The sequence below is a fragment of the Enhydra lutris genome, unplaced genomic scaffold, assembly GCF_002288905.1.
Source record: "Enhydra lutris kenyoni isolate GAN:26980312 unplaced genomic scaffold, ASM228890v2 scaffoldscaffold21, whole genome shotgun sequence".
NCBI lineage: Eukaryota > Metazoa > Chordata > Mammalia > Carnivora > Mustelidae > Enhydra > Enhydra lutris.
In genome coordinates, this window is record NW_019154105.1 from 24,751,828 (window position 1) to 25,014,411 (window position 262,584).

The window sequence follows — 262,584 nt, forward strand, 5'->3', positions numbered from 1 at the left end:
TCGTGCTCTTCCCAGTTGGGCTAAATGAGAGCTCCTTGAGCTGTTTCCGACTCCTGATGAGAGTTCCTTCCGGACTCTTATGTGTCTCTTGGCCAAGCCCCAGGAAGGAAATGATGCAGCTCTGGCTCCTTGTCTCCCAGGCCGATCCTTTATTCAGAACACCATAAAGAATGGACATTCAGACAGAGACTCCCTGTTGTGTTGAAGAGTTCTGACTGTATAAACCAGCTTCTGGTTTCTTCTGGATGAATACCCACATATCTGTCCCGATGTGATATATGTCTGAGCCTGAATACAGTAGGTTCCGTATCAAGCTGTGGTGTCAAAGTTTCAGGAAGGATTTTACTCTTTTGTTCCTTCTCCCCTCCCTGAACTCGGCCCCTTTCACCCCAATCAGTCAGTATTTTAGCAATTTGGCCTCTGCACTCTAGTAAGAACTGATTTGGTTTGTTCACTCTCTGAATGACTGACTATTAGCCAGATTTCAAAATTATTTTATAGCCAAAGTTTTAACAACATCTATTGTATTATTTAGAATTTTAACATGTCAAGCTATTTCTACTGGTTTCTGCCCTTGTATTTTTCATTTGGTACCATAGTGTGAGATGCTGGGAACCATGACTGTAAAACATGCTATGGCACATATATTTATAGTCTGTTTATGTAGAAACAAATGTAATATATTAAAACCTTATATTATATATGATGAACTTTGTACTATTCACATTTTATACCAGTATTATGTAGCATAACAAAGGCCATAATGCTTTCAGCAATTGATGCCATTTTATTAAAAAAAAATTGAAAAAACTTAAATGAGTCCCTTTGCAAGTTTGCATTTCTGTTCTTATCATTTCTCTCACTCCTAAAGTGGAGGAGGGGGAATCAGACAAATTGCCATGTGGTTTTTCATTCTTAATTGTTTCCTTCTTCTTATAAAGGATATTTTTATAAGGTAGTTTATACTTTTTAAACCAGTACATGTATGTTTAGTTAAAAAAAAAATACAACGCTATAATATTGCATGACTATTTTGAGGCAAAGTACTTCTGGGTTGAGGTGTAGTTGCTTCTCCCCTTCTTTTTTGTTACACAAATAATTCATGCATGTGTGAACTCTCATTATATTCTGAGCACTTTTGAGATTCCTAAAACGTGGACTGAGAGATAAAAGTACTCTAACAGTATTTGTGCCTGTTACTATTGCCAACCATAAAATCAGAGGGTGAGAGATCCCCAGACAGGGGGCCAGACCCAGGCACCCCAGGGAAGTGTGAAGCGTACTTGTAGTTCTCAATGATGACTCTATACTTACAGCGTCAGAGGTCAGACCCAACATTGCCATTTTGAGTAATTACTTTTACCTGAATTCAGTGATTACTAAAAATCATTGGCACCCATGAGTGGCCCTAATCTTTGTGGTATTTTTTTACACAAGTGTTGCAATATTTATACAGTCAAATATACATTTTTTAAAAAAGTTTTTATTTACTTATTTATTTTAGAGCTTGTGAGTGGGGGAGAGGAAGGGAGGGAGAGAGAGAATCTCCATGCTGAGTGCGGAGTCCAAAATGGGCTCTGATCCCATGATCCCAAGATCATGACCTGAGCCAAAATCAAGAGTCAGATGCTCAACTAACTAAGCCACCCCAGTACCCTTCAAATGTACCTATCATTTTTGATGGCTTCTGGGTTTTTCAATCTTGGTGCAGAAGGTTGTCTCAGTTCTAAAATAAGTTCTAAATGTTCTTCTTCTACTACAATGAAATCTATATGGAGTGAGGTAGGAATCTGGCTTCGTTTTCTTCAACCAGTTGTCGATCACAGCAGTACTCTTGATTAAATATACCTCTTTGCCTCCATGGCTGGGGAAATGCGCATTGCACTATTTTTAAGCCCTATCATCTCATTGAGCCATTCTGTACAATTTTATGGTGGAGAGGAGGGTCGCCATGGGTGTGTGTGATTCCTGGGACAGTGATTACAGATGTGGGCTATTGGCCAGGATTAGTGGGTTAGGGTCTCTGACAGACATTGTTACACTATCTGTCAGGCCTGAACTTGTCTTTTCCTGTTATGATGATGGCATCCAGTAAATGAATGGAAGAAGAGACCAGGACACCCTCATAGAAAAACAGAATTTTCTTCAGTTTAGGAAAAAGAGATTTTGTTTCTCATAAGCACCCCTTGGCGCTGTCTCCGATGCTGAGAATTTGGATTCAGCTGAAACTTCACATTTTATAAAGAAATGCTTTCAGCACCTCAGGCAGAATGATTAGGAGGTGAGGTTTGGCTCTCTCCTTCCTCTCTCTTCTGTCCTCCATGCTCCTTGTTCTTAGCTCCTTTTCTCTCTTCATTTGCCCTTGAATTGAAGAGAACTTTGTGGCTTTTGAAAGCGCTTCCTGCATGCTCTTATTTTCAGAGCCTTAACTGGAGACATTTGGTTTGTTTTAGGTGTGGCCACCTCGTCCCCTTGGCTCCTGGCCTCCCTCCTTCTCTCCCTTTACTTGCTTTGTTCTTCTGCCTCCTTTCAAACTGCTCTGGCCCTTCACCTTCCATTACTCTATTTCCACTAACCTTCCTCTGTCCCGCACCCTCTGACCCTGCCCACTGCAGCCTTCCTCCTCCATCATCACAGGACAGAGAGAGCTGTGGGGGGATTTAAGCTTATTACCCCACTAAGTTTTCTTAACAAGGCACATTCCTTTGTCCTTTTCAATGAAAGAAAAGTAGAAAAGTGAAAATCTCAAACCCACAACTTTGTAGTTAACCCTATTTTCCAATGTCCCCCCTAGCATGTTTTTCTACCTCTCACTCACACATTAACCTCCAAGATGATAAAATGTAGGCAAACAGGAGGCTAAAGCTTTTGAGACACTGGTTTCCATATACACCTTTGCACACTTGCATGTTCTTTCCCTGTAGGAGCAGTAGGCATAACATGGCTACTTTACATGACAGGCTTTCTCAGGTCTGTAGTGGCTTATAAAGCAAGATGAGGTTCTGATAGTGCTCCAGAATTCTAAGTTGGCAGGTATAGTATGGCAACACAGAAGGAACCTTTGGTTTTATTGTAAATAACATTGTGTTGTCCTTTGTACTACTGATCTACATCATAAACTTTTCCAGAGGATGAAAATCTGAAGTGCAGAAAGAATAAATTCCATCATTGTTACTAGTTTTACTAGGAATTCTTCAGTAGGGAATATTTTATATGATGACTTCTTGGGTATTTCAGAATATTATCAGGTACCATGCAACATTTCATAAGTACATCTGTTTCACAGATCAAAGTGTACTCCTGTATAAACTACCCTGAGCACCTTTTAAGTAGCCTGTGCTTGAAGTTGGTCAAAGGGAACTTTCTTTATTCAATCATTGTGAATAGATCATGGTATATTGCTGTGCCTTTTCCCCCTCTCTCCTATGTAGTGTGGTTGGCAAATTGCTCTGAGGATCTGTCATGAAGAGAGGAAAAAAGATCCCCATTCTTCTCTTATCATCTTTATTCATCAGTGAATTTCAGTGTTCTGCCCAGCTTTCATTCTTGAAGTCATTTGTACCTGAGGATGTCATGCCAGAAAACATTCCTGAGTCCGATCTTACAGAATTAGTTAGTAATGGAAACTTTAAGTGCCAGTGAGTATTAATTTTGGATGACATGTATCTGAGAGCAAGCTTAATCGTAACAGAATAGAATTTTTGGATAAATATATATTATGGATTTAGCTTTCACCTTGTTTCTGTATTTCATGGTGATACTTGTTTCAAGTAGCTCTGTGGTCCCTCACACCTGGGTAGCTAGAAGAGCAGAGAACTAACCTTGATCATCTACTCTGTGCCAGGCATTGAGCTATGCACTCCTCGGATACTGTATCACCGAATCCTTGCCATGGACCCTTGTATTAGGTGCTGTTATCACCATGTCACAGTTGAAGATCAGCAGTTAAGATTTGAAGCCCAGCAGGTAAGGTCATGCCAGGATTAAATCCAGTCTACTTTCACCTTGGGGACACGTTCATAATTGAGATAGCAACCAGGATGGAATCTTCTGCCTTGATGGAAGACAGTGACCTGACTCATCCTCTGATAAATCAACTAACCAAATGAGAGGTACATATTAGGGTGGCCCAGTACCTTTATGTGTCTTAGTTAATATGTGTTGGCTCCAGTATTCTCATCTTTCAGGCAGCTTTATCTATAAGATAAATCCACTGGACAATGGCTAAACATAAAACTTAATGTTGTAATAAACATCTAACTGCCAGCAGAAAGACTGTGTGTTATTTACTAGCTATATGGTCTTGGGTGAGTTACTTAACCTCTTTACTCTTGCTTTTCTCATCTGGATGAGAATTAAAAGAGATGTGTGAAAAGTACCTGCTCTACTACCAGATAGGCAGAAAGCCTTCAATAAAGGTTAGTCATTATTATATTCTTCTTTTTTTTTTTTTAAAGATTTTATTTATTTGACAGAGAGATCACAAGTAGGCAGAGGCAAGCAGAGAGAGAGAGAGAGAGAGAGAGAGAGAGGAGGAAACAGGCTCCCTGCCTAGGAGAGAGCCTGATGCGGGACTCGATCCCAGGACCCTGAGATCATGACCTGAGCTGAAGGCAGAGGCTTAATCCACTGAGCCACCCAGGCAGCCCCAGTCATTATTATATTCTTATGATGATGTTGGTGTTAGGTAAGTTAGACAGATTTACAACTTGTTGAATGACATTTCTCAAAGATTTTAAATTTACTATTGACAAACTGGATGCAGGTCCAATGGAACTTACTGATCATCCTGGTGCTTTAGATTTTAAAACTCGCATAAAGACACTCATAGCATGAGGAACAAATTGCTAGTTGCCATGTACCTCGGGAGACCCTTATGTGCTAAGAGTCAGGATTTAGGAAAGACCTCACTGGTTAGAATTCAAAGGCTGAGTTGAATAAATCAACTTGATTTTTCTGCACAATTTTGGGATGAGGCATTGTGGCTGAGCAATAGCTTTAAATTGGTTAATAAGTATCATTTTGCCAAAATCAGTTAGACAATGACTGATTTGCTAAAAATCAGTTTTCCCAATGATTAACTCACCAAGTGAAATGTACCAATAAATACAAATCTTTAAGTATTATTTATAAAGTTTAGAACAATTTGTATTGAAGATTTGTATAGATGATTTCTTTGAAGTTGTAACAGACTGGTTTTTTTACTCTGTCTTCGTAACTGAATTTTATAGAATGCTCAATTTTTCAAAAGTTAATGGACAGAGGCTTAAATTTTCCATGAATATTTTTATTGTTTTCAAGGATTCATCCATATTTATCAATTACAGCAAAGGTTATATTATATATTGCCATTAATTTGAAAATTCTGTGAAGGGATCTGAGCTAATCACATCAACATGAAATGATGAACTTTTCTTACCAATTGCTAGAAATGCCAGATTTAGGCTTATATGCCAGTTGAGGCATTGTTGAAATGACATTCAAAAGGAGCCAGAAGAATTCAAAAGTGGCTGGCACAGTTCCATTATATTAAGAATGTGAGCTCCATCAAGGCAGACATTTTTGTCTCTTTGGTTCACTGCTTTATCTCTAGCACCTACAACAGTGCCTGACAATAGTAGGTTCACTATTTGGAATGCAACAATAAAATCAGTCATTTGGTAAATAGAATTTCAGTCAATTGGCTCTTAACGAATTGAGTTTTGGGCTTTTGGCTGCTCTGCTAGGCACCAGCAGGGGCCAAAAAATGTAGGGTTTTTTGTTGACTGTGTTTTCAGCATATGTTGGGGTTTCCAAAGAGGTGAGGAAAATTTTAAGCTGCGAAACCAAGTAAACATGTAGATTACAAAGGGTGCTCTCTCCAAGCTGGTCAGACTCACTTGGATTCTGACGTTCCATTCTAATAACCACAGTTAAGAGGTTACTTGACAGGTAGTAGCATGCCCAGAAGAAGGTTACCAGGATAATCTTACATAAAGAATGGTTGGGAAACTGAAAATAGTTAGACTGGAGAAGATTTAAGGAATATGCAAGGGTTCCCTTTTAATATATGAAGGGGCTTCCGTGGAAAGTACTCTGACTTTCTTTTGTCTTCCCAAAGAGCAAATTCAGTCACTGGACAGAAACCATGAGAGTGTCCGACTCTGTGTTATCTGACTCCCAATCACATGCCCTTTTCTTTGTGCCTCATGGATTCTCCCTTCCCTGGAGTCAGTAGAGAGTGTTCAGTGCTATAGGTTGTTGGAGAGGAGTTGTAAGGAGTTAAGGAATCAGAGCACCAGTTGAACAGGGTCCTTTTCAGCCCAGCACATAGAGACCAAGAGGCTGTGCTTTGGAGTAAAACAGTCTTAGTTCTTCATTCATAAAACAGAGATAATGACACTGCGTATCTCGTAAGGTTACTGTAAGGACTGAATAAAGTAATGAATGTAAAACACTTAGTTCAGTGTCTGGCACACAATAAACACTAGACCAATGCCTCCCCTATTATTCTGAGTCAATGAAAAGGAATGTACTGTATCTACCTTTCTTTTTTCAAGGGGTGATCATCAAGGTTTCAGTCTCAAATGGTTAAGGTAGACACTTCTAAGAGCTCACTAAGTTTTTCTGATTGCAGGGAAGTTATTTTTTGTTTTCAAAATAGCTGCTTCCACAGATGACGCCCACATATATATACAACACTTTAGTCTTTGCCGTGGATCCAGACTTCTGCTTTGTTCGGTGGTCTGGGCGGGATGGAGACAGGAAGGGGCACTGAGACACAGTGGCCGAGGAGCTGCAGTCCAGGCTGGGAGAAGCAGGGAAGTGGCCCCCATGAGTCACAGGCTGGAAAGCTCCTGCAGGGCCCCTCCGGCTCCTGGGCTCCTCACACTGGGAGACATTTCCTGCTCTTTGCACTCCCCGCACCCCCTCCCCCAAGAGTTCCTTAAAACAAGGTTATATGCCAAGGGAAGGAGCGTTTTTTAGTGTCTGCCAAGGCTGGGAATCTCCCAAGCCTTGAGAAAATAGTGTGTGAGGCCAGCTGGTTCTCTTGCTGGGGCTTACCTTGCCATCTTGGCCAAAGAAAGACAGTAGTATCCTTTCCTTGGGGGTTGGAGGGGCTTAGCTCCCTTGTGAGTTCAAAAGCCAAGTGTTACTACCAAAATGGTCCTTGCACAGCACCCCTGGAAAGGGCAAAGACTTCACTTTGGCTTTGGGTTAGGCAGCCCATAATCCCCTGGGATTTGCACACTCAAGCTCCACATTGCATGAAGATCATCATAGGAAGCCCATGTCACTTGGGGAGAGGAGCTCATGTGGGTCAACTCGGTCCAGACTCAGCCTTTGACAGGTTTATGGATGATGGAAGGCTTTGGCCTTCCAGCTGGCTCAGGTTGAGACTCTGTTCAGTCCCCACTTTGGGCCTGCAGATGGATTAGGCCCCAGACTTTCCTGGGGTCATTTGGAAACTGCACAGGACCTCTAACATATGGCCCTGATAAGAATCTCTCTCTCAGAGATAAGGAGCTGTTTAAGGGAATCTGAGGAAGCCTGGGGGTTTGTTTCCATAGAGCTGGACAATGTAAAGTATAATCCCTACACAGATGTAATTAGCTGTTAAGCATAGTAAGTAGCAAGGAAGGGGGGCTTTTCTGGTTCACAAATGCTTGTGAGACCACACTAGGGGAACTGAGAGGGGGTACCTTTTCCTGCCAGATCATTAGAATCACAACTTGCTGACGGAACAAGAGGCTGAGCTTATGGTGGCTGCCGCAACGAGGAGACTCCGCAGGACCTGGGGGAGCGGCGGCCACGAACAACCCAAGGCCCACGGGCCTCTTGTTTCTCCAATATTGGGAGGGTCAGAGAGTTATCTTTGAGGAAGGCTTTGAATAAATCACATCAAGTCTCGCTGTGGAGCCGGCTCACTTAGTGCTTTCTGCTAAGGTAGGGTTTGCCCCTGTGGTTAGCTTGCCGGGCGGTCTCGGCGAAGGCTGAGAGCCAGGACGGCCAGCTGGTTTGAAGCTGCAGTCTGTCAGACAGAAGCCTCGCTTGTGGCCAAGTAGCTACTACATGGCCCTCACTGAGGGTACCAATGGCACCTCCACGGCACTTCCATTGACTCAATATACTAATAATGGCAAATTATTAAGCGCTTACTCTGTGCTGGGCAGAGTACTAAGCAGCTATAGAACTATCATCTGACGTATTTCCTGTAATAACCCTATGAGTTAGGTAGTAATATCATCACCAGTTTACAGATGAGAAAACTGAGGTTTAGGCAGGTTAAATTTTGTACAAAGTTACACAGTTAGCAGGTAGTGGATACAGGTTTTAATCCCAGAAGCGGATTTAGAGCTAAAATTGATAACAAATACTTTAAGGCTCATTAGAAATCTCTCTCCAGGGATGCCTGGGTGGCTCAGTGGGTTAAAGCCTCTGCCTTTGGCTCTAGTCCCGATCCCAGAATCCTGGGATCGAGTCCCTCTCTCTGCTCGGCAGGGAGCCTGCTTCCCCCTCTCTTTCTGCCTGCCTCTCTGGCTACTTGTGATCTCTGTCTGTCAAATAAATAAATAAGATCTTAAAAAAAAAAAAAAGAAATCTCTCTCCACAAGCCTTGTGGAGAAATCTACCATTTCTCAGGCTCCAGTTGGTATCAAGATCATATAAAATAAAATGTATTTCAAAAATATGTCCGTAGAGTCTATAACAATACACTCTTCTATATCTCCTCTTCGTCTGCCTGATCTAGCCTGATCTTTGGAAAGTCATTTGGGGCTTTTTGTTTTTGTTTTTGTCTGTCGTAGTTGACTTTATGTTGTTTGGGAACTTTTCCAGATGATGAAAGAACAAAGTGATCTGTGAAAAGCAATTGTAATCATGGCTTTTGAGTGTCTTCAGATTTTATAGATACCAGGTTTTCTAGGCAAATAACCAAGAGTCAGGGGAGGATGTTGGGGAGATCACTGCAAGTTAAAATTTGGGATTAATAAGCAAAATCTAGAGACAGTGTCTTTCCTTTGACATGGCCAGCTATCACTCCAGTAGTCAGGCTGTCGGGAGCTGGTATGCCTAAAGAGGGTAAGATGCTCAAGGGTGATGATTGGCATGCTACCTTTTTTGGGGTGATGTTCTCTTTCTCTTTCAGCCTCCTTTACGCATCCTCCAACCAGAAACCGTTGAACACTAAAAATGTGTGATCTGAGAATCCAGTTTGCACTCACTGCAGGGGCAGATTGTGATGTGCTGCTTCGGGACACAAGGGCTCTCTTCCTGATGCTGGCTGGATCTTTGATCCACTGACCTGTGATGGGAATTCCCTAGGGACCGAATCACTCTAAGAGGAAGCTTTAATGATCTCTCTGAACGGACAGAAGATTTTCCCACCAGGCACTTAATTAAATGTCAGTCTCAGGCTACTACTGACCTCCACCACAAGCGGCTGGGGTTCCTAGTCCATGGTCCTGCTCGGGGCCCCGCTCTGTAAAGCACTGATCCACACAAGGGGACGGGGTGACGGTCTGAGAGTTTGGCGCACCAGATAACAGAGTATGTCCACTAGGCTTAGGATGGCAAGGAAGTAAGTGGCTTTGTGGACAGCAAGAACCAGGTGGGCCTGGAGTAGAGGTGATCGAGTCCGCCAGGCTATGCTGAGACGAAAACACAGCTGACTCCATATCTTATCCATTGCCGTTTTGCGTGATTTAAGACAGCCCAGTATTAAGTGGAAAAAGTGTGTGTGTTGGTGCGGGGAGTGGGGCAGGCATGGAGGGAAAACAAAATGCCGAGGTACTCGCTTCCAGAGCCTTCAGGAGATAACGTCCCACCAGGCGCTGTGTGGGGGCATTGAGGGGCAGCCTTGCCCTAAGGTGAACTAAGAATCTCAAAGCGATCTTTACATTTTCTGACAAAGCTCTCCCTCAGGCCTACTGGCAGCAGCTGATGAACACTACATTTGAATTAAGCGTTTAGAGCAGCAGGGAGCGTTGAGATAAACCTCCGCAATTATGAACCCCCTCGCAGTTTAACGGCACGAAAACCATCAGTAGTGTGGTAGGCCTGAGCGGATTCCCACAGTGATCCCGCCGTCTTGTGGGCCTGGCTTATTATGTTTTATTGGCAACCCACAGCTGTGTTAATTGTGTGGCTATCCCCACGAGCAGCTGGTCCCTGAGAGGTGCAGTGTTGTCTCTCCTTAGACCAGCTCGGTTCCTGGTTAGAGAGGGCTGTGGGTCAGTTTGAAAGGGGCCATTCTTACTTGTGGCTCTCTGATTTTTTTCCCCCGTTTACCTCAAAAGATACCTAAGTCACCACCCCCTGTCCCCCACTGTACCCACCAACTGTCCAGACACACACACAGTGCTTTTGATAATCTGTGGTGAGATTGGTTGCTGTGCCAGATTTTCTTTCTGAGAGTTTGTGGAACTCCTCTTTTAAGCAGGTACCTTTATAATAGCCTCCTCGCTAAGAGTGATTTGCATGAAAAAAGCTTTCTGAAGCTTGTTGGGAATTTATAAAAACGGAGTGTGTGAAGATTCCAGAACCCTGACCTTCCACAACACACCAACCAAACACATACAATTGTTAAATACTGTATTCACTTGGTAGTTAAAACTAAACTTGGTAATTACTGAAGTACAGTGAAACCGTTGTGTTAAAGGTAATGCTTGACAAAGTGTTTTTTTGAAAACAAAAAATAAATACTTTCATAGAATGATTAAACAGATTATCCACATCCTTGACCCTCAAGGTGTTACAATTACACAGTCACATGAAACAGGCTTGGGGTGGGTTCTATTAGGCTCCCAAGAACTAGACATCAGTCATAATGTATTTTAGAAGCAAAGACCTCAGTCCCAGGAGAAACCTATATAGCAAACCCCAAAGCAAATCCCCATTTTGAAGGTTTAAGGAAAATAAGGATAGAGATGTTCTCGAAGGTGTCTTTTTTTTTTTTTTAAGATTTTATTTGTTTATTTGACAGACAGAGATCACAAGTAGGCAGAGAGGCAGGCAGAGAGAGAGAGGGAAGCAAGCTCCCTGCTGAGCAGAGAGCCTGATGCGGGACTCGATCCCAGGACCCTGAGATCATGACCTGAGCCGAAGGCAGCGGCTTAACCCACTGAGCCACCCAGGCGCCCCCTCGAAGGTGTCTTTATCAGTGAAAATGCATTCAGGTGAAACCAACAGGAAACCCTGACTTGTGGGTTTATCCCTGAAGACCCTGACTTTACCTTAGAATAATCTTGTAGCTTTCTAATAATTAGTAGCTTTTAAAATCTCCCTGGAGATTCTGACACAGAGTGAAAGTTAAGAACCACTGGTTTAAGCAATAAGAAATGTATTACCTCACATGACAGTAAGTCTAGAGAAAGGGGAGCTTCAGCAACACTACAATGCCCCCGAAAGACCCAGGTTATTTCCATTTCTATGTCTCCCCATTTTCAGTGGCAATTTGAGTGTTTCACAGGAAGCAAGATGGCTGCCGTTGGCCCAGACTAGGAGAAACCATCTCATCCTGGGCTCTTTCTCAGCAGCAAGCCAAGGGTCCCCAGCAGTTCATCATCTCCAATGAAACATCACCTGACAGCTCAGTGGCCAGAGCTGGCCCATTTCTGAATCAATCACTGGGAAGGACCAGTCAGGTACCCCCTTGGAACTGGAGGTGGGACTGTGAAGCCCGGAGCTTTGTTGGGAAGCCTTGTGTACCTGTAGACCCCGGTCTGTTACCAAAGGAAAATGAAGTGTGAATGAGGTAGGCAATTCAAACATCGCTGGAGTATAGTTCTCTACGAGTGATGATGTGAACTGGAGTGACGTTTGGCTTTATTTTTCTTTGACTTTTACTACTTTGTTTTCAGGTCACAAAAGTGATATATGTTCTTAGCGAAAATGTTTGAAATTCAGGAAATTAAAACCATATTTCTTTTTACCTGATAACATTATTAAATTTTGGTTTCTACCCACATATATATTCTACATATAGATTTATATGTATATATTCATATAAATATGTATACTTAGAATATATCCATATAGCATTGTATATATAGTATATTGATATGTATATGGAATACATAAACAGAAAACATGATTAGAAGCCAAATATATATATAGTTACAAGTCAAATATTAATATTAAAAACACACATGTGTATATTTTGTGTATACATGTATATAAGTGTATTCCGTATGTATACATACAAATGCATGCATATATGGGGATATGATGGAATTATAATAAACACGGTGTTTTGTACATCTGCTTTTTCACTAAAATTATCCTGTGAACATTTCCTCATTTTATCAAATACTTTTCTAAATTCTAATTTTTGATGGTCACAGTATTCCATTGTTAATAGCCTGTTATGATAGTTGTTATTGGACATTTGCTTCCTTTCCACATTTTCTATATTATAAATAGTAATTTGTTAAACATGGTCATGTTGCTCTTTCTTTTGGGGATCTATTCCTAGAGGCAGAGTGGCAGACTTAAGAACAAGAACATTGTTTAAAGCCTTTAATAACTATTGCCGATTTATCAACTGACATGATTGGTACGATCAAGGAAAGCAATTTAGGGAATGTATTTGGTCAATTGTATCAAAAGCCTTTAATATGTGTGTATCTATTAAACCTGTTCCTCGGAATTTATGCTGAAGAATTAATCTGAATTAAACAAAAGTAGGAGAGGGCTATCTGTACAAAGGTGTTACTGGCAGCATCTTTATAACATTAAACTCTTGGAAACAATCCAAGTGCATTAGAAACACATTACTTGAGGATTCTTGGAAATCCTGTAACTCTTATTTTTTAGATGTGGAAAAGTAACGTTCAGCGAGTTAAAGTAGTTTCCTAGCATCACACAGAAAGTTGAGTTGCTCTGACTCCCATTGTGGATTGTAGAAGTTGACTTCTAAAACGTATAGCTTTCAAATTGTTAACAATCTTTTTCATAATGAATACTCAGCTTTACCAAAATTTGCCAATTTCTTTTTCACCATTACTTTATACATTCATTTCTGATTTCTGGTTTCAGTTTCTTTTTGCATCCATTATTTTCTGTGAGGATTTATGCATTAAAAGTTTCCTTGGGGTGCCTGGATGGTGCAGTGGGTTAAGCACTTGACTCTTGATCTCAGCTCAGATCATTTTCTCAAGGTTGTGAGACTGAGCCTGGTGCTGGGTGTGGAGCCGCCTTAAGATTCTCTCTCTCCCGCTCCCTCATCTGCTTTCTCTCTCTCTTTGCCTCTCTCTCAGAAAAAAACTTCCTCAATCTTTGTTAATCTGATATCTATCTCATCTTCAGTCTTGAATGATAATTTAACCAGTTATAAAATTCTTTCTTAACAGTTTTTCAGAACTATGAATATATTATTCCATTTTCTTCTTCTTTTTTTTTTTTTTTTTTAGATTTTACTTATTTATTTAACAGTGAGAGAAGGAACACAAGTGGGAGTCAGAGAGGGAGAAGCAGGCTTCCCACTGAGCAGGGAGCGCGACACTGGGCTCGATCCCAGGATCCCAGGATCATGACCGGAGCCCAAGGCAGACGCCTAACGGCTGAGCCACCCAGGCACCCCTATTCCATTATCTTCTGGTAATTATTACTGCTGATGAGGATTTACTGTCTAATAGCCATTTCTTTGGAGATAATTGTTTTTTCTCCCTTCCAGCTTTAACACTTTTGTTTTTGAATTTAGTATTTGCAGTTCTACTATAATGAGTCTAGCTATAGATTTATTTTTATCTATACTGCTCGGGATGTAGAGTCCCCCTTCAATCTGAAGTCTCATTTATTTCCTCATTTCCAGAAAATTCTCAGCTATAGTCTCTTTGAATATTTCCTCTTTTCCACTCTTTCTGTTCTTTCTGGGATTTCTAGAGGTGCATTGGAGATTGGAGATTTTCATTCTGTCATCCAGATTTCCTTGATTTTTGCTTCACATCTCTCATTTCTTGGCTCCTTACTGCATTTAGGTAATTAACATTTCTGTGCTTTAGTTTCTTTGTCTGTGACTTGTGGATCAAACAGTTCTCACATATGATGTGTTTGTGGGAAGGTAAGTGAATTGCAGTAGGCAGCCTGGAAAACGGTCTCCAGTGATATTTAAGGAGGAAAGGAAGGAGAAGGAGATGAAGGAGAAAAAGGAGAAGAGAGAGAATGAAGTTATTATCCCCAACATTTTCTTTTTCAAGACATCGCTGCAAGCCAAAAATACAACAAAACTGCTCAAGGCAGTGTGTAGCAAGAAAGAATACCCATGCTTACTTACTATTTGGAGTTTTACCCAGATGAGGTCTTCAGTCCACCTAGGCCAATATAGGAAGAAAAATTTATGAAGGTGAACATTTACAAAATAGCTTAGCATTAGCATTTTAAAACATTATTTGAGCAACAACAAGGATGAATCCCATTCGTAGATGTAATGAGAGGCAGGTGCAAGTGACAAAAAGATACCTAGGGTTAGAATTCTTTTGGTTGAAATCCATTTGTATGGAGTTCAAAATTAGGCAAACCCAAATTACATTGTTTTGGGACACATACATACTAAAACTGTGAACAACCAGGAATTTTTATCACTAAAGATTACATAGTGATTATCTCTGATGAGGAAACAGGAGAATGTAACTGGGGAGAACCATGACATGGGGCTTCAGGGGCACTGGTTATAGTCAGTTTCTTAAATTAGGTAATTGTCCTCCGGGGTGGATCTCTTGGGATTTTGGTCTTAAGATGGGCATTCACTTTATAATTATTTTAATTACATCTAAGTCTTATGCAATATTCTGGACTATGATAGATCTCATATTAAGAAGAAAATATATAGGGATATTATTTTATTTTTTGATCAATTTTTATATCTAGTGATATGATGTATGTTTTCAGAAGTAGAACCATGATTTATAATATGAAATCTGTACTTGTAACAGCTTGACAGCATTTTCACTGTGGCCTAGAAATCGCTTGCTCTAACTCAGATCCATGTAGGTATTAATTTCTAAATAAGGTCCACTCCGATAGGAAGGTTTTTCAACAGTGACTGTGATAGGGAGTGGAGGATTGCACTAACGACCTATTTTAGCTACTTCCTGATTCTCTGCAGAATGAGCTTCTTCATCTGATCTGTGGTTCTCATGTCCCCATGGGGTGCTATTCTTATGCTATTGTTCAGGGGTGCATATGAGCAGAGCAGGAACATTTATACACATCTAGTGTTCAAAGTGACCTTCAGTGGGGAGAGGAACAGGGCTCTGGAGTGTTCCTCAAGGGCATGGAGAAACAGCAAACCCCAGGAGCAGTCCTCTCATGGGGACAGATATCCAAAACAAAACAACAAAAACAAAAAACATTAAACTGTGCTGTGTGGGGAATAATAATGCTGGGGCAACTATTTCTATGAGAGGTAGGAAGAGCTTTCTGGTTTGGACAGGCTTGTATTTACTAGAGGGTGAGGAAGGGAGAGGCCAAAGGCCAGGGAGGATGTGCTTCCTTCCTCCTTTTAATTGTTCAAGCAGTTACTAACACACACACACACACACACACACACACACACACACACACAGTGGTCTACAGTATGTGCTTGCCAAGAGTAGATTCTCCATATATGCACATGTAGAAAAGCAAGCTGACTAGATGCTAGCCTTCCTACCTTTATTTATGTGTTACATTGTAGAGAACACATTTACCTCATACTGTGCTAGGTGTTGCGGCTGATAAGCTTTGATGTTAGGCAGCTTATATTTGAATGCTTTGGGTCTTACTAGCAGTATATCATTTAGTAAATTATTTATCCTGGCTAGGCACTGGTTTTCTTATCTCATTCTTACCTTTCAGGATTATTGCAAAGATGGGCAATAAGGTAAGGTGCTTAACATAGTCCCTAGCTTTATAGTACTTGCTCAATGAATGGTAGTAGCCGTAGTAATTATTTTGGTTGTTCTCTTATTGGGAGAACATACTAGACATTTAGACAAAGACATAAAGTTTTGTATTTAATCAAGATCTTGCTGGGAAGTTTTTTTCTGCTAGAGCTGAGTAGAGAAGGTTGTTGAAATGTGTGGACCATTTATTTTGAAAGTTACTCCAAGATTTCCAACAGGAGGGATCACGAGTCACTCATTTGTTCAACAAATATTCAACAGGGCTTGAAGACATTGTGCTAGACAGTATACTTAACTGCTAAAAATAAAATGGTGGGCAAGACAGATGCATTTCTGCCTTTGTGGGGCTTACAGTGTAGGTGAATTTTTTTTTCTTCTTGTTTCCTTTTTAGGGCTCTATAAGAAATGTTCTATGGCTTATAATAGAATAACAAGATCTTTTGAGATGCCCATTTATAGACCTCATCCTCTCAATAGATCTTAGTCTGAGTGTTTTGGGAAGCAACTGCTTACTACATTTGGGGATTCCTAGCTCAATCCCAAACAGGACACCAGCCATGAACTGGCCATGGCAAATTCAGGCAAGGAAATCTACAACTTCAGGAACCTGAACATTTCCGACCTATTCTGGAAGGATTTGAAAACCACTTAATATAGATATCCTGTAAAATTCTGTTCTCCTGGGATCCTTAGTTAGTTTTTATAGAAGTATTTTCTTCTATCTGTAAAGTAAGAATCACAGCAAAGAAGGAGCAACTCACCAACTACTCTCTCCTGGCCTGCCTACCCCTTTCCCCTTTCCTAAAGAATTTGTGGGCTATTTTTCTTTTTTAAATTTCCAGGATTTGAACTATGAATACTTCAGGCTACAGCATAGTTGAGGGAATTTTACAGCATATACCTGAACATTGTCTACCTACAGTCTGCCATTGACATTTAACTATATTTGCTTTATGTGTATCTGTCCATCTATTTATTTCCTTCTCTAACCATTGACCCATTTTCTTCCTTATTGTAAAGTAAATTACAGCATCATTATGCTTCCCTATAAATATTTCAGTTGCATCACATTAAGTAGATTCAGTATTCATAGTTTTTCCTTTGATGTAAAATATACAAATGAATAAATCTTCATAAATATTAAGTATATATTTGCTGCTTTTGACAATTCATGAAACTGTATATAACCCAAACCTCTTTCAGGAAAAAAGGCAGTAGCATTAGACCCAGGAAAATTTTTTATGCCCTTTCCTTCTCAATTTCTGCCAACTCCTGTCCCCACCAACGTCAACCACAGTTCTGATTTTTTCTGCCAGAGAATACTTTTTTCCTTGTTCTAGAATTTTGGATAAGTGGATTTTCACAGAATATGCTCTTTGTGTAAGGCTTTTTCCACTCAACATAAAATTTGTAAGATTATTCACATTGTGTGTATCAGTAGTTCACTCCTTTGTATTACTGAGTAGTATTCATTTTATGAATATGCCAGAGTCTATCTATTTTCCTATTGATGACACCTGGACTGTTTCCAGTTTGGGGCTATTTTAAATAAAGCCACTGTGAACATTTTTTTTAAAAGATTTTATTTATCTTAGATAAGATAGAGGATGTGCACAAGCAGGGGGAGTGGGAGAAAGAAGTAGGCTCCCCATTGAGCAGGGAGCCCAATGTGGGGCTTGATCCCAGGATGCTGGGATCATGACCTGAGCCAAAGACAGATGCTTAACCCACTGAGCCACTCAGGCACCCCTACTATGAACATTCTTATGCAAGTACTTTGTGAATATATGTTTTTATTTCTTTTGGGTAAATACCTAGAAGTAGAATTGCTGCATCAAAGACAAATACAGGGTGCCTGGGTGGCTCAGTGGGTTAAGCCTCTGCCTTTGGCTCAGGTCATGATCTCAGGGTCCTGGGATCAAGCCCCAAATCGGGCTCTCTGATCAGCAGGGATCCTGCTTCCCCGCACCCCCCTGCCTACTTGTGATCTTTCTCTGTCAAATAAATACATAAAATCTTAAAAAAAAAAAAAGACAAGTACATGTTTAACTTAATTAGATATTGCCAAACTGTTTTCCAAAGTGGATGTACCATGTTATAGTCTATCAATAAATGCATAAGCATTGTAGCTGATTTACATTGGGGATCGGTATATTTTTTCTGTTAAAGGTCAGAGAGAAAATATTTTAGGCTTTGTGAGCTATATGGACCCTTGCAACTAAACAATTCTGTTATTCACATCTTATAAACATATGAACTTGGTTGTGTTCCAGTAAAAGTTTATTTATGAAAAAAAATGTTTATTTACAAAACCAGGGTGAACTGGCTTTGGCCTGCTGGCAGGAGTTCACCACTCTACCTCTATTCTTCACTAGCATTTGTGTCATTCGTTTTAATTTTAGCCATTCTGGGGCACCTGGGGAGCTCAGTTGGTTAAGCGGCTGCCTTGGGCTCAAGTCATGATTCCAGGGTCCTGTGATCAAGCCTGGCATCAGGCTCCCTGCTTAGCAGAGAGCCTGCTTCTCTCTCTCCCTCTGCCTGTTGCTCTGCTTACTTGTGCTCTCTGTCAAATAAATAAATAAAATCTTTAAAAAAATTTTTTATCCATTCTAATGGGTGTGAAATGGCATCTCAGTGTGGCTTTAATTTGCATTTTCCTGATGACTAATGATATATTTTATGAAGTGTCTATTTCAGCTCTCTGCTCATTTTTTAGCCATACTATCTTATTGAGTCCTGTGACTTCTTTTCGTTCTAGATACAGTCCTTTCTTGGATTAATGAATTGCAAATATTTTCCAAAAGTCTGAGAATTGCCTGTTTATTGCTTGGTCATTCTACTTGGCATGTGGTGGCCTCTTATTGATGTTTTAATTTGTATTTCTTTGATGAAAGTTGATGTGGGACAGCTTTTCATATGCTTATTTGCCATCTGTTTATCTTCATTGGAGAGGTGTCTGTTAAGACCTTTGGTCCATTTTTAATCACATTTTCCCCCTTATTGTTGAATGTAAGAGTTCTTGTATATTTTGGGTAACAATCCTTTATCTTTTTGAGGTATTCTTTTGCAAATATCAATCTGTGGACTGTCTTCTCATTCTTTTAACATTGTTTTTTACAGAGCAGAAGTTCTTTTATTGGAGTTCAGCTTCTCGATTTTTCTTTCATGGATCATGCCTTTGGTGTTGTATCTAAAAAGTCACTGTCCTCCCCAAGGCCATCAAGGTTTTTTCCTATGTTCTCTTCAAGAAGATTTCTAGTTTTGCATTTTTACATTTAAGCCTGTGATCAATCATTTAGAGTCAATTTTTGTGGAGGGTTTAAGATCTGTGTCTAAGGCTTCTTTTCTCTTTTCTGCATGTGGGTATTCAGTTGTTCCCACACCAGTTTTTGTTTTTGTTTGTTTGTTTTTTTCCCTGAGAGAGCACACAGGCATGCAGGCATTGTGTGTGGGGTGAGGGGACTGTCAGCAGAGGGAGAGGGAGACAGGGAATCCCAAACAGGCTCCATGCCCAGTGTGGAGCTAACACAAGGGCTCAATCTCATGATTCCAAGTTCATTACCTGAGTGGATATCAAGATTCTAATTTCATTACTCTGACTGAGCCCAGACGTTCCACCACACCAATTATTGCGAAGACTGTCTTTGCTCCACTGGGTTGTGTCAAAGATCAGTTACTTTATTTGGGACTCAATCTGGGCTCTCCGTTCTGTCCCATTGATCTATTGTCTTCTTTTGCTTGTACCACACTGTCATGATTATTGTTGCTTTATAGTAAGTGTTGAAGTTGGGAAGTTTTGGTCCTCCAACTTTTTTCTCCTTTAATATTGTGTTGACTATTCTGTTTCTTCAGACTCTCCATGTAAACTTTAGATTAAGTTTGTTGATATTTATAAAATAACTTGCTGAGATTTTAATTGATATTGCATCAGATCTGTAATCAAGTTGGGAATAACTAACATCTTGACAACATTGAGTATTCCTGTCCATGAACATGGAATATCTCCCCATTTGTTTAGTTCTTTGACTTTGTTCATTTGTTTTATAGTTTTCCTCAATATAGATCTTATACATGTTTTGTTACATTTATAAGTATTTCATGTTTGAAGGTGGTAATGTAAATAATATATTTTAAGGAAGTGTGCACAACTTTGAGAAGAAACTTCTGACATGTTCTTGGTCCTCTTAAGGAAGCAAGAGAGCAGTTGGCTTAGCTGACGGGTTGGGGTATGTGTGGGATACCACAAGCAGGAGGATTTTGTATAAGTTGCCTGATCACACTTGCTGCATCAATGAAGTGGTTTCCCCCCCCCCCCACCATCCCCTGCTAAGCCCATCACTCTTTCTGCTTCCAGTGACAAGAAACCACATATGGGAGAGAGTGAAGATATGAAATGGAAGACTCTAAACCTGCCTGACTTTGAGACCTCAGATCGCCACTTATGCATAAGAGGCATCAAATGGTCCCCAGGCCAGCACCTTCCCTTTGGATGAAGAGCATTATGAGCAAGAAACAAGGAGGTGGTCATATTCCAATGGCCACATGTATTCCATTTCATCAAGTTGGTTAAGACAAGCTTCCAGTGGCCAAGCTCCTGCCATATTTCACAGAGTGTTTTTCTTCCTTTTTTTTTTTTTTTTTAAATAAGATTTTTTTCAAGGGGACAGACATTGGTTAGCTTATAGTTTCCTCTTTTCTTTTCTTTTCTTTTTTTTTTTAAAGATTTTATTTATTTGACAGAGACAGACACAGCAAGAGAGAGAATACAAGCAGGGGGAGTGGGAGAGGGAGAAGCAGGCTTCCCGCCAAGTGAGCAGAGAGCCTGATTTGGGGCTCAATCCCAGGACACTGGGATCATGACCTGAGCCGAAGGCAGAGACTTAACCCACTGAGCCACCCAGGTGCCCCAGTTCCCTAGGCTGAAGAGAAGGAGTGTGACTGAAATTCATTTGTTGGGGAATTTTTCAATAACTGTCTTGTATGATATTTTCTTTCTATGCTTCTCTGACTTGTTTTGTATTAAAAGGCAAAAATGAATGCCTTTTTACAAAGCAAAAAAAAAATGTGTTTTCAATTTCAAATTTCACTTATTCATTGTTGGTTTATAGGAAAACAATTGACTTTTGTATTTAATCTTATATCCTGCAAACGTGTAATGATTGCTTATTAGTTCCAGGAGAGTTTTTGCTAATTCTTTTGGATTTTCTACATAAAAAACCATGTCATCTGAGAACAAAGACAGTTTTATGTCTTTCTTGTCAATCTCTATGCCCTTTATTTCTTTTTTTGCCCATTAGTAGGACTTCCAGTATGATTTTGAAAGGGGGTAGTGAGAGAGAACATCCTTGCCTTCTCCCTGATCTTAATGGGAAAGCTTTGAGTTTCTCACCATTAAGTATGATGTTAGCTATAGGGTTTTTGAAGATAGTTTTTCTCAAGTTGAGGAAGTTTTCCGTTATTCCTATTTTTTTTTGTTTTCTTTTTAAAAAATTTTTATTTTTTAATTTCTTTTCAGTGTTCCAGAATTCATTGTTTATGCACCACACCCAGTGCTCCATGCAATATGTGCCCTCCATAATACCCACCACCAGGCTCACCCAACCTCCCACCTCTCTCCCCTCAAAAACCCTCCGATTGTTTTTCAGAGTCCACAGTCTCTCATTATTCCTATTTTATCAATCACTTAAAGCATTCCTTTATCATGAGTAAGTGTTAGATTTGTCAAATCTTTTTCTGCATCCATTGATATGATCATGCAGTTTTTCTTTTTTGGTGTTGAATTACATTAATTGATTTTTGAATGTTGATCTAGCCTTGAATACCTGGAACCCCTTCAGTTTTTAACTTTCAGAGTTGTCCACACTCAGCCTCCAACAATTCACCAGTTACAGTTCAAGTTTTTCTGTCTTGGCACTGGGTCCCAAGGTGGCTTCTGCTTGTGAATTTCTGCTCCAATAAGTTATGGTTCTCTGTATTCATCTGTCTGTTTCTCCAGTATGAGGGGGCAGTGGTTTGCCTGTGACCTCACTTCTCTGACAGATCTGAAAAGAGTTGCTAATTTTTCAGTTTGTTAAGTTTTTAACTTATTAGGATAGACTGACAACTTCTAAACTCCCTGATGGGCTAGAAACTGGAAATATGTTACATATTTTCTTCATTTTTTTCTTCCTTCCTGTATATTCAAATTTCCATCTATTATCTTTAGTCTGAAAAAAATTTTTTTTTTTTTTTTTTTAAAGATTTTATTTACTTATTTGACAGAGAGAGATCACAAGTAGGCAGAGAGGCAGGCAGAGAGAGAGGAAGGGAAGCAGGCTTCCTGCCGAGCAGAGAGCCTGATGCGGGGCTCGATCCCAGGACCCTGAGATCATGACCCAAGCCGAAGGCAGCGGCTTAACCCACTGAGCCACCCAGGCGCCCCTGAAAAAAAATTTTTTAACATTTACTTTAGTATAGGTGTGTTTGCTGCAAATTCTCTCAGCCCCCTTTCATCTGAAAATGTCTCTTTATTACCTTCATTTTTGAAGAAGTATTTTAGTTGAGTATAGAATTCTATGGGGACAGTTCTATTCCCTTTAAAGATGTTATTCCATTATCTTCTGACACATTTTCTGTCTTGCATAGTTTCTAAAGAAAAATCAGCTACCATTCATATCACTGTTCCTGGTAGTATGTCTTTAATTCTCTGGTTACTTTTTTTTTTTTAAAGAGTTTATTTATTTATTTGAGAAAGAGACAATGAGAGAGAGCAGGAGCAAGGAGAAGGTCAGAGGGAGAAGCAGACTCCCCATGGAGCTGGGAGCCCGATGCGGGACTCCATCCGGGAACTCCGGGATCATAATCTGAGCCAAAGGCAGTCATCCAACCAACTGAGCCACCCAGGCGTCCCTCTCTGGTTACTTTTAAGATGCGCTTTTTCTCTTTATTTCATCAATTTGATTATCATGTGTTTAGGAGTGGTTTTCTCTGTTTCATCTTGCATGGGACTTGTTGAACTTCACAGATCCATGGTTTGATGTTTTCATCAAATTTGGAAAGTTTCAGCTATTATTTCTTTGAGTATTTTTCTGCCTGGTTCTCTTTCTCTTTAAGGGACCTCTTTCACCTTAAGGGACTGCAATTACATGTATGTTAGACACTTGATATTATTCTGTGCTTATCAATAATCTACTTTCCTAATTTTTTTCTTCTCTTTCCTCTTGTTTGAATAATTTCTATTGATTTTGCTTCCCATTCATTAATCTTTTCTGCAACGTCCACTTGTTACTTGTAGGCCTTCCAATTTCTTAGATTTATTTTTCAGTTCTGTATTTTTAATTTTTTAGTGTTTGAATTGTTCTGAAATACTCCATTTCTTTATGAATTGTATCCATATTTTCCTATAAGTTATTTAACATATTTATAATATGTTTTAAAGTCTTGGTCTGATAATTCTCATAATTGGGCCATCTTTGGATCTGCTTCTATTGACTGGTTCTACATCCTAAGTGGAAATAAGCTCTATCATGCTATTTTAAAAAATGCCAATCCTCCTAAAAGCTTTTTAGTTGGTGTAGGGAGGACTCCAACATGATCTATGTCAGTGAAGCCTCTTTTCTGGCCCAGAACTTACCTAGAAAATGGAAGACAGAATGGATCCAGAGATGGTGGAGATATCTGAGTGACTCTAGACAACCGAAAAGTCCTGGCTTTTAGATGTGGGAGATTTTTTGGATTCAGTTCTAGACCCCACCCTTTTCTTACACTCTATCTACTTTTACTGGTTGATATGTTCCATTCTTATGACTCAAATTACCATCTATATGCTATTGAATTCCAAATCTGTTCCTGTAGTCTGAACCTCTCTCCTGAGTTCCAAACCCATATATCTGGCCATGTACATTTCCACTAAGAGGTTATAAAGGCACTTCTAACTGAGAAGGGTTGAACACTTAACTCACCTACATGTTCTCTCTCTATTTCTCTTTTTCTCTCCTGCTAGACTTTAGGCTTTCACAGTAGAAAATTTATAAAATATTTTATAAAAATTTATAAGAGATTTTTATGTTTACTAAAAATATTTGGGTACCAATACTAGATTCCAAAAGTATGCACTTTAAAAATTAGAGTAACAATCTAGGGGTACCTGGGTGGCTCAGTTGGTTAAATGTCCAATTTCTTGATTTTGGCTTGGGTCATGATCTCAGGGTTGTGAGAGAGCTTAAGATCCCCTCTCTCCATCTTCCTCTGCCCCTACCCCCTCTAAAATTAATACAGTAAAAATTTGAGTAACATCCCATATTTACATCATTTTACATTAGATTTTTTCATTATTTAACCTTTGAATATCTATCACTTATATAATCACAAATTTTAAAAGCCTATTAAACGAAGTTATTGCCCAGGAGAAAAAATGATTTGGAAGGAACATAAGGGACTGTTTTTGAATGTGTAAAGGGATCATGTGCAGAAATGCAATGTCTCTCTGCCACTTCATCCAAAAAACCAAATAAACAGTTCTGCTAACCTTTCTGAGTTGGTGTGAGTTGGTGAACTCTATGAAAGTAAAGTATGAGTATCAGTAATATATTTATCACTGAAACTTGAAAGAATAAGATTTTGTTAGGTTTATCCTCGGGAGCCAAAGGGCATATGTCACATTCCTTAGCCTGAGATATGGCATAGTCCCCCCAAATGTGACTGCTAATGTGCAATTTACAGCTGAAACCATTATGTATTTCTCCCAGTATGAGATTATTAGAAAAGATAACCTTCCTTTCTTTCTTTAAACCACACAGGTAGCAATTTGAGGCTCTGTTAGTAGCAGTTGGATTAGGCCATTAAAACAAGGGTACTTAAAAAAATCTTTAAAAATCTTGTCTAAGATCCACTTCTGATTTCCATGTTCTCCTGTTTTACATCTTTAATGGACATGACAACAGAGACTTAGTGTTTGTCTCAAAACTGCCCCTGGGAAATTGCAAGTTCTGTATCCAGGAAGACTCTGGGCTTTCTCTAGAAAAATTCAATGTGTATCTTTACACATTCCAATCCAATTAGACAATGAGACAATCCAATGTGTTTCTTTGTGGAAGGCCAACCCCAAGGGACCAGACTCAGCCTGCACCCATGTGTCCAGAACTGGGTCCACAGTTGGATTTTTTTTTCATAAGTCAATAAATAGAAAAGACACAAAATCAGAAGATTTTTGAGCACAAAACATCTGGTCAGAGACTTGTATTCAAATTCCAGTTCCAAAAACCCCATTAGTTGGCTAACCTTAGGCAATGCTTGCCTTTTCTTCTCTGAAAAAATAGAAATACCAGTACCTTTTTTGCATGGTTGCTATGGTAATTAAATAAGACAATCTAGTACCTCATACCAAGACGGTGTTCTATAAATGCCAATTTTCTTCCCCATCATTTTTCCTTCTAGCCTCTAGGTAAGTTATGGGAAACAGTGGTGAAAATCATTAGCTACAGCCACAAAGACATCAGTGAAAGTTCTGTGGAGGTGAATATTGTATATGTTTGTATTTTTTATTTACTTATTTTTATTATGTTATGTTAGTCACCATACAGTACATTATTAGTCTTTGATGTAGTGTTCCATGATTCATTGTTTGCATATAACCCTCAGTGCTCCATGTAATATGTATCCTCCTTATTACCCATGTCCTTTGTTCTTTGTTAATCCTACAGTTCAGTATGAAAAGAAAGAAGAGAATTATGTTCTACTAAAGTTGTCTGCTTTCAGCTATTTGCAATCTGGCAAAATTCCCCCAAGCAGAGAGCAGTATCTTGCTGCTACTTTTCTATAGATACCTCAAGCTCTAGAGGTATACCCCGTGCAGAAAAATTGCTTTCCATAGGCATCCTTTGTCCCAGCAGAGGGTAGAGCTTGGAAAACACTCATGAGAAAACCAATCCTGTTGACAATGCCAAGGATATAACACTGACTCAGGTTTTTCTCAGTTCAGTAGTAGCAGCTCTCCACATTCAGCCTCAAAGGAAAAAGAGGCTATATGAGGAAGGTGAATTTGGTATATAAAAGCAGAGGATTTCTGATATTTATATACACATAAACTATTTTTTTTTTCTGGTGGTTCACATGGAAATTCAAGAACAACACTGCTCTTCGGAAAGCTATTTCAGGGTTCCACACATCTTGTTGTGCTTAAGCAGTGGTGTGCTGGTGAGCTGGCTCTCTGAAAGGAAAAAAAAAAAACCCTGTTTGTGGCACCTGCTGATCTCCATGGTAAATACTGACACCATGGCTGATTGCAGGCTACCAACATGACATTACTGAGCATGGAGTTGGGAAGGGCCATGAGTAATTGGCTCTCTTGAGTTGGTGCAAGCTGGCTCTGGCACACCACTGTGTGAGCTTGAGGCGCAATAAAGGGATAATAGCTATTGGCAATCTCAACAGTTGTTGAAAATAGATGTCATCAAGTTCTAGAATTCACTGCCTCTCCCTCTATGGCCTGCATTTTGGTCATTGTTTCTCCCACTTTTGGAGGCAGCTCAGTAAATCTCACTGCTGTGGACCCCAGACTCTTTGACTTAATGAAGATTGATGTCTTCATTAGATTTTAAAAAGGAATGCTCAAACATTTTATTACCTGGTTGCTGGTGCCTAGTACTCTCTGTTCCATGGCCCATCTCCCCCACCTCCTGTGACACATTCCTGAAAAGGCTCCAGGAAAAAAAATGTTACGGCCTTGGCAGATCAGCGATTTCTGATTGTGCAATGTCCTTCCTGAGAAACCCCATTCTCCAAAGACGGTCATTCTGAAATAGGAACAAGAAATAGGGGTACAGGTTGGCTACTGAGAGGGCAGTAGAGGAGGCCAGATGGCAGTGAATGGGGTCAGCATAAATCTGGGAAATGGCATCCTTGTCTATCTCACCAGTTTTAGAGGTTTAGAAAAACTAACAAAGGGTTCATTGGAAAAAATAAAGGGATGAAATATTTGTTACTTTCCCAAATATTCTACTTCCATTTTAATTATTATTTGCCCTTTACAAAGCAACTACACAAGCATTATCTCATTTGTTCCTTACAGCAGGCTGATGAGACATAACAATATTGTTAATATAATAATATGTTACATGTAATAGAGTGTGTAATATAATAGAATAAATATTAATAATGATATGATAATTTTTCCCTTACAGATGAAGACACTGAGACTCAGAGAAGATAAATAACTTGCATAGGGTCACACAGATGTTAATGACAGTGGAGGAATTTGAACTCCAGATGCCAGGCTAGAGGTCTCTCCATCAGACTATGTATATATATGTGGTGATTGGAACTTTCTGTCAGCTCTGATTATTTCATCACTTGCTCTAGGTAGAATCAGAATGGTCAGAACATTAAGAAATCACTAAAGTTATGCTACTGTCTGAGAAGTTTCAACATGCTCCTGGGGGTCAGATGATCTCCAAGGTGTAATTCAGTGACACCTCCCTTATCTAGGGCTGACAGGAAAGGAGAGATTCTGCAAAAGTAAAGTGTGTAATTGTTCATATACCTAAAGCTTCCACATTTCAAATGAAGTCTAAAATTATGTTGCATATCACCCTGCATTCTTAAAGGTAGAATGCCAAGCATAGCTTATTTTCTTGTCAAATTTGGGCATCATTGTAAATCTCAATGTTTTTAGACTTTAATTTATAATCCTCTAGGGTTTTACACTCCAAGGTTCCAGACTCCCATGCTTTTTGGAGTTCCTGCTTTTTGTTTTTTTTTTTTTACTCCTCAATTGCTGTATTTACCTTTAAGAGTTTCTGCACTCTCTTCTCTCTTGCTATTTCCAATCTGTTAAGGAATGAGGCTCTAGTCCAGAGAGACTTGATCTAGTAGGAGTAGATAGGTTTTAAATAAAGTCACGGGTAATCCTTCTAGGAGTAAACACTTTCTACTGTCTTTATTTTTAGGGGTGTGGTAAGGGCTTTTGCTGTGCTGCTCGGATTCTTTCACCAGACCAGTTCTTTTGTCACTCAGCTGCTGTGAGTGTTGGTGACCAATGGCTTACAGCCACACCCGTCACTGAAGACTTGCTCTTGGCCCTCTGGAGCTGATCCACCCAGAACTCCCTGAAAGGTTATCCCCTGACTTCTGGGTGTGACTTGGTGACAACTACTGATGAAGTAGTATAAAAGCCCAACCCATTTGCCTCTAGGTGAGACAATTCTGTGAGGCCACCCCTGTCCCAGAACTTCCCATAGGATTGATCTGAGGCTGGACCACAGCTGAACCCATGTCCTCACTTTGCTTCTCTGCCCTGTCTTGCTTCCCTCACTTCCTTACAAATCCTTCTGGTGAGCATTTGCCTAAGTCCCCTGACTCAGCCTCTGATTCCAAGGACTCTAACCTATAACAGGCTTCCCCTGCTCCTGCTTTTCATTTTTTCGGCTATATGCTGGAGAGGTAAGGTAATAAAAGACTTCTGTACTCTTTCCTGTCCTTTCTCTCAACCCAACACTGAGAGGACAGCCTAAACATGAAATAAAGACTGCATAATGAGAAAAAAACAACTTTCACAGAAAGATATATTAGAAATGCCTTCAGTTTTCACTCTTGAAAGTTTTATCTGTAAAGGAACTTGAAATTGTCCTGCTGAGGGCTCCTTATGTTAGAGGAGTCTGGCTATCTACATATAGAATCTATCTATATATAAGAATTGATAGGATCAAGAAACATCCGAGAGTATCTCTATCCTCAGACCCCTTATTCTATCCTTGCAGTCTGAAAGGCCACAATTGCAGAGGCTTTCCTTATAATTCACCAGGCTCTCATCCAGCCCTGGGTGAAGGGAAGTGGGGGAATCAGTGGGGATGGAGGACAAAGAAGAAGGATTGTGAGCTCATTTTGACAAGGTGGGGATATGGAGGTAGTGGGGAGGGTGCTAAAAGAAGGAAAAAGCAAGAAATCGGAGCTTGAGGAGGTAATATGCTTTCTTTTCTTCACAGTGCTGATGGGGGCAGGTTCTGTCTGCTTAAATTCACACGAATCACACGTAATCCAAATATTTTGATTATTTTATTACAGACTAAGTAATTCCTGCCTTTGTCCACATTTTCCCTAATAGTAACAATAGCAACAACAAATATTGTTTGAACAGTTACTATATGCCTGATATTGTGGTAAGAGTTGGCCTATATTAGCTCATTCAGTTCTCCCCAAAATCTATGCTGGAGGTGTTGTTAGTACTCACTTATCATGGAAGAGGAGATTAGAGTTTAGGGATGTTAACTTGCTCAGAAACACAGATGGTACGTGCCATACCTAGGTTAATCCACCTCCCTCCACAGTCAATACTTAAACCACTGTGCTGTAGGACTTTTCCAACCATGGCTATTTGCTCCTTCCTCTGCCGTTTTTTATGCTTTTTGTCCTTTGAGGCCCATTTCAAGTTTCCTTCATACTAAATACTATTATTGAGCACCTTCTCTCTGTATTGTGTCTTCGTCCTCCATAGAACTTGCCCACACTGTTTTCTACCTTCTTTAAACACCGTTGAGACTTTAAGGTAGAAAGTGAATCTTACTATGAATAGATTTGTATTGTTTGCTAAGTGTTTTCAGTGGGTTTATTTTGTTTTCTTTCCCCAAAGATTTTAAACAATCACTGGGTCAGGATCAAGTTTTTCAGGTCCCCCTTTTTCTCAGCAACACCCAACACAGTGCTGGGAAGATGTGGTAGGAAGCCCCTGACTCTTAACCCATCCAGTGGCTGCATTTTAAGGAAAAAGAAAGGCACATGTGTGGATCTGATAAGTTCCAAGTGCTATCTGGAGAAGATGCCCCATTAAGTGACGATCAGCTATGTTTACCATTGAAGTCCATAGCAGCAAGCCAAGAAAACTGTCGCAGAGTCTGGGGACAGAAGTTCATGAAGATCACTGCTTGACAGGTCAGGGTAAAGGTCCCTTTCTTTCAAAATATGTGAAGGGGCAGGAAACGTGTGCACCAGGTGTTTTGTGTTCATGGCTGCCTGGGAAAGATAATTCTGTCTGTTCGATAAGAACATTGTGCTCTACACAGCAGGTTGTTTTTCCAGCAGCTATTTTCTGCCTATAAAAAAGAGCATCGCTGGCTCTCAACTTCTTTCCGCAAATCCCTTGGGCTATAAACAATAACAAAAGGTATCTTATATTTATACAAAGCTGTCCTTAGAAAAGCTCAAAGACCCAAACGAAGCTTGTTTTCATATATGAGGTCTTATATAATACAATCCCCAAGGGAAAGAAGCAGAGGGTGACAATTTAGTTAGGAATGCTGTCATTCTCAGCTAACAAATACCAAAAAGTGAGCTCTACCGCGCAACGCGCAGACGGTCGTGACCCGGACAGGAAGTCCGTCTTCCCCACTTCCTGTCCCGGGTTCTGCACGCTGGGCCACGCTGCCTTGTCAGAAATCTGAAAGGAGGAGACACTGGAGGAGAAAGATTGTTGAGAGAAAGCCCAGGCACACGAGAAGAGATGCTGCAGTCTCACTGTCTTCGAGGACTGCTGTCTTCCCTGGTCAGGATTCTCCAGCTCCTACAGAGAGCGTCCTTCTTGTCCTTAGTAGAACAGATGCTGGGGAGAATTTCCATCACCCTCATTAGGAGTTATAGCTGAATCACAGCACATTTTGGAGGTCTGGGTGGTTAGGGGGAGAAGAACTATCCAAGCAAAGGGCATCCTGTAAATATTTATTGCACGCTTGGATACAAAGATGAGTAAGGCATAAGCTCCACATTCAGTAAGCGCATCATCTAGCAGGGGAGATAAACACAGGATGAAAGGCGCTAGGAGTGCTGGCTGAATACAATAATGGAAAGGCTGTTACTTTTGATTGTAAATTTCAGTCAGGATGCTATCAGGCTGGGAAAGAGGCATTTTGGCTGGAGTTTGAAGGATAAGCAGGAATAGTTTTCTTTTTTTTTAAAAGATTTTATTTATTTACCTGAGAGAGAGAGAGAAAGAGAAAGAGAGACAGAGTGGAGTGCATGAGAGGGGAGGTCAGAGGAAGAAGCAGATTCCCCATGCGGCTGGAAGCCCAAAGTTGTACTTGATCCCAGGATTCCGGGATCATCACCTGAGCGGACGGCAGTCACTTAACCAACTAAGCCACCCAGGCACCCTAAGCAGGAATAGTTTTAAAGGATATCTTCTTACTGAGATGGTCACTGTATTAAAATCACCTGAGGAGCTTTTAGAACATACCCCATCCTTAACTAATCAGATGAAATTCATCCGAATGTAGCCTGGACGTTAGTATTGTTAAAGAGCCCCCAGGTGATTTCACTGAGCAGTCAATACAGACAACCAGAGAAAAAGTATCAGCTTCAGAATTAACTCGTTCTAGCACCCAGTGACCTTGGGCAAGGTCCACTGGGGGGTGCCGCAGTGTGAGTCTTCCACAACTTCACTGTTTGTTTCCTCCTACTTCTACCCACACCTGTGAGGAAACTCTGCCATGGGAGAGTCCCTCTCTGACAAACTTTCTTTGAGAGAAAAACTGTGGATTGGGAGTCAGGAAATCTGCATTCCATCCCAGCTCTGCCACTGAGGTGCTGCGTGGGTGTGCTGAGTCACATAAGGAAAGAAAACAAAAACACTTAGAATTACTATTGGCAAGATATTGCTCTAGGTACCCAAGGCATTTCTAGATCTCAATTACCCCATCTGTTGAGGTTTCTAGACCAGTATTTCTAGGTCATAAAGTCTATTTAATAGACTATAACCAGAATTATTTTTTTTAAGATTTTATTTATTTATTTGACAGATAGAGATCACAAGTAGGCAGAGAGGCAGGCAGAGAGAGAGGGGGAAGCAGACTCTGCACTGAGCAGAGAGCCCGATGTGGGGCTCGATCCCAGGACCCTGGGATCATGACCCGAGCTGAAGGCAGAAGCTTCTAACCCACTGAGCCACCCAGGCGCCCCTAACCAGAATTATTTTAAAAGAAAGATATAAAACATAGTAGAAATGAAGTGCACCGCATGGAGTAGGAAAAATATTGCGTAGTAAAATTTCATTTCAGTTATTTGTGCATGTGTTTACTGGGTCATGATATAAAATATATTTCAAGTTGTAGGTTGGAAGTTTAAAAGTTTGAGAATGCTCTCTTTAGCAGCACATATGCTAAAGCTGAAATGACACTGAGAAGATTATTGTGGCCCCTTTGCAAGGATGCCATGCAACTTCGTGAAGCAGTCCATATTTTTTTACGTTATATGATTTTAATCACATGTTTTCTTAAAAAGTTTGAGAAACGTGGGATTAGGTGTGCCTTGTGGACCCCTCCCTTCTAACCTATAGCACAGGACTACTCTAACCTGCTGAGAACTCTCCTTTCTGTGACCTTCTTTTACTTAGTATCATGTAATTCTGGCTTATCATTTATTCCTTTTAAGGGGGAGCCAGTATGTTGTAGTGGTTAAAAGCACTCTCTTGAGTTAGCTAACTGCATGTTTGAATTTTTCTTCACTTGTTAGTTGATTGATCTAGAAAACGTATCCAACTTTTCTCCACCTTGTTTTTCATATAGGTGGTAACACCCAGGACAAATATGGTTATACAATTAAATAGGAGGGTGTAGGTAAAACTCTTAACACAAATCACCTTGTTCACAGAAGGTACCCAGTGATGATCTGACTTCTTGTTCCACTCAGACTTTTTTTTTTTAAGATTTTATTTATTTGAAAGAGAGAGTGAGGGAAGGAGAGAGCACACATAGAGAGGGGCGAGCAAAGGGAGAGGAGAATCAGATTCTCTGCTGAGTAGGGAGCTCAATGTGGGACTCAATCCCAGGACCCTGAGATCATGACCTGAGCTGAAACCAAGAGTCAGATGTTTAACCGACCAAGCCACCCAGGTGCCCCCCACCCAACCCCACACTCAGGTTTCAAGGTACAGTCTATAATTTAGTGCCTGGCTTATACAAAATCATAAATACCTTCTGCTTATCTGATTGGAAAAACAAGGATTTCCACTTCAAGCAAACCTAATGCTGGAGAGCAGTTGTTCTCTGTTGGCATGCCACATTACCATACAGGTCTTGGGATGAGAAGCTGGGCATTCTTTGTGTCCTCTGCCTATACATTACTTCATACTTTCCCTCTCATATAGTCAGCTGGACCTGGGAAGGTAAAGCAGGAGGAGGCAGATCCTGGCTATGAATTGCTTCAAGGATCAAAACAACCATGACATTTCAGTGCCAACAAAATCAACAGATAGATAGAAACTCAGAATTTACTCTATCACAGACTGGGCATCTATCTGAGAAGGTTTTAGAAAGAAGCCTAGGACAAAGAAATGAGAAAGAGCTGGTGGCCCAAACACTGAGAAACTAGGGATAAGATTCAGGTATTATACCAGAATAAATGGCCATTATCAAGAAGTCAACAAATAAGCAACTCATAGGTCCTAATGGCCTCAGAAATAGGCTGGGGACCAAGACATTGTCTTGTATGATTCATTTCAGAAAATGCCTACTAATCAATTACCAGGATTTCTGTAAAGTAGTTTCTCCAGATTTATAGGTGGTGATCATGGGAATTGGATCATTGATTCTAGAATGAGAGAAGCATTGATACTGGTAACCTAATCTACTTACTCCGAGTAGCTACAGAGAAATTAGCTGCTGTTAGTGGAAGCCAGCTCATTACCAAAGAGTGAAAAGAAACCCATTCATCATGGCAGAACCTCACACCAACCCAGTCTCCCTTGAGCATTCAGCTATGCTGAGAATATGTAGATGGAGAAGGGGATAATGACCCATAAACAGATGAAAAAAGGAGTAGGGGGTGATGAGAAGGATTGAGGGAAGCCTCATGAGCTTGCACATGGAAAAAATGGGGCTTAAAATCATAAGTGTGTTAAAGTACAGTATTACAAGGACTATATAAATAGTATTACAAAGAAGAGAATTGTTGAAAGTAGCCCTCATTGCTAGTATGTTTTTTTTTCTGGAAGAAAACTTGGTTTGAAATTGGTGAAAAGAAAAAAAAATGTATGTGAATAACATACCCCACCTAAAAATATGTTGCTAACACAATGGTTTTTCAGGAAAGAAAAGGCAAGGATGCCTAGAAATAGCTGCGTCTAATCAGCCCCCATCCCAAGCAATCAAATGAAGTCCAGGAAATTCCATATGTAACCAGAAGAATAGACATCCTGGAGCATTTTGCCACAGTTAAGATTAGCGGAAACAGACCCCCATCAGCACTAGGAACAAAAAAGAACTAAAGGTGAAGAAACCACTGCAGGTCCCTGTGCCTCCCTTCTGGGAAGGTGGTGGCCTCGAGGTGAGAGGGATGGGACTGGGGGCTGTTACTGGGGCCACACCAACAGCCCTTTGCTCTGAGACTGCCCCTTCAAGAGCAACACAGAGTGCTCTGTTTCTCCTGGGAAAATAATAAAAACAACAGTGGGTAGGGCTCAGCTTATCCTCCTGATTTATTCTAACCATCTTTTAAAAATGTTTGTTAACACAGCCATGGTTTATGATCAACACTTTCTGGGTCTTGTTTAAGAAATCCTTCTCTACCTAAAGGCTGTAAGGGTCACTCTGCTGTAGTTTTTTTCTAAAAGATCCCAAATTTTCCCTTTCACAATGAATTCCTCTTCTCTATGGAAATGAAAGTCACAAATTTCACTTTATTGAAATTAATAACTTCTGCTTACTGAGAATATCATGAAGAGAATAAAAGATCAGCCATGAACTCTGAGAAAATCTTGATACTACATCTGACAAAGCAATAGGATCCAGAACATATAAAGGATGTCTGCAACTTGTCAAAAAAATGTCCAGAAAACATGTTGTAATTCACAAAAATAAACATGATATAATTCAGAAAAATAAATAAAGATACTAAAAGATTCTCAACTTTGAGTCACCTGGGTGGCATCCAACTCTTGGTTTCGGCTCAGGTCATGATCTTAGGGTCCTGGGATTGAACTCCACATTGGGCTATGTGCTCAACACAGAGTCTGCTTGAGATTTTCTCTCTCCCTCTGCCCCTCCTGTTCTCATGCTGTCTTTCTCTTTCCCACTCACTAAATAAATAAATAATCTTTAAAAAAATTAAAAAATTCTCAGGGTGCCTGGGTGGTTCAGTCAGTTAAGTGTCAGCCTTTGGTTCAGGTCATGATCCCAAGATTCTGGGATCAAGCGCCATGTCAGGCTTCCTGCTCAGTGGGGAGCCTGCTTCTCCCTCTCTTTCTGCTGCTCCCCCTGCTTGTGCTCTCTCACTCTCTCTGCCAAATAAATACATAAAATCTTTTTAAAAATACATAAAAATAAAGGATTCTCAACTTTGTTAGTAATCAGGGAAATGCAAATTAAAATCATAGTGAGATATCATTTTATAACCACTAGATGGACAAAAAATTGGGAAGTCTGATAATACTAAATATTGGTGAGGATGTGGAAAAACAGAATCTTATATACTACAGTTGGGACTATAAAAGAGCACAAGTTCTTTGGAAAATAACTTGGCATATCTAGCACAGGTAGAGGTTATATTTCTGTGGTCCAGCAATTTTATTCTTGGGTACATACCCTAGAGAAACCCTTGCACGTGTGCATTAGGAGACATGTATAAGGCCATCAGTGAAAGCACTATCCATACTTTCTCAGAGCTGAGCAAATATTGTTTGGGGAGAAATACATTATGGTCAATTATTTTTAAAAAGCAAGGATGTGATAAACACAAAAACCAGGAAAGTGGTTGAATGTTTGAGGAGAAGGCAGGAGGATGGAAATGGGAGAGGAAGACATGGCTAATTTCAATTATATTTTTAATGTTGGGATCTTCTGTTGGCCAAATGGGCTTACATGTTTTTCACATATTCCACTGTAGGCACAGAATATTATATAATAAATTACTTTTAATTTGTTTAAAAAAGGAGGTGGGGGAGAGAGAGAGAACAAAGAACAAAAATTTCTAATGGCTCAATGTCAAGAAAAGTGAGATCTTGGTAAAAGCAGTCTCACTAAAATATGGGGGTATGAGAGGGAAGGGTCATATTAGAAGTGATGGATTGCTCTCTGTGGAGGGTATGCATAATATGTGTACCCCTGGAGGCCCTCCCAGAACATGGGCAGCTGTCCTTGTGAATAGGGCCTGTGCCCAGGCTCACATCCTATTACTCAGGTTGGCAAGTGTGCTGAGTGAGCAAGTGGTGATCAGTATGGGAAAGACATGCCACTCAGCACATGAATGTTGTATGTGGTAGATTTATTTTAGATAAGTTTATATGCAGAAAACTGAGGGCTGTTCTGGGGTAAGGCCTTTGATCCACTTTTGGGGATACTCTACTTTTTACCCTGATTGCATAAATTTGACACTGAATTACCTATTTTTTTTCAATAGTTAGCATTTTGAATGTTATTCTAAAGACTCAATACTTGGGTCTTGGTGTTGTTGGACTTTGTAACCCCAAAACTACTCATAGCTACAACCCTCTTTCTGTTGCTATTTGTATTTTTAATATATTTGGGTTTTACCCACTTTCTTAAAAGGATTATAGTCAACCAGATGACAGGATTTTCTAAAGCCCTGTTTTTGGGGCGCCTGGGTGGCTCAGTGGGTTAAGCCTCTGCCTTCAGCTCAGGTCATGATCCCAGGGTCCTGGGATCGAGCCCCGCATCGGGCTCTCTGCTCCGCAGGGAGCCTGCCTCCACCTCTCTCTCTGCCTGCCTCTCTGCCTATTTGTGATCTCTGTCTGTCAAATAAATAAATAAAATCTTTAAAAAAAAAATAAAGCCCTGTTTTGTTCATCCTTAATGTCAGGACTTGGCAAAATAAGTACTTGATAGGTTTTTTACTTTGAAAAAATTATAAATTCAAAGGAAATTGAAAAAGTAGTACAGAGAAGTCCTGTGTATTTTTCACTCAGTTTCCCCCAATGATGATACCTTACATAACTATGGAATAATGTCAAAAGAGGAAACTGACATTGCTGCAATGTGTGTGTGTTGTTCTATGCCATTTTACCACATATGTAGATTCATGTAACCACCAACCAAAGTTGAGATGCAGAACTGTTCCATTATCAAAAAGATCTCCTTTTATAGTCATACCCAGCCCTTTCCACTCCATTCCTAACCCCTGGAAGTGGCTAATCTGCTTTTTATTTTTATAATTTTTTCATTTTTTTTAGAATGTTATATAAATGGAATCATTTGGAATATGATCTTTTTAAAAAATATTTTATTTATTTATTATATATATATATATATATATATATATATATATATATATATACAGCGAGAGAGGGAACACAAGCAGGGGGAGTGGAAGAAGGAGAAGCAGTCTTCCCGCTGAGCAGGGAACCCTATGCGGGGCTTGATCTCAGGACCCTGGGATCATGACCTAAGCTAAGGCAGATGCTTAACCATCTGAACCACCCAGGCACCCCAGTATATGACCTTTTGATACTGACTTTTTTCACTCAGCCAAGTGCCACTTTCCCACACTGATCACTTAGCCAAGTGCCCTTGAGTTAGGTTATGTTTTTAAATCTACTTTGCCAGCCTCTGTCTTTTAATTGGTATATTCAAACCACTTACATTTAATGTAATAATTGATATGTGAAGGTTTAAATAGGTTTTTAATTTATTTTTTGTTTTTATTTTATTTTGTTTTTATTTTCTTTTCTTTCTGCTGTTCAGATTGTAATTGTTCTATCTCTAAGCACTAATTCTTTCCTCTGTCCTCTCTAGTCTGTCATTGAGCCCATTCAGTGAGTTTTAAAATTTGGATTATTTTTCCAGTTCTTAAATTCCTATTTGATTTTTCTTTATATATTTTTTATTTTTTTACTGAGTTTTTTTTTCTATTTTCCATTTGTTTCAAGTATGTTTGTACTTGTTTGTTGAAACATTTTTGTGATAGCTGCTTTAAAATCTTTGTCAGGGGGTATCTGGGTGGCTCAGTCCTTAAGTGTCTGCCTTTGGCTCAGGTCATGATCCCAGGGTCCTGGAATTGAGCCCTGCACCAAGCTTCCTGCTCAAGGAGAAGCCTGCTTCTCCCTCTCCCACTTGCCTTCTGTTTCCTCTCTCATTGTGTCTCTCTCTGTCAAACAAATAAATAAAATATTTAAAAATAAATAAATAAATAAATAAATTCTTTGTCAGATAATGTCAACATTTATGTCATTTCTGTGTTGGCATCTACTGATTGTATTTTCTCATTCAAGTTGAGATTTTCCTAGATTTTTCCTCCCCTGGTTTTTAGCATACTAAGTAGTTTTTTTTTATTGTATCTTGGATATTTTGAATATTATATTATTGGAGTCAACCTTATTTGACTCTTCTGTTTTAATAGACTCTCTTTGATACAGTGCTGATAGAGGAAAGTGGGCACTGTCTTACTGCTAGCTGATGGAGAGAAGATGAGGTTTTCCTCTTGGCCTCTGTGGACACTGAGAGACATGGTATCTCATTATGGCTGGGTGGGGATAGGAGATCAGACTCCTTACCAAGCCTCCACTGGTATAAGTTGGCTGGGAGGGGAAGGAGCACTTGATACTGCTCCCATTTGGCCTTTGATAATGGTGGTGGGGCCACATTTTTTTCCAAGGTGTTTCCCTAGAGTATAGTAGTTACTGTCTTGCTAGGTTGTTCCTTTCCTGGTGCTTTGTAGAGAGAATAGACTTTGAGAGGACATTCTTTGTCTCTGTCCAGTGGCACTTCCTGATTGTCAGCTTCTCTAGCATCTAGTCTGAGATAAAGAGGAAAAATAAAACCCAGGGCATTTACCACTGTGCCATTCTTTGGGTCATGAGGTCATTAAACAGTCTGCCTTCTCTCTGAAGCTCAAGTCTTCTTATATTCCTTTTATATATAATGTGGTTTCAACTCTGTTTAGTGGGAGTAATGGGGGAACTGTGTCTATTCCATTTTGTCCTGGAACCAGAAACAGTGCATAGGTTTTAATTGAATGGATTGGTGAATCTCTACCCTTCTTCTCTATTTCCCAATGTTCACAGAGTGGAAACAGAGCATACAGTACATTCTAGAATACATACTACCTTGGAAGAAACAGAGGGTCATCTTTATAGACATGGTAAAGAAATTGATAGAACATATCTTTTTCTATCCAGAGTTAAAAGAGCCACATCTTATTTTTCATTTCTTTGAACTATCCCACTACAAAAAAAAAAAAAAAAAAGTATCACAGAAGTTGGATCTATGTTAAGAAGTCCTATCTCATTATAATTCCTGATGCCCTGTATGTAGTTGACATACTACACAAAAAGCACAGATACTTGTTCTAGTCTCTGGGTATACAGCAGTAAGCATAATTTAGTGTTTTAGTATTTGGCAATAATGTGATGTGGCCTGATCTTCTTTTAACATAATGGATACTCAGTGGGTTTTTTCAATCCAGAAACTTCTTTTTTTAGTACTAAGAGACTTTCTTGTTTTATATATTTCATAATTTCTTTCCTTCTATTTTCTCTGTTTGCCCTTTTGGAACTTCTATTTGTAGGATATTAGACCTATGCTTTTGATTCTCTAATATTTCTTAGCCTTTTGATTCTCTTTGGTTTTCTAATCTTTTCTTATCTTCTCTTTCATATTTTACACCTGGATGTCTTTTGAAAATTTTTCTCAATTTTATTTTCAGATGTTTTATTAATTTTTATTTCTGCTATCTTACTTTCAATTTCCAAGGTCTATTTCCTATCTTATACTATCTTTTTCTAGTCCTGGTATCAAGTTATAATAGTCTTATAAACTTTGGGAGGACATTCTTTGTCTGTGTCCCATGAAACTTCCTGGTTGTCAGCTTCTCCAGCATCCAGTCTAAGATAAAGAGGAAAAATAAAACCCGGGGCATTCACCACTGTGCCATTCTTTGGGTCATGAGGTCATTAGACCTTCTCGAAAGTCCAAGTCTTCTTATATTTCTTTTATGTATAATGTTAGTGGTTTTAACTCTATTTAGTGGTAGTAATAGGGGGAAGTGTGTCTACTGCATATAGACACTCCATGTGGGTAGTATTTCTTTCCTTCCTTTCCCCCTTCCTTTTTGCTCTCTGAGTTTGTGCAAGATGGACATTATCTGTTCTTTGAATGTTTGTTGAATGCTCAACTAAAATGTTAGGACTGATTTTGACTTTGTGGAGAGATTTAAAATTATTTATTTTATTTCTTTAATAAATCTAGGATTAGTTAGGTTATCTATATCTTCTAGAGTTGCTTTTGTTTTTGTGTTTTTCCTTTAAATTTGTTCATGTTATCTATGTTTTCAAATTTAGTTATTATTAATACTCACTGTTATCCCATCAATCTATTCTGCAACAGTAATGATGTTCACTTAATTATTTCAAAAATTGCTAATTCGTTCCTTCTCTTTTTTTTCTCTTTTCAATTTAGTCAGAATTTTGTTGATTTATTACTGTTTAGAAGGAGACAAATTTTACTTTGATAATATTCTGGTTTTTAAAATTTCACTAACTTAAGCTTGTATATTTACTACTGCTTTCTACTTTACATATTTTCTGTTTTTCTTCATTCCTAGGTTACATACTTAGCTTGCTAACATTTCAGACTTTTTTTTTTTTTTTTTTGAGCAAAACATTTAAGTTTCCAAATTTCCCTCTGAGTATTGCTGTGGCTACATCACACATGTTTTACTATCTTTCCATTTTAGGTATTTAAAATTTTTCCTTTTAATTTCTTCTTTGATTAAAGTTATTTAGAAGTATGTTTTTAAAATTTCAAAACAAAAAAGATTTGATTATATTTTTGTTATTAGTTTCTGACATAATTATATACTAGTCAGATAACTTGTTTTGTATAAATTCTGATTTTTTGAAATTTGTTGAGACTTATTTTATGGTCTTACACATAGCTAATTTTCACATGTATTCTATGTATGTTTGAAAATAATGTCAATTACCAAAATTTAGATATATTGTTCTATATATGTCCATTAGATCAAGCCTGTCAGTTATATTGCTCAAGTTCATATTTTTACTTGTTCTTTTGTCTCTTTGGTCTCCCATTTACTAAGAAAGATATATTAAATTTTCTAAAGATATTTTAAAATTTCTCACTATGGTGTTAAGTGTGTTAATTTTATTTCTATACCTTGTTAAGTGTGTTAATTTTATTTCTATACCTTGTTAATAAGATTAATTTAAAAAAATTATGTAGTAACTCTGTGTCTTTAATAATGTTTTGTGCCTTAAAGTTTATTTTATCTAATGTCAACTTAACTTTTATTTAGTATTTGCACGATAATATCTTTTCATCCTTTTGCTCTGAACATTTTTTGTGTCCTTTTAATTGGGTCTCTTGTAAATAACATATAGGTGGATTTGTTACTTTATCAGTCTGATGGTCTTTGACTTTTAACTAAAGAGTTTATGTGTTTACTGGTGTATTTGAATTTATTTTGCCATTTATGTTGTGTTTTCTTTTTATCTTTTTACATGCCTTTTTCTCTTTTTTTATTACTTTATTTTGGATTAAGTTTGGTTTTCCCTCATTTAATTTTCCCCTCAACTAATTGGAAATTATATCTCCATTTTATTTTTAAATGATTCCCTATAAATTATAGAATGCATTTTAATTTAGCAAGTCTAAATTTAATTCATTCATTTATTCTTTTTTCAAGTGATATAAACAACTTAAAATGCTTGAATTTTGATTGTCCCTTCCCCACTTATGAGTATTTGCTGTAATTATCCAATACTTTAGTTCTTCTAGTCATTAACCTCTCAAATTGCAATGTTGTTTTAGATTCACCCACTGATTTAACATTTTCTCTGCTCATGATATCTTCCTGCATCTCAGAATTCCCTGGGGCTCATTCATCTTTCTTGATTACATCTTCTAGAAATTCTTTTTGAGAGGGTCTGAATAGATGGCGGAGGAGTAACAGACTGAGATGACATTGGGTCACAGGAGTTCAGCTAGATAGTTATCAAACCATTCCAAACACCTACAAACTCAACAGGAGGTCAAAGAGAAGAAGAGCAGCAATTCTAGAAACAGAAAATTGACCACTTTCTGAAAGGTAGGATGTGTGGAGAAGTGAATCCAAAGCAACCAGGAAGATAGACTGTGAGGGGAGGGGCTAGCTCCCAGCAAATGGTGGAGCAATGGAGCACAACATCTGAACTTTTAAAAGTCTGCTCTACTAAGGACATTGCTCCAGAGGCTAAGTGGGGGTGGAGCCCTCACGGGGACAGTGTGGTCTCAGGTCCCATGGGGTCACAGAAGATCAGGGGTGTCTGAGTGTCACAGAGCTTGCAGGTATTAGAGCAGGGAAGCCGGCTACAGAGATGGAGTCAAGGAGTGAGCTCTCAGCTCAGAGTTACCTTAAACTGTGATCCATGGCACAGTCACGCCACTGCTCTTTGAGCAGGGACCCCATAAGTGGCAGATCCAGGGAGACCCACTTTCATCTGCTGGAAGAGCCGAGCAGCAGGAACCTGCTGGGTTTGGAGACTCCAAACAAGGTTGTGAGCCAGAGATAGAAATGCTTGATCACAGGCTGGGTGAGCTAGGAGCGTAGCCAGAGACCAGGGGTACAGGAGTGATTGACTGCTTTTCTGCGAGGGCTCACTGAGGAGTGGGGTCCTGAGCTCTTGGCTCCTCTGGGCTGGAGATTGGGAGGCTGCCATTTTCGTTCCCGTCCTCCAGAGCTCCATAGAAAGCATTCAGGGAACAAAAGGTCCCAAGGGGGAACCCTAGCAGATTACTTAGCCTGGCCCCTGGCAAGGGCGGTGCAATTCTGCCTCAGGCAAAGACATTTGAGAATCATTATAACAGACCCCTCCCCCAGAAGATCAGCAAGAATATCCAGCCAAGACCAAGCTCACTGATCAAGGAAGAACAGCAGAATTCCATAGGAGGGAAAGCAAAACATGGAATTCATGGCTTTCTACCCATGAATCTTCAGTCTTGCAAAGTTAATTAAAATTTTTTAATTTTATTTTTTTTCTTATTCTAATTTTTTAACTTTTCCTCTTTCCTCTTTTAATGTTTTTTAACTAGTTTATCTTAACAATACCTTTCTTTAAAAAAATCATTTTAAACCTTCATTATTATAATCATATTTTATCCTTCATTGTATCTGACTTTATTTTTTGTATACATATAGGGTTGTTTCTTTTAAAAAATTTTGGGATACAATTTCTTCTAATAGATCAAAATATACCCTAAATCTAGCACAGGGGTTTGTTTAGTCTCCAGCTTGAGCAAATTCTCTCTACTTCCTTCTTCTTTCTTTTTCCAACCAATTTATCTTATCAATTCTCTTTTATAGAAATTTCTTCTTAAATTTTCATCTTTACAGTCATATTCCATCCTTTCATCATGTTTACCCTTATTTTTGTGTGTATATATAAATTTTTCTTTCTTTAAAATTTTGGGAGGAGTTTCTTCTAAAAGACTAAAATACCCCCAAAATCAAGTGGGTGGCTCTGTTCTGTTCACCAGTCTACTATATATAAATATATAAAATATATATAATATATTATATTAAAATATATATTTAAAATACTATTAAAATATATATTTATATATTATTTAATAAATATATTTAATATATTAAAACATACATATTTTAATATATATTAAAATCTAAAAATTAAAAATATATATATATTTTTAAATTTAAACTTATTTTTACCCTCTTTCTTCTCCCCCTGATTTGGAGTCTCTTCTGATTTGGTTAGCATACCTTTTTCTGGGGTCTTTGTCCCCGTTTAGCATTTTATTCTCTTGTTCATATATTCTTATCTGGATAAAATGACAAGGCAGAAAAACTCACCAAAAACAAAACAAAACAAAAACAAACAAACAAACAAACAAACAAGAGGCAGTACCAAAGGCTAGGGACCTAATCAATATGGACATTGGTAATATGTCTGATCTAGAGTTCAGAATCATGATTCTTAAGGTGCCAGCTAGGCTCGAAAAAGGCATGGAAGATATTAGAGAAACCCAATTTGAAGGAAAAAAAAGCCCTTTCTGGAGAAATAAGAGAAATAAAATCCAATCAAGCTGAAATCAAAAAAGCCATTAATGAGGTGCAATAAAAAATGGAGACTTGGGGCACCTGGGTGGCTCAGTGGGTGAAGTCTCTGCCTTTGGCTCAGGTCATGATCCCAGGGTCCTGGTATTGAGCCCTGTATCAGGCTCTCTGCTCAGCAGAGAGCCTGCTTCCTCCTCTCTCTCTGCCTGCCTCTCTGCCTAGTTGTGATCTCTGTCTGTCAAATAAATAAAATCTTTTTAAAAAATGGAGGCTCTTACTGCTAGGATAAATGAAGCAGAGAGAGAATTAGTGATATAGAAGACCAAATGATGGAGAATAAATAAGCTGAGCAAAAGAGAGACAAACAACTACTGGACCACAAGGGAAAAATTTGAGAGATAAGTGATACCATAAGATGAAACAATATTAGAATAATTGGGATTCCAGAAGAAGAAGAAAGAGAGAGGACAGAAGGTATATTGGAGAGAATTATTGTAGAGAATTTCCCTAATATGGCAAAGGGAACAAGCATCAAAATCCAGAAAGCACAGAGAACTCCCCTCAAAATCAATAAAAATAGGTCCACACCCCGTCATCTAATAGTAAAACTTATAAGTCTTAGCGACAAAGAGAAAATCCTGAAAGAAGCCCAGGACAAGAAGTCTGTAACATACAATGGTAAAAATATTAGATTGGCAGCAGACTTATCCACAGAGACCTGGCAGGCCAGAAAGAACTGGCATGAATTATTCAGAGCACTAAATGAGAAAAACATGCAGCCAAGAATACTATATCCAGCTAGGCTGTCATTGAAAATAGAAGGAGAGATAAAAAGCTTCCAGGACAAACAAAAACTAAAAGTTTGTAAACACCAAACCAGCCCTACAGGAAATATTGAAAGTGGGCCTCTAAGCAAAGAGAGAACCTAAAAGTAGTAGATAAGAAAGGAACAGAGACAATATAGAGTAACAGTCACCTTATAGGCAATACGATGGCATGAAATTCATATATTTCGATAGTTACCCTGAATGTAAATGGGCTATATGCCCCAATCAAAAGACACAGGGTATCAGAATAGATTAAAAAAAAAAAAAAAAACAAAACCCATCAATATGCTGTTTAGAAGAAACTCATTTTAGACCCAAAGACACCTCCAGATTTAAAGTGAGGGGATGGAAAACAATTTACCCATGCTAATAGATATCAAAAGAAAGCTGGGGTGGCAATCCTTATATCAGATAAATTAGATTTTAAGCCAAAGACTATAATAAGAGATGAGGAAGGACACTATATCCTACTCAAAGGGTCTATCCAACAAGAAGATCTAACAATTTTAAATATCTATGCCTCTAATATGGGAGCAGCCAACTATATAAACCAATTAACAACAAAATCAAAGAAACACATCAACAACAATACAATAATAGTAGGGGACTTTAACACCCCCCTCACTGAAATGGACAGATCATCCAAGCAAAAGATCAACAAGGAAATAAAGGCCTTAAATGACACACTGGACCAGATGGACATCACAGATATATTCAGAAAATTCCATCCCACAACAACAGAATACACATTCTTCTCTAGTGCACATGGAACATTCTCCAGAATAGATTACATCCTGGGTCACAAATCAGGTCTCAACTGATACCAAAAGATTGGGATCCTTCCCTGCATATTTTCAGACCACAATGCTCTGAAGCTAGAACTCAATGACAAGAGGAAAGTTGGAAAGAACCCAAATGCATGTAGGCTAAAGAGCATCCTACTAAAGAATAAATGGGTCAACCAGGAAATTAAAAAAGAATTGAAAAAATTCATGGAAACAAATGATAATGAAAACACAACGGTTCAAAATCTGTGAGATGTAGCAAAGGCAGTCCTAAGAGGAAAACATATAGCGATACAAGCCTTTCTCACGAAACAAAAAAGGTCTCAAGTACACAACCTAACCCCATACCTAAAGGAGCTGGAGAAAGAATAGCAAAGAAAGCCTAAACCCAGCAGGAGAAGAGAAATAATAAAGATCAGAGCAGAAATCAATGAAATAGAAACCAAAAGAACAGTAGAACAAATCAATGAAACTAGTAGCTTGTTCTTTGAAAGAATTAATAAGATTGATAAACTCCTGGCCAGACTTATCAAAAAGAAAAGAGAAAGGACCCAAATTAATGAAATCATGAATGAAAGAGGAGAGATCACAACCAACACCAAAGAAATACAAACAATTATAAGAACATATTATGAGCAACTATACAACAGCAAATTTGACAATCTGGAAGAAATGGATGCATTCCTAGAGACATATAAACTACCAAAACTGAACCAGGAAGAAATAGAAAACCTGAACAGACCCATAACTACTCAGAAGATGGAAGCAGTCATCAGAAATCTTGCAACAAACAAGAGCCCAGGGCCAGATGGCTTCCCAGGGAAATTCTACCAAACATTTAAAGAAGAATTAATATTCATTCTCCTGAATCTGTTCCAAAAAATAGAAATGGAAGGAAAACTTCCAAACTCATTTTATGAGGTCAAATTACCTTGATCCCAAAACCAGACAAAGACCCCTTCAAAAAAGAGAATTACAGACCAATATCCTTGATGAATATAGATGCGAAAATTCTCACCAAAATACTAGCCAATAGGATCCAACAGTACATTAAAAGTATTATTCACCATGACCAAGTGGGATTTATTCCTGGGCCACAAGGTTGGTTCAACATGTGCAAATCAATCAATATGATTAAGAAAAGAAAGAACAAGAACTATATGATACTCTCAATAGATGCTGGAAAAACACTTGACAAAGTACAGCATCCTTTCTTGATCAAAACTCTTCAAAGTGTAGGGATAAAGGGTACATATCTCAATATCATCAAAGCCATCTATGAAAAACCCACAGCGAATATCATTCTCAATGGGGAAAAACTGAGAGCTTTTCCACTAGGGTCAGGAACATGGCAGGGATGTCTATTATCACCCTGCTATGCCTTATAGTACTAGAAGTCCTAGCCTCAGCAATCAGACAACAAAGAACAATAAAAGGCATCCAAATCAGCAAAGAAGTCAAACTCTCACTCTTTGCAGATAGAATACTTTATGTGGAAAACCCAAAAGACTCCACTCCAAAACTGCTAGAACTCATACAGGAATTCAGTGAAGTGTCAGGATATAAAATCAATGCACAGAAATCAGTTGCATTTCTCTACACCAACAACAAGACAGAAGAAAGAGAAATTAAGGAGTCAATCCCATTTACAATTGCACCCAAAACCATAAGATACCTAGGAATAAACCTAACCAAAAGGCAAAGAATCTGTACTCAGAAAACTATAAAGTACTCATGAAAGAAATTGAGGAAGACACAAAGAAATAGAAAAATGGTCCATGCTCCTGGATTGGAAGAACAAATATTGTGAAAATGTCTATGCTACCTAAAGCAATCTACACGTTTAATGCAATCCCTATCAAAATACCATCCATTTTTTTCAAAGAAATGGAACAAATAATCCTGAAATTTATATGGAACCAGAAAAGACCTCAAATAGCCAGAGGAATGTTGAAAAAGAAAGCCAAAATTGATGGCATCACAATTCCAGACTTCAAGTTCTATTACAAAATTGTCATCATCAAGACAGTATGGTACTGACACAAAACAGACACATAGATCAATGGGACAGAATAGAGAGCCCAGAAACAGACACTCAACTCTATGGTCAACTAATCTTTGACAAAGCAGGAAAGAATGTCCAGTGGAAAAAAGACAGTCTCTTCAACAAATGGTGTTGGGAAAATTGGACAGCCACATGCAGAAGAATGAAACTGGACCATTTCCTTACACCACACACAAAAATAGACTCAAAATGGATGAAAGACCTCAATGTGAGAAAGGAATCCTTCAAAATCCTTGAGGAGAACACAGGCAGCAACCTCTTTGACCTCAGCTATAGCACTTCTTCCTAGAAACACCACCAAAGGCCAGGGAAGCAAGAGCAAAAATGAATTATTGGGACTTTATCAAGATCAGAAGCTTTTGCACAGCAAAGGAAACAATCAACAAAACCAAAAGACAACTGACAGAAGGGGAGAAGATATTTGCAAACAACATATCAGATAAACGGCTAGTATCCAAAATCTATAAAGAACTTATCAAAGTCAACACCCAAATAACAAATAATCCAATCAAGAAATGGGCAGAGGACACAAAGAGACATATCTGCAAAGAAGACATCCAGATGACCAACAGACACATGAAAAAGTGCTCCACATCACTTGGCATCAGGGAAATACAAATCAAAACCACGATGAGAACCATCTCACACCAGTCAAAATAGCTAAAATTAACAAGTTAGGAAATGACAGATGCTGGCGAGGATGTGGCGAAAGGGGAACCCTCCTACACTATTGGTAGGAATGTAAGCTGGTGCAGCCACTCTGGAAAACAACATGGAGATTCCTCAAAGGGTTGAAAATAGAGCTACCCTATGACCCAGCAATTGCACTACTGGGTATTTACCTCAAAGATAAAAATGTAGTGATCCAAAGGGGTATGTGCACCCGAATGTTTACAGCAGCAATGTCCACAATAGCCTAGAATCTAGAAAGAACCTAGATTTCCACCAACAGATGGATGATATCTGTTAATGAATGGATAAAGAAGATGTGGCATATATGTACAATGGAATACTATGCAACCATCAAAAGAAATGAAATCTTGCCATTTGCAATGATGTGGATGGAACTAGAAGATATTATGCTGAGCAAAATAAGTCAATCAGAGAAAGACAATTATCATATGATCTCCCTGATATGAGGAATTTGAGAGGCAAACTGGGGGGTGTGGGGGGTAGGGAAGGAAAAAATGAAACAAGATGGGATTGGGAGGGAGACAAACCATAAGAGACTCTTAATCCCACAAAACAAACTGAGGGTTGCCAGGGGGAGGGGGGTAGGGATAGGGTGGTTGGGTTATGGACGTTGGGGAGGGTATGTGTTATAGTGAGTTCTGTAAAGTGTATAAGCCTGACGATTCAAAGACCTGTTCCCCTGGGTCTAATAATACATTATATGTTAATAAAAAAAAGTTATTTATTTTTATGAAAAATGGAGAAAGAAATTAGAGCTAAAGAAGAAAGGTTTAATTTTGTTTAAGATGTAAAAACAAGCAAGTCATTGTTTTAGCTTGAGTGTGAAATGAGAAATGGAAAACGTTTTATTAAATAATTATTTTAATAATCATTATATTTCTTTAAGAAGATAGTTGAGTAGGATATCTAATTACTGGGCTATATGTCCACTCGAGGTAAAAGGGTTCTCACTTTGAGATGAACAAATGAAGATACAGGGAAAGCAAGAGAGAGACTGGAAGTTGACTAATTGGTTAATTGAGGATAGGGGGTGAGAAGGAGGGAAGGAGGGAGAGGGAGAGTGTGCAAGTGAGAGTTGCTGTCCTGAAAGCAGCAATATGTGAAATGATGTCTATAAAAGAACTTACAAAGCAGCCACTGCACATTAAATAAATGATGTTTAGTTATATAAAAAAAAGAAAGTCTGAATATTTTGTATTTTTTTAGTTTCTGAATATTGCCTTAAGTTTATTTTTGTTCTTGATAGACAATTTCTATGGTCATAGCATACTTTTTTAAAAAGATTGGTTGATTGATTGATTGATTGATTTCACAGAGAGAGACACAGCGAGAGAGGGAACACAAGCAGGGGAAGTGGGAGAGGGAGAGGCAGGCTTCCCTTGAGCCCCAGTGCAGGGCTTCATCCCAGGACCCTGGGATCATGACCTGAGTTGAAGGCAGACACTTAACGATTGAGCACCTAGGTGCCCCTAAGGTCATATCATTCTTGATGATTATTTCCTTTCTGCTTAAGAAAATTCCATTATATTCAGATTTTTCATTGCGGCTATTTGGAAATCAGATGTCAATCTAACTTGCTTCTTTGCCTTCGCCAGTAATCTTTTTTTCCTAGCTGCTTTTAAGGTTCTCTTTCTTTTTCCTCCCTCCTTCCCCTCTCCTCCCCTCCCCTCCCCTCCCCTTCCCTTCTCTTCTCTTCTCACTTCTCTTCTCCTCTCCTCTCCTCTCCTCTCCTCTCCTCTCCTTTCCTCTCCTCTCTTCCCTTCCCTTCCCTTCCCTTCCCTTCCCTTTTCTCTCCTCCCTCCCTACTTTCCTCCCTCCCTTTCTTCCTTCCCCTCCTTTCTTTTTCCTTCCTTCCTTCCCCTCCTCTCCTTTTCCTTCCTTCCTTCCTTCTTTCCTTCCTTCCTTCCCTCTTTTCATGTTCTGCAGTCTCATTACAAATTATCTATCTGCATTGTATTTCTTTTTATTTATTCTGCTGGAGATTCATTGGGTTTCTTAAATCTGAGGATTTCTGTCTTTTGTAAATTCATAATAATTCTTTGTCAACATCTCTTTGAATATTGCTTCTACATTTTCTCTATTACTTCTTTCTTGTATTCTAATTTAATATAAGTTAGATATCTTAATTATAGTCTCCATGTCTTCTTTCTCAAATACATATGTTCATTTTTTATTTTTTTCCTTTAAAGTTTAATAGCTTAAAACATGCAGATCTCTGGTAGTTTTATAACTACCAGTATATTCAAAATATTTTTATTAAGAGCATTTAAATCACAAAACCAGCATAGGTTACTGCAAATCCAGTTAAAATCTTGCTCAATGAAACTAACAACAGCAATAGCTCTGATCCTAAATACATTCAGTGCACACATCTTGAGCTGTCTTAGCATCTGCAGTGTTAAGTTCAGATTTTCTTCTTTTGCTTTACCCTTGCACTGCAGTCAGCTTCAAGCTCAGGGGATGAGAATTCTTCTATTATAACATTAACCTCTCAATATCATTATAATTTGAACTTGAACCATAGAGTTGCAACAACATGTTTGTTTTTAGAGGAATTTTGGCTTGTGCAACTTTATTTTCAGTGATATGAATCCATAAGCACATATTATTTTTAGGAATAATATGTAACATGTCTGCAATTATGGCTGATTCATAACTCATATAGCTTCCCCACAATTCTCTATCTGTGTAGGAAATATGGAAAGACTGGAAGCTAGGACAGAGGTTGCCATGACAAATGAGCTTAGTTGTTTTGCTAGATAAATTTATTCCTACTCTGGAATGGCAATTCTAGTTATCAATCAGTGTGTTTACACCCCTGAAAGAGATTGCATATGGATGTGCCTAACCAACAGTTTCAACAGCTCTTGCGAGGTGTGCTGAAGCCACCTTGTCATTCTTCATTCAGTTCTTATTTCCTGTGAATTTTCATGGAGGCAGAGTTGGTATTTCTTCTTTGTGTGTGGACAAAAGTCACAAAAATGAAACCTTGCTAACTCAAGTTATTCATCATAGGAAACTCTTCCAGATACAGTAGGGACTCTTCTTGGCACCTTATGTGATTACATAGTTCACTAAGTCCTTATGATTTTTAGGGTTGATGTTTTCCATTGGTCCCCAAACCACCCATCGAAGTGCAGTATTTTGATAAGTTGTGACATGTAGATAATAAAAAACAACTTCTTGGCTTTGACTCTGTTTCTCCCAATGTACTGTTTTTCATTATATCATCAAGAATTTCTAAAGCTGTTGGCAAATCTTTAAAGAGTTCTTTGGCAAATATATGGTCTACTTTCTGGAGGTATAGGCATTGAAATGAGCGCCTATGCTTTCATTTTTAAGTTCCAGATCTAATTTGGGTCTCTTCTTGATGCCCTTGAAATCCATATGTTCCAGAGAATAAAATGTTCCATTATTTTTCTTTCTTTTTTAAAAAAGATTTTTATTTATTTATTTGACAGATGGAGATCACAAGTAGGCAGAGAGGCAGGCAGAGAGAGAGAAGGAAGAAGGATCCCTGCTGAGCAGAGAGCCCAGTGTGGGGCTTGATCCAAGGAACCTGGGATCATGACCCAAGCCGAAGGCAGAGGCTTTAACCCACTGAGCCGCCCAGGTGCCTGTCCATTATTTTTCTTATTTTCACTTTAAGCTTCTAAGATTAATCAATCAAAGCTCTACTATGTAATTTGAGAAACCAGAGTCTTCAGACGCCCAAGTCCATTTTCAAACATGTTATTCAATCCATTGGGAATATCCAGAACAACTTGTGTAATGGCTTATATATTTCATTGACACCTCTAATCAGGAGCCTCTCAGAGAAACCCCAGAGTATCCGTAACAGCATGACTACAATGTCTACTGCTATCATCTCCTTCCCATGTCTTAACTTTCATTTAATTTTTTTTCAATTTCTTTTCCCCTCTTCTTCACATTGAATAACTCTTCAGTTCTTCCTTCCAGTTCATTAATTCTCTCTTTCATTGTATCTAATGCTATATCCATCTACTGTGTTTTTAGTTCATTTATTATGCGTTTTTTTTTTCACCTAGAAGTTCTATTTGGTTCTTTCTTCAAATCTACCTGATCACATTTCATAGTTCCTACACCTTATTATACCTCAAATATTCTTTTTGTAAAAATAATTATATCAAACCTAACCACTTTATATTTCCTAATTGGTAATTCCAATATCAGCCATTTTTGTAACTATAATCCTATTGTTATTTCTACTTATTCTCATTCAAATGTCTTATTTCCTCTTGTGCTTTGTATTTTTATATTTTAGTGAGTTTATAATTACCTGAGGAGATACTTGAGGCCTTTGCTTAAGGTATGTATATTTACCTAGGAAGGCATTAGTAATCTTGAGTCACTTTAAATTAAATTCTAAGGGGGCATGTGGGTGGCTCAGTCCTTAAGCAACTGCCTTTGGCTCAGGTCATGATCCTGGAGTTCTGGAATTGAGCCCTGCATCAGGCTCTGTGCTCACTGAGAAGCCTGCTTCTCTCTCTCCCACTCCCCCTGCTTGTGTTCCCTCTCTTGCTGTGTCTCTGTCAAATAAATAAATAAGATCTTTAAAAAAAATTAAATTCTAAGGTTAGGTATTTGGGGATCACATATGGAGTGTAAATTCCAGATTCTGGCTCTAAAACCTTATGAGAACTACTTGTGAATAGGAATTTTAGTCTCTACTCAGAGTCAAGATTGAGATAAAATATTTCTTTACTATGTTCTTTTGTGGGCTAGATTTTCTTCTTTTGGTTTACCCTTGCATTAAAGGTGTCAATTTCTGGGTCCTGGCCTATTTAAGGAATTGTGTGTGTGTTCATCCTGTTCAGGTCCTAGGCATTGTATCTTTATCCCTCCTTGATTTCCTCTAGGCCACCAGGAATAAGCAAATGTTTTCAGGGTCTGATTACTTTAGGGTGGTTACCTCTGAAAATTTGTATTTTCTTATATTTTTAGACTCTAATGATTTCCATTTTTTTCCTGACAACTCATTTAAGCATTTTAACATCTTTTATCCAGCATTTTTAGGTGTCATAAGCCAGGAAGTTCTTCATAATATTTATTCTTTAATTTGTGGGAAGTGGAAGTTTGGGAGTATTCTTACATACTCTAATTTACAAAGTTTCTATTGTAAAGTAAGCTGAATTGAGGAATTGACATAGTTCTTTTCCTGCCCCAGTAAAAAAAAAAAAAAAAGTCCTCTGAACACTCAAATTCCTGAGCTTTTGGAGCCACATTATAATTTTGCCTCATTATAGCATGGTTGCTACTGTCCTAGTGTAACCCTGGGCAACTTATGCCAGTAGAAGATAGACTAAATATAGGGAGAGTGATGAGGAACAATGTCTGGTTCATGGATCAGCACTCACCCTGAGTTACCTACTCTGAGATTCACAACAACCTAATGAAATGGGTAGCATTGCTTTCATTTTATAAATAAGAAATATAAACCTCAGTGATGTTAAGTAACTCATCAGAAGAAGACAGGAGGAGCTGGAATGTTCTGCAAGATCATCCAGGCATGTCTTCCTAGAACAAGCCTTCAGAGGATCCTGTAGGTCAGTCATTTATCCATCCATCCATCCATCCATCCATCTGTGAATTCATTCAATAAACCTTTCTTGAGAACTTGCCATGTGTGTCACACTGTGCTAGATACTGACAAGAAAAATGGATAAGATAAAGAGCTTACATTCTTATGTGGGAGATGTATAAACAATTTTAATATATTATAATTTTAATATATTTAATAAATTGTATATTTAATAATATAATATAAATGATTTAATATAAATTTAATATATTTAATTAAAAAAATAACAATTTAAATTAAATGATAGGGATTTTGAGAACATTGGGAAGGGCATTACCACTGACACCAACTCATGTATAGTTGGAGTGGGAAAAGGGAAGTTGGTTGCTGACTGAAATGGGTGGTGAGATAGAGGATAGAGGTAGGAACATCAGTAACAAGTAAAGATGGAGCATTCTTTTAGGAGATGGCTGCTCCTTTTTCTCTAAAAGAAGTGGAAATAATAAGAGCTTAAAACTATTGTCTTTAAAAAGGATTTATTCCTTACAGTTACCAGCACAAAAGCTTTTCAGATTCTGCCACTTGCTGGATGGAACAGATCAGCGATGGTTTGGTTATCCAGCTTGTGATCTTTTCTGGAATTGAAACATCACACAGAGGAAAGACTTGTCTGGTACAACTGCTTTTAACTGCGTTTTCTTCTTGATTGTTCAAGCCCTTATATCAGAAACTCTAATCCAATTTTCTCATACCCCATCTCCCTACTGGTCAACAAAGTTTCCATGCTGGGTCTTGCAAAATTAAGCTGTAAGCTTTTCTTCTACCAAAGGTTCAAATCTGAGCACAGATGTCAGAGTTAATCCAGTTACCCTGGCACTCTTAAACCCCTAGAAAAGTAGATTTGTCTTGATGCCTTTTTAATGGTACAGAATTTTCCTCCACACAGCAACTTTCTTCACTTTCTTGGTTATACCTAATTGGGTTTATCTTTGTCTGAACCAACATGATGGACAGACCTCTTGGCAAGCGGACTGTGTTTACTTCTAGGGCTTAAAATGTGGGTCATAGACACTGCTAGCGACTAAATATCCACTGGGAATCCTTATCCCCCTCTAGCTGTTTGTTCTGAAAACAAAACTGTCATCAATGATCCTGGAAAACAGAACCTGGAGCTTTAAGGATGTGTAGAAGTTACATGATATTACAGCTAAACTGAGTATGCCCAGTGGTGTTAATTGGGGTCAACTTCCAACATGCTTTTGAGGTCTGTGATTGCTATCATTACAGCTGAAGTCTCAAAGGCTGCCCATTTATCACTAGTCTAACCCAATCCCTGGTCTTCTAGATAAGTCATTTGCCATCATAGTTGAACATAGAATTTGAGATTGGGGTCTTAACTCAATTTCTGCTAAATGATCTCTACTCAGTCCTTTATATCTGAAATTCTTGGCAGTACAGTTTGGACAGGACAAAAAGACTTGTATCAAATTCTGACTATAAATGCTTTTTAAATATATTACCTTGGGCAAATGACTCACCTTTCATCAGCTTCTTCATGTGCAAAATTGGACAATAATGTTCATTTCAAAGGTTTCTTTGAGGACTAATTGAAATGTATGTAAAGCACCTAGCATAGGACATGGGCTTAGAATGAGTGCTCAGTAAATAAAGTAAGTAGTGTCATTCTGATTTCCTTATTAACAAAGGAATCATGTCTTCAGTTCTACCAAGAATGGGTTTCTGACTGATTGCCAAGAAAAGAGGGACTACAGATTTAGGTTTAAGATTGTATGGAGAACAATAATGAAAAGTCAAATGGAGACTGGTAGACTGAGTTCCTACACTCACCTCTGTCCTGTCTTTGGCAAATACTTTACAATATTGCAAGAAATACTAAACAAAATGGAAAGATGTTCAGAAGGTGAGTAAGGTTGAAATTATGCCATTTTTTGCAGTCCTGATCCTGTCTGTTGCCACAGCCCGAGTCCATCATCCCCATTGTGTACAGGTCTCTGTTGGCTGCTCTTTGCTTCTCATTCCAGGATTCTTGAGATCACTTTGTCTTGTGTGCCAGGAGTTGGCTCTTAAACTAAAGGAGCTCTGTTGGGTGTGGTGATGAAGGAGGCATGCTGACAAGTGACTGTAAGAAAAGCCCAGCCACAGTTGTATACTGGATACTGTGATAGGAATGTGGGAAAAATGGCCATGAGACAGCATCTCTGTCCTTAAACTGCTCACCACAGTTCAGTGCATGAGACTGACCAGCACACAGACAATGCCATTGCAGAGCAGTGAGTGTCACACAGGCTTCAACAGAGAGTTCTAGGAGTCACAGCCCAGATATAGGGACATTAATGCTCAAAGGTAAAGATGTAAATAAGGAGTCAGCCAGAAGAGCTGACATGTGTGCACATGTTTAGTGGGGTATAAGGTGGGAGTAGGAATGTGAGGAAGAGACAGACAAGGAGCATTTGGAAAATGCTTCTGGTGTGAAGATACACTTTTGCGGTGCTTGGAGGTGAGAAGAGCAAGGGATACTTGAGGAACTGTTTGCTAAACTGCTACTGATGCCCCCCCTTGCCTCTCTGGTGTCTGGTGAATGGGCTCTTTTGTCTATGAAAGATTCCCCGGTGACCTGCCCAGCAGCAAGGTAGAGTATTCCTCTGCTCTGAAGACCCACTGTGAGAGCCTAGTCCTTTTCTCATTTCATCTCTTAGGTATTTATTTCTTTTTTTCTCTTTTCCTCCTCCTTTACTTCCCTAAATGTTTCTACTGCGACTCTGTGCTATGTTGAAGGAGCTTTGCTGCAATGTGGAACTCTCAGGGAACAAACCCACAGGGGTAGGATCTGGGGTGCAGTCGGTGGCGACCTTCCTCCCTAGGCATTCCCTGTTCATCAGGCGTTGACACTCACAACCTGAGCTTCCTGCTGTGTTGAGCCCCCACTTTGGCCCTGGTGCCTAATCCCCAGGGCCTATTTGCCAGCTTTCTTCTAAAAGTGGGCTTTTCTTTCAGCTCCTGGGTTCAGAAAAGAAACCATAGTGTTTCTTCCTGCATCCCGTTCTGTCTCTCAACTCCTAAGTGAAAGTGTTTTACAGTCATCAGAATCCTGACCAGGAAAATCATCCATAATCCACCATTCACAGAAATATCGCTGCAACAATTTCAGTCTTCCTCCTTCTCCCTCTCTCTCTGTCCCTTTTTCTCCCCAACCCCTCTCCCTTATGTCTCCTCTCTCACTCTCCATTTCTCTCCCCTTCTCTTTCCCCTCCCACCATGTACAAAAAATCTCTTAGCTGTCTCTCCTCAACTTTCAAAGCTTTTACAATGATCATTTCCCAGTTTCCCAGTCTCTCAGCCCTTTCCACGCAATCCAAAATTTATGTCTTTCTAAAAGTCTAACTAATATTTATTGAGACTCTAATATATGCTACCTCACACACACACACACACACACACACACACACACACACACACACAGTGATTATATCTACTCTTTTAGGTGAAAAAATTAAAGGTCAGAGATATAAAGTAATTTGACTAAGATCAGCTAGTTTATAGCTGAAAATTCAGTTCAAGTCTGACTTAAAAGGAATACAAAATTCCTTTTATATTTTATAATTTTTTTCTGATTGTGAAACATTTATGTAGAAAAATTCATAGATGTACCTTCATCTTAATTTTATTTTATTAAAAGAAAACAAATTAAGAATATATAGACTAAAAAGTAGGGGCGCCTGGGTGGCTCAGTGGGTTAAAGCCTCTGCCTTCGGCTCAGGTCATGATCCCAGGGTCCTGGGATTGAGCCCCGCATCGGGCTCTCTGCTTGGCAGGGAGCCTGCTTCCTCCTCTCTCTCTCTCTGCCTGCCTCTCTGCTTACTTGTAATCTCTGTCTGTCAAATAAATAAATAAAATCTTAAAAAAAAATATAGACTAAAAAGTAAAAAAATAAATAAATAAGTAAAGATGTATCTTCCCATATGCTGCATCCTAACTCACCATTAACATTTTATGGCTTATGTTCTGTCTTTATCTTATACAGTCTTAAATAAATACTTATAAAATTGGCACATACAAATGCATGTATATATTTTTCCAGCTTAATTGAGATATATAATAATATGCACACATATAACCTTGTGTAAGTTTAAGGTATACAATGTGATAATTTGATACACATATATTACAAAATGATAGCCAAAATAAGATAACATATCGATTACCTCATGTAATTATCTCTTTTATACAAAAGACTTGGTGAAAATATTTAAGTTCTACTTTCTTATTAACTGTTAAGTACACAAAATGGTATTATTAAAATACTAGTCACCACGCTGTGCGTTAGACCCCCAGAACTCATTCATCTTATAACTGGAAATTTGTATGCTGTGACCAACATCTTCCCCTTACCCCAATCTCCAGCTCCCAGCCACCACCATTCTACTTTCTATTTTTGAGTTTGGTTTTTTAATTCCATGTATAAGTGATATCATACAATATTTGTCTTTCTCTGATTTATTTCATTTAACATGATATGTATGTATACATTATATATATATGTGTACATATATATATATATAATTTTCTACAACTGATTAATTTCAGGCTGAATTTCACCTATTCACACCCTTTTCAGAAGTATATAAAATCATTCCACTGAACATCTTCTAACAATAACTTCTTAAAAAATATTTGTCAGTTGTTTGTTGATAAACAATTACATCATTGTTTAGATTCATAATTCTTGGATTCCTACTACATTGAATATTTTTCAAATGTTTATTGATTGTTAATATTTCTTAATTTCATTTTCTTTAGAGCAAGGTTTGGCAAACTAAGTCCATGGGCCAAATCTAGTTCTCTGTCTGTTTCTGAAAGCAGAACTATATTGAGATATAGCCACACCTCTTTCATTTATGTATTTTCTATGACTGCTTTTGTGCCTTTTTGCAGAGTTGTGTAATTGTGACAGAAACAGTATGGTCTGCAAAGCTTAAAATATGGACCTTTACAATCTGGACCTTTACATAAAGTTTGCTCACCCCTGCTCTTGAGAATAAACTCCTATATTGTCAATCTCCTATTTCCTTTATCTTGTATTTTCAGTACTTTTCTCGTATGTCTTGAGTTGATTTTCTTCATGCTACTCCTCCTCAGTAAGAGAGATATCTCTATGTGTTTTCCAATAAGCAAGATGCAGGAATTTCCCTTGATTGTCCTTGCTGAATCCCAGCCTTCTGGCTGAGCCCTTTCTCAGATCTATGGAAAGATGATTGTACATTTCACGCCTAATTCCCAGTGTCCAGCTGGTGCTCATGTGACCTGGCTCTGAGATTTTAAGAGAAGGTTTTCTATCACCATTCACTGTTTGTTTCACTGATGTAAACCATTAATGAAATCACTGGTATTTCTATTATTTTTGAGAGGCATTATGATATAATTTTTAGAAGCATGGATCCTGGAATCAGATTGTCTGGTTCAAGTATTAGGTCTACCACTTATTTTTTTTTAATTTTTTATTTCTTTTCAGCGTAACAGTATTCATTGTTTTTGCACCACACCCAGTGCTCCATGCAATCCATGCCCTCTCTAATACCCACCACCTGGTTCCCCCAACCTCCCACCCCCAACCCCTTCAAAACCCTCAGATTGTTTTTCAGAGTCCATAGTCTCTCATGGTTCACCTCCCCTTCCAATTTCCCTCAATTCCCTTCTCCTCTCCATCTCCCCTTGTCCTCCATGATATTTGTTATGCTCCACAAATAAGTGAAACCATGTGATACTTGACTCTCTCTGCTTGACTTATTTCACTCAGAATAATCTCTTCCAGTCCCATCCCTGTTGCTACAAAAGTTGGGTATTCATCCTTTCTGATGGAGGCATAATACTTCATAGTGTATATGGACCACATCTTCCTTATCCATTCGTCCGTTGAAGGGCATCTTGGTTCTTTCCACGGCTTGGCGACCATGGCCATTGCTGCTATAAACATTGGGATACAGATGGCCCTTCTTTTCACTACATCTGTATCTTTGGGGTAAATACCCAGTAGTGCAATGGCAGGGTCATAGGGAAGCTCTATTTTTAATTTCTTGAGGAATCTCCACACTGTTCTCCAAAGAGGCTGCACCAACTTGCATTCCCACCAACAGTGTAAGAGGGTTCCCTTTCTCCACATCCTCTCCAACACATGTTGTTTCCTGTCTTGCTAATTTTGGCCATTCAAACTGGTGTAAGGTGGTATCGCAATGTGGTTTAAATTTGAATCTCCCTGATGGCTAGTGATGATGAACACTTTTTCATGTGTCTGATAGCCATTTGTATGTCTTCATTGGAGAAGTGTCTGTTCCTATCTTCTGCCCATTTTTTTTTATATGATTGTCTGTTTTGTGTGTGTTGAGTTTGAGGAGTTCTTTATAGATCCTGGATATCAACCTTTTGTCTGTACTGTCATTTGCAAATATCTTCTCCCATTCCGTGGGTTGTCTCTTTGTTTTGTTGACTGTTTCCTTTGCTGTGCAGAAGCTTTTGATCTTGATGAAGTCCCAAAAATTCATTTTTGCTTTTGTTTCCTTTGCCTTTGGAGACGTATCTTGAAAGAAGTTGCTGTGGCTGATATCGAAGAGGTTACTGCCTATGTTCTCCTCTAGGATTCTGATGGATTCCTGTCTCACGTTGAGGTCTTTTATCCATTTTGAGTTTATCTTTGTGTACGGTGTAAGAGAATGGTTGAGTTCCATTCTTCTACATATAGCTGTCCAGTTTTCCCAGCACCATTTATTGAAGAGACTGTCTTTTTTCCACTGTATATTTTTTCCTGTTTTGTCGAAGATTATTTGACCGTAGAGTTGAGGGTCCATATCTGGGCTCTCTACTCTGTTCCACTGGTCTATGTGTCTGTTTTTAGGCCAGCTTGTCTCCAGGTCTATCACTTATTAACTGTGAATTTGGGCAAATTACTTTTACTTGTTTGCCAGTTTCCCATCATCCATAAAAGTCATGGGGATTATGCTATTATCTTTCTCATATGGTTGTAAATGAGACTGTGCTCCCTCGGATATCCATGGGCTCTTCAACATTTCCCAGCCTCCCTTGCTGTGATTTGGGCCATGTGACTACTTCTGGCCCATGGCCTGGGAGTGGAAAAGTCATATGTTATTTCAAGACTGGGGCAGGTAAGAGCCAGTTTGCCCTTTGCATCCCTCTCTTTCAATACAACAGTGTCCTTGGGTGGTATCTCAAGGTGGAGGGTCCCTGAATCCTTGAGTTACGAGGTGCAGGAGAGTCACAGCTTACCCAAATCAAACCTTGAATGAATGAGAAATAAACTTGTGCCAAAGATGAAGATTTTGGAGTTACTTTATTTTCCCCATGACATAGCTTATGCTAGTATTCTGACTAATACAGGGTTGTTCTAAACACTAACTAATATATAAAAAGCACTTGGATGAATGCCTAGCACATTAGGTGCTATAAGAATGTTTTCCTTCTTATCCCTCTTCTTATTATTAAAAAGATGATAATTCTTAGCATTAACTCTTTTGCTTTCTACTCATACCTTTATCTCTCTACTTACTCTATTTATAAAGAAACACCCGCATAAGGATGGATATACACACACACACACACACACACACACACACACACACAATGTTGTCTTAGAGAAGTTAGTGGTCTATAAGTGGGTCTAGAATATGACTTAAAGTAAGTCTTAAGTAAATCTTAAATATGACTCTGTGTCCCTGAGCAAGAGAAAGGAATATGTGTGTCTTGTTACCTTCTCTCAGGTTGCTAATAGTTTTGTTTCATGTGGGAACGCACAGACACTCATTTTGTTTTCCCAGTACACTTCAGTTTGCCTTAAGGTTAGTAGAAATTTCTCCCAGATTCTGCAGAAGGCTGCTTTATCTCTCAGTGTTAATCATTTTCATCTTTTTCTGAGTCTCCATTGATTCTTTATCAAACCATCAGTCTTGTTTCTGATCTCCACTGGTATTCACTCACTCACGCTTCTTACACAGATTACAGTCAGTCCATACATTCTTCATAAAGTTATTTTCATTCCAAAGCTGTTTGCTTTGATTACTCTTTCATTAGTTGGAACATGGAACACAGGAAAACAGATGTGATTAAGAGAGTTGCTGAAGTTCAGTATTTTCAATCCCCTATATTGTTGCTCATTTCGAATACCAAGCCATCCTTTGTTTCTTCTTTGACATATCAGTTCTGCATAATCTAACTTACTTGTTCTTGGAAAATGTAACCCTATTATTCACTGTCTACATCTGAGCTCCAGTGTATATCATCTCTCCATGCTCTTTTGGAGTCAATAGATTTAAGAAAGTGTAAATGGGCCAATGATTTAATGTGGAGTGGAAAAATGAGTAGAGTGCAAATCATGAGGGGATTTAAATTTGAAACTTAAGACTTTGCATTGTATGGAATGTGGTAACTCCATACAATATGCATTTTGGAATGATGATCCTGGTAAGAAACACAGAAGACAGTGAAGAGGAGGAAGATAAGGAGGCCCGGAACAAGGTGAATAAGAATGTGTGTGTGGCCCAAAAGCATTTGGTTTACCAACTCACCCTTCGGGGTATAGGGAGGAATGATAAAACAGTTGTGAGAAAGGTAGAACTGATAGGACTTGATGTCTGGTTAAAGAGGCCATAGGGTGATTCTAGGTTTTTTATTCGAGTCACTGTGAGTGTTGGTGTCATTTATTCATCAAAGTTCATCCCACAAGAGGCAAAGAAGATTTTTGGAGAAGGTAATTTCTTTTTTGTGTGTGTTCTGTTTGAGATGTCTTCAGGATATCCCATTAGGATGTCTGAAAGGCATTTGAATGTATAAGTGCAAGCACAGAGAAGGTAGGCAGAGTAGGAAAGAGTAAAGAAGTAGCTCAGTAATTGTCAGCGTAGCAGAGACAGCTGAGAGGTGGCAGTACCACTGGTGGAGCCCTGAGGTGTGCAAATAGGCAGCTGGGACCTGAGGAACAGCAGCAGTGTTACTAAAGGATAGCATTAGTCGGCTGTGCCCATGACACCCAGGGGGTTCCTGGGGATTCTAAAGGCGAGAGAATCCTAATGGAAAAGAAATAGGTGTTCAGCTGATGTTGATGTCCCGATGTTCAGCTGATGGGGCTCTGGAGCCAGCAAAAGCTGACATATTAAAGTGATCTCATCAGCACGTACATGCAGAATGGCTTATCCATTTGTACTCCAAGGATTATCTTACTATTCAGTAATGGAAATACTTCATGTTTTTCTCTTCAAAATACTATCTTGGTCTTTTTCCTCTCTCATCCACACAGAGATTATTGCCCCATATGGAGGCAGCATATTGTGAAAATAGCAGGGACTTCAGAAACTTTTATTTTAGATCTACATTCTGGGTAGAAACTTATTAACTAGGTAAAATTGGTAAAAACTGCTTTGCTTCCCTGAGCCTCAGTTTCCTTGGGAATCTCACATTTGTTGAGAAGTTTAAACAAGGTAATACAAAAACATTTGAAACAGTTTTCTTTATTTTAAATGATTGGTACTTATTTAAATGATTGGTACTTTCATGTCAGGTTGTCTTCCAGAGACCTTTTTCTTCTCCACAAAAGAACGTCAGTGTACCACTTTCTGGCAAATGTTTCAGTGCTCTTCACTGAGGCCCAAGAACCCCACCCTCATTTTAATGACTGTTAGCTTTATCTTCCTTTCAGGTGTGCATCTGATAGACTCTGACTAATTAAGTAGGGTTCTTTTTCACTTTGATGAAGTTCCAGAAAACCATTCAACAAAACAGATGGGTTCCCTAACCCTTTTATGTGGGCCTTGGAAATTGCAGTCAAATCCTCTGGTAGTACAGCCTTGTGTAAAGCAACTTCATTTTTCTGAGCACTGTGGACAGAGATCTCTGCTGCCTCTGTTTCTCTTTCTGCCCATGAAGGTCTCATCTGCCTCACTGATCTCTTTGAGATTTGTGATCTTGAATTCCTCTTTTATTTATCCTTGTGGTCATTGATTGAACTTCACATCCTCTCAGTAGTTTTTGGCCTGGGGAATTATGTAGATTCCTCTAATCTTCTGTAAATGATATAGCCATTTTACTGGGATGTTCAAGTACTTGATAAAAGATAGGGCTCTGTCCACCAAAACACTGTGGTCATAGTTTGGTTATGGCCTCACTGAGAAAACACATAGAGATGAATTTTAATGGTTCTTGTATTTTCTTTTCATCTACTTCAAGATAGATTCTTTGTGTGGCTCCTTCCCTTTGTCATTATTAGCCTGGGTCCAAGGGCACTGAGTACAGTTGGGAAGCCTGACTCACAATCCCTAATCTTGGACCTCAGAGATATCTTAAAGGTGAAGCTTATGTACTGGAGGATTTCCAAAGCAATATGGAAGGACCATTCTCCTTTTCTTGGCCAGTCTTATTGATTTTTAGGAAAAGGAGCCATTACCACAACCTCTTTAATCCATGTCATTGTTTGAATATCTCTTTGTCCCTTTCAACAGTTAAATACTTAGTGTTTTATATCCTAAAGTGACCTGCATCAGACTATAGAGCACTTTTTTTAATCTTAACTACCTTCAGAAAAATGATTGAAGCTACTATCCTCATAGGCACCTTATAAGTCTTATTGCTCTAAACTATTTTAAAATTAGTAACTGGTGGAAAATTATTTTATAACATTTGTGAACAGCATCATAGCCTACTGAAGAGCTTTTTAACATAATAATGACCTCTTTTTTTTTTTTTTTTTTTTAATCTCTGGAGTTGCCCTTCTGTTTTCTGAAGTTACTTTAAGGATCATCTTTCAGAAGGAAAACAACCTGGCATATAAACCACTTCTGAGCCTGTTTATCCAGAGTGCAGAGTGAAGATACTATTAGGTGTGAAAAAACAATTAATTTCATGGGTATTAAGCAGTAGTTTCAAGATTCATCTTCAGGGGTCAAGTGTCTCAGGCCGCTGTTGAACAAGAGGATGTTGATGCAATGCCCCTGAGGAAGACAAGAAGTTAGATTGAATATTGTTGAATATGTTTTTTGAATAAATATTTAGAAAGATGCACCCTTTACTTTTCATCTTTTCACCTGCATAACCAATTAAACATCTATAAAAATAAAAAATCCACAACGAGGACCAGATGCATTGTACCTCCTGGGAAAGTGAAGAGGGGTGGGAGAAAAGGAGTGGGGGCATGACCAGGAAAGGGAAGACAAATGAAGCAGCCAAAGATGTGTCTCAAGAAGAGCCTGGGGAGATGATTCTGGAACCTCCTTGGTCTCTGAACTAGACTGGAAAGTTTCAGGCTAAGCTAAGAACTCATAAATACCACTGGTAAGTGAGTTAACCATTTATTTGAATATGGAAACTATGCACAGGACTCAGGGTTAAAGGTTAACAGGCAGGGTTTCAAAAACAATTTCTCTAAGTAGGCAGTAATAGACTACAACTAGTGTCTTCTGTCCCCACATTAAAACAAGAAACTGATTCAAATGAACTAATGCATCCTGGATTCAAAATTATAAAAAAGCTATGATTAAGAAATTAAGGAAAGCTGAAATCTTAAAATAGAAATAAAAGAACTATATATTATATAGCATATAACAGATATTGGGAAGTTATTTGTGCATATGTTGATCTTTCTGAATAGATAGTAGTTCAAGGGAGGACTTTGTCTTCATGTTTCTGTTCCTCACAGTGGGTTAACTCAATAAACAGGAGTTGAAGTCAATTCAAGTCAACTTCACACTTGCATTGTGGTTGTATATTGTGTATGCAGAAGGAAAAAAATCAATGAAATTGTTTATAGTACCAAGAATCCCCTAAACTGGATTTAATTGACCTGTACCTTCAAACTGGGAAAAACAGAAAAAAAATGATATACTTACTACTTAGTAAAATTAAGGTATATGTTTTAAGCAACTAGAAATAAATCCAGCTGTTATGTTTCACACACCCCAAAATCAAGTGGACTGAAAATAGATTACTAACCAGCACAAACATCACAATTATAGCAAACATTCAGAGTAGAGACACTATTCCAGGTATTTTACATATTAGTGCATTTAATTCTCATAAAACCCTTTAAGATAGCCAAGTATTGTCCTCATTTTACAAAGAAATAAACTGAGGCACAGAGAGGTTATACTACTTGCCCAAGGTCATACAACCAGTTAGTGTCAGGACCTGGATTTGAATCAATGAAGTTATGTTCTAGACTGGGGTGGACCCTTACTTTACTACTTCACTATGGTACTGTGAAAAAAGCTGGAGTAAGCATAGAAAAAAAAATACTGTAAAATTACTAGATAAAGAGCATTTCATTTCATGTGGGGTATTCAAGGAAGACTTTATAAAGGAGGCACAATGTGAGTTAAATAAATGAGTTGGATGTCAGCAGGTGGAGAAGGAAATAGATCATGGAAGAATGGGGTGGGTTTACAATGATGGATGGAGGAGATGAAGGAAGGTGTTTCAGATGAGAAAAAAAGGAGAAGAAGTAGTATGGAGTAAGATAATTTGGGGAAATAGTAGATAGACCAATTTAGTTAGAGAAGACAAATGTAGTGCTGACCCAGGAGATAACCTTGGAAAAGCACAGATGATGGAGGGGTGAATTTGATCCTAAGGCAATAGGGAAGCTATTGAAAACTTTTAAGCTAGTAAATGACATGAATAGAAAACAGTCCTGGCTTTCTCTAGACCAAGAATGGGCCTAGAGCCTCGGAAACCAATCCTGCTCCATGACTGAATTTAATTAAAAGTCAAGCCCAAATAGAGAGCATGGGTTTCAAGGGTCTCAAATCTTAGTTGTACAATTATGTTATTTTGTTTACTTTCCTTTCCACATTAAAGGACTATTGTACATCCTAAGAAGATATTAATGGTAAGAACAAACAAAACTAGCTCTGTCCTCAGAAAGCTAATGATCTAGTGGGAGAAGACATAATGTACAAGATAAAATAAGTAAAAATAATATATGAATGTTACTGATAAAAGAAAAGAGAAAAAAAACAAGAAGGGAATAGAACAAGAATAGTGAGGGTGTTGAATTTTGGACAGACTTTACTTTTGAGTAAAGACTTAAAGAAGTTAAGGAGTAAGCCTTGTGGAAGAAGAGCTTTCCAGGAAGAAGGAAGAGCAAGGGCAAAGGCCCTGGGGTGGAAGCATGCTTGGAATATCTGAAGAAGAAGGTGGAGTGGATAGTGTAGAGAATAAGGGTGAGATTAACAGCAGATAGTGAGCAAGATAAGTTAGAGACAGATTAACATAGGTCCTCCTGCAGGTAGTGAGAACTTAACCTTTACTCTGAGGACTCTGGTTTTTAAGCAGAGGACTGACATGATCTGACTAATATTTTAATGGAATCAGTGTGGCTAGCATGTTGAGATTGGGCCATGAGGATAAATATGAGGTAGGAGACAAAAGCAAAAGCAGGGAGACCTGTTAGGAGTAGGGTGGTCGCAGTAGAGAGTGTATTCAATCTTGAATATATTTTTAAGATATAGAATATTCTGATGGACAAGATGGGGAATATAAGGTGTGGAGAGGAAGTAGTCAAGGACAGCATGATGGATTTTTGCCTGAATTACTGGATTATTGGAGGAATTGTTTCTTTTGATAGTAGTGGAAAGAGAGCTGTTATGGCCTCAATTTAACATGGAACAGTTTGGGAAATGTCTACTAGACATTCAAGTAGAAATATCAAGCAGGAATATAGATATAAGATATGGGGTTCATATTGGGGTTGTAGCGCATGGATGGTAGTAAAGACATAAACTGGCTGAGGTCACCTAAAGAGTGAGCATAAATAGAAAAGTAGAGGTCCAGTTACTGATCCCTGGACACTGAACATCCAGAGACTGGAGGAAGGAGGAGAATCAGCAAAAGAATCCAAGAACAAATGGCCAGTGAGGTAGGAAGAAAACAAAGTCAGTGTGATGTCCTAAAAGCCAGGGGAAGACAAATTTTCAAGAAGAAAGTTATCAATGCTGCTGATGGGGCAAATAAGATGAGGCCTGAAAAATAAGCCCTGGACGTAGCAACATAGAGGCCATTGTGACCTTGAAGAGCAGAAGGAGAGAGTGTGGGTAAGTGGGTTTGAGAAACTGGACCAGTCTACTTAATTTTAGTAACGCCATTCTCTTGGCTTGACATCTACTGGGTAACAGTGGAGAAAAGGTTTTGTTTTATTTTGTTTTTGAAGTGTTTTCATGGAGCTCTGCCTGTGCATGGCTTTTATCATGTGTTAATTTGTGATTCAAGGGTTTTCTTGCCATTAAACCCATATATTTTTTTTAAAATTATTTATTTATTTGACAGAGGGAGAGAGATCACAAGTAGGCAGAGCAGCAGGCAGAGAAGAGGACGCAGCCTCCCTGCAGAGCAGAGAGCTGGATGTGGGGCTCGATCCCAGGACCTTGAGATCACCACCTGAGCCAAAGGCAGAGGCTTAACACACTGAGCCCCCCAGGTGCCCCCAATAAACCCATATTGATGGAATCTTTCTCTGGGCAAAAGCATGGGAATGCAGAGAAATGGGAGACATAATTCTAGTGGTTGCTATTATGCCCATCACACTTCCTCTTCCTTCACTCTGGATTCATGCTTCACTGTGGCAAACATATGGCTTAGGTTGCCTCCCTTCCAACCAATAGCAGGCAGCTGACCTAGGCTTGGTCAACCAGAATGCCACATTTCCTTTGTCACAGTGACTGGTTCAAGGGCCAACACCAGCCATCATGCCAAAAGCTCCACCCTCTAGCACCTGCATCCAATAGTGTGCCTGGCTTGGGGAGTATGGGTACCAGTGCCTGGAAGGAGAGAAGTCTTCAGCTCCCCCTAGAGGCCACAAACTGTTAATATGCATAAGGTAGGAGGCTGTGTGCCTTCCCAGGGCGAATGTCAGACCCCATTAGCAAGTGGGCAATTGTCACTGCAGGGAGATCCCTGGCAGAAGGGCAAGTCACACAGGGACCCTCCCTTTCCGACTTGGCCCCCAACAGCTGACTCAGTACTTCATTGGAGCGACAAGAGCTGCCTGGCTGTTTTGCATTATCAGCATCCATTACAAAGCCACATGATAAATGATGGCCTGTTTCCTCACTTCTGTTTTTGAGGGCACCACAAAAGGACATCACACTCAACAGTCATGCTGGCCCAGAACTCCCCCTGCCCCCACCCGCCCATCCCCACCAGGAGTAAGATTCTCTCCAGTGCCTGACTGATCACAGGAATGGCAGGACTCCAGCTGAAGCTGGAGAGAGAGGAAGGATGGGCAGTGGGATTAAAGTGAATGGAAAAGTTAAAAGAGTGAAAATTTTTATTTTTGCAATGTGCCCCTCTGCTAACCATTATTTCAAAGCTTCCTGAATGGAAACAAATCAGGAAACAGCAGTGGGACTAATAAAACCTTACAGAGAACAGCTGGGGATAGCATTGGTGATCATTAATAATACCACTATTGTGTGGGACCTTTGGTCATACATAAGCTTGTCTAATATCCCTTTTCCCCAAATATCCCCAAGTTTGTTTTTTAGACAATAAAAGTGTGATTCAGAAAGTTAAGTGACTTGCCCAAGATCACCACCACAGTGGATCAAGACAGAACAAAAAGTTATGTTCTTGAATTTGTTTCTTTACCCCTCCAAGTTGGATGTGTTTAACTTTCCTGGTTGTGCTCTTGTGTTACCCCTTCAACCCTGGTGGGGGATCCAACTCATTTTCAGTGTCTGCTAACATGGCTAACAATGTTACCTTCAACAGAAAGCCAGAAAATGAGTGTCCTAGAACAAATCCCTGTCGCTTTCTCTGGTAATTGACCTGGTTGAACTGGTCTGAATATCGCCTTATGTGAAAGCAGTTCAGACCTTAAAAAATTTATTTTCTTTGATTCTCTGTTCCTTTTCTTTTTCCTCCTGGTCCTCAATTTAAAAAATTCACACTGATCTTAGCTTCTCTTTCTGTTCATTTGCTCTTTCATTCATCCATCAAATGAGTTCATAAAGCAGCAATCTTTATTGAGCACTTACTATGGGCCAGGTGTCATGCTAAGTTCTGGAAGGACAAGGGCCCATTCTAATTTAGGGGCTAGGAAATCTTTCCCCAAGGCAGGACTGACTAAGCTGCCTGACTGACTAAGCTGGGACTTGAGGGATGAGAAGGCTTTAGCCAGGTGAGGAAGGGGCTCAAAGAGGATAGGAAGTACATGTACTTGGAGGCAGTAAAAAGCAGAGCCCCTAAGGCAAGTGCCAATGTGTTCAATCAGTGAGGAGGGGACTTAGAAAGGTAGACCAGAATCATGAAGACATTTAAGGAGTGTTGACTTTCTTACAAGAAAGATGGGTAGCTGGGAGGATTTTAAATACACATACTTCTAGTTCCATCCCTCCCTCTCATCATTAAACCATAATGGTTATGGGAGAAAATCAAACACTTTTTGATAAATACCTGAGTTCTCAGGCTCTGGCCACTCCCATACCTCTAACCATGGGTATGAATTCCCCCCAGGACCTCAGATTACAGTAAATTAATCTGCCTTGGTGAAGAGAGGAGGGAGCAGCGCCAAGAACTACTGATCATCCCATGGCCAGATCTAGTTTCAAGAGTGGCCCTGAAAAGAAAATAGTTAAGAGAACTCCAGGGACCAAGGCAATTGAGAGAAGGGGATTAGGGAATAAGCACAGCTAGGAAGAAACAATTCAGTCCTATAATTCTGTGATCCAAGGCCAAATTCCATGAGTGCTTCACAAGACACCAAGCAGCACTCGTAACTGCATGAGGAATCAAAACCCTAGGCTCCTTGTTTCCTGTTGATTTGTTTTGAGTGTGCCCTTTAGATTCCAGTTCTTAGTCTCCTCTTAGGGAATGGAATCTTGGAATGTATCCCCCCCACCCGCTTTTTTTTTTTTTTAACTTTTTTACCCCTCCTTTTCACCCAGACACAGCCCTGTTCCAAAGAGCTGTCCCTGTTGAAATCATCTTCTTGTTGTTCCTGCTGCTTCAAAGTCATCCCCTCTGCTGCCCATGGAGAATAACTATCTTGTCTGAAGCCTCCCTGATAGAGGAAGAGAGGGAATGCAAGTCTCAGGGTAACCAATCATTGGTTCTGCCTCAGGACCTTTGCTTGGGCTGCTGTGTCAGCCCAGACACCTTCTTGAGAAATCTGCCTAGCTATTTGCCTTTGTTTATAAATTATCTTCTTCCCAAGGCCCACCTGACCTTATTTAATACCACCCACCTGCCCAATCCTCCTTACCCTACTTTTCTTGTCTTTTTTTGTTATTGTTGTTATACATCTGTCTTAAAATATATTATGTGATTTACTGATTTACTATGCTTATTTTTTTTATTGTTGTTTTCTCTAACTACAATATAAGCTCACTGAGGGCATAGGTATGTCCCAAATGTGTAAGAGCAGTATGTGCTCATCAAATATTCAGAGTGGAGGAATGCTCTTTCAGCAGAATGATACACAATTTTCTCCATTGCTACTTTCAAACCATGTGGGCAATAGATGCAGTTATCAAGGTGCATGGTGTCATGCACTGATAACTATCTCTGCTCTCCTCTGAGTTATTCTCAACATTCAGTCAATTCTCCTTAGATGTATCAATGAAACAAAGGATAAGGAATTGATCTCTGATAGGCATTGAGGACCAAAGAGAAAAGGTTTGATACCTATAGGCAAACTTATAAGCAAATGCTTTTAAAATGGGGGACAGAGGGATTTCTGAATCCTGGAGAACTGTCCCACCATATCGACCCTCGTGAAATCAGGAGGTGTCAGGCCGGCAAACATTGACCACACTTTAATCAACAAGGTCCGTGAAGAATTTACATACAGGAAGTCATCCATTTTTAATATTGCAATTGCTTTCCTGTTTTCCTTTATTTGGTATGTTACCACAGGATCCCAGTTCCAACAGTTTTGTTTGAATGCTTTCCTCCCCTATTTTTCTTTTTTAAATTTGGATGCAGGCTGATATTTCCAGACAGCAAATGTTCTCTCATTATTTAAAGAAAATGCGGAGGCTGGGTCTGTTAGGCTGAACAAAGCCGGATTGATGTAAAGGGTGAGGGTCACAAAAGTAGTGTGGTTTTAAGTGGTAAGGCTGAAAGTGAGCTCTTCTGGGGAACAGTGTGAAAGGTTGTACAACAAGCAGAGAAGGTTGGGATGTGGGCTGGGTAAGCCAGCCCAGAGAAGCAGGAGACTCTTTGCCGAGCTGGCAGGACTTGAAGTTAAGTCCCTAGTTGTCCAGCTCCCACCCCAGTTCTACCTCACCACACCCTCGTGGTGCTGAAGGGAGGCACTCCTTACACACCCAAAGCAGTCCAAGCCTCTCGTGGATGTTTTTCTGGCCAATTATCTGTTATCCAGCTGACATTTTGTAGACTTTTTTTATTTTTCAAGCATCAAAATTGTAATGTTTCACAACCGTTTGATTATAATTCATCAATTGACCTTTGCTTGTTTTATCCTTTGGTTCGCTCTTTGCAGAGGTTGATTGGCAAAGCCTGGGTGGGAACAGAAGCAAAGGCACTCGAGAGCTTTCCTGAACACAGATTCTTCATTGTAATGAAATTAATGGTGAGCTATGTCTTGGCCCGGCTAACGCAATTCACTGGGTCCCAAGTCATAAGCCTAGTCCTCCCCTCTGTGTGGATGAAGGACTTGGAGTTGGATTAATGGACTGTTGGTCCTTCCTAGTGTCTACTCCCTGGTCTTCAGTGGGCCTCTGGGGTCCTGGGTTATGCAGCATTTCAGCACTGCCGCAGTGGTCCCAAGAAAAGCCCTTTCTTCTCTGAGAAGCAGCCCCGGACTTCCTGCCCTGACTTTGCTCATGTTTCCATAATTTCTCCTAGAAATCTTGATGGTTCTGTGTCCCTGCAAGTCCTAAATTATTGATCCCAACCTCCTTTTATGTCTCTTGTTTGGTGTCTCTAAGTCACATTCAGATGTCCAGATTGGGTTCCTTTTTGCTGTAGCAGGCTCTACCTGTTTTTCTGGTGACCTCAGCAGACTTTTAAAGGAAATGGTTTCATAGAACAGAAAGACTTTAAGCACACTCATCTGTCACAAAGACAAGGATTAACACTGCAACTAAGATAGGAACGACCCAGAATTTTCCACATTCAAAATTATTTCAAACATTAACCCGTTGATCCAAATGGAGTTGAGCAGTGAGCAATGCCAACCCCATATTAGAAAATTGAACTTGTCAAGGTTGAATCATTCATTGCTAGTCAAGGCAGAAGCCCAGCAGAGAACTCTCACCACTTCTACCACCTCCAGAACAGGAGTTACGTTTTAGGAAAACAAAACTTTCCACCTAATAAGAGTCAAGCAAAGAGCTCTTGTTCTAGACACTCAGCACCATTATCTCAAGCATCCATACACTGAAAAAAATTACATTTTTGAGCAAGAATTAGCTGATTAATATCCCATACCTTGTCCAACAAACAATATAGGAAATACATACATATAATAAAATATGTTTAAAATTGAATAACAGGGCCAGAGAAGTATAAATTAGAACAAATACAAAATAAAGATGAAGGAACTAAAAACATCTTACACAGTTACAATAATTGAGCAGTAAATTAACCTCAAAGTTTTCTGATAGCCAAAGCAAAGAAAGAAGTAGGGTCATTTACAAAAATATTATTATTCACTAGGGAAAAAATACTCTTTCCTCAGGAAGCAAAGCAGTTTGGTTTTGGTTCTGAAGATGTCTCATGGAAGACTTCAGCAAACGAAGGAATGTTTTCATGAAATGTTTTAAGATATATCCTTGAAATTAAACCTTGGGTAGGCTGTGGAATCTCTCTGAATAGCAGTTTACCGCGATGTCAATCCATTTTAGAGGACCCATCACCCATGCTTGGGCAAAGCTGAAGCTGACACATTTTTATTAAATGTATCTAAAAATTTCATGTGATAAATCTTAAAACATAAGATTTCATGTGATAAATCTTAAACATAAGATTTAAAAAAGAGAGAGATGTGGTCTTTGTCCCCTGCATCCATAGCCCAGTGAAGGGGAACACATAAAAACACAATTAATTCTCATACAGAGTAGCTTGTTGTCTTAGTTGGTTTGGGTTGCTAAGACAGAACACCATAGGCTGGGTGGCTTACACAACAGACATTTATTTCTCACTGTTCTTCAAGTTGGTAAATCCATGATCAAGACACTGACAGAAACAGTGTCTGGTGAGGACCTTCTTTCTGGTTTGCAGAGGGCTGTCTCCTCGATGTATCTTTACATGGCAGAGAGCTGAGAGAGGGCACAAACTCTCCTGTCTCTTCTTACAGGGGCACTAATCTCATTCATGAGGATCCCAACCTCAGATCTCAGACTAGATCACTTCCCAAAGACTAACGGTCCCCAATACCATCACATCGGGGTTAGGATTTCGACATCTGAATCCTGGGGGACACAAACATTCAGTCCATAACACTTGTGTTAGTGTTGTTTTAAAGTGTAAAAAACAGCTTTGGGACAAATTCATTTTCAAAAGAAATTTTTCCTACCCTTCTGATATAATTATGTTATGAGGCTGGACTCAGACAGTTCTGAAACTACTTCAGCATAAGAGTAGCTACAGACTCCAGGGTTTTCTCTGACTTGGTGAGAAATGTGCCAATCCCTAAACCAACCTCACCAGCCAGGGTGCAGTGCTCTTGGATCTCTAGAAGCAGCTTGGGCCACATGCCCATCCTGGTAGCTGGGACTGAGACCAGGGAGGTGCGATTGTCCAAGGGAAGGTGTACATTCTGTTGCCAAAATAAAGGCTGCTGGGAAGCTCAAAGTCCTCAAATATCCACCCCCTGGTTTTCCCTTCTTCAAATATGTCCCCTCTTTACTAGGTAGGATAATTGGTTTCTTCTGAGATCCCCATGACTCAGATACAGTGGTTTATATATACCTGAATTTGGGGGAGACACAGTGAACATATATCATTTATTTTTCTTATTATTGGGAGAGAAATAGTTAACTGTAAGGAAGCAAAAGTTCTGCCTCCTTTTCTGGTTAAAGCAGATTAATTTATAAAATGTTCCCTATCACCTCATTGTGTTACCAGGGAAGCTTGGTGGAAACCCTCCAGCTCTTGTGCTATTCCTTAAGTCCTGTGCCCCTATTAGCCACCAAATCCTGCTTGGGTCACTTGACTCCAGAATAGCGAGACTGAAAAACAAACACACACACTAAGAGCCTCACCATGAAGAATTAATCAGCTCTTAATGTGAATTATGGCATAAGACCAAGGAACACACTTACATATACCATGGTAGGAGGGGCCCTCTTTAGACTGCATCATGGGGATTTGGGGGCTGCATCTTTGACATCCAGGCAGTTGAACGAAGTTTGTCCAAAGAGATATAGCTCTCCACTCAGATCACACAGTACTGTTAGAATATTTGTACCTGTCAGGGGAATGTATGAACAGGGGCATGGGTAATGCAAAATAAAAGATAATATCAAACATCATTTTATTCCCAAGCCAATTTTTTATACTGTATATGCAATATGTCATCATGGCAATGCACACTTGAGATATGTTAGCCATTTCACAATTATATAGAACAGACTTACCTGTCTAATTCTGTTGAGCTAGAAATCATTTTTCCATCATCTCCAAAATCTCAATGGAAAATTTCCCCTGGGATGTCCCTTTTGAACCTCAAATTCAGTATGTCAGTAAGACTTCTGTATGACCCAAACCTCAGAATTATGATATTTTCATCTCCTTTTCTCTACAAATTATTTATCAGTCTTCTTGTTAATCAACCTGTCTTCCCCCTCAGTAAATACCTACTAAACTTCTATTCCACTGGCACTGTGCAAGGCTCTGGATGTATGAGGAGGGGGAATAGCAGACATGGTGCCTGCCTCCTGGTGGCTGCTGTCTGACAGAGGAGACAGATGTTACTTAAGTCATCATAGACAACAAGTAAGGAGTCCCAACCAGGACAGGTGCTGAAAGTAGAAATGAGCTCAGTTGTAGCCTCTTCATGATTACTCCTGAGTCTACCTATTCCTTATTTCCCTTTCCCATAGCCACATTTATCCCCTCAGAGAAAGATCTCTGCATTAGACCCTCCCTTCTCTTCCTTTCAGCACAACCTGAGGACTCATCCTTGCCAACACCTATAGGGCCTTTTTGCCTGGCTGCCTCATTCTTTGATTTGCCTTTCTTATTTGACCTACTCCCAATTGTTATCTATCCCACTTCCACCACTCTTTAAGACCCAACAGCAGTGCAACCTATTCTTTGAGTCTGTCCTGCTATCTCCCGCCAGAGCTGATCTCTTCTCTCCACAAGTGACACTCTTTGTCCACATCACTTTAGTGGACTATCTTACATGCTATGGTCATTTGTGTGCCTCTTTTCTCCTGTCAGTTCTGTAAGTGCCTGGAGGTCAAGAACTCAATGTAGTGGTCACATGTTATTGTTTTGGATGTACCAGCATCTGAAGTCCCTTTCTCATCTGAGTCCTTGTTGAAGACCCATCCCACCTTCTACTATAGAAGTTCCCAGACGCTCCTGTTCCCAGCTTTATTTATAGTTAAGATGTGTACACGTGACTTATATTCTCCCAAACAAATGCCTCAAATGGGGCTGTGAAGGGAAAGCTAGGCAAGGCAGCAAGAACAGCAAAGATGCTCTTTGCTGGAGGTGGCAGTGCAGCAGGACAAAGCTCCCAGGGCAGCAGTGGTCATGCTGTTGATGGAATCTTGCAGTGTCCATGAGAGTGAAGTCAATGTGACAGTTTCCTCACCAGATTGGGTCTGTGATGTGACTTTAGGCTTTGTCCCTGTTGGCATAGCCACATCTCCCTAGGATTCTGTGAGCGATTCAACATCTTTAATGAATCCCTTTCTGTTTAGCACAGTCAGAGTCTGTTTCAGCCTCCAAAGATACTAACACAGAGCCTCAATCACTGCAGAAAATGTGTAAATATTTGTTACATGGGTAAATGAATAAATCTGTTATTGCTATCTGTAATAGCCTAAGATTATATTTCTTCATACATAAACAGGCTAATAATTCCTATTCCAAATGGAGGTTGTAAGAATTGAATAGGATAATGTATGCAGACAACTGGTACTTAGTAGGTAAGCAGTAAAAAGTAGTTATTATTGATAGAGATATGAATCTCATGATGGTGATAACAATAAATCAGCGAATAACCTGTTTCTTGCATAGGAGGAGAGAGTTTGAGTAGGTGGGATATGTATCTTAGACTTACTTTTTTTTTTAAGATTTATTTATTTTAGAAAGAGAGAGAGAGAGAGAAAGAGAGAAAGAGCAAGCACAAGTGGGAGGGGCAGAGAGAGAGGGAGAGAAAAATTTCCAGCAGACTCCGAGCTGAGTGGGGAGCCCAATACAGGACTCAATCTCATGACCCTGACATCATGGGTCAGAGCTGAAACCAAGAGTCAGACGTTTAACTGAGTGCCACTTAGACACCCCACACATCCTAGACTTCTAAACTTGCTTCTTTTATTCCATATCTAAATACTGGTTGCCCATCTGTTCCATGAAATGTGCAAGTTGTTGGCATGGACTTGTCACCTGGCTGGATTGGTGAATGCAGTTCTATGTGCACAATGCACCTGAGAGTGAGTCTACATTAAAACAGGTGATTCTTTTTTTTTTTTTTAGCATTTTTAAAATTTTATTTAAAATTAATTAATTAACATATAGTATGTTATTAGTTTCAGGGGTAGAGTTTAGTGATTCACCAATTGCATATAACATCCAGTTCTCATTATATGAAGTGTTCTCCTTAACACCTATCACCCAATTCCCCATCCCCCACCCACCTCCCCTCCAGCAACCCTCATTTTGTTCCCTACAGTTAAGTTTCTTATGGTTTGTCTCTCTCTCTGGTTTCATCTTATTTGTTTTCTTTCTTTTTTTTTTAAAGATTTTATTTATTTATTTGACAGATCACAAGGCAGAGAGAGAGGAGGAAGCAGGCCCCCCACCCAGCAGAGAGCCCAATGCAGGGCTCGATCCCAGGACCCTGGGATCACGACCTGAGCCGAAGGCAGAGGCTTTAACCCACTGAGCCATCCAGGTGCCCCATCATCTTATTTGTTTTCCCCCCATTCTCCTATGTTCATCTATTTTGTTTCTTAAATTCCACCTATGAATGAAATCACATGATAATTGTCTTTCTCCGATTGACTTATTTCACTTAGACTAATACTCTCCAGTTCCATCCATGTGGTTGCAAATGGTAAGATTTCATTTTTTGATGGCTGGATAATATTCCACTGTATATATATATACCACCTCTTCTTTATCCATTCACTTGTCAGTGGACATCTTGGCTCTTTCCATGGTTTGGCTATTATGGACAATGCTGCTATAAACATTGGGGTACATGTGCCCTTCGAATCATTATGTTTGAATCCTTTAGATAAATACCTGGTAGTGCAATTGCTGAGTCATAGAGTAGCCCTATTTTTAGCTTTTTGAGGAAACTCCATACTGTTTTCCAGAGTGGCTGCACCAGTTTTCATTCCCACCAATGGCATAAGAGTGTTCCCATATCTCCACATCCTCACCTACATCTGTTGCTTCCCGACTTGTTAATTTTAGTCATTCTGACTGGTGTAAAGTAGTATCTCATTGTGGTTTTGATTTGTATTTCCCTGAAGCTGAGGGTTGTTGAGCCTTTTTTTCATGTGTCTGTTGGCCATTTGTATATCTTCTTTGTATGTCTTCTGCCCATTTTTTGACTGGATTATTTGTTTTTGGGTGTTGAGTTTGATAAGTCCTTTATATATTTTGGGTACTAGCCCTTTACCTGATAAGACATTTACAAATATCTTCTCCTCTGTAGGCTGTCTTTTAGTTTTTTTGACTGTTTCCTTTGCTGTGCAAAAGATTGGTTATGGACGTTGGGGAGGGTATGTGCTATGGTGAGTGCTATGAATTGTGTAAGATTGATGGTTCACAGACTTGTACCCCTGAAACAAATAATATATTATATGTTAATTAAAAAAAAGATTTTTATCTTGATGAAGTCCTAATAGTTCATTTTTGCTTTTGTTTCCCTTGCCTTTGAAGATGTGTCTAGTAAGAAGTTGCTGTGGCTGAGATCAACAAGGTTGCTGCCTGTGTTCTCCTCTAGGATTTTGATGGATTCCTGTCTCAAATTTAGGTCTTTCATCCATTTTGAGTCTATTTATGGTGTAAGAAAATGGTCCAGTCTCATTCTTCTGCATGTGGTTGTCCAATTTTCCCATTGAAGAGACTGTCTTTTTTTTCCCATCGGATAGTCTTTCCTGCTTTGTCAAAGATTAGTTGACCATAGAGTTGAGGGTCCATTTCTGGGTTATCAATTATGTTCCATTGATCTATGGGCCTGTTCTGGTACCAGTACCATATCGTCTTGATGATTACAGCTTTGTGATACAGCTTAAAGTCTGGAATTGTGATGCATCCCAAAGCAGGTGATTCTTTTGACATTTTACCACCTAGAGAGCCTCAGAAAAAGCCTCAGGAGTCCATGTCAGGAAAACCAAGGTTAAGAAACAAACTGTTGGCACCAAATCGTTAGCTAATACAAAAGGTTTTTCAAAGAACCAGAGTGCCCCTTGCAGGACAATGGAGGAACTTGAAGGATGAGAGAATGATCAGAAAGGTGACCATGTAACTGCAAGGGAGAGAGAGCCAGGTCAAGCAAAGAGCAAGTTAAGAACAGCTTCCAGCTGACGGGACAGTGAGGAAGCAGAAGCAGATGGCAGCCTGGCTCTGAAACCAGTTGCTGAAAACGCAAAATAGTCTTAAAACTGTGTGACAATGTTAACACTATTGATCAAAGTTCCTTTATAGCGCTACCAAACAGATGATTATAATACATTCTCATACCTAGGGCGAACATTTTTGATATTTTGTTCACACAGTTGTTTTCTGTTTTTTGTTTTTTTTTTACATTAAGTTTGGCTTTTAAAAAATATTGCATTAAAGAATTATTTATCTTGATTGTTGACTTGCAGGGGGGAAGGGACTTAAATTTTGCTCCTCACTTCCCTCACCTTGGTCCCAGCCTTGCTCATACCAAACTGAAGGGAAACACACTCACACATAGGACCCCATTCACTTCTCATAGTAGCCCGAGACACAGGGGTCACTAGCTTCATCTTCCAGTGGAACAGACTGAGCCACAGGAAGATTAAGTGTCTTGCCAAACTTTTAAACTGAAAACTTGAACCTGTTCAAGTTGAATTTGAACACAAGCTGCATTCTTAACACCAAAACACAACAGCAGTGCAGAACAATAATACAAAAGACAGCGTAAGGAATCCAGTAATAATGGATTGAAATATATGAATAAAATTCATTATAAGAACTATTCTAATTGAAATTGACATTGCAGGATGCTCAAGGCACTTGTTTTCTAAGTCCAAGCAATTGTTTTCCAAGAAGTACTTGACATACACCTCTCAAAAATTATGCTGAATCACACGCTTTCATGATATTTTCTGCTCTAAACAATCATCTTTCTTCACACATTCTTTAAGCCATCAGCTGGATTTGGCATACAAGCCAGTTCAGTGTCTTAAAACCCTGCTTGTGCTCCCCTAGTCCATCATAGCAACCTGCTTTAAGTATTCATTTCTTCCTTAGTTAAAACCAGGAATTGGTTTCCCTTGGATACACACCACCAAAGCCATTTTTAATTAAATTTCTGAGAAACTTGGCAGAAGGAAGGAGAAAACATTTGACTAGGCAGGCAGGCTTCATGAGAATGATATCCATAAGTTCTGCAGAAAAATTATTTTCATTATTTTATAATTACAGTTGACCCTCGAACAACATGGATTTTAATTGCACAGGTCCACTTCTCTGCAGATTCTTTTCAATAAATACAGTATAGTACTGGAAACATATTTTCCCTTCCTTATTGTTTTTTTAATAACATTTTCTTTTCTCTAGCTTACTTTACTGTGAAAATACAGGATATAACACATATAACAAACTAAATACATTAATTGACTGTTATCAGTAAGGCTTCCAGTCAACAGTAGGTTATTAGTTAAGTTTTGGGGGAGTCCAAAGTTATATGTGGATTTTTGACTGCATGGGGGAGTCAGTTCCCCAAACCTTTGCATCATTCGAGTGTCAAGTGTATAATTTATTCTTGTTCACATATTTACCTACAGAGAGCTCTCTGGAGCATATAGGTAGTAAACTGCAAAAACTCCAGCCAGACTCTGGACTTAGGCCAAAGGTGGAAACCTCTAGGGAGCCCATGCATCTCAGACTTCAGCACTAAGGGTATTCAAGAAAATCAAAGCTTTCTTCTCAGGGCTTTCTTTGCAGTTTGAAAGTTTCAGCACTTTATAGGGAGAACAGTGGATAAATATGCTATGAAAGACACCAGAAAAAGGACTTATCAGCTCTTTCATGCATGTGCTTTCAGTCTAGATTTTAGTGATGCTAAGAGAATTCAGAATTATATGTGAATTCTACTGTGTACCCCAGTTTGTCTGCAGAGAGAACAGCCATTTAAATTAAGTGAATGAGTAAGAAAAAATTTTTTTTCAAGAGAAATGGTTGTGAGCTACTTCTTTAGATAGCTCTGGGAAATTCACTATTATTAAATGCACTTTAATGACATAGTTAAATGTTCCCAAAGGAAAGGTTTGTATATACTAAATGTCCCCGATGAACTGTTCATTATTTATTTGTGAGACAAATACCGATGTTTCAAACAGTGTTCCTGGGGTTGGGGATATAGCAGTGATGAAAGTAGGCAAAATCCTTGCCTTCTGGAAGCTTACATTCCTAGGGTGAAATGGACTATAAAAAGACAGACAAATACTGATACAATTTCAAGTACTAATAAAAAACAGTAAATCAGAGTCAGGGAAGAGAGATTGATGATATGGTGGGGGCTGGTCATTGTAGATGGGATATTCCGGCAAGACCTTTCCAGGAAGGTGACATTTGAATAAATGCCTTAATGATGTGAATGAGTGAGCCATATGGGAATCTTCAGGAAAAGCCTTCTAGACAGAAGGACCATCTAGAATGTGAACTCCATAAAAGTAGAAACTTTGTTTTGCTCACTATGTCCCCAGATACAGGGCATGATACATATCAGACATTTCATACATTCCTGCTGAACTTTTGCTAGTGCAAAAGCCTCAATGTGTGAACCATTAAAAAAGAGCAACCCCGTGAGTGTGGCTGGAGCTGAGGGAACATGGAAGGCTTAAGTGGTTATGTCATCTTTCCTGACATTATTTGCAAAGCCTCCTTTTAGTCTCAAAAGTGCCTGGCTTGGATACATAAGTTATATGGTCAAGTTCCTAACAGACTATGTTAAGGAGTTTGGACATAATTGTGATGGGAAGGCAGTAGAAGAATTTGAGTAGGAGAGCAGTGTTATTTCCTTTGTTAATAAAGGTATTTTCATTACACACCTATTTGAATGGCTGAAATCTAGAACACTGATATCATCAAATGCTGGTGAGGATGCAGAGCAACAGGAACTCTCATTCATTGCTGGTGGAATGCAAAATGGTACAGGCACTTTGAAAGACAGTTTGGCAGCTTCTTACAAACTAAATGTACCTTTACCATACCATTCAGCAATTGCACTTTTTTGGTATTTCCCTAAAGTAGTTGAAATGTTATATCCACACAAATGTTTACAGCAACTTTATTCATAATGGCCAAAACTTGGAAGCAGCCAAAATGTCCAATAGGTGAATGGATAAATAAACTGTGATATGTCCAAACAATGGAATAGCATTTAACAATAAAAAGAAATGCACTTTCAAGCCATGAAAAGACATGGAAAAGACTTAAATGCATATTTAAGTGTAAGTGTAAGAAGCCAATCTGAGAATTCTACATATTGTATTATTCTAACTCTATGACATTCTGGAAAAGGCAAAACTACAGAGACAGTAAAAGGATCAGTGGTTTTCAGAGGTTGTTGTGGGGTGGGGGTGGTAAATAGGTGGACCACAGAGGATTTTTAGGTCAGTGGAAATATCCTGTGTGATACTATAGTGATGGAGATGTGTCATTTTACATTTATTCAAACGCATAGAATGTACAATGCCAGGAGTGAATCATAAGCTATGGACTTTGGGTAATTATAATTTGTCTGTGTAGGTTCATCAGTTGCAACAAATGTATTATTTTGGTGGGGAAGACTGATAATGGGGGAGGCTTTGCATATGTAGAGACAGGAGATATATGGGAATTCTGCATTTTCTGCTTAGTTTCCCTGTGAACTTAAAGCTGCTCCAAAAAGAAATGTTTAAAAAACTATCAGTGAGGCCAATCTATATTATTAACAATCATAGTAGCAATAATCATAGTAATTCACATTTTGACAATGATAATACACCATTAAGAAAGTTTTACCTGCAAAAAAGCAAGAGTGATTCAATATCAAAAAATCAATTAGTGCAACTCACCACAGGAATAGACCAGGAAGAGCATGGATAAAATTCAGTAACTATGATAAAAAAGAAAAACTCTTAGAAAACCAGATGTGGAAGGAAGCATCTGTATTTTATAAAGTTCATATAACAAATACCTATAGCAAGCATTATGTTTGCTGGAGAAATTCTAGAATTCTATCTAAGACTGGGAACAAGAAAGAATGCTCATCATCACTGCCACTATTTAGCTTAATATTGGATGTCCTGGGCAAGTGCACTGTAAGAAAATAAATGAAATAAGGGGCAAAGGATTTGAAGGGAAAAGAAATAATAGTTATTTGCTATGGACAAGATGATCTATTTAGTAAAGCAAAATAATTATCAACCAACTATTAGAACAAGTAAGTTCAGCAAGGTTGCAGATACCACTTAAAAAATCAGTAGCATTTCTCTATACCAGTAACAACCATTTACCATATTTATTTAAAAACTAATTACTAAAAATTATTAAAATAGGTTACTCTTTACAATAAAAACAAAAGTTATAAAGTTCCTAGGACTAATTAATCAAAGAACATTTAGTGATCTCTCTGGTATACTCGGATGTAATGTTCATTTTATGAATATTCACCAAGCTGTAAAAATAAAGTTTAGTGCACTTTTCTGCATGCAGGTCATATATAAATAAATAAGTTTTTTTTTTAAACTTTTAATTTAATTTTAAAGATTTTATTTATTTCCAGAGAGAGAGTGAGAGAGAGCACAAGCAGGGGGAGCATGAGGCAGAGGAAGAAGCAGGCTCTCCACTGAGCAAGAAGTCTGATATGGGGCTCGATCCCAGGAACCTGAGATCATGATCTGAGCTAAAGGCAGATGCTTAACCAATGAGCCATCCAGGCACCCCAATAAGTTTTTTTTTTTTTTTTTTAAGGAATAGCTGGGAACATTTTGAAGAGAAAAAATAAGAGAACAAGCGAGAACTAGACTTAGCAGAAAAGTTAGAAGTATTATAAAACAACAGTTACTGAAACTATTTGATTAAGAAATGACTACTTAGTATCTCCGTGAAGAAAATACACAACTCTATTAAGAGTTATAAATAAGGGGCACCTGGATGGCCCAGTTGGTTAAGGTACTGCTTTCAGCTCAAGTCATGACCCCCCTGTCTTGGGAGCCTGCAAGGAGCCTGCTTCTCCCTCTCCCTCTGCAGCGCCCCCTGCTGTGCTCTTTCTCCACCAAATAAACAAATAAAATCTTTGAAAAGAGAGCTGTAAATAAGATGTGAATAAATGAAGAACCATTCCATGCTCTTGGATGGGATGACTTAATATATTTAATACATAAAGATGTCAGTTCTTTGCAAAGGAATCTATACTATAACTTCAGTGAGATCCCATTTGAAATGCCAGCTAGATTTTCTTTTTAGAAACTCAACAGTTACATGTAAGATGGATAAGGGAGTTTAATGCTCCTTGAGGAACCAAATCAACATTGAAAAAGTAGACCAAAGGGGGGTAGAATAGGGACTTGCTCTATCACAGAGGAAAGTAATAAAAATAGTAGAGTTCTGATAAAAGAAAAATAGTTCAATGAAACACACTTGGGGGCCTAGAGAGAAAACTATTCCTGTGTACCACCACATACATAGTTGGTCTCTAGCTAGATTAAGACCTAAATCTATGAATGGTAAAGACATAAAGTTGATAGAAGATAGGATGGAGAATATTTTTGTGACTCAGGAATGAGGATGAACTTCTTTTTTTTTTTTTAAAGATTTTATTTATTTATTTGACAGAGAGAGAGATCACAAGTAGACGGAGAGGCAGGCAGAGAGAGAGAGAGAGAGAGAGGGAAGCAGGCTCGCTGCTGAGCAGAGAGCCCGATGCGGGACTCGATCCCAGGACCCTGAGATCATGACCTGAGCCGAAGGCAGCGGCTTAACCCACTGAGCCACCCAGGCGCCCGAGGATGAACTTCTTAAACAAGATTCTCAAAGGACCAATCATGACTTTAAAATAGATTTGATTACATCATAAATAAGCTGCATTCAATGAAAATAATCATGAGTAAAGGTGGCAAAGAACAGACGGGGAATTCGGGAATTCCAGTAAAAATATAGTCAAAGAAAAAAAACCCACTTGATTCACAAAAAGAGAAAACTTAAAGTGATATCAAGCCTCTGGTGAGATGCTCAGACTCACTGAGGTTTATAAGAAATGCAAAGTAAAACAAAAATTATCATTTCATATACATAAGATTAGCCCAAATTACAAAGCTGGAGCTCATGCCAAGTTCCGTGGAGAGCTGGGGGTATAGAGATCCTCATACCCTACATACGGGCATGTGGACTGTGGGAATGTGGTGCCCCATGCTGGAAAGCCCATGTCCTATTTCGTTCAATTAAGACTACACACATCTTATGACTCAGCCGTCCTGCTGGGGAATCCAGGGGTTTGCTGTGCGGAGGAGATCTGGGTGCCTGTCCCAGGGAGAGGCTGATCTAGGTCTCTACGGGGATGTACGTGAAGATATTCACTGTTTTTCAGGGAGGTGGAGGCAATATGGGGTCCCTCACTGAGAGAATGGAGAGGTACTTGCAGTACCAGGGAATTTTATAAAGCAGTTCAACAAGACCTGATACGTGTTTCGCAACATCAAGAGAACTCGCACCACAATGCTGAGTGAAATAGTGAGAAAGGGAATGAGGTGTATGGTACAATACAATTTGTGTACTTGGAAACATCTGTATATAAGACAATAATTGTCTTACAAAAAATAAATAGATATGTCCATGCATACCAGATAAGAGCTTCGCATGGATCCATGGTTCATCATGACCTGAGGATTCTGATTCGAGACCTAACATTGAATTTACAAAAGAAGTCAGGGAAGGAGGAAGGCAGGAAGGAATCAAAGTGGAGAGTGACTCTGACCCAGGCCCTTCTGCTGGACCAGTTGTTGTGTGCGGAGGCTGGAAGGATGGTCCTCAAAGAGGGTGGTCCAAGGCCTTAATCTAGGAGGCTGGCCTCTAGGAAGTTCTTTGCTGAAGAAATGATTGAAAGGGGGCATCCAGGGCAGATCTAGCCATAGAAGGTTCCAGCCAGAAGGAGAGAGAGGAGAGGTACTGGAACAAAGTTTGGAAATCCTACTTAACTAGTTAAGGGCCAGAAGTAGAGTGGCTCCTGCATGGTTTGGGGTAAAGATATGTGCAAAGTTTTTCCATGAGCTCTGGCAAAGGTGTCGAGAAACCCAGGAAAGACACCTCTGGGCCAACTCCATGGATGCTGGGCAGTGTGGAAGGTACTCCTTGCTCACCGCTGGTTCAAAGGGGCTCACACTGGCCAGATACACTGAGGCTGAAAGGTATGTGGTAGAAACAATAAGTCAAAGTGAATTTAAAATATAAAGTGAGGTGCATAGGGGCATAGTTAAGAGAACTAATTTGCTGTAAAAAGAATTAATAATGTTGTATACATACTGAAACACTTCCCTACAGGAACTGAAAATCTTGTAAAGTAAGTCTACAGGTAATGCATCAAGACAATTCTCTGATATATAAACACTTAGAGTCAATCTCTGTATGTTTTGATTTTGCTACAAACAAAACCCTACTTGGATATTACTTTCAAGCCTCCCTTTAGGTATGTGTATCTAACACATTTGTTCTAGAAGCAGAGGCTTAAAATGTTTTCTTAACTCAGATCCCTTTATCTAGGCCAGGCAGCCCTGAAATAATTTATTTTAATTATTCATGTTGTTGGTCTTAAGGGCCAGTAAGTACTCAGCATGTCACCATGGAAACCAGCGCAAGCGCTGTCAGGTTTTATCAATCTTTCCCATCTAAAATCCTCCTGCTGACTTGACTGCTAAAGACTAGAGACTCATGCAGTTGCTGGAAGGAGCTCCAGATATAACCCAATGATCCTGAGAGTCTCAAAATGTCACACTGGGAAGCAAGGCGACCAAGGTGAACTGTCTATTATTCAGGGATGCCTGGACACATCGGAAACGGAAGTAACCATGGATCCCATAAATAGACTTTTCCTCTCTCCATGGCAGGATGAAGATTTCTGGTTCACACCTAAATCTTCCTGGACTATCTTACCAGGATTAATACGGATATTCATTATGTGAACCTCAGGAGCTCTGTCTTCGGACTCCTTTTACTGCACGTTGCACATAGAGAGTGGGCCAGTGCCTTGGCTGGCCGGAGAGCCTGGCAATGCTCAGGGTGGGGGCAGATACGTGTTTTTTTAAGTAACTCAGTAGTAATACACATCCACTTACTCAACTTTGAGTAGAGAGAAACACCATTCATCCCAAGCTGGTTTTTAAAAAATAAAGTGCTAAATTTTACAGATGATGTCAAAAATTAACCCATGTGCAACCACAAGACTAATATGTCAGCCATCTTCCTTAGTACGAGCCTGTCCTTTGGCAGTGGACCTCCGGCCTCCTCCCTGCCTCATCCATTTTGGTGAATAACACCTGCCCACAGGACAGACTGAACAAGTATTTGTTGTATAAATGAATGAATAACACCTGGCTAACTATTTCTCCCTTAAACAGGTTGCTGATGCAACCTAGATTTCTCAGACCAGTAACATTTCCAAAAATATGTTTCAGGGCCCACATGGTCCCAACTTAGAGTTAGGATTAACTACAAAACAACACAATAACACATAAACAGCTCTATGATGACCGTATCATAGGAGGAATGTTTTTCTTTTTCTTTTTCTTTTTAATTTTAGAAAGATAGGAAAGTTCTAATCTAAGAATAAAAGTAAATTATTTAAATTCAATGTATTTAGCCTCTTAAAAAACTTTCTACAATGTCCTTCTTGCCTCCTTTTCATCATAGACCAGTGAAAATCTTGTCATGGACCCGGACTGGTTCTTATATTAGTGTTTGGAAACCAGATAATATCGACCTGCTTGCCTAAAATATTATTGGAAGCAAATCATTTTCTCTTTTTTTATTCTCTGCCTTGTGTCTTGTATCAGTTGATTTCTTGTTTGCAGCATTAAAAAAAAAAAATTCCCATTTCCTTTACATACAATGAATGAGATCTATAATACTCCCCCCTGTAATTTACCTGTTTGCCTAAAATACTTTCTGTTGTAATTATTTCCTTATTTTTTCTTCTTTTCCTTGTGCTATCAGATTCTTGCAACTTTATGAGAATGGCTTTAAGAGGTTAGGTCTATCCTTATCTTTGTCATCTTTGAGACTTATTGCTAACATCTGGTGTTCTCATAATTCATTTAATTCAAGGAGCTTAACGTGCTTTGCATAGTACCCCCTAATCCCTTAATATAGCATTTTTCTACTTAGCAGAACGGGAGGCAGACATTCTCTATCACCCGGTCTTGGTGATTTGGGCGTTTAAGTTTTTCCTAACAACCTCTCCCAAGCTACAAGCTTCTCCTCAGAGACTATGAAGTTGAGGGATGGGTCAAAGTTGCCTGAGGGACTCTTGAATATGAACTCTTGGCTTTATTACCCAGAAGCATTGCTACCTTTACAAAACAGCGTGGCTGAAAGGGCCTGGAACAATCTGCCCCTCTAGGGGTCCACCTCATTTTTACAAGGAAAACGTGACTACAGGAAAACATTTACCGTTAGTAATAAGAACCATTTATTGTTCATTGTAGAGAAAGGATACCAAAAAGGTATTATTTCTTCCTATAAAGTCAGTTTCATGATAGCTGTACTCACTTGGTTTTGTTTTTCCTGGAAAGAGTGAGCCTCCCCATGCCCCGGGCTGGCTCTAGTCAGGAGATGGGACAGCAAACTATGCTAAGAGCGCCACCTAGTGTTTAACTTTGAAGATACCGCTATGCCAGAAGAGCTCACTAAATTTTTAAAAAAATTTTATTATTAACATACAATGTATTATTTGTTTCAGGGACACAGGTCTGTGATTCATAAGTCTTACACAATACTCAGCGCTCACCACAACACATACCCTCCCCAGTGTCCATAACCCAACCGCCACATCTTTCCCACCCTCCTTCTCTCAAGCAACTCTCAGTTTGTTTCCTGAGATTAAGAATCTCTTATGATTTGTCTTCCTCTCTGGTTTTGTCTTGCTTCATTTTTCCCAGAAGAGATCACTAATTTTAGGTTTTGCTCATCTGCTAACATCGGAGTGTTTTGTGTGTTCTGTTGTGTTGGTTGTTCCTTTTGCTCTTTGCCTTGAAATTGAATTTGCTCATGACCTGGGATTTTAGTTACCCATATTGTGTATGCTTTTATTGTCCAGGTAGGTACACTAGCATATGATTTGCTTCTATTGAGTTCAATTGAGGATTGATGTTAAAGGGTGGGTAAAACTCTCCTGACGGCTGATCCCTCAGGACTCGACTATTTTACCACTTCCAAGAAGGTTTCCATGATCTTTCCTCCAATTCTATTCTCTGCTGGGTGGTTGCAACATCTTTGCCTCTTTAAGACTATGCATACATATCACAGCTCTTGTCACTCCGATTTATAATGGGCTACTTGTTTCTCACCCAGTGGAGTGCAAGTTTCTCTAGGACAAGCATTGGGTCTCATAGTCTGTAGTATACCCTGATCCCAGCACATGGGGTGCTCGATCAATATTTGTCAGATTAAATGAATGAATGAATGAATTGAAAAGGTTTTCTAAATAAAATGAAAGGGTGAGTCTAATCTTTTCCCTTGAAACTTTCAGTGTCTTCTGTGCTTAATAAAATATTCTGTCTTGAAATGGCTGAATTTAACAAAACTAACAACCCTCTATAGGATCTGCTAGGATAATAAAAATCCTGATTTGAGGGCAAAACCTTGAATTCAAAGGTGAATGGGGTTCTGATGACAGCATACATCTGCCTTTCAAAATCAGCCTCCTTGCTTGGTCTTAATGTTACAAGGTGGAACACAACTTTCCCTCTTACACCAAGATCCTAATCAGCCCTGACTTGTTTAAAAATGTACATTTGTGGGGCACCTGAGTGGCTCAGTGGTTGTTAAGCCTCTGCCTTCAGCTCCAGTCAGGATCTCAGGGTCTTGGGATCGAACCCCGCATCGGCCTCTCTACTCAGCAGGGAGTCTGCTTCCCCCTCTCTCTGCCTGCCTCTCTGCCTACTTGTGATCTCTGTCAAATAAATAAATAAATAAATAAATAAATAAAATCTTTTTAAAAAATGTGCATTTGTTTGTTTGAGCAGGGGCCAGATCCTGGAATGAGAAAAGGGTAGAGATGGGGACGCTGGCACAGGGAGATCTGTAAGGAATGCCTAGGTTTCCTTCCTTCCAGGAGATGTACTGCTGATTTGGGATGAATTCCTAAATTATTCTCCCAATTTAAAAAATTTAATCCTCTTGCTTCTTAAGAGAGATGCTCCTGAGCTAAATTAAGTTAATTAATCTCATGTGTGGTATTTGGTTAAGTTATCTGATCCTGATAAGCAAGAGTCCTAGGGTCTCCCGTAGGTGATTTGTGCCATGGAACTGAGTAAAACCACACACTTGGATTTATCAATTGAAGGCTGTGTCTCACAACTCCTTTTGCAGGGGAGAAGTAGTTAGGAATATGAGATTTGGAGTCATATTCACCCGAGCTCAAAACCTGGATCTGTTCTTTATTTGATAAATTATTTAAATTGCAAAGCCTGATCTTTCATCTGTCAGATGAGGTGTATACACACAGTCCTGACTCGCAGGGTAGCTGTAAGGATTAAGTGAGGTGCACTGTGTATAACAGGCTTAGCAGGCTGTCTGCCATATGAGTAAGTGCTTGATATAAATGTGAAGACCAGTAAAGACCTTCATGGGCAGCTCTGTACCCAAAACTTCCAGTGTGTAGCCAGCCCTCCTCTGGCCTGGACATGAGATGGTCAGTTTATCCCTCAGGATCTGTTAACACATGGCTAGTGGAGAAATGGCTTCCAAAGGCCTACACTCCTGGCTCTTGCTCTGCAAGATAGCACCATGGCTACCAATGCCACCAGATCTTACCTCCCCCCACCTCTGTCTAGCTGGTCTGTTTGCCTCAAGCAAAGCCTCTCTCCATCTCCACCCTTGGTTTCTTATTCTTCAAGACTCCAAGTCACATGTTACTTCCTTTCTGGAGCCTTCTGTTGACACCCAAGAATGACAGGTGAGTCCCTTCCAGGGGACACCAGGCATTCACTGTTGTCTGTCTCCCCTGTGAGCCTGCAAGGCAGGGACTGTGCCTATTTTTTATCTCTCAGCTCTTATTTTATGCTTGGCATTTAGTAGACCATCAGCAAATGTTTAGAAGAACATGTTCAGTATTGTGAACATGCATTACACTGAGATGGAATTCAAGAGAATCTCTCTACCTCTCAGCCTCCATTTTAGTTAAATCTCTAAAAAGAGCAACGTAAAGGGAATGAAGTACAGGGAGTAATGACCTTTCAACATAGTCTAAGAACATAAGTGAGAGGCAGAGAGCTGTTAACTGTTAAGTCATCAATACAAGTGGCCCTTGAATAGAGAGACATAAGGGAAGTTCTCCGGGGACACTCCAGACAGCCAATGCAAAGCTGTGGTTGGAATGAGTTTAGCCAAGTACTTTGTCCTTTGACACGGACAGCTCTCCCTCAAAGAGTGGTCCACAGGGAGGCAACCTCCCCCATCCTCTGGATTTTAGATGCTGGGAGCTTTGAAACCACTGGTAATTTTTACCTTTCAAGTCCCCTGCCACTATTGTGTTAAAAGAGTAAAAAAAGAATATGTGGAGTTCAAAGGAATGTCAAGATGGGACAGATCTATAGCATCCACATTACATCTCAAAGAGTATACCCTTGGAGCTATAGGGGTCACTCTTATGGAGGGGTCAGCTGTTTCATTTAAGAATATAATTACCCATGTGTGTCTAGGAGTCTGGAGGGAGGTCCTAATTGAGATCTTCTCCAGCTCTGTAGGTTATGCACAGTGGAGATGGTTTTCTGGTGGGAGAAGACTCTGTATTTTCTGCCAAGTTTAAATAAGAGATAATTTTTGTTGTAAGACTCTCCAGTTCCAGGGGTAATCGATGCTGAGCAGAGTCAGGTCCTATTCTATCAAGCCATATAAGGTAGAGGTCAAGGCCACACTTTCTTTAAGGAGTACAATAAAGAGTGTCCATTTCCTCACCTCTGTCTCCTTCTGGGGCATAAGAGGGTGAGTATGAATGATTCCCACCCCCTAAAGACCAGAGAAGGCAACCCACCAAATTCCTTATAGCACTGTGGGTTCTGTAAGGATGGGTGACATTCCTTGCCCTGGTTAGCAGCCATCAAGACTCTTGACGTACCTCAATTGACCTGAGCAGGGCACACCCAGATGGAGAAGAAGGGTCAAAGACCACCCTCTTGGATGCTGCTTTCTGAGATTCCCAGAATACATACTGAGTTTGTGCCCTAGACTAGGGCTGCAGATAGTATGTGAGGTTGGGGACAGGCTGGCCAGGAACTGCCTGCCAGGCAACTACCAGAGGCTAGTCCTCTCAAAGGAATGCAGATAGGGCCAGCATTTGTACATCAGAAGTCAATGGAGGGAGACCTGGGTGGCTCAAGGGGTTAAGCCTCTGCCTTTGGCTCAGGTCATGGTCTCAGGGTCCTGGGATCGAGACCCGCATCAGGCTCTCTGCTCAGTGGGGAGCCTACTTTCCTTCTCTCTCTGCCCGCTGCTCTGTCTACTTGTGATCTCTCTCTCTCTCTCTCTCTCAAATAAATAAATAAATAAAATCTTTAAAAAATAAAAGTAGTCAATGGAGTTAAATGTCTCTGTATTAGGGACAATTGCAGTCTCCATCTGTAACCACAGGGCAATCCAAAGCTTAGAAGCTCAGATAGTGGCCCATAAGTTTACAGAAAGGGACAAATATACTTTATCACAACCAGTCCCAAAGGGAGACTCCTCCCACTTCTCTCCACCTCCCCCCCACACAGCCTCCCAGCCTGAGCATGAGAGGAGCAACCCCGAGGAAGAGAGCAGTGGGAGGAGGCCCCCAAGAAATTAGCCTCACCAGCTATGTGGGGGGCTGGGGCACATGTCCACGTAATACAATATTGCAAATTTAAAATGCATGGGATTAAATCTTGGTAGCCAGAATGACACTGTTTTACTTGCTATAAATAAATAAAAAGTTTATAGAATTGGACTGGGATCCTTAAAGGAAACCATCACCCAGTGGGGAGTGTGACCTTGACAGAGGACAATGAGAGCGGTTAAGTGGGAGAACTTCTCAGTTAGTGCTCATGCCTTAGCCTCCTCCCTCAACTGGTCATATGTGTATCTATGTATGCACATATACATATATGTAAGTAGTTAGACTCTGTTTTTTCTAAAAATTATTTAACGCAAGTTTAAAAGATGCGTGTGTACTAACTCTGAGTATCTGTGACCAGTACCCTGGCTGGTCTCCAGTTAAGGACTTCCTTAGAGCATGAACTCTGTCCATTAAATTTGAACATCAGACAGCTCATTGCTTTAGTCAAAGGGGCATAACAAAAATCCCACTGATGAAAGTAACGGCATGGCTGTGCTAACAACAGAAGTGTTAATCATTTTCTCTGGAAGTAGACTACTGTTAATGAATTCATATTTTGAACAAGTAATGAAATGTCCACAGAAATGTTTCCTAAAAGTGGCCTTTCTGACATTCTCCTAGATATGATCACTGCCGTTTTGGGGGTTTGGGGAGGTGTCTGGCTTCCCCTTGGTGATGCCTCACTGAGCTGGAAGTAGCCTGTCAACTCTGCTGGAGCTGCCTGCCAAGCTAATGGGAGGAACCATTCTAGAGGAGGCAACTTAAAACAATTTTCTTGAAATAAATTTAAATGTATAGAAGAGAAAATAATACAGAGTGATCCCATATACCCTCAGCCAGCTTCCTGTAAAGTACATTGAACATCCCTAGTGCATGTGTCAAAATCAAGAAATTAACACTGGTACAATCCTATTGACTAAATTAGGACTTTACCCAGTTTCTCCAGGAATGCCCCTTTCTACTCCAGGATTCCATCCAGGCTCCCAAACAAAATTGTTGCCTATTTCCCATACTCTTGCGGGAGATAACTTCCAATATGAGGAGGGCTTTTCCGAAGTCCGGCTTCCTGGCTGCCGGGCTTGGCGCCAAAACTAAGGGCTGAGGCCAAGAATGTGCAGCGCAGGCCCCTTCCCCCGGAAGATGGTCAATCCGCTGGGGGTTCCCACAACCACGCGCCTGATTGGAGTCGCCTGCGCGCCTCTCCGTGTTATGATGTCACCAGAGTCAGAGTAGTGTGGCTCCCATGGCTTTATTTGGAATGACCCAACTGGGGCAGCGGAGTCCAGGGATCCACCTCCATTAGGTACGGAGGCTCTGGGGCGCCCAAGGGGAAATATGGCAGCCACAGGGTTTCACGTCCCATGCTGCCAACTCCCATTCTTTCCCCGTCCTTGCCCTCCCAGCTCTTGCTTCTCTACGCAGGTGTTTGCCTCTCAACTTTCAAATCTATTTCTCTTTTTTCCTGTCTGTTCTGTATTCAAGGGGCTAGTCCCTGGGAACCACATGCCCTAGACTCCTCCGCCAACTGGAATGCGGTTAGGTTCAGCCGAAGGGAGGCACTGCCACGTTGCGGAGCAGAGGGAAGAGAGATTTCCCCTCCTCCCTCTCTGCTTTGGGTGGTGCGGGTCTGGGAGGTGCCAGTCAGCCCCACATGGTTCCTTCTCCTGCTGGGGGCCCTGGCACTGATTCTGGCAGTGCTCCCTCTGCCTTTTATCCCTCCAAGGGTGTAGATACTCTTTGCTATTGCTAATCTCTGGGTTGCTTCAGTGCTCCCATTTGGCTTTTTAACTTTTCCAGTGCCTTTGTAATAACGAGTTCTTGATACTAAATTCCCTCTATGGAACTACCTGGAATGGGTACTATTTTCCTGACTAGGCTCTAATTGGTACCTATACCTTTATTGCTTCCCCATCCCTCCCAGGGGCTAAAAGGGGAACTCAGGGGTCTCCCAGGGGATGAAGTCTCACTTAAACTATTCAAGGTATTTGTCATCGCAGGGGGCAGGGGGGATCTGGGCTCCATGACATAAATGTGGACAGAAAGTTCTATTTTATTCCTCGACCTTAGGCTCTTGCCCAAAAACCTGCATATGATGTGGAAACAAACATTGGTCTGTATTAGATTAAACCAAGAAATTACCGCATTCGAGAATTTTTGCCCTACACAAATGGCAATTTCACATGACTCTGCTTAATAGAAAAAGAAGCAGATAAGAAAGACAAGTAAACTGTCCCTTATGATTTACAGCCAATAATAAAGCTAATATTTACTGTGTGTTTACCATGTGCAAGAACTCATCCATGACTCCTAAGTGTTTTGTGTATATTGAATCATTTAATCTTCAAAACAACCAAGCAAGATCAATATATTTCCCCCCATTTTATGGATTAAGCATGGCAAGGTTAAGTAACTTGCCCAAGGTCACATAGTGAGTGGCAGGGTTAGGACTTGAAGCCTCAACCATTACACTATACATTGTCTTGAAGTAGATGTTTTTAAATTCATTTTACAGAGAAGGAAGCTGAGAAATAGATTAGTTGGATAACTTGGTCTAAGACACACAGCTGGGAATGTGCTAAGGTGGCATTTGAACCCAGTGCCATCCTTAAATGCTTCCTCCCCTCCATAGCCAGCTTCTCCAGGTTGTCCTGTGAGGTCTCTAACACTCCACCTCACTGGGTTATCTTGTCTTTGCTTACAAAAAATAGTAAAGTGCATGTTTCAACATATTCTACCCTCACATCAGTCTTACTGCATTCATTGAGATTCCCTCATTGTGATGCCTGGGGACCTTATGTGTGTGTGTGTGTGTGTGCATGTGTGTACGCGCGCGTGTGTAGCCAATTCAGGAAGAAATGACCATGGTTTGTGTTAAGACCCCTGACATAAGGGATCTCAGTGTCTCTTTCGACTGATAATGCTACACAGGCTCACTTCTATTTTCACTTCCTCTACATACTCCTTAAAAAATTGGGTATTTAATAATGACCTTGTTCATGTGGTTTATGAGCATGTTTATGTTATACAAGCATACTTTGGAGATATTGTAGGTTTGGTTCCAGACCACCACAATAAAGTGAGTATCCCGATAAAGCGAGTCAAATGAGTTTTTTGGTTTCCCAGTGGATATGAAAGTTATATTTACACTATTCTGCACTCTAGTAAGTGTGCAGTAGCATTATGTCTAAAAAAAAAGTACATTGTTAAAAGTTACCTTATTAAAAATTTAAAAAATACTTTACTGCTAAAAAGTGCTAATCATCATCTGGGCTTTCAACGAGCTGTAATCATGGACCACAGATCACCGTAACAAATATAATAATGAGAAAGTTTGAGGTATTGTGAGAATGACTGAAATGTGATACAGGGACATGAAGTGAGCAACTGCTGTTGGAAAAAAGGTGCCAATAGACTTGCTCGGTGCAGGGTTGCCACAAACCTTCAATTTGTAAAAAGCACATTTTCTGTTAAGCACAATAAAGGAAAACACAATAAAATGAGAAATGACTGTATTCGCATAGTGCCAAGAAACACAGCCATTATTTATCTGAACAGTATACTTCTTGTCTGTTTTGTGGCAATGCCAAGCAGAGTCTCTAGGGTATCTCTGTCCCAAGGTCCTGCAACCCAGGTAGGAGGTTAATACCATTTACGTTAACAGCGAGGGGTTGTAGTATTTAAATTAGCCACAAGAGGGCTCTATTTCTTTATCCCACAGATACACTGCACTAACAGCTTTTGGGGCCACAGATGTGAAATGCTATTCTGGACACAGTAATTAAACCACATTTAGTGCAATTTACCAAAAATAAGCAAAGGTTTGTTTGGTGGAATAAAAAATTCTGTCATTTCTTTAACCTCCAAATACAAAGAGGGAAACCTTTTAATAAAACGAATTTGTTTTCGGCATGCATTCACAGGAATTTCTCTCGTTCCTATTTGGATGGTGGCATTTGAAAAGCAGTAATTTCATATTAAATTCTCTTAAAAATATCTCCCTCCTTTTAAAAATTTTTTTAAACTAAGGGTCCTAATAAATTTTTCTGAAGATTTGATAGTAAATGAAACATCAAATAATCTTCCTTCTAATGCTGGGTATCATTCAGGCTCTAGTCAGGAAAACTAAAACCACAGTTGAGACAAATGGTAGCTACACTTGTGATGAGCAGAACATAATGCACAGAATAGTGAATCACTATATTGTACACCTGAAATGAATGTAACATTGTGTGTCAATTCTACTTCAGTAAGAAAATTTCTTTAAACCCACATTTGATATTTCAGCAGAGGGAGTTTAATATGGAGAACTGACTGCACAGGTGTGAGAGGACTGAAGGAACAAAAAGTGACCATCGACGTCATCAATGTTATTACCGCTGGAAGTAGCAACTGTTCATAGGGATGAGGAAGCTAAGGGAAGCAGGTGGTCTTATTAAATCTTGACACTTGGGGGAAGGGATTTTGTGCTGATCCCTCTGAGAGGTGCAAAGAGTCTGCTCTTGGCAAAGCTGAAAGTCAATGCCAGGGCAAAGGGTCCTAATGAGGCAAAGAGAGGTAAGTCTCCACTCTGTGGAGGCTATGGCCTTTTTTTTTTTTTCCTCCCTTTCCCAATTGATTTTTTTTTAATTTCTTTTCAGCGTAACAGTATTCATTGTTTTTGCACCACACCCAGTACTCCATGCAATATGTGCCCTCCTTAATACCCACCACCTGGCTCCCCCAACCTCCCACCCCCTGCCCCTTCAAGACCCTCAGATTGTTTTTCAGAGTCCATAGTCTCTCATGGTTGACATTCCTCTAGTGGCCCCTATTGGCAGGACATAACCAGAAGCCAACAATCAAAAAGGCTGTGGACCCCACAACCACTGTGCAGAATGCAGAAAGGTAGCTTCTGAGCACAGTTCACTCTCTTGGCGACTGAGCTACTAAATATACTATCTCAGTGTATTTTGAAATTCTATATAAAATCATAACTTTTTGCCTTGGCTATAGATGTTACCAATTTCCATTACCTTTTACTACTGGGCACAGAGGTTCTAGGAAATTGCGTAGAGAATCCCTTGGATTTCAAAAAGACTTCCTGTGTAATAGAAATCCGACATCCCTCAGTAATGGCGATCCACCAGTACAGTAACCGCCGCCCTCCACCAGCAAGGCTAGGAGCCCCACCAGACAGACCAGCAGTCTCAACACTCAAACCGGTGGAACAGTGTTTGGAAGCATTTCTCCATTAAGAAATCAGACCTCAGAACCAGAAGAACCTCAGGTTACAGGGCCAGAGAGCAAACGTTTTGTGGGCGGATATTAGGTATCATAGTGAGAGAAGCCACTCCCACCTCCACCTTTGATTCTTGGACTCATGTCCCAATTTTTTTCCCTCTGCAAATTGAGTTCCTTGGTCAGAAGCAATGCTATGTGGAATTCTATGCATGTGAATAAGGCATTATGCAAATTTGATGGTGGGAAGCTTTTTTTTTTTTTTTTTAAAGATTTTATTTATTTATTTGACAGAGAGAGATCACAAGTAGAGAGGCAGGCAGAGAGAGAGAGAGAGAGAGGGAAGCAGGCTCCCCGCTGAGCAGAGAGCCCGATGCGGGACTCGATCCCAGGACCCTGAGATCATGACCTGAGCCGAAGGCAGCGGCTTAACCCACTGAGCCACCCAGGCGCCCTGATGGTGGGAAGCTTTGTTAAGCAGGGGTTTTATAATAGCCAATACTCATCTTGGCAGAGAAAAACCCATTGGTCGGCCATGTCCTAAAAATCTAGATCTCTCTCTATCCTGCCCTTTCCCCCTTCCAGATTTTCTTCTTTGCTTCAAGGTGAGGTTTTCTGTTTATTTGAGGACAAATACTGTACGGGCCAGGATTCTGACAGTGAGTTAGGTTTTCACTATGCCTACATTTTAACTTGTGTCTCTGTCTGGAGGAAAATGACAAAGGACAGTGGGGTGGAGGTAAAACACGCATTTGGAGGCAAATGTTCCCCCTGAAAACAGCTTGACCTCAATCTCAGTATTTATGCTCCTAAGCAGAATGATTTCATGAAGAATGGTTATTCTACACTTATACACATTCAATTATGATTTACATTTATGTTTACTCTGAGGAGGAAGTATGCAGTGTAAATACATTGTTTTAACTCAAAAGGGCTGAGAACATAAGCAATTTTCTCTCTATATGTTTAACATTGTCACGGCAGCATTGTTTCTATTTAATGTTAGTTTTCAAGCTGGTGATACCTTCTGATATTGGTGATACCAATATAAGATCCAGTAGTAACCCTGACTTGTATTTTTATAAGCATTTAAAGAGCCGAAAGCTCACTCCACCACTGAACATTTTCGAGCTGTAATGACAAGGACTAATTCCCAAGGGAAGATAGATTTAAGAAGACACAGTCCCTAAGCACCAATCTAATTCCAGATGGTCACTTGGTTTCCTGCAGAACAAATACTCATCTCCTCTCCCTCAGCTTTGGTTGATTTGACTTTTTCCCCTTTCAATAGCTTGTTTTGTGGTCAAATTCTCATCACCCTTCTCGACTATGGAAAGAAGAAAGTTGAACTATTTTTTTTTAAAGGTTTTATTTATTTATTTGACAGAGAGATCTTAAGTAGGCAGAGAGGCGGGGGGGGGGGGGAAGCAGACCCCCTGCTGAGCAGAGAGCCTGATGTAGGGCTCAATCCCAGGACCCTGGGATCATGACCTGAGTCAAAGGCAGAGGCTTAATGCACTGAGCCATCCAGGCACCCTGAACTATTTTTTAAATACATGTAATCATGAATTTTTTTTTTCAACAAAAATGCAGTGAGGACCCACTTTACATCAAGAATTGAGGTTAGGTAATGAGTGTACTGCTGTTATAAGTGTTCTTACAGGTCAGACCAGTTTTAGTGGCCCAATAGGATAGGATCACAGTAACTGGGACAGAAGGACAATTCCCTGGTTCCTCTGCTCATGGGAATCCCAGTCTCATCCTAATCCCTCTTTCTGGTCTGGAGTCTTTTGTGGGGTGTGTAGTCTTCCTCTCCCTGTCCTCTCTAGGGTTTTGTATCTTGCATGGCTGAGAATTCACCCTTTGCGACCTCACTCCTGGGGACTATGTAAGCTATACACTGGTAAGCACCAAATGTTGAAACCAGAAAACCTGGATCTGTTGTCAGATTCAAAGGGTAAAGGCCATGCCAGAAATAGGAAACCACGCTAATGAGGTCAGGAGCCTGGTGAAATGAAGAGCAAAAGTCAGAGATCGTACATTGCACAGGGCCTGGAGACAGGGCTACCACCCAGAATTCTTCAAGTTGTGCACGGCCAGCTCCTACATGCTCCCTTCACATAAATCACTGCATGATGGACACTCCCTCCAACTGCATACTGCCCAGCCTGCACAGTTGTACGAACTATGCTCTGAGGCTTGTTTCTGTTTGCTTGGTTTGTTTTTGTCTTGTGCACTGGTGCACCATGGGACGTGGAGGACATTACTTCCAGGCCAAGATGGAACAGACACACCAACTTCTTCCTCATCTCTCCATGGTCTGCCTCATGAGGGTACCACACACCTTCCCATGTCAATGGTCTTATCCCCTCTTAGAAGCACCGCTGTGCTTAACCCTTGATTTTATATAGAATCCAGTGATAACTACACTGTATTTTTTTTTAAAGATTTTATTTATTTATTTGACAGAGATCACAAGTAGACAGAGAGGCAGGCAAAGAGAGAGAGAGAGGGAAGCAGCCTCCCTGCTGAGCAGAGAGCCCGATGCGGGACTCGATCCCAGGACCCTGAGATCATGACCTGAGCCGAAGGCAGCGGCTTAACCCACTGAGCCACCCAGGCGCCCCAACTACACTGTATTTATCTCAGACTTATTAAAACGGTGTATCTTTCTGGAAGAAGGCAGTCTGACCATTTCTCCCATTGTGGAGCACTCAGTGGTCCCCCACACCTGTTCCAGCTCAGAGCCCCCTTCACCCTGACCCTCAACAATTACCTTTCCCTGGTGAGTGCCGTTCTCATCTGCTACACATCTAAAATACCAGACTAACATCAGCTCCCCAGGCCTTCAGAATTTCCCCCTCTGTGTCAGCACTCAGCTTCTGGTTGTGTGTACTTCCCATGGGGATATTTGACTCCTCATGGAGCAGATTCCTCTAACCCTTTATTTAGGTCCTAGAATAGTTGTTAGGCCTGCTCACAATTATGTCATCCTTTCAGGCGCATGGTAGGATTCCACTTACCCACTCTCTTTGAAGTTCCATGTGGCATAGGACTGGTTTGGTCAATGAAATGGGTGCAGATATGAGATTTCCAGGCAGAGAGTTTAGGAGCCAGGGCGTGATGCACTGTGACCCTTTCACCTGATGAGATGACCAAGAAAGCACATGTCATGGTAAAGCCAGCCTTATCTGCATCCCTGAATGACTATAATGCATACAGCCTGCCTGAAACCCTTGCTGGAAATGTAACATCAGCAAGAAATAAATGTGGGTTGTGATAAGAAACTGAAATGTTGAGGTTGTTTGTTGTTGCAGCTGATGCAAGGTCTTCAAATATCTGGAGTTGCAATGAATACACACACTCTAGGCCTTCATGCTCTACCCTCTGCTAAACCAAGATGCTAATCCAGAAAAGAGCTGGGGTGAAGGCTACAGTAATTATCATTTCCTAAAATCAATGTTGAGATTCACCATTATGACTTCCACCATCTTGAAAGAGATCAACGGGCATGTCTTGGATTCCATGATTTGCCACAGTGATGTGACTGCAGTGAGGGAGAAAAGAAAGTAAGTGGCACACTGGATTGCAGAGCTGGCTGTTTCTAGAACACCTAATCCCTTACCAAAGGGCTTTAGTGGTTTATCTGAGCCAGAACAGTAGGAATCTGGCTCACTCTCTGGAATCACAAGAGCAAACATCATTCCTGAGTGCAGACTCATTTCAACAGAGCCAAAGCTGGAGAGCATAACTGTGCTCAGGGACCCTTGTTTGTCCCTGGTTCCCACTGCTCCCAGCCTTCACTTTCTCTTGGTCCCTGGATGGAGCATATGACAAACTCAGCCCAGTTGTGGGATTTTTGAGATGTATGACTAATGGCATGTGTTTGGTTAAAATTGTTAAGTTGGCAAATTTGATTCCCATCCTTAGCCTCTGAACATAACCCTCCCTCCCCCATACTGAGACTCCTTCTGGCAAAGTTGGCTATCAAACAGCTTCTCTTGAATTGTTGTCAGCAGATAAGTACTTCAACAAACAGCATTTTGAATCTCTTCACTGTGTGCCTCATGTGAGAGGCACTGGGGACAGAGAGAGGGTAAGGAAATGTCAGTGACTTATGGCCTCATGCTGGGTTGGCGAATTACAGCCCATGGGCCAAATCCAGCCTGTGGCAGGTTTTGTAAATAAAGTTTCCTGGGATGCAGCCATGCCCATTTGCTAACACACTGTTTGGGGCTGCTTTGGGGCTGTATCTGCAGAGGTAAATAGTTGCAACAGAAACTGCATAGTCCACATGGTCTCAAGTATGTACTATCTGTCCCATGCCAGAAAATTTGGCAACCCCTGTCTAGCAGATTATTAGCTGTTCTAGGGGAGTTAGCTTTTTTTTTTTTTTTTTTTTTGGCAACTCTGAGACTCAAGGGAATGATGCCAATAGTGGAGGTTCAGGCAAATAAGAAGCTATTTTGAAGGAGGAATTCACTTCTAGTTGCAGTCAAAGCATACCCCATAGATGGCTGTCTTCTCTGTCAATCCAGGATTTTTGCTTTTTCCAAATCCCTGCACAGAACTGCAAGCACCAGGAAGAAGAGATAGTTCTTTCGGCTGGGTCTGGCCCCCATGGAGGAGATCTAGAGCATAACTTCCCTGTGGTTCCAGGAGCGCCCAGTCCAACTCTGTGCACAGACACAAGCTAACTTTGACTTCTTTACTCCTCTGGGTTTTCTGATGACAAGAGAGTGAATTTTTTGCAAGCCCCAGAAAAGATCTTCAATACTCCCTTTCTCTCCAGAGGCACCAATAAAGGGGTTTCAATGGAGAACTTCGAGAGAGCCCATCAATTTCTAAGCTAAGGGAAAATGGGGAAAGCTGAGTCGGCCTCAGGTCAGGAAGCCTCTTTGCCAGACTATATCCATTCCCTATGTGAAAGGATGGTTGCCCACTGAAATGCCCAGCTCTCTCAATGGTGGAGGAGAATCCTGGCCATGGTTCCAGGGCCCAAGCAAGTTTCTCTGTGAGCAGGACCAGAGTCTTCTAAGAAACTTGGGGACTTGCTCATACTCTGATTATGGAGCCTAGACTGAAACCTCTGCCCATGAATGTGGGTCACGCAGCTGAAAGCTATACCTCATGGGGAGCCAGCCAGCTGGGCCCTGGGACATGCCTCCTCCCAAGGCTGCAAATGACACATTGGGCTGGAGTCAGGCTGAGGAGGAAATTTCTCAGTCTGTGATGGCAACCTTAATGGAGAGGAAAGAAAATCTTGTGGGGCTTCAGAACCTTTCTTCCTCCTCTGGCGTTGTCGTGGAAACTCCGTCATCTCAGCAAACACGGGCAGAGTGTCTGGGGAGCAAGGCAGTGTCCCAGTAGAAAGCTACCAGAGATGCAAAGTTGTCTAGGATGTGGCCGCATTGCCTTCAGAACCATGAAGCAGAGAGAGCAGAATCTATAAAAGGAATTCAATCCTGGAGTTTGGAGAAAGACGTATCTAGGTTTAAATCTCAACTCCACCACTTACTAGCTATATGAGTTTGGTTATATTCATTCATTCATCCAGGAAACATTAATTGGAGGCTGACTATAAACCAAGTGTCCTGCTAAATGCCAAGGACACAGAGTGGACCAACATAGAGGAGATGATTTTTCTTGCTTTCATAGAATTTACATATTCTAATGGAGGAAAACAAACAATAAGCATGTATACATATAAATAAAAAAATACTACTAGAGATTGGTAGAGGCTATGAAAAACATAGAGTAATGCGTAAGAGTGACTTAGAGCAGTAGCTCTTTAAGAACAAGTAGTTAGGGAGCCTTCTTGGAGAAGGTAGGTTTTGAATGGAGACCTAGGGAAGGAGGCGGTCAGGTGACCATTTGGAGGAAGAGGATTCTAGGAAAAGAGAACTATTGGTGCAAAGGTCTGCTCACATGAGTCTCTGAGTTTCAATTTCTTTGTCTGTAAATGGGAAATAATTTGCTTAATGGGATTGCTGTAAAGGTTCAGTGATATACACTGCATCTAAAGTACTTAACTCAAAGCATAGTACTAGGGTTAAATGCTCTTTAACATTACTAAATACATAAAATCACAAGGTGCAGTTAATTCTGAGAGCGTGGGGTGAGTGCCGAGTCATGAAGGACTAACATTTGCCTCTTACCTTGCAGAATGGAAAAGGCTTTGGTAAATAGGTCAGATCTTTCAGCTGGTAACTTCTATCTTCCCAGGAGCTTCCCTTTCAGATGCTGACCACACTTCATCATAATAACATGAATATGTTTCTTTACTCCAATCTGTAAATTACACAGAAGTAGGGATTTCTTGTTTTATTTCCCCCACCATTCTACTTCAGTGCTTAAATGAGATAATGCATGCCAAACATGTAGCATAGTCTTTCTTCCGTACGTGAGTGAATAAATGAATGAGTCAATGAATGAATAGTGGGAAGGACATTAAGGTAGTAAGTACAGCACGAAGTAGAGTCTGTTTGGGAACTGGTAATGGACCAGCAAAGAATGAATGTGGAATCCAGAGAGAGTGACCCTCTTAGTCAGAGAGAACTCTTCCTGCCTGACTACCTTTGAACTAGGATATCGGATTTTTTCTTGCCTTCAGACTCCAACCCAAACATCAGCTCTTCCTAAGCCTCAAGCCCACTACCCCCCAACTGGAAACACACCTTTCACCTTTCTTGGGGCTCAGGCATTCAGATCAAACTGTGATGACACCATCAGCTGTCCTGGGGCTCCACCTTGCTGACTCACTTTGCAGATCTTGGGACTGGCCAGCCTGCATAATCATGGGAGCCGATTCCTTATAAAAATATCTATCCATATATCCTTTTGGTTCTGTTTCCCTGGAAAACCCTGGCTAACACAAAAGCCCATCCTAAGGGATCTACTTTAATTTAATCATCCCTTTAAAGACCCTATCTTCAAATACAGCCACATCCTGAGGTATTAGGGATTAGGGCATCAACATCTTATGCGGGAGGAGGGACACAGTTCCACCAGTAACAGTGAGCAAATAATCCATTCTTTGTTCAAGCCATTGTTAACTGCAACTGAGAATGTATTAACTGCTCACACCAGGTGTGGATTCCACATACCAAATTTGATGATCCATGAGGTGTCTTGCTATATTTCCATGGTAGCATATTAAAATGTCTCCCGTCTTTGATGAGTTATTTAATAGTTAACATGTGGGCTTGGGAGAAAGGAAGTCTCAAAAGGGTGTCAGTTTGGCGACTGACTTTTGGGGCAATTGCCAACCATGCTTCAATTTGTCCATTGCCAGCTAACCCTAAAATAACACCATGCACCCCTGACGTGAAAAGTCATCCCAAATCTGGAGTCATCATCTGAGCTTTGGGGTGACGGAGGGGAGGTTCAGCAGCCATGGAGAGGTAGGTCTCTTAGCCAGACTTATTGACATATCCCTATGCATGCCTTCCAGCCAATGTCAGCTGCTAATCTGTATGAATTAATGCAGTAATAATTGGGCCGTATTCAGCAAGCACTAATTTCTTTCACTACATCAAATCAAGCCTCACGATTGTTTCGAAATAAACACGCCATCCCTAGAATGCTGAATCCCTGCACCGGCAGCTGGGTTCTGAATGGGTCTGGAAAGGTCCAGGGAGGAGGCTGGGTTGCCAAATGGTAGGACTCAGATTCCTGAGCGCGTGAGACCTGATTGAGCCCAACCACATTTTATTTATTTATTTTGTAAAGATTTTATTTATGTGACAGACAGAGATCACAAGTAGGCAGAGAGGCAGGCAGAGAGAGAGGAGGAAGCAGGCTCCCTGTTGAGCAGAGAGCCTGATGCGGGGCTCGATTCCAGGACCCTGGGATTATGACCTGAGCCGAAGGCAGAGGCTTTAACCCACTGAGCCACCCAGGCGCCCCCCCAACCACATTTTAAAGGATGAGAGGAAGTCAAGCTTTGATTCTGGCCAGTATCCAAGGAGCTCTCACCCAGGAGCAATCTTCGGGGTTTCTACTTTCTTTAGAAGCCTCCAGCTCAACAGAATGCAGTCTGCCAGGCTGCTGCTCCACGTGCCTTGGTAAGGGGGCCCTTGCGGTGTCACTGCAGTGAAAGACCCCGAGAGAGACTCTTTCAAAGACTCTCGGGTCCGGACTGCAGGTAAACCTTAGAGGAAGTGTCTAACAGACTCTTACAAGCGAGAAAACAGGAAAACCGAAGAGAGAGAGAGAGACTTGGGGTCAGTGAGCAGGAGATGCTTTTCTTTGCTCTGCCTGCAGGAGGGGAAGAAGGAAAAAGAAGAACAAGGTCTAGAAAGATGATAAGGAAGCAGGGCAAGGACTGGTGAGTTATGCTGGCCAGAAGATGCGCTGCTTCTCCACAAGATATTTAGCGATCGATTGGTGGGAACTTCAGATGTCTGCTCCATCACTGGGCAGGGCGTTAAGTAAAATCATGAAGGTCAACATTGCAGGCTCTCTTCTCTTCTCTCTCTCCCACACACTCTCATATTAATGAGCACCTCCTCTGTGCCAGGCCCTGTGCTGGGCCCTGGGGACAAAGCAGACAGAGCTCCTCTCTTCCCTCCCTCTGTTCCTATCCCTTCTCCCCTCACTCTCCCTCTCTTCATCTTTCTCCCACCATCCCTTTCCTCCTCCCTCCTCCCTGACACCCTGCTTCCTCCCTCTTTCTCCCCCACTCCCCACTCCTCTTCTCCCCGCTTCCATGTTTGCTGCCTGGCACCCCCACTCTTGATGAGCTGCTTATCTATCCACAAGCTTAGAATGTCAGAGCCTAGAAAGCTTCTTTAGATTTCTCTTCTCTTCCCTTCTGTCCTTATCCTGTCAGTCAGGATGAAAGAAATTATGTTGTGTAAGTCTGTACATTTCTCTGTGATCCAGCTTCCAGGCCTTAGAGCTGCCTGCGAGCTGCCACATCACCTGGGTCTGGATTCAGAAACAAGCTGTAGGGGTTCTGGGAAATAGGTGCCATTGTGCCCCCAAAGCTCCAAACTTCTAGGTCATGACTGAAAAGCAGAAAGGAAGCTGTAAATCAAAGCTCCAAGGACATCGCTTATGGCAATGGTGGTAATGAACCAGAACCCAAAACATGATGAGACTCTGCAGTCATCTTCCAGTTTCTGGAGCAACACTGCTGCCTATGGTGTGCAGGTCACACACTGTACAATGTGCCTGGCTGAGAGGGCAGCTTACCAAGGGGCCAAGCTGTATGCTTTTGTACAGAGCTGTGTCTGTCCCATCCAAAGGGGTCCCCTGTTATGTACTTGGCTGTTGGCTGTTGGGGCCACTCTTGCTTCCAGGGCCTATCTCTTTGAAATCCTCACAGGGACACAGGTGTATGCCAGTGCTGGTCAGGCGTATAGATGATGAGGTAACAAATAGACTAACTTTTTAAAGTAGGTATTTTTTTTTTAATATTGTTCTTTGAAGTGTGTTTTAGAATTATTGTAAATGTAATGCCATCTCTTATGCCTTTTGCATGTGAAAAGTATATAATAATAACTATATATATTATGTAACATGAATAATTAAAAGTATAGTAAATCCCATTTATGTGAACTTTCTCGGTTCCTGGTACTATACAGGGTGCCTATATATTTTGTTCCACAATTCTTCCTTCCCTGCCTGCCTCTACTATAGTTCATCGTGGGTGGAATATTCTTCCTGCTCCACTCACTTTGGCCTTAGCCATAACATATTTGGGCAACAGAAGTGGGCAGAAATAACACTGTGCCAGTTACTTATAGCTGAAGATATATGACACATGGTGAGGTTTTGCCAGCCCTCTTGAGGTTCCATCCTCCACCACAAGAGGAACATGCCCCCAGGTAATTTTTGTTCTTTGACCTGAAACCATGACATGTGGAGCACACCTGAACCTGACCCAGAGCTCAGAGTCTAGCCAAGTTCAAACACAGCTGAGTACGGCCAAAGCACAGTGAACAGACCCATGAACATGAAGTAGATGTACGTTGTTTCAAGTCATGAAGAATTGGGGGTTGTTTGTTACGTGGCATTATCAATGACAGGAACACTTACAGTGCCTGATGTTTTTCTTTTTTCTTTCCCTTTTTTTAAATTCTTGTGATCATTCTTTAAAGTGTGTGTTCCTATTTTATGTAAAAGAAAACCAAGGCTCTTAGAGGTTGAATAACTTATTTAAGTTAATAACAATTATTAACATATTAGCCAGTACTAATATCCAGCTCCATTTGATTCCAAGTTCCTCATACTGTGTCCAGAATATTAATGCTGTGTTCCCTCTAGAGATCCTTAACCAGCAAAAATGACATAATTACAGTCAATAAGTTTGTGTTCTATTTAGGCACTAGGACCAATGGATTTAATTTTGCAAGATTGCATTCAAACTGTCTCTCTGCTCAACTGTCAATTCCACACAACATTATTTTAAGCAGAATTCATCCTTCCTTTCCCCTCTACCCACCCCAAACTTCCTGTTTTTTAAATCTTCAATAGTTTTAAGCGTCCTAAATGTGATTCCTATTTCTCGAGGCTGAGATGACCAGAGGCTGAGGTAGAGTTTAACTTGGCATCTTGTTTGTTGTCAGTATGATAAGCCAGAACCAGATGCAGATCACTGAACTGAAGGATGACTTCTGTCTCCTGATAGCAATTTAGGCAGAAAAAAACAAAAAACAAAGCCCTTTGATGTATTGTTCAGTGAAAAAAGCAAGGTGTAGAACAATGTGTATTATACATTATTATTTGTGTGTTTGAGAAGCATGTGCATGTATGAATGTTTATAGTCTCCACAGGATTTCTTCAGAAGAATACCCTAGAAGCTGGCAATGGTTCTACCTCTGATAAGGGAACTTAGTGGTTGGTGTGGGGCAGGGATGCAAAGAGAATTATTTTTCCCTGGGTATTCCTTTAAAGCTTTCTAAATCAGTGTGCATGTTTATATCACTACTCAAAATAATGGAAAGATTTTTTTAAAGAAGAAAGCATATCTTCTTCATTCTACCCCCATTTTTCACAACGGTCAGGCTATATCTCCTAGGTTTCAGATCCCATGACTTATTATTATTATTATTATTATTTAAAGATTTTATTTATTTATTTGACAGAGAGAAATCACAAGTAGGCAGAGAGGCAGGCAGAGAGAGGAGGAAGCAGGCTTCCTGCTGAGCAGAGAGCCCCATGCGGGGCTCGATCCCAGGACCCTGAGATCACGACCTGAGCCGAAGGCAGAGGCTTTAACCCACTGAGCCACCCAGGCGCCCCAGATCCCATGACTTTTTAAAAAGACTTGGAAGGAGGAGCTGGCCCAAGAGGAGGAGGCACTTTCTGCCATGTTCTCTTCCCTGTATAGTTGAGGTGGTGCCAGATAAACATCTTCAAAGTCTCTAGAGACAGCAGAGGCAAACGAAGGAGCATAAGCGGGAGCCCATTGGCTTCCACAAGTGAAAGTGATCAGCTGTTTTCTTAAAAACAAGACATCCCCCCAAAATGTCCTCTGATCTTGCTCTGAGTTACACTATGAACGTGCCAAAAGTCAAAGTCCTTAGATTTCCACCTGAAAGACAAGGATGTTTTTCCATTAAATTCTAATCATATCGCTAGAGTTTATCAATTGTTTCAATAAACAGACATCTATGTCCATTCATTATAAAAAAAAAAAACAAGGTAAATAAATCAACTTTCAAATCATGTCCTTCTGCAAACACCAGCTGCACCGGAAAAGGAAGGCAGCCTGCTAGCAGGCTCTCAGTGCAGGGCTGGGCTGGGGCTGTCCACATGCATATCCAGAGCCTGTTAATGTGTCCTACAGCCCACAGGAAAGAACCTCAGCGGAAAACAAGAAGGCAGAACAATTGTGTGAACTTACCTCCCCTTCTTACCCTCTAAACATCTGGCTCCTGCATGTGTCAGCTCTTTGATTTGAGCATGCTCTGGGGTTATTGATACGGAAAATCTCCACCTGGGTGAGGAGCGGGATGTGGACTGACTACCTCTTCATTAAAGAATGATTAGCACAGACTCAGTTTTTGTCACAAAATAGTGGAGCAGGTTGGTTATAAGCCATGTTTCTGAAATGGCCTAGCTCTGTCTCTGCCAACTCTTTATGGAGTGAATACAACAAAAGCTGGAAGCCAAGAGACAGTAAGGAGAGCCCTTATGATTAGGGCTATAGAAAAAAACAAAACACACAAGACGCCATCTTGGTATTGGCTAGCCATGGGGAAAATCTCTGCTGTTTAACATAATGCATTTATAAACACAGATGTCAGGGATGAAACAAGTTTATTTTTATAGTTCCGCATCTTACATTTCCCCAGTTGATTCCTTTTCTTATCTACTTCTACGTCAGAACGGGCAAACAGGATTCAAGTGATGCATTTGGATGGCTTGCTTCCCAGAATTGTGTCTCTAGTCATCAATGGGACACTTCATTCCACCTGTGGACAAGGCAGTTTTGTGATCATCACAACCGTCCCCACTGTCGTGCTCCTTGTCTGATTTCACTGGGATACTTTGAATACCAACCTCCCGAGCTTACTTTGATGGCAGCTAAAAATCAGTTTGGTTGTGGTATTGCCTGGAGATCGATCAGCTATTAGATTTCTGTGTCTGTGAAATTTTAACTATCCGCCCAATTTTTAAGTACTTAGAGCCACTTAAATTTGGTTAGGCTGCAAACTTAATTTGCAAGCAGAGCATGATGACTGCAGACTGCATGCAAAGCTTGCAGGGCACTTCTTCCCCTTCTCTTTTGCACCTCTCTCATTAGCACCTGCTCCCTTGGCTGGGTGGGTGAGCCTATGAAATAAGGGGCAATGACAGTGCCACTGAGCCAGTGCCACCAAAAGGAAATCCAGCAAGGCTCAGGGTAAAGCCCTGTGTTCAGGCTATAAAAAAGAAATCAGTCACACAATTTTAGATTGGGAGAGACTGAGTCAGCAGCCACATACATGAAAGAGATTTGAGAGTTTAGTTAACTGCAAGCTAATTTTTGAAAAAGTTAAACATCGTACACTTCCAGTGTATCAACAAGCACTACTCTAAATATTTTACAAATGTTAACTCTTTCCATTATCACAGCAACTTAATAAGGTAAGTATGATCATTAGACCCAATTATCAAATGGAGAACTGAGGCATGAAGAAAACACATAAATTGTGTCTAGTAACATAGCTAGAAAGGGTCAGAACCATAATTCAGATTCATGCAGTCTGGGTCCAGACTCTATGCTCTTAATGCTGAACCTTGGTGTAAGGCAGTAGTGGGTGTAACTGGTAGAAAATAAATTTGGAGTAGGTTTTGTTTAATGTTGTTACTAATTGAAGCTCATTAAAAGAAAATTGTGAAGATCAAAGCTTCTCTTAAAAGAAAACTAGATGTCCAAAAATTTCAAATGTTTCAAATAACAGCAAACAAAGTGAAATTCTAGAACCTTAAAAACCATTAATATTATCTTTATAAAGTTGATATAATGATGTTATACCCATAATTTTGTGATCATTTTGGTGGAAACTATCAACTATTTGGTAGAAATATCAGGGTAATGTTCCAAGTCAAATTAACCTTCTGCGTCTTCAGTCTCATTTGTCCAATGTGTGCAATGAGCTCAATAATTTCCTAATCTTTTCACATTTTAAAAATTCTAATGTTCTCCCAAATGATCTTTCAGGCCAATCATGAATTTATTTATTCAGTCATGGAAATGGCATTTTTCTAAGCATTTACTTCTTTTACAAGGCATCCTGCTGGCATCATGGAGAATGGTGAGATGAGAAGGTAAGCCTTGCGCTATAATGCAAACCCATCAAAGTTCTTCGACAAAGTATTGGTTTGTGTTCTTAGCTGCAGACAACATTATCACTCTACCTGCTTTGTATAAGGAAGGATTTGGTAGGGGGATTTTAAATATTCACAGAATCTTTGGAAAAGCTAGAGGGATAATTTCTGGACTGAAGCTCTTAGAACCCTAAAGCCACCCTCGAGAACTGGCCTGACACAGATGCCTTGCACTGATTCTAGAACCAGCTGGATGTCTTCCTCTGTCTACAACAGCAAAATGGGTGTCCCATGCTCCTCTTGTTTCCATAACTCACTTCCAAGTCAAATCCTGTCATAGGTAGTTAGGATTGGAAGAAACTGAATAATGGTGGTGCTTTGCAGGGGGACGGGTTACATGGGAAAAATCAACTTTGGGAGGATTCTATTTGAGATAGGCAGAATCCATAGTTTTGGGAACTATCAAAATGTAGAAAGGGTGTTTAAGAGGTTTTTGGCAGCCATGAATAACAAATGTCTGCTACAGGTATTTCTCTCAGTTCAGCAATGGGAAGGCTGTTATTTAAGAATAATGTTGAGTTATGTTTGTTTGAGATATTTACAACTGAAAATTAATCCCTATGATGATGGTAGTGGTGGTGATGATGATGGTGGTGGTGATTATTCGTTGAGGATTTTTCAATATTTTAGCCACTGTTTTCCATATTATAATGGAAATATTTTATGTTTCGGTGGAGTAGACCCCTCTTTAGCTGTCAAGGAAACCTATGCACCAAGGCTTAAGTCATTCAGCATATTCCATTCCCTGGCCATCCCTGGATGAGCATTTGAAGGTCTTCAGATCAATGAGTGTCAGGCTTAGGATTTTTATTTGGTTGTTGGACTGGAACATAGGAAAATGGGGTCTATGTTTCTTGACTGCCATCTTGCCACCATGTGGATCCTTGAACAAAGCCAAAAAAAGGAGAGTAGAGCTAGAATTGGAGAAAGATCAAGTTTTGGTCACAGCATTTGAGCCCCTGCTCAAATTAAGCTACTGCTATAATTGGCATACCTCCCAAATTTACATTTAAGTCAACGAATTCCCCCACTTCTCTTTAAACCACACTAAGTCATGTTTTCTGTGATTTCTTTCCAAAGTTGTCTTAATTTCTTCATATACATTAATCCTTTAATTCTCAAAAAATACCCTATCACATTTCATAGATGAGGACCCAAAGGATCAAAAAGATTAGTACCTTCCCCAAAGTAACAAAACTTGTCCACATGACTTCAAAGCACAGGTCCTTAACCTCTTGTGTTATGGGAGGGTATTAGAGAGTACTGGGTGGGTGGTAGAACTGTGATTTAAAGTTTGAAAAGCATACCTTAGGGACTGATAGTAAGCCACTCTGGATGTCAGGGAAACACCTTACATTTCCTTTATATGCCCTGCAATGACTAGATGTACATTCTGTGCAGACTGGCTCTCAGAATGCACTGCTTGCTTACTGAGTGAACTGGCAGAGAAGGGAATGGAATGCTTCCAGTCTGGGGGGATAAGAGAGATTAGCAATCTCCACCTGATGAAGGGACATTATATAAATGACAAGGACAGCAAGCCTATATAACCCTGGCTAGAGAACAAGGGTACGTGTGCGGGTGTCTGTGTTGCAGGAAGATGAACAAAGTTTTAACATCAAACAGGACCTTCTACTCTCAATGCTATGCAAGACTACAGACTCATTTTCTGGAAATATTAAAGAAAGAACAATATAATGATCTTCCTAGCCTACTGATATTTCCCTAACCGCAAATGCTCTTTCATGTTTTCACTGCATGTGCCAGTCCCTCTGCTAGGAAAGTACTTCCCACCCCTTGTTTGTCTAGCAAACTCTTACTCATCCTTTAGCTTTAGCTCAGGTGCCTCCTCCTCAGGGAAGCCCTCACGGAACTATTACCTTTGGCTCAATTCCTCCTTCTTCCACCTCCCCACAGCATCTTATGTGTACCTACATTAGACCTTAACACACTTTATTTCAACAATTTGTCCTAATTTTCTGAATATAAATCAAGGGGCACATTATTTCTCCTGGTATTCCTTGCTCCTTACATAATGCCTGCAACTCTAGGTGATCTTGCAAATCCTGCTAAGAAAGCCCTTCCTCCGTATCTTTCTCTCAAACTCTCTTCCTGTTTGTTTTTCAGAATGCTGCATAGAAATCACCTCCTTGGGAAGCCTTCCTTGACCTCCAAAGCTGGGTTACAATGTTTTCCCTGTGTAGTCCCCAAAGCAACCAACACATATGTAATGATTAAGAGAGCAGGTGTCAGTGTCTGATTGCCTGAACTTGAATCCCAGGTCTGCCATTTCATAGCAGGTTCCTAACCCTGCTGTGCTTTGGTTTACACATCTATAAAACAGGAATAATAATAAAACATAATATACCTCATAGACATTGTGAGAGAGAGGGTGAAATCTGAGAGGAAACAAGCTGCAGTAGAATCACAAATATTAACTGAGGATTGACCATGTGGAAGACACTGTTCTGGGCACATCAGCAGGGAATGAAACAAAGATTCCTGTATCGTGACATCATTTACATGACACCTAACAGTGGTGTAAGAGAGTAACCAGCATAGAGATGGCATGACATACAATAACTAATCTAAATTAGTAAATCACATGGTATATTAGACAGTGATAACTACTATGGATGAAAAATAAAGTGAAAAGGTGAAGGCACTGGAGAGGGCATGTGTGCTTTGCCAGTTTGGGAAGGAAGGTCTTCCTGAAAAGATAACAAGCGGTTAAAGACTTGAAGGAAATGGGTGAGAGAGCCATATATGCATATGGGAACACAGAAGGGAATAGCAAATGCAAGGACCCTGAGACAAGAGCATTTTGGGTATTAAGGGAACAGTAAAGAGGACAGAGTGGCAAACATGGAGTGAGTGAGAGTGCTGCAATGGGAGAGTTCTCTATGGTTGTAAATAAACCATTGTGAAACTTAATGACTTAATAATCATATTTTGTTTATGTAGCTTCAATTTGAGCAGGGCATGGTGGGGATGATTTATTGTTGTTCCACGTGGCATCAGCTGGGGAGAGTCAATGAGGGGCTGGGGCACCACTTTCAAAATGGCTCTCTCACATGGCTGGCAAGTAGATGCTGGTCGTCAGCTGAGAGCTCCATAGGGACTGTTGGTCAGGGGCTAGGTTCTTCTCCATGTGGGATGTTCTACAAGCTGCTGGATCCCTGTAGGCATGGTGGCTAGGTTCAAAGAACAAATGTTCCAATAGGCACAAAATGGAAGCTGCTGTAATCTATTGGTCCAACAGTCATAGAGGCCAGATTCAATGGCAAGAAAGAGAAGACCCTTGGCTTCTCTACCAGAGGGATGTCAAAGACTTTGAGAGCCATGTTTTAAAACCGCCACAGAAGAAGAGAAAATGATGTCAGAGAGGGCAGCTTGATCATCCAGGGCTTTATAGGCCGTTGTTATGGATTTGACTAACTCTCCCAAAGGATGAGGAGCCATTGGAGAATTTTGATAAAGGTATGACCTAATTTGACTAGTGCTTGGCAAGGCCACCTGTTAAGGTAGATTAAGAATAGACTGAAGGAAAAAAAAAAAGAATAGATGGAAGGTAGACAAGGTAAACCAATTAAGAATTTGCAAGTAACCAGGCAAGAGATAATGGTGGCTTGTACCAGAGTAATAACAAAACAGAAGATAAGAAGTGGTCAGATCCCAAATATATTTTGAAAGAAGAACCAACAGGATTTCTTAATGGATTGGATACACAATATGAGCGAAGGTGAGGGATTGAGGGTGACACACAGGTTTTTGTCCTCAGTAATTGGAAGAATAGGGTTGACATTATTTGATGTGAAGGCTGAGGAGAAACAGATTAAGCAGCTGGGAACAAAAGCTTACTTATTGATATGTTAAGTTAGACATCCCAGTAAAGACATTGAGTAGGTAGACAGATCAATGAGTCTGGAGTTTAGGGGAGAAGGCAAGGATGGAGATACAGATTTGGGAGATATCAAGCATAGAGATGGTAATAAAACTATGGGATTGAATAAGACCACCAAGAAAGTGAGTGTGGATGGAAAAGGAGAAAAAGTCCACCATTATGAGGCCTTGGCTAGGAGATGAGAAGGAACCAGCAAAGGACACTGAGAAAGAACAATAAATAAGTAGAATAAAAACCAGGAGAATGTGTTGTATTGGAAGGCACATAAAGGGAGTGTTTCAGAAACTGAGAAGCTAAGATGGAGGAAGGTCCATCTCCCTGAATGTTGAACCCATAAATTATTATGCCCAGAATAGTGCTGGAAAAACTGACTGTGAACCAGGCTCCAAAGTCTTCAGGGAATGAAGGGTGTGACCTGGGGTTTGTTCATGGACATGACAAGGAGGGATAGTGAAGGATGTGATCTAATGACATAAGATATAAAGCCAACTGAGCGTGTGAGTTTTTGATCAGGAAAAGAGATGGAAAATTGTCTAGAAGCAGCAGCAAGAGGGAAAAAGGACACTGTAGAAAGACCAAGATCACTAACCCATTTCCTCCCATCTTATGTGCAATATGCAGAAGATCCAGGTATAGCTTTAAGCCCATTAAGGAGAGAGAGGTGTGGGTCAGTGTGAAGAGCCTACAGAATGTAGAGATTTCTTTACTGGGGTCCATGTCAAGGCATGGACCTGGGGGTTACCTGTGCCTGATATCCAGTGACAGGCCGGGACCAAGGTCACCTCCATAGAGGCCAGTAAGTATAGAGACAACAGTCTGTGAACCAGAGGATCCTCCATAAAGATATGAAGCTACACTTGTATGTCATCTTGTACAAGGGGGTGTTAGACAGAGAGAACATCCATAAAAGATCTTGGAGAAATTCCTGGAGGTGTAGAACTGCTCAGAGCAGTACTAGTTCTGTATCTTCCAAGCTCAGATCATGAGCTTTGTTTCCTAGCTTCATCTCTTGGTAAAATGGTACCAATAATAATTTTGAAAGGGGACTTTAATCTCTGCTTATTCTCTTCCTCCCAAAACCCATACCCACCCCAAAGAACTGGGCAGTTGCTTACAATTTTTCAGGAACAGATAACTTAAAAAATATTCACTTTAAACATAATTAAAACCATACATGTTTATTGTAGAAAACTTAGAAATTAAAGGTAGATTATCTGACCACTTCTTATCCTCTGTGTTGTTATTACCCTGGTACAAGTATAATATTATCTCTTGCCTGGATGCTTGCAAATTCTTAACTGGTTTACCCTGGTATTAGTCGTGATCTTTCCTCTTTCATCCTCCTCTCAGCAGGATATAATAATACCTGTTTTCTGACAACATTTCTCTTACTGCTATCATTGAAAAGTCTTTGCCTTGACTTCTTGAGTTGACTTCTTGAGATTTTTTTGTCTGATCCTTGATTTGTGTTTCCATGGTAAGAATGAGACTGCTTCCATTTTGCTTTTTTTCTTACGTAACTGGACTGACTAATCTCTGGCAAGAAGTTTTGGGCCACCATTTTTAAGCTACAGGAGGGTCTGGACCCCTAACAACATGTGGAGGCCAAAATGGTTTCAAGTCAGAAAATCCTAGCCTGAGGGCCATTTGTCTTGTCCTTGGAAGTTACTCCTATCCCTCATCTCAAGACACCTCATCTGTCTTCCTTCCAGCTCTTAGCTTCTACAATCCTTTGTCTTCCTGTTTCAGGGAACGTTCTTACTAGCTCATCCTCAATATCTGTGGACAGGAAGGTCGATCCAAAGTCAAGTGTATTTGGACAAAATTCTGACTTCTTATCCTTTCCTTGCAAACATACACCCTTAATAGAAATCTGAGTTCTATCTTTGCCTTTGTTCAGGCTGATAAAGATCTTTCAATTCAACTTGGATAATATTAATTGAACAGCTGCATGGTTTTTGGTGAAATAATGGATATGATAGAAATCCAAAACCACTCTTCTTTCCTGGTAGTAACTTTTTCTTTTCTTTCTCTGTAGTAAAATCTCATTCATCCACTAATGTTTCCTCTCCAGTCTCCTCTCTAGAGGATTCAAAAATGTCATGGCTGTCGTCATCTTCCTGCAACAGTGATTCACTGGCTGGTTCTAAGGCCCATTCTTGACTGTGAGATCACCGTAAACAAGAGCTCCTGATAACACGGGTGACAGGTTCCTTCTCTGACAGTCCCAGTTATGTAAAATGTATTGTTCTGGCTATGAGCTCACCTTTAAAACAATGGCTTGTGGTTAAAATAATAATAATAATAAAAGAATAAAAAAGAGACTAAGAAGAATGGGTAACACCTGAATAAATGAGGCGATTTGGGGGGACTTTCTGGTTGACATAGCATTTTCATGGGGCTCCAAAAGGGGAGTCATGGTTTCTCTGTGCTTAGAGCTTGTTTGAGAATCTTTTTAATGGGACTACAATGACTTAAAGAGAGGGACAAAAGTGTTTTGGCTTTCAAGCAGATTTTTAGCTCTTCATTGGGATTGGGGAACAAAAGTGTGAGTCCTAATAATGAAAAACTGAACCTGTTGCTTAATGCAGCATTAGGACACAGTTTGTGGGAAAATAACCTGTATTTTTATATGCTGTTTATTCACACAGACACGCGTATGCGAATATGCTGACACATGCAGAGATATATGCTCAAATAATGCCATAGTATTTTTTATAGAAACATATGGAGATATATATATATGCACACACACACACATTATATGAACACACACATTATATATATATATGTATATATATATATATATATATACATATATATACACACACACACATATATATATGTTTGTGGGTTTTTTTGAAATGTGAATTGCATCTGCAAAAGTTGCGTAATCTTGTCCTAGAGAGAGAAGCCTGTGTGGAGCATGGAGATTTTGGAAGCGCTTTCTTCTCTCCTTATTTGAAGCACAAGCCAGTGATTGTCATTCACACTGAGCAGAGGTGTCTGTGCCAAAGGGTGACAGAATAGATAAGTAATCCCCAATGTCAGCTGTTGGGTGTGATACCACAGAGATGTACGCCCTCTGTGCCTGCCAGGACCGTCTCTCTCTGTTCTGGAAAGTGGAATCCGATGATAAATGTCAATACACTTACGTTGCCACATGGAAGTGAGCTGTAGCTGTCTGGATCACAAACAGAAGCGGCAAGTCGCAAGATGGGGGTGCCAGATGGCACTTAGGAGTTGGGCACGTGGGATGGCTACTGAGGGAGGTTTTATTAGCTGAGATGAGTGGCCTGGCACTGCTGAGTGCCACCTTGCCCCCTCTGGGGGTTCCCTCCAGAGAACATTATCCAGTTTGCTTTTAGATACCCATTAAATGCATATACCACTCTCCTGCTCCCGCCTTTTAATGGACTCATTGGGATGTGCTTGGAGGTGCTTTGGCTGAGGGGTGTCACCAAAATCCATAAAAGGAAAGAGAGTAGTGTAGGAATGAAGCCTTGTCATAGAGGAACTGTCCCATTAATAAGGCAAAAGGGACTTTTGTAATGAGTGGTGACATTTCTTTCACGGTGTGATCAGGCTTGAGGGGCAAGTGAGCTGTTACCTGTGTCAATTTTCCACTTTCTTGAAGGAGGTCTTTGAGAAAGTGTTTGGTGTCCCACAGCCAAAGGGTCTCATTTTCCTTTTGCTGTGGGGGTTGGGGAGGGATCCCTTCACAATATGAAAAACTTACGTTTGTATTTTTGAGCTTTCCAGTTTACAAAGCATGTTCACATGTGCTAATTTCTCCTCCCAACCTCACAGCTGTCATCCTCATGTTATGGATGCAGAAATGGGGACTCAGAGAGGTAGCAACCTGTTACTAGTCACACAGCTAGTGAGGCCCCTACTCCTGCAGTCAAGACTGGACTTGACCCTTCAGCAGCACCTACCACTCATTGGTGCCTACTGTCTTAGTCTGCTAAGGCCACAGACTGGGGGCTTGTAAACAGAAATTTGTTTCTCACAGTTCTGGAGGTTGGAAGTCTGGGATCAGGGTCAAGTGAGGGCTGTCTTTGGGTTCGCATACCAATTGTTGTGTCCTCACATGGTGGAAGAGGCCAGGGAATTCAGTTGGGTCTCTTTTATAAAGCCACTACTCCCACCCATATTGGCTCCACTCTCATGACTTAATCACCTGCCAGTACCATAACATTGGGGATTAGAATTTCAACATATAAATTTTGGACTGACATAAACATTGAGATCATAGCACCTGCTATGCGCCATGTGCTTTACGCATATTATCTGGACCCTTTCAACAAGCCTGTAGAGAAGGCATCATTGTTGTGATACACAGATGACAAAGTCAAGGCAAAGAGGGACTAAATGCTTTGGTTGGTGTCACATAGTCATTACGTTGCTAAGCGAGGCTTTGAAACCATGACTGTCTTGACTCAAAGCCCTACATCTTTCCATTCTAATAATTATAATAGCTAATGATTAATGAGAACTTACTATTTTCCAGCCACTGTTGTAAAGGTTTTATTGATATTAACTCATTGAATATTTATAACAAGACTATGAGGTAGGTATTGCTAACATCCCCATTTTACAGATGGAGAAACCAAGGCATAAAAAGGATCAAGGGACTTACTAAAGGCCACACAGCTGGAGAGGGGTAGAACCAGGGTCTGAATTCAAGCAATTTAACTCTGGGAGTCACATTCTTGGAATACCACTATGTCCACAGAAGCACTATGCTAGCTTGCCTACTGCAGGCTTAAGGGGATGATTTAAAAAGGCTTTTGGAAAAACCCATTTCTTTATGATTTTGGTGCTGTTCCACACTCTCTATAGAGTCAATACCAACTTCTATGTGAGTTTCAGAACCACCCCAACCCTCCAGGGTCTATTTTGGATCAGAAACGACTAGGCTCTTGCTCTTGAAAATGCCATTGCTGACTAGCAGTTTCTGCACCTACTTGGGAGCTTCTTAGAAATACAGAATCTCAGCACCAGCGCTACTGAGCCAGAGTGTGCAGCATTAGCAAGATCCCTAGGTGATGCGGGCACGTTAAAGTTGCAGAAGCACTGTTCTAAGCAGGAACTAAAGCCTTTAAGGGCATCATTCTGAATCTCAACCACATTTTGGAATCCCTGGGAAGCTTTAAAAAGTACTGATGACTGGATCCCAATCTCCAGAGAATCTGACTTATTTGCAGCCTGAACACTAGGAATTTTCAAAGCTCTCCAGTTGATTCCTAAGTGCAGCCAATGTTGAGCCACCACTGCTCTGGAATGCCTTGTTCTCAGCAATTCCCCAGGGTTCACCCACATCCCCACACCCAGACACCTGAATCTGCCTCTAGGTTTGGAGGATCAGAGAAGTCATCACAGGGCGGTTTGACCATACCTTGTGATCACTATTATCTTCAGTAGAGCAGTAATTACCACAGAACTAGCACCATTCAGACTCAACTGGCATGGAAAGCTTTCCCTGTTCCCTCCTCAATGATTTTTCCTCCTTTTTTTTCCACTTACACATGAAATAACTTATCCTGAATGAAGAAGAGAAGGCTTCAGATGTGATGCTAATTACCCTGACCCTTCATGTTGGCAAGATTTGCCATCCAATCACAAGGTCCAAGGGTTTTTCCTACTGCCCACATGCAAGGCCTATGTGGCAAAGGATTTGATGGTAGAAGAAGAGCTGAGGTTTGAAGTAGACACCCACCATGTCCTTGAGGCGATTATGTCCAAACCTCTGTGCAAGAACCCAGATTGACGCTGACTTGTAGTAGAGCCGTGAGTTGTAATAAAAATGTAGAAATTTCCTCTCTAAGACAGGGAATATCTTTACGGTCGTATTTTCACACTCGACAGTAAGTTCCAAGAGGGCAGGGACTTTGTTATACTCTGTGGTATCCTTGGTGTTGAGTACCCCACATATGGTAGGTACTTCGTAAGCATTTATTGAATGAACCACTGAGGAGATGACAATCATCAACACGATTTACTAACACTTTATAAACATTATCTTGCTTCATCCTATGACAGTCTTAAAAGAAATTTGTTTATTTGCTTTTATTTCTTTTTCTTGTGATGAAATTTTTTTTCATATTGTGATATGCTAGTCACCATGCAATACATCATTAGTTTTTGATGTAGGGTTCCAAGATTCATTGTTTACGTATAACACACAGTGATCCACGCAATATGTGCCCTCCTTAATACCCACCACCAGGCTCACCCATCCCCCCACTCCCCCCCCCCTTCTAAAATCCTCAGTTTGTTTCTCGGAGTCCACAGTCTCTCATTGTTTGTCTCCCCCTTTGATTTCCCCCTCTTCATTGTTCATTTTCTTTTAATCAGTAACTGAAGTTAAATAATTTATCAATTGGTTGTTACTTTCTAGTGAGTGTCAAATTCTGGATTAATTCATTCAATATTTATTTATTGAGTGCCAGACACTGTTCTAGGTATTTGGACTGTATTAGTGAACAAAACAGAAAAGATTCCTTTCTCTTTGTAAATTCAAGGGAGAGAAGCATACAATCAATAACCCAATAAATAAGTAAATTATATAAAATGTTAGAAGGTGTTAAGAGCTATGGCAAAAAATCAAAGAAATAAAGAAGATCAGGGTAAGCAATTAGGAGTATCAGAAAGGTTAAGATAGTGGCAGTGGGCAGTCTCAATGGTTAGTTTTATATGTCACCTTGGCTAGGTTATTGTACTCAGTTATGTAATCAAACACAAATCTAGGTATGAAGTTATTTTGTAGGTGTGGTTAACATATGCAATCAATTGACTTTAAGTAAAGGTGATCGTAATTGATAACATGGGTGGGTCTCACCCAACGAGTTGAAGACCTTAAAACAGAATGAGGTTTCCAGAGAAGAAATTCTGCTCAAGACTGCAGCCCTAACTCTTGCCTGCATTCCTGGCCTGCTCATCTGTACTGCACATTTTGGACTCCAGACAAGAAAGCAACACCAACTCCTGCTTGGGCTTCTAGCTTGCTGGCAAGACCTATGGGTTTTGGATGTGCCAGCCCCCCGATTCCTTAAAATAAATCCCTGGAGAACCCTGACTGATAGAGATAGTGAAAGCGGGGTGGTGCCGTAATAAATGCCTAAAAATGTAAATGTGGCTTTGGAATTGGGTTATGGCAGAGGCTAGAAGAATTTTAAGATATGTGATAGAAAAAGCCTAGATTGTCTTGATAAGATGATTGGTAGAAATACAGACATTAAAGACAATTTTGGTGAAGACTCAGACAAGAAGTGGGGAGACTGCAGGGAAAGCTTTTATCATCTTAAAGACTGCATATGCTGTCATACAGAATGCCGCTGCAGATGTCAATGTTAAAGGTACTTCTGGTGAGGTCTCAGCTGGAAATGATGAACATGTTATTGAATGTTGGAGGAAAAGTGTTTCTTGTTATAAAGTGGCAGGATACTTGCCTCAATTCCAGAGGCCCCAAAAACTTTGGGCTAGCATATTACTTTAAGGTAAATAAGATGGTGTGCAAGCCTGGGCCAGTGAATTCTGTATAACTGACACGTTTGTCCCTGCAATTAATAATTCATGAAAAAAGTAGAGAAGGGAGGTAGGATGGGATGGTGGTTAAACATTGTAATGGTTAACTTTGTGTCAACTTGACTGAGCCACGAGGTGAGGAAATATTTGGTCAAACATCATTCTAGGTGTGTCTGTGAGGGTGTTTGGGGATGAGATTAACATTTAAATCAGTAGACTGGATAAAGCAGATTGCTTTCCTTAATGTGGTGGGCTTTATTCAATCAGTTGAGGGGATGAATTGACCAAAAAAGCTGACCCTCCCTTAGGTCAGAGAGAATTCTTTCTGCCTGACTGCGTTTGACCTGGACATTTGGATTCTTTTTCCTGCTTTGGACTTGGACTGAAACATTGGATCTCAAGCCTGTCAGCCTTTAGATGATAACTACACTAATAGATGTCCTGTTTCTCAGACCCTCAAACTTGGACTGGGACTCAACCATGGGCTCCTGGGCTGGAACTAAACCATGGGTTTTTGCTTATTAACTCACCCTGTAAAGCTTGGGGCTTGCCTGCCTCCATAATTGTGTGAGCTGGGATTCCCTATAATAAATCTCTTTACAAGCACACACACACATACACACATCGATGCACATGTAGGCAGGCACACACACACACACACACAAACACACTCTATTGGTCCTGTTTCTCTAAAGAGACTGAGTAAAGACAACTACTGGCCCTTCAGCACAGATAGTTTGTGGATTCTTTTAGTGCTTCTCCAATTTCAATGTGCAGAGGAACCTCCGTTAAATATGGACCTCTGTTAAATAAAATAAATAAATAATAATAATAAATAAAAAATAATAAATTTTAAAAATAAATAAATAAATAATAAATTTAAAAAATTAAAAAAAAACAGGAACCTCTGTTAAATATGCAGATTCTGACCCAGGAGGTCTGGGGTGGGGGTGGAGATTCTGCATTTCTTTTTTTTTTTTTTCCTTTTATTTTTTCAGTGTTCCAAGATTCATTGTTTATGCACCACACCCAGTTGTCCATGCAATACGTGCCCTCCTTAATACCCACCACCATGCTCACCTAACCCCCCACCTCCCTCCCCTCCAAAACCCTCAGTTTGTTTGACATGCTCCTGGGTGATGTTGATGTTGCTTGTCCTTAGGTTGCTCTGAGTGGCAAGGCCCCAGGTAACTTCTATTACCACAGACTGATTAACTAATGTCCTACCTTTTCACAGAATGGAATTTGGGAGCATGAGAAAATTAAGGTGACCTCTGAGGTCTTCTAAACCTGTCATTTCTGTGGGACTTTTACATATTTGTTCATTTTTTTTAAAGAACTTTAATATGGTAATTCAGGCATGGTCACCATGCACATTATTTTCCATTTTTATATGGAAACTTTGAGGCTAGATAACTCTACTTGAATCACTAAGTATTCTACATTGGGATTATTGGAACGTATTTTTATATAGTTTGATTCAGACCAATGATTTTTTAGGGAGACAAATTATTCAGACCTGTTAAGCTATCACTCTAGTCAAGGCATCTGTCCTTTCAAAGTCAGGGGTTTCATTTAGCCATTGAAATGGCCACATGCTAGACTCCTGAACAGCTAGCAGTCTTGATCTTACTTAAAGCAGAGAATATAAAGACCCAGAAGGAAGTGTAGACAAAAGATGACCAATAAAATACTTTAAAATATATGTGTATGTATAGGAGTGGAGGGGGTTGTCACTCTTGCTGTAGGTTCTAATTATGGAATTTGCAATTAAAAAGACCAGAACCTGGCCTTCATAATATAAAGGGGCAGGAAGCAGGAATGGTGCTGTTGGAGCTTATGCTTCAGAGAAGAGAAGTGCTTGACAGCAGCTGTAGCCACCAGACCTGGCCACTGTAAGGATCAGAGCAGGCCAGGGGAGGAGGCAGAGAAAATAAACACCCTACCTCTCTTCTAGCTTCCAGTCTCCATACTGGTGCCTCCTACTGGCCAAGCCAACCAGCAGCCGGATGGCAAGTGACCCTGAGTTTTGTCCTCTGTGGACAGCAATCTCCTGGGGCACAGAACCAGGCAGGGAATGGGTGGAGAAGGGGTTCAGAGAGGCACATGGAGAATAACCAGCACAGAACCCACATTCTATAAACTGACCCCCTCATTCTTGGGCTTCTCATAAACTTCATACACACATACACACCTGAAACTCCTGCCAGGCACTTACACATCCCATTGTTTGGGGATCAAAGGACATACTGTGGAGGAGTTGTTACATTTGAGTTGGTTCAATCCAAGATAACTTTGTGGAGGCAGTGGCTTTGAGGTGAGCTCATATAGACCTGAGAGATATGAGTTGGGGGAAAAGACATTCAAGACAGAGAAAGAATGTGGAGAGGGCTGCTAAGAAATGAGTGCCGAACAAGCCTGTTGGAAGGCGACTACAGGTCCTGATTTGAATGTTATGGAGGGAGCAATGGCTCTTGAATATAGGAGTGACACATGGAGAGAAGATTAATCATCATCATCATCATCATCATAATACCTGTGCACTGGGTAAATTAGAGATAAAGTCATCTTTGATAGTGATTTTTCACATACATCATGTCATTTATGCCTCACAACACTGATGGGGATGGTAACATCATCATCTTCATCACTGTATAGAAGGAAAAAATGAAGGTTGGGGGAAATGGCTTTGTCAAGTGTGGTAGACTATGTTATTGTTCAAAATTATATTTTGTCTTTCCCCATGGAGTTTCTCTTTATTGGGTCCTCCCTACCAGATAACTTTCTGATTATACATGTGCCATTGACATCAAGTTTGGTTACATGATTTTCTTTGACCAATAAAATGTGAATGGAAGTGACCTTCACCACTTCTAAGAAGAACCTTGAAGATCCATTGTACTTGTTCCTCTCAGGAGAGGATACTTTGTCAGTTCGGATCCCAGCGTGAAGAGGAACTGAACAGATCTATAGCAGTTACCCACAATGTGCATGTAATAAGAGCAAGAAATCTTTGCTCTGATACTGCAAGCCATTGAGAAATGGGGCCATTTGTTAATGCAACCTAACCTAGCCTATCCTGATTGATAAACCAAAGACAGGAGTTTCCTCCTAGTTGCTGTGTTTGGAATATTCATCTTTAGTTTTCATTGTACTTGACCTCCCTGTCATATTTAGTACTTGATCAGCCCTTCCTTTGTGAGATATTTATTTTCCTGTGGCTTCTACCAGACTATTCCTGTTACTTCTTGAATCCCCCTGAGGTACCTCTGCCTTTGCTTTCTGTTGGTCATCACCAAAGTTGTAGCCTTGGATCATCTTATCTAATACATATTCTTTGGGCACCTACTGTCACAATCCTGGTTTCATCAGTAAATGGGTGTATCCTATGGGAATTGGGGTAGGAAGCAGGAGCACATTTCACTTTATAGCTTTGATATCAGAGCCATGGGGGAATATCAGATCATATCTAAGGGAAAGAGGGAGAGGGGACAGAAGGGCATTTTAATGGCTCATCAGAAAAGAAGCCCAAGGTGAATGGAGCTAGCTTCTTCTGTATTCTGGCTCTCAAGAGGTGTTAGGAAATACAGGGGGGAGGGTCACTGTTTGGATGTCATAATGGCTAGGAAATGCTACTGGAATTTAGTGGATTGGGGCCAAAGATGCCAAACATTTTTAAAATGCACAAGAGAGTCCCACATAGAAAGGCTTGTCCTGTCCAAAATGCCATTAGTACCACTATTAAGAAACACTATATGAATGTCAGCACTGGATACCCAATTGCCCAAGAGAGAAACCTGAAAGTCATCCAAGATCCTCTCACTTCCCCTCCCCTCACCCTACTAACCTGTCTCTGAGTCTTGTTAATTATACCTTCTAAATATTTCTCAAATCAACATCTTTCTCTTCATTCCCACTGCCCTATATTAGCCTCCAAGTTCTCCTCTTATCTCTAAACTAGGCTTCAGGCTGAGCTGACAGGAGACCGGCCTGCCAAATGTATACCAGGCACACAGAAGATGCCCAAATATTTGTTGCATGAATGAATTTTAACTCCCATTACTGTTTTCTCTTCCTTAGTCAGAGTGAGCATTCTAAAATGCATGTCTTATCAGGCTACTCTTGTTTTTATTTTATACATCATTTTCCTTTTTAAAGATTTATTTATTTATTTTAGAGAGGGGGAGAGGCAAAGGGGGAGTCCCAAGCAGACTCTGTGCTGAGTGCAGAACCGTTACGGGCTGGGGGTGGGGGTAGGGTCTGGTTCAGCTCAATCTTGGAGCTCAATCTCATGACCCTGATATCATGACCAGGGATGGAACCAGTAGTCAGGAGCTTAACCGACTATAACACCCAGGGGCCCCATAATCAGGCTACTCTTGTTTTTTAAATCTTTCATTTGCCTCCTACCCTCTTCAGGGTAAAAATCAGATACCTCATTATAGAATGCAGGCTCCTTGCCTCACCTTTCAGCATTATCTTCCTCCATTCTTCCACAAGAACATTTGCTCCAGCTTTTTTCAAACTGGCCTGTTTTGACACCTTCGTTCTTTTCTCTGTTCCAGAAGTACCCTTTTCCCCCTTCTCTCAATGTAAGCTATAATTGTAGAACTAGCCCAAGTGTAAGCTCCTCTGGGAATCATTCCCTGGCTATCATTCCCACCAATAGCTAGACTTGGACCCCGTCCTCTGCCTCCATGGCATTTCTACCACACACTTTCAGCACACTGTGCCGATGTCGCTCTTCCTCACATCCTTCCTCCCAACTAAGCTGTGGGAGCCTTGCAGCCTGCAGGCAGTACTGAGCACTTCATTTCTCCATCTTTTGTGTCTTGCATAGTCCTTGACCTGTAATCACTCCTTAGGTGCCTCCTGCATTGGTGAAGATACTAACCAAGGCTGTAAACAGTAAGTGGCAAAGCTGATCTCCGTGAAAACTTCAGGCTCCAGTGTACTCTACTGTCTCTCATGGAACTCAGAAACAAGGAAGTCAGTTACTGGATTGATGCATTAATTCTGGAATAAAGATTGGAAAACAATAAGCAGAGTTCATTCAACTTTCAAAAATATCTATTTTTGTCCAGGAACAGAGATAAGAAATATATCCTGATGGAATGTGCAAGAGACCTAAGGGATAGATTTTGTAGGGCTGTGGTGGATGAAGGAGCATTGCTAGGGGAACTCCAGAGTCATATGGGCACCATCCTAAGACCAGGCACTCCGGGCGCACATGGCTTAGCCTCGGGAATGCAGTAAGGTGGGAGAGGTTAGGGTGAATCAAACAGCCTCAGGGACTCCTGCACAGCCAACTTATCATTCTCTTTCTCCCATCATTCTATGTGGCATGGAGATGAGCTATCAAAGGAAAAATGTCTAGAAGGCAGAGCCAAGTATCCTTCCACCTCGGTCATCAGCCGGGGGGTGGGGGGGAATGCCGGAGTTCCAGGAGGAAATCTTGTATTAGAACTTGTTTATCAACAGCACCACCTGGCACATTTTTAGCCACTGGTTTCTGTTGAAAGTGGGAAAGGGAACTAAGTAAATAATCACTTGTCATTTCAAACACCTGGATGGGAGGGAGAGGAAGTCAGTCATCTAGGGGCCCAGAGGTCAGTGAAAATCCAAGACCTGGAGTCTGGATAGCATCTGAGTTGCAGAAGTTGTATCCCCCAGTTCGTGGCTCCACCGGGACTCCTTCAAGGGCCAGCGGGAAGGAAGCAGGAGCACAGAAGCCAAGGTGCAGAGAGTACTCTGATTGGCAAACATCACGGGTCTTCCTGTCTTCTGCTCTGGATCACCACAAGTGAGGTTAGTGGCTTAAAAAACCACCTCAGGGTTTTGACAGGTGCTGGGAGATAGCAATGTAGTGAGTAGTGACCAGTGGTGGAACACCAAGTCCAGCCCTGCTTATGAACTGGACTTAAGAAAAAGGATGGATAGTTTTGAAGGCAGTGACCAACAAGGCTAACAGAGCCTCATGGAAGTGTGCAAATCAAGAGTTAAGGAAAGCCAGCCAGATCAGCAAAATGTCACATTCCTCCTATCATACCAATCGTTTTGATTTCCTCACTCAGGTTTTACAAGGACAATGGGACACACAATAAAATGAGTTTCAGTGGAGAAAATAGACTTCACTAGTTACTAAATATGTTGCTTTGGGAAAGTCTGTGTTTACATAACCTTTTTTCCTAAAAATTTAATGATCTCGGATCAGTTTACTGAAATCTGGACATACAAAATGGCATTTCAATTTTTTAGTGCAAGATAAACTTAGGGAAATTAGCTCTCTTTACTAAAACTTTAAACTCATTAACACAAAATATTTTCAAATTAATTTATGCCTTATCATTTGTTTTGGAGGCTCTGGAGATTGGAACTCACATCTGATGCCCACATTCCACACAGCCCGGCCTTTGGAATCCACCCTGCAGGCTTTCTTTTCATGCCCTCTCACCATGGGTTCGAAACTCCTCTGAGAGTCAAAATTAAGTCCAAAGCAAATCACACCATAAAGCCTTTATCTAGAGTCTGAGAAAAGAATTCTTAATAGGAAATTACAAGAGGGAGGATAGTTACTAGTCAAGTGAGCATTGAGTTGGATCTTTAAAAGTCAGGGAAAAATGAGGGCCTGGCACTGTTTGATGACCGAGTCTCATTGTGTTGTCAGTAGTAAGCAAATAGTCTTAAGCATTCTTAAGCGGAAGCTCAATTAAAAAGACAAACCCTGGAATAGGCTTTGTGGAAGGCCAAGAGATTTCGATTCTGCCAGTCCAGGAAGGAAGGGATTCCAAAGATAAAGGGCATCCATCGAAAACATTTTGTTTCCAACTCCCAGGAGCTCCACATCAGGAAATGAACAGGGATGTGCTACTTTACAGAGAGAGAGCAAGGCAAGGAGAGACAGGGAAGACAAACAGAGACAGAGACAGAGAGACAATGTCTCTAAGACAACCCTTAACACAAGCTCCTGGAATCCAGGGGTTTTGGTTTCCAACACCTCCAAAGAAAGTTTGGGTCCGTCAAATGCTAACTACATCAAAGACTCGAGAAACTAACATTTCTGTAGCCCTTTGTTTTATAATCTTCTCCCTCTACTTTTTATTTAAAATTAAACTTGGTTTCATTCTCTGGTCCAGACTCTGCCATCGATGAGTGTTCCTGGTGTGTAGGCAAGAACATTTAATTGTCAGGGAAATGCAAGCTCTTGGGTTAAGAACCCTGTGCTAGGAAGTTGTCTGTTTCTTGGCACATCAGTTCTCTTTGGGCAGGTTTGATGAGGTGGTTCCAGGAGTACCTGCCAATGAGCAGGACTAAGTCTTGGCTGCTGATTGTGGACCTTCACGCTGGTGTTGGAGAGGGAGGCGGACTCACTCAGGTGTCTGGACTTGCCTCGGGAGCAGTTGTGTGTCGCGCTCAGGAGGTGACTGTGGGAATACTTAAGTTTATCCAGGAAACACAGCAAAGCAGGGGTGCTGGCAGTGGTGAAAAGCCTTCATCAGAAAACCAGAAACATAGAATTGTGTCCAAGACAAAGGGTATCAGGAACAGAGCTAGACGTCTCTCCAATACAGCCTGCTGCATAGAGGTGCTCTGGAATCCGCCACTGGGTTTGAATCCCCCCATGTATGTGTTAGCTTTGCCACTATGACAAATTACTTAGCTTCTCTCATCTTGATTCTCATTAAATGTAAAATGCAAGGAAGTACTAGTGACTTCCTTACAGGGTTAAAGAAGGATGCACTGAGATAATGTAGGCCAGTGGGGATAACTCACACCCAGGGTGAAGGTCGTCTGCAGGGAGGCAGAGCTGCCCCAGGAACACTTCACATCATATGCTCTTCAGGCTGTGCCATTGTGCTTGCTCCAGTGGGATTGTGCCATTTGTTCTAGTTGTGTGACCTCAGATAAGTGACTTGATTGTGCTCAGGCTTGTTGTGTGAAATCTTACAGGATCCTGGTGAGGATTAAATGAGTTAATACATGTGAAGTACTTGGAACAGTGCCTGGTACATCATGAGTAGTATATGTGTGCCTTGACCAGAATGAGAACTTGCGAAGTCAGGGAATAATGGTGAGAGAAAGTGCCTGTGTGCGTGATGCCAGAGTAGGGGTGGGGAGAATGCTGAAACATCTCTTTGAAGATGATCTTTTACAATGCATAATAATCCCCCTCTCAGTGTGGGAGAAGAGTAAAATATCGGCCCAAGGCAATATTAATTAATATTACTTATAGCCATGTCTTCATCATGATTAAACAATTAATTTTTCTAACACCATTGTAAAGAACTGGGGATTTGCATTGCAGAATTACTGGAACTTTGAATATGACGGTGGCATTTCTGTAATGTTTCATCTGCTTTGATCCTTAAAATGTTTCCCTTTTTATTTGGTTTTAATGGAGCTCCTGCTGCTGATCAGGAAGCATTTAATATGAGGTTGCCTTAGACAAAATTGAGTCACCGAAGCGTGCCTTTGAAATACAAAGTTATTTTTTTTAAATGATGAAGAAACTATTGGTAGAATGGCAGAAGAAATGGCTTTTCTTTTCTTTGACTTCATTGTCATGTCTGGAAAGCTGCAAGTCAGGGAAACATAACCCAGAAGGAGTGAGAGGGAAGATGGTAGGATTCTTCCCCATCTGTAGGTATTTCTACTACTGAGTTTGGTCCTTTCACTTTAAAACACACTACAAGTGTCCCCAGATTCAGTGTTCTCACTGCAGGGGTGGTCAAGCAGGTCTATCTCTGGGCTTCTAGGCAGCCCTCGCCAGCCCAGCACGGGCTGCAGGAAGGTTCAGAAACCTTGCCTGGGCTCTGTAGAACAGTATTAGCAATGCCTGTCGCAGGTGGAGGTGATGGTGTGAGGGATGTGATGTGCACATTTTATTTTGACATCCCTGTTCCAATCCCTCTGTTTGACTAAGGGGCAGGATTGCCGAGTTTCTAGCTGTGAGGTTTTAGGGTATATTTCTCTAACTCCCTAAGTCTCAATCCTCATCTTTAAAAAGGAGGAAATAATAATACCAGATAGTAATTACTACATGCCAGGTCTGTTTCTAAGAGCTTTGCATATATTAATTCATTTAATCCTCAGGGCAACTTGTGAGGTAGGGCTATCATCACCCCTTTTTGCAAATGCTGCTGATGCTCTGAATAATGGTCCCAGCCAGGAAGAAACTCAGGTCTCCTCTTTCAGGAATGTGGCCTCTTCTATATGCATGGGAAAGCATGAGGTACCCGTTACTCTTTTGCTTTTACTTCTGGATTATCGCAGCTTCTAGAAAGCACAGGAGTATGCCAAGGAAACAAACAGGAAATGGGCTAGTAGAATCTGCTTTGGTTTTCCGCCATTCTATTCTGTTCAATTCTCATGTCACTGGGAAAGAGGATATTAACACTTAGATGAAGTCCACAGACAAATCTCTTCAAGGCATATTTCCTGTCTCCATAACCCCAGACTGTCTGGGGAGTCCTTGCTGCAGATCCTTGCAACTGTGGGATACAGGCAGGGACCTTGGTTTTTACTGGGGACCTTTATATCTTTTTTTGAACCAAAAGAAATCCTATTTTTTAATTTAAATTCAATTAGCCAACTTAGCACATCATTAGTTTCAGATGTAGCATTCAATAATTTATCAGTTGCATATAACCCCCAGTGCTCATCACATCATGTGCTCTCCTTAATGTCCATCACCCAGTTACCCCATCCTCCTATCCCCCTTCCCTCCAGCAACCCTCAGTTTGTTTCCCATAGTTAAGGGTCTCTCGTGGTTTCTCTCCCTCTCTGATTACTTCCCATTCAGTTTTCTCTCCTTTCCCCTGTGATCCTCTGTGCTATTTCCTATCTTCCACATATGAGTGAAACCATATGATCATTGTCTTTTTTTGACTCACTCATTTTGTTCAGCATCACACCCACCAGTGCCATCCACATTGATGTAAATTGTAAGTATTCATTCTTTCTGATGGCTGAATAATATTCCATTTTATGTGTGTGTATATACATATATACACACACATACAATGGATATATATATATACATATACATATATATGTATATATATACACACATCTGTGGTATATATTATATACCACAACTTCTTTATCCATCCATCTGTCAATGGACATGTGGGCTCTTTCTACAGTTTGGCTGTTGTGGACATTGCTGCTATGAACATTGAGGTGCAGGTGCCCCTTTCAATCACTACCTTTATATTTTATTGGAAGATAGCACAGCCAGTATGCAGACTCTTTCTACCACTCTATACATCTGGTTTCTCAAGTTCAGTGGTTCTCAAAGAGCAGTCCCTGGATTACATGTTAGCAGCACTTGGGAACTTGTTAAATAAGCAAATTCGCTGACCCTACTACTCCAGACCTCCTGAATCAGAAACCTTGGGGAGGGGGCCCAAGAAGCCATGCGGTAAGAAGTCCTCAGGTGATGTGCACTCAAGTTTGAGGAGGTAAAGTTGAAGGAAGTGGAGGTAACCAACTAAAGAAACATGTGATGTCTGCCATGAAAGGTTTGAAAGAGGTGAATGTAGAAGATGGTTTGTTCAGTGCTGCTTTAAAGGGTTTTCAATAAACTGAAGAAAGAACATTCTATGGAAGAGCCATGCTAATTTGAATGTTTGCAGAGATATTTCCAGTCACTAGAGAGAGTTCAGCAGAGAGACCCAAGGCCATCCATGCCCATAGAGAAAGGCAGGAGAAATTCTTATATTGGGCAAATAAAGTTGGAAGTTTAAGGGACCACTAAATAAAAATTTTTCCTTCTGAGTTTGGAACAAACTTTTAATGAGAAATAAGAAAGAGGGGCCAGATAAAGGGAGATCAAATGTCATTACTAGTAAGTGTAATTCTCCACAAGGGTAGAGAATATGTGTGTTCCAGATTTTTTTTTTTCTATTTAATAAATCAGCGCCAAGGAGTGACTTAAAATAATACCAGTCATTAATTTGCTCACAATGTGGGAACTGGCTGGACTCCACTCAGTGAGTTTCAGTAAGGTAACTCATGTGGTTGGAGTTGGCAGGATGTAGGAGCATTCATTCCCATATCTAGCATCTGGAAAGACTCCAATAGCTGGACTGGAAAAGCATCTCTCCCCTGTTCCCATATACTCTCACCACATGGTCACCTCAAGGGTACCTGGACTTCTTTCATGGTGACTGAAGGGTCCCCAAGTGATTGTTCCAAAAGAAACCAGCAAGAGCCACATGGCTTTTTTAATGGCCTTAGACATTACCCAGCTCCCCTTCTGCAGCTTTCTCTTCATTAAGGCAGTCACAAAGTCCCAGCTAGGTTCAAAAGATGGGGACATAGATACCATCTCTCGATAGAAAGAATGTTCAAGAATGTGCAAACATGTTTTAAAACCACTACAGGATGCCATCACCTGGTTTCTCACATCTTCTTCCCTGAACTGAATGAACTTGGCTCCCAGCCGTAGTCTTACCCCTTGCAGGGGCAAAGTCCGCCACAAGAAGCTTGCTAAATGTTTCTGTGGACAGGCTGGCCTACATTAGAGAGGATGCTCAGTTTCATTTTCAAATTTACCAATCAGGTAAATTGCTCCTGAGCTGGGAGAGGGGGATAAGAGAGGCCAGGAATGTTACACTGGAAGAAGTCCCCAGATAGAAACATGAGGCCGGTGAATGGGGGTTACCTCCTTCTAGGCAGGTTTAGAGGATTAGAGAGAATGCCTTTCGTTTTTAAACTTTGGAAAATTTGTGAATTTTAATTCCTAAATATCATTTGTATCCTCAGTTGCAGAATAATTTACATTTTGGCATGTTTGCTTGTTTTCTCTTTCCTTCAAAACGCCTTTAAAACCACTTTAAAGCTTTATCAAGAAGTAATCCCCATATCATACATTTCACCCATTTAAAGAACATAGTAGAATGGTTTTTAGTATATACACTGATATGAACAACCATCAGCACAGTTAATTTTAGAACATCCTGTCATCTTTAAAGAAATCCTGTACACTTTTTAGCAATTATCTTCCTGTCCTTCCATTGCTTCTAGCCCTAAGCAATTGCTAATCTACTTTCTGTCTTTTTAGACTTGGACATTTCATCTAAGTGAAATCATTAACATGCAGTCTATTACATCAGGCTTCTTTCATTTGTCATAATGTTTTGTGTCGTATGTGTTAGTCTCCATTCCTTTTAATGGCTGAATAATATTCCATTGTATAGATGGTAAAACACATTTTTAAATTTATTTATCAGTTGGACGTTTGGGGTGTTTCCACCTTTTAGCTATAAATGTTTGTGTACAAATTTATATGGACATAGGTTTTCATTTCTCTTATGTATATGTCTAGGGGTAGAATGGCTGTGTCTTGTGGTAAGTATATGTTTAACCATTTGGGAAAGTATACAACTGTTTTCCAAAACAGCTGCACCATTTTACATTCCCACTAGCAGTGTATGAGGGTTCTGGTTTCTCCACATTTTCAACACTTGTTATTATCTGACTTTAAATCTAGCAATCCTAATGGCTATGAAGTCATATCTCATTGTAGGTTTGATTCGCATTTCCGTGATGACTAATGATGCGAGGCATTGTCATATGCTTTTGACTATTTGTACATCTATCTTATTCAGAGAAATATTTATTCATTTCATTTTCCTGTTTTTCAATTGGGTTATCTATCTTCTTCTTATTGAGTTGTATGAGCTCTTTATATATAGATCCATGTCCCTAATCAGATATTTGATTTGCCAGTATTTCTTTCCTCATTCTGTGGGCTGTCTTTTCACTTTTTTGATAGTATTCTTAAAACACAAAATTTTTAAATTTTGATGAGGTCTAATTTATCTGTGTTTTTTCTGTTATTTCTTGTGCTTTCCCTGTCATATCTAAGAGTCCATTGCCAAACCTGATGTCATGAAGACCTACCCCAATATTTTCTTTTTTTTAAAGATTTTATTCATTTATTTGACAGACAGAGAGAGAGAGAGAGAGAGAGAGAGATCACAAGCAGGCAGAACAGCAGGCAGAGAGAGAGGGAGAAGCAGGCTCCCTGCTGAGCAGAGAGCCCGATGCAGGACTTGATCCCAGGACCCTGAGATCATGACTTGAGCCAAAGGCTGAGGCTTAACCCACTGAGCCACCCAGGTGCCCCCCCCAATATTTTCTTCTAAGAGTTTGATAGTTTAGTATTTGGGTCTTTGTTGCATTTTAAATTAAATTTTGTACATCATATGACGTAAGGATCCAACTTCATTTTTCTGCATGCAGATGTTCAGTTTTTCTAGAACCATTTGTTGAAAGAATTATTCTTTTCCCATTAGATAGTTTCATGACCCTTGTCCGAAATGAGTTGGTCATAGACACATGGCTTATTTCTAGGCTTGCAATTCTCTTCCATTGATCTACATGTATATCTTTGTGCCACTTTGTGCCACAGTCAATACACTGTGTTGATTACCGTTGCATTGTAGTAAGTTTTGAAGTTGGGAAATATTAGTCTTATATCTTTCTTCTTTTTACAAACTGTTTTGGTTATTGTCAGTCCCTGGCTATTTCATGTGAATTTTAGAATCAGCTTACTGATTTCCAAAAAGAAGTCAGCTGGAGTTCTGATAGGGATCATGTTAAGTCTGTAGATCAGTTTGGGGAGAATTTCCATCTTAATAATGTTAAGTTTTCCAATCTCTGAACATGGGATGCTTTTTCATTTATTTAGATCTTCTTTTTTTTTCTTTCAACAATTTTTTGTAGTTTTTAGGGTGTAAATTTTGCAATAATTTTGTCAAATTTATTCTTAACTATTTTATTTTTTTGATACTGGTGTTAATGAAATTATTTTCTTAATTTCATTTCTGGATTGTTAGTTAAAAGTATATAAAAAATAACTGAGTTTTGTATATTCATCTTGCATTCTGCAGGCTTGCTGAATTCATTTATTAGTTCTAATAGTTTTATTGAATTACTTAAGATTTTCTACACACAGGATTATGCCAGCTATGAAGAGAGGTAGTTTTATTTTTTCCTTTTCAATATAGATGTCTTTATTTTTCTTCCCTAGCTAGAACCTCCAGGACACATTGAATAGAAGTGGTGAGAGTGAACATCCTTGCCTTTTCCTAATCGTAGGGGCAAAGCATCCAGTCCTAACCTTAAGAGAAAGTATTTTCACCATCAAGTATCATGTTAGCTATGGGTTTTTTGTAGATGCCCTTTACCAGGTTGAGGAAGTTCCTTCCTATTCCTAGATTTTGTGTGTGTGTGTTTATCATGAATAAGTGTTGGATTTTGCTAAATTTTGTTTGTGTTTATTGAGAGGATCATGTGGATTTTGTTTTTTAGTCTATGAATAATGAGGTAGGCAGCAAGAAGAAGGGATGAAGTCCTTCTTTCTCTGCCTTTTGTTCTATTCACCCCCAATGGATTGAGTAATGCCCACCCACACTGGAGAGGGCAATCTACTTTACTGAGCCCATCAATTTAAATGTTAATCTCATCATGAAACATCCTCACAGACACATAGAAATAGTTTATCTGAGCACCCCATGGCACAGTCAATTTAACACATAAAAATAACCATAAGGAAAGAGTTCCCTCCATTTCTATTTTGCAGAAGTTTGTAAAGAATTGATACTCAGGGATGCCTGGGCTCAGTCAGTTAAGTGACTGCCTTCAGCTCAGGCCATGATCCCTGGGTCCTGGGATCGAGCCCCACCTCTGGCTCCCTGCTCAGTGGGGAGCCTGTTTCTCCCTCTCCCTCTGCCAGCGCTCTGCCTACTAGTGCTCTCTCTCTATCTCTCTGTCAAATAAATAAATAAAATCTTTAAAAAAAAGGAATTGATACTCAGTATTCTTTAATGTTTGGAGAATTCAGCAGTGAAGCCCTCTGAGCCTGGGATTTCCTTTGTGGGTAGTTTTTGATTATTACTTCAGTCTCTTTACTTGTTATCAGTCTATTCAGATTGTCTATGTCTTTTTAGGTCGGCTTCAGGTGTTTTTATCTTTTTAGGAATTTGTCCATATCATCTGAATTATCTAATTACTGGCAAACAATTGCTCATAGTATTCCTTTATAATCTTTTTTTAATTTTTTAAGGTTGGTAGTATTTTTAAAGTTGGTAGACATTTCATTTCTGATTCTAGTTATTTGAGTCTTCTCTCTTTTTTCTTGGTATATCTAAGAGTTTGTCAGTTTTATTGATTTTTTTCAAGCAATCAGCTTTTGGTTTCATTTGATTTTCTTTATTTTTCTATTCTTGATTTCATTGATTTTTATTATTTCCTTCCCCAAAGGGGGCATTGATCATTACCATCTCCCCAAAGGGACATTGATAATCCACATTTATAGTGAAAAACACAAGAAAATCATTTTTATCATAGTATTATCTTTTCTCCACTTCTGTTTCTCTTCCTATATTGCCCATTTTATTATGACAGTCCAATCACCCAAGCTGCAAACTGGAGCCTTTATTTATTCTTTTTTGTTCTCAAGCTTCACATTCAGCTGGTCACTGAATCCTAGAAGCCCTACTTCAGAAATATCTCTCAAACCCATCTGCTTCTCTCTGCTTCCACTCTTTTCCATTAAAATTCCCCACAGTTTTCTGACTAACCTTATGGTGTATAACAGCCCACCCCTAACATTTGCAGGGCCCCAAAGAAGAGTTAAAATGGAGGTTTTCAGCCCATTGCCCAAACCCCTCCTTTCCTATCCCGTTGCTCTATCCCATGGCGTACATGTAGGCATCCCAGCTTCCACGTCCAAGTTCTTTCTTACATTCCTAACAAACAAACACCTCTAAGGCCTAGAGAATGGACCTGTGGAAGTCTACACAATTTCGAAACCCTAAAAGCAGGTTTGGGATACTTTGAACAGGGAATCTCAGTTGCTGAACACCCAGACTGTGATTTAGAAGTGGAGGAGAGTATAGGCTCTAGGTGGACACATTCCATTGGCCCTGTGGACTCCTTGCCTTGAAGAGATTGATGTGTCTAGAAAAGAGCTAGAGCTTTGTCTCACAAAATGTAGGTTTCAAGGGAGGGCCCTTGTGTCTCAGTGTAAGGATGATATGACGTTACTTCCTTGCATAAAATGCTCGTCATATGCTGTAACCCACTGAATTTTGTCTAAACTCCTTAACAAAGTACACAAAGCCTAGCACAACCTGATTTCAGCCAATTTTCACACCTTTTCTCATTTCTCCATGAACTTTCACCTCTCATTATAGTTTAATGTAAACCTCCAGGCAGAATTAATTGCTTTCTCATGCTTTGATGGTCCTCCATGTTACTCTTGGATGCACTTCCATTAAAGGATGTATAACATTGCATTGTTATTACTTGCTTGCATAGCTGCCTTTCCTATCACCTGGTAAGCTCCTTAAAGCGTTTTTTGGTCTTTCATCGACCTTGTAGCCAATCTTTATTAAGGGAATAGTGTCTCCTTTTTAGGAAACTATTCCTCCCTCTCTCCACTGACATGCCCCTCTACTCTAATATGAGATTCAAATGGTAGTTGATGCCCAAACTCATCAAGTTGTACACATTTAATATGTGCAGTTCTTTGTATATCAGTTATACCTTACTAAAACTGATATTAAAAAAAAACAAAATACAAAAAACTCTCCCTGCCTCTGTGGCCACAGTGACTAGGAGCATGTGACCCATGCTGGGCCAGTCAAGTTCTTCTCCAGGATTTTTAAACCTACAGCTGTATGGAGACTTCTCCTTTTGGTAGTGAATTTGGAAATGTGGAGCCTTGAGTTCCTGGAGTTCCTGAATGTTTTACGTCAGCTTCATGGGAGGAGTTGCCAAAACAGAAAGTGAGCTGGGATAAGAAATGGGAAGAAGACAACTTGAAAGCACTCAAGGCTCTGATTCCTGTTGCTTCAGCCATTTCTGAGTTTGAATATGTGAAACAATGAATTCCCTTTTTGTCTCAGCTAATTCAAATTTGGTTTTTGTGATTTGCAACCCAAAGAATCCCATAAGGTTTTCCTCCAGGGGAGAGGCCAAAGTTTGCTCACTTATGTATCACAAAATCTAGCTTAGATCCTGGCCAGAGTAGGCACTCAAGACATTTATTTTTAGTTTTAAGGCAAAATGTAAATTAGCTGAATCTGATTTACTGAGAACCATGCTGGTAGGTCTAAAATGAAAAGAAAGCATCCAGTGTTATTTAGGTGTATTGGGAGAATAAGAGCTTGATGGCTTGTGGGGAAAACAGTGAAAAAGTAGAATAATTGCAGAAAAAGAATAAATCTGTTGCCAACTTGGCAAAGTGAACTATAGGAAGACAAAAATGTGTATTTCCCTTCCCTATTCCTCAATAGTTTTTAAACTAAAGCTTCTTTTTATAAAATACATTTTATAAAATATAATGCTCCCTGGGGTACCTGGATGACTTAGTCGTTAAGTGTCTGCCTTAGGCTCAGGTCATGATCCCAGGGTCCTGGGATCTAGCCCCTCATGGGGCTCCCTGCTCAGCAGGAAGTCTGCTTCTCCCTCTCCCACTCCCCCTGCTTGTGTTCCTTCTCTCACTGTGTCTCTCTCTATTGAATAAATAAATACAACTTTAAAAAATATATAACACTTCCTTTCATAAAATAATGTAATTATGCTTGTGGTTATTAAAGATGGAAACTAGTGAGTGTAATTTTCCTCCCTGAGCGCTGTTGTAGCTCACCATCCCAGCTGGGCTTTAGAAGGCAGGGGAAGGGGGGAATGTGAGATTGGGGAACTGGGATACCTTTACCACAAATGGAATTACCTATTCCCAAATAAGAATGGGATCTTCACTGTACCTCCCTCAGGCATTCAGTAAAAAGAAGGGTGGCTATAACAGTGACAGAAAAATGCAACCGTATCTTCACCAAGCAGGTCTGGCTGGTTTAGGACTATGTGTTTTGCCATCTCAAATGGTTGTACCAACAAAGAGGTCATGAATAGTCCAAACCAAGTGCCATTTATTCCTGGAGCTGGATGGGAGCTCAGAGTTCATCTGTTTTCAACCACCATCTGCTTCTGATCCCCTCTATACTGCCCTTGAATTAATTTCTAGTTCCTTCTTGAACCCACTCATGAAGAGACATCCAGGTCTCCAGACAGCCCATTCCATCTATGGACTGTTAGAAAATTCTCTGTTACAGTAGGCTAAAAGCTAGTTTATGGTATTTCCTGCCATTGATTCAAATGCTCTTGCTTAAGTTCTTGGAAAATAAATCTACTCCTTTCACAGTCCTTTAGATACTTGAGGCAGCTACCACGTATATCTAGGCGAAACATTCCAAGGTCCTTCAGCAGTCCCTCATGGGACATTAGGGCTTTAATCCCCTTTAGAGCAGACACTGAGTCATGTAGCAATTAGATGCAAAGGGCATGCACTCAGAGCCAATTCCTAATCCTTGCTCCAGGATGCACCTCAAGTCTGTGGTGTGACTTGTGTACATTACTTAACCTCTATTGACTTCGGTTTATCATTTGTAAAAGAAAGACATAATCTCTCTGAACTTCAGTTATCTCATCTGTGAAATGAAGACAATAATAGCTATGTAAGGAATTGTCTTTAAGATTATGTGAGGTAATCCATATAAAATGCCTAACACAATGCCCAGAACACACAAAGTACATTTTTATTGTTGTTGCTATTATTATTCTTTTACATTACTGTATTTTAATACTATATCTATTAGTCAATTCAGGTTTCCTTAACAAACATAACACAGACTGGGTGGATTATACAACAGAAATCTTTTTCTCACAGTTCTGGAGACCAGAAGTCTGGGATCAAGATACCAGCAAGGTAGGCTTAATTGGGAGGCTGCTTCCCTTGGCTTGTATGTACACACCATTAGTTTTGCTGTATGTCAGATGATCACTTATTTGTGCACACATGGGAAAACAGAGAGGGAGAGAGAGAGAAGAAAAGAAAGCAAGCTATCAGGTTTTTCTTCTTATAAGGACACTAATCTTATCAGATTATGGCTATATGTTTATGACCTTATTTAACCTTAATTACCTCCTAAAGGCCCTAATTCCACATATGGTCACCTTGTGGGGTTAGAGTTTCAATATTCAGATTTTGGGGAGAACACGATTCAGTCCCTAGTATTTAATATTATATAATAGTTCCATAATTTAAAAGAAAATTATGCATCCCAGCAAAGGAGCCAGAGACATCTGTAAAGGCTCTCAGGTGATGTACTGACTATAATCCACTGTGGCTGAGGTAGAGAATACAGGGGAAAAATAAAATTTGAAAAGCAAACAGGTGTACGACTATAATGGGACCAGTTGTTCACATTAAGGAGTTTGTATTTTTCTCCTAAGAACAATGGGAAGACTTGGAAGGGTAAGTGAAAACATGGCCTAATATGACTTGAGCTTTGTTAGGATTATTCTGTCTGCTCTGCAGAAAATAGATTGAAGGGGATTTAATCCTGTGAGAACTCTAACATGCACATATGAAAGAGTTGTCCTCAGCGTGGTAGGAAGAAAAAAGACGGATTGCATGGAGCACTGGGTGTGGTGCATAAACAATGAATTCTGGAACAGTGAAAAGAAATTAAAAAAAAAATAGAAAATAAAAAATAAAATGAGAAAGAGAAATGAGGAAAAAAAAAAAGAAGTATTAAGAATCTGGGCACAAATCCTAAGGATAGAATTTGAACTCAAACCTTAATGGCTATTATTCAGCCTTTCTAATAACTAATAGCACCCCACCCCCTGCCTTTCACCCCCTCCCACAGCTTTTCTCCAATCACCAATTTTCTCTGATGGTTGTGGAAGAGTGAATTTTGGGTGCTGTTACTAATTAGCATAGTGTAAGATAAGCAGCAATTTGGTTGGAACATTTTAATAATAGTTATTTTCTCTTTTGCCTGTATTTAAAAGTTCTAATCTAATGAATAAATTATCTTCAGAGATCTAAGTTATTTCTAGTTTTGTTGTTCCATCTGATATGTTAATTTCGTCAACAGATTTATTTTAATAAGGGAAGAAGAAACTAAAAAAAAAAAAAAAGTCTTCACCTTGAAGTCTAAACCAACTTTATATTAATACCCCAAGAAAGTTTGGTAAAATAAAGAGGTCTTCACACAGAAGGGTTTGGATGATGAACATCACAGAGCATTTTTTACACCCAAAGATGGGGCATTCCTAAATCAGAGTTGGTGAAACTTCTTTGGAACAATTTTTAAAAACTACTTGGATGAGGTTGTGTTATCTTTGAACCAATAGCCAGGGGGTATAACAGAAATAGTGGACCAGAAACTCCAAGACTGAGTTCTAGTTTTGGCTTTGCGCTAAGTAGACATGTGATGCAGCACAAGACAATGGCTTTTCTGGATCTCAATTATTCTTGGAAAACAAGGGAGGGAGAATAAATCATTTATAAAGCCTTCACAAGCGTGTGCTTATTGTGTCAGATTCTTCTCAAGCAATGGGGGAATGAACAAAACAAATAAGATCCCTGATCCCATTTGAGCATTCATTTTTATGACAGAGCATAATTTTAAAGTGGACATATTCATTAATAAATAATAGGATATCCCATTCAGATGGGATAAGTATTTAAGAAAATGAAATTGGCTAGTGATGTATAGAGAGGTGTGTGCTGTTGGGATCAACTATTTACATAGGATGGGTATCAGGAAAACTTCTCTGATGAGGTTCCTTCTTTTCTAGTCTGAATAATGAGAAACAGTTATCCACACAAAGATCTCAGGTAAGATCATTTTAGGCAACAAGAGTAGCTAAAGCAAGGTCCCCAGTGGTGGACTGACTATTCTAGGGATAAGTGTGATCAGTGTGGCTGGAGCATAGTGAATGAGAGGAAAGTGATATGAAATGAGGTCAGAATAGCGGACGGTGGCCAGATCCTATAAGGTATGGTTGGCTATAGGAAGGGTTTATATTTTATTCTAGTCATCATGAGCAATTTGACCCATTGAGCAGTTTTAGTCAAGTGAGTATATGGTGTATTGTGCTTGTTTTGTTTTTAGAGACGACTCAGGGTACTGGGTGAAGATGGGCTGTATTCATAGGTAAGAAAGAAGCAGAGGCAGTAGGTATGAGCCTGCTGCAGTAATCCAGCTGAGAGACAGTCATAGCGGTGGAAGTTGTGGGACAAACAGAATTGGGACCTGTCACAGAGGTTGAGTCAAGAGTACTTGCTAAGGAGTGGATGTTTATGACTTTTTGATCTATTGGTCTCTAAGAATCCATTATTCTGTGTTTCTTTCTGAGTTCCCCTCCCTCCCTTTCTACTAGAGGAGGTGGTTAATTGGGGTGAGAAAAATGGTTTGTGGTTATGAGATCAATTTGAGTAGCTGCAGAAAGATCATAGACTGACCTCACGTCCTCTATCATGGTGCTTCATTTCACTGAGTCAATGGAACATCCGATGGGAGAAATATCTCTGATGCACCGTAAGTAAGTAGAGAGCAGCTGCTGGCATTGAGACAAACCTGAATCTTCTAACAAAGCAAAGACTCCTTTCTGCTTTCTTTCCTTTTCAAATTTGTTCCCAAGAACTTGGTACATTCAGTTTGGCTGTAGTGGAGACAGCTGTTTCAAACAGAATTAAATCCAATTTCCATGGCATTTTGCACACATGCAGATCTTGGCATTCAAATGATTCATGAGTGCAATTAATAAATGGCAGCATTATTTTGGAACACTTAGTGCATTAGGTTTTTAGGAAATGGAGTCTACCTAACTTTTGAATATTTATACTCAATTTTCCATAGTCATGTCACTGTGGTGTTGGGCTACTTATTCCTATAACATAATTATATTCCTTATCAAGCTGAATAGTAAGATCTAATTCTCTTCTCACCATGACCCAAATAATGGGATGTGTCCATTTTTGAAGAACTAACATATCAAGCCCAAGATCCTAAAAATGCCATGTTGTTTTTAAACCTACTAAGAATGTTGTTGGTATCTTTGGGATCTGGCCTCATCAACAATTTTCTTGTACAAGTGACTCTACCCAGGATATCTGGGAGACCTAGAGACTGAATCCAATCATTCAGCAGATATTTGAGCCTCTTACTCCATGCAAGATACTGTGCTGAACACTGGGGGAACCACAAAACATAAAAACATAATGACATCTCTGTGCTCCACCTAACTAACTGTCCACTTGGGAAAGCTGTGCAGAAAAGATTAAATAACGGTGCAAGAACTAAAAAAAAAAATAATAATATAAGACAATCCACAACTATAGGATAAGATCTGGTGACAAATAGTGGCTTATAACTGTGCTTCTCAAGCTATTACATACATACAAATATCTTAGGCATCTTGTTGAAGTGCACATTCTTTTTCTTCTTTCTTTTTTGAAATGCACATTCTGATTCAATAGATCTGAGGATGGGGTGGGAATGAGTTCTTAGCTGATGCCAATGCTGATGACTTATTACCAAATTTTGGGCAGCCAGGGATTAGAGCTAAGGTCCCAAAACTGTATGATGAGGCACCCCAGGGTGCCACAGCAAATTCACAGAGGCACCATGGGATATTATTTTACTAAGAAAAAAAAAAAAAACAGTATGGCTTATCATCTGCCATGTGAGCTACTATTAGTTCATAGTTTTGACATTAGGTCATGTACATTGCTTTAATATTATTCTATCTTTGCAAAACTGGATTCTTGGCAGTTATTGTGATAAATATGCAAGTACTTCTCCAAAAACCATGTGGAACAGGCAAGGAGGGTGGCAGTGTCCAGACTGATTTCAAAATTTGAGAAGTCATGCAATGCCTTATAGGCATATACATCCATTAGTAATTATAATTGTATAAGAATAAAATTTTAAATAGCAGCTTTCTTTGGATTTATAGGTACTATTTTATTCAAACAGCTGCTAAGTTGCTAGGACATAATTTACTAAGTTGTTTGGGCATAACTACTAACTGATGAAGACTATTAGGTATTTCTTTTGGCCAAAGGACACCATGAAATAAAAGGGAGACACTTAAGATGCTGTGAACAGAGAAGGTTGGAAATCTCTGGGTTAGATAATAGGTATCATGAATTCAGAGAGGTTTGGAGTGGTCAGGAAAGAACACATGGAAATTGTACAACCTGAGTCAGGTCTGCAAGAAAAACAATATGATTGCACTCCCTAGATTTTAAGAAATGAACGAATACAAGCTTTGATTTACCTTTTGATTCTATATCTCTACTTCCCTCTTTTCTTTGGTGCCTCTTTGAATGCACATAGATTTCTACTCAAGACTCCCTTTGAGTCTTCAACCTCAAATCAGATTTACCTCCAATATCTTATAACATGTGTTCTAATCTAGAATGTGGTTTTAGGGTACTGGGCTATGTGTTTGGTACAAAGGTAGTCCTTCCTTGGTGAATAATGACCATGTTACCTGGGATTCTTCTCCATGTCTGCAAACCACAATATGTTTCTGTGATTCAAATTTTTCAAAGAACCAGTATTTTTATTTTCATTGTCCTGACATCATTAATTATTGTTAAGTAGACTTATTTTTTATTGTCCTCTTTTATTGGGTTTTATTTTAGGAATAAACCAGGTTTCTTTTTTCCCCACAGAATAAATTTAACTATTTCTAAAAGGTACTTGAACATGAATATGTTAATAAAATTTGTGGTTGATTTCACCAGTCACTTTATTCTCTGACCCAAATGGTTTTGAGTTTAGAGCAATAGGCAGTGGTGAGCTGATACAAAACAGTAGTGAGGTATAACAGTGTCATTTAGTGCAGACTGAAAGGAGGGACAACCAGGAAACTGGTGGCAAAGCTCTACTGTGAGGTGACAGTGACAGTAGAAATGAAAAGAAAAAGATGGCTATTAAAAGACTTTAGTGTCTGGCTGTACATGACGTAAGGCAGAAGGAAGAGGCAGAGATCATGCCAAGTGTCCCGGGGGTCTGGGTGACTGGGAGACTGGTAGAGAAATATTGGAAAGTCAAAAGAGAAGAACCCATTTTGGAGGGAAGAGGTGAGTTTGGCTTTTGACACTAAGTTTCAGGTGATAGTGGAAAGATGCCTTTGCAGTTAGGGCTGGAGATAGGAAGACAAGGGGCAGAGATTCAGTCAGGTAAGAGGTGAGAACAGACACATCTTTTAAGGAAGGATGGGGATACAAGGCTAGTCAGGGCTGAATTCTGGGAAGCACCTAATCTGACAGGACAGCAGGATAAAACAGAGCCAATAAGCTAAACATAGAAGGGAGAGTCAGAATGCTCAGAAGAGAGAAGTATAAGGCTCCGGAAAGAGTAATGATAATTTTCACCTACCAACTGCTTCACAGATGTGAAGTATGATCTTAGGTGTTTCCCAAATGCTGTTACATGGAATGCCCACAATAAATTCTGAGATGGATTATTACCATCTTCGTTTTACAGGTGAGGAAATCAATGGGCAGAGACACAATGCAATTTGGCCAAGATGATTCAGTTAGTAAGTGGAAGAATTTGAATCCAAGTTCTCGGTTTGAACCCAAAGCGCTTGCTCGTCCTCTAAAAACTTTCAAAAATGGAAATGAAGATGTGACTTGTTGGAGCAAAAGGTCAAATCTTTTGGTCTTTACCTACTCCCTAGATAAGCTTCAGGGAGTTTATTAATCTTAAAGTTATGCAGAAATTTTTGTTGTAAAAAAATACATATATTTTTTGTTTTGATGAAGTGGTCTATAACTTCTACCAAATTACCAAAGATATTTTGAATTCTCCCCCAAATTTAAGAACAGCTGTTCCAGACAGCTGTTTTATAGAGCAGTGAGTTGTAGGGAGTTGTGGACTAAACAGGTAGTGAGGAAGACAAAAATAGTATGTGACATATTCAAGAAATTTGGCTCTGAAAGAAGGAAAATGCCATGGTAGTTTGAAGAGGCGGAAGAGGCAAGTAAAAAATTTTTTTAAAAATTATTATTGGGAATCTATGAACCTGTTTGGCAATAGAGGGGAAGAATCCAGTGAAGAGACAGTGATGAGTTGGGGTGGGAGGGGGCAGGAGCTAACTGAGGAGGAAGTTCACCAGAGACAGGGGAGGAAGCTGGCATTCTCTCCTAAGTACGTTGGTGGGTTTCATGCCTCCACAAATCATTGCTGTTGTTTCATTAGCTGGTTCAGTAATATTCTAGGAATATTTGCTTTCTGAAACACAGTCTGGAAAAAAAGTAGGGTATGGGAGAAAGAAAGGAAGAATGGGAGAAAGAGAGAGAAAGAAGAAGGGAGGGATATAATAAGGGAAGAAAGGAAAGAGGGAAGGAAGGAAGGAAGTAGGAAGGACAGGAAGGAAAGGGAAGGAAGGTGGGAGGGAGGGAGGAAGGGAAGAAGGGAAGAAGGAGAGAAGAAAGAAAGGAGAAGAAAAAGAAGGAAACCTATAGTGTTTCTGTAACAGAGAATGAGGAGAAGGAGGGGAGGGAAAATCAGGGCTGGAAATGAAATGTTCCTAAGTCTGTCTTATTTCTAGGGGTCAAGTCCAATTCTGTGACAATGTCAACCTCACACATCAAGAAGAGGTGGAGATTCCCAAAGACAAATGCCATACAAAGCCTTCAGTGATGCTCTAAATGAAGAGCCCACTCTGTCTTCCAAGGACGGTCATTTTTGAATTTAGAAGGAGGGGGAGGGGATCAAGCTAGGCTGTTTTTATTACAAAATTCTTCATCTCTTTTTATCTCCTAGGTTTCAGATGCATTTAATTATCCTCCCTAAATGCCATATTCTGCTCTTAATGAAAATCCCTTTTTTAAAAACTTACTGATGCAAAATGCAAATTAAATTTGATGCTTTGTTTCCGTGAAGGAAAATATAGAGTACCATGGACTGTGAGCATTGTGTTTTGGAACTTGTTTTTAAACAAAAATAGGATTTTATTATCGTTATCAATAGATGCTCATGGAATATCAAAGATTAAATTTAGCTCATATTTGCAACACCTGGGAATTATTAAAGAATTCACTAAGGGGGACGCCTGGGTGGCTCAGTTGGTTGGACGACTGCTTTCGGCTCAGGTCATGATCCCGGAGTCCCGGAATCGAGTCCCGCATCGGGCTCCCAGCTCCACGGGGAGTCTGCTTCTCCCTCTGACCTTCTCCTCGCTCATGCTCTCTCTCACTGCCTCTCTCTCAAATAAATAAATAAAATCTTTAAAAAAAAAAAAAAGAATTCACTAAGGAATCCATAGCCCCAGAAGTTTCTGATTAAAAAAAATACACACACAGTTTTCATTAGCATAAAATGTGTATTCTGGTTCTATGATGTGCTAGGCATTGTGCTGTCTCTAATTCAAAGGCACTGAGAATCAAATAAGCAAACAAAGATAAGCAAATTAATAACTATAATACCAATAACATTTATTGAGCACTTACTATGTGCCAAGCACTGTTCTAAATGCTTTATAATTATTGCCCATTTAAATCCTTACAATAAACCTATATTATAGGTGCTATTACTGTCTTCATTCTACAAATGAGAAATCTGGGAGAAAGAAGAGTGAAACAACTTGGCCAAGTTTACACAACTAGTGAGCGATGGCTCCAGGCAGCCCACACTGTTAACCACAAATGCAATTAGTTATAGAAAGATGCCCAGACAGAAGGAGAGGGACTGATAGGGGATGGAGGATGCTTCCTGGTGCAGGTGATCTTTGACTTGGGTTCTTCAGGATGAAGGAGGTGGTGGGATTATAGGCAGAGAAGTCTGAAACAGCAGGGTGAGTTCTGGAACTTGGGCAGGTTGGTATTACAGGGTATGTTGCAAGAGAGGTAAGGACTGGGTGGGAAGTACAATGGGAGAGATGGTCAGAAGGCAGATCAGGAAGGAAGTTGAGTGCTGCCCTAAGCAGGTTAGACCCTGTTGTGTGACATGACAGTATGCATAGGCAAAACACCAAAGCTGGGTTTACGAATATCTTATTCTCTGAACTGCTCTGGATTCTTAGTTTTCTGGGCTGCTTTTTTTTGTGTGTGCCCTTTTTCTTTTTTAAATCATACTAAAGAAAAAAGAAAAACACCGAAGGAATCACAAAGGTTTATTAAAACAATTCAAGTTTGTTAAATTTTAACTTATGGTTGACTCAGGTCCTTTATTAGTAAATAACACACCTCCTTTGTATCCCTTAGATTGATGAAATTAAAATATTGATTAATTCATGATTAATAGAAGTAATCAATATAAATATAAGAATAAATAAAAAGAGGGATAGGAAACATTTTTTATAATAAGCCTATTGTCCACCATGTTTTCGAAAAGAGCGTGTTTCTTGAGTGTTTATATAATAATTTACTTTATACTTTCATTTTAGGTTCTGCCCTCAAACAATTCAAAGCTTTATTCTGGGGGCAAATTTCAGTCCAGTACGTATAATGTGATCTATGTATTTCCTGACTCTATGCCTCCAGGCTCTCTACTTTTCTAGAGATACAGTTTCTTTGAATATACACATTAAATAGTGTGTGGCCCCTTATGTTCCAAAACCACACCTCCAAGATTACTAGAGTTTCCCAGGGGTCTCGCATGATCAGCGTCCCCTCCCATTTTGAATTTCAGCTCCCACTGGATTCTTTTCTTTTTCATAATCATACCTGCTGGTTTAGTTTTTTCTCCATTCTTGACAAAGAGCTAGTTTCTTGATAAGAATTTTGCCTTCCTTCTGGGCCAAGGTAAATTGCAAACAGCTTTTAAAGTAACAATGTTTTCTTTCTTATTACAATAATAGCTTACAATATTACATGTATTATAATTCCATAGTAACTTACAGCTTTCAAAACATTTTCACAATAGAGCGGGTATGATTGTTCTCGTTTTAGAGGAGAATGGAGGAGGGAACTAACATTTATCAGCAGTCTTTTATAAGCTAGGTATTTTGTGCTTCCTGCTTTGCATGTTTTAGCTCATTAGCATATATAATCTAATTAAGCACATTTTCTTTGCAACAATTTTGCAAGGTAGGCATTTGTACTAGTTTCTATTGCCATACAAATTACATCAAAATTTAGCAGCTTTAAACAATAATATTCAGGATCTCACAACTCCTGTGGGTCAGTAACTGGGATATGGCTTAGCTGGGTACCTCTGGGTCAAGGTCTCTTGGGAGGCTCCAGTTCTGCTGCTGCGGGTCTGGGCTGTGGTTTCATCTGAAAGAAGGGGAGGATCCAATTCAAACTTATTCACATGGCTGTTGGGAGGCTTCAGTTCCTAATCTAGCTGAGATATGCCTCAGTTTATTGCCAAGAAGGCCTCCCCACAAAGCCTCACATATGGCAGCTAACTCCTCCTACAGTGAGTAAGCAAGAAAATAGAAAGAATTCTCAATTTGGAAGCCACGGTTTCTTTGTAACCTAAGCTCAGAAGGAACATCTCAGAAGAGACAATTTTTACTATAGTCTGTTTGTTGGAAGTAAACATGGATCCAGTCTATACTCAAGGGGAGTGGATCACATAAGCGCATGAATACCAGGAAATGGATGATCAAGGGCCCTTAGAAGTTGTTTCCCATAGCATTATGATGCCCACTTTGCTGAGAGAGAAAAAGAGATGTTAAAGAGATTAAGTAACGGGAGCAAATCTTACAACTAGCTCATGGAAAAGCCAGCAATAAACTCTGATTTTAAGGTTTTAACTAGGAAATATACATATATTGGCTCCAAACAGCTCTTAAAAAAAAAAAAAAGACAAAGAGCTAAATCATAAGGAAACAAAGTCATATCAGCAATTTATTGAAAACAAGACAGAACAAAACAAAGATCCCTTCCAATGACTTCCTGGGGTCAGTACATTTAGCCACATTCTTTACTCCTTTGGTTCCCAAATGCTGGTCTGTATCTAGGAAACAGTTTTGGCCAGTCTGCAGCAAACTGAGAAAAATAAAAATCATGTAGAAGTTTTTCATAAAGGTAAATATTCAATTAGAAGTCCTCTTCTTTTTTCTTTTTCTTTTTTATTGTGGCAAGAACAGGTAGTATGAGATCTACCTTCTTAAAAAAAAATTTAAGTGTGTAGTACAATATTGTTGACTCTAAGTACAATGTTGTACAGCAAAGATCTAGAATTTAGTCATCTTGTATAACTGATATTTTAGTCATTGAATTGCAACTCCCCATTCCTTGTCCCTCTGGACCCTATTAACTACCATTCTACTTTCTGTTTATATGAGTATGACTATTCTAGATATCTCATGTAAGCGGAGTCATGTAGTATGTGATCTTCTAGAACTGGCTTATTTTCACCTACCATAATATCCTCAAGTTTCATCCATATTGTCACGTGTGGCAGGATATAGAAAACCCTAAAGTGAAAGGACTTTCCAAAAAAAAGTAAAAGGGCTTTCTTTACTCTTGTTTTTATTTTGGGTTGTCAAAATGTTCATTCTTTTATAATGTGCTGGCAGTAACAGAATGGCAGTTTTTCTAAAAAGGTATTGTTCTCATTTGACAAAATGCATAATATACAATAGTCTGAGAGATTCCTAGATATTATCTGAAATTTAACTGTTTTTTGCAGTTCAAGAATTTCAAGGCTTCTGTTTCACACCATAGTTTTTTTTTGTTATTGTCGTTTTTTAATTTATTTGACAGAGAGAGAGAGAGAGAGAGAGCACAAGAGCACAAGCAGCGGAAGTGGCAGGCAGAGGGAGAGGGAGAAGCAGGCTTTCCGTGGAGCAGAGAACCTGAGGCAGGGCTCAATCCTAGGACCCTGAGATCAGGACTGGAGCCAAAGGCAGCGGCTTAACCTACTGAGCCTCCCAGGTGCCCTTTCACACTGTAGTTAAATGACCCTGTAAGTGGCCCCAACAGTTGGAATGATGACCATGAGTTTGGGATATGTTCCTCAAATGTTAAAGAAAGGATCAAATGTGTTTAAAGCATTTAATAAGACAAAAAGGTGGGATTTTATTTATACAGAGTAAAATAATTGGTTTTCCCCAAACTTTTTAAAAATAAACTTTAAAATATTACGGAAGATTTACAGAATGTGGTACAGAGGGTTCTCCATAACTTTTACCCAGCTCCTTTTTTGTTAACATCCTATACTACTATGATTCATTTGTCATAACTAAAGGACCAACACTCGTATAATACTGTTAACTAAGCTCCACTGTTCTTTAAGATTTCACTGGTTTTTCTCTGATATCACCATTTGTGAAAGATATAAAAAATCTGAGTTCCAGATTCTTAGGATATAACTCCACAAATTCCAGACTTCTACAACAGCAATCTTTCTAAAGCACAAATCTCCTTGTATCTTCACTTTAAGACTCTTAAAATCTTTCAGTGGCTCCCCAAAATTGCAAAATTAGTCATTATTCAATAATTTCATACCATGATCCAGGAACTGTGTTATTACTGGTAAATTAAAAAGATATATGATATATGTTGGATCTCAAGGGATTTCAGATCCTCCCATCTTCCTTTTGACTTCTGGATACATTATCTTCCTCTGAGAGTAGTTCATTCCATTTCTCATGTAAATTAAGTTAGCTGCCTCCTATAAATTCTGTCAAATTTTCATCTGTGCTCATTACTTTGAACAGCACAAAATACACATAACTTTGGGAGTGAGGCAAAAATGGGGAGAAAAAAAGAGAGAAGCTCTTAATATTGATGTTTGAATATTTTTTGATGATTGAATATTTTGAGAGAAACAAAGAAAGCTATAGGGTAAAGGTGGCAGAAAACTAAACAGAGGATCAGAAAGAACACAAAAAGGAGTGGCCAATTTGACTCGGAAAGTTTGGATCAGGAGCATTTTCTGTGAGGGTAGCATTAAGCTAAGACTTTTTTTTTTAAATTTAACATTTAACCATTTGAAGTGCATTTCAGTATCATTAAATACATTCAAGTTGTTGTATAACTGTCACTACTAACCATCTCCACAACTTTTTCATCATCCTAAACCAAAACTCTGTACCTATTTGACAATAATTGAAAATAATTTCCCATTCCCCTCTCCCTATTTATATAAAATTAGCTTTGAATTATATAATTACATAAATAATTAGCTTTGAATTTTTATATATTACATATAAAAGCTTTGAATTTTTATATACACAAATAAATATAGATTATTATATATGTATATAAATTCAAAGCTAATTATCTAAAATCTAAGAATGTTAGTGCTTAAAGTCCTTCTGTCTTAACATGTATAAGTATATTATAATCCCAGGTACCTTTTGCACAATTAGAGGAGACACAAAAGTTCACTTTTGGAAACACTATTATAATAATATTTGCTAAGTAGTTTGAAAGGATAGACAGAAATATAATTCATTAAATATTATTTGCTCCCCACTGTCATAATAGTTGATATTCATCCTTGGGCATAATATATAAAAATTAAAGATATATATGCTCAGAACTAATGGTATACCGATATGGTCCTTATAAAATGTTTTGTTCTTCTATTTTCCAAAAAAATTCTGTCTTTATAATAAGTATTGAAAATGTAAAATAAGAATTACTAAGGCTCAATTTTGAATATAGATTAATCATGTACCTAATCAGAACCTATAAAAGTCTCCAATCTGCAGAGCTCTTAAGTTAGTAAACTGAAAACACAGGGAAAGAAGTAAATGACTTGGCCAACAAGATAGAATATAAGAGTGGGAAAAAAACCACAACAATTCCAGAACCCAGGAGACACAACTATTTAAAAAATTATGTTTGGGTCATAGTTTTAATGTGACTAAACTAAGCCTTTCAGATAGTTAGGTTTCTACTAAATGGAGGTTGTTGTGAGTTGAATTGTGCTCTCCCAAAGATATGTTCAAGTGCTTACTTTTTTGCAGATGAAATCAAGTTAAGATGAAGTCATGCTGAACTTAGGCTGGGCCTGAAAGCAATGATTGATGTCCTTATAAGAAGAAGGAAACATGGACGCAGAGACACACAAGAAGAATGTCATGTGACAACAGAGGCAAAGATAGGAGGGATATGTATACAAGTCCAAGAAAACCAAGGATTTCTGGCAATCACCAGAAACTAGGATAGTGGCATAGAACAGATTCTCCCCCACACCCCCTAGAAGGAACCAACCCTGCTGGCAACTTGATTTTGGACTTCTAGGTTCCAGAACTGTGAGATGATTTCTGCTGTTTTAAGTCATGCAACTTTTTGGTAGTTTGTCACTGCAACCCTAGGAATCTAATACAGATGAAACATGGAAGAATGTGGAAGAAAAAAGAGTAGACAGAAGACTCAGTGTAGTAAAGAACTGGGGTATGAAACAGCTTGGGCAGCATTTTATGGAAGACCCTCAGGAACATTCCATTGGTGGGGTTTTAGACCCCTGACCCTGCCATTAATGGCTTATTACTGCTATCTAGTGTCCTTTGGCAAGTTCATTTAGACCTTCTAGAGCATGAGCTACATATCTACAATAAGGGGGAACGAGGTCTGAAAATAACACTATTATACATTCTTGCTTGCTCTATGCATTTCTCTAAAAATTAGGAAGAATTTGTCCTTTTATATTCTAAATATGGTAAAGAGAAAGCTCTAATTGGATATCTGCCCTAGGAAAAGTAATAAAAAGAACCATTCTCCTTGCTTTTCTTACTGGAACATTAATGCTGACTTGGCAGTAGGCTGAGGGTAAATTCCTCTGTATCTGTCCCTTGCCAAGGAACTCATATAACACTGGGACCTAAGATGACTGGGTGGAGTGGGAAGGCAATGAGTGGCCCCAGGGAGAAGCTGAATGCTAGAGATGATAAGTTGCCTTTTAAGGAGAGTGGGCCTGATCAACTTTGATGAGTGAGATGTATTCAGGAGGGGAGCATCCAACATTCTCTGAACAGGGCTCAACTCTCCACAAAATGAATATTGAACAAGAATTTGAAGAGTATTGGTTTTGAAGTGGCATTGGGTTATTCAGCTTTACTGGGGGAAAAGTTAGAGGACAGGCAAACACTTGCATTTCTCTACCTGTCCTCATAGAACTCCACCTGGTGTACCTAAAATAACAGCTATCATAAAATGAGCTCTTCCTATGTGTCAGGCACAGGGCTAAGTAATTTATGAACAAGATTAGTTTTGATCTATAAGTCAACCCTAGAAGATAGACACTATTATTACTTTATATGATAAGTGGGGAAGCTGGGACTTTGAGGGGCTAAGAAACATGCCCAAAGGCACATGACCATATAAGTGATTCAGCTAAAAATGATAACCAATCTGGATTTTGGAAGGTGACTTAATCAGGAGAGTGATGATGGAAAACACAAGAAAGGAGAATGGCATCAGATCTTAGACCCCCTTGCATGTCCCTGCAAGGACTTTGGACTTTATAAGTAACAAGAACTTATTGAAAAACGTTAAGCAGGGGAGCCAAAGAGTGCCCAGCATTTAATAGGTCTTTGAGAAATATCCATTGAATGGACGCAATCAAGCTATGGTTTACAAGCTATGGAGAATGGATTGTGGGAATGCAGGGCTGAAGCAAGAGAGGCCAACTAGGAGGCTGGTGAGTAATGAGATGAAGGAGAGGTGAAATTTCTTAGCATGCCACAGAGCCTGTAATGAGCTTCTCCTTGTTTTCTTTTATTTAAAGAAATCTCACAAACTTGAGCAAGGGTGTCTGAGGAATGACCCCATGCTCTCCTGAATCTCACCAAACTCATTCTAGAACATTTAAAACCCATCTCAGCAGCATCAACAACATGAATCCTTCTTTGTGAAGAATTTACAGACCCCCTTGGAGCCAAATAGACCTGGAGCTCAGATTTGTACTTTATCTGGTGTTCTTTCTTCTTTTCACCCTAAATCTGGTCCTTTCTGTTGGGGAGTGGCTGAACTTACCACCCGAGTGTCATGTCTCTGCTTTACCAGGCAAGCAATAAAGTCAGATGTCTCACGTTGTATTTGGTGGTCTTTATTTCCTTCTAAACTTCTCAAGCTTGGGCTACAACTATCTGCATATTGGTAAACCCTCTATACCAGCCCTTCTCAATGCCTTGCATGTCCCAGAATGTGGTATACTTATCCCACATTTATGCCTTTTAAATGTTGTTTCTTCTACTTGGGAGGCTATTTCTTTTCTTGTTTAACTCATGGATTTTTTCATTAATCCTTAGAGATTTAGCTCATGTTTTAACCTCTCTCTAGGGCCTTTTCTTTGGTCCTGCTCCCTCGTCTTCCAAGACCAAGGTTGTCTTCCGGGGTGTATTGTCTTCTTGGTACTCATGTCAACATTTCTTTAATTACACTGGTGCACACTGAGCCTTTACACAATAACATATTATTTCATTAGGGTCTTCACATGCCTGTTTATGCATTCACCAAGCCCTGATTGAAAATCTACTATGCATTAGGCAATGGACACTGCAGGAATTTAGTACTTGTGATATGGGAGCTTTCACCTCTACAAATCCATATGCCTTCATTACATGTTTGTTTTACAATTCTATAACATTTTTATAAATATTAACAACTTCCTTACATAGCGTTCTTTGGATTTGTAGACAGTGAAACCAAAGCAATGTCAGAAGCCTAGAAATGAAATCTTTGCTCAGTGTAAAATGGGCTAAAATGGCTTCATTATTCTACTTTTGCACATTATAGCTAAATGCAAATTTCCCTTACAGCATCTTTATTTGTACAATCAGCTTGTTTCTGATTATAAAAACAATATGGTGAGTGTGAATTAATGAAAAAATACAAAAACATTTGTAAAAAACTAAAGTCATCTATAACCAAAACTGTCATAAATTGGGTAGCTTAAAAGTAACAAACATTTACTTCTCATAGTTCTGGAGGCCGGGAAATGGAAGATTGTGGCACTGGCAAATTCAGTGTTTGGTGAGGGCCCACTTCCTCATAGATAGCACCTTCTGTCTATATCCTCACATGGTGGAAATGGCAAGCAAGCTAGGTCTCTGGGGCCTCTTTTATAAAGGCACAAATCCATTTCATGGGGCCTCTGTTCTCATGACATTACTACCCCCACCAGCCCTACCTCCAAATACCATCGTCTCAACATATGAATTTGGATGGAGAGGGACACATACATTAACATAACAGCAATATAGATAGTCTACGCCTTCACTGGGATGGTCGCTGCATAGATGTATATATTTGTTTAAAACCATGTATGGGTGCCTGGGTGGCTCAGTTGGTTAAGCATCTGCCTTGGTCTTAGGTCACGATCCCACGTCAGTGCACTCCCTGCTCAATGGGGAGCCTACTTCTCCCTCTCTTCCCTGCTCATGCTCTCTCTCTCTCTCTCTCCACCTCTCAAATAAATAAAATCTTTAAAGAAAAAAAAACATGCATTTTATCACATGCAAATTATTCCTTATTTTTTTAAGTTTTAAATATCGGAATAAAAGGGATTATAAGTAAGGAGAATTAAAAGATATAGGAAATAAATTTTAAAAGGCAGACAAGAGTATAATGTTTAGGGAGGTACACTTAAGTGGTAAAACTATAGGAAAATGCATGGAAACAATTTTTATAAAAGTCAGTTACTTTAGCAGGAAGAGAGAAAATTTTCATGGGGTCAATGGAGGGTTTCTGAGGTGGATGTCAAAGTTCTATTTCTTTTTTTTTTAAGATTTTATTTATTTATTTGACAGAGAGAGAGAGAGAGATCACAAGTAGGCAGAGAAGCAGGAGGAAGCAGGCTCCCTGCTGAGCAGAGAGCCAGATGTGGGGCTCAATCCCAGGACCCTGAGATCATGACCTGAGCCAAAGGCAGAGGCTTAACCCACTGAGCCATTCAGGAGCCCACAAAGTTCTATTTCTTGATGTGGTCAGTGGTTGTGAAGATCTTTGCCATGAAATAATGCATGTGCTTTATGAATTTTTTGTGTGTCTGTGTTTTTTTGATAGTAAGAAGTAAAAAAAAATCTTTTAAAAATTAAACAAGGAAACACAGTGTGTATCTATAGAAAGTATATGTTCAAGGAAGACCTCTTTGAGAATTTGACTTTAAGATGAGGTTTGAAAGATAAAAAGAATCTAGCTAGGGGTGCCTGGGAGGCTCAGTCAGTTATGTGTCTGCCTTAGGCTCCGGTCCTGATCCCAGGGTCCTGGGACTGAGCCCCACATCTGGCTCCCTACTCGGGGAGGGAGTCTTCTTCTTCTTCTCCCTTTGTCTGCTGCTCTACCTGTTTGTGTTGTCTCTCTCTCAGTCAAATAAATAATGAAATTAAAAAAAAAAAAAAAAAAGAATCCAGCTACATGAAGAATATGGGAAAGACCCAGGGTAGGGGTAACATCAGCAAATAAACAAGTGAAAAGCTGAGAAGCCTGAGCATGGAGTGCACTGGGGAGGGCTCATGAACTTGGATGCAGAGGGAAGCTGTAAACACATGCAAGGGTGTGGAAGATGAAACATAGGGCTTGGACTTCATTCCATGTGAGAAGCTGGGTTGATCCTGCCCTGTGCATATATATACTAGTTCTCAGTCAAGGACTCATGGTCGAAACCCACAGAACATCTGGATTGCCCCTGTGCATAGCTCTCTTTTCTGTTGCCCTGCTGTTATGGATTGAACGTTTATGTCACCCTAAAATTCACATGTTGAAGTCCTTACCCCCAGAATGATGGTATTGGTAGGTGGGGCCTTTGGGAGGTAATTAGGCTTAGATGAAATCATGAGGGTGGGCCCCAAGAAGGAGATTAGTGTCAATACAAAGAGAAGGCGAGAGACCAGAGCACTTTCTCTCTCTCTCTATCACATGAAGACACGGCGAGCAGGTGGCTGCCTGCAAGCTGGAAAGAGAGCCCTCATGGGAACTAAACTGACTGGCTCCTTGATCTTCTGCTTCTCGGCTCCCAGAACTGTAAGAAATAAATTCCTGTTATTTAAACCTTTAAACTAAGGAGTCTATGGAATTTTGTTACGACAGCCTGAGCTGACTGAGACACCTGTCCTGCAGATTCTAGCTACTTCAGTTGCCTCAAATTCTGATCTTTCTGCCTCTTTAGCTCAGGGGAACCACACACTCTACTCCCACTCTTTAGGTGGGGTTCTGATCCCTTATGTGGCGCTTCTCAGTTCTTACTCCAATCTTTGAGCTTCTGGCTGTAGTATGGCTCCCACCTGAATCACCCAGAATCCTCAGCAACACCTGATGTGGAGAGATAATCTAGGAAGATGTTTTCTCAAATGGGCAAATCAGATAGTAAAGAACAGTTAAGCACAAATAGAGAAAAACAGTGCATTATGGCACCATTAATACCTGAGAGTCATATTCATGTAATACCTTACTCCAAATCCAGTTATGTATTAGAATCACCTAAGGAACGTTAGAAATACATTTAGATTCCTAGTGACTTTTGCTTTAGCATGTACATTTACAGGTACTTTGGGGGGATTCTCACACAACCAGCCTAACCACAAGTCCTAAGCATATGCATTCAGGAACTCAGCTATTTATTCCCCATCTGCCTCCGTCCCTCAGCTCCATTCACTGTCCTTTGCTGCCCAATCCTGAACCCTGGGAGACTGATTCATGAAGACTCTATCCTCTCAGGGATGGAGTTTTCTGGATTCCCTGGTTAGAGATTGGAGAGCCTGAAATCTTTTCCCAGGATCCCTCCCCATTGTTCTAATTTCGATTTTGGCTATTTTCTGTATTATTACAGCCAACAGTTTGCTGTGGCTGGCTTATTAAGTTTTCAGGAATTCTGTGAAGGTAGTTGAGAAACATAGCCAGTCTTTATAAATAAAGTATATAGAATTACAAGCAAATATATTTAACAAAATAAATACACAAAACCCACCACTCCCTAAATATTTTCCCGCATTTATTTTGCTATCACATGTGCTCCTGAGGCTGCTTACAACTCTTGTGCTTGTATGATGGCAATCCTAGAGAAAGGTGTGCCACTCTTCATCTCTTCCCAACTCCATGTGCACTGACTTCACAGTGGTAGCTTGAAATTTGCATAATGGGAGGATTTTCTTCTTGAAAACTAGCAAATATTACAAGTAGGCTTTTTTTTTCCTCCCTGAAGAACAAATTGTTCAACATTTACCAGGAAACAACCATTGAGCACAATCACTCCAACCCTCATCACACTTAGGTAACTCTGTACCCTCCCCTTGGGTCTTCAGGCCTAGGGATTAAGATAGCTTCTCCTTACTGCTAACACTTGCATTCTTGTTGGTTCTTCTATTTCTGACCACACCCCTTGGGATAATCCCTTTATTAAACTCACTTCAATTAAATTCATTTGAGTACAAAATTTGTTTTCCAATGGATACCTGACTGATGTGGGAACCATTGCCAGAGACTGGTGTTTCCACAAGTACCACTGATAGAAGATGGATAGAAGACAAATGTCATTAAGTGGGGATAATTTTTACATTGAAAAAGATTCATTGGTCAAATAAGTCTAGGAAAGAAAGAGTCTGACAAAATTGGAACGTTTCTTTCTTTACTCAGAGAATTTAATATAGCTGTTATGCATTGTGAATAAGGCTTAAACTTTCATGGCCATTTCTTTTTTCTAAAATACATCCTTTGTAAGCAATTTTCCAAGAAATGCTTCTGTAGAGTCATTGCAGAAATGCAGTATTCGAATGTCCTTTGGAAATGGACCTAAAAGGGAAGATTCTTAACAGTTCTCATAGTAAGTTTTTATTTTTTTAAACCAATTGAGCTGATGCTGCCATTTTTGTAAATATACAGTAACATTTCTTTTAGCCATTGACAGTGTGGAAAAAGTTCCATACCCCTGAGTACAAAACTCAAATGTCTAAGGCTTATCTTTATAAGCAATGGGAATCAATTTAAACCATGTTGGATGGAAAACATTTTTAGATGTACAATGGCTTTGTGATGTATGTATGATGACTACTTGAAACATTTGTTGACACAATTTGGGGGTCAGTAGCTGTTGATGTGCCCCTACATTTAATGACTCCAAACTGCTGGTCTTGTGTTTTCATGTGTGGGCTTTAGATATTTCTCATTATTTCACTCTCTGTCAGGTTGTCAGCCATCATTGCTGATAATTGTCTATGTGTCTAATTCTGGCTTCCCTCTTGCATCTCATCTCTAATGTAGGAATCCAGATAGCCAAGCTCGTTACAATTATATATACAGTGATGGGGGATGCTTATTCTCTGTATTCTGGTTTGATAACATTACCAGATAAATGGCTTCTGCAGAAGAGACATAATAGACCAAACCAACCCAAATTTAAGCTAAACCAAAACTCAGCTGAGTCTGTTCAATTGTCATATATATGGATAACAAATTTTAAATGTAAAATGATAAACTCCAGGAAACGGGATATATTCTGTGGAAATTAACCCTTTGGGCTGAAGTTTCTATTTTCATAAGATACCTTTTAAAGTACAGACAACTCTTCATTATTTGGTGAAACTAAGTCTATTTTCTTGACAATGATTTTATCAATTTCATGTCAAACAAATTAATTCTGAAGGGAAAAATAAATGTTCACTAGGTGTTTTTTGTTGTTTTTTCTTTTTTTTGACTGGCTTTTCAATCCAGGACTGAAATCATCTCTGTGGGATGACAGCTCAGAGAACCCAAACATCTGAAGGAGACAGAACACAAAAATCACAAGAGAAACCCCCAGGAGTTTTGAAAAGGCACCCGCCTGAGGCAACACACACTTACATAAGCTCCATTATGCATGAAGTTACGGAGAATTTTTGCAATGGCTCATGGGAGACCTATTTACATGGATTTTGTTACAAAAGCTAACCACATTTTGAGTCAGACAGAGTGGTGTCTGATGTTAAATAAATAAATCAAAATGTCCTCATGAAAAAACATCTTTATCAGTCAGGAGAGGTCTTTGGTGTGACTCATGACCTTGAAGCTGTATTTGGAGTTGATGAAAGATAAGTCATCGGTCCAGCTCAAGAGCTGATCATGCTCATCGATTTCTAGAAAGGTGTCATTTTTGGCTAATGCTAGGAATGTGCACTGAGGCACAAATGGACACCCACACACCCACACACAGAGAGAAGTGTTTATTTTGTTTTGTTTTGTTTTACTTGTATATACTATGTTGGGGAAGAATTTTGAAAGAGCTTCAGTTGATTGAAGGAGATTGCTTTCTTAAAAGTTGATATTTACCTCCTGGGCGAAAGGAATCTAATTTACCCTAAACCCAAAGAAAATTGAGTTAAGGCTGTCTAGGAGGGCATGATAATGACAATGGCCACCACTATTTATCAAGTTTCTACTATGAGCAGTGTACGGGTATTCTATATTCATTTATATTCATAAACCTCAGCACAATCCAGTATTAGCCCCATTTTACAGATAAACTAACAATTAGGCAAGTGAATCAAGTTTACACATCAGTGAAGTGGCGGAGCTGGGATTAAAACCTCAGATCCATTGGACTTGTTTGCTCCTTTGCTTAATGAGTCCTGCCTGTCTGTCCCACTGTAGGCACATGGACTCAAATATTTAACCCCTCGGTTCTGGACTATAGCCATGGTGCCTCACCTGGCTTCCCTGTAGCAGGCCTTCCCACCTAGGATCTGATGGCCATATTAAGGCTAATTATCTCCCTAGAGCTCAATTATCCTTCAGTAACAACCCCCCCACCCCTGCAGCTCTCTATAGCCTGACAGAGACTTCTAGGCCTCGACTCCAACCATTCTTCTGTTTTCATTTCCCGTCTTTTCCTACCACATTCCTGTGCTTCAGCCATCTTAAAACATTTGCCTTCCCTGTCCACCTTAGGCTCACCTTCAATGTCTTCTACCACGTCTACATGGTAGACATACCTAAATTCTACCTGCCTTTCATGGCCCAGTGGCAGTGCATGGAACCTCCCCTCGTCCCCCAGGGGGAAAATACCCTTCCCTCCTTGGAACTCCTATGACAATTTGTGTAGGCATCTCTCATGTGCTTTATCACTTACTGCCCAGAGTACTAATTTTTAGTGACCAATACTCATCTTGGTATACTGTGGGGGACTGTGTCTATCTTGTTCAGTGCAAAAACCTCATCTTCATATTAAGCAGATAGTAAGTACCTAATAAATGCTACATGGATGAAAAGATTTTTTTTTTTTACTGCAAACATAGTACCTCTTTTTATTAAAATATAACATACATACAGAAAAGAGAGAAAATGATGCACACAACAATTAATTATTACAAAGGACACATATCCACTGAACTGTGACCCAGGTAAAAATTGAACATTATTTATTTTTTGTTTTTTAGAGAGAGAGAGAACATCGGGGGTGGGGAGAGGGATGAGAAGAGGGAGAAAGAGAGGGAGAATCTTCTTTTTAATTTTTAAAAATTTTATTTATTAAAATTAGATTTAATTAGTCATCATAAAATACATCATTAGTTTTTGATGCAGTGTTCCAAGATTCATTGTTTATGTACAACACCCAGTGCTCCATATAATATGTGCCCTCCTTAATACCCACCACCAGGCTCACCTATCCCCCAACCCCCTGCCCTCTAAAACCCTCAGTTTGTTTCTCAGAGTCCACAGTCCCTCATGGTCCATCTCACCCTCCAATTTCCCCTAATTCACTTTTCCTTTCCTTCTCCTAATGTCCTCCAAGTTATTCTTTATGTTCCACAAGTAAGTGAAACCATATGATAATTAACCTTCTCTGCTTGACTTATTTAACTCAGCATAATCTCCTCCAGTCTCATCCATGTTGATGCAAAAGTTGGGTATTCATCCTTTCTGATGGCTGAGTAATATTCCATTGTATACATGGATCACATGTTCTTTATCCATTCGTTTGTTGAAGGACATCTTGGCTCTTTCCACCATTTGGCTATTATGGACATTGCTGCTATGAACACTGGGGTGCATATGGCCCTTCTTTTCACTACATCTGTATCTTTGGGGTAAATACCCAGTAGTGCAATTTCTGAGTCATAGGGTAGCTCTATATTTAATTTTTTGAGGAATCTACACACTGTTTCCCAAAGTGGCTGTACCGACTTGCATTCCCACCAGGAGAGGGAGAATCTTAAACAGGCTCCAACCTCAGCACAGAGCCTATTGTGGGACTCGATTTCACAACCCTGAGATCATGACCTGAACTAAAACCAAGAATCAGACTCTTAATGACTGAACCACCCAGGGACCCCAAGAAATTGAACATTAAATACATCCCCTTAAGGTCTCATTTCTCCTCCTACTTATTACTTCCTTTTCTCCAAAGTTAGCCACTGTTATAACTTCTAATACCACAGATTAGTTTGACTATTTTTAAATTTTATATAATGTAAATTACACATATGTTTTCTCTCGTGTCTGACTTTTTTTAGCTCCATACTACGTTTGAGAGATTTATCTAAGTGGTTACATGTGGATTTATTTTGTTTGTTGATTTTCATTGCTGAATAGTATTCCACTATATAAATATACCTAGGTTTATTTATTCGTTCTAATCTTGATAGGCATTTGAGTTGAGACATTGTGTCTTGATGGATATTCCAGTTTGGGACTATTACAAATAATGATGCTATGAACATTCTTCTACAGTGTTTGCATTTTAGTAATGATTATGGTATTGAGTTTTACACAATCCAAATTGATTTCAGAATAAATTGTAATATATATGAGTAGTTACAATGTTTCCAATATTGTGTTAGACAATGAACAGTATTAGTATAAGTGAAGGGATTACTGAAATAGAAATTCAACACCCAATCAAAAGGGTTTTAAATACCAAGGCATCTGGGAAAGCATAAGCCCATGCATGAATGCCTGCAAGGTAATGATGGTAATAAAGAGAACCTCAGCTCTTTCTGAAATCCATGTTCTTTGCAGCAAACTACACCTGCCTATCATTCAGCACACATATCAAACTGAAATTCCACTCAAAGACAAATCACATACTGTTTTAATTGCATCTTAATCCCTCATCAGTTGAGAGAGGGATTCCTGTCCTACGGTTATGGGGATGGTTGAACACAAAGCCCCCATCACTGGACAGATGAGACTGATGGGAGTTTATGAAGCACATATATTCCCAGCCTGGAGTAAGTGGACACCCATATCCTGCTGGACTCCACAGGGGTTGCACTCAGGAACAGTGTAAACCATCAGGGGCTGTGAGGTAGGGTTTGTAGTATCAAGAGGGTGGGGTGACCTCTGGTTCCCATGGGAGGATGTAATTGCCTTCTTTCAATAATTTTGTGGGCTGAGAGGAAACAGAACCCACTACTCAGAGATGAGTGGGAACTGTGCCTGGTCCCTGGATAAGGAGGTTTGTTTGACAGGGAACCATATTTGTAGGAGCAAAGAGGAGAGGGAACTTGCACTTAAGCACTCGAAGCACACCTTTGTGCTCTGAGTGTGAATGCAACACATAATATTGGGCCCTAATATTAGGCCTTATATCACATGTATGCATGAAAAACATTGAGTGCAGGACCCAAGATATGACCAAATTCAGCAGTGAAGGACAGTAGGAGATACCTCCTCTAAGGACTGCAGGAAAGAGTTTTTCAAGGGTAACTTAAAATTTAAAAAATTTTCAGTGTTTTACATTCTTACCCTTCAAGGTCTGCCTAAATGGTTTGCTACCTCTCCTCCACTCTCCATCTAAACAGTCCAGGTAAATTCTATGAGCACAAAATGTAATTAACTTTAATTTCTTAGAATAGAGAACATGAGTGTGTGTGTGTGTGTGTGTGTGAGAGAGAGAGAGAGAGAGAGAGAGAGAAATAGAGAGTATTTTTACATATATTAAGTTGATTTCCATGGATTTAATATATATCCTGTGCCCTCATTATGAGGGCCTTTTCACAAAGTAGTTACAGTGCTATTTTATGTCTTTGGCTTTGATCTTAGACATGACTGGTAAGCTCATTGAGGGCAAAAATAAAATTTTATTCACCTTCATACTTTTCCCAGGACCTAGGAGAGAGGTTCTGTTTTGAAAATGCCAATTCAGCACGTAGATCAGAGCATAGTGTAGGTAGATGCTTAGCAAGCACTGTGACATATGCTACTAGGAATATTACCTTCTAGTGTGGTCCATGGGTCAGCCTCACTGGAGCTTGCTAACAATGCCAGCCCTCCTGTGTGCCCCTAGACCTACTCAGTCAGAAGATCCTCAGGTGATTTATATTCTCATTTAAATTTGAGAAGCATTGATGTAGGAGACCATCCTCTCATGAGTACATCCTCCCAATGCTGGAAGGACAGTTTCCCTCATGATTCAGGATGCACCTTGAAAATAAGAGAGTGCTGAGGAAACTGACATGTCTTTTCACCCCAGCCACAGCACACTGGTGTAACTGAAAACGGACTAAACAAGACCCAAAGATTTCATCAGTGTATGCATTGAATTTCTTCCTTTAAACAAATAAGAAAGGGAAAATGGCTTGGGAAAAGGAAGCAGGAGAAGGAGGAGATGTGAAGAAACTTTGGGTTGCCTTGAGTTTGGATGCAATCCTGCCTTACAATGTTCCCATGCCTGGGACCCGATACTTGTAAAGTGAAGAAATCTTGACAGACTTGTTTCTCCTTTTCACTTGCCTTCATCTTCAAGCCTCACTTTTATTGTTTTGTTTTGATTTGCATAGTGTCTGGCTCCAAGATGTTTGGTGTCTAACCAGAAATTTGCTGAACAGAATTGGACAAGGGGAAAGTAAGAAAACAAGAGCTTGGAGGCTTTCCCTCTGTGGTAGGGAGGATCTGCTCAGGGACCTACTCTCAGGCACTTTTTCCTTTTGCCCATAACTTGGTCTCCTATGGCAAAAGTGTATCTGTGACTCATTTTTGCTCATGATATGATCAATCCTTACAAAAGTGCCAGATCATAGCATGAAAGAAAAAACCTTGGGGTCCTATACCCTAGCAATCTCTCAACTTCAGCTATTTGAGAAATCAATATATGTATTTTTTGGTCATATCAGCATTACATCTTTACTATCATTTACCCAATACTTTTTTTAAAATCAACTAACTTTTAAGCAAATAAACCTAAATAAATTCATGCATATATTTGGAATTAATTATCAAAAAGTTTAATTTAAAAAGACACTTTTATTAGACCTGTACATAGAAATTCAGTATCACTTGTTCTCAATGAGAAAAATAAATGTAAATGCGAGCCAAATGTCATTAAATTCTAGCTGGATGGTTTTGCCTGACAAAGGCACAGAGCCTAAAGTCTACTCTGTCTTTGTTCAGAAAGTAGGCTGGTCCCTGGACTCATGGATTTTATATTTTAATGGGGAACAGGGGCAGGCAATAACAAACAGACACAAATGTATAAGACAGCATCAGACTGTGGTAAGTGCTATGAAGGAGCCCAGGAGACGAGGCGTGTGAATCACCCACTACTGTTCCCAGCTCCAACAGATGCTCAGTAGTGTTTCTTATACTGTCCCCAAGGCTTTAAATATCTCCTGTAATCCCTAAGAGTACCCAGGAATATGGATATTATTATGCTTATTTTATAGATACTGAATTTGAGGCCCCGAGGAGTTAAGTAATTTGTGGAGTCTCACCGCTAACAAGGGTCAAAGTGAGTATTTGAACCCAGTTCAAAGAACTTTCTGCTAGATGCCCAACTTCTCCAAATACTCAGTTATTCACAATCACTTCCACCCCCAGTGGACCTCAGAGAAGCTTTAATCATGGCTGTGGTACACATATTTGAACCATGCTTGAACTCACCCTGTTTATTCCATTATCTTTGTTTTCATTTTTTTTTTTTTTCCATGGGAACCTGTGCTATTGGGAATTCATGGGGTATTTGCTTCAATGTATCATGGTCTTGAGCATCAGGAAGTTTTTTCTTGTTTCTAATACACATGATGGTAAATTCCAGTTTTAATAACTCATGAGGGCTGCCAGTATTACCCTTTCAAGTGAAACTGCATTAAAATAATACCATTCAAACTGTTCGATGAAAAAATAAACAGATCTTGTCCTAGCTCCACTTAGAGCGTCTTTTGGTCTGGGCCTTACTTTAGGAAATTATGAAGAATTTGTATGCAGAGAAAGTCTGCTTTCCTGGAAAAGAGAGTTTGAGTCAAAGCCTAGTGGTTCCACGGCAATCTGCACATTCATTCATTCATTTAATTCAAAAGTTGGCAAAAAAAAGTTGACCCTCAGGCTAAAATCCAACCATGTACCTGTTTTTGTAAACAAAGTTTTATTGGAACATAGCCATGCTCCCCCACTTTTTTTTTTTACTGTCTATGGTTGTTTTTATGCTACAATGACAGAGCTGAATTGTTGTAACAGAAACTTAGGTTCTGCAAAGCTCAAAATAGTTATTTTCTGTCTCTTTACAGAAAAAAAAGTTTGCTGATCCCTAAGTAAATTAATTGTTCAGGAAACCTGTTTTGAGCACTTACCATGAGACACACATAGTGCTAGATAATGATGACACCGAGATGGGTCAGAGAGACTTCTTGCCTGTGAAGCTCACAGTCAAGTGTAGCATCTGGAGTCAACTATGGAAAAGGATTCTTCATCCTATGAAAAAATTAGGTGAGGCTTGAGAGGCCAGAGGAGCGGGGTCATCGGGGGTGGGGGACATTTACAGACCATCAAGGATGGAGGAGCCACTGAAGTATTTTTAGCCGATTTGTTCGATTTACCTTTGGGTAGATGAGGCTTGGCGGCAGTGTGAGGGAACCGTTTTCATTTGCTATGTGAGTCTGATTTAGAGAACAGTTGCATGGGACATTGTTTTTGGGCATGCCCACCCCCAACACACACACATACGATATTCTTGGGGATATTTGAAATATAGGACAAACACTTAAACGGGATTACTTTAAGAAGTTTAATAACAGGGGTGCCTGGGTAGCTCAGTGGATTAAAGCCTCTGCCTCTGGCTCAGGTCATGATCCCAGGGTCCTGGGATCGAGCCCCGCATAGGGCTTTCTGCTCAGCAGGGAGCCTGCCTCCCTTCCTCTCTCTCTGCCTGCCTCTCTACCTACTTGTGATCTCTCTCAAATAAATAAACAAAATCTTTAAAAAAAAAAAGAAGAAGTTTGATAACATGAATGATTAGATCATATTTATATGAAATAAAAGTGAACCACATACGGATACTGAGAATTCTTAGGTAAATAAATCTTAGCCCAAACTGCTCCTCTCACGCTTTATGCCTTTTGTGGACTAGCACAACCTTGAGTGTACACTTGCTTCTTTCCTACTATTCCTAGAGGTGAATCTTGGAGTTTGCTAGGAACCCATCTTAGGATCTCTCAGCTGAAACTCTTTGTCTGTCTGTACTGGCTTTCATTGTCTGTCCTCTGCCCTCTCTACCCCCTCTGTCTCCTGAAAAGACAGAGGCCCTCAGAAGCTGTGGTCTGTCTACCCACCCTCTACCCAAACTCTTATCATTAAACTAGTCTGCTATCACAGAAGAGAAAGAGCATATTGATTTTTGCTGGTGCTAACATTCTAATTTGGAGGATTTCCATATTACCAGAGAATTACTTACTAATTCCATGGTTCCTCTTTAACTTAGACCACAGTTCTAGTCTGCTATCCGCCCTCTTGAGGCTGTAACCCCTGTCCCAGTCCAAAGCAAAATCAGAAATAAGGAGACAAATTAGCAGTCTGTTGCAATAGTCTGGATGAAAAATCTTGAGGTATTAAACCAAGGCAGAGGTCAGATGGAGAGGAGAGGTGGGATTCGGGAAATAAATAAGGTATAAAGTTGGCAGGACTTGGTGGGTAGTTGGACCTAAAGTGTAAGAGACAAGTTTCATGTTTCTAGCTTGAGTGTTGAGAAAGGTGGTACCATTCTAAGAAACAGAAGATAAGAAAACAAAATTAGGTTTTAGGGAAGGATACAATGTTGAATTTTGAATACGTTATTTGAGGTATATACGGGTGTCCAAATGGATGCCAATTAGATACATGAGTCAAAATCTGATGAGATGTCATGAATTAAGTACAAAGCTGGGATTTGTATTTTATAGGAAGTATTTAAAATTCTGAAAATGAATGAGAATACCCATGGGATAGGCAGGGGGGGAAATAACCATTAAATGAGGAAAGCTCCCTTATGAACCAAAATGTCTATAGAGAACATTGAAGATAAAGTGCTCCTAACAGTCTGAAGAATGAACCAAACGAGGAGACCGAGGATAACTTATGCAAAGGTTATATACATTGTATAATACAATGTCTTCTAACTCATAGGCTTTGTATGCATAAAATGGAAAAGTGGTTTGTAAACTAGAAAAATTCTAAAGATACAGGATATTATTACAAGTTTGCAGTTTGATTTTATGCATGCAGTGTTTTATACCTACGTATGTGCATATCTATTTGCACATCTATATGGTAGTGATATACATAATGACTTGAATGCACTGGAGATCGAACAAAAACAGATGAAATTTGGAGAGGCTCCAGTCTTTGAAAGAAGGGAACCACAGCATGTGAGATCTACATTTATTTGGGGGAACTCTGCGTTCTATGAACGGCCGGGTGGTTAGAATTCAAGCAGAAAGCACAGCCTTATAGGCCTGAGGTGTCAGAATATGCATTTTGGGGCTCCAAAGAAACTGAGGGGGCAAATCCTGAAAAGGAGGCACTGCAAAAGAGGAAGCTCTCAGATATGCATAAAACTCTCCTCAAGGACATGGATGACCTGAATACATGGAGGAGATGCCGAGGAAATGAGTCTAGACATCTTGAAAGCTGAGCAGAGTTCCAGCTGTTGTCTAACACAGAGGCAATGGACTGGAGTTTATATCCCATCTAGTTGGGTGGACTTGGTAAAAACCCAGGATTTCTTTTTTTCTTCTAAATATTTTATTTTGAAATAATAATAGATCACAGGAAGTTGCAAAGATAAGTCCCATGCACGCTTCACTCAGTTTCTCCCATGGTCATATCTTATGTAACTATGTGTTGACACCAAAACCAAAAAATCAACATTACAGAATGTGCACAGTTTTGATGCCATTTTACCACAGGTGTAGATTTATGCAGGCACCATTGCAATCAAGACACAAAATTGTTCCATCACCACGAAGAGTTCTGTCGTGCTACCCTTCATACTCATGCCTCCTGCCACTATCTCACTATCTTGAATCCTGACAAAAACTAACATGCTCTCAATCTCTGCAATTTTGTTATTTTGAGAATGTCATATATATGCGGAATCATATGGTATATAACCTTTTGAAATTGGCTTTTTTCCACTCAGCATAATGCTCTTGAGATCTACATAAATTGTTGTGTGTCTCAATAGATCTAATAGTTCTATTTTGTTGCTGAATAGTGTTCCATGACATGGCTGTTACAGCTTGTTTAGCCATTCACCTAATGAAGGACATTTTGGTTATTTCAAGTTTTTGGTTTTATTACAAGTATTCAAGGATTGAGTTTTATTGCAAATAAAGCTGCTATGATCTTTGGTGTACCCAGAGATTTTCATTTCTCTGGAATAAATTTCCAGGAGTCCAATTACAGGTATGATTTTCCTTTTGAAATACCATGATAGCCAGGTGTTAGGAGTAAAAACTTTGTCCCAAGACTAAGGTAAAACCCTTAAAACTTAGGAAAAGTCTGAATAATATCACTCTAGTTTAAGATCACAATAGCTTAAACAACACTCTAACAAAGCTTAAAACCAAGCCTCCCCACGTTCATGGTGAATGGTCAGTAATTAAACTGCCTGGAAGAATAAAATAGACAATATGAATAGGTTTATATTTATAAAAGAAATTCAGTAAAAAATTAATAACCTTCTAAAACAGAAAACACCAGGCCCAGATGGGTGGGCCAGCTAATTCTTCCTAACATTAAAAAAACATGGTATCAATTCTCTACAATTTCTTTTAGAGGATAGAAACAGAAGGAATGCTTCCTAGCTCTTTCTATGAGGCCAGCATCACCCCGATACCAAAACCAGGCAAAGACATTACAGGAACAGAAAACTGCAGGCCAATATCTCTCATAAACACAGATGTAAAAAAAGACTCAAGAAAATATTAACAAATCGAATCCAATAACATATAAAAAGAATTCTATACCTCAGCCGAGCAGGATTTATGCCAGTTATGCAAGGCTGGTTCAATATTTGAAAATCAATTTATGTAATCTATCACATTAATAGGCTGAAAAAGAAAGATTTTGACAAAATCCAACACAAATTTATGATAAAAACTCTCAGTAAAGTAGGAATGAAGAGAACTTTAGCTAGATAAAGAATATCTACAGGGGTGCCTGAGTGGCTCAGCTGGTTAAGCGACCGACCCTTGATTTCAGCTTGGGTTATGATTTCAGGGTTGTGAGATTGAGGTCCACATTGAACTTCATGCTTAGTGGAGAGTCTGCTTGAGATTCTCTCCCTCTACCCCTCCCCTCACTCTGCTCTTACTCCCTCTCTCTATATATAAAATAAATAAATAAATCTTTTTTAAAAGGTATCTACAAAAACTCCACAGCTAACATCATACTTAATCGTGAACTGTGGTTTACCCAGACCATGGTATATTATTCAGTGCTATCAAGTCATGAAAAGGCATGGAGGAACCTTGACTTCCTATTACCAAATGAAGGGAGACAATCTGAAATGTTTACATACTATGTGATTCCAAGATAGGAAACTCTGGAAAAGGCAAAATCAGTGAGACAGTAAACAATCAGTTGTTATCAGAGATTGAGGAGAGAGCGGGGTGAAGAGTGGGAGCACAGAAGATTTTTAAAGCAATGAAAATATTCTGTATGATACCATAATGATGGATGGATGTCATTAGACATTTGTCCAAACCCAAAGAATGTATAACACCAAGAGTGATTTTTTTAAAGATTTTATTTATTTATTTGAGAGATAGAGGATGAAAGAAAGAGCACAAGCAGGGTAGGTGCCAAGGAGAGGGAGAGGAGAACAAGGGAGCAGGGAACAGGGAGGTGAGCAGGGAGCCCTACTTGAGGCTCGATCTCAGGATCCTGAGATCATGATTCTGAGACCATGAGTTGAGCCAAAGGCAGACACTCAGTTGACTGAGCTATCCAGGCACCCCCAAGAGTGAATTTTAATGTAAAATATGGACTTTAGATAATTATGTTGTATCAATGTAGGTTTGTTAGTTGTGACAAGTGTGCTCTGGTGGGGAATGTTGATAATGGGGGAAGCTGAACATGTGTGGGGGTAGGCAGTATATGGGAAATCTCTGTACCTTCCCCTGTGAACCTTAAACTGCCCTAAAAAAAAAAAGTCTTAATAAAAATAAATTTTTTTTAAAAGGTAATTGTATGGGTCATATATGGTGGTTAGTGTGGGCTGCCTTGAATTTTGTTCCAGCTCTTCTGCTTCCATACTTCATTTTTTCCCATGCTTTTCTATTTGACCTCAGGTCCTTCCTTCCCTAGAGAAAACTCTGAGGTTCCCGAGGAATCATGGCGTGTCTGCTGCAGTACTCCTCAGCCTTTGCTTCCTTTCCTTTAACCCTCCAGCTTAGCTTTTTACCTTTTCAAATAAATTGTGCTTCTGAGACCTTTACTTCTTAAGAGGCACTGGAAAGCCTTCGAGAATTTCTTTGTGCGCCCTCTGTGTGCATGTGTGTGTTTGTGTCAATATGTGCTTATAAGTAAGATGATATTAATGAAAAAAAGAACCGTAACTCCTTCTCAACTGGGCCAGAATCCAAGGCTTCTTTCTTACCTAAAACACCGAAAATGCACATCCAGTTTTGCATTTTTAAATTCTTGCCTTTCTCCAAGCTAATGGTTGATGAGACAAACAACAAGCTTGAAAATTCAGGTCACAGCCTGACATCCGAACTGTGGGAAGTGACATATTCAGTAGGGTATGAATAAAATGAAGCCATCAATGCAGTGGTATCTGCTGGGCTCCAGCTCCTGCTTTTTGGAGATTGTATTATGTGTAGATATCATTACCTCCTGTTTGTTTGCCTCTTTCCCCAGTGCTTTGTCTAACACTTGGTTTCATAGGATGCCATTCAGAGACTGACAGGGCAGCCTCTGGAGTGGAAAGTGTTTCCTATGCCAGTCTAAAGGGCAATGGCTGTTCATAATTAGACCTGACAGTTATTAAAGTTTGCCAGTACCCTTGCCTTTGTGGAGAAGAAGAATTATGAGACTACTAGAGATGGCCAGATATTCCGATACCTATGCTGAGTTCCACCAGCGAATCTGCAGCTTGGCTTTAGAGAGGTGGCAGTGGGAATTCAGAATCCTGGGGCTCCCAAGTAAAGCTGCAGCTCCTTGGTCTAAGCACATTGGATTGCCAACAGGTAAGATGGTCAGATGGTTCACTTGTGTAAAACACGCCAAGACTTCTCATTGTTTTTAAGGGAAAAAAACCCTAAAAGCCCTTCTTAACTTATTCTGCCCCTATAGTATTTGGAATATTTCCTAAATACTTCTCCAGCCTCATCTCATACCTCTCTCCACCTTACGATATGAGTTCCATTTCAGCCCCTCTGCCTGTCATACTCCACCTTCCACAGGTGCTCTGCCTCTGTTTCTCCCTCTATCCAGAATTCTCTTTTTTCCTCATTAACTCCTATTCACCCACATCTCAGATGAAGGGAAGCTCCCTCCCTTGATATCTGAATGGGTCAAATCAGCAAATATCTTCAATATTTGTTTCCAAAGATGAATATATAGGAAATAAAAACGGTCTTCTTCCTTCTCCAGTTGGGAAATTCCTATTTAAAAATCAAACTCCAGCTCAAATGTCTCCTATGCTACAGAATCAGTCACTCCTAATTCTTTTGGTCAGTGTTTGTGGTTCATCACTTATTTCTATCTCTTCTATATCCCTATCTCTTCTATATCCCTATATCCCTCTTCTATATCCCTTCTATATTTGTCTGTTTATTTATCTGCTCACAATTCTGTCTGCTCACTCAGTATTTGACTCTAGAGGGATAAGAACTTTGCCTTGCTCATCCTGGTATTCCTGGTTCCTATTCATTAACAAATGTTTGTTGAATGAATGTGTAAATAAAGTGAGAAAATGAAGGAAAGTATAGAAGAAAATATATAGAATACCAGTCTATATTTATGAACACAGTGATATTCATATCCCTGAGTATTTATTTCTTTTTTGTTTAAACCAGACACCTCTGAACTACAGATCAAGATATAACATTTGTAGTGGACTTATTTTTTTTAACCATGTTTCTATTTTTTTAAAACTGTCTTTTATAGTTTAAAATGTCCTCTTGCTCCCTCACTCCCACCTGATGATGACATACCCTTAGCTCTTTGCCATCCAAATCTCAATTCTAACCCACAGAAATTTACCTCTTCGGTGTTCCATTCAAGGTGATGACTAGTTGATACAATCACTTAAGCTCAATTAATTTGCTGATTAAAAGGGTTACAGAGATGGTCAGTCAGATCTTCAGGCCCCTCACTCTTCTTTTTCCTGGTGGCCTTCTAGAAGCAATGCCATTGCCTAATCCAGTAGTGACTGAGATTGTGGCAGTATCAGTCAGGAGTGCATTCAGCTGCAAGTAGCTGAAAATGTGATCAGGTGTATAAACAAGGAAGAGGTTTATTCTCCTCTTATATTAAGAAGCCTGGAGGTAGGTAGTCCAAGTCCAGTGCAGCTAATCCAGGATGTCTTCAGTTGCCCAGAGTCCTTGTAACTCCATACTTTACCATTCTTCATCAGTTTTCATCCTCATGAGTACCAGATGGCTGCTGAACCATGAGGCTTTACATCTTTATTCCAGCCAGGAAGAATGGGAAAGAAGGAAAGGACAAATCCATGAAGAAACATGCCAGCCATATTGATCCCATTACAAGCTTTCTGAAGTGCCACACATGATGACTTAAGTCTCATTGGCTGTAACTCTGTCACATGACCACCCCTAGCAGCAAAGGAGGTTGGGAAATTAAATATTTGTTTAGGCATTGTTGATTAAGATAAAAATTAAGATACTTTCAGTAGGAAAAGGGTAAGAGAGATGCTATTGGGTCAAGATCCAGCAATATATATCACAGAGCATTCACTGAGTATCCTAATGAGCCAAGGAGCAACCATGTTTGAATCCTTTTCCTTTGGGCATTTTCTCAAATTGTGAGGAAAGACTTGATGCCTTTCATAGAGCTGTATCACCCAGCTATCATTTGGAGTCTCCTTGTGCTTTTATAAGTCAGCGTTCTCCAGAGAAACAGACTCAATAGTAACATAGATGATTGATAGATACATAGATATATAGATATAGATTCTTATTTATAAGTCTACATCTAGAGATCTATATGTATATATATTTCTTTACCTATCTAAAGAGAGATTTTAGGGAATTGCCTCATGTGATTGTGAGGGCTTGGAAGTCTGAAATTCATAAGGCAAGCTGGCAGCGTAGAAATTAAGAGTTGATGTTGCAGTCTTGAGTCCAAACTGCAAGACAGCCCATCAGGTGAGAAATTCAGGCAGGATTTCTGTGTTGAAGTCTGTAGGTGGAATTCTTCCTTCTTTGGAAACCTCAGTATTTGCTCCTAAAGCCTTTAACTGATTTGATGTCCACTCACATTATAGAGAGTAATCTACTTTATTCATAGTCTACTTATTATAAATGTTAATTACATCTAAAATATCTTTACAGTGACATCAAGACTGTTTTTTTAATCACATAACCAGCACCATAGCCTAGCCAAGTTGACACATAAAATTAACCAGCGTACTCCTCAAGATCTATTTCAAAACCATAGCCTGAGGAGTCCAAAGCCCTTTCCAAGATGGCTGCACATTTTTTGAAGCTTTTGTTTTTAGGGCTACCTCAGGCTCCATAACATACGCAGCTTCCATCCTACATCGTAGTCTGAGTCTGCCCTGAAATTCAAACCTGTTCTTAGTATCCCACTACAAAAAAATCACTTGAATACGGCATTTATGGATTTTAAAGACTGTTCTCAAGAATTATAGAATTGGGAGATATCCTTCCACCATTTCCCATATCCTTCTTCCCATCCGAGTCAGCACCTTTCTTTTGTACTGATCCTCCATCAAAAACCCAAATTCTTTCTCTCCCATGTAGACAAAATTATTTCCCTTTTCTCTGATATTTAAAATCACAAATTTTCATGTGTCTGGGGTCTACCTCAAAGCTTTATTAACATAGTTTTCTAACAAAGACATTTCTTTCTCCAATTAGAATTCTGGTGGCATCGTTAAGTTAATAACATTTTTTTCACTTCTTTACACCCAGGAATGTGAGACCAATACATGTGACTCTTGAGAGAATTCAAGATTTCCAGAGAAAATAGAGTAATAAAGGCACACAGGGAGAGAGATCCTCAAAAGGTATTACAACACCCAAAACAACAACAACAACAACAAAAGGCATTACAACACAGAACTATTGCCATCTTCTTTTGCCAATTAGCTCAAGCTCTTTAGCAAGGCTCACAAGGTCCTCATCTTCCTAGTTACTTTACTTATGCTGTCTACCCTCAAATTCTATGTTCCTGTCATGTTAAACTACCAGCTAGGCTTGTCTTTGTCCATGCTGTCGCTTGTATCTATAAAGTTCTATCTACCTCTCTCTCTCTCCCTCTGCCAGTCATCCTGGTGAATTCATCCTTTAAGAAGCTTTTCCTGACTCCTCCATGGAGAATATTCCCATTGCTTCTTGTACAATAATTCTCTCCCAAAAGGACAAGGACCTTAGTACTCTCTATTCCCTTGTGCCTGCTATAGCATTAGGACCACAGCTCAATAAATACTTGTTGAATTGGATCAAATTCAAATGAATTGGCACAGAACATATTCATCCTTGGAGATTTTCCACCTAAAGTCATTGTAAGGCCAAGGAAAATTTCATTTCTGGATCCTATATTTAAAACTACTGTTACATTGTAATGCGCTAAAACAGAACTTTTCACTTTTAATAGGGAAAAAAAAAGACCATTCATATAGATCCTTGAGAATGTATTTGAAGACCTCCCCCCAAAAAAAATTTTTCTGAAGACCACATCAGGAGAGACACTGACTTAAAAAAAAAATCAAGTTATATTCTATGGAAGAAGATGTTCAAATGGGAATTATTACTACAAAATAAAAAGTGTTATCTTTATAACTGATAAGACTTTCATTTTAGATTATTCTTAAAGCCCAAAGGGAAAATGTCTAGGATCCTAAACATTATTCAGACTCGTTTCAGAAACATGGAAGTCATAACATCTGGGGCAGTTTTCATGACAGTATGAGCGAGACCCTAAGACAGAGCATCTAGCCTTCATACCAAGATAGTGATAATCTTCATCTCACAGATTCACATTCAGCAAGGTCAAGGGCAAATCTGTCCTTGACATTAGGGCAGGCTGGCCCTGCAAGTTTATCCCACTGTCCATCCAAACTTCACTCCTTCTCTAACACCACAAACTACTGTCTTCCAGAGATCCTACAAAAACATCTGAAATTTGAAAATTGTATTTCCTCTGTTAACAGGATGCCACACACATCAGTCCTCTAAAACCTGCCAGGCACCAAAAATGTGGCTGGTGGTTCCACTTTGGGATTTTATCCAGAATGCAGAATCTTGGGCCCTATCCTAGGCTATCTTCCACTGCATGCCTCAAGGAGCTCCTTTGTTGGCAAGGAGATACTCTGCGGTCCTTCCACTCACCCTCCTTTCTCATCATCTCAATTCACTCAATTAGCTCATGGTGTCCTGTTAGCTTTCACATGCAACTGTAAGCCCTGCCCTCACTGCAGTTCTGGCTCCAAGATTATCCTCCTGGGACATGGCAATGGATTATTTCAATGTGTGCAAACCACTCACCCTGGACGTTCAGAGGTGGCTTCTGGCTGATGAGCTCTGTGATCCTAATCTTATCAGAAGACAGCCCACCAAGTGAAGGCTGGTGTAATCCTCTCCGCTGCCAGTGCTCTTTTACTCTCCAGTAAGTTTTTGACTCCAAGGGGCCTTTGGGTTTACACCACAGAAAGTGAAGTCCAAACATTTCCCCCTTCTCCAACTCCTCCATCTACAGCTGCTTCCAAGGAGCTGCTGTCAGAGGGCCCAGCTCTGTGAATCAGTGCCTCAGCCAATATCCCTGTATCTGTCTGCTTTTGGCCTTCCTGCTCCCACTGCTCAGGCAGATTGCAGAATGCTCTCCTTGGGATCTGGAGCTTGCCAGACTGCTTTGGATTTGGTACTTTGGATTGTACCTTTTCCCTGAGTCTGTGTTTGCCCAAAACAGTGCTATGGATTTTCTCATGCCCAATAGCTATAGACCAGCCCCTTTCTAGCCCTAACTCCTGGGCTTGAGAGGAGAATTTACAGCAAACAATTTGGACCCTTGGCTGGGAAACCATGTGGAAAAACAGGGCTATATGACCCAAGGATGGAATTTTTATTTCAATTTTTGCTCATCATTTACCATTAAGATAAAAGGATTCATGCGTGCAAATGAATAATGTTGACAGATTTCTAAAGAGAGAAAGAAAAGAAAGAGTCACATAGATTAACTGATATGAACTTACTACAAAGACACTTGGGGAGTCACAATAACACAGGAAGTTACTTCCTTGGCCTTATTGGCTATGTGGTCACTCTGGTTCCCAGAAATTCCAACAATAACATGTGTCTGAACTTTCAAGAGCAATGACAATAACCTCATCTGAAGTGACAGGCTCTCAAGTTATTCACCTACCATTGATGTTTCCCCAAAGAGAGTATTTGAGTGGATTAAACAGAATGTTATGCCTCCATGGGGCAGAGTTCAGAGCAAGCTTCAGAGAAGAGGGGCTCCCTTGGCTTCAGGTCATAAATGATTGCCTTCAGCTTACAAACCTTTTCATGGCCCTATAAATGGTGACTGGTACAGCAGGTTGGTTTCATCTGCAAAGTTCATACAATGTGCTGTGTTTCACTTTCATAGTGAAGATGACCGACATGGAAGTTTTCCCAATGGGGAATTTGTAGGCAGCTAACATATACAGCCTCAGGAACTCCTTCTCAGCCCTTCCAGAAGACCCTGCAAAGGAGAGGGAGAGTGCTGGCTAGGAATAGGAATGAGATGGACTTAAGGAGATTCTCTGATTCCTCACTCTGCGCCACTACCAGCCACCTCATAAATGGAAGTGGCCAGACAATTGGGATTATTGTCTGTGCTAACATGACAGGTGTTGGGGTGGGGTGTTGCCATCACCCTGACCTCTACCTTGCCTTCACTTCATTCATGACTTTAAGCAGATTATTCTGACCCATGTGGAACAGGTGATGACGTACATTCAGTCATTGCAATGAATACTGGAAAGTTTGTGTATATAATCTCCTCTATATAAGCTCTGTTATTATTGATTTAGTGCTTTTTATGATGCCCCTTGACCAATGTCACATGCACTGACCTGCAAGGAGGCAGAGGTTTTATTTATAGGTAGCTTTAGGCTGCTATTCTCAAAATGCTGCTTACCTTCTTTACCCCACCCTTCCCTCAATAGAATAATTCTCCTAGAAGATAAAAACCAGCTCCAGAAACAGCTACTGAAATGTTTACCTATTGCTTTTCTTTGTCAACAAATTTCACCAACAACGTCCAAGAAAGCCTAGAGAAAAGACCCTCACAAAAGCATCCTGTTCATTAAGGAGAAGTTTCCTACACCATGAGGACCTCTTTATATCCTTACATGACCCCCACCCCAAATTGGCAGACTACCATTTCTCCCCACCCCTCCTCCAAATTATGCTAAATGTGCTTTGAGGAGCTGTAGATTGAGAAAATATGTAATGATAAAATAAATTCAGTGCCCCTTTTTAATTGAATGTATAACTTACAGATCGCAAGATCTGCATACATTTCTAAAAATAGCCACACACACCTGGGAAAGAAGTATTCTTGAGCAGTTTACAGACACTGCTGATATCACAGACCTCTTGCAGAAATTCTGTATTAGAGCCAATGTCAGAAAATAGTTACCTAGGGCTTTTGCTCTGCTCTAGGGATCTATGTTTTTCCTACCCAGAATGCAAGGGCATCTGGGCCAGGAAGTGTCCAAAAGACTCAGTGTGTTTTCAAATTCTCTCCAATCTGGAGAACTCCAAAAAGCTGAACAAAGGGATCAATTACTCTGGGATTAATCAGGGATTCTGATCTCTCCTGGAGTAAGAATGCAATATCTAATCAAAGCTAGAGTTTTAAGCTAGAGAAGGTTATCCAGATGTCTCACCTTTCCCCATCCTCAAGAGCCCTTCTAGATCAGCTCTGGAGCCTGGTTGGGCCATAAGTCTGTGAGCTGTGCTTCTGTTTTAAAGCCAAATTAGAGTTGGGAATTCCAACTTTGCTACTTAGAGATGTGGCTTGGATTGTGTCATTGGTAGTCATTAATGCTAGATGGTAGGATTATGTGTCTTGACCTTCTTGTGTTTGGGTGGGACCACATAACTGTGGTCAGTGAATTTTGGCAAATGTCATGGTGTCACTTCAGGTCAGATCATTTAGTTACCATTCTGAGACCCTTCGGGGCTTTCTCTCCCCCTAGCATTTGACCCCGGCATCAGAGATGGTGGTTGTTCTGCAAAACCGGGTCTCTGAAGACTGATGAGCAGAGCATCCTTGCTGAGCTAGGACGGGCAGGTAGCATGTTGGGAAATGAACCTTTGTTGTGTTAAGCCACTGCAGCTTTGTAGTTGCTTGTTCCTGTGGCACAAACCTAATATAACTTGACCAGAGAGACTAGGTTATACTGCATGATCGTTCTGTGTTTTAGGTTCCCCAGCAAAATTAAATGGGAAAGTCACATATTTTTATTTGTTATGAAAATATCCTATCACATCCGATCTCCCTCTGATTTGACTGGAATCAAGTTGGTTTTCATGAGCGGGGAGCTGGGAAAAGGCAGCATTGCCAGGGTGTTGGCGACGTGGCACACTTCTGGCCAGGCATCTTCCAAAGCAGCACCGTTGCTCTGTCCCTACAGAATGAGCCACACAGGCAAGGCAAAGAGGGGCAGCCCCTCCCAGAAACTCGGGAAACATGAGACTGAGCCTTTGTGTTCTCTGGGTGTCAATCTAGTTCTTTTCATGAGCACAACCTTTTTTGTGCTTGAGTTTAAATGGCATTTTGAATCTTGGCCAATTTGAATCATTCTCGCCCCTCACCCTGATCCTCCCTGGGACTCTTGAATACACTTGAGTTTGTGTTTGGACAGTTGCAATGATGTATTTCAAACCCAGTGTTTAGCTGCACACTCTAATGACGGGCAAGGACTAATTGGGCAGTTTGGCACATGTCAGGTTCTAAATGCAGGGATGAAGGTTCTAATGGTAACAGAGGGAGAAATAGATTTGTCCTGAACTTGGCAGCCATGCAACCATGCCAAATTCTGCCAGCCTAATGCTTGAACATTTCCAGACCTAAGACTTTTCTAAAAAATGGAAAAGCACCGTGGAACCACTCATGAAATAGGAAAATAAAAATCCGCTTTGCAACACCTTTCACAAATACCAGTGATTTGGGCATGACCCTTTTGGGTGAAGGCTTTTTAAGAAGCATGATATTTAAACATGTCCAACATCATTATTTCCCCCACTGCCATCCCCTTCCTTTGATAGACATCTCATTATTAAGCATCATATTATTAGCACAAATGCTTTCTGTAGAAACATAAAGGCAAGGATGCTTATTAATCAGAAACCAAATTTTCTATTCAGGCTTATAATCAGGGATCTTGGAAATTGTGAATATGCTTATTTAGTTGAAAGCTTCCTCCCGTGGTACTTGATCTGCCAGGATGATGACGTTCTAGGGAAGGTGTGCTGAGACATTGAGAAACCACTTAAAGTGGAGCAGTCCTGGAGCAGTCTCTACCAGGGAGAGCCTTATAGGAATTGATGCAAAGAGAGCTAAGAAGGGTGTGCCAAGGAAAAATGTCTCCCCACTGATTTGCCTGCATTTCCAATGCAGAGATTCATCCCTTCTTATCTTAAGGATTTTTTATTCTATAAGATGTAGTGAGTTAGTAAAATCCATAAACTCTGAGGTCATGCTCCCTGTATTTGGGTCCTAGCTCTGCCACTTCATGACTGCATGATCTTGGGGAAGTTGCCTAAATTCTCTGAGCCACAGTCTCTTCATTTATAAAGTGGGATAATAGTAGTTCTGCCTCATAGAGGCCCTGTAAAGATTAAATTGAGCTGATATATGTAACACATGGAATTGATCTGATAATAAGCTTCTAACCTGGAGCACATGGAATTGATCTGATAATAAGCTTCTAACCTGGAGCTCAAGTTCTGCAAACAGCCAAGAGTGGTGGCAATGGTCCAGTGCAGGAGCAGTTACTTCTGGACCCAGAAACTTTCCCTTGACAAGGACTTCTTCTGGGGTTTCCTGTTGCTATATAACCTTCCCAAGGTTTTGTTCAGTTCTGAACTTCCCAAAGACTCATAATGTAGGTGTGGAAGGTAAGAATGAGGGGAATGAGCCCAAGACAGAACCATCCCCTTTCTCCTTGAAGGTCTTGGGGCCACTGAAGATATCCTGGGCCCCATCAGCTGAAACTGGTTTTAGAAGGTGATCAGATAACTCCACGTTAGGTTAATTTAATGACTCTAAATGCTAAAGTGACAGATTTTTCTTTCTTCAATACACTCTTGTTTCCAGCAAAAGATCATTAAAAAGAAAATATGATTAGTTCACCTGGCCCAAGAATGTTCAAAACCCTTTTCAGAAATTATAGGATCTAAGTCCCTGGGGGCAGTCCTTCTCTGTACCCAGTCCCAGAGAACAAAGGCACAGGACATTTGCCCACCACCTCTCGTCACATAAAGGACAGTGCCAAGAAGAGGTTGCTCCTATCTTTCTCCAGTTTTGGAAGTTAAATTCACAAATGCATGCCCTGTCTCACAAATGGCTTTGTCCTCTGTCCTATGCAAACTGCTGAACAAACAAAATGGAGGTTTTAAAGTTCATGCTGCCCTTTTTTTTTTGGACTCTGAGAAAATGTAATCCTTTCAGTTGGTCATAGAAAATAGATGAAGCTATCTGTCTGGCTTGCTTGGTAGGGAGTAAATTGACTGCCTTCCCATCTTCAAGGCTCTAGTATCTTTGTCCAAACCCTCCTATTTGGTAAAATTCCTGAGGCACAAGGTAGGCGAGCAGGTTATTTGTATTTCTATCTGGATTTTGCGTCTCTCCTAAAGCAAGTCATCAAATATCTGTCTAAGCACAATCTCCCATTTTCTTCAGTTCCTTTGTTCACATTGTAAAAGTTCATGTTTATTTGCTATCAATGATTGAAACCAGGGCAACAGGCCTTGGGGGGGGGGTGTGCAGAAAAAAAACACCAATACACCATAATATAAACCTTTTTAAGAAGACATTTTTCTGGGCCTGGAGTCAATTTATCCAGAGTTCGGTTGCATTGAGTTTTGCTGTGTGCTGTTTTTTCTTTTGCTCCTATTCCAGGTTAATGGAGTCTTTGAATGCCAGCCCACTGAATCCTTCCTCTAAAATGACATTTTGTGTTTTCTTCCAAAATTTCTCTTGACAGGGGCAGGATGGGATAAACAGGATCTTCTCAAGGAACTGCTTGCCCAGAAGACATTTCTCTTGGCTATGAAAACAAATGGAAAATCCTAAACAAACATAAGTCTTTGTATTATTGGGTTTTGCAAAAGTAAAGAGAAACATGTATTTATTCAATGGGCCCATCCCCCTGGAAAAGCCTCAGAGTGCCAAGAAAACATGATTAGGGCTCTCTGAGGGAAGGAAGCCTTCCTATAACTACCATTTTCTTTCTCTCTTCTACTTCCAAATCTGCAAATAAACTTGCCAGTAATGTTATCCTTTCCTCCGCTAAAATGAGATTTCCCCACGTGCACTGCCAGAGGGCAGGACCCCATGGCCAAATGAGAACGAGTGCTGGGAATCTGCTTTAATGATCAGATTCCTCCAGTCCCTTTCGGAGGCATCATGGATCTGCATGATGCTTCATGGCCATGCAAGTAGGATAGACTTAGATGATTACACCTGGACTATAAACAGTAATTTATCTGATGTTTAATTTGGAAACTTAGAGCTTTGTCCAGATTCAGCAATGGTATTGACTTTTATTAAGATATATACCAGATAAGGAACTAAGAATTTTATGCACACCGATAAGTTCATTTAATTGATAGGACAACCCTATAAGGTCGATATTATTATCACTCCTTCTCACAAGTGAGAAAACTGAAGGACAGAGAAGTTCATCAACATGCTCAAGGTCACACAGCTGATAAGTGACAAGACAGAATCCCAAATCCTGTCCTGCATTCAAAGTCCAGGGCCTTCACCACTATTGTCAAAGTGCTTCATGGTTGACCCCTAGCAGAGTAACTCTCACATGGTGGATTTGAAGCAGATACTTGTTGGATAAATTAAACAACAAATAAGTTGATCCTTGCAATAGTCCTCTCAGGAAGATTAATACTTATAGTTTTCAAGGCAGGTAAAGGGAGCTGCTGCAAGAAATGACCCCTGGGTTTCAGTGGCTTCACAGAGAAAAAGCATAATTCTCAGGCACATCGCAGTGTGATACAGTTGGTGATTTAATGGGGCTGGTCTGTTCTCTGCAGTCATCTGGGAGCAAGGCTCCTTCTAGATTATGCACCTCCATTTTCAGTGCTTTTCTCCCAAAGTTGGCCTGAGCATTGTGGTCTTCAGGCTTGCACTGTCATCCAGATGACAGATGATAGATGTAAAAATAGAAGATGGTTTGGGGACTTTTAGGGGTAGGCCCAATAGTGTCATGCATTCCATTGGCCAGGGCTCGGTCATATGGCCCCACTAACTGCAGAGAAGGTTGGGGAATGTAGCTCAGGAAGAACATGAAATGGGCCCGGTAAGCACACAGCTTTGTCTCCACCATAGACTTATAACCCTCTTTTATAGATAGAAATCTGCACATTTATACTCTATTTCCTTGACAAAATCCTTTCCTCCTACTTGAATAGAAATTTCCATCATTCGAGTCACTCCCTTGAGTATGATGGCAAAGATGGGAGTTTTGCACACTTAAGGTCAGATATAAAAAGAACAAACTCCTTAGGATCATCATCACTAGTTTTCTTGTGTTAGCACAGAATAGATTGGTCAACAATATGAGAAATACTCTAGCATTTGTTGGGACATTTTAACAAGGGTAGACTCGGTGAAAAATTCTGGGACAGAATGTTTTTCTGAGGACAGAAGAAACATTCTAAAAGTATGACATGGTGAGGGAATGCCTAGTTTAGGATAAAATATATGTACATGGCTTAAAAACTTCCTAAGCTTATCTGTAAAGAAGTTAATTATCTTGTTCATAATGACAAAGAGAATCAGTTGTTAAACCAGATCATAAATGTATTCATCTCTTTATTTATCCAGACTTGACTCACCTAGGTGACCTCATTTTGAGGGACTTGGTTTTCATTGAGAAGTGTGTTTTAAGCTTATCTAAGTGGCAACTGGCAATGTCCTCCTCCTATTTAAAATGATAGCCCATTAAAGGCAGGCTACTGTTTACTTTCCCAACTATTGGGGCTCTCAAGTTTCTAATTTCTAATGATAGGCTAAATTATTTATAAAAGACATTTATCTTTCTTACTCTAATTATTAATCTCTTGATACTACTGGTGGTCTCAAGGCTGTGCCTTAAAAGCTTAATGCATTTTGTATCAGTGTGTCACACTTGCTGGAGATGTCTCTGGCTAGACACAAAGGGGTTAAAGAATAGGACTTGAGGTGGTGCCAGACAATTAGATAATTATAAAACACTTGCATGTTCAAGTCATCTTACAAGCATTATGTCTGAAGTCATGACTACCAAGTTTTGCTTTCTTAATTGCGCATCAGGCTTTTTCAATGTCATCAAATTCAAAAATGAAGAAAAAACATTTCTTATTTTTAAAGCATTCTGTGATTTTTTTTCCTCAATAACTTTTCTTTACTGGTATGAAAATATATTCCCAAATCCATAATGATCATGGTAGCCAACTCTGACTGAGTGCTTGCTATGTGCTAGGCTTTGTGCTACAAACTTTGCAAATGCTATCTCATTTAGCTTTCTAAACCACCCTGTGAAGTAGGTGATAATAAACAGCAAATGCTCCAGGGACTCATTTAATATCATTACAATCCTCTGTGGTTTATACTCAAAACTTTATTGAACTAAGAAGCCATCAACTATAGGGCAGACAATGTTATGGACTGAACTGTGTTCCCTCAAAATTCATTATTGAAGTCTTAACCCCCTAGTACCTCAAAATGAAAAGCATTTGGAGATAAGATCTTTAAATGAGGTAAAATGAGGTCACTAGAGTAGGTCCCAATCAGATATAACTGGTGTCCTTATAAGAAGAGAAAATTCAGACACAGGTACAGAAAGAAGACAATGATATAGGGAGAAGACCGCCACCTACAAGACAAGGAGAGAGGCCCCAGAAGAGACCAACCCTGCCAAAATCCTGATCTTGGACTTTTAAACTCCAGAACTGTGAGGAAATAAATTTCTATTGTTTAAGCCACCCCCTTGGGGTCCTTTGTTATAGCAGCCCTAGCAAACTAATACAGGCACTATTATTTTATACTGGCACTGTTAAGAAAGTAGCAAATTATGACCAAAGTTTTAGACATACCCAGAGAATTCTTTCATGGAGACTAACTTTCATCAAACATAACTCTTGCACATACATAAAAAAGGAAATCATAATAGAAATACATGAGTTAAGGTGTTCCTAAAACTTCTTCACAAAGAGTATGTACGACTTTTCTAAAATATTCTTCTATTCAGCTCCATTAAAATCTATGATCTTCCACACAGAGTTATCAAGTATACCATGAAGAGTGTTGGTGATGCAACGTTTCTTAAAAGAAGACCGCTGTTGTCTCCAGGTTGCAATTCAAGCCACAGATACCCATCCTGGACATTTTGGTGCTGACATAGTTTTGATCCTGCTGTTCTGATTCATCTCTGTGTATGCACTAAATTTTGTGTCAACTAACTCTTGAGGTAAAATTTTCGCATTCAATAATCAGTCACACAACAAATAGAAAGAGGGAGGAATTTGAAGTGAGAGAATAGCCGAGCCCGAGGGAAATGCCTAAAGCAGGAGAAAGGGAGGACCCACACCCAACACAGTCATGGATGATAATCACCCACCTTCTGATTGGCATACGAACCTGCCATTCTCCCTGTCAGGCGATAGAGCTATATTCTGTGTGTCAATGATGCCCATGGGGTGCTCAGGGCTGAAATGATCTGAGTTATTCCAACTGAACCCGAAGATGATGTCATAGGGAGGAAGGCCAGAGGGGACATTTGGCCCAGGTCTACATACACAAAGAAGCTCGAATTTTAAATTAGGGATTTAAAAAATAAATAAATAAATAAAATAAATAAAATTAGGGATTTTTTTTCTCATTTAAAAAATATTCCAGTTATCTCAAAATATAGAAATAATAATGACGATTCTTCCTTGATTTATGAAAGACCCTAATCCCAAACACAAACTTATGATTTGTCCATCTTTGCAACAGATATTAATAGAGTGGCTACTGTGATTTGCGCTACTAAGCCAAGTGGGTGAGCTCTAGATGTCCAGCAGATTTATGCATGATCTCTTGCCTTGGAGGGCACACTGTCCCCCTGGGGGAGTAGAATTTGTAAACTTGCAATTGCCTTGGAGTGATGAGTAATCACCTAGAGGTGTGTGGAGGGGGAAAAAGTGAAATCTGACTTAAGAGCTGACTTAAGACCACGTCAGAAAAAGTTTCATATACAAGAAAAAGAGGCCATAGCCTGTGGCTTGAAGGAAGAATAGGTGATTTGGTGTCCAGATATGGGTGGGGAATTCCCTACAGGAAAAGCAATATAAACGGGTAAATGCAAACACAAGACTAAGACATGGGGTGTGTATAGTAGGGGGAGGAAATGTCATGGGAAAAGCAGCTGAAGGATCTTAGATACAAATGGATTTTAGTACTGCTTTCACATTAGAACAGGAGTCCTGAAGGCCAGGACACTTTTTATAAAAATATGGATATTTATACCTTAGCACAGATCAACTGACTCAGATCAAAAACTCCAAAGGTAAGACTGTAAGTACAGCTGGGCTTAAAAATCACTGGGTTTTTTCTTTTTTTTTTCTTAATGTGAATAGACTTGATCTTGAAGTTAAGTGTTCTGAATCTCCTGGTTTAACCCTCCATACTGGAGAAAAAGAACCTATTCTCAGCATTATGGCGATGTGTCTCAGGGTCACACAATGCTATGGAAACATTCCAATTTTGGAGAAAGCAGTCCGGACCAATTAATTTGAAAAAAATCTCCATCCTCCCAGGTGATTTCAGTGTGACAAAGCTTATGTGATAGAAGACATCCAGTGAGTTATATTGAGTTTCACATTACCTGTCTAGCAGGTGATAGAGATTGTTAACATCCAGAGAACAAACTGAAATTTCCACTTTTTATATTAAGAATCTGGCACCACTTGGAGGAAGAGATGTTGACCTGCATTGTGAAGAGCAGGATTATTGCTCAGCCATGACCTTGGCAGTTGCTACCATGACTTTGATTTTGCCTCAATCAGTTGCCACCTCTTGGGATTGTAAATATTGACACTCATCCTCAGAGAAATCAATAGCTGTGTATTAGCCTCCAATTTCATATATTGATGTGCAGATCTGAGGGCCTCTGGAAAATACGAGATGACTTCAGCATTTGAGAATGCTGCCTCACAGCTGAAGGCCTGCGGATTTGCATTTCCCTCAGTGATTCTTGGCTTCATGACTTCTCTCATTATTATCTCTCTGCAGTGTAACGGTATGCAGAATTTTGGCAGAAGCACGTTAGAAGCCAGCAGAGAAGAAAGGAATATCAGCTTTCTCAGAGCTCAACTTCAACCTCCTCAAATTCAATAGAGTTAATTCTCCGAAATAACTACCAAAATCTTTTTTTTTTTTTTAATTAAGCCTTTCATTGAAAATGTGTTTTGTCTTGCTCACAAAGTCCAGGGATTGGAGTACCCTGGGATAGCCTTTCCATCTCCAGTCTCAATTCAGGTGCGTAGTCAATCAGATCGAACGTGAATGTTTCACATAGTATCACCACCACCTGGACATACTTGCTATACATGATCCTCTATGTTTATTTTACTATGGTGATGGCTGTTGTTTTGATGAGAACCGTGTCTAATGCACAAAACAACCGGCTCTTCTGTCAACCCTGTCAGGCACTGTATGTATACATGAGACTCCCTGGCTTGGCGGATTGCTTTGGTCAAAGGGATGCAGGCATTGACAAAGAAGCTGTCCTCTGGTTCATAAACTTGAGTAAGGCACGTATGAGGTGACAAACCACCTTAATTCCAGCTTGCTCACCTAGGAGACTGCTTAGAAAAACTAGGAAGAGCCAAAGGGTGTATCCAAAAATAACTGACAAGCCCTGCAGCTTTCACTCCGGGAGTCCTGTGATTGTTCCCTTAGGCAAAATTGGCAAAGGTTTGGTGGGGGCAGGGAGGAGAGAGCCCTGCACTCACATCCCTCCTTGGTTGGAGGATCAGCACTGTCTCCTCAGGAAGCCCGAGCTCGCCAGCTCTAATGGGCAGGAGGACGACAGGACGCAGAACCGAGGTCAAAAGATGGCTCTGCTTAGGAAAGTTCGCTAGAGCAGCAACTTGCCCGGCTGCTCTGCCCTGACGACCGGAACTCGCCTACCTTTAAACTAAGCTCACGTGGTTTCCCACCTTCCCTCAGTCGTACGTTAAGTGAGGATTTCTGCTTTTCAAAAAACTACTAAATAAGATGATCTGCTCGCGCTTCTAACAGTTATAGAAATGATGAAGTCCTCGTGGTAGTAACTTGGGAAAATACAGAAGCACACAAAGAAAGAAAAAACGCCCCTCGACCCGCGGTCCCCAGGCCAAGGCACCCGCCGCGTCTCTTCCGGCTTGTCCACGGCTCCTCGTCAGCGCGCATGCGTCTACGCGTGCGCGCATGCCCACCGGCGCGTGGATGTGTATATTCCAACTGTGAAGGCCAAAGTAAAACCAAGCTCCCACCCAAGCCAAAGCCACGATGGGTGACGCTCAGCCATACCCATTTGTAGTTAAGACCAAGGACTACCAGGGCCCTGCCTGGGCCGTGTGATGCTAAGGAGACCGTTGTAGTTCTAATTTACGGTTTGGCTACGCCAGGCAGCTCGGTGATAAGCACAGTTTGGTTGTCTCTGACGGATGCCAGGTGGATTGTGGCCACGCAATCTTCCTTCGCAGGCGCAGCCCGTGGAATCCCCCGAGCCCACGTGAGGCCCGCCCCTGGGCAGAAGGCAGGTCCCACAGGGGGCCCCCACAACAGAAGGGCTGAGCCCGTGGCGGCAGTAACGAAGGACACAGAAGCCCTTGGGCGGAGAGGAGAGAGGCGGAGAGCTTGGGAGCGCGCAGGAGAGGCCCCGGGTCAGACTGACCGGCTTTTCCGTAGTGTGCACGTTTGCTCCAAGAAGCCAGGCTCTGGTGTACCTTCTCACTAGATGACCTGCATCACTTCCAGGAACGCGCGCAGACGATTTGCTGAGTTTTGACATTTTTCGCCCTCTCTGAGAGCTGTCAGCTTGGGAGGCAGGATCCTCTTGTGGGCAGAGCTGGTGTCGGCTGCAAAATTAAAAGCAAGAAATAACCACAAATAAGAGAGCACGAGTGGCCAACTATGTCTCGATCCTGGCGAGGGCTGTGGAAGGCCATGTGTGTTTATGTTCTCCCTCCAGCTGGAGCCAAGGAGAGGTATCCGGAATGGTGGCATCCGGAGGCCTCAAGAGGCAGGGCCTGCAGCCGGGCAAAGGCAGGAGAGGGTGGGGGTGCGGGGCGTTCTGCTGGCAGGTATACGAGGCCCTGTGGAAGCCAGTGAAGCTTACTGTATTATCTAGAATTTTCTCAGGGCTGGCCTAGGCTCTTCGTTGGGGGAGTGGCCTGAAGGACCCAGGCTTAGTCATTTTTTCCTCCCCAGTTTTTGCTGATTATGAGCTGGAATGTGACATGTTTTCTTTTCTAATAGGGTCATCATTTTTAAAAGCTAATGATTTTCAAAAAAAAAAAAAAAAAAAAAAAAAAAGCTAATGATTTTCTCCACTTAAGGAAGCGTGTCTCTGTCTCAAACTAAGGGAAATTGTGGCATGTAATTGGTGGTGACAAAAAAGTCCCGTGAATTCCGTGTCCTGAGCAGTCAGAGAAAGGATGGGAGCGTATTACCCAATGCTTGAGAGAATGATGATCCAGCAAGGGTGGGACAAATTTTATGAAGTTCCCCAGGGGCAAATGTCAGACCCAAGTGGCAGATCAGTGCAGGCACCACAGGATCCAGATCCAGGCTAACACAGTCTGTTAGCCTAGGGCAGGGGTTCCCAAATTCCTCATGCATGTGAAGTTCCTTTTCTCAAATTCTGAAATCATGCCGACACCTCCAGCAGAGTGTCAGTAGCTGTTGACTGGGAAATGGAAAGGTGATTCAAAAATAATTAAACACATTTAAAAGCATATTACTTGACAATCAAGTTCTGTAATAGCGCATAGTTAAAAACCAGTGTTGTAAAGAACTAGCACAATAATTTCTACAATTGGGGGCGCCTGGGTGGCTCAGTCGGTTAAGCATCTGCCTTCAGCTCACTCAGGTCATGATCTCAGGGTCCTGGGATCGAGCCCCGAATCGGGCTCTCTGCTCAGCAGGGAGCCTGCTTCCCCCCCCCTCCCTCTGCCTGCTTGTGATCGCTCTGTCAAATAAATAAATAAAATCTTTAAAAAAAATAATTTCTACAATTGGTTGAATATTCAATATACAGCCCCCATGTCATTTCATCCCGGACTCCATGTGGTGCGTCATTCCAATGTTTGAAATGGTAGCCATGATTAATTCCTTCTGTTCCTCAGGATTGTGAGATTCTCAATGTATCCCCATAAGATGTCAATGGTATGATGATGTGAGGACCTGGGCAGCCACTACTATTCCAGAATTAAGTCAATATTGAGACAGAAAGCCCCCAACTCAGTGCCCTGGAATATATTCATGAAAGAGCTTCTGCACTGCACAATGGAAGTGAGGGGAAGATTCATCCTTCTGGAAAATGAGATTTCCAAAGATTTCCCAAAGCTGTAGGAAAACTTCTTAGTATATTTGGACTCATGACTCCCGACACTGTGTTCTACATACACACACACACACACACACACACACACACACAATGGCTCACAGCCCCATGTATGTGATATGGCACAAAAGGCATTAACTATTGGGGAATCCCTTGTGTGTTCAATCACCCCATGTTGGTATTTGGTGTCTTGATGTGGATGATATGTAGATTCACTTTTTTGGTTAAGTGAATGCAGCCTTTCCACTGAATTTGAGACACGTGCAAAGTCAACTTCATCTTCCATATGAGTCTGAAAGTGGCAGCCAAAGTTTTATCATTTTACCTTATCTACATCCAACAGGGCCTAGAAAAGGGGAAAGAAGGTTTCACCTTCCATCATTTATGGAGAAGGTGCCAGATCATGGTTGAAGAACAGAAGCTCTCAGAGAACCCTCTTTATTGATGTCTTGGGGCTGTGCTGAATGGCACAGAAAAATGACTCACAGTTTTCTCAAGATAAGTGAAATGCAAAAGCATTACAAGTTGGTGCCTACTATATGTTTACTTATCAAGGCATTCAGTTTTCCCCGAGTTCAATTCTTTTTTTTTTTTAATATTGTATTCATTTATTTGAGAAAGCTAGAGACAGAGAACACTAGCAGAGGAGAGGACTGAGGGAGAGGGATAAGCAGATTCCCAGCCCAGCAGGGAGTACAACCCAGGCTTGATCCCAGGACCCTGGGATAATGACCTGAGCCGAAGGCAAGTGCTTAACTGACTGAGCCACCGAGACACCCTAGATATGTTCAATTCTTTTTGAATCACCCTGTGTATACTTGCCAAAGACTATAAGTATTCAGTAAAACTTTTGAATTAATTTGTATTTTTCTAATCACCAAAGCTCTGAAACACAATATAAAATAGTGAGACATATGTGTATCATACCACAGAAACAGACCACTTTATAAAGTGACATGCCCTGTTATACTTACTTTAGTTGACCCTCAGAATAATCCCGTAATATACATACCTGAGCCCCATTATATAGATGAGGGAAATGAGGCTAAGAAAGACAAAGGCACTTGAGCAAGGTTTTTCAAAGAGCAGGTTGGAGAACTGGGATTCCAGTTCAGGCCTGGTAATTCACGGCCCTGGGTCTTAGTCCTAAACTGTGTTGCCTTCTCATATAAGGAAAAACTTAGGGGCTTCTGGGTGGCTCAGTCGTTAGGTATTTACCTTAGGCTCAGGTCATGATCCCAGGGCCCTGGGATCAAGTCCCGTGTCATGTTCCCTGCTCTGCCTTCTTCTCCCTCTCCCACTCCTCTGCTTGTGTTCCCTCTCTTGCTGTTTCTTTCTCTGTCAAACTGATAAATAAAATCTTCAAATAAGGAAAAAACTTGATTTTCTTAGAATAATATCGTGCTGTTACTCTCTTTTCTTGGTATATTAAAAGTAAATATTTTAAATCTTGGATTTGGTTTGTTGTATCAAGTTGAAGTGTATGAAATTGCTGCTCTTTGATCACTTCTGACTTATGATTCAACCTAATAGTTTCCTTCTTTGAAAGGAAAGGAAAGGAAGGAGTGAAGGATGGTGAGGAGAAGGGAGGGAAGGCAGAAGAAAGAAGGAGAAAATGAAATGCAAAAAACCCCAGAGTGATAGAAAAGCAGAGCAGATGGAAGGAAATATGGGAAGAAAAAAGGTATAAGAAGAACTTTGAAATTACTAGCAAAGCTCTGTCACTCTCTCTTAATTCCTGTTGCCCTACAGCTTCTCCCCCCACAATATTGGCTTTATTGTCTCTTGCCTTTGATCAGGATTTTCACAGTCACCAGACTCCTTAAATAATCAATAGAGACCAACTGTATCATATTGTCTTTCATTCTCTACTTTTTTTTTTTTTTTTATTGCGCACATTTCTTGTTACCACCCCGAGGGATTAGGAAGAAAGGAAAGATCAGCAGAACAAAGTCTTGCATTTATTAGGAGCGTATAAATACAACTTTCTCTTCCCAGGGGGAAAAACACTGGACCAAAACAAAAATGCCCTCAATGTATGAATTTATGGAAACATAAAGTTAGCAAACACTGAAGTTTCAGATGAGAGGCATGACCTCAATGTTGAAAGAAGAGAGATGAGAAAACAAAATATGAAAGAACCGTTTTTTAAATTAAATAATTAGTTTGGAGATGATATGAAGCATTTTCTAAATGAATCCATTTATAGGAAGAAATAAAAACATTTGAACCGTTTAACACGTGTTAAGTAACAAATGATAAATCCAGGGAGTGGTCGAAGTCCTGAAACTTGGAAGTCTTGAAAGGACAAATGTTCTCACCCCCTAATGCTATCTCTGGAATCTATATATGGTCAGCAAACGCTGGTAGGAGAGAAATGCTCTCTCCATGATTATTATAATATTGCTACGCTCCAACACCACCAGCATGCAGAATCACATTTGGCTCTAGCCCAATGTGATATGAAAGAAAAAGGACTTTCTTCCCTTGTAAATGTTAACAATTAAACTGGATCAGAATGGCAAGTCTAGGAGCCAGCGCGCCCTGTTTTCTTTCGCAGTATCTTCCCAGATGGCACTCCCTTGGAACAGCATTGTATCTTTGGCTCCCTTTGGCTGCCCACAGAGGAGGACAATGGTGAGACCGGCCCCAGGGCATGCTGCTGGTTACCTCTGTGCCAAGGCACATTATTAAAAGTGTCTTTGTAAGGAGACACTTGCCAAAAGATGTCTCCCCAGAGCACATGGCCTCTTTTTTGGATCATTCGTATTCTCCAAAGGAAATGATCTGAAAAGATCTAAAGTACACATTATCGATACTATCACTATTAATTACTATTAAGGCTTTATTAGTTGGCTAGGGTTGTCATAACAAGGTATCGTAAACTGGGTACCCCAGACTAAGTAATAGATTGGGTGGCTCAAATAATGGAAAATTTTTTTTTCTCACAGTTCTGGAGGCTGAAGTTCAACATCAAGGTGTCAGCAGCACTGGTTTCTCCCAAGGCCCCTGTCTCTCCTTGGTTTGGAGATGGATCTTTCTCCCTGTGCCATCACATGGCCTTTCCTCTGTGGTCACACATCTCTGGGGTCTCCTTTCGTACCCAAGATGCGTCTTATAAGGACACCAGTTATATTGGATTAGAGCCCGCCCTAATGACCCCATTTTACCTTAATTACCTCTTTAAAGGCTTTATCTTCAAATACAGTCACATTTCAAAGTCCTGAGCTAAGACTTAAACATACGAATTTTAGAAAGGCACAATTCAACCCATAATAAAGGCCTCTGAGGCTATTTTTTGTCTTGGAATTGCACGACTTTGTTTTTAATTGAAATCTGTCTTCGTTTAAGAGTGTTCTAGCTGTGTCCATGTGGTTACAAAGTGGAGTCAGACCATTGCACCTGCTTTCTTTTGCTCTCATGGGCCTGTTCCGCTCTCATGGGCCTGTTCCATCTTCTTCCTCCTTTACATTTTCAACCTCTCCAGTGTTTTTATGTGTTAGGCATGTCCCTATAGCACACAGCTGGAGTTTTCAAAACCTCTAATCTGAAAAGTGGTATCTTTTCAATTTTGAGTTTACTTCTGTTACTGTGATTACTGAGACAGTCACCTAGTAGTCTATTAGTCATCTCAGACTGAGTTATGCATCTTGTTCTGTTGTCCCACATGCTTCATCTTAAATCATACAATTGGTGTGTTACCTTCTTTGCCTTTCAAGTGAGCATAGGCAGTTATTTTTACTCAGTGTTTCACCACTACATAATGTGGATAGCCATACCTCCAGACTCCTTTCTTCTGAAAGCCAATACCATGTATTGTGAGTTGGAAATTGCTTTGTTTGTTCTATATTGTAGTTACTATGATAGTAGCACTTTATTTCTAGGTAATAATTTCCACGTTGCTCACCTTAGGCCACTACGCCACAGCAATGAACAACTCCAAAGTCTACATTGGCCTTAACACTGATTTCTTTCTCATTCATATTACATGCCCATTTTTGCTTATGCTCTTCATCCTTGGCCCAGGCCCAAGGACCTGTCCTTGCTGAAGTCCTGTAGAATGTGGCAGAAGGAAAAGGGAGATAGGGAACATTTTGATGGCTTTGAAAAACTCTGCTCAAAAAGTGACAGATTTTACTTCCACTGACAGTTTATTGGTTAAAAAATTCACACAGCCATACCTGACTTCATCAGAGTGTGGAAATATAATCCTTCCAAAGAAATGGCTCCATGGATTATGGGACCAAATTTGATGTCATTGGGATGGGAGGTATGATCATCCCATGAAAAGAGGCAGCCTACATTTGGGAATAAAAATGTAACCCACTATGCATTAATCACTGCAGTCTCAAAGGCTGAAAATGGTCATGTAGCCAGCTGAAAATTGCAGTTTCATTATAATATAAGAAAGGGACAATGGCTATGAGAGACAGCTATCAGTCTTCTTACAGTGCCCACTCTAGATATTTTAACACACTTCATATCTGTATCTTCCTTCCAGGCAACACAAGACCTTGTGATATTCTAACGCTTATCACCTTCACAACCTAAATGCTATTGAGTGTTTCAGTTATACCTTTTATTTAGTCATACAACTTACACATTAACTTACTGTTTTGTTTAGTCAAATTACACTTAGGTTTAGCCAGTATTTACTAATATCTAGAATTCTTTCTCCTGCAGTGAATATTTTAGATTTTTCTCAGTGAAGATTTGTTGGTGGTACTCAATTTTTATTTATCTAAAACAAAAGAATTTTGCCTTGATTATTGAAAGATATTTTTGGTTTTCTTTGAATGTCTACATTGATAACACTTTTTCTTTTAGCACACTGCATACTTAATATCTGTTTTTTGTCTTTTATTACTATCATTGAGATGTTTGCCATCTGTCTGATTGCCATTGCTTTGGAAATTTTTTTTCCTTGTTGCTTTTAAAATTTTTTTTATTTTTTATTATATTATGTTAGTCACCATACAGTACATCATTAGTTTTTGATGTAGTGTTCCAAGATTCATTGTTTATGTATAATACCCAGTGCTCCATGCAATCTGTGCCCTCTTTAATACCCACCACCTGGCCAACCCATCTCACCACCCTCCTCCTCTCTAAAACCCTCAGTTCCTGGTTGCTTTTAAGATCGTCTCTCTGCTTTAGGCATTTTACAGGTTTATTAGAATATGCCTAGGTGTGAATTTCCTTTTATTTAATCTTCTTGGGACTTTTTAGACTTCTTGGTTCTGAGGGTTGGACTCTTTCAATAAACATTTCTATAAAATTCTCAGTTACTTTTCCTTCATGTAAGCCTCTTCCCATTTTGTCTTTTGTCTCTTTCTGGATCTCTAGACCACCTCACCGTATCTTTATGTATTTTAACCTATCTTGCATATCTTGTGTCTCTGTTATAGCCTGGGTAATTGAATGAGATCTATTTTCCATTTCACTAATTTACTACTCAGCTGTGTCAAATCTGTTTAATATATCAAGTGAGTATTTTTATTGAGGTGAAATTCACATAAGATAAAATTAGCCATCTAGAAGTACACAATTCAGTGGCTTTTAGTACATTCACAATGTTTCATAATGCCCACTTCTATCTTGTTTCATCAGAACATTTCACCAACCCCACAGAAAACCCTGTCCCTATTAACTGGTCCCTTCTCATTACCCCCACCTCCCAGGAACCATCAATATGCTTTATCTAACTATTCTGGATATTCCATACAAATAACATCATACAACATGTGACCTTTTGTGTGTGGTTTCTTCTGTAACAATCTCTTTGAGATTTATCCATGTGGTAGCATATCTCAATAGTTCATTCCTTTTGATAACTGAGTAATATTCCACAGTGTGTATATATCATGGTTTTTTTTTATCCTTTCATACATTGATGGGCATTGAGGTGATTTCCAGGTTTGGGCTGCTCTTAGCCCCACTTTTCAGATGGGAAAACTGAGACACAGAGAGGTGAGTGACTTGCCTGAAGTCACACATTTGATGAAGTGGAGAGCTGGGATTCAGTTCCAAGCAGTCTATCTTTAGCATCTTTCTTTTCAAATACCCCTTCATTTGATAAATAGTTAGTGAGAAGACATTGTATTCCAAGCACCATAATGTTTCTTCCACCTCTGCAGGCAAAGCTAACTATTTCCTTCTCTGTTTTCCCAAGGTATCGCTTATTTGAGATCAACTTCCCCATGAAACTTAAATATTCCTAGGCACTAACTCTCCATTGACCAGACCTCTAGTTTTGGCTTTATCAAACTTGAGCAAGATAAAGGAATGAAGAGTGTAAACTGAGACTTGTACTTAAAATAATCCGACTCTTTTCTTTTTCCTCATAATGACACCATGAGGCAAATATTATTGTTTTGGAATGGAATGTCAACACTAATAACCAAGAAAGACTAAAAACCAATAAAATGGAAGAAGATTACGAGAGTACCAGAAGAATAAACATTGTTAAATGTCTATACTACCCAGAGCCATCTATACTTTCAATGTCATCCTGATAAAAATTCCACTGGCATTTTTCAAAGAGCTAGAGCAAACAATCTTAAAATTTGTATGGAACCAGAAGAGACCCTGAATTACTAAGGGAATGTTGAAAAAGAAAAACAAAATGGGGGGCATCACGTTGCCTGATTTCAAGCTTTACTACAAAGCTGTGATCACCAAGACAGCATGGTACTGACAGACACATAGACCAGTGGAACAGAGTAGAGATCCCAGATATGGACTCTAAACTCTATGGTCAACTAATCTTCAACAAAGCAGGAAAAAAATATACAGTGGAAAAAAAGATATTCTTCTCAATAAATTGTGCTGGGAAAAGTGGACAGCTATGTGTAGAAGTATGAAACTCAACCATTCTCTTATACCATACACAAAGATAAACTAGAAATGGATAAAAGACCTCAACATGAGGCAGGAATCTATCAAAATCCTAGAGGAGAACATAGGCAGTAACCTCTTTGACATTGGCCACAGCAACTTCCTTCAAGATATGTCTCCAAATGCAAAGGAAACAAAAGCAAAAATGAACTTTTGGGACTTCATCAAGATCAAAACCTTCTGCACAGCAAAGGAAACAATCAAGAAAACAAAGAGGCAACTCACAGAATGGGAGAAGATATTCGCAAATGACACTACAGACAAAGGACTGATATCCAGATCTGTAAAGAACTTCTCAAACTCAACACACACAAAACAGATAATCATGTCAAAAACTGGGCAGAAGACATGAATAGACAATTCTCCAAAGAAGACATACAAATGGCTAACAGACACATGAAAAAATGTTCATTATCATTAGCCATCAGGGAGATACAAATCAAACCCACATTGAGATTCCACCTTTCACCAGTTAGAATGGCCAAAATTAACAAGACAGTAAACAACAGGTGTTGGAGAGGATGTGGAGAAAGGGGAACCCTCTTATACTGTTGGTGGGAATGCAAGTTGGTGCAGCCACTTTGGAAAACACTGTGGGAGTTCCTTAAGAAATTAAGAATAGGGGCACTTGGGTGCCTCAGTGGGTTAAGCCTCTGCCTTTGGCTCAGGTCATGATCTCCAGGTCCTGGGATCGAGCCCTGCATTAGGCTCTCTGCTCAGCAGGGAGCCTGCTTCCCTTCCCCCTCTGCCTGCCTCTCTGCCTACTTGTGATCTCTCTCTCTCTCTGTCAAATAAATAAATAAATAAACAAATATTTTTTTTTTTTAAAAAGAAAGAAATGAAGACTAGAGCTACCCTATGACCCTGCAATTGCACTACTGGGTATTTACCCTAAAGATACAGATGTAGTGAAAAGAAGGGCCATATGTACCCCAATGTTCACAGCAGCAATGGCCACAGTTGCCAAACTGTGGAAAGAACCAAGATGCCCTTCAACGGATGAATGGATAAAGAAGATGTGGTCCATACATATAATGGAGTATTATGCCTCCATCAGAAAGGATGAATACCCAACATTTGTATCAACATGGATGGGACTGGAAGAGATTATGCTGAATGAAATAAGTCAAGCATACAGAGTCAAGTATCATATGGTTTCACTTACATGTGGAGCATAAGGAATAACATGGAGGACATGGGGAGATGGAGAGGAGAAGTGAGTTGGGAGAAATTGGAGGGGAAGACAAACCATGAAAGACTGTAGACTCTGAGAAACAAATTGAGGGTTTTGGAGGGGAGGGGCGTGGGGGGTTGGGTGAGCCTGGTGGTGGGTATTATGGAGGGCACATATTGCATGGAGCACTGGGTGTGGTGCATAAGGAATGAATTCTGGAACACTGAAAAGAAATAAAATAAAATGGAAAAAAAGAGTAATGTTCAATATCATACCTCATCAAGGAAATGCAAATTTTTTAAAAAGTGAGATACTACTATAAATCTATTAGAATGGCCAATATCCAAAGCACTGATAAAACCAAATACTATAGGATGTGGAGCAACAGGAACTCTCATTGCTGGTGGGGATAAAAAATGGTACAGCCACTTTGGAAGACAGTTTGGCAGTTTCTTACAAAACTTAACATATGATACAGCAATTGTGCTTTTTGGTATATACTCAATGTGATGAAAGCTTATATCCACACAAAAACCTACACATGGATGTTTGTTGCAGCTTAATTCACATTTGCCAACATTTGGAAGCAATCAAAATGTCCTTCAGCAGATGAACGGATAAACTGTGAAATACTCAGACAATGAAATATTATTCAGCATGAAAAAAAAAGAGCTATTAAGCTATGAAAAGATATGGAAGAATCGTAAATATATTACTAAGTGAAAAAAGCTATTTGGAAAAGGGTACATACTATGATTCCAACTACATGACATTCTGGAAAAGAAGAAACTATGGAGACAGTAAAAAGATCAGTGGTTGCCAGGGGTTGAGGGGGTGGGAAGGAGGGATGCATAGGCAGGGCATGGAGTATTTTTAGGGCAATGAAAGTATTTTGTATGACACTATATTGGTTGGTACATGTCATTATATATTATTCCAAACCCACCAAATGTAAAACATCAAGAGTGAACTCTAATGTAAACTATAAATTTGGAATAATAATGATGTGTCAGTGTAGGTTCATCAATTGTGACAAATGTACCACTCTGGTGGGAGATGTTGATAAGGGGGAGGCTATGCCTAGGTGGGATTTGAGGGTATATGGGAACTCTATACATTCTGCTCAATTTTGTGGAAACTGAACCTAAAATTGCCTTGAAAATAGTCCTTTTTTAAAAAAGATTTTATTTATTTATTTGAGAGAGAGAAAGAGCAAGGCTGTAAGAGTAGGCATGAGTAGGGAAGAGGGGCAGAGGGAGCGAGAGAAGCAGACTCTCCACTGAACAGGGAGCCTGATGTGGGGCTCGATCCCAGGACCCTAAGATCATGACCTGAGCCAAAGACAGATGCTTAACCAACTGAGCCACCTAGGTGCCCCTAAACTGTCTCTCTCTCTCTCTCTCTCTCTTTTTAACTACAAGAATCAATCTCCTAAGAAAGCTTCTTCATGAAAGAACAGAGATTACACTGGGAGAGACTAAGCAGAGAGAGACTCCTGAGCAAACTCTGAGAGCACTTCTGGGTATGCTCAGGGATTTGAACCTGATAGATCTGGTGTTTTGCCAAATGAACAACACATATAAATGAATAAAAGTAGGTAAGAATTATTAACCTCAGCTTGTAGCTTAAAAAAAAAAGTAAGACCTTGGGCACCTGGGTGGCTCAGTGGGTTAAAGCCTTTGCCTTCAGTTCAGGTCATGATCCCAGGGTCCTGGGATCGAGCCCCAATCGGGCTCTCTGCTCAGCAGGGAGCGTGTTTCCTCCTCTCTTGCTCTGTCTACTTGTGATCTCTGTCAAATAATAAATAAAATCTTAAAAAAAAAAAAGTAAGACCTAGAAAGGCCATAAAAAAACCATAAAGCCTTTCCTTGGTCAACATCTAACAAGAAGCAGCTCAGAAATTCAAACTCCCGTGTGCTTCACTCAGCACCCAGCACCTCTCACTTTTGGACCTGACTGCCCACCCAGAGGAAATGCACGGGAAAGTGGGAAAGGTTCACTTGACAAACCCTTCTCAAATTGTTTCTGGAATACTGGCATAATTGAGGAAGAGTTGGCAAAAATCAGTCAAGAAAGATTAAGGCAGTTGAGGGAAATTGGAGGGGGAGATGAACCATGAGAGACTATGGACTCTGAAAAACAATCTGAGGGTTTTGAAGGTGCGGGGGGTGGGAGGTTGGGTGAGCCTGGTGGTGGGCATTAAGGAGGGCACATATTGCATGGAGCACTGGGTGTGGTGCATAAACAATGAATTCTGTTACATTGAAAAGAAATAAAAGAAAAAAAAGACACAGAAATGGTCAGATAAAAAAAAAGAAAGATTAAAGCAATTGAAACAATAATTATCTTTTAAAATTGTGAAAGTTGGTCATATTTTGGGTCCATAATATTTAATTTAAAAATTAAGAATATAAAAAAGAATGTAATATATAAAAATTATCATATAATAATATCAGAACGAAGTTATCATTTTCCAGTTCCCTCCTAACCATGTAGAAGACATAGATGTCCACCAACAAGGGAATGGCTAAATAATGGTGTGTGTGTGTGTGTGTGTGTATTTTTGAATAAAATGCAGCTATATAAAAGGACAAAAGAACTGTGTGCATACTGACCTGGACAGTTTTCCATAAAATAAATATAGCTGAATGAAGAGTAGCATGGTAGCATGAGCCTAATGGAATTTCATATGTTTAAAACAAAATTATATAAACTTTTGTCTTCCAACTTATCTTCTTTCTCCTCAAGCCAGAATACATGATGCCCAGGAACTAGGACCATTTCTTCCACATAGTAGGTGCTCAATAAACATTTGGTAAAAGACTGAAGATATAGTGCCAATTCAAAACAGTAAAAATATTAATATGAAATAGTAATAACCAATAAGGAGAAGAAAGTAACATTTGTGGGCCCCTACTCTATTTCCAGCACTTAGTTAAATATTGCTTTATACTTGTTATTCTACTTAACACTCACAAAATCCCCTATGAGACTGAGAAAATTAAGACTCAGAGAAATTAAATAATTTACTCAAGGTAAATTACATTTAGCCTGGGATTCAAAAGGAGGCCCTCTTCATCCCACAGCTCCTGAGCACATTTTCAGGTGCGATCAGTGATAAAACTCCATAGCCTTCTCAGTGGTATCGTATCTATTATCTTGATATGTTGTCTATTTAATGAACTTACTTATAAACAGCAAAAATGAAGGGCAAAACTTGGCATTTCATCCATAGCTCCTAAGGAATCTATCCTGTAAATTCAAAGAAGGAAGAGTTTTTCTTGACTAAGCTTGCACGAGGCACTGTAATTGGTGTTTCCACCTCAGTCCTCCCAAACACAATGGTGGACAGGTCTTCTCCCCCTTTCGAGAGAGAGGGAAACTGAGGCTCTGAAAGTTTAAGCCACCCATCCCCCAAAGTCACATGCATGTGAAACGCTCAAGCTGAGACTCCCCAGATGTGTCTGACTCCAGAATTCTGGCTCTTCCCAAATTCCTCACTCTCTTTCCCATCACAGGGTCAAGGTAGGTTCAGGATTCAAGGACACGGCCCTCCTAAAAGCTGGGCCTCCTCTCAGAGGCTCAGATCTGGTGAGATGAAGACTCAAGGAGAGGGCTGGGTGTCTAAGCTTCGGCTGGGTCATTTTTGGTTAGTAGGCCTTGAAGACCCAGCGTTTCAGAAAATCCAAACCCTAGATGATGGCAGACAGAGAAGCCCCACTGCAGAGTAAGCTTCATCTTCTCTGCTGCGATAGGACCCGTCATTAAATAAGCTGTCAGTTTCCTCCAGATCACTGTATTATGTATGGGTTGCAAGGCTACCAATTAGTTTGAGCAAGTGCTAAAAATAAATAAATGATGAAGAGCCTTCTATTTTCATCCAAGATAATGAGGGCCCGCATTTGGGGTGATGGGGTGGAGTGGAGTGGGGGAGTCTGAGGAAACATTACAGACCATGGATAGCCCTTGAACTCCATTCAGTAGAACCAATGGTCGGTTCTATGGCTTGTTTACAAATGGGCCAGTTGCCCCAGCCCGGTCCCCAGACTTGGGTCTGAGGCCGAGGTCTGGAGAGAGGCAGTTAAGGCAGTGCTCATGATTTTATTCTTTCTTAAGAACCTCTTATACAACCAATTTGTTGTGCAATCGAGCAGTTGGTGGTTCACGGAAGCTGGCTTGTACCTTTAGATAAGAAGTTGAATTATTCCAGGGGACGTTTGGAGCCAGGCAGTCTGGGAGACAGTGAGGAGTAAATCGGGCCTCCCACACAGGACATGGTATTTTCGCTAAGAAGTTCCCTATATGTGAGCCACAGGAGCCCCCCATTTCCTGAGCATCTGTATTTGGTGAGCACTGGAAACCTCTTGCTTTCCCACTGAAGGCCCCTTGCTTCCTCTTGGTTAAGGTCAAAAACATGACCCAGTTGCAACAGAGGCACAAAACAGCAGTTTGGTGTGAGGCGGGAGACAAGGTGGCAAGAAGTCTCCATAATCGAAATGACCTCAGAGAGTCACAAAAACATTAATGAAGTGCTTCGAGATTACGTGCACATACATGTGCCCATTCACGCATGCACACGCACATGCACATACACTCATACTTGGCACAATAGCTGGTGGTGCAGGTGTGAGTTGGAAGAGGGAAGGAGGAGAGATCCGAACACATCATACGGAGAAGCCTAATGATCTATACATCTTTTTGCAAAAAAAAAAAAAAAAAAAAAAAAAGTTGGAACAAATCCTAAAAATACTACATTAGAATTTTTATTTCCTTACAGGCTTGCTTCTCAGTCCTAACAGGATGTGGGCAGCCGACAGTGGTCCATCTTCCACCGTTCCACGTCCTCACGGGGAACATACCTGGATCGTGGGTCTCCCCAAGGGTGCAGTGGAGGAGGCTGACACCTGATCAGGCCTTTTTCAAAATCAAATATAGTGACCATAGAATGATGTTTTCTCCCACAATCTCCTCACCTTTATTATATCCCATTTGCAAATCCAGGGGGTGCTTGTGGCAGAGCAAATGCCTTCTATGTTTGTATATTTTGATTAAAAGAAGGTAATACTATGCCATAAGATCCTATGCCCATGGGATCCTAGTGACATGACGGACACTCTAATCTCCATATTTGTGGTCCCAACCTACCTTGGATAATAAAAGTGTTAAACTATCCTGATTTAAACTTTCTCTCCATTCAGAATTGGGTGTTCCTATCTATAGAACTCCAGCCCTCCCCAAATAAAAACTTTTCAAGATCAAGGAAAGGCCACGAGGGCAACTCTGTCCTGACACCTGCCTCCATGAGGAGAGAGGCCTTAGGAACTTGGGCTGAGGAGAGGAGCTCCTTTTCTGCAACACCACTCCTGGTGGGTCCCGGCTGCTGCCACACCTCGGTCACTTCCCCTAGGTCTTTGGAGAAACAAAGAGTAGAGACTGATGATTAGCACTCAGGGAGAAGAGCAAAGCCAAAGGATATAAAAGAGTGCAGCGCAGGTAGGAACAGTAGAGAATGGAGGGGGGGCTTTAAGAGAAATGGGAGGTGCCCTGGTGCCTAGGAATGAAGCCACATAAGGCAGAAATAAGACTCAGACAATTGGGGCCCCTGGGTGGCTCAGTGGGTTAAGCTTCTGCCTTCAGCCCAGGTCATGATCTCAGGGTCCAGGGATCGAGGCCCACATCGGGCTCCCTGCTCAGCAGGGAGCCTGCTTCGTCCTCTCTCTCTGCCTGCTGCTCTGCCTACTTGTGATCTCTCTCCCTCTGTCAAATAAATAAATAAAATCTTTAATTAAAAAAAAAAAAAAGACTCAGACAATCATCACAAGCATGCTCTCCCCAGGACCTCAGTTTGCTGAGGAAGGTATACAAACCCAGGACAAGAACCTCAATGCCCCAGACGATGGCAGACCATTCATTATCTTCACATGGGAAGTTTCCAGAGACTTTTTGTGGGGAGGAAGATGAGAGGAAGTGGAACCGTCTAGAAACAACAAAGGGAGAAGACTGAGTTGTTAAAGGGGGATGTTTAGGAAGTTCATGTCCAGGAAAATCGGCCTTGGTCCCCAGGGCTTTGGAGTGCAGCAGGCATCTGGGAGGGATGGGAAGAGAGACCAAGTTTGGGCTCAGCATGGGGCCTGGTGAAGAGTCTCAAACCAGCCAGGTGTCCCCCTGAAGCCTGTTACACGGGTTTCCAGTGCAAAACGAGCATCTTTCTAGCAACTTCTCTTCATTTCCCAACTTCAGCAAACAATCTGTCTCGAGACCTGCTTTCCAGCACATATATGATATAATCTGTCATAAAGTCCCCTAGTGTTTTCAAGAGCTTACTGCACACCTAGAATTGGACAAGGCAATTTGGAGGCTCTAAAACAAGTGGAGAAGATAATCAATGGCCTCGAGTTGATTAGTCTCCTTGTTTCGTAAGAGACCAGGAACCCCGGAGAGAGGAACTAAGGCAGTACAAATACATGATATAATTATTCCAAATATAATAGGAGTTTAGAAAACGGGAAGAGCTGGCATACCATCCACCACTTCCTGATGGCGATGAAGTCCTGGTATGAACCATGCTCAATGCTTTATATTATGTATTAGTACTTTTACTTTCCCCAACAGCCTAGTTCTATTGTTGCACCCATTTTACAGATAGGAAATTGAGGCTTAAAGAGGTTAGGTCCGTTTTCCAAGGTCTCAGCACAAGAAAGCATCTGAGGGGAGATTTAAAACTGACCTAGCTGACTTGAAGTACGATATCTTCATCACAGTCCCGCATCTACACTCCATGCAGGAGAAGAAAAAATAGGTAGGAGGGAAAAACCTGCCCCAGCTAGGTCTTCTTCCCTTTTATCAGGAAGGCAGTAGCTCTCCCGGAAGCCTCACCTAGTAGGAGTGCCCATCGGTGAAACTAGGTCATCCACCCACAGATGTCGAGCAGATATCTTACAACCCCCCAGATAATTGGAAATCTTTTTTAGTAAGTAAGGAAGGGAGAATGGGTACTTAGTAGTCGACCAGCAGCTTTGGCCACACCAGGCACCACCTTAGCTATGTGATGGCAGGATGCTGATGTGAGGTGCTAGGGTCTGGACTATGATGCTGGAAGTAAGAATTAGAAGAAAATAATAAAAATATCTCAGAAATAATTTTAAGACAATAACTCACTTGGAGGTAGATTGGACAGAGCTCCTGAAAATGAGGGATGAATGAAAGATGATGCCAGGGAGAATGAGGATGCAGCGAACAGTGCATGGGACTGAAGATGCCCGAGGTTTCAGACACATTGAGCTGGAAGTGATGGGAGGATGCATATCCAAGTGGGTCTGCCCTCTGAGTAGGTGTTAATCACAAATCCTGGGGGCAAAGAGTTAGTCAGGACCTGAGGTGTCGCCTCAGAATGATGCTGGAGTGATGGTGGGTCTCTCAAAGCAGAGAGCATAATGGAAGGAAAACAGGATCCAAAGAGCTTTGGGGAGAAACCCCCACCCCCACCCCAGACATGGGGAAGGAAGTGCACTGACAAAGTGCGCAAAAAACTTTGCTAAGAGCTCAGAGGAGATTCCGGAAAGCGAACTTTTACTGAAGCCTGCCTTATAGTAAGTTTCAAGCAGGAGGTTAACTGTCAAGTGCCGCTGAGGAGTTAAAGAGGAAGAGAACTAAGGAAGGCCTGTGATTTGGCAAAAGGAGATAATTATTATCTGGAGGCAGCAGAGTGGAGAAGAATGAGGGGAATAGAAGCCAGATAGTTGCTGTTCTCAGCAGTGGCCCAGAGGGGCTTAAAGAAGTACATTTGAATCACCAATGCTTTAATTATGTTCCCTATTAATAATACATATATATTATATAATTATGCACAATATAGTATGTGTTAATTATATACTATATTATTATAAGTATACAATTATAATAATATATAATAAATAAATATATATTTATAATACAATATAATATATAATAAATGTATAATAAAATAGAATGTAATTATATGACTGTTATTTACATATATAAATTTATTAAGTTACATTATTTTATTTATATTAATTTTAATAGATATTATTTGTATTATTAAAGAAATATGTTATTATACATCGTATACTTGTATCATAATATATTATGTAAATATATTATTTTATGACACTATTATCCTTTAAAATCTTGCTATTCTTACATGGTAGGGATGTTGGCAATATTTTAATAAAACTGAATATTAATTAATTAGTTTATTGCCATTCCCTGACCATAGCAGAAAACTTGTATTTTCCGTGATAACGTGGATCAGATAACAGGCAGATGGATATGAAATACTTTTACACTCCATGTTTTTATTTTATCCACAGTCCATTTATGTTAAAAATCATCCCCCCTTCCTGTCTCTGAAGAGCATTCCTACACTCTGTACACCCCACCTCACAAGCCTGGCGCTGGGGCGCCTGGGTGGCTCAGTGGGTTAAAGCTTCTGCCTTTGCTCAGGTCATGATCTCAGGGTCCTGGGATCGAGCCCCACGTCGTCGGGCTCTCTGCTTGGCGGGGAGCCTGCTTCCCTTCCTCTCTCTGCCTGCCTCTCTGCCTACTTGTGATCTCTGTCTGTCAAATAAATAAACAAAACCTTAAAAAAAAAAAAAAAAGCCTGGCGCTCCCTAAGTCCAGTTGTCTTTGAAGTCTTTGAAGTGTCTGTGGGAGAAACTGGAGTATTTGAGACCAAAAAGTGCATGTAGGTCATCTGAGTGCCAAGTCTCCATCACCACCTCTTGAGACTAAAGACTATTTTAAAGTGTAATGTTTTTCTCCCTTTCTATGAAAGAAGCACCATCCTGAGCTGTTGATGCTTCACGGACAAGAGCCTAGCCAGGGTGGCAGCCAACTGTGGTCCCTGATTTGTGGGGATGTGGATCATTCACAGGTTTTTAACTGAATTCCATTCAAATAACTTCCCTGTAAGATAAAAACACTGAGTATTTACACTGGGTGTAAACACACACACACGCACGCACGCACACACACACACACACACACACACACACACACACGCATTTTGACTTCTATTTCAAGTGGTTCATAGACTGTCCCCCACCAGCCCAGCTAAAGTCTATCTGTGGATCTCAGGTTAAGAAAAACTGACCACAGCTAGTTTGACAACTATTTTCTTAAAGATAGTTTGTAGAGTCTTTCCAAAGCAAAAAGAAAAAAGAAAAGAAAGAAACCCTAGAAATTGGCTGACTGCTTGGTTTTGTTTTTAGTGAAATCCTTGACATCGGATCATTTTTTTATGATTATCTGTCCTACAATTTGAACAGAGCCTGCCATGTTCTGGAAATTGAGGTTTCTGGTTAGCCAAGACTTTGCTACTTCTTATTTATATATTTTTCGATAACTGTATCTAGGAGGTACACAAAGAGTAACCCACAGGGCAGAGTCAGTAGTTTCTCAGGGAGATGATGCAAAAGAGGCCACCAACAGTCAACCATCTAGAAAATCTCCAGTCATCACCAATGGGGAGTGCAGGTCGACTGATTAGAGAACCAAGCAGCACCTGGTGAGGAGGTGAGGCCGTGAAGTGAGCTCAGTTTGTGTTTGGCATATTTCAGAAAATAAAGAGGATGAAGAAGACATGAAGTGACAACATAAGATAATGCAGAGTCTTCTGGTCAATTAGCCCTTAGGCTGAGTCCCTGTGCCCTCACACCCTACAATGCCTTCCCACACCAACCAGAGATGTCATTCACCGGCCCCAAAGCTTCCAATTGAGAAGGTGTCTTCCAGTGACCTTAATCATGGTGCAAGAACCTACGCTAGCCTCTTTGACTCACAGTCATCCTCAACTCTGGCTGCACATTGCAACCACAGAAGGATCTTGGAAGAAAAAACATTCCCCGCCCCAGATTAATAGAAACAAAATTTCTGGAAGTGGGTCCCAGACATCTGGATTTTTCCAGTCATCCAGTGATTCTGTCGCACAGTCATGGTGACCGAACCAAGCTGAACTCCTCAGCTGTGCTGAATGACAACACACACTAGTTGTTTGGAGATGCGGAAGGAGTCCTGCCCATTGTCTATGACATCACTCATTGTACCTCTGCATTTCAGTCATCCTGGAGTGTGTTCTGGACACTTGGAAAAAGTTAAGTTATGGAAAACAAGTTTTTGTGTGTGTGTGTGTGCAGAATACATATACATCTATGTATTTGAGGGAAAATACACCAAAATATTAAGGGTATTCATTTTGGGGTAGTAAGATAATAGATCATTTTTATCTCTTCGTGTGTATGTTACATTTTATATAGGGATGTTTTACTGAATGTTGCACTTTCTATAGGGACTGTGCATTTCTAAGCACAAGTTAATTAAGTAAATTAATTACTTAATATTATAAAATATTATAAAATCTCTAAAATTAATATTATAGATACTCCTTCATTTAGAGTGCGGTACAGTCCAATAAGCCCATCGTAAGTTGAAAATAGTGTAAGTCCAAAATGCTTTTTTTTTAAAAGATTTTACTTATTTGAGAGAATGAGAGAGAGAGAGAGAGAGAGAGAAAAAATGAGAAGGGGAGGGTCAGAGGGAGAAGCAGACGTCTGCTGAGCAGAGAGCCTGATGTGGGGCTCGATCCCAGGACTCCAGGATCATGACCTGAGCCGAAGGCAATTGCTTAACCAATTGAGCCATCCAGGTGCCCCCAGTCCAAAATGCATTTAACAGACCTCACCTACAGAACATCATAGCTTAAACACACTCCAAACATTACTTTAGCCTACAGTGGGGCAAAATCTAAGATAGAGCCCATTTTACAAAGAAGCATTGACTATCTCATGCAATGTACTGACTACCAGCGGTTGCATGGGAGCACACTGGTTGCAGCCATATAGTTGTTTACCTTCGTGATCGAGTAGTTGCCCCCAGTCAGCATCATAAGAGTATGCTACCTTATGGCTAGCCTGGGAAAAGGTCACAATTCAAGATTCCAGGTCTGGTTTCTGTGTGTATCTCTTTCATACCAGTGTGAAGTGGAAAAATTGTAAATTGAGCCATTATAAGTCGGGAACTGTCTGTATTTTGGGGAAAAAAGAATCCAGGAATAATTTTTAACAATGTGCAGGGGGTCCCAGAATCTGGTTATATTCTAGGGAGAGCCCGTCGCTAGAAAGAAATTTTTGAGGCCAAATCAGGTGGACTTTTGGCTGAAATGGGGAAAAGCAAAGAAGGAAATAAAAGAGAACAGAGGGACAAACCTGGAAAAAAAAAAAAAAAAAAAAAGGAAGTGATAACAGAAAACCCAAACAGTCCAGAACAGGAGGGGAGGGGATTGACAAAGGAGGAAGACGAGAGCTTTAAAGACCAACTCTTGAAAACACAGTGGGGGGTTCTCAAGGACAAAAACTTCTCTTAAGTGTGATGGTTTTTGAACCAGAAGTCAGTGGATGGTACTGATATGTTTGGAATCCCAAACTGAACACTGAACACAGAAAGTGAATTAATCTAAATCCTCAAAAAGAATAGCCCATTTATTTCAATGCTTCCCTTAACCCAAACCAAGCTGATGGAAAATAAAGTTCAGCAATGCTGAGAGGATTTGTTAAAGCCAAAGTGGAGAGAATATTAGATATCAGGAGAGGTGTTTAGCGGGTATATGGAGCATGAATTATGGGCAGAGAGGGGGATTTAAAAAAATCGGATGGCCATTATTTTACTCTTTAATTACCCCCATGGTATTGGGCATATGACTGGTTTGAGTAAAAATCTTTCAATCTAAAATACAGAAGCAACAAGAAAAGCTACCGCTGACAGCTTTATCCTTTGAAGTTTAAATCTAAGCCGTCAACAATCCGCAATCAGCACCCTGTCCAATGGCTGATTCCTTTTTCCAAGCCTTGTCCTTTTGACTCAAGTGGCACAAACACGACTTTTAACCCAGTTAGAGCGGCTCTCTCAATGGCATTTTCTGTCCTTGCACAGAGGGAACATTTGCTGAAAGCTGACACTTCACCTCCCGGAAGGCGGAACGACGTTTGTGGCTCTCGGGCACCCTTGTCTCTTGAGACTCTCTCCCTTGTCACAGAGTTGTCATGAACTGTCCCCTGCTGACGTTTGAGCTGCCAACCTCTGGATCAGCAGAGACCAGAGTAAATTGGAGGTAAGGAGCTCTCCTTGGCTTTTCTGGCTATCTCAGAGGAAGAAAAAATTGCTTAGTGCCCAATTAAGAATTCCTCCGTAGGAGACCCTTCCCCTGCCCTGCCTCCCTGAAAGCCCACCCTTTCACTCAGGGCTGTGGGCTACCACTCCCTCTCAACACCCAGTCCTGTCCTAACAACTCCCTGTGTAAACAAACAGATGGACAAAAGGGTAAGATTTTTTTTTCTAACTCAGTACTTTGTAAAATGCATTTTGGGGGAAAACCAAATTATTCCTAATATTATTTTCTTTTCCTAACCAAGTCTAATATGGGGTTACCTCACTGATGGTCACATTTTAATATAGAAATGAGTTGTGAGTATATTCTGTTTATGATCTTCTGTGGATATGACAGAAATCCCAGATTGCAGGACTGGAAAGGACTTTGAACGTTAGCTGGTTTGACCTCCCCTCAGCTGCTTAGACCCCTTTAACATTTTCCCAATGGTCTGATGATCGAGCCTCGATTTAAACATCTTCATTAATGGCAAGCTTGTTATATTCCTGTATGATCCGGTTCTGGGCAGATGTGGGTGCTTGAAAATCCCTCCGCCCCGGCGTCTCCACATCTGGGTTGGGTACTTACCTCCCTTGACCGCCGCCTGACATTACCACGCTTGCCTTGTAATTGTTCATTACTTTCCTAGGCTCCATGCCTTCTCTCCCCGCAGACTCTCCGAGGACATGTTTCTTTTCGACATCGTATTCTCAGCATACAGCACAGCAACTTACCAAGCAATCAGGGACTATATGTTGAATGACTTAAGAAATGAATACCATGCACAAGCCAGCATCCTTGCGCTCACCAGGTAAGGCTGGAGGAGAGTGTTAATGACAGCTGCTTAAACTATGCACAGCAAATGTGTGAGCAGTTGCTAAGTGCCTCCTGCTTCTGGAGCCTCTGTGTTCTCACCTATACAAAAGAGCACTGGACTCCACTCTTGCCACCAGGGGCAGTACCAAGCCTTCCTCGGCGGTTATAGAAATATGTGGGGGCTTCTTTGGCTGTCACAGGGTTTTTCAACTGGGTACTACTGGTGAGGACCAGAGATTCAACATGCTCTGCAACATGGGGGACAGTCTAAGACAGTGAAGAATTGCTCACCACCATCCTCATCCCTACAAAATATCAAAGTGCCCCATTGAGAACCACTGTGGATTGAATACAGGCTGGCAGCCAGAGGACTGGGATTCTAGTCTGCCACCAGCTAGCTGTGTGACCAGGAGCATCCTGAGTCACCTCTCTGTGCATCAACTTCCTCATTAGTCACATGGAGATAAAGGTAATTGCCTGGTGTTTTTACTTTCCATCGTAAAATCAAATAATTGTGGTGAACACCCTGCAAATAATTTAGGAGGGCCATACACAGAAGGCCTCATTGCTGTTCCAAGAGAAGCAAAGCACTTGGGTCAACATTTCTAAAAGTAGGAGGGATTATCCACCGAGGGGAGAGCTACCAGGAAGCAGCATCTGTTAGGGCTGTGACTGTACACTGACCCTGACCTCATGGGCATTTCATGAGGAATGCTGTGATGGGAAGGAGAGAAGGTGGAGGCACACCAATTGGAAGAGGCATTATGTGGAAGGGGCATTCCCCACCCCTGCCTGGAATTGTCTTCTTCTGGACTTCTGCTGGCTAACTTCTCCTGCAATCACCTTTTAAAGCTGGAAATCAGGTCACAATCCTCTCCTGGCTTACAGCCCCCAAAGGCTTCCCATTGCACTGAGGATACTGCTTGCCATGGCTCACAAGGCAATGACAGAGATGGTTCTCTCTGACCTCATCTCAGACCAGCCTCCAGCCATGCTGGCTTTTAGCAGGTTCCTTAAGCTTTGTTTTATTTTGTTTATGATTAGACCCAGCTACCTCTTTCCTTAGAGCCTTTACCATTTCCTCTGCCTTAGGCACTAACTCTGGATCTTTGCTTGGTTTGTCTCCATCCCACTAGTCTGGTCTTGACTCAATGTTTCCTCCTCTGGGACACTGACCTAAAATAGTCTCCTCCAGCTCCATGCCCCTCATCCCCCATCACTCCCTATTTCCTTTTTAGCATTTACATGGCTGCCTCAACTCTTTATATATTTGTTTGCTTATTTATTTTCTGTCTTCTTTCAGCAGGATGTAATTTCCATGACAGCAGAGACTTTATCTGCTTGCTCAACACTCTAATCATAACACTTAGAGCAATGTTTGGGCATGGTAAACACTTAACATGTATTGCTTAACAAAGAGATGGATGGATAGGTGGATGCGTGGATGGATGGATGGGTGAGTGGATGGATGGATGGATGGATGGATGAGTGGATGGATGGATGGATGGATGGATGGATGAGTTCTTCTAGATCTGGTTGAAGCATCACCTCCTCCAGAAAGCTGTTGCTAACACCTCCAGGCCCATAACGCTCCCTGTTCATGTGCCAGTCACAAAGCTGACCAGCTCACAAAAAAATTCTGTTTATCCATCTTCCTCTTTACCAGCCTCTGAGTCCCTCAAGGGCAGGGATCTTGTCTCATTTAAGTTTGTATCTTCAGTGTCTTGAATATTGCTTGGCTGTAATCATTCAACTAAACAATAGCCTTGAACAACCCATATTTTCTTCTTGATATGCGTTGAAGGGGTGGAAGGGATGATCCATTCACCTCATAGTGAGCAAACTTCATAACCCCAAAAGTCTTTGGCAGGGAGTAGCAAATGGCCAGCTAAATCCAAGTTGTTTCAGTGGCAACTACCTGAAAGTTGATAATAGAATTTTAGATGTTGTTGGTATCTGTTAATGACTTTCAGGATTTCCCTTTATTTTGATAAATAGTTATGTTCCCAGAGAAAGGCATATAAGTCAAGATTTTGCCCTCTTAGATAGAAAATTATTTAAAATTCAAATTCAGAATTAACTCTGCAAGATCAAATCTTTCAGATTAAAAGATTGAAAAATATTTCTTATATTTAGTTTGTGCTAGACACTATACTAGGCATTTTGAAATTTGTTACTTCACAACAGTCTAAAGCATTAAGTGTGCCCAGAGGACAAGCCTGAGGTTCAGAGTGGTCTAGTAGCTTGTCCAAGGTCTCACAGCTGATTTGTAGCAGGAACTGGATTAGAATCCTTAACTCCTCTATGTAAAGTCCGTGTATCTTGCACAACACCACTAGAACACAGCAGGAAATCCCTTCAACTTCACCTGATTTGTTGGTTAGAATTCGTGGGTGTTGGGCTCTCTTAAAGAGAGGCTCCCCCCAATTCCTTGTGCGGCTCTCCATCTCCACAGCTCCTCTCCTTTACCTGCTGGCAGGGGCTTAGTGCCAGAACTATACTGACTAGGTCTGACATGGGTATTCCTATTTGAATGACAGATCGTTTGTGTAGCAAGTCCCTTTATAATAAAAATGAAGTCCTTGGGAAGATTGAAAGCAATTTGGGTTTAAATCATTGTTGGCTTTTAGTCCAGGGCATATCAGCAAATAGATGAACAGCTGCCTTCCTTAAAAATCATACAAAAAATGTCATCAATGGGCAAAAAGCAAGCCTCCACAAACTGAAGTATTTTGGCTACAAATCCTTATAATAATGATCACACTGTCTGTGAGTTCTGGCTGTATATTATCAGTATATTTCTGAGCAAGGGTTTTAGTAAATGCAGGTTTTATGGGTCTCACTCCAAGCACAAATGCTTTAGAAATCTTTCAGGTAGAGTTTCTTCATTGGATTTTTTTTTTTTTTTTTTGGCAAGTGGGAGGTGAAGTGGGAGCTGGAACTTGAGATTTGCTGTCGTTTATTTTGGGATTCAGGTTTTTTTTTGTTTTTTTTTTTTAGAATCCTTGTGTTAATATAATCTAATATAAATGTCATATAATCTTTAAGCCAATTCTAGACTTTTCCAGTTATTTCTCCTTCACCCCCTTGTTTAAAAGTCTTGCAGCATCATCATGGTAAGGCAGCATGGAGAGAGCTGGGGTCACCTAGTCTATGACCTGGGCACACCTCTTTGTATGGAAAGGGTGTGTGCAAATCATGGCTCCACCCCTCATTGGCTGGGTGACCCAGGGTAAGTTGCTTAAGCCCTCCAAGTCTCAGTTTTCTTAACTGTAAAGTGGGGATAATAGTGCCTACTCCAGAACATTTATTTCTAAAAATAAATGAAATAATACATGTGAAGGAGCCTGAGGCCCTAGGGGTACCTCTTGCTTTGCCAATTACAGGATAGAAAGTAATGGCAAATGGACAACTTGACCTTGTATTTGTCAAAATTTTTGACAAATTAGGTGCAGATTGATTTGGACTCATCCAAGCCCAGTCTTTGGGTTGTATGTATCTGTATGTGTGTCTGCATTTGCATGTTCTCTGGGAAGAAAGAGATTAAATTGTGATGTGTGGAGACCACCTACGAGTTGGTTAAGAACATGAGTTCTGTAGAAAAACTGCATTGGTTTAACTCCTTGCTCTCTCATATTGGCTGTGTGGCCTTGGGCAAGTTCCTTAACCTCTCTGGACCACAGTCTCTTTATCTATATAGAAGGCAGGGGTGCCTGGGTGGCTCAGTGGATTAAAGCCTCTGCCCTCGCCTCAGGTCATGGGATCCAGCCCCGTATCAGGCTCTCTGCTCAGCAGGAAGTCTGTTTCCTCCTCCTCTCTCTCTGCCTGCCTCTCTGCCCACTTGTGATCTCTGTCTGTCAAATAAAAAATAAATAAATAAAATCTTATCTATAGAAGGCAGGGGTAGGGGCAATAGCTTAGGGTTGATGTGTGAATGAATTGACTATATCTATATATAAAGTACTTAGTATCAGTTATTTTTATTTAAACCTGTTTTGTGATTGAGCTGGAAACAGAGCTCTCTCTGGCTTTTGAGCCGCCAAGTCAGTAGCTATGTTCTCCATTTCTAGGAGCAGCAGGACATGACAGAGGAGAAAACTGTGACAATGAAGTTGACAGAGATTCTAGGGAGGCTGGTATTCAAGAAGGTGCCAGGTCCATGATCCGTGATGGGATGGAAGATAAGAGCCTAGAGGGGTCCAGCAAGATGAGTGGAAGGAAGTCATGGTATCGGGCAGAACCCAGGGCCCAGTGGGCCAGGGACATAGGGACACTCTGCCTCCTGTTAATGACTTGTGTGGAAAGTAGGATTTGTGACTTAGGGTTTGGGAATATCGCAGTCTTTCCGGGTCACCGCATGTAGGGATGCAGTTTCAGCAGCATGGAAGAAGGCTGTAGCTCCCGTTTGGCATCTGTTGAAGTGGTCAGGCCTCGTCCCGTAGCACCACTTTGAGGGTGCTAGCTGGTAAGGAGAGCAGAGGGTTCGAGTGGGCACGTTTTCCCAGGAGCTGGAGGAACCACACAACCAGGGCCCTTTGTGGGGACATGGGGCAAGGGCCTCCTGTTCACTTAGCAGGTCATGACTACGTTTAAAACAAAAGAGAAGGGTAATTACATAATCTGTGCTTATAGATTTAGTGTAACTCAAGCCACAAAATATGCTGAGTTCTGGGAGCTGGGACATTATTGTCAAGATAAATATATTATAGATGATAACGCGGAATGGAAAGCAGCCCAATTCCATGTCTCTGCATGAACCAGACTTCCTGGGTATGAAACCCACCCCAACTACCCTAACAGTATGGTTTAGGGAAAGTCACTTAACTTCTCTTTGACTCAACTTCCTCATTGTTAATGGGCTGAATTCTGTTCCCCCTAAACTCTTCTCTTGAAGCTCTAACCCCTGGTACATAGAAATATGACTGTAACTGGAGATAGAGTCTGTAAAGAGATGATTCAGGGGCGCCTGGGTGGCTCAGTTGGTTAAGCGACTGCCGTCGGCTCAGGTCATGATCCTGGAGTCCTGGAATCGAGTCCCGCATCGGGCTCCCTGCTTGGCAGGGAGTCTGCTTCTCCCTCTGACCCTCCCCCTTCTCATACTCTCTCTCTCAAATAAATAAATAAAACATTAAAAAAAAAAAAAAAGAGACGATTCAGTTAAAATGAGGTCATTAGAGGGGCACCTGAGTGGTTCAGTTGGTTAAGTGTCTGCCTTCTGCTCAGGTCATGAACCCAGGGTCCTGGGATCAAGCTTTACATTGGGGTCCCTGCTCAGTGGGCAGTCTGCCTTTCCATGTGCCCCTTCCCCCACTCATTCTCTCTCTCTCTCTCTCTCTCACACACATAAATAAATAAAATCTTTTTTAAAAAATGAGGTCGCTAGAATAAACCCTAATCCAATCTGACTGATGACCTTATAAGAACAGGAAACTGTGACACAGAAAGAGACACCAGGGATGTGCCAGCATAGAGGACAGGACGTGTCAAGGTCGGCCATCTGCAAGCCAAGGAGAGAGGCCTCACAAGAAACCAACCCTGACACCTCGATCTTGGACTTCCAGCCTCCACAACTGTAAAAAAATTAATTTCTGTTGTTTAGGCCACCCAGTCAGTGATATTTTGTTATGGCAGTCCTGGCAAATTAATACACCTGTCTAAAACACGAAGATTAAAAACCATATGTGCCTCACAGTGTTGCTATGAAGGTTAAATGAGATATTTCTCATAAGGCCCTTGTTGTCTTCCCTGAGTCATAGTTAACACTCAATAAATGTCAGAATTATAGAAAGTGCACCTGGGTAATTGTGTGTGGATTTCATTCCCTGAGTCTCCTTATTGTCCAAGATGCTGCAGGAGCTCCCACCATTGTACCCCAATTCTATCTGGAGTGGAGGACAAAAAGATAAAGAAGTGCAAACCTTCTTTTTAAAGACACATCCAGGAAATTACACACACCTCTTCCACTGGCATTTCTTTGACAAGAACTTAGTCCTATCACCACATTTAGCTGTCAGGGAGTGTGGGAAATACAATCTTTATTCCAGACAGTCAAGAACACAGCTAAAATTCCAAGATTTTTATTATTGAAACTAAAAGGGAGAAGAGATATTTGGTAACAATAATTCATCTGTCACAATGTACAATATGTGTCCCTGTGAAACAGGCACCATTGTTATGTTATTTTTTTCAGATGGGGAAACTGAGCCTTGGTTTCTTCTTCAAGGGTCATACAGCTAGAAAGTGGCCAGGGTGTGATCTGACCCAGTCTCTCTCTGGTGCTGCAATCTGCCTCTTTACAAGTAAGATTGACTGCCCATAATCAAGGATCTTTGAGGTGATGGGGACAAGCTCCCCAAATCCCTACCAGATGGAAAACCGTAAGTTGGACTGCAGTTACTTGAGACATGAAGAAGAATGTCTTATGTCTTATCACAACGATGCATGGCAATGGGTCTTGAAGAAAAGTATGACGTCATCTTGCCATGGCTGGCAGGTGTTTCAGGGCAGGCAAGAGAGCACTGCCTGGGACGCTTTGGTGGCTCCTCTCCCTGGAAGTTGACCAGTGGTGAGTCTGTGATTAGAAAGAAAGGGGCTTATATACATGAAGAAAAAAATTATGATAGCTGTATCCAGTTAGGTTGAAGATTTCCAGAGAAGAAAGAAATCTGACATAGAAGTTGAAGGAGAGAATGTTAGACTGGAATAGGGGAAAAAAAAAAAAAAGCTTTCACCAAAATGTCAGGGGAAAAAGGAGGGCCGGGAAGTGAGACCATTAATCAGTGAGCACTGGATACAGCTGATGGCAGTTCTAGAAAGGGGGGAGCTACTGGGCGACTTTTTGAAAAAATGTTCATTTTTTTTCTCTTTTTATTCAGCTCATTTATAGGTGTCCATTACAGAACATCTAATCTCTTACAGGCGAATAAACTAAATAGAACATTTAAGATGGTTCACTCCGATGAATTAGGCCGAGTCTGCAGCTCAGGGAAGCCCAGGAGACTGCATGGGGTGTTGGGAGTAAGAGGTTCAGAAAAAGAAATTCTTCCCAGCTGCTTAGTCCAAGCGCTGTGTTAGACTGAAGAAGGAAGCATGGTGGGGTGACTGAATTCAGATACTATCAGGGTATCTGGATAAGAAAGAACGACCTAAATCTTACCTGAAAGCTGGGCCCTTTGCCAGATTTTTGTCTTAAGGGTTCTTTTAACATGGCCCTGAGCAGTGTTTTCTCTTATTGGCCCAGAGGAGAGAAAACAATGCTAGGACCCATCCAATGGTATCCCTGGAGTGCCATGGATCCTCCAAGTGGCCGCGTGAGTGACGTGTCCTAGGGAGCCCCGATGTGGTCTGAGGGACATAGAGCAGTTGGTACCCCACCACAGATCTGGCCCTGCCCCTCTCCTCATTTTTGAGCATTTGAATATCCACTTGTGCTAGCCTTCCATTGGGCTAAGGGGTCGTTCATCCAAAGTAGAGGTTGAAAGGCAAAGATACCTGCTTGGGTAACAAACTCCCCCTGCGGGACCTCACACATGTGTTTCTTAGAGTCGGAGGCCAGAGAGGCCCAAGGTTGGGTGAACTGGCCTCACTGGAACATTAGAGAAAAGTGGGGAAAGAGGAGGGGGAGAGGAGAGAATGGTAGAAGGGAGAAGCACTGGTTACTCGCTTTGGGGGGACTGGGTGAAGATGGGACCAGAGTGACAAATGGGAAACTGTGGGGACTCCTGGTGGTTTACTCTTTCTCCCTGACAAGTTCCACCAGGGTCAGACCTGTTCTCACCTAAAGGCTCTTAGTCTTCCTCAAGCTCCCTGGGGAATTCACCCTGGAGTAAGCATCTGGAAGGCGATACCTACTTCCTTTTAATTATTAAAACAATAAAATAATCATTAAGCATTGGTTCTTAACTTGGGAGAGAGGTGATAATCAAAATCTCTGAAAATCTGATAAAAGCTCTGCTTCCTCTTCTTAAAAAAAATGCATTTTATGCACAGCCACACAAAATATATTTTCATTTGATTTATGGACACTGTGGGAGCCCATCTTCAGATCCCATAAGAAGCATGGCCTCCTGGTGTGAATTCTCTGATTTATTTTTTAATAACCTAACACAGATTTTGTTTTTGTGCATTCTTTCTATGTCTTCCATATGCATGCAAAATTGTTATCGCGCAATCATAATCTACATACAATTTATGTGTTCTACTTTATAAAATCTGACATTATCTTGTAAACATTTTCCCATGTTGCTATATAGTCCTCATAATTATAAATTTGAATGAATGCATAATATGATATTGAATTGTTGCAGTGTAATTTTCCTAACTGTTCCTCAATGATTAGTGCTTAAATGGCATCTAATTTTGTAGTATGGATAATGTTGCTTTGAATATCTTTATACATTTTTCTTGCTTCTGTTTCATATTTCTTTCAGACAAATTCCCAGGAGCAGTTTTACTGAATCAAAGAGTAGGAACATTTTTAATGGATCTTGTGACATGATGTCATATCGGTTTCCAAAGGGGTTATAGTTTTTGTTCTTGCCAACAATATGGAGGTATCCTGAGTTCACTATACCTATCTCTGCAGTGGGATATAATCACTGAATTTTTCCCCCTAATTTAATAGTTGTCATTAGCATCAAGGGGACAGCCTGATGTTGGGTTACCAAGGGGTGAAGTGGAAAATGAGAGGTGTGTTGGGAGAGTGGGAGAGTCTGAGTCTATAATAGGAATGGGTCATGCTGCTCTACTTTTAAATAGGACCAAGGAGGAGATGTGCATTAAGGAGAGTACCATTTTATTTAAGAAATAATGCCTCTTTAGCATTTGTTCAATCCCTTCTCAAACCTTCACTGATAAATCCCACCAGTCAAAAAATGGAAACTGGAAGCTGGGGTTCAGTCAGGACCAGTAGGGTTACCCTCAGTCACTTTATAGGGTTACTATTTTTTATTTCATGTTGTTGGGCTATCCCATTGGGCATACTGATTTCTCTAGCAACTATCCGGTGCCAAATAGCAACGCCATTCATAGAAACAACAATCTTACAGCAAATCACAATTCCAACTAGCCACGTTTTTTTAAAGGCTTTATTTAGGGTGCCCAGGTGGCTCAGTGGGTTAAAGCCTCTGCCTTCGGCTCAGGTCATGATCCCAGGGTCCTGGGACCGAGCCCCTCATTGAGCTCTCTGCTCAGCGGGGAACCTGCTTCCTCCTCTCTCTCTGCCTGCCTCTCTGACTACTTGTGATCTCTGTCTATCAAATAAATAAATAAAGTCTTTAAAAAAATAAATAAAGTCTCTATTTATTTGTCAGAGATTGAGAGAGAGAGAGAGAGACCACGTGCGCACAAGCAGGGTGAGGGGCAGAAGCCCAGGGAGAAGCAGGCTCCCCACTGAGCAAGGAGCCCCATGTGATAAGGGGCTCTGCAGGGCTTGATCCCAGGACCCTAGGGGCCCTGGAACTATGACCTGAGCTGAAGGCAGATGCTTAACCGACTAAGCCACCCAGGCATCCCCCAACTAGCTGCATTTTAAGCACTCACTTAGCCACATGGGTCCTGGCCACCGTACTGGACAGTGTAGCTCTGTGGTCTCAGCCCATCAAAGGTGGATGGGATCTACCTTTTTAATGCTTTGAGCTACTGGGAAATCTTTTCATGCTTTGAGCTACTGGGAAATCAAAACCATGTTCTTTATCAGAAAAGAACATTTTATCCAAAGTATAAAATATCCTGGCTTGTATGGCTCCCTGTGGGTATAGGGGAGACCCTGGGAAATCCTGGCCATGTGCTGTCGTCCATCAAAACATATAGATTCTCAGGCCCCAATCAGATACATTGAAATAGGATCTTGGGGGTAGGGAGGGGGGTAGTCCAGAAATCTGTACTTCTAAAACAGATTTTTCATTACAGGTTTTAATGCAATAATAAATGGGGCCTGTTATTCACAGGAGGAAACAGAGTCCCATAGAGGGAAAGTGACTTACTCGTGTTCTCATAGTCAGGGGTCAGCCAGCAAGAACTCTGGTTTGACCCAGAAGCTCATTTCCACGCCACGGCACTCACTGCAAACAGCTCTTCCAACACAGATCCTGCCAGTCAAACACCAGTTGGTAAGGGACGGGTTTAGGAACAGTCCAAATAACTTTCTGCGAAGCTAACGAATATTTAAGCATGAACACAAATAAGAGAAGGAAGAATGAATTTCTGTCTCTCATCTGCCTTTGTTGAAATTGTTCTCTTGTCCTTTTAGAAACTAAGCATGGGACAAGATTCATGGGTCAAAAATGCCCCTTGGGGCCTGTCTTTAACAAAATAGACAGCTCTAGTCCCTCCTCCTATTATCACCAGAGAAACATGCAGGTGAATACTTAGAAAGGACAATTTGAAACCAACGCCTCCGACAAGTTTTGGACACAGAGAAAAGACAGCCAAATCGCCTGTTCCAGCCAGGCCCCTGGGGCCCAACACCCTTCAGACCCGAGCGTGATAACGAAACACGAACGGCAAGAACAGCAGGTCTGTAAACATCCTGATGACAATGGGGAGCAAACAGCTGGGCTGAGACCGAGGCAGTTCAGGCCAACGTGCTCCTGCTTTTGATCCAAGATCAAGATGAACGGATGCTGGGGAGGCAGCAGCTGCAGCACAGCTGGACTCGGGAGGCATGTGATAGCGTGACTTGCAAATCACGCTTGAAAAATTCATTCTACTGAGCTTGGACGTGAACACGGTCACGTGGGCCCCCAAGCCGCTCGCACACGGCAGCCAAGAGGGAGATAGATACGCAACTGGGCTAATAAGAAGCATTAGCCCCACTTCTGGCTAGACATGGCTGCGTTTCAGGGAAGGAACCGCACAGGATATGCACTATATTTGGAAATGACCCTAAATTTAGAGCTATTTGAAGGATGGACTGGCTTGAGCAGAGAGAGAGAGAGAGACTGAGAACGCTTGGCTGAGAGTGGCTTCAATGTAGTCTGTAAGCGCAGAAGGCATTTGCTGGGGTCTCTATCATAGTGTCTTAAAGGAAAGATTATTCTGACCTCTTTTAGTGGTCTAACACTTCAGGTGTGCAAAGAGCCTTACATTAACTTTCACTTGACAGATGAGTAGACGAGCCTCCGAGAAATTAGGTAAACATTGCTTGTGTGTGTGTGTCCCACTATTTATGTACACACTCTATAAATAGAGTCATGATGTTACATACTTCATATATCCTATATTTTAAGATCATATATACAAATGGATGTATATATCTCTCTCCGTATATATGGTAGCATAAATCAATCATCCCACCAATATTTACGAAGCAATTACTAGGTACTAGACAATGTATGCATATGGGCTGTAGCAATAAGGGGCGAGGATACAGATACGGTCCCAGCTCTCATCAAACTTACGGTCTAGGTAGGAAGAAAACATTAAATAAATAATCACACATAAATGTATAATTAGTCTGGAGAATGTGTCACCAAGGAAAAGTATGAGAGGTTACGAGACTGTACAGGAAGGGTCCGGCCAGGCTGGAGGAAGGGCCTTGGAGCTGAGGTATGGAGATGAGCGGGTGTAGACTACAGTCTGTGTGTACTGTCTGCTGAGAATCCGGAAATGAAACCCCCGGTTTGGGGTTGGTGGGGGGGACAGTTCCTCATGCTGTGGAGGAGGCAGGAGGTTCCTGCAAAGAAACCAATTTCACAAAGCTAAATCATAATTCTCAGCCCAAATCAAAAGGTAGGATAGGACTTCACGGTGGCTGAGGTTCAAGTCCAATCAATTAGAAACCACTAAGAACAAGGCATGCTATAGAAATGGAAATCTGAGCCCTGATGAGCTCTCCAACTGGTTATTCTGCCCTTGAAGCTTGCAAAAAAAATTAGCAAAAAAGCCCAAGACTGAGTTCTGGTTCTCAGAGCTTCCTGGTTTTGATGTTCCTTTTCTCTCTTCTCTCCTTCCCTCTGTTTCTTTCTTCTCTGTCTCTACTTCTCTCCTCCTTCCCCTACTTACAGATTAGTCTCAGCTACTCTAGTAATCTTGATTCTTCTAATACCCATTTTCTTCACGTTAAACGCTGGTCAGTCGTCTTCTAGGGTCCAAAATTGAAAACTATATAGGACATAACAAAACTTTTACCATATCACAAAACTAAACTTTTATTGTATTTATACATACGATCAATACCCAGGGTTGTTGGTGTAGGCTGGCAACAGATCGTTTGCTGGTGTTCAACACTTGAGGTCATACACATTCGCGAAAGCTCAGCCTGCTTCTTTACAGTTGATTTAGCAGGGGGCGGGGGGGAGTCTTTGCAAGCGAGAAGTAAAACCAACACAGCATTATAGCAATGTTCTCAAAAACAAAGAATTGGAATTCTTGCTATAGTCTTTCCTAAGTAAAGGGGAGACTTCCTGCCTTTGGTTGCTCAAATTCATCAGTTTCCAGGAGGCAAGGACATCAACAATTTGGCAGAAGCAGGAAAAAAAAAAAAAAAAGAAAAAGAAAAGAAAAAGAAAATATTAGCCAGTGGGCCTCGGACGTTAACTCGATCTGTTTCTCCCGCATTTCCTTACTTAAGGAGATTTGTTCTCCAATTCCTACCTCCCTCCAGCTCCAATAGAACAGCGATAAGATGCCCCTGAGGGTGGAAGGCAAGCCTGCCGGGGCAAGTGGGGTCAAATCACATCCTGGGAACAACATGGGATTTTACGTAGTTGGAGTGTTGACTGTTTTCCACTTGCCAACAGTAGGACGTTTGTTCTTGTTGTTAAATAATTAAATAGGCAGTTTGTATTTATTTAACATACAGATTCCAGCCAATTCCTGCTGACAGCTACCAAAATAACCCCGCATTTCCTAGCTCCCAATGGCTCGGAAGCCTGTTCGCGGACTGCGGGGGCACCGTGGCAGAGTGTAACTCCTCTCCAAGTCTCTGAACACCTTTTTTCATCACTTCAAACAATAAATCAATTCACAGCGTGTGATCCAAAAACAACAGCCCAGTTTTATTGGATGAGGTCGCCGTTCTCCAAGGCGCTTCCCACCACCAGCGCTGAGCTGTCTTGCAACTATGTTCCTCTGTGAGTAGGAACAAAAAAAGTATAACTTTTCCCCATGCAAGCTTGCCCGGTGAAGAAAGCGATTTTTAAATCTTAAAAATAGGGGGAGAAATGGGTGAGAAAGTCGGGCATTGGGGAGAAGCAGGCCATCAAGGGAGTGGAGGAAGGACATCTTTAAACGTCACGTTGGGTCATCTGTGGACCTTTGAGACAGTCCCGGGTAAAGCGAAAGCCTGAGCTGGTCCCCTGAGATGGGCAGAGTAGCCAGAGGGGGAAGGCGCTGAGCCGCCAAGGACAGCATCCTTTGGGTCAGGGGAGGGCACCGCTAAGGGAGAAACGAGGAATATGTATGTATTAGTGAGGCTTTTATGCTATCCCATGCGCAGAAACTGTTATCAGTGGAGATATAAACCAGACGCCTCCAGAGGTTTCCTGGATGGGATAGCGTTGGGGTATTGAGGCAGTAGGTGCTGAAGAGGGTTCTTGAGGGGAAGCTGACGTGGGAGGAGGAAGCTCTTTGCCCCACCCTGTTTGGCTGCCCCTCCGCCAGCAGCATGACCATGTGTGGGTACCACGGTACCCCCACCAGCTCCCTCCTGATGCTGGCACTGAAAGACTGCCCTGGGGGAGAAGCCAGCAAAGTGAGAGGCAGTGGGGAAACCCAGGGGGAAGGAAAGGTTCTTTTTCTACTTGCCATTATTTTCTACACCCCCTCTCTGACCTTTGAATGGTCCCCTCTACCCTCTAACGTGCGATTTGCCTTTTAGAGTGATTCTATTGATGGTGGGTACTATGAAGACCTCTTTGCTGTCAATATTAAAATAAAGCATGGGGCAACCTGGGTGGCTCTGTTGTTGAGCATCTGCCTTTGGCTCAGGTCATGATCCCAGAGTTCCAGGATTGAGTCCCATGTTGGGCTCCCTGCTCAGTGGGGAGTCTGTTCTCCCTCTCCCTCTGCCCCTCCACCCCCGGTTTGCTCTTTCCCTCTCTATCTCTCAAATAAAGTAAAAAATATAAGTAAATGAAACTAAACATCAGTGAGTCAAAGTGGCTCCACTTTGAATGCATTTCATCTGGAATACAGGGTCTGCAGCAAGAAGTCTTTCTCCCTATTACTTGTGCATTTTAAACGGTCTGGCCTCAGCTTCCTCATCTGTGAAATGGACCCGCCCACTGGTCGCTGTATTGTTCTGAGGACTGAAAATCATCATGGAAATGAAAGTGCTCTGCGCTGTCATTCACCGTTAGTGCTGCTCTGTTAACCAGCCTTGAGGCACCAGAGTTTGTTTCTACCTCTTCCAAGATAGGAAATTATCAATCAAACCTCAGAAGTTGATTTTTATTTTTTAAGTGGTTACTCTCCCCCCTTGGATTTCTCATTTGTAAAGGGAGGAAGTTTTCCTATAAAATCTCCAAGGCTTCTTCCAACCCTTAAAAAAAATAAGAAAGGCAGGCAGTCTCTTCCAGAATGTCAGTCTTGGAGTCTTGACCTACTTTGGAATGAGAAGCAACTTCTCAGGAAACCTCAGCTTAATCTCTATTAGCTCAGCCACAGAAGCAGATGTTCTGGGCTTGAGCTGAGGCAGAGACCTTGGCATGTGTGTAAAGCATATTAAAGTGGGTGTGGATACCAGAGAAGTGTGTCATACCTGCTCATTATCTGGGACCACACTTCCAGGAGGCTCATTCAGCAATTCACAGCCAAGAAGCATTCTTGGTCCCGGTCCCAAGTCTCCCATCGGAAACCTGCTTCTGGCACATCACCTATCTCGTGGTAATCTTTTCCATTCTCCAGACCAAGACTCAAGAAACCACTGCCAGAAGCAGTCAAGTTGCTGACTGGATTTTCTAGAAGGGTTTTCTTCTCCAATCTCTGCACGTTATTTCTTCTCTCCTTCTTGTCCCATCCACTGGTGGGGGGGACCCCTGGATCTTTCTACCTTCTTGTCTACCATCCCTTTTCTCTCCTCATCCTTTCTCTCTCCTCAGTTTTTTTCCCTCCTTAGCATCTCAGCTGATAGCAGATACTGTCTTCCATAATTCGAAGTTTCTATCAGAATCCACACAGCCTGCTTCACTTACATTTCCCTTCCACTCTTCCTTGCCTAGCCCATTACGATTCCTCCCCGCCGAGGACAAGGGGACTGTGTGCAAACTGAGACTGAATACAATCAACAAGGACTTAATGAGGCCCCACAGGCACAATACAGCAAACCCCAGCATGACAGTCAGCAGATCAGAGGACCGAACATCAAGCGCTTATTAGGATGGCACATTTTTGCTCCCTCTGGAGACTTAGCCTCTGTCAGTTGAATCCCTTGACATCCATAATACAGAACTGGATAATGGGCAAAGAAAGGGGGAGGAAAAAAAAAAAGGATCACAGTTTGGAGGTTATGGGAAAAAAAGGCAGAGGGACAAATCAGATTAATGCGATAAATACCGAGCGAGAGATGAAAACCTGAATGAGATGGAAAAGCATTTTGTGGGGAGGGGCCAGGGTTTGTGAACGGGAACTGTAGAGTAACAGCGTGCAAGAGAGTTGGGGAGACAGACAGGAGGCAGGAAAAGGGTCTCTGAGTCATAAGTTGGATCCACATAGCCCTTTTTTAAAAAGAGGTACAACTTAGAGGCTGGATGCCTTCTTGATTACTTTTGGCTGTTTGATCTATCAATCTTGGATGTACGTGTCTCGAAAAACTGAGCCCTGTGGCTCAAGGAGGCTAACAGATACTGGAGATTTAGGTAAATACAGGAACTTCTAGGCTGTCTTCAGATTAAACTCTGACCACTGAGGTTTAGAAAGGGTGACAATCACTGGAATTTCCCCTACGGTACTCTGTCATCAGACAGATTTTTTTCAAAGGGCGGTCATTTTAGCAGAATTGGAAGGCAATCAATGGCACCCTTGCACATTTGGTGTTTGATAATGCCTGCAACCCTGAGAAGTGAACGCTTTCGTTCCAGGCTTACCTGAAGCCATTAGGAGACTCCCAAAGTCTCCCAAAAACTCCTGTGCTAGGCTGAACGTAAGCAGATTTTAAAGCTAGAAGAATCCTCTCTCTTTCCGTGGTTCAAATAACATTTGGAAATTCAATTAATGTTTGGTTTTTAAAGCAGCATGTGTCATTATGTCCAATACTGTCAACTGTTCGGTTTGATAATAAAATAGGCTCCTCTAAAGAGCACTGGTAGTCATTAAGGAAGTCTGGCTGTGTAGGATAAACTTTCTCTTTGGAATAATAATATTTTATATTTTTATAATTTCTTTTATCCAAGAATTTCAAAGCGTTTTAAAATAGTTTGGGGTGATGGGAAATGTAATGTTTCATAAGTTGTGTTACATATGTCAATACTTTGCCTGGAGCCAGAAATTACTTATGCTATGACAGTGATGTGGGTATCTAATTTTATTCCACTTACACTGTAAAAGTATCTCTGTGAATAATTACAATAGCTATTATTTATTGAAAGCAGAATGCTTCTTCCGTTAGGCATTGTATTAAGCCCTTCCCATGTGTTAGCTCATTTAATCTTCCTGGGAATCTAATTCTAAATCTCATGTCATCCTAGGATGATTCTTTGGGAAAAGTACTCTTTATTTTTATTCCTCCTTCACAGAGTATGTAAATTAGACCCAGAGAGGTTAAGTAACTTGTCCCTTGTCCCTTGCCCATATCTAGTGAAAGTGACTGTGTCCCTTATTGGGTGAGGACAAGTCAGTAAAAGTTCTGGTGGTCAGTTATGTGTCCAAATGTCATCTGCATGGCATTTTATGCAACCTCTTAGATCACGAGGAGATGCACTGCTTAATCCTGGAACTCTGTGGCCGAAATCTTTGCCAAATCTTCAGTGTGCTAAGGGGTGGCTCCATTGTCCCTTGGGACACCTTAATAAGTAGAGAAAACTCAAGGGTGATTTTGAAAATACAGCAAATGACAGCCCTTCTCAGCTGTCAGCCAGTTCTCTGAGATTAACTACAATGTGTACCATAGCCAACAACTCCCCTATTTGAAGATATAGACCCATCACTTTGCCCCTGGATTGTGGCAATATCCTCCTCTTAATTGGTTCCCCTGCTTCTACCCTTGTTCCCTACAATCTCATATTGATTTAGAATAATCGTCCTAATATGTGAAACCAAGTTAGTTCCCTGCTTACCATCTCCCAGTGCTTTCTCGTCATAGTTAAAGCCCACAGTTGAGTGCTCGCCATGATCTAACCAAGTCTCCCAATAATCTGCTGCCATCTTATGCCACTCCTCCTGGCCCAGCCCTTACCAGCCTGACTCACTCAGCCTTTTTCAGACCTCCAACCACACCAAGTTTGTCCTGCCCAAGGGTCTTTATAAATGCTATCGCCTCCTGTTGAACCTCTTAGCCCCTCATCTCCTCCCAATTCCTTCCCCCTAGTCTCAGGTCTCAAATATTATAATAGGCCTTCAATGACATGTGCACACATGCACATATACCCCTAAATTCTCTCCTTGCCATATTTTCTCCTAATGCCCTGTGTTTTTCCTTCACAGTTCTTAACCATATATATATTTTTTTTGAGTACTTATCTAATGAGGGCCATGAGAAGAAGCTCATTAACTTTTTCATCACCATTGGACTCCCAGCACACAAGATGTTGCCTGGCCTGCTAGGTACCAATGAGATACTGGTAAGTTGAGTGACTCTAAATTTAATTCCTTATTAACCACCCAATTGCCAATTGCTTTGGAAATACATTCAATTTCTCTAAGTCTCTGTCTTTTCATCTGGTAAATGGTGCTCACGATAATTATGTCACAGAATCTATATAAAGACATACGATAATGTGTATAAAATGTTATGCTGAGTGAAATAAGTCAAGCAGAGAGAGTCAATTATCATATGGTTTCACTTATTTGTGGAGCATAACAAATAGCATGGAGGACATGGGGAGTTAGGAGAAGGCATTTGGGGGAAATTGGAAGGGGAGGTGAACAATGAGAGACTATGGACTCTGAAAAACAATCTGAAGGGTTTGAAGAGGTGGGGGGGGTGGGAGGTTGGGGGAACCAGGTGGTGGGTATTAGAGAGGGCACGGACTGCATGGAGCACTGGGTGTGGTACAAAAACAATGAATACTGTTATGCTGAAAATAAATTTTAAAAAATGATTTTAAAAATGTCTCATAAATTATTAAACCTTGTATTCTAAAGTTTTAAATTTCAGATTCAGCTTCACTCTTGGAAGCAAAGGGCACTTCCTCCTGTCTGCTAGGCTACGCTTGCAGAAGGAGCAGACTTTGGACAACATGTGGGCAGTTTTCACAAGGCTTGTAACTGGACTCCAGGGTACTCAGAGGCTCAGAAAGGAGTGAGACAGGCCTGCTTGTCCCCCGAGGAGTACACCAGCCCCTCAGTTGAGCTCGATACTCACATTGCTTATTTAGGCTTCATAGGCTCAGCCACCTCCTGTTGGCCTTTCGTCCTCTTTCCTAACTGACTTCTCCTCCAAAGCACAAAGCCAAAGGGAACCCACAAGGGCATGTGTATCCACAGAGCACATGCCCTTGAAGGAGCAGGGTGACTTGTGGTTATTTTAAGTGACAAAAAGATGGAAAGACTCTACAGGCACCTAAAACATGGGGCTCTTATCTGTACTCAAAGTAAGCATCACTCTCTTAATTGCTTGTAGATGTTTGGAAGGAAGGGCTGGGTCTGCCGCAGATGAGGACTTTCCCCAGAGGTTTTGATGAAAACTCTCTTGCTTCTTGTTGTTCCAGACCTAAAAAGTGGTAGCGTCAGTAACTGTATTAGGGGAAAGGTCAGGATAACTAGAGGTCATTGCTAGGGGATGAAGTTACCTGTGGACACCAAAGGTCTAAGGTACATGTTTTCGTTTGACTTCTTTCTTCTCACCAGTGGGCAAACTAGTGACATGGGTATCAGTATCCATGGAACCATCCTTGGAAGTTCTCTAATCCTCTCTGGCATCTTGAGGTCAACAGAGTACCTCAGAGCAGACTACAGATCTCCCTTGACTTACAAGGGCTTACATTCTGATAAATCCATCGTGAGATGGAAACACCATAAGTAGAAAGGGCATTATTAATATACTTCACCTCTTGAGCATGGTTAACTTAGCCAAGCCTGCATTCAGCATGCTCAGAACATTCCCATTAACTACAGCCGGGCAAAATCATCTAACGCAAAGCCTATTTTATAATCAAGGGTTGACTATTTCATGCAATTTATTGAATAATGTACTGAAGCCAAAAACCCAAGTGGTTGTAGAGGTACAAAATGGTTGCGTGTCTGTTGTGTGCCCAGATTCAAACCCAGAATTGTCAGACACCAGAGCACAGATTCTAATCCGTGATGTCCCTCCTGAGTCTGAATAATGAGTAGAAAGAACTCTGGGACGCGTATTTGAAAGTACTTCTCAAAGTGGGAGTCAAAAAGAAAAAAGAAAGGATGGGGTTGACATGGCACCAGCTCAGGAAGAGATATGGGAACAGAACTCTGAAAACTGGTGCGTCCTGCCTGGGGAAGTGGATCCAGCTCTGGTGGGCAGTGCAGACGTGGTGAGAAAACAGCACCAGTTCACACGGCACCCTAGGCTGGTGGCTGGAGCTCCAGGGAAGGTAGAAGGGACTCCCTCGCGCTCCCTCCACCCCAGGCTGCTCCTGTTGGGATCTACCGCGAATGCAAAACACTTCCCTCCTTAAACACCAGGCTGGGCCTCTCCATGCTACCCTGATGAGCTGTAATAGGAGCTGGAGGGATGCTTCAAAGAAACAGCAGAGCTGGGGATCCTTTCAGCAAACTTGAATTGCTCCAAAGGAACAGTTATGATGTATCTACATAAAAGCCCCTAATTATCTGTTAACCCAATAAAACAAATTTCAAAGGGCCCACAAAGACCTATTAACCAAATGTGTAATCTGTAATTACAAATCATCTGTCGGGCAATCAATAGATGTTTTCAGCCATTTCTTGAAAGTTTATGCACTTCCGTGGGAGATGGTTTTCCTGAAGCCTTTTATGTTTGTTTTTAAACTGAAATATACATAAAAATTTGGTCCTGGGTACAAGCTACTGCTAAGGGAACTCGCACATCAAGATGGAATATCTGAACTCTGATGAGTTTACAGATGCAGATTATGATGTTGAGAACAGCTCCTAAATTGTAGTAAAGGCAATGAATCTGGGCCTTGGAGAAACTTGAAATTGGGCCTACATGAATAAAAAAAAAATGCTCGTCTTAATTCAAGAACTAGCAGCATTTGGTGGGTCTCGGGCATGAAACTAGAGCATCCTGACTTGGTCGGAATGAGACCCTTGTGAGGTGGTTTCACCCATGTATATAACATTCAGCCAACAAATACTCATACTGCCCTCCTACTCTATGTCAGACGTTTTGCTACACAAGGAACATTCGATTGACAAGGTCCTGCTCCCACTGAGCTTATATTTGGATGTCAGCAAGAAATAAGGAAACGGATAAGATAATTTCAGAGAATGGGTTGTTATTGAGAAACTAAAAAGAGATGAGGGGATAGTGACAATGCTGTAGGAGGCTGGAGAGGGGCTAATCTAGATTGAATAGAAAGCCTCTTGGGGAATGGGATTCTCCCGCTGAAGATTGATGAGAAGGATCCAGGAACATAAAGATCAGCACTGAGCTGGCCACGTGTGAGAAGCAAATGGAAGGCCAACACGACCGGAGCACAGTGAGCAAAGTGGTTACAAAACAGTTATCAGAGAGAAGGCAAGGAACCAGCTCATCTGGGGAGCTGTCATGGTAAGGATTCTGTGTTTAATTTTAAGTGCAGTGGAAAAACTGTAGGAGTGCTCAAGTAGAGGGATGGCATGGAAATATACATTGAAAAACAGAATCTTCTGGCTTCGGAGTGGATAACAGATCATAGGAAAGCATGAATAGATAGGGAGATAGCTCAGAGGCTATTCTAATAATCTACATGAGAAAAAACCCCATAGGCTTGGATTATAGTGATAACAACGGAGGTGGTGAGAAGTGGTTGGGTTTGGAATCTGTTTCGGCAGTAGAGCAAGGAGACTCACTTCATACGGAGGATGAGGGAAAGTGGTAAATGGAAAGTGGTAAATCTCCTGAGATTCTGACCTGAGATATTGGGTAGCTGACGGAGGTGGTCCCTGAAACAGGGGAAGAGATGAGGAAGAAGTTCCAGAAGACAGAGCTGCAGGAATCAGTAGTTCTAGGTTGAAAATGAGTTGCATCTGCCTGTTGGCTATCTAAATGAATGTGTCAAACTGACACTGAATGACTTAGAGCTCAGAGGAGAGGTCAGGGTTGGAGCTGTAACATGTTGTTGTAACATGTTTCCCCATGTCAGGAAAACTGAGACTCAGGCAAAGGGGTCGTACATAACTAAGGTCACAGAGCTCATAAGCGAAACCTCACAGATCCCCATGCTGGCCTCCTTCTGCCGCTCAGCTGCATCTGTGACTCCCTCACCTGTTGAACCTATAGCCACACCACCTTTCACTCTACTTCTCAGAGACGTAGAGCTCCTTTCTGCCCCAGGCCGTATACCCCACCAGCCTTTTGCCTGGACATTTTTCTAGTTTTCAGTTTGCTTCATGTCCAGCCAGCACAAAGACATTTCTCAGAAAGGCTTTTTCTGACCCCCTGAGATAGATCATGTATATCTCTGCGATATGCATTCACAGTTCCTTTTATGCATTACATGTCAAAATCAAATTTGAATATGAGTGATTACTTGATTCACTTCTGCTTATCTCCTAGAAGAGAAGTTTCATGAATGGTCTCTAACATATCCAGGACCTGGGTAATCAGGAAATAGACTTTGAAATTGACAATTGAAAAATAGTGGTAATCTTTTTTTTTAAGATGATATTTATTTGACAGAAAGAAAGAGGGAGGGGGGAGCAGCAGGCAGAGGGAGAAGCAGACTCCCCTACTGAGTAGGGAGCCTGATGTGGGGCTTGATGCCAGGACCCTGGGATCATGACCTCAGCCAAAGTCGGACGATTAACTGACTGTGCCACCAAGGTGCCCCGGAAATAGTGGTAATCTATAAAATCATGTCAATATTGGTTGAAAGAATGAATAAATTTTTTAAATGTTGCAATTTTCTTATTGAATTTTAAAAATTAATTGATGACTAGATAGGTAGAGGGAAGGTTTTATTACCTGAATGATGTCACGGAAGTTACTTAAGCTTTTCTTCAGCTTCTACTAGATGTATACAAAGAAAGTGAAAACATCTTTATCCTTTGGGGGGTGTTAAAAGGCTAAAGATAAAGATAAAGTGCTTTGTTAGTTTAAAGATAAGACCTATGTAAGTAAATAAGGGTATTTCTAAACACAGAGAAAATATCCAAACATCATTTAGTTAATAGTCTACTTTACCAAACATTTTCTTAGAGCTGAAAACAAGTTCATTTGAACACATTCTCATTTTTCCTCCCTTCTCATCCTTTGCTCACTCTCTTTTGGAAAGTGGAAATATTTATAGAAAATGTTTCAATTGAGAGGGACCAGGAATGCTCCTGGTAATCTTCTAATAACTCCTGAATTAATCCCCAGAGGTCCGAAAAGCTGACTGTACTTTTCTCTCCTGTTGCTTTCTTCACTGAGGGCCAAAAGACTTGGGACCCAATAAAGCCATCAGAGGGCATATATGGGCCATGGGAAAGAAAGTGCCGTTTGCACTTGAGCCACATGTAGGAAGTCCAGCTACGGTGCTGGAAAGACCATGTGCAGGAGAAGTCCTGGGATTGCATAGAGTGGGAGAGAATAGCCCAGTGATGTCAGCATCTCAGTGGAGCCCAATCTCCCTGCCATCCCCACCAAGGTCCCAGAAGTGCAAGTGAACCACATTTGGAGATTTTAGTCCATCCACTCCCACCGTGACTATAAGCACAGCTGACCCTGTATGTGAAACAGAAAACTAATTGCCAAGTTAGTCCACAGAATCGTGGGAAATCAATAAATTGTTGCTGCCTTAACTCTCTAATGTGTGCAGTGATTTCTTAAGCATCAACATGAAAGATTATATGTATTTTTATGTACCAGGCACAATTAATAATAACATTTTTTTCAAATATCATTTATGCATCAAAACAATCAAATATCTAGGACTAAATGTAATAAAAGCTGTTAAGATCTATGCACTGAAAACTAGAAAATGTTACTGAGAGAAATTAAAGAAATCCTAGATAGGAACTACTTGCTAAATTGGATGTTGCTTGATTCAGAAATCCCTTGATAAAGCCAATTGGACTGAAGAAGGAGGAGGAAGAAATAGAAAGGAAGGAAGGAAGGAAGGAAGAGAAAAAGGAAGGAAGGGAGGGAGAAAGGGAGTGAGGGAGAAAAGAGGAAAGGAAGGAAGGAGAACCAGAAAAATGAAATCCTAAATAAATTGAAGGATATGCTAATTTTCATGACCCAGAGATCAATAGCATAAAGATGTCAATCTCCTCAAATTAATCTACAGATTTACTGCAATGCTAATCAAAATTCCAACAGGTAATTTTGTTAAAAATTGACAAGGAAATTCTAAGTTTTATATGAAAGTACAAAGGGTCAAGAATAACCTCTACCTGACAAATTGTGAAGAAGTTCTAATTTAGAGAATTTAGATTACTAGTCCTCCAGCCTTGATTATAAAGCCCTGGTAACAAAGACAGTTTTATGTTTGCACAGGGATATGCAAATAAACCAAAGGAACATAACAGAGAGAGTGGAATAGACCTAGGCATAGAAGGACACATTTATTGGCAATAAACGTGGCCAAGTAAAGCGGAGAAGAAGGTATGCTCTTCTCAGTGAATGGAGCCATTTACTTGTGCACTTTGCTGTGTGTATATTACACTTCCGTAAAAATGTTTATTAAACAATTACTTTGCCAACATGAGACAGATGGTTTTCCTTGGCCTTCAGAGGTGGGTCTTGAGACGAGCACACTGCTGGTTTAAGTGTCCAGCCTGGAATGCAAGATCTGAATCAAACCAAGGGGGACATCGCTCAAACCCCAAACGAGAAGCAATCTATTTTAACAGTGTCCATGTCATACAAGACGAGAAAGGGCTGTGAAAACACTCCAGATCAAAGGAAACTAAGGAGACACAGCAGCGAAACTCAATACCTATTCTCTGCAAGAGGAGTGGAATAGATCAAGACATCTAACTGGGCAACAACAGTATTTTTATGAAATCCAATACTTAGGCATAAAGGGCCAGGATGAATGAAAATCACTCTCGGATGGATCAGAAAAAAATATTTTACATATATGTATAAATACATATACACACAACAGGTAAATCTGGGTGAAGGAGAGTCGCTGTGTTTTATGTGCTATTTTGATTCTTGAATAATTTCTCCAAGTTTGCAGTTATTTCAAAATAAAAAGATTTCAAGATTGAGCTGGCTTATTGGACACCTCCCCTGTGCTGACACTAGTTGACATGATTTCTGAGGTTGTAGCTGTTATGAATAAGTAAATAAATGGTTAAATAGGGGCCCCGGTGGCTCAGTAGGTTAAGCCTCTGCCTTCGGCTCAGGTCATGATCTCAGGGTCCTGGGATCAAGCCCCACATCGGGCTCTCTGCTCAGCAGGGAGTCTGCTTCCTCTCTCTCTCTCTCTGCCTGCCTCTCTGCCTACTTGTGATCTCTGTCTGTCAAATAAATAAATAAATAATATTTTAAAAAATGGTTGAATAGCCTGCCACAAGTCTGTTCTCTGTAGTTACTAAGAAGTAGTCCAATCCCAGCTGCACAACTAGGTTAAATGGAAAGGGTGTCAAACTGAGGGTTTCAGAGAAGGGGGGGTGGGCAGATGGGCAAGCCCAGTGATGAGTATTAAGGAGGGCGCATATTGCATGGAGCACTGGGTATTACACACAAACAATAAATCATGCAACACTATATCAAAAACTAATGAGGTACTGTATGGTGACTAACATAACATAATAAAATTTTTAAAAATAAAGGTGTCCCCAGTAACCCTACAAGTGGAATTAGCAATCAGATTCTTTTAAGTGGAATTTGCAATGACCTATAAGTCATTTTTTATATCCCTCAAATGAGGGAGAATATAAGGTCTGGACACTTGCATAACTTTTCTTGTCATTTATTCCATCCATTCCATTCATTCCATTCATTTCTTGTCATTTATTCCAATCATTGAGTACCTACTACGTGCCAGGACATTTTAGGCACTGAGGCTAGAGCTAAAAAGTAGAGAACATATATACTACCTGAACCCCAAAGGGGAACATAAGAAGGTAGCAATATAAGAACAACCTAATTCGGGGCACCTGGGTGGTTCAGTCTGTTAAGCTACTGCCTTTAACTCAGGTCATGATCCCAGGGTCCTGGGATTGAGCCCTGCTTCGGGCTCCCTGCTCAGAAGGGGAATCTGCTTCCCCCTCTCCCACTCCCTCTGCTTCTGTGTCTCTCACTCTCTCTCTCAAATAAATAAAACCTTAAATATATATATTTACTATAATATACAATATATAATATAATATATTAATATATATTAAATATATAATTTTATATATTTAATATAAAATAATATATATATAACCTTAAATATATATGTAAATATTGCTTGAATTTTATATATATATATAAAATTCAAGCAATATTTATCTTACAAATGCTTATTGACTAGATTGCAATACAATGCAAAAGTTTTCAAACGACAATTAAATACGAAAACAACAGAGCTATAAAAATTCTGCCTTCTTAATGCTTAAGTATCAGAATGACTGCGCTAAGGAAGCACGTACGTTGTCATTGCCTTCCACCAATATATTCAGAGCTGCCCACCACAACTTCCCATGGGGTCCATACCAAAGAGAAGAAAAAGGATAAAAGCAATCATCTACAGAGAGATTACTGCATACCAGACACTGAAAATGGTACGCTTAGTTGTGAGGTAAGTTGTGCCCCCAAAAGATCTGTGGAATTACTAGCCCCTGGTACCTCTGATTGTGGCGTTATTTGGAAAATAGGATCTTTGCAGATGTGATCACATTAGGATGAAGTCATTCTGAATGAGGGTGGCCTCTAACCCAGGGATTGGTGTCTTCATAAGAGAAAGGAGAGGGAGCTCGAACACATGGACGCAAAGACATGAAGACATACAGAAGGTGGGAAAGACAATGCACTTGACGTTAGAGGCAGAGCCTAGAGTGATGGCAGCTGTAGGACAGAGAATGCCCAACAATTGTCGGCGACCACCAGAAAGTAGGACGAGGCAAGGAAGAATTCTTCCCTGCAGCCTTCAGAGGGAGACTGGTCAGCCTTGCCTACATCTTGATTTTTAGCTTCTGGACTCCAGAAGTTTCCAACCACCCAGTTTGTGGTAACATGATAGCAGTCCTAGGAAATTAATGTAGTCCAGTTTTATAATGGAGGATGCTGGAGCTCAAAGACATTACACAACTTGCTCACGTCCACACAACTAGTTATTAGTAGAACCAAAAGTCAAAGCAAAGCTGACGGGCTCCAAAGCCCGTCTTGCCAATTTCTCTCTCCAACCTTGACCTCTCTCCTGCATCATACCTGCAACATCCAAATGTCTACCTTATAGTGGGACTGGATGACACATAGGGATCTCTTCCATGTCAGAAGGAACATGTCAGAAATGAACTCTTTCCACCCCAGACTCCCCATCCCAATAACTCATATCACCATCCGCCCAATTTTTTCATTGAAAAACTAGAGTCACCCCCGCTTATCCCCATTTCCCAATCCCTTATGTCCAATCTGTCCGCAAGTGCTGCTCATTTCATCTCCCAACTGAATCCTCCATCTGGCCGTGTCTTGGGGCCTTCCCTGCAACCCCACTGATCAGACTGATCAGGGCAACGGGAGTCCCACGGTAGCCCTTCCGCTTTCCCTCTTGTCCCTTACGATCCATCTCCACCTAGCAGCCAAGGTGACCTTTGATGAATATAAGTCAGATCCCATCACTCCCTGGTTGAGGTCCTCCAAGGACTTCTCACGGCACTCCAATAAAAAGCTCGCCCTTGTCATGATAGTGGGGTCATCTGCCATTTCTTCGGTTATTCAGGATCCTAACCTGCTTGCTACATGGGAGAAATTCCCTGATTTTTGAGTGTTGATAGGTGGTAGAATCTTCTTCCCACTCCAGAAAACTTTGGATATTCATTTTCCAGGCCTTTTTTTTTTTTTTTTTTTTCCCCTTTCCATCACTAAGGCCTGAATAGAACAAAAGGCTGAGTGAGGCAGAATTAGCTATCTCTGCCTGAGTGTCTTTGAGCTGGGATGTAGGGTTTTTCTCCCCCTGCCTTCAAACTGGGACTCAGGGACTGGAACTTACACCATTGGCTCTCCTGGGTCTCTGGGATGCCAACTACAGATCTTGGCACTTCTCAAACTCCATACTCATGTAAGCCAATTCCTTATAATAAACCTCTTTATCTATCTATACACACATAGGCATACACATCCCCCATCCTCTCGGTTCTGTTTCTCCGAAGGACCCTAACAGACCCACCGCGTGCAAGCTTTGGTGACCTCAGGGAATTGTCCTGATGGCAGCTTGCGGCAGTTTGGTCACCGTCCAGTGAAGGGTCCAGTGACCGACACTGGCAGGGGAGGTAGCGCTGTCCGTGTCCAGCTGTCACCCCCTTCTCTTGTCACACTTCCATATCTGTCCCTGGCAATCCTACCTAAATGCCTTTCAATAAATTCCTTTTCTGATATAATCACCCAGTCGGTCTCTGTGACTTAAAAGGTATATAAGCCGTGTTTACAAGTCCTACCTCCTTGCCCAGTGTCTTCATATCCCACCTTTCCCATCGGGTCCCTACGCTCCATCTCTCTGGACCTTTTTCCTGCAAACTCTTGCCTCCTGTGTCTTTGGCACTCGGCCTTGCCCGGGGCTTTACATGGTGGCTCCTTCCCGTCACTGAGGATTCAGCTCAAAGAGCTCCTCTCAGGGGGGACTCTCCTTACTATGTGTCTGAAAGCAATCCCCTCCTCACCAAGATAGCTTCATGAATGATTTTATTTTCTTTGCAGCACTGGTAACTATCTAAAAGCGTCTGGTTCACGTTTTTACATGTTTCTGGTCTACCTCTCCCATCAGCAGTGACCCTGGGAGAGCAGAGACCTTTTCTGCCTTGTCAGGGTCCCCAGGACCCTGAGGTCCCCAGGACCTCAAATGGTGTCTGGCCCAGGCTAGACTTTTCGGGGTGGGGGGGCCCTGCTGTGCTCCAAGGCTCACTCTTCATACCCGAGCATTCATTTCTGACTATAGTAAACTCAGGAATTTGTTCTGAGGATCTAGGCTTTATTCCCCTCAGGGGGCCTGCAGGGGTGGTGTTGTCCCTGTGGATTACTGCCATTTAAACTCTGAGAAGTGCTGGAGTGTTTGACAGGGAAAAGTTCGAAGGCCAAAAGCCTGGACCACCCCAAGCTACAAATGTCATCAAGAGAGCCCTGGCTGGGCTGGCAACAAAGGGCACCCACTGGGACATTCCACTGAGAAGCAATAGTAACAACAAAAAAAATTATTTCTTTGTTCTGGTCTGTCCTAATCCTATTAGCATGCTTCTTGCTGGAGAAGGGGTGCACAGGGAGGAAGAGGGTCCGGTTTTTCAGGCTTTTGGAGGAATATTTATAGAGCCCAGGGGTGGGTGTGGGGAGGAGGACACAGATAGAGAGAAATCAGAAGGGGAGTCAGAGGGGAGGGAAAGAGCCGATCTCAGAGGGCAGAAGGGAGCGGGAGGGAAGGGGTAGATGCTGCAGAGAGATGAAGGACAGAGGGAGGGAAAGGAGAAGGAAAGAAGGAGAAGAGAAGAAGGGAAAGGGAAGGAAGGGATGGAGGAGGAAGAGAGCGTGAGATCAAGGGGTGGGACAGGTGCAGAAAACTGGATCCCAGGCCACTTTTTTTTTTTTTTTTAACTCCAGTAAGAGTGATTTCCCACAGTGAGTTATAGGCAGGAACCCCTGTGTGGTTAATCTGGATCCCGTGTGCTATCTTTCCCTCCTTTCTCTACCCTGGACTCCAGTCTGACACCCACAGTGATGAGCAAGCCCAGACAGCGCATTTACAGAGCGCCCAGCACGGCTCCAAGGACCTTCCCTGCATTAGCCCTTTATCTTTGCAATGACCCAATGATGGAAGGCCCGTGCTTGCGGCCCCATTTTACAGATGGGAAAACCGAGCCACGGAGAGGTTGAATTACCCTGCCCAAGCTCAGACATCTGGGGAAGTGGGAAGCTGGGGTTCAATTCCAAGCAGTCTAGCTCCAGAATCTGTCTTTCTCAAATATCCCCTCGTTCGATAGGTGGTGAGGAGCTACTATATTCCAGGCCCCCTAATGTCTTTCCCCCTCCCCAGGCAAAGCTGATCACTGTCTTCTCTGCGCTCCCAAGGTGTTGTGTATCCCTGTGGTCCCTTCATAACAGATTGTGCCTGTATGATCCGCCTCCCCCGGAGCCCTCGCATTGCTTGAGGGCCTTAGCTCTGCCTTCTTCATCACCGTCTGCCCCAACACCCCGTCCTGTGCCTCCGACAAAACAGGTCCTCAGAAAACGTTTGTTGGACAAAAGCTTGGTTCATTGTTATTATCTGCTGTGAATCTGGAGCTAATGCCTCAGAGTCTAGCACCGTAGGCTTTCGTTGGCTGGGATGGAAAATGCCAAAGCTGCTGTTACGGGAGCCAAAAGGCAGGGTGCAATCGCCCCATCTGTGTCCTGATTCATTCTCCTCACACTTGCGTGGCCCAAGGCAAGATTGGGACAGGGTGAGGGGAAGCCAGGGAGAGCAATCCCCAGCACTAGGGTAGGAGGCATTGCATCTGCAACTCAAGTCCTCCAGGGAGCTGTGCCTGTCCCAGGAGGGCTTGGGGCTGGCATAGCATCTCTGGGATGCGAGTTGATGGCAGGGGCCACGGCTGTCATTCGCTCCCAGCTAAGAGAGGGCCCAGGTAGGATGGCATGCGAGGGAAAGGTCATCGCCCATTCTCAGCAGATCCTGCTGCATTCATAGAATCACAGACCCCAGAGATCAACCAATTCAGTGGTTCATAAAACCTTCCTCATGCTCTGAGCACCAGGATTCTTTCCTCTAACCAGATACACCCGGCAGATAAACGCCAGGCAGCTCTGGTTAAAGCAAGGGTGAAGACTCAAGTCCCACCCACTCCCATCTTCATGTTCCCTGGGTGTTTTTGGGAAAACCACTGGTGTATCATGACCGACTCATTTCCAAGATGGTGCCTTCAACCCCCACAGAGCTTAGATGACCCATGGGAAGTGACCCGGGTGCTAAGTAGCAGGGAGGTGGGATTTACCAGATCTGAAGACGTTTCCCCCTCTACGTCCCTTCGCTTCTTTTAGAATAAGTACAAATCTACTAAACACAGAAATGAAAATGGTGCCCTGTATTTTCGAGTGTGTCGTTTTCAGGGCGTTCTCGGAAGCCTGGCACGCTGCTTGTTAGAGCCTCCCTCCAGCCAGACTGGACAAACGGGGGAGCCCTGAGCTGTATTCTGTGTGCTTGCACAACACTTGACAGGCGGAAAAACTCTTTTTCAGATGTGGCGGTGTAATCTGGGGGAAGATTAATTTGCATAACAGGCAGGTGTTGCCGGAAGACAGCATCCTCTCCCTTCTGTCGCCTTCACTTTCTAAAGGCTGGGTTCATGGAAGGCGTCATGCAGGTTTGCCCAGAGCGGATAAGGTGGCAACTGGGCACCTGTAGGGGACACCAGTGGGGGATCTGGGGAGGCTTCTAAGACTCCCACGGCCTAGGAGCTGGGTGGGACGGCAAGGAGCTAGGACTCGTGCTCCACACCCCCACACATGCCTGCAGGAGACAAGTCCTCAACCAACGAAGGGACGCAAGGTGGACCCAAGGCAAAGGTCAGGTACCCCAGCAGACACTAAAGCAGCAAGCATGCCTGGCTTCCCATGGGGCAGTGCATGACTTTTCTTTCCCCAGCTTTACTGAGGTATAATTTACAAATAAAACTGTAATTCATTTAAAGTGTACAACGCGATGATTTGATATACGCATATATTGTGGAAGGACTCTCACTACTGAGTGAATTCAAACATCTTTCTCCAAACATCAAACATCATTACTTTTCATATATATATATATATATATATATATATATATATATATATATATAAAATTTCTTTTTTAAGAACACTTATAATTGGGGCATCTGGGTGGCTCAGTGGGTTAAGCCTCTGCTTTCAGCTCAGGTCATGGTCTCAGGCTCCTGGGACTGAGTCCCACATTGGGCTCCTTGCTCAAGGGGGCGTCTACCTTTCCCTCTCCCTCTGCCCGCCACCTTGTGCTCTCTCTTCTCAAATAAATAAATTAATTAAATCTTTTTTTAAAAAAGAGACTGAGAACACTTAAGATTAATCTCTTGACAGCTTGGTAGGATGGGGGTATGGAGCAGATAAAATTTAATTTGGAAAAAGAAATGTGACTTGTCTTTTAGAAACAAAGATGCTGAGATGCTCGTCATAGACAAGACGGAGGAAGCCAAATATGCTTCAGGTATTAGCTTCTTTGATCTCCACAGTCGTGTGAGGTAGTTAGAACAGGCCGTATCGTTCTGCTCATTTTCTCAATGAGCACACTGGGTCTCTGAGTGGTTTAGTGTCTCACAGCTACTAAGACTTAGTAGTAGAGTCTTCTCCTTTTTCCTTCAAATATCACTTCCAAGATTTGTCTCAGAAAGAGAAGGAATATTGGATAGGATGTCATGGGAGAACTTGCTACTCTTAAGAAAGTAAAGGGAGGGGCACCTGGGTGGCTCAGTCAGCCGGGCACCTGCCTTCAGCTCAGGTCATGATCTCCAGGTCCTGGAATGGAGCCCATGTTGGGTTCCCTGCTCAGCGGGGAGTCTGCTCCTCCCTTAGCCCCTCCCACTGCTCATGCTCTCTCTCTCTCTCAAATAAATAAACAAAATTAAAAAAAAAAAAAAGACAGGGGCACCTGGGTGGCTCAGTGGGTTAAGCCTCTGCCTTCATCTCAGGTCATGATCCCAGGGAGCCTGCTTCCTCCTCTCTCTGCCTGCCTCTCTGCCTACTTGTGATCTCTGTCAAATAAGTAAATAAAATCTTTAAAAAAATATAGTAAAAGGATGGAAGTATTTTTCTAATCAGATTCCCCCACACTTGTACCAGAAAGGATGCATGGTGACTCACAAAATCACTTGAGGTGTACTGTAGGGAGGGAGTTGGCCCTTGGCATTCCTTGCCACCCTCTTCTGTGATTTGCAGCCTTGTGGAGTACTTGGCTAAAAGGGTTTCCTAAGCTCTTTCGAAGCTACAGTTCTGGCTGTGAATTAGAGTCCACCTGTTTGAAGTGCCTGTGGGAGATGGTGCAGGTGACAGTGAGGCAGGGCCATCTTTTCCCTCCGCCTTAGCTGCTGCTCTTGGCCAACATGGGCATGGGGACGTGTTTTCTGCAGTGGTGTCCTTGCCTGGCCGCTGTCCCCCGGCTCGTGGGTGTGAAAGGCAGTAGCAGCAGCTCAGCAACAGCCGGTCCTCATTCCTGCACTGCAGCTCTGAGGGGAGCTTTGGAAGTCAACAATCCAGTGGTAGCTTCCTGCTTTTCATTTCCTGGCTGTGCCCCAAACAGCAGCTCCTTTGGTGGATCAGTTCCGGAGTGTTTTTGGGAGACATACTTGTAGGTTTAGTCCAGAGCCCCCCCTTCTAGCTCTTTAAACACTGTCCAAGTACCAAATTCCCTACATTAAATCCCTCTCTGCTTGACATAGAAGTTATGGATTTTGTATCAGTACTTTGAATGATACATAAAGTTCCGTAAGCTAACATAAACCTTAGAAAAATACCCTGGAGAATGAAATGAAGGGGAAGCAAGCCATGTGATTAGTACAAAGTGTGTTCATCAAACTCTCCATTTGCAAGAGGTAGAGCACTAATTTGGCTCTGGAGAAAGTAGAAGTATTTGATTTACAAAATTCATTAAGCCAAAGCATTCCATTTCATGGAAAAGCACCCATTTGTTACAGGACCAGAAAGAGGTTTCTCTCTTGGGTTTTAAAAATGCTGTTAATGATAATATAGTAGAAGTGATCTGGGCACAGTTATTAATGGATTTAAAAACAAAATTTTAAAAAACCCAACACTGGTTAAAGCAGGGCAATTATTTACAAAAACATCATGATACAGGAATATCTTACACCTCCTATTTAAATTAATCCTATGAATATATGTTTGTTTCCCAATCTTTTGGTAGGGCAATTGTCCTTTCTTTGATTCCGAATCCTTTGAGTTATGGGGTCATCTTTCTTCTGTAAATCACATGCACAATACCTCATCTAGGATTTGAAGTTAAATTGGAGTATGAAATTAAACAAACTGTGAAGCATTTTGAATGTGTATCTCTTCTAGGTTTTTTATAGTTTTCCCCCCATTTTTAAAATAGCTGTGATACCCATATCTACTTTAAGAGCAATTTTTCTTGGTCACTCACCTTTATGAAGTTTTTCCAAATACTTCCCTTGATTTTTATTGAAATAAATTGCAGTCATGCTTTTTGGAGTATTTTAATATAAATATCAAAATATATTACAACGGTAAGTTCAACTGACATAAAAATGTTTGGAACGAAACACCTTAGCTGGTGTGAGCACAAGTGGGCAGGCAGACTAGAGAATAACCCTGTTGGCCCAGAGTGTCCAGTGGGTCTGGACATTAGTCTTTATGATTCACAGAGGGTCTAGAGGGCTGGGGTGAAAATCATGCTCAAGGAAGACCATGAATTGATACTGTACTGCCAATACTTAACACAGATGATCTCATTTAATTCGATGAACAGCCTATGAGCTAAGAGCTCTTCTATTTTGATTAAACAGATGAGACAGCTGAGACTCAGAGAAATGATAGGACTGGCCTAAAGTCTTACAGTTAATAGGTGGCAGGAATGGAATTAAAACTCAGGTCTTCTTAGGGCACCTGGGTGTTGTAGTTGGTTAAGCACTTCACTCTTGCTTTTGGCTTGGGTCGTGATCTCAGGGTCGTGAGATCAAGTCCCGAAATGGGCTCTACACTCAGCAGGGAGTCTGCTTGAGTTTCTCTCCCCCTCTCCCTCTGCTTCTGTCCCCACTCTCTCTGTCTCTCAAATAAATAAATCTTAAAGAAAAAACCCACAGGTCTTCTCAACTCCAAACATTAACCACAATAATGTCCTTTTTATAATATCCTTAATCTGAAGTGGAAGCTGATGGATTGCCCGACAGTCCAATTCAGCAAAAGCATTTCTGGGGGTTATGGTACAATATAAGCCAGTCCGTGCACACAGCTTTCTTCCGATCATGGATAGAACTTGACTTTCAAATGAGATGGGAGATGAACGAATTATTCTTTAGACAATTGTGATTAAGCATGGTTTCTATCAAAGAGGTTTTCAGGGGGTCTGAATGTCAGGGAGTTGGAGGTTACACTGCCTGACAAACACCCGGAGTGCAGCTATTTTCACTGTCAGGTAAGAGTGGGCGAATGCTTTAATAATCATCCCAAAGAGAGGCAAAGATTGACATTCTTGGGGGTAGGGGAGTTGCGATCGTTGGACAGCAGTTCAAAGAGAAGGTGATGGCCTATTTTAGTCTGAACGGTTCATATTTCTAATGTAACCCTGCTGGGGTTTAGCTTTATGTTACTCATAGGCAACTGAGCTATAGAAGCGTGTGTGTGATTGAGAAATAACTCCCCTGTCTTTCAATTTTCCTTAGCCATCTAAGAAAAGCTAATAATCTTACTTTTAAAATACATCGAATAAAAACCAACCCAGGCACACTAATATTCCTTCTCCTTTCTTTGTCCTTTTGTACTCACTGAAGGATATTACACTTTCAGACTTCAGTAATGAATGATGCCCCGACCCAGCAGCCCTCTGCGCCCTCTCGTGTGGATCGTCTTTATTTAATAAATGGACTAAAATCTATTATCACGTACTTCCCCGTGATCTAGCTTATAACCCAAACAAACAAATGCATGACATCCTCTACATTTGTTAGAAGTGGACCCAAAATACTAGGTCTTAGGCTTCCAGGAGCCAGTGTGACAAGTTCTTACCTGAAAACATCAGGCTTTTGCCATGTCCATCCTATGGAAAATCACAAGTTTAAGTTATACATGATGATCTGGAGTGATAATCACAATATATTGGAAGTTAAAAAGGTAGGTTATAGTATTAATATTCACATTTCTCTTTTAAATTTTTTAAAGATTTATTTATTTAAGGGGGGGAGGAGGGGCAGAGGGAGAAAAAGAGAATCTGGAGCAGACTCCCCACTGAGCATGGAGCCCCACATGGGGCTCAATCCCCTAACCATGAGATCATGACCTGAGCTGAAACCAAGAATTGGATGCTCAACCTCTATTCCTATTTCTTTAAATAACAGAAATATAAATATAAATATTAATTATATTATACTTTATTAATATTTACTAAATAAATTTAATGTTGATTAAATCAATATTAAATTACTGTTTAATAAATTTAATATTAATTAAATATAATAGAAATATGCACATCTATACATAAATAAAATTTGGAAGTTAGAGTTAGAAAGAAATTTGGGAACAAATTGGTGCTGGAGAAGTCTGGAAAAATGGCAGACAAGGGGCGCCTGGGTGGCCCAGATGGTTAAGGCCTTCCGCTCAGGTCATAATCCCATAGTCCTGGGATCGAGCCCCGCATCTGGCTCCCTGCTCGGGCGGGGAGTCTGCTCTTTCCTCTCTCTCCCCATTGTCCCCCCTGCTAGTGCTCTCTCACTCTGTCAGATAAATAAATAAAATCTTAAAAAAAAAAATGGCAGATAAGGAAAGTGTCCTTCCTTCCCTATCTCCCTGTTAAGTCAAAAGGGGGGGCTGTAGTTAAGTGGCTGGGCACCACCCCCAAAGTGCTGCAGGCCTGGAAGTCTTCAAGTAAGAAGAGGCACGAGCTACAGTCAACCACAGCAGGTGGGATGGGATTTTAAGCTGCTAAACTGCAGGACTTTCAGTGGTTTCCCAAATGTGGTCTGTGTGAGATGACAGGGTCTGGGGGTAGCTGTGGGACAGGGGAGAAGAGCCTGGCAGGCAGACATCTGGGACCCTATTGCCACTGTTTTGGGATTTTCACTTAACTTGGGCTGTAGCAGAGGCAGCAACGAAAGAAGCTGAAAATTTCTAATTCCACTGAGAGGGACTTTGGAGTCAAACAAAATTTACTTAATTTTCCTTACACCCCCTCTTAATCCTCATCTGTATAATGCAGATAAATTCATACTTTCTAGGACTGTTATGAGCATAAGGTGAAATGATGCTGTTAGGCACTTCGCGTTTAACATATATGGTCACTTAAAAGAAAAACAAGGGTCACCTATGTGGTAAACAGAGGCACAGGCAGGGCAAGTGATGGGCTTGGAATGCCTTATACTTCACCACTGTCTTCAACTTTCCCTGTTACCTTTAGACATTATGCATTTCAGAGACCTGGGTGAAATGATCACCAACATGTATTCTGAGCCCCTGTTCCTCATTCCCTGTCTGAAAAAGTCATCTCCTTTTGCAAAGTTTCTACCTGAAAAGCTTATCAGCCTGGGAGGAAAGAAGACCATTAGGACGGGATGCTCCTGTCTAGAGATCATCACGGGGAAGACCCCTTCTTGGATCACAGGCCAGGACAAAATGCAAGTCCTTTACTGACCCAGGTAGTCTGTCTTGATCAAAACAGGACAATAAATACACAGACAGGCAGTTTGACATAGTGTTCAGAACCCGAACTCTGACACTAGACTCCCTGGATTCAAATCCTGCCCCAGCCACTTACTAGCTACGTGGCCTTGGTCATGTTACCTCACCTCTCTGTGCCTTCGTCTCCTCATCCATTAAAGAGTAACTACTGCGTATGGTTGTCTAGAGGATAGATTTGTTCACGTATGCAAAGCACTCAGGACAGAGTAAGCACTGGGTACGTGTGTGCACCACGAGAGTTAGCCCGTATGCTACGTTTCTCATACCCACGTCCGTGCAGACATAAATCAATGACAGCCTTCTTTTTCACTGAATCTCTTTGAGGTCTCTGTATCCTTCCAAACAAAGCCCCTCCACATGGTTGTTAATTGATTAGCTCGCCAAATGAAAACTATTCTCACATCATATGATAATGTCAACTAGGATATTTAGAGGTAAGCAGTAGAGAAAGTTCACCCATCAGGTCACCCATCCTAGTCTTCTACACTGAACACTCCACAAAAGTAAAAATGTATTCTTATTAGAGGCAAATGATGCCATATAAGGGAGATTCGGCACCCAAGCCAGGCAGCCTGCTGGGTAGACACAAATGTGTTCAGCTGCCCTATGTGAATGCATATTCACATCCTGAGACGGGCAGCCATGAAAACGTTCTTTTGCCTGTCCTCATTCTTCATTTGCTAGGGAATCAGAGTGGCTGCTAAGCCACAGACCACAAAGAAAAAGGTCAGTCTCATAAAACACACTGTAGTCCTGCTGATGTGCTTGAAAAAGCACGCACACTTCAAAGCCAACCATGGACGGAGACACATAGGAGAACCACTCGAGAACGTTTATTTCAACTGGGAACGTTTACCCCAAGGACCCAGCCCTTGTGAGGTTAAACCCCTCATAGAAGAACCCACATCATAAAAGCTGCATTTAACCAACAAAAGGGGAATCAACAGTGAAGGAGACATGTGGGTAACAGCTTGTTAATTTATAATCAGCAATAACAACTGTTTGAAACAAAGGCAAAGTGGAATTTTCACCCTCCACTCTCACTGAACTGAAATTTTTGATTTGCCCTCTTTCTAATGCTCTTCTCTGCACTTCAGATCCCAACCCCTCTGCAAACCCAACATTTTGCTTTTCTCACGAGGCTCAAATGAACAAGACTCTTCTTTGAAACATAAAGGGGAAAATGTTCCTGGAGGATATGGGGAAGTTCACATGGTACATAAGGGAGTGGATACGTAATTCTGGAACCTCACATTAATTTTTACTTCAACCACCATTCTCGCCAACATTTAGAAGAGTTGGTAATGAGTAGCAAAGCAGCTGATATGATTTCTTTACCTTTTCTTATGTTTTAGAAGGTGAATGAAATGGCCAAAAGATCATTGAAAGCCCAGAAAAGGACAAGAAAGGGCTTGCCCAAATACCAACTAGATTGGTGACCTTACTGTTTAAAATTCCAGGATTCGGTGGTCAAACAGACTAGTGCTTGCCTCTTGGTTCCAGTGCTCTTAAACATGAAGTTTATGGCAAGACCATGAGCCCCTGAAAGGCAAAGTTTTTTTTTTCATCTTTATTTTTAAGATTTATTTATTTATTTGAGAGAGAGAGAGAGAGAGCATGAGCGGGGGACGAGGGACAGAGGGAGAAGCAGACAAGCAGACTCCCTGCTGAGCAGGGAGCCATTGCGGGGCTCCATCCCAGGACCCCAGGATCATGACCCGAGCCAAAGGCAGATGCTTAACTGACTGAGCCACCCAGGTGCCCTAGTTTTTTCATCTTTAAATAGAGACAAATAATAGCTACCTCCTGGTTGTAAATATATGTGGAATAGCCAATACAGATCCAGGTATATGGTAAACATTCAACAGCTATCTTCACCATTATCATCGTCGTCATCATCATCATCACTGATAATGATCCACGCAAGGTAACCTACCCATTATCACTGTTAGTTATATGACCAAAACATCTAGAAAGATCCCAGAGACAGTAAGTGAGACTCAGTGAGTATGTGTATGCTTTGAGTAGGATGTGTGGTATCATCTCACAAGGCAAGAATAACTGGAAATCAATTCACTGAAATTATACTAATATCTATTAACTACAAACAGGTATGACAAAAATGGCAGGGGGATGATGGCAATGTTCTGAAACTGCATCATTAGGATGAATGCACAACTTTGTAAGTTTAATAAAATCACTGAATTATACACTTACAATGAGGCGGTTTTATGATATGTTAATTATACCTCGATAAAAATGCTAAAACAAATTCTCCATGGATAGGAACTGAAGAGGAATTCAGAAGAACAGAAACCACCTTGAATGCAGTGCAGCAAAGAAAGACAAAAAGAAGGAAAATATGAAAGTTGGATTAAGAGACACTGAGAACAAAGTTAAGAGTCTCTGTGGTACACTGAACTGGAATTCCAGAAGAGAAACATGACATCACAGGCAGAGGCAACTTAAAAAGGGCTGAGGACGTCCCAATATTGATGAAAGACACCAGTCCACAAATTCTAGAAGCCAAAGAATCCCTAATAAGATAAATGGAAAGAAATTCGAGTTTAGACACACTATAGTGACACTACAAAGCCCAAAGACAAAGAGACAATGTTAGAATCAACAAAGAAAGAGTGATAACTATCTTCAAAAGAATAAACTGATCTTACTTCTCAATAGCAACAATGGAAATGAGACAAGAGTGGAAATAACTGGGCTGAGATGAATGTGCCGAATATAAATGCCATTCTTAAATTCTACTTCCAGTGAAAACATCATTCAGGGATGAGTGACGCTTAGGTGGCTCAACTGGTTGAGAGTCTGACTCTTGATTTCAGCTCAGGTCATGATCTCAGCTTCAGGGTCCTGAAATGGAACCCCACATTGGGCTCCACATCAGCGGGCAATCTGCTTTGCTCTTTCTCCCTCTGCCCCTCCCCTTGCTTGCACACATTCTCTCTAAAATAAATAAATAAAACCTTTTTTTAAGAAAAGAAGGAAGGTGAGAGAACAAATTTAGACACAAAAACTAAGATTTGCCACCTACAGACCTTCAAGGAAATCAAATTCCTCCTGGTTTTTTTTCTTCCTATCACTGAAACTCTACATTCTTTCCCTGGGTTGGGCCTTGAGTAGCCAACAATTAATTGGGAGCAATCCCTAGCTTCAAGATGTCCCAAATCCAGACAAGGGTTATTAGATTTAACAAACAAAATACAGGATATCTGGTTTAGTTTACACTTCAGATAAAGGATATTTACTTATCTGTGTGTCCCAAATAGCACAGAGGACATTTAACTGGATGTCGTCTGTTTTACCTAGCAACCACAGTCTGAGGGGAGGGAGGTCAGAGAGAACACTGGAAATTGTCAGCTTGTAGGTGACATCTCCATCCCAGGGTGGGGACTGGATGAGATTAACCACAGCTTGGTAAGACCATGTCAAGTGAAAGAAGACAGTAAAGGACAAGACCAAGCGTTCCAACCTTCAAAGGAAGATGACAGAAAACAGAAGAGGAGCACCAGGGAGGGCAGGCCAGAAGGCAAGTTCCAAAAAGGGGGGGGGGGTTTCCATTTTCCATCATATGAGGCTACATTCATTCAAGTATTGAGTGTCTGCTACAGACCAGGTAGTGTTCTAGACACTGTTCTATATAATAGATACATTGAAAAGGATGTCCTGAAATTTGCACTTTGGAGATCATATTCTTAAAGTTTTTAGAGAGCCAAATTTACTACTCTAGTGAGGCTCTGGTCACCTGCTACAATATGGAGGGGTCTGGAGGCCCTTCTGTTATGGATTGAATTATGTCTCACCAAATTCTTATGTTGACATCGTAACAGTAACTAGCCCCCAGTACCTCAGAATGTGACCTGATTTGGAAATCAAGTCATTTTAGATGCAATTAGTTAAGATAAGGTCATAGGGGAGTCGGGTGGGCCTTTAATCCAACATGACTGCTATCCTTGTAGAAAGAGAAAATTTGGACACAGACATACACATGGAGGGAGAACACCATATGAAGAAGGCAGAGTCTACAAGCCAAGGAATGCTTAAGATGGCCAGCAAATCACCAGAAGTTAGGAGAAAGACTGGGACAGATTCTCTTGCAGTGCTCAGAGGAACCAACCCTGCCAACACCTTGTTCTCGGACATCTGGTCTCTAGAACTGAGACAAGACATCTCTGTTGTTTCCATCCCCCAGTGTGCAGTGCTTTGTTACAGCAGCCCCACAAGACTAATACTTCTCTGCACAAAAACTCTCTCAAATGCTGACTAGCTAATACTTCCTGCTACAGCCCAACTGACCCCAAAGCCCCTCCTAGGGGGAGGCGTTTCCCCATGTAAACGTCTACTGCCCCCACTGACCCTCTCCCAAGGTCAAGCCTGGAATGGGGGAGGTCTTCTGTCTGCAGTTTCTGTCCTTCCAGCCCAGAGACTTGTCGGCAGCTTCAGTGCCTTTCCCCATTCCAACCAAGGAAAAGAACTTCTGCCACTTTCCCTTCCTCCTCACCCTTCCCCACCCCCCTTTTAGCTACTTCTCATCTCCTTGTTCCCACAAAGCAGAGGTACATGCCTCAACAAGCCTGCCCAAAAGAACCTTCCTAGTTCCCCTTGCCCCTTCTCCCCAAAGCCTCACCCCTAGTGTGTGTGTAAAATGAAGCCCCGCCTCCCAGGTCCCACTCTGGGTAAAAGTTGCATTTTCTGCGATTTCCTGTCTTTCCAGGACCCATGTCTCCCCAGATGGCTCTCCCTTATGGGGTGTTTAATTATTCATTCAAAAGTATTAATTAATCACTCAAGAAGCGCTGTGCTAGAAGCTTCAGGAGTGTCTGAGACAGAGAACCACCTGTGTCTCATGGAAGTTGAAACGTGGTAATCATCTACATGTGACAGGTTAAGACTCTCCTTAGGCTAACTCCAATAGATTTGTATAGGCTTCCTGAAGACGACTGGGATTTCTAAGATGTCATCTTGGTTCCATGAGAGTGATAGATAGGAGTACGTCTTTGAGGACATGGAGTGGGGGATGCCCACATGGGAAGACCATGATATTTGCTACCACCAAAGTAGACTCTGATCTCCATGTCTATCTACTAAGTGAACTTAGGCAACTCTTTACCGCACACAGCAATTGAACCTCCAACTGCTTGGATAAGTATTTTAACAAGTAAATGATAACCAATAAAACTAGCAATCCTAGCACATATAGGTATTTTAGGTTACCTGATTTTAAGACAGGATAGAGCGGGGGTAGGGAGGAAATAGGAGAACCAAAATAATTACAGTACAAGGCAGAAGAGGTTTTAAGAGCAGTAAGAAGTATGGGTACAGAATGCCATGGGAATTGAAAGGCAGCTTCCAACTGAGATCATCTCCCTCGTCTTGAAAGGTAGAGGCAGAAAGAGTGGGGCATATTCATGGGTCTACGGTAATATAAGAGAAGGAAATCTTGATCAAGAATAGAGAGCCCTGAATTCCAGGCTAAAGACTTAGGATTTTAGTAAAACATAGAAATCTCTGAGCAAAGTCAAGTTTCACAGCAAACTAGTGGGATACTATTTGCACTTAGGAGAGAAACAACTGGAAGCAAATTTTGACTGTACAGTTCCACATGGGATACCAACTGGGTTATGCTGGTACAGTGGCATCTTCTTTGTTCCTAGTTAAGCCTAACTAGCCATGAAAAAGTTACCATTTATGACCATTGTTTATGTATTAGGCATATGATGTGGTCTTGACAGCTTCTTATTAGTACATTCAGGCAGATCATGCTATTATGGAAACTAAGATTTCAAGAGCCAGTCTGCCCAATACCACACAGCAGTAAGTGGTCGAGACAAGGCTGTAACCAGGTCCCATTTGAGCCAGGACACCAAGCACCTGAAGCTAGGTGGGCCAGTGAGGGAACTAACTATGGGCTAATAATACAGCGACCGTTGACTGCTTTTAACTCAAGATTTCACACACATGAAAAAGTCTCAATGACACGGAAAACCTTCAGAAAGAAAGGACTTCTTTGTTTTGTGGTCCATTAGCACTCATTCCTGTCTGTAATACAGTAACGGAAAGCGCTGGGCCGACATGTGGTTGTTTTTCACAGTCTCTTGAAATGTTCCTGGCCACATGATACCTCCTGATGGCAAAAGGATTCCTCTTCATTACAGATCACAACTTTCACCCCTCCTTCCCTTTCCTTTCTGGACATACTTCTTTGGCAGGTATAGATGCATCAATAAGGAAAATCAAAACTGACAGTGTTTCATGCGCCTAACTCCTCTGTAATAGGATTCCGTGATTCAGGGTTGTTGTTTCAAACTGGGAGGACTCTGGGGCCTTTGGCAGGTTCCACTGGTCTGGAAGGTACTTCCTCATCACAAAGGATGCTCCAGCCACAAGAAACGACTCAACTAATAGGCACAAATCACCTTCCTCCAAGCAAGTGATAGAGCTCAACTCTTCCAGAAGCAAGGGAGAGTCTGTTAAAGGGTAGAGCAGGAACACCTTGGGATGGACTAAGCTCTCTTCAAAATCCAAGCCAACAAGAACACAAACCACTTTCTAGGGAGCCCTCATGTCAACCCTGCAGATTATAATTCATTTGTAGACAATCTTTTCTAGGAAGAAACACGCCAGTTACATCAGACTAAACCACATGAAATTGCTATTTAGCTATCATTTTGCCCACAAAAACAGTCATTTCACATAAATCAACCTAATAATAATCGTAGCAATGTGTAGTATTCTCAAAATGTTCCCTGTATTTCTTTTTCAATTTAAATGGAGACCTTGGGTTGTAAAAATAAAATGAGAAAATACAGCACATACTAAATTCTTAATAAATATCTGTTGAATCATCAAGTATATAAAGCCTAGTGATCTGATGGTCTCGCTTGTATCTAGGACGTACTAGGAACAAACTTTCTAATGTGAGAGTGAATGCACTTTAATGCTTCAAAGTTGAGTTTCACCAAAGCTTGAAGAAATAATAAAAAAATTCCACTTGATTTATATATGTACATTTTTATTAGAATTCTTCAGAACGGTCAACAATGGACAACATAACGGGAAAAAAACACACATGGAACACCAACATCCTTTAAACTTGCACCGCTTACATATTTACACATAAAGTTACTGTATATATAAAAAATATTTTCAAGGACTCATGGGCTTGGGAATATTCAAAAGACATTATTGCTACATTTCAATATTTACAAAAAAGCCATAAAACAATTTTAAACAGTAAGCAACAGCAAAGAAACATCCAATGTAAAAAAAAAATATAAAAATATAAACTTTCAAGAATATCCAAGACAAAACTCTCAGTGAGGTGCCCCTGAAGTACCTAGACATCTACAATGAACCACCACTTTTCCTACTATAATCAAAGGCAACAGAAACACAAAGGAAATGTTCCAACAGAGGATGGCAAACAGCGACGATCTCTCACGTGACAACAAAACCCCAAAATCTGTTACCTTTGGAAAGGTGCGAGAGTATAGAACTCCAGTGCAAATGGTAACTTCCAGATAAATGACCACAGTTCTCTAAGCGGAGTCTGAGGGACCCAGGAGGGGGAACCGTGTAGGCAGCACACCCGAATCTCACGAGACAACACACAAACCTCGGCGCACACCCATGGACCTCTGACAGTTGGGCAGTTTAAAAAATTAAAAAAAAAAAAAAAAAAGAAAGAAAGAAAGAAAAAAGGTGAACTCGAAGAATAACATTCAGGCTACAGCCTAAAGGGTAACATTTAAATATGCTTTAGCGGGAGAGCAGCCTTAGGTCTAAGGAACGGGTACAGTATGCTGAGTATAAACACCAGGATGCTTGAGGTGTCGGTGGCTTGCAAATAAATAAGTATTTAAGCACTCTGCTTCCTATTAGACGCTATGTGAGCTTTGGGGAAGCTCCTCTAGACAGCGAGATGCAGAGAAACGAGCAGTGAGGATGATGAAGGCCAAGCTACTTCTGGAATGCTGAAGGACCCTCTTGGGCTGGAGGCAAAGAAAAAAAAAAACAAAAACCCAAAATATTTGTCTACAAGTACGTGCGCATGTGCGCACGCACACCCACACACGTGCATACACACACACACACGCGCGCGCGCACACACACACAGGTACTGGCCTGGCGTCCGGGACATGCCTGCAGAGGAGGCTGAATCTATATTTAATTCGGGCTACCAAAGAATCCAGACTAACACAGCACTGTTCAGTCCCTCCCGCGGGAGTCATGCAGTGAACCAGTCACGTTTTCCAATGGCATCGAAGCCATCGAGCACGATGCCTTTCTGAAGCTGGTAGGTTTGCTCTGGAGAATCTGGGGAACAAGGTTCGTAGGTTACAAAAGGGGATTTTTGTTAAGATTGTGCTTGGCAATTACGGTCTCTTTTTCTTTCAAAACAAAACAAAACAAAACACTGTTTCCTTCCAACTCGTCTGGCTCTTCATCTATTTCTAAGCACAGCAGACCTGAGCCAGGGTCGCATCCAGAAACAACACCTTGGGGGACGTCCCCCCATGAGTATACGACCATGTACAACGTGTAGATGGGTATATACAAATGCCGGCTGGGAGGCCTCCTCTCCGACTCGGCATCCTAACAGCAAACTCTATTTACAAACCCGGTCAGGAGGACAAAGGCTCGTGCCCGGGTCTTGATTCATGCGCCAGGAACACTTTTCCATGGCTTCGGTCTCACTCCCAGCATGAAATACTAGATTGCTTAAGCCTAGATACTCATAGACTTCTGCCCTTTGTTCTAAGAACATTCCATTTTCCACATCAAGCGATCAGGTCTCAGCTTCTAATCTTGCAGCATCATCATACGGTCAAGGATGGTTAGGAGGCCCGCAGGCAACCACTGTCACTTATTCAAATAAACAATCGGTGATGCTTTTCAAACCAAAATCAGAGAAGCCTTGGAAAGGACTCAGGGTGTCCAGCCCAGCCCACCACCCTCCCTTGCTCCAAGTCTGTTATTATTATTATTATTATTGTTATTTTTTCATTAATGGGGGCTGCCTGGCTCTGGGGAGGAGAAGATACAGTTGGAACTCTTACAACAGGATGCTGGCTGGTGACAAAAATCACCGGCCACTCGAGTGTGCGCGTCAAGATGGGATTACAGTGGCGTGTCCACTACTCTGGGACAGGATGCAAGCCGAAAGAGAACAAAAACAACCAGTATAGAAACCAAAAGAGCAGGGATCATTCCTGTTGGGGAGGACCCCCCCACCCCCGCTGGCATGCCTCCTGCGTCAGACATCTTCGTGCACCAGCAGAGGCTGGGTGGAGGATGCGCTGCTGCCCACGGAGTTGATCCGCACAGAATGGTCCACCACGGGCCGCTCCTGGTGGGGACTGCCGTTCGCTAGGTTGGAATAAATCTGAGGAACACAAGTCCGCAGTTAATACGCCGGTCCCCGCGACGAACACGGCGACAGAGGGACACGTTGGCAGCTTCGGGATAGCAAGAAACTTGCAAAGCCTCTTCGAAAAGGGAGGGGATGGATGGGACTTTCATGGCCAAAAATCCCGAGCATAGTGACAAAAGGAAACATAAGCGTTGTTTGATCCCTCATTTCCCCCAAGGTCTGATACGTAAGAAGTAATGGCAATTTAAAAAAAAGAAAAAAAAAAGTACTTTTCTGTTGGGATGTATCTGGGAACGAGGACTACCTAACCTATTAAAAAGGGTTTGTAAACCTCTCTGGCCAACTATAACCCAATGGCGGAGGTCATGTGCTGGGACACCAGTGGCCCTTCCAGGGGTCTTCCATTGAGACTTAAACACATGGGTGAGAAATGCTGTTTACTTTGAAACATGCTCTGACACCCAGAAGTGCTAGCTTGAACCCAAAAATATCAGTGGTATACTCTTAGAAAGGAGAGCTCCAAGCACACAATCCATTAAAAAAGCAGCTTAAAAAAAAATCTGAGTTAAAGCAAGGATCACTAATTCTTCCTTAAGAGTAGGAGAAGAAGGGACGCCTGGGTGGCTCAGTTGGTTAAGCAGCTGTCTTCGGCTCGGGTCATGATCCCAGCGTCCTGG

General features: G+C 40.8%; 1 protein-coding gene and 1 pseudogene across 6 annotated transcripts in view; both read right to left on the reverse strand.

Annotated features, from left to right (window-relative positions):
- Nucleotides 1–50,689: 50,689 nt before the first annotated feature.
- LOC111148843 lies at nucleotides 50,690–193,113 on the reverse strand (annotated as a pseudogene).
- Nucleotides 193,114–261,548: 68,435 nt separating this feature from the next.
- LOC111148912 (KIT proto-oncogene receptor tyrosine kinase) overlaps nucleotides 261,549–262,584 on the reverse strand; it is an 83,015-nt gene continuing 81,979 nt past the window's right edge. For all 6 annotated transcript variants that reach the window (XM_022505694.1, XM_022505699.1, XM_022505697.1 and 3 more), the window contains one exon: nucleotides 261,549–261,919. In XM_022505694.1, coding sequence (XP_022361402.1) covers nucleotides 261,791–261,919 — 129 coding nt within the window. In that variant the 3' untranslated portion in view covers nucleotides 261,549–261,790. The remainder of the gene's footprint in view (nucleotides 261,920–262,584) is intronic.